This window comes from Haliotis asinina, chromosome 2 (assembly GCF_037392515.1).
Source record: "Haliotis asinina isolate JCU_RB_2024 chromosome 2, JCU_Hal_asi_v2, whole genome shotgun sequence".
NCBI classification, from domain to species: domain Eukaryota; kingdom Metazoa; phylum Mollusca; class Gastropoda; order Lepetellida; family Haliotidae; genus Haliotis; species Haliotis asinina.
In genome coordinates this window covers 49,150,113-49,419,195 of record NC_090281.1, presented here as the reverse complement: position 1 = coordinate 49,419,195, position 269,083 = coordinate 49,150,113, and the positions used below count along the sequence as shown (strand labels likewise).

Genomic DNA, 269,083 nt, shown 5'->3' with positions numbered 1-269,083 from the left:
ACACACACACACACACATTATACATTATATTAACTACAACAGTATTGGAACTGATCAACTCACTGGTAGGTTGATTTGAAACACTTACGATGGAAAACAGAACGCAAGACAAAATTCATGTAGATTTTCAGCCTTCATAAAGGCAGATTTATAACCAAGGAGATAATAAATAATCCGCTTGTCCCTCACTAGCACCAATGATGAAACTTATTATCAATATCTATCAACATAAGAGACCCCATCATAACATTCCTGGATGGACTGGTCTATCATAAACACAATAATCAGAAAAAAGTTCGGAGGAAGCATTTACTCATGTCGCATTATAAAGAATATTGTTAAACATAAATTCTTAAAAATGACTTTACAATATATTAAAGTGACATTTTTTTTCATCTTTAACAATGTACTGATGCCTTAGCGTACATAATCCATAGGTCTAAATACAATTTACAAATCTAACTTCAAAACTATACAGTAACAATACGAGTGAGTGTTGTTTGACGCCGCAGTCAGATATGTTCCAGCAGTATCGCGGCTGCCTGGGACAGGAAATTAGTGATTGATAGTATGACCACCCATCCACGCTGCTGGGGTACTGTGACATACACTCAGCCAGGTCATCATCATATTGTAACGTGGTACTAGGGACAACAACAAGAACAAATGACCCGGTTCTAATCCAATGTATATTGGTTGTTTTGTTTCATTGATCCACATCGGAAAATGTTGTGGGCGATGTTGTAAAGTCTCTTCTTGAGCGTCGGCCGCAGGCGGAGACGGGGAACGTCAACCTTTGGGATGACAGGGGGGCGAGAGGCGTATTCAAACAGGTGACCTAAACAGAAGATGCAGTATATTAAGGAGAGTAGTGGAACAGGTGACCTGAACAGAAGAGTTTACTAAAGAGGTGATAGAAACTCACGTGTGATATGAACACGTCAAGGTGGTATAACGAGGGGCGTAAGTGAACAGAGCTAAAACAGTTCATGAAATTGTATTTACGTTGTAACCTGACTCCTATTCACTCAAAACTCAAGGTGTATCTCGTAGGGACTTCGTATGTTTGTCAGTTAGACTACTCATAAAAATTGTTTTCTGAACACATTTCTAGAATACTTCTACAGAGCTAATACTCTGATATCCTGAACGCTTACCATCAAAACTGATGTCGTCGCACCCGAAGTCATCACAGTTGAGTGGAGACGTGAACGTGGCAGGTCCCCATAGCGTTAACGCCTGCACAAAAATCACACCTGTTAGGAGGTGATTCCTGGAAACATACAACGGCTACCATACACGTTTATCACTTATGTGAGAATTTGGAGTTGCCGATACAGGGATGTAGTAATGGCAAATGACGAAAAGCATCTCGTGCAATGGAATACGGTGTATTCCAGCAATCACCTGAGCCTCTAGCTTCCGGATCTGCTAACAATATGAAAAAAGCCCAGGTTTCACATGATTGCTGCTAAAAGGGTTGGAAAAGCCCTCAATACTATCTGAATAAAATCGCGCTTACACAAAAAAAAAATGGCTTGCTAACTGCCTGCGGAAGGTGACGCCAATGTCATCAGAGCTTAAAAGTTCGACGGGTTTGTGAAAGTGAAAATATTTGTGATGTATATTACACTTCATAGGTAATATACTGAGTCAAAATAGAAACTTCACAAAATGTAATTTTAAAAAATAATGAATAATTTTTCTCTATTATCTAGACATCTGTGTATCCGAAATGGGATCCCTATCTTCCGACTCTAGAAAAACGTTAGCAAAACCCACTCAAACCCATCCATTCGTCGTGCAAATGACGTTAGTGCCAAATCAGGGTTTGCACGTGCAATCGATCATGTGATCTTTGCATCGAAGTTTTCTTCATGTGTACGTGTTTGCATTGGCCTCAAGAATTGTGCCAATTTTTTTCAACCACAGTTCTAACGGTACTTTAAATGCCACGATTGTCAAATGTACAACGTGAACGTGCCGTTGGCATGTTGCAAGCGGGAAATCAGTTATTGACGTCGCAAGAACAATGGGATGCAGCCGTCGTACTGTGTATGACTTGCGAGGTCGTCTACAACAAACTGACTCCACCTCTGATCGCCCAAGGTCGGGTCGTCCACGTGTGACGTCACGTGCAGGCGACCGTCAAATCGTGCTACGTCACCTACGTGACAGATTTCTGCTGGCTACACGAACCAGGGTCGAGATGTTTAGAGGTCGACTGTCCTCACAGACCATTCGAAATCGGTTGTAGGTTGCCAATCTCCATTCTCGACGTCTATATTGTGGGCCAATATTGACGCCGTTTCATCAACGTCAACGTCTGCTGTGGGCCCAACGTCACCTCCGATGGACCCAGAGAGACAGGAATCGCGGACGACGTCGTGAACGGTATGCAAAATGTTGTGTATAGGAAGTCGACAGGTTCGGGGGTGTAAGTTGCATGGTGTGGGGTGCTTTCTGTGGGAACAACCGTTCCCGACTTCAGGTCATCCGTGGAAACCTCGCACCTGCTGCTTACCGCGACCAACTGCTCACCCCTGAACTCGTTCCTTTCATGGCGGCTCATGGCCCAGGTCTACAGTTCCAGCATGATAATGCTCGGCCGCATACCGCGATGTTGACACGAAATTTCCTTCAAAACGCTGAAATCAACGTGATGGACTGGCCATTGAGGTCCCCTGACCTTAATCCAATAGAGCACATGTGGGATTCACTGCTTCGTGGTCTTGGGAACCAACCTCAGAATTTGCAGGAACTTGGCGTTGCCTTGCAAGAGCAATGACGCAGAATCCCCAACCAAGTGTTCACAAGCATCAGGCAGTCGATGAGGAGACGGAATTTGGCAGTGGTGAGTGCACGGGGCGGCCATACATAATACTGAACTGAGAAATTTAGAATTTTTATTCTTGTGACTTGACATTCCGTGCCTTTGGAACGGCGATATAGCCTAATGGAACTGATTGTGGCATTCATCTTATATGCGTATTGTTTAGCTATGTGTTATCTACATACCGACATATGGAGTCGGTGAGAGTTTGTTGATTTAACAGGGAACGGTTTGTAGAGCATTAACGTCTCTTCGTACAATCATCATCCGACTAAATTGTGTGTACTCAAAAGGGAAGCGGTGATTGCCACAAACAGAAGCCTAGTTTGACGTGGCCTTACTTGTAGGACACGGCAGAGGGTTCCCCACTTGGCGTCCTTCACCACCTTTTCCGTGTCTCGCTTTTTCCCCTTCTTTGCATCCTTTTCCTTCTGTGCATCGTTTGCCTTCTTTGCATCCTTTTCCTTCTGGGCATCTTTCGCCTTCTTTGCATATTTTGCATTCTTTGTCTTCTGTGCATCTTTTACCTTCTTGCATTTTCTCTTCTCTTTGGCGTTGTTAATCCCTATTAGGAGATAAGGTTTTATTAATATTGTTCGTGTGCTTTTATGACACAAAACAATGAAAAATATTTTCTTTGAACTAGATCTGATATTACTGTCTGTTTCATGGCTTGTTGTATAACGCCATTTAGCAATAATCCAACTCAGTGACGGCTGTCAGTAAACAGACAAGTTTGGACTTGGCACCATAGCCATTGATACCATGAGCACCGTCGCTTGGGGTACGATGACTTGCATCCGTGACCCGTGAAGATCCGGGGTAGAATAGATCTTCAGCAACCCATGCATGCCACAAAAGGCGACTATGCTTGTCATAAGAGGCGACTAACGGGATCGGGTGGTCAGGCTCGCTGACTTGATTGACACATCATCGGTTCTCAATGCTCATGCTGTTGATCACTAGATTGTGTGGTCGATTATTTACAGACCGCCGCCATATAGATGAAAAATTGCTGAGTGTAGCGTAAAACTAAGTTCACTCACTGCATCAATCAAGCACGATAGTTTCACAACCCGTTACCTTCATTTGTCTCTTATGGCTGATATGGTTCGCTGGAGGACGATTTTAGTCCGTTCCATGTGATTGTGGCTGTTTCCTATAATTCTTGAGATGACAAAGGCTTCATCTGGGATACTCTGTTTGGAAATAGCTGATGCCACTTACCATTTACTTGGTCCTTGTTTTGATCCTTATTCTCAGCCTTGACTGTTTTGAGATCCATGTGGCAATGACCCCCGAGGCTGACGTGTTCAATGATATCAGTTGTGGTTTTGAACCCTAAAGGTGACACTTTAGGTTTCTTTCTGGTGCTTTCAGTATCGCTCACGTGGCTCTCCATCTCAAGGTCTATTAATGCCAGAGACATATTCACCTAGAAAGAGTTGTCCAAAGTCGCATTCAGCTATTACAATGACTGCGATAAACGGCAAAATATTTTCCAATGGTTTTATTTCTAATTCTATTGATAAAAATTCAGGACTACGACACAAGACATTATATATAACTAAAAAAAAAAAAAAAAAAAAAAAAAAAAAGTAAAGAAAAGAATTAAAATTGTATTTCTGTGTCGCCTGGTTATATATTTTCGTGATTGCGAACACCAGTTTATGATGACTTTGTGCGTATTTAAAACTGCGTATCTATCATGTATAACATTACGTATGACCCACAATGACAAAAACTATATTTTTATACAAAAGAATTACCAATATTCCAGCATGACTGACAGGATCGACCCAGCTTAACGAAATTGTATCTGGGCAATATTGCTGTATCCCGCGATTTTGAACATCAGTATCACAGCAGACAACGTAATGGTCACTGAATAGTTCGGTGTTGAGTCAATTTAAAGTCTAATGATATAGTCTAAGAAAGCGATTTTCTGCTCTCTGGTGAGAGTTTGGCTCTAACATGGTTCCATGTGGCTCGTGCTCTCCGGGAACATTTCAACTATCTCCACGTTTTTGATGAGCTGGGTCACAGCATTCGTTTCAAGTATAATGTATAAAACACGGTTCAAAACATTTGTGTTTATAATTATAGATACATTGTCTATGTACGAGCATTACAACTTACCTTTACTGCAACGGTGTACGTGGCAGTTTTAAACGATGAGAACTTCTTCAAAATACGCGCCGCTCTGACTTGCCTTGTCTCAATAATGACGACGTCGCTATGATGCATTATGACGTCATACACAAAATAATATTCCCCTTTCACAGGCCCGATTGTCCCGGGCGCACCAATGTTGACTAACATTAAAACAAGTTAACCTTTGCTGGATAATGTTAACTCATGGTAACTGATTTAAGTCCGATTTGGATGTGCCAAATTGTTCCACACACCTACCTACGGAATTCGAGGGTCTGGTTCTTTGTTTGCGAAAAAGCATCTCGTGCAATGGAATACGGTGTATTCCAGCAATCACCTGAGCCTCTAGCTTCCGGATCTGCTAACAATATGAAAAAAGCCCAGGTTTCACATGATTGCTGCTAAAAGGGTTGGAAAAGCCCTCAATACTATCTGAATAAAATCGCGCTTACACAAAAAAAAAATGGCTTGCTAACTGCCTGCGGAAGGTGACGCCAATGTCATCAGAGCTTAAAAGTTCGACGGGTTTGTGAAAGTGAAAATATTTGTGATGTATATTACACTTCATAGGTAATATACTGAGTCAAAATAGAAACTTCACAAAATGTAATTTTAAAAAATAATGAATAATTTTTCTCTATTATCTAGACATCTGTGTATCCGAAATGGGATCCCTATCTTCCGACTCTAGAAAAACGTTAGCAAAACCCACTCAAACCCATCCATTCGTCGTGCAAATGACGTTAGTGCCAAATCAGGGTTTGCACGTGCAATCGATCATGTGATCTTTGCATCGAAGTTTTCTTCATGTGTACGTGTTTGCATTGGCCTCAAGAATTGTGCCAATTTTTTTCAACCACAGTTCTAACGGTACTTTAAATGCCACGATTGTCAAATGTACAACGTGAACGTGCCGTTGGCATGTTGCAAGCGGGAAATCAGTTATTGACGTCGCAAGAACAATGGGATGCAGCCGTCGTACTGTGTATGACTTGCGAGGTCGTCTACAACAAACTGACTCCACCTCTGATCGCCCAAGGTCGGGTCGTCCACGTGTGACGTCACGTGCAGGCGACCGTCAAATCGTGCTACGTCACCTACGTGACAGATTTCTGCTGGCTACACGAACCAGGGTCGAGATGTTTAGAGGTCGACTGTCCTCACAGACCATTCGAAATCGGTTGTAGGTTGCCAATCTCCATTCTCGACGTCTATATTGTGGGCCAATATTGACGCCGTTTCATCAACGTCAACGTCTGCTGTGGGCCCAACGTCACCTCCGATGGACCCAGAGAGACAGGAATCGCGGACGACGTCGTGAACGGTATGCAAAATGTTGTGTATAGGAAGTCGACAGGTTCGGGGGTGTAAGTTGCATGGTGTGGGGTGCTTTCTGTGGGAACAACCGTTCCCGACTTCAGGTCATCCGTGGAAACCTCGCACCTGCTGCTTACCGCGACCAACTGCTCACCCCTGAACTCGTTCCTTTCATGGCGGCTCATGGCCCAGGTCTACAGTTCCAGCATGATAATGCTCGGCCGCATACCGCGATGTTGACACGAAATTTCCTTCAAAACGCTGAAATCAACGTGATGGACTGGCCATTGAGGTCCCCTGACCTTAATCCAATAGAGCACATGTGGGATTCACTGCTTCGTGGTCTTGGGAACCAACCTCAGAATTTGCAGGAACTTGGCGTTGCCTTGCAAGAGCAATGACGCAGAATCCCCAACCAAGTGTTCACAAGCATCAGGCAGTCGATGAGGAGACGGAATTTGGCAGTGGTGAGTGCACGGGGCGGCCATACATAATACTGAACTGAGAAATTTAGAATTTTTATTCTTGTGACTTGACATTCCGTGCCTTTGGAACGGCGATATAGCCTAATGGAACTGATTGTGGCATTCATCTTATATGCGTATTGTTTAGCTATGTGTTATCTACATACCGACATATGGAGTCGGTGAGAGTTTGTTGATTTAACAGGGAACGGTTTGTAGAGCATTAACGTCTCTTCGTACAATCATCATCCGACTAAATTGTGTGTACTCAAAAGGGAAGCGGTGATTGCCACAAACAGAAGCCTAGTTTGACGTGGCCTTACTTGTAGGACACGGCAGAGGGTTCCCCACTTGGCGTCCTTCACCACCTTTTCCGTGTCTCGCTTTTTCCCCTTCTTTGCATCCTTTTCCTTCTGTGCATCGTTTGCCTTCTTTGCATCCTTTTCCTTCTGGGCATCTTTCGCCTTCTTTGCATATTTTGCATTCTTTGTCTTCTGTGCATCTTTTACCTTCTTGCATTTTCTCTTCTCTTTGGCGTTGTTAATCCCTATTAGGAGATAAGGTTTTATTAATATTGTTCGTGTGCTTTTATGACACAAAACAATGAAAAATATTTTCTTTGAACTAGATCTGATATTACTGTCTGTTTCATGGCTTGTTGTATAACGCCATTTAGCAATAATCCAACTCAGTGACGGCTGTCAGTAAACAGACAAGTTTGGACTTGGCACCATAGCCATTGATACCATGAGCACCGTCGCTTGGGGTACGATGACTTGCATCCGTGACCCGTGAAGATCCGGGGTAGAATAGATCTTCAGCAACCCATGCATGCCACAAAAGGCGACTATGCTTGTCATAAGAGGCGACTAACGGGATCGGGTGGTCAGGCTCGCTGACTTGATTGACACATCATCGGTTCTCAATGCTCATGCTGTTGATCACTAGATTGTCTGGTCGATTATTTACAGACCGCCGCCATATAGATGAAAAATTGCTGAGTGTGGCGTAAAACTAAGTTCAGGCTGATTGTGGCTGATTGTGGCTGTTTCCTATAATTCTTGAGATTACAAAGGCTTCATCTGGGATACTCTGGAAATAGCTGATGCCACTTACCATTTACTTGGTCCTTGTTTTGATCCTTATTCTCAGCCTTGACTGTTTTGAGATCCATGTGGCAATGACCCCTGAGGCTGACGTGTTCAATGATATCAGTTGTGGTTTTGAACCCTAAAGGTGACACTTTAGGTTTCTTTCTGGTGCTTTCAGTATCGCTCACGTGGCTCTCCATCTCAAGGTCTATTAATGCCAGAGACATATTCACCTAGAAAGAGTTGTCCAAAGTCGCATTCAGCTATTACAATGACTGCGATAAACGGCAAAATATTTTCCAATGGTTTTATTTCTAATTCTATTGATAAAAATTCAGGACTACGACACAAGACATTATATATAACAAACAAAAAAAAGTAAAGAAAAGAATTAAAATTGTATTTCTGTGTCGCCTGGTTATATATTTTCGTGATTGCGAACACCAGTTTATGATGGCTTTGTGCGTATTTAAAACTGCGTATCTATCATGTATAACATTACGTATGACCCACAATGACAAAAACTATATCTTTATACAAAAGAATTACCAATATTCCAGCATGACTGACAGGATCGACCCAGCTTAACGAAATTGTATCTAGGCATTATTGCTGTATCCCGCGATTTTGAACATCAGTATCACAGCAGACAACGTAATGGTCACTGAATAGTTCGGTGTTGAGTCAATTTAAAGTCTAATGATATAGTCTAAGAAAGCGATTTTCTGCTCTCTGGTGAGAGTTTGGCTCTAACGTGGTTACATGTGGCTCGTGCTCTCCGGGAACATTTCAACTATCTCCACGTTTTCCATGAGCTGGGTCACAGCAGGCGTTTCACGTATAATGTATAAAACACGGTTCAAAACATTTGTGTTTATAATTATAGATACATTGTCTATGTACGAGCATTACAACTTACCTTTACTGCAACGGTGTACGTGGCAGTTTTAAACGATGAGAACTTCTTCAAAATACGCGCCGCTCTGACTTGCCTTGTCTCAATAATGACGACGTCGCTATGATGCATTATGACGTCATACACAAAATAATATTCCCCTTTCACAGGCCCGATTGTCCCGGGCGCACCAATGTTGACTAACATTAAAACAAGTTAACCTTTGCTGGATAATGTTAACTCATGGTAACTGATTTAAGTCCGATTTGGATGTGCCAAATTGTTCCACACACCTACCTACGGAATTCGAGGGTCTGGTTCTTTGTTTGCGGGAATCTTCAAGCGTCATGTTAGTTAAAACCAATTAAAATTATGTAGAATGTATCCACTGAAACATAAATAAATAATTGTTTCAAAAATTCATCACGCCATACATACATATACATTGTATATGTGTATGTTGATGGTGTGTGCGTGCGTGATTTTAATCGTTGATATAAAATTCAAAGTCAACATATTTTGATGCTCTGATGTATTGCGCGTTATTTAGAATTTTCAAGCGTTTTACTTAGGAAACGATGGAATAGCAGATTTATTAAACAGTGAAACGCATGGAAGACTTTAAGTTCTGCGTTACAACAAAACACGCAGCTGTTGTTACTTCTGCTCCTAGAGTCAGTTTGTATTAAATCTGTCCTAAGGATAGAGTTCAATGGAAAAAAATAATTTACTTCTGAAACGTTCATTTGATTTTAATTCGATTAAAACTGGTACCCATAAAACATCCATGCCTTCTATAGCTATCATGTGTAAAATTATGTATGAACCAAAATGACCAAAACTATATCTTTGTACAAAAGAATTACCAATATTCCAGCCTGACTGACATGTTCGACCCTGCATATCGAAATTGTATCTGGGCATTATTGCTGTATCCCGCGATTTTGAACATCATGAATGTTGATAGCATCGTTATAGCATAGTCTTGCCGTAGAGACCATATAAACGAGGGCGGAAGTGATGCGAGCGACACCTACCGGGCAGGTGTGAAACTAGCTGTCACAAAGCAATGGAAGAAATATTGCTCGTCAGGTGACAGGTAGTAAGTAGCTTCATGTAATGTTATATCATGGCGAAGACGGAATATCATATCGGCCTCTTCGTTATTAGCCTTTGTCTAATTTCATCAGGTGAGTTGGTGTTAAAATAAATATATTTTGTTAACATCTTGTAACTTATGGCGTTGAGTCAAATTGAAGAGTTAACCACATCCAGGTATGGGACAATCTGACAGTCCCAGAAAGTTTAACTCAAAGTTTCGGAGTTGCTGGAATATATAGCTAGAATATTGCTGAGTGCGGCGTGAACAAACAGCACTGAGCTACTCCTCTTAGCTCGACACTGTGTAGTTAGCTAGCTAAACTAGACTCTGTGCTATTTCGGAATGAGTCGCCATGTAGAATGTCATGAATAATTCATGACATGACATGACATTTCAGTGGCTACTATAAAATTTAAATCAATATCAATACAATATGGTATCAACAAACCATGCTTACTAACAATATAGTCTCTCAACTTTGTATGGAAAGAGTTCCGCTCCCTACCCTCCTCTTTTCACATAGTAAATTTCCTCAAGGGGAGTCCTTACCCATTGTAATAGGAAAGAGTTCTCGTTTTACATAAATGATTCCACCTTCCCCTGTGTAATACTCCAACACTGAAATAAGTTCATTGATTGTTTTTTATACCTGTTCTAGTTTATTGAGTGTATATTTAGGGTGAGGTATGCATGTCAGTTTGTAATTTTGGTTTTGATATGGGTGGAGGGGTTAAGGGCTGAGCTCCTACCTGTTGGCTAATGTTTAGATGCACACACAACTGAACTTCACTTCACCCTTCCTTGTTTCAGTGAAGTCGACCTTCATCTGCTATACCTGCCTGTACCCTGACAAAGGGTGTGGGGATGACTTCCAGCCCTTGGTGCCCACCTCTTTCTGCAGTGGTTCATGTCTCAAGATTAGGGGAGAACGCTGGTGTAAGTGGAACCTGAGTGTTTGAAATAAGGCCTGTCCAACCACCTGAGATGGGCTAGATTTCTGATGGATGGTCTAAATTTTCAGTTTGCCATCATAACAGTTTAGTAAACCATTTTAGATAACATGTTCCATACATCTGAGTAAATTCACCATATCCTAAAATATATTTTTCAAACCGAGCTGACAATTTCTGTTTGAATATTGAACTATGGTATTGCAAGCTCAAAGCACACTGCTGACATATACTGAGGGGAAAAAAATAAGGAATCCCAAAAAAGCACAAGTGTTCCATTATTGTTTGCCAGGTTTCTTCACAAGCTGTGAGATGCAAAACTTGTGAAAAACCTAGAAAAAAATAAAGGAATAATTGTGCTTCTGTGTGATCCCTTATTTTTTCCCACAGTATATATTACCACATCCTTGATATCTCCAGGGTATACGTTCCGATAAGTCTCCACTATACCCTGGACGCATCGGCTCTGCCAGATAAATTTATTACCTCCCTTGACTGTCTTTTCATCCAGTCAGGTGTCTACGCTGGGAAGTTGAACGAACCAATCACAACTCACTTTCGTTTTTTTAATTATCTAACCGATTATACTTGGCACCAGAAACCATGCAGAGGTTCTCTGGAAGAGGTAGAAGGCGTTCTTGCATATGTTGTTTTAAAGTTTCGGACCTGTCAATTTGTTTGTATGATTTCCCTAAAATCTGGGACGCACTGTGGGCAAACCTTCGCAGTTGCGACCGCTAGTGTGAGAAGGCGGAGCCAGCAAAGGGAGGTAATAAATTTATCTGGCAGAGCCGTAGATGCGTCCAGGGTATAGTGGAGACTTATCGGAATGTATACCCTGGAGATATCGAGGATGATATTACCACTAAAACAGCAACACTTACTGATGCACAGAGTACATACACACCTCAGGCTCATTAATTAATTCATTGTAACTAAAAATTGAGTTATTTTCTTGGGATTGTCTGATCAGCTTAATCCACTTTTTTGGCTGGTAACATTTTTATTTTAGCAGCCCAGATATCTCATACACTGGTAGAACCATGGAGTGTTCAGAAGAAATTATTGTCTTGAATGTGGACTTGCAGATTATGCAGTTTGGGTTTGTTCCAGCCGCTGGGAAGCTGATGGTAAAACTTATTTTTAAAAAAAGGACTCCTTGTAGACTCAAATTCCACAATTTTATGCAGCATGACAAAATTGGAGTTAGTGTGTGAAGTTATACCCAGCTCATACTCTTACATATTCTCTCTTCATCTTCAGCCGGATCTGTTCGGAATGTGGAGGTTTACCGAGTGTGTGGGGCCCAGATGACGGAAGGCTGTGCTAATGATGTAATGTACAACGGCATTAAAACAACTCGATGTGCATGTAACTCCAACTACTGTAACCACGGCAACAGCCTCATTGCATCATGGTTGACGGTCACTGGTATCATGGCAATATACTTGTCATTGTGAATTGATTTTCTTTTCACAAGAAATAATACTGGGGATAACCCACCAAATCATCGGAAGCTTTTAATCTTCATTTTCAACTGAAATTGAGTGTGATCAGTTTCATGTCTTCAGTCTGTTGATTGTGGAACCCATGAAGATATGGGTTAGAATCGGTCTTCAGCAACCGATGCTTGTCGTAAGTGGTGTCTAACGGTATCAGATGGCCACACTCACTGACCTGATTGACACTTCATCATATCCCAGTTGCGCAGATTGATGCTCATGCTGTTGATTGCTGTATTGTCTGTTCCAGACATGATCATTTACAGACCGCCACCACATAGCGGGAATATTGGAGAGTGCGGTGTACAGCTAAACTTGGTTGCACACTGCATCAATCAAGTACAATAGTTTGACCATCCATTTCCTTCATTCGTCTCTACGGCTAAATTCACGCATTAATAGTAGTGGACGCACAATCTTAACATAATAGATTCTTCCCTTTCATGAGTAAATAATTAAATGAATTTCAAAGCCATCCATTTAAATTTTGAATATTTGAATTGTTTCTTATAACCCAAAGCTAGTGAGATCTAAAATGTTTGTTTCAACTGGAGGCACATTCTCCTCCCACAGAAGGTACTTCTAACAACCTCTGTTCTAATACGGCCCTTTCAGTGTGCAAGTGTTCAGGATTAATGATTAGTTGCAATAAGATTTAGTTGTACAATCAGTGACGTTTCAAAAGTGATCATTCGTAAGGCCTCGATAATTTCCGTATGCTTCAAGAAAACAAGAACCTCTTCACCACAGCGATGCTGTTTTAGACAGAACTCAGTCATGTAATGGCGGATCAATGGCATCTCCATTGTCATGATTAAGAATGGACAAGTTAACCATTAAATGTCTTCTATGTCGCATCAACAGCAGTCCCTTGGGAGAACTCTATTGCCTCACATTTGCTTGTATTAGTAACACATTCTGATTGGAAAGAAAGAAGGGAGATAATTTGTCTTGTAATTTTTTGCCGCTGGGGGATTTTATGAAAACCAAGAAATATGGCCGTACAAGAGGTTTATAGGAAGGTATGACAAGTACCCTCTGTGGGAAGAGAATGTTTGAGGCAAAATAATATGTATCTTAGGGCTTTCTTCAGTTACTTATTTTTAAAATCTCCATGTTTGACCACACTTCTACCTGAAGGTGCTTCACTTCATACCTGCGTGTAGATGGAAACAATCGTTAATATCACATTGCCCAAGTGCTTAGTCTCTAAACATTTCTATTGTGCATAATGTGTTAATCACCTTTGATCATGTTTTCTTATCACCTGTGTATTGAAAAACCAACTAATTTTCCATATTGATCATGTTGATAATAGTGTCTAGAAAGTATTTTGAGAAACATTTTTTTTACATTTGTAGATCAAAGAAAACCTCATATTATATGTGGTTAAATGTTCCATCCTTGACATGATGTACAAAACATGAAGCAATACTGTACATAGAATCAAGTCCAGAGGTGATATCTTGCTCAACGTGCTTGTTTGTTTACCATTTATATATAAATCCTTTGCAAAAATTGCATGATATTTGTTGTTATTGATAAAGGTCATGGGATAAGGTTGTCAGATCTCCATTTTGTGGATGACAGTCCATTGTCATCATTTCATCTGGTGGCAAACCAGTCCATCAACACCATTTGGCCTGGTGTCATCAATCCAGTGACACCATTTGGCCTGGTGTCATCAATCCAGTGACACCATTTGGTCTGGTGTCATCAATCCAGTGACACCATTTGGTCTGGTGTCATCAATCCAATGACACTATTTGGCCTTGTCCCCAATCCAGTGACACAATTTTTATCTGGTGTCATCAATCCAATTTCATGCTCCACATGCTGTGACAAAAACAGAACAAAAGACAATACACAAACCAACATATCTAATAAATTATATTTCAATTGTCAGTACTTCTCATCAGCAGAGACTCAAAGTGAGTTTTGGAAAATGTACATATTTACAATATATCACAATACACAATTTCTTCAGTTACTGCATATACAACTGAGCTAATATCATTCACTATACTGGAGTGGAAACTCATTCACTCACTCACGCATTCATCTGTGATAGTTCTCTCAACAACACCCGAGTCCCTGGATTAGACACAAAGAGACTATAGCACAGAAAGCCAAGGTGGCTTCAACATAAATAATACGTAACAGCATACAAAATTCAACTAAATGAACAAGTTGAACAAAGTGATCTCTGAAACTAAGTGATCCTTCATAGAAGTCTATATGACACTGACAACAAGAGCCATAGACAACTGTTTCACTGAAACAGAAAGTGTGAAAAACATGACTCATAAACATGTTAAATGACTGGTTGATGATGATGAAGAGGATGGTGGAGATTATGATTTTGTTTTCCAGACATTAATAGTTTTACTGTATAGCCTATAGGGATCTTTTCCATTATCAAATGCTTTAAAAATTAGGGACCAATCAGTAAATGTTCTGTTAGAGAAATTATTTTCAGAAAGTCATTGCATTTACTTGAACGAATGATCTTTACAAATTTCTGTAACGTCATGCAAGTGCCTCTATAGATGCGTGCCATATAATCAGTGATGGTTCTGCAAATGATGATGGTTAAACACAGATACACTCAACACCTGAACCAGCAGGCATGTAAGAACACGTACAGATGTACATGTACAGACACACACATGGATACACACATACAAACACACACACAAATCACTTCACACACTACAGATTCCTGAATAAGCGTCATAAGTAAAACGCAATATACTGCATGTCCTAATGAACTACCTGGCGCTCCTTTCACAAAGCACTAAGGTGATCATAAGTCACTAATGTAACCTTAGCGCAATGTTACATAAAGGGAGGTAAGGTAAAGGTTTCTTCATGAAAGGAGCCCCTGATTCACACGAGTTACATTGCAGGACATGAACATCAAAAACATTTGAAGGGTTCCATGGGAGTGAAATTGTTTCTTGGAGCTAAATCACGTTGACCACTTACAGAAAGAAGCTTTAACTGTAACCATGAAACGTTTCAGGCATGGTTGTTCCAAATGTTCAAGTTCTTCTGGCAGTGCTTTAGAAAACTGATCTGAGCCCACTTGCAGCAAAGCCATCTTAGTGATAACTCCCATGCTTAAGCTTATTATCATTGTAGTGCTAAGATCACATTGTGGATCCACAGCCATTAGGTATTTGTTAATCCTTGCTAAACAATGAAAGTTAGTAGTTTAGTATCAGTTTGCTTGTATTCAACATCACAAAGTTACAAATGATGGTACCAGTTTGGCCAACACTCTGAACTATGACCTATCATTCCTATTTTCACAACTATCACGTAAGAAGTACTACCTAATATGACCAGTGACTTTTCAGGGAGAACTGCTTCACGGTTTCCAAGCTCCTCAGTACCATGCAGACACTTCTGCCCTAGTTTGTTGCGTTCTTGCAAATGTGAGAGTTTTGTAAACCAAGACGAAATTGTTTTTCAGAGAAATCCTCACTACCTAATTAATACACCATAACTTAAGTACAAATACAAATGACGACCCTGATAAAGAAAAATCTCCCGTGCAATCATTTAATGTATCCTGTTTATCTTCCATATCTGTATGTTTTCATTGATAGTACAATACAGGCATCACACATACGAGAATGTTGTGATTAATACATAGAGATGGTATGAAGACATCTTTCATGTGTCATATTGTTGATCAGATGTTATATTTGTCACTGTTATGGTAGTTGTTTAATGCCGCACTCAGCAGTGTACCAGCTAAATGGTGGCGGTCTGTAAATAATTGAGTCTAGACCAGACAATACAGTGATCAACATCATTGTTCCACACATCTGGGATAACATGACATGCATTAACAAAGTTAGCGAACCTGACTACCCGATCCCATTGGTCGCCTCTTGCGACAAGCATGGGTTACTGAAGATCAGTTCTAACCTAGACCTTCACAGTTTGTCACTGTGGTAAGTTGACATAACATGAAGCAACATGATATACTCGATGCAGTATGAGAAAACACATCAACGGGACACAACTGCATTTCACAAAAAATATTTTGTTACAAAAATATTAACCCCTTTATACAGAGACACCCAACCGCCTTGTCAGCCAGTCATATTATACTGAGTACTAAAAGAAACCTTTCAAAATTCATGTGAAATAGGACTTGTAAGTTTGGCAGAGTGTTGGTGGTTTTCACAATCTTCATTTGTATTTGTATGTAAGCTGCCTGGAGCCCTTAACTTGGCACACCAATTTTGAGAATCTGGATACTGAACATACAATGAACTGAAGCAAGAACAACCAACAAGTTAGGAAGCCTACGTAATAGGATGCATTCACTGAACAAAAACACTCAACAAAATCCACAACAAGATATTAATTTAAAGTAAAAAGGAAATTTAACAGTGAATAATGCTTATAATGTGTACAATTCACAACAACAACAGATATGGGTTGGGCAAGTCTAGAACCACCCTGTTCACCCTGTTTGTTCAAACAATTAAGACAGCACTGTTCAGAAGTCTATGTAATGTTATTACTTAGTGGAATGCAACCCTCAGCCTGGTTCCAAAACGCAATCATAGAGTTACGACAGTCGTAAATCTATGTATGGTAGCTGTGAAAACATAGGAATGCTGCCCTGGGTTCCATTCCACAAAGCAGTCATATTGTTACAAAAGTCATAAGTCTATGTTTGGCAGATGTGAAAATGTAGAGGAAGGCAGCCCTTGGTTCCATTCTACAAGCAATTGTAGTGTTATGACAGCCACAAGTCTACGTGTGGTAGCTGTGATTACTTAGAGGGGTGATTCTAGTTGAGTCAAATGGCATGAGACAGTGTCATCTTGAACACAATTATGACACACCTCGGACAAGCCGGGCTCACACTGCTTCATCTCATTCAACTGTATGAAGATCATTCCTAGTTTTCAATGCAGATCACTCCTAGATTTTCATGATTTCTTCCTGTTAACAATGCAGATATGGAATTGTCCCGATGTCCGATACGACTGTACATGCATTGAACCAGCATCTCCTTGAACTAACAGCTAGATAATATGTATTACACTTTCTGTTCTCTTTAACACAGTGATACTGAATATTGAAATTCCCAACAAAATTAACAATTTCAGTGTTCTTTCAGACATTCTCTCCAGTTGTTCCAAATCTGGAGATGTTCTGCTGAACAAGCACACCAGACACACACAATATCATTGATGTTCCGAGAGTTGTTAAACAACAGTAGTCTGTGTAGATGATGAAGACTACAATGCCTGAATAGTCGATCCTAAACATACCCTACGGTTTACTTTCTCCTGAATCTGTCTTTCCTGTTCCGTCTCCGATGTCCACAGATGCTAATGGTGTTGATGGAGGGGTGGCCACTGTCACTGTAGTCACCGTAGGATGATGTGCAGTAGCTGTTGTCACACTGTTCACAAGTTTCCCTACAGTCTGTATAACACTAACACCAGAGGCACCGACAGATGTGCCTTGAGGCACGTTTGTCAGCTTCATCCCTGGTGGTGGTGTAATGATACGCGCATACACTGGCTGTGGTTTGCCTTTGGGTGAGCCGCGGACGGACTTGGTGGTGTGGATGACCTGGGATGTGGACATCATGGTGGCTGGGTTCTGCTGGAGGGTGGGTTGCGAGATGAGAATGGTGGCTTGCCCTGGCTTCAGTCCAGCCTGCTGGGACAACACAGTCCGAACCACCTGGATGTTCTGACCACCCTTCCCTGCATTGCTGACGATGAGAGGTGTTCCTGTTACAATGAAGGAGAGAGTAAGGACATAGGTATTTCTGTCACAGTGAAGGAGAGAAGGACATAGGTGTTCCTGTTACAGTGGAGGAAAGAGCAAGAACAAGTGTTTCTGCTACAGTGGAGGAAAGAGTAAGGACATAGGTGTTCCTGTTACATAAAGGAAAGTAAGGACATAGGTGTTCCTGTTACATGAAGGAGAGTAAGGACATAGATGATCCTGTTACATGAAGGAGAGTAAGGACATAGGTGTTCCTGTTACATGAAGGAAAGTAAGGACATAGATGATCCTGTTACATGAATGAAAGTAAGGACATAGATGATCCTGTTACATGAATGAAAGTAAGGACATAGATGATCCTGTTACATGAATGAAAGTAAGGACATAGATGATCCTGTTACATGAAGGAGAGTAAGGACATAGATGATCCTGTTACATGAAGGAGAGTAAGGACATAGATGATCCTGTTACATGAAGGAGAGTAAGGACATAGATGATCCTGTTACATGAATGAAAGTAAGGACATAGATGATCCTGTTACATGAAGGAGAGTAAGGACATAGATGATCCTGTTACATGAAGGAGAGTAAGGACAGATGATCCTGTTACATGAAGCAGAGTAAGGGTATAGGTGTGGTTAATGTAGTCAATTTAACACAGATAGGTTAAAAATGTAGAAAACAGCATTATCTTCTCTCACTCACTCACTCACTCACTCACACACAAACAAAGTAATATTAACAGAGAATTATTACATAATTCCAACTACATGATGTTTCTGTGCATCATAACAGAAACTGGTAATCTGGCAGTGATCAAGGCACAGGTAGGGACACACCGTGTGATATACAACAACATCCAACTCCCTAAGAAAAACGCCATAACATGAATAGTGGAAGCATGTTTACCCTGTGAGACGTTGGGCACGACCCCGACAGTTTCACCTCCGGCAGTCTTCAGTCCCTGCGGTGTCTGCTGCATGATGAGCTGGGCTAGACCAGCCTGACTGGCAGACACCATCTTGGCCTGGCCCACCCCTGGTAAACCTGGAAGGAACAGGGCGTTGAGAGTCTAACACCACAGTACCATTTGCCTATATTACCACAGCCAGTCTACTCAAGTTTGGGCCAGCAAAACCAGTGGTTGTATGCATGAGATACATTCTACAAATTATGATGGCCTACAATCAGCCATTCCATCCAAATGAGACTCAAACTGTGAAGATCCGGATTAGAATTGGACTAACCCATGCTTGTTGCAAGAGGTTACTAACATGATCGAGTGGTCAGACTCACTGAATTCGTTGACCGATGTAATTGTATCCCAACTGCATAGATCAATGCTCATGCTGTTGATCACAGGATTGTCTTTATGACTTACAGATCACTGCCATATAGATGGTATTTAGCTGAGTGCGACATTAAACAAACATGAAAAATGATGACAAGTTTTTTCTTCTACTATTTTGTGACAGGCGACATTTCTACATAGATTCTAATATCATTGTCAAGCAAATGAAATTAAACAAACAAAAAACTTATTTTGGAACAAACTGAGTTTTAGATGTTATCCTCCCCAAACTGACCTGGTCTGAGTGAGATTCCTGGTGCAAGATGTGTGACAAAGATCCCTCCAGGTGAGGTGTTCACGACCCTGGGCTGACCTCCCATGTTCACTGTCTGGGCCTGCGTGGATGTGATGGGCCCTACCTGACCCACTATGGTCATCTTTGGTTGCCCGACCGTCATGTGCTGCTGTCCACTTGTTGACACCTCCGTCACACCTGTGTTGGACGTCGCTAAAAACAAGAATGAGTATGCTTTAACTTTCCTCCAAATACTTGTCAGTATCCTTTGTCAACGTAATATGGGAACAAAGTTCAAAGCCACGCTGGTAAAAGACCACATTGGTGAAACCAAGAAATGGAGACATCAAGTATCTTGGAACTAAACAAAAAGCAGAACCTGACACACCTAAGGGAGGCTATTCTATATACATATCATGAATGTTTCTCAACGATCTTTAAATCTGTATATTTTGCAAACCACATAACAATACCATCTGTGCATTTATATCAAACTTTTAATTAAGCTCAATGCTATATTACATTATCTTCACTATGAAGTTTGATTCACTTTTCAAGAAAAAAAACAGATGCTAGTGCCCATTACATCAAACAACTGACATCCCATAAAAAGTCAGGTCAGAACTACCTTTTTCACTAACTCTGACCAATGCATAAAACTGACACTAGCTTTCTCAAGGTTCATGGTTCTCGAATCAAAATGACAACTTTCACAACTGATTATGACTTGAAAATTATTTTTACTTATGAATTCAAAATTTGGAAACTGAACGTAATAATATATTTAAATATCCAACAGAGGGGACATTTTTATCAGGACATGAGGAGCTAGATACTTGACTTGTCAAGCAAACACTTTAACAATTCAACAACTCCAGTTTTGTGTTAACATGGCTACCTGAAGATACGACACTGCGTGGCTGTGAGAGGGTGGCAATGCAGGTTGTGATTGTCTGTGGTATGATACTGATGGCTGACAACTGTTGTGTGTGGATCATCCCTAAGGATTGCTGGTTTTTCCCTCCAAGCTGCATCAGACTCTTAGAGTGAGTGAGGGGCTTCCCGCTGATCTGGATGGGCTTGCCTCCAACAGGAGGCACTATGCTGCTTCCTGGAACAATCAAGTCGTATCTCCACATTACATGGTATATCACAGTTTTCTGTTTTGATATTTTATTCAAAGCATAGTTACAACTGTAGTAGGAATTATAAATGGACATTTTAACGCTCATAAGTACCCTAAGGAAGATCTCTCATGAAAATGAATTGATAAGTAGTACTGATACTAGTACTTTTCTTGGATACCATCCTGGATTCAAACCCATACTCTCAAGAGTCAGGCATACAATTGCCAGCACTCAGCCATCTAACCCAATCAGCCTCTTTGACATCAGAGAAATGTGTAACTGGTAGCCCAGATCACATACTTTGTGTATCCCTCAGACGTGTAACTTGGCATGTCTCCTATGGCCAGTGATAGTGGTCATTGTTGTGTATTCAATTCCAATCCAAAACCAGGCAGGACTTGGCTAAGCTGTGAACTCACCTTGAATCTTGATGGTTGTTGTCCGGGGATTTGCACCCTGTAATCTGGGTGTACTTGCACCTCCTGCAGCCAGGAGGTTGCTGACTGACAACATCTGTGGCCCTCCTTGTACCTGCTGTATCAGCCTTGCTACGGCCTGACTGTCTGCTCCCGACATCGAACTCACAACTGTCGACACCGGAGTTGTCATCGTCCCTATACCTGTTGTCACTTGTGCTAACGAGATAAGTTTGGTTGTGTTTGGGACCTGGTGAGCGCCCGCAACAGTCACTGACGTACTGGTTGGGCGCTGCAGCACCACCTCGCCCTTTGTTGTCATGGTTACATTCTGCCCTACTTGCTGATTGGCTAATGCTGCGGTGATGGCACCACCTTGTCTTATTAAATGCTGCTGTTGCAGCAAGTTCACAGTTTGATTTTTACGTCCAACAGTTTCAGCCTTCACCTGAGAAATGGCTGTGATAGCACCTGGGACTGTGGCTGTCACCATGGGGATGCCCACTGGTTTGGATGTTTGAGCTAGGCTGGTGGGCGATGTCAGCAGATGGGTTGTGTTCTTGAGAGGAGATTGAGCAAGAGAAACACTGAGGGAAGAAGATGAGGTCAAAGTCAGATTTGCATTTTTAGGAGAGGCCATCTTGGGACTTGACTGTGGTGTCCGTGCGAACGTGGTCTGACCGAGAGTTTTGGGGCTGTGCACAATGGAGGGGCTGGTTAAAGCCTGAGACTGCAGAGTGGCCAGATCTTCAACATTGAGGGCAGCAGCTGCCTCTGTGGCAAGATTGGTGGAGACTGTCTGGCGTGGAGCAGATTGGGCGGATATTGCATCTTTGATCTGAAGAAAAACCAAACAATACTCATAAAATCACCCATAAACTTAATATGCTATATAGCTAATCAGTCATGGTTTCACGAGACTTAGTTATGACAGACATTCATTCCATGATTTCAGGGAAGCATACAAGACAGCATGGCCATGTGAAGTGCTAGAGGGTAGCCATTTACTGCCAGGTGAAGGAGAAGTATATCTTCTATTGAGAAGACAAGTACATCAGTGTGTGGCAGAACCAAGCCCTACAAAACACTCAAATGTCAACCTGGCCAGCACCAGCATTTATCCCACCAGACCTGTGAAGACCTGTTTAGAATTGATCTTCAGCAACCCATGCATGTCAGAAGAGGTGACTAACGGGATCTGGTTGTTAGGATAGCTGACTTGATTGACACATGTAGCTGGAATCAGTCAACAATCCACTGTTCTCAATCACATTGTCTTTACCAATGCATGTAGTAATGTGTCGTAAAGGAGGACTATACTTGTCACAAGAGAGGATCACGAGGACAGACACATTGACTGGATCAATCATGTTTTCACTTTCAAAGCTCAATCACATGACTATCTGGTCCAGACCTGACTAACGGTCATACAGGATGAATTTTGCCAAGTGAGTCACTAATCACACAGAACTGCTCAGACCTGTTCTTAATAACAGGAAGAACACTGGTACCAAGACTTACTGTTTTTGCGGTCTTGGGTTTCTGTAGAGACTTCTTGGCCTTGACTGCAGCACCCTGGGCTTGGTGGATTCGTTCTGGAAGACAGACATTTCAGGAGGTATGTTATCGTAATTCAATTGCATTTGAAACAGATTTAAGTGTTTGACTGCTAACCATCATTCCAACCAACATTACAGGATACTGGCATCCCCAAAGGATGCAACTCCTTCCACTGTAGAACCTTAGACAGGTCCTCCATGCCTCCTCATTAACTCACAGAGGCATCAAAGCAAGATATTTGATCATGGTGCCTATCACAATTCTAATAGTATCAGTTTCTAAAGCATTCCTTGACTTACTTGTACTTCAATAACCTGAGGTGAATATGAAATATGATTTCAGAGGTAGAAAACATAAAGAGGTACATATTCTTGTAGGTTTGTAGTTTTTAAATTACAAATAAGGACGCAAACAGAATTGCAAGTTTACCAAATTCTTCCTCCGTCCTGTTTCTGTGGAGATATATCCAGAGTTTGCGGTTGACATCATACTTGACGCAAGGGTCCTTCTCTGAGTGTAACCTGTCCAGCGCCCCGCTGACCACAGTGTTGATCTGTCCACAACAAGCACTAGTCTCTATTACCCATGTAACACTTACTCTGTTCTAATGCCACTGGAATGCACATGTATCATGTAAAGAGAATCTATAAAGGCCATTGATACTATTTCCAAAAGAAATCTACCATTTAATCTTGTAAAATGTTCCTACACATTTCATCTGCCTTATATATATACATGCTAAGTTTTGCTGAAAGATATTGAAAGATTTTCAAGTTGTGCTCCAGAAAAGAAGTCCAACCCTCCCTTTTTAGGTTAAGTACAAATCTTTTCAATAGAGACCAAGTAAAATAAAAATGAAAATAAAAAATGTAAATAGCAATAGGCACCACTTTAGGTTGTTAGGTATATCTGCCAATTTTTGTTAAAAAATATTGAATGATGATTACATAAGAAAGGACGGATGAGGCAATGATCATCACATGCTGGGGGATAAATAGTAAAGAGAAGTTCCCCAATACAGAATGAACATATAGGTTATCACTGAATTGAAACAGGCAAATATGGGTATGCAGGTCATATAACCTGGAAATTTATGCCATAACCGTGATTAATGTGATTACAAGTTTCCATGGTTACCGAAGATCCACCCACCTGTGTATCTGTGACTCCGGGAGCCAGGAACTGAGAGTCTTTCAGCAGTTCACAGATGTCCCCCCTTGTCCCCTCACCATTCGGCAGTCGAGCTGCTGCATCACGTACTGAAAGCATACAAGAGAGATAGTTCAGGAAGGAAACATATCCTCAAAATGAATCCATCCACTAAGAAAATATGATTAGCTGTATCCAACACAACCAAAGAAAAAACAGCTTGTTCCCCACAAAACAACTGACCTACCTGATGTAACTATGGTGACAAACTCAATGACCTACACAATGTTATTTTGGTGACAAAGGCTTTGCTGTACCTAATGTGAGTATGGTGACAAATGCTGGTCGGTCAGACACTAGCAGAGCATGTTCCCTGGCCTTGTTCATGGCATTATCCTTGCTGTAGACACCCTTCACTGGCCCCACCACAGACTCGTAGCCATGCATGTGGTAGATGAAAGCCTTGTGGGGATTCTCAAACCTCTTCTTCTCCTGAAACAATGAGTTTCAGTAAATTGGCACAGACCATACAGTCCCCATAATATCAACGAAACTCGACACAGCAAGCTGCAAAAGTACCATACCCTACACAACCCACCCAATCCATACCCTACCCTTCTTCACAAACTCACCACATCAATACCCCACCCCACACACTCCTCACAAAAGCCACTCCATCCATAACCCACCCCTCTCCACAAAAGCCACTCCATCCATACCCCACCCCTCTCCACAAAAGCCACTCCATCCATACCCCACCCCACACCCTCCTCACAAAACTCGCTCCATCCACACTCCACCCCACACCCTCCTCACAAAACTCACTCCATCCATACCCCACCCCACACCCTCCTCACAATACGCACTCCATCCATATTCCATCCCACACCCTTCCTTACAAAACTCAACCCATCTATACCACAAAACAAACAACTATTCCCCTCAGCCAACTGACCTGCTCCTGGAATGTAGCTTTTTCCTCCTGACTGGTCGGACGCACTACAAATGCCGTCTTCCTGGAAACACAGAACAATTCTACTTCAACTCAAGTCACATTTCCCTATCCCCTCAATACTGTTCTATGCTGGACAAAATAGAAACAAGAATGATTATCATTGGATGTATTTTTTACAGTTAAAAAATATTCCCAAGTCCCTAAGTTTTGCAAAAAATTCATTTGGACAATGGTAAATCTTGGGAGGGTCTTAGAGATGCACAGAAGCAGTACTGATATACTGACGCTCTAGGTGGGGGCGGTGAGCCTTGACTTGAGTCCAAGCCATCTGCCATCACATTGTCCTTGTTCCTCATCCAGTGCTGGAACAAGGGTGCTAACTCGGTTTCTGTGTCCCTCCCCATTCCAATCCACTTCCACTGCTGGGCCCGCTCTTTGTAGTCCAAATAAGGGATGAAATTGTCCACAGACAGGCCTAATACAAATACAGAGCCTTATACATTTATCTGACAAGATTTATCATTACTAACATAGACATAACACAAGTATCCTGACTATGCAATCATATTCTTATGTTGGCAGTCTGAGTGTCTCATTAACAAAGTAATCTAAATCCAAAACAGCACTTGAAGGCTTGATTAAAGTGACCGCTACATGTTTACCTTCCATGACATTAAACAGATGTCAGCTCAAGACCGAGAATCATTTGTCTCAACAGCTCAAAAGAATGTCATTATATTTGTCTGTCTGTATTCATTACACAACTGAAATGTTCCTTTGTGTACAAGTGATTGAGTAATTGAGTGAGTTTATTTTTACGCCACTTTTAGCAATATTCCAGCAATACCATGGCAGGGGAACACCGGAAATGGGCTTCACACATTGTGCCCATGTGGGGAATAGAATATATGGTGTACGGTAAAGTGAACTACATGTTGTCGAAAACAGTTTGTCATGCATGTTCAATATATCCATGTTCTTATTCACTTTGTTCGGATGCATATGACTCATTATCAGTTAAAATTGATGAACAATATCTCACCCAGTACATCCCCAGACAGGAATTTGAGAGCAGAGACAACACAGTCTACCCATGAGGCCTGGATTGGAAACCAAGAGTTTAGAGAACTTGATGGTGACTCCTGCCATTCTCGAATCCTCTCTTCCAACTAGAACAGATAACAGCAATATTACCTCCCTTGCTTTCAGCATGGAACAGAGAACAAGACAAAACTGTGTCCAGGGACACAATGCCCTCGCTGCTATGGGAAGAGTTCCCAACACCGAGTGTGCTCTGGTGATTGATTTCTACCTAGGAAGTTCATTAAACATCTATGCATCAACTACATCAACTATGAGATACACAACTTTCAAGTCCCAATGAAACACATGTAAAAACTTAATCAATTCTATTGAGCAGTTTTAGTGGATGACTTAATCCCATATTTCAATATCATCACACACAATTTATCTTAGTTCAAATGTCTCTACACATACAAGAAATCTTTACAATACAAAAATCGAAACATGAGATGAACACCTTTCGAGTCTCCATAAAAGACATATGTAATCTAAATGTGTTTTGTGCTGGGGTATTTGAGGAGAAGTGGATAAAGTACAGGCCCTGTTGTATGGGACGAACAGGATGAATAGAACCACATTCGACCTGGTTCAAACATCTGTAGAAATGTGAAAACTGGAACACCCCTTTTAGGTGAGCTAAAACTGGGACCTCAAGTTACAGGTGAGCTAGAAATGGAAATCCAAGTTCAGACGAGCTAAAACTGGAGCACCATGCTCAGGTGAGCTAAATCCAGTTAAGGTGACCTAAAACTGTAAGTCCAAGCTCAGGTGAGCTAAAACTAGAACACCCTGTCAAGGTGAACTAAAACTGGAACATCCAACTAAGGTGACCTAAAATTGGAAGTCCAAGTTCAGGTGAGCTAAAACTGGAACACCAAGTTCAGGGGAGCTAAAACCAGAACACTCTGTCAAAGTGAGCTAAAACTGGATGACCAAGTTCAGGTGATCTAAAAATGGAACCCCAGTTTGGGTGAGCTAGAAATGGTAGCCCTAGTACAGGTGAACCAAAACTGGACTCAGTTCAGGTGAGCTAAACATGAAATTCCTAGTTCAGGGGCGCTAAAACCTGATCCAAACAGACATCACTCATTCCAACAAAAGAAAATTTAAACAACAAAGGCTATAAAATCACGTACATATACTTTCTATACCATTCAACCACTCCTGTTTATTGACAGACCATGGTGAGAGGACAGTTGGGCAAGGCCAGTCAATCTAATCATGGCAGAGCATGGTACCTCCCTGACACACACTGACCTTGGCTGTGGTTACTCGCTGATCAGGAAATTCATTTATCACATCACGCAGTAAGCTGAAGAAGTTGTCCAACTTTGATGGTCCAGTGCTGAAAAAAAAGGATAGTCTATGTTTACCTTCCAGGACATTAAACAGAAGTAAGCTCAAGACTCATTTGTCTCTACAAATCAAAACAATGTCATTTTATTTGTTAGTCAGACCACTCACGTGTTCCTATATATACTAGAAATAGTATGGACACAAATAGCCAAATAGCCAAGATGCTTAAGATGAACTCGAAGTAGAGGTTCAACATGTTTTTTAAAAGCCACTTGCCACAGGGCAAGTGACCGGAAGAAAGCATTAGGCAATGGGACTTTTTAACCCCTGCTGAAGGCCTTTGTTCTATACAAAAAGCATGAGATACACGAGTCAAAGATCATCATGGGCCACATTACTTGCAACTTATGCAAGAGTGAGTGTGTGACTATGGTTTTACACCACTTTCAGCAAATTTCTGACAATATCATGGTGGGGACAACTGGAACGGGCTTCAGATTTGCACCCATGTGAGTAATCAAGCCACGTCTTTGGCAATACGAACAATTGCTTTAAGCACTAGGCTGCCCCACTGTCCCAGTATTTGCCCAAACAATTATCAGAATCAACATTACAGTACTCTGACCCATCCAATCCATAGACCAAGAAAATTTCTCCAATATTTTCCCGTAAAATTTCTGTTGGTCCTGTAAGCTACCTTACAACAGCTGATATGTAAGAAAGTAAGATATTTTATCTGTGTGGCTCTTTGTTTGTTTGTCTGTTTGTTTAATGACCCACTGTTTCTGATTTTTTTATGATCAGTAACTAATATTGTCCACAACAATCAACACTGTCAGGGTAAGATGTCACAAGTGAAACCTGGAAACAAGTGGGGCTTGTTCAGCACATTTCACAACAGGTAACACTTATCGTTCTTATTCATATCGCTGTTGTCCAGACAGACAATCCTTAATGTATACAATGCTACCAACCAAATAACAATGTCTGACACAAATGTTCGCTTACAACCAATTCTAATACGGAGTGAGCGAGTGAGTGAGTGAGTGAGTGAGTGAGTGAGTGAGAGTTTGGGTGTTTTACACAACTTTCTGCAATATTCCAGCCATTTCATGGCAGTGTAAACCAAAAGTAGGCTTCACACAATGTACCAATGTGGGGATTTGAACCAAGCATCATGAGAAGATGCTTTAACGGTTAGGCTACCCCACAGCCCCTCCAATCTGGAATGCCCATGGGCAAATACGTAAAATGTAAATCTACATAATCAGTGCAAGAGGGAAGGTTTTGGTAGACACAGCCAAGAATGCACACAAATCAAGCAAATGGAGCTCATTGAATGAGGGTTCATTGAAGAATGTGTTCCCAACCAATATTTAAACAGCAAACTCACTCAGGTAAAGGAAAGTCCGGCACAGTGTCATCCTCCCTTGTAAGGATATCCGGATGGACCTCCAGCCCAGTGTTGGCCGTCTGTATGGAAGGGGAGGCAACTCTCTCATCCACACTGCCAGAATCCACAGACTCTGCCTTGATTTTCTTCTTGGCCTTCTTTTCCTCCCTATCCTTCCCCTTGATCTTTTTCTTCAACACTGGTGAGGTTTGAGTAGTTGGTGCTGCTGAGGTTACTGCTGTTGCTGTTGATGAAGCTAATAGAATCAGTCATGACATAAAACATTTGGGTCAAGTATGTGAGCATTGTTTGCACGTCTGTTGATTAATGACACACTCAGAAATATTCAGGATATGTGAAAGAGCCAGTGAAGAATTGAGAATGGGGGAAAACAGTGATTGATGTTATGAGCAAAGTTGTCATCAGCTGTATAACCTTCAAACTTCCCAAACAGCTTCAAACATGATTTACACAGGTCAGGATGCAGGGATGGGAAGACCACAGCAATGATGCAGGTGTGTATTCAGGAGAGTCTTAGCTAAGCCTAAAATCAACGCCACTTACTTGTACTTGAAGAAGGAGATGCTTTGGCAGTGATCTTCTTGTTGGCCTGACACCGAGACAGAATGTCCTGCAGCGTGATGTTCTGTGTGTCCAACTCCGGCAACTCCTGAAACACAACAATTCAGTGAAGGAACAGGAAGTATTCATTCATACTGAGTGATACTGGGCTAGCCAACATATAGAACCATATCAGGTACTGTACAGCCACATAGTCTGATACATAACACAGTGAGTGAGTGAGTGAGTGAGTGAGGTAGGTCACATTTCAGATTACTGCATGTATGTCTGAGCATGCGGTTGCTTATGTTACTTCAGATACCAGATAAACAGATCTAGCTCACCATGCCTCAACAAGAATACCGCTCTCAGGAGAGGTTGTGTGCAGTTACTGTGCACTTACCACATTATCAGCCTTCTTTCTCTTGTGACTCCTCATCATCTGACGGAAGTCCTCCTCTGTAACTTCCATGGGGCTGATGGGACGTTGACGCTTCACACTGCTGCCATTCTCACCTGAAACACACACACAGACACACTACATTCACATGTGCTCACCTTAAACAACACACTACATAGACACACAGCAGAAATACACTCATCTCATTTAATCCTGAAACACTATCTACATATTCATTCTCACCTAAACCACATTGTATATACACACATTCTCATCATAAAAACACAATATATGCATTCATTCTCACCTAAACCACGTTATATACACACATTCCCACCTGAACTACAATATATACACAAATTACCACCTAAACCAGATTCTATGTACATATATTCATACAGAACATAGATAATATACATTCATCCTCACCTGAAACAACACATACACAAGTCTTTGAAGGGCATTTAGAAGTGAAATGCATAAGAATGAAGATTTTATGGATGTCAACTTCTTTATATGCCCATCAACCCTCATGCAGTCATGTACATCATCCTTATCCCCAATCATGTGTTATGTAAACATCATGCACCATTGGCTTCCACCCTTTTCTCCTATCATGTACATCGTCCTTACCCCCTACCTGTGTTATGTAAACATATCCCATCATCTGTAATGTATTACCATTGGCTTCTATCATTGTTATCATAACTGTCGGTTTCCAATCAGCGCTTGTTTATACTGGCTTCCAGCTTTCGTTAAGTCATTCCACTTGTTACTTTGTTATTGCTTCACCTGTACATATAAATATAGCTCTGTACCCCATTCTCAATCACCTGATGAAGGAGTAAGCATTAACTCCGAAACGTTGTGTTCTCATATAAAGAAGTTGACATCCATAAAATCTTCATTCCTAACACATACACACATTCTCACCTGAGACACACGTTTGATACACATATTCTCAATGAAAGAAACGTGTCAGCAGTAATTGTCATGACTCACCTGCAACATCACCATTGACAACTGGGGGTTTGGCAGCAAAGGTAGCCAGAACACTGGGCGTGGTCGGCTCAGGGGAGGGGATGGGACCCAGAGACTTGAACAACTGTCTCCGACTCCGCTGGACCGGACCTGACGAGATACAGCATAAAAAAAAAGAGTCAACACAATTCATTAACCTGGGTTCGTACAATACAGCATTGTGATCACTGCATTAATGGAGAGGGGTTCTTTCTGCTGATAAATTTGTATAATGACACATTCAGCAAATATCTAAATTTCTTTGTGTATACGTTCAGTGTTAAGATCAAAAACATTTTCAGTGGCCCTAATACAGTGAATGAGTTCAGGTGTATACTGCTTCTAGCCATGTTCCAGCAATATCACAGCAAGGAACACCAGAAATGGCTTCACAAATTGTACTTGTCTGATGTGGGGAATCAAACTTGGGTCTTTGGAATGACAAGCAAAATCTAGGCTATCCCACTTTCCAGGCCCTAATTTGTGAACAGTTCGGGACAAGTAACACTAAGCTTTATACGGTCTAGATCAGACAACCAAGGACTCCTGCAAGGCCATGCTATCAAGCAAGTGACCATGCCTGTCCAATCCAAACCATTCAGTCCCCCATTTTTCAATGTAACATGCTATAGGGGGTCTATTTCAACTCAAATTCTCCAGAGGTTAGAGTAATTACTGGTAAACAAGGATAAGCTGAGCACTGACCTGAACTGATCCACATCAGCATGTATGAGTGCCACCCATTGGCACTTTCACTTGTCAGGGAAGGGGGCCCAGGTTGTCCAAATATTACCGACTTGCTACACTGACCATGTGAGAGTCTTATGAGCAAGGCATGTGCAGCTAAGCAAGGTATCTATTTCATCGTCTTGCACTGCATGTGCCCTCGGCTACATTTGCCCTCCCTTTCACAAACCAAAGGGATTTGCTCGTTGCCGCACACCTTCTCTTCTACTTCTCTGAACCAGTTTAACCTATCCTTGTTTGCTAGTAGCTAATGAAATTCAAGGTCAAAGATTCAATCCTGACAAAGCATGAAGCTTTCAAGGATTACAACCTTCACCAAGCTAACATCTGCCTGTGGGGGTGAAAATCGTTGTAGTATTTTATATTGGGAACAAGACTGATGGATATGGTAGTGAGGACTGTTACAGCACCATCAGTTACAACACCCTATATACTCACTGACAGCTTCCTCTTCCTCATCAGAGGAGGTTTCATCAACTTCACACTCTTCTCGCACCTCCTTCAGTAACCTGTAACCATGACAACAGGTACATATGACTGCCATGTCTACTGTACACACTGTCTATTACTACCAACACATGAGGAAAACCTCAGTTCATATGTCATTAACGAGAACAAACAGAATGAATAACTGGTCATATATTATACTATTGTACGTGTAAGCTGAAAATTCATCACAATCTTTGTAATCAACCTCTACCCCTTACCATATGATTTTATGTAAAGTAAAAGTCATTTATTAAAGTAGCACAGACCTTGAATATTTCTTCTTGACCTTGTGTTCCAGTGACTTGTCTTTAGGTGGAGGGGCATGAGTGTTCTTCAATTTTATCGGCTGTTCTGGTGGGACCTGACCCACTTCTTCCAGAACCCGCTAAATTTTTTTAAAAATATGGTATGTGGATTCATTATTCTTTCATCATTTTCATCCATTTGCTCATTTATAATCCCTTATCTGGCTAATAAAAACCACTCCTTAAGTACAGTTAAACCTTACTGTTCAGTTCTACCTGATGATGGAGCTAGAACAAACCTCGAAACATTGTGGTCCAGAATAAAACAAGAAGATGTAACCCAGAAAAATCTCTATGATCTTCATATAGCATATTCTAATATGCCAATCAATCATCTACATGAATATCATTTGAACTATGTACCTGCAATACCCACTGTAACCACAGTTCCAGAAATTATCTAAAGTATCCATTGCAACTATGGTAAAAGTGAACAATGTTCTACATACCTGTCTTGTCAGGATAACTTCCTTGAGTAGAGCTGAGTAGTACCGCTGCTGCCGAAACTTGTATTCCCGGTATTTGTACTGCTTGCATAGATTAGTGTATCTTGCTATATCGGGTGAGTAGAAGCCATCTGAAACCAGCACTTTGATGGCTCACGGGAAACTGACCTAATGGTATTTCTAAACATGCAAGATTATGAACACTTGTCATAAAAGCTACAATCAAGAAGACAACTGAGACCCATATAGTATCAGACAATTGGTTGTTTTATGCTTCACTCAGCAATTCTTACCACAGAATAGAGGCAATCTATACACGGGGAACAGGTTCTGATTAACCTTGTTTCTGAAGAAACACACCCCAAGTGCCCAGAGTAAAAGGTTTCCAGATTAGCAAGGTTTCTGTGTCCACAATGTTTTCTTACCTCTTAGTTGTGACTGAAACTGTGTTAATGGGTTTCCAAACTTAAACTCATCACCAGAGAATAATCTCCTGAAAAACATAATTTATACACTTTTTGAGCATAAAAAGTGAAAAAAAACCCAAACTAATATTGTACGAATAAAGGTCTAAAATAATAACCACACATATTCCAGCTACATGGCAGCAGACTGTAAGTAATCCAGTCTGGGTCAGACAATTCTAGGATGCATGATTGCGAGATTTGTGCTAATAATGATCAAATTGCGCCTCATAAAAACAACAGAGCACAAACTGTTGGGTATAGTATTTCGCTCCCTAACTACCTTTCAATCAACATACGGAAAAAGCTTTATATTGACAAGGAATGACTTTGTAAATCAGAGTCGGCCACAAAGTCAAGTTTGAGTGACAACATGTAAACATAACAGAGTAACCTCTCTTGGTTAAAACCACTATCGGCACTGGGGAAACGAAATTCCATTCATATCAATATGAAAATAGATAACATTTTTCAATGAAGTTATGATTTGATTAATTAATTAATTAACTGACAATGTTAGACAATGAACTCTAAACATATATTGCTTGTGTACAGCACTTGCAAAACAGTTTCATCGATCGTTTTTAGAACATCAGTTCGTTTTAGCTTTGTTTTCGAAATCAGACAATATTATCACTTGAAGTTGCAGACAACAAATGAATACGAAATTCTTATTTACAACGGTTTGTGTTAATTTGGCGACACGCAAAAGAATGAAAATAACTGACTTTTTTACACAAAATACCACTGAGAAAGCAACAGTGTCCTCCATGTCTCCCCAGACCGATACGTCTGTTAAGGAGACATGTGAATCGAAAAGCAAGCAAAACCCTGAGACTGACTCCGGTCCCTCCGACTCTAAAAAACTGAAACCAAGTGATTTTTAGAAAAAAATAGTTGCAAGAATGGCCATGGCTCTCTCCAAATGCGTTTGGTGCTATGATATGTGACTATTGCAGCCAAAATAAAATGAGCAATAGTTTCACTGGTGGTGGTTGCAATAACTTTCGTATATCCACACTTTTTTGAAAGACGGTAATACAGGTATTCCCCCCTACACTTTCCAAATCCCCCCTCCTGTTTTCGTAAGGGGGCAACAATAGAATAGACACTGTACGTCAACCAATTTAGTGAGCCTGATCTTCTAATCCCATTAGTCGCCTCTTCCAAATGGACAGGGAATAATTGTTTCAAGAAAATTGAAAGACAGAAAATAAGTGACACATTACCTGACAGTTTCTTCTTTTTCTTCAGTATCTTTTTGGGGAAACTTTGGCAGGAATTTCTGAAATAATGCCACTAAATCATTATCAACAGGGAGAAGAACCCATATCATCAGTCTAAGAAAGCTTAGTGTCACAGCTATTCGTTACACGTCTAACAAAGCCTAGTAGGAGGTCACGGCAGGTAACCTTGGAGTGACCTATGACAGTCCAAACAAACACGAGAAGGACGAACGGATTTACCACATCAGACAACGGCTAATGTTTAGGGTTTGACAAAATTCACAAAATTCCCTTGTCACTGACACTGATCACACTCAAAACAACAACAAACGAAAATCTGCATTAAACACACATATTTGACCTGCACTATATACGCTTGGGGCAAACTGATGACATGGTTACCACTAACGAATATATCTGCAAGCTGACATTGAATACGGACAAAAACACTATTTTCAGCAACTCTTTACACACTGTTGACAGTGTTGTAGCATGCGCATTGTGTATCACTCAGAAGTGACTGTAGCATTTGGAATCATTCTGGTATAAACTGTTTCATGGCTAAAGTTCTAAAGGTATGTGTGAATGTCCACTTTTGTGATTTGGTAAGCTGTGTTCTGATTGGTCAATCTCAATGGTTACCAGACATGATCTCTGACTAGGGTTTGTTAGACTTAGTGTAACAAATAATACTGACACTGCAAGATTACTTTGACTGCCATATCAGAAGCTTCTGATGTCCAAGGGAGGCACAGTAAATTGTAGCACATGAGGCTAATGGACCAGCTGTGTCACAGTTCTGCCCCTTAGTAGCAAGAATACTGTGGATTTCATAAATTGTTACACATCTACTATACATATAACTTGTTATAAACTTCATCTAATTGGAACTGATACTCAAACATTCCTCACACTGGAATCACAACCTGGATCACTTGAAAACAGCACCCATTAAAAGCAAGAAACTTACCATGAGATGTTGTTTTTGTGCATCACTAAGGGACGTGTCCCACATCTCCTGTGATAACACTTCTTTAAATATATGACTCTGAAAGAAACAAGCCATCAGTTAGCATACAAAGAAATATTTCAATTGTCATGGTTACTGAAATAGTCTTTTCAATTATTCCACTTGTATCATGACACAAGAAAATTTTGTTAATTTAATCCAACAATGATCAACAGTAAAACAGACAAAACCACACAATGACCTCAGCCCTTCAGAATACACAATCACATCACACCCATTTATCCAAAGTATAACCTCTGCTCTGAGTGTCACTAGCACACCATCAGACATACAGAACACTGAAGGGAAGGAATATAAAGATATCAACAAACTTCGAGTGTCAAAAGATACCAGATGTTACACAGAGTGGGATGTAAAGGGAGGTAACACCTTAATTATGTTTAACCATGAGAACCTGAAGGCCACATGTAAAAACTAAAAAAACGTAACTTTACACTTGCACATAATTTTTGCTACTTATCATGTAATTTAATCCTAAATGGATGACTTTTTTTGGATTCTGATTGTTCCAACAATTCCAAGTACTTAATAACATTCGGCTGTCACAGTTTCCTTTGTTAAAAGCAAAGTTCTTGAAAGAAAAATCAAATTAAGACCTTGACATCATGTAAGACTAATGGTATGGCCTTTTGATGTAGGTGATACATTGTTCACCATCAACCTGACTATAACATATGGAACTCCCAACATTGAGTAAATAACATCAAAATGAACCTTTTGTATCACAAAAACATGGGTCTAATTCGACAAAATACCTTGAAGACATTTTAAGTATGTAACTGTGTTGAAAAGCCTCCTTAATTCAGTTATGGTACATTTCATATGGCCAGTTCAAAAGACATTAGCTTGGACTTACTTGTTCTATGAAAACTTCAGGCAGCTGAACCTCTTCTCGGCCAAACAGACACCGCTCTGTTCTAACAGAGGAGTCCTGGAACTCAGGCCAGTTGCCATCGTCAGAATCAATTTCTGGATCCATCGAGTCCATTTGCAAATCACCTTGTATCCATGTAGCACTAAAACAAACAACACAACAGAAAGATATTATTGAAAGTACAAACAATGGTGAAGTTTGCATGAGCAAAGGATTCACATCAAGGTTTGTAGCAACATCAACAAGTCCACTTGCTTTATCATGATATTTCTTACCCAACTTTCGTTGTTAAAGGACTAAAAAGAACCAAGCAGAACAACATAAGAAACACTTATAAAATAATCAAATATGCTCATAGGTTACTCAAAGCAAATTTTTACTTGTGGTTCCATGGTACAGCATTGACAAACAAAATTACAAAGGATTCTTTTTGCTTATCAATTAACTAGTGTTCATATTTTTTATCCAAAACTTCATGACGGCCATGACTGGTGCTCATCATTTGCATGAATTAATACATAAAAATATTCTGCATAAGCAAATGTTTTGATCTCTACAACAAGGGTTACCTGTGTCCAGGAACTACATCTAAGAATATAGAAAATGTCTTTGAAAACATATCAGGTTGAGTAAACAAAAACTTTGACTTTCACATTGTCAGGTAAAAACAAATAACAACACTGCATTCATGGGGATTCAACCCAGAGCTAATAGCCTTCTAGTTCTATGATTTGTTTTTCACTGATCCATATTCTAGTTGACAAACAACTTAAATAAAAACACGAAGCTTTTCACATTCTTCCTTAAATCAATCAACATTCAAATAAGTATTCTTTCATAATTGTTTGTAATGTATTGATGCATACAACATTTCTGCTAGAATTACATTAATTGGTACATAATGACAATCAACAGACACCATATTTTACTATGTACTCAAGCAATTAATATTTGGAATAGAGGTGTTTTATTTGAGTTAAAAAATAATATTTCAAGGGGAAAATTATAAACAAACTGATAGTTATTATGGAATTTAATCTGCATCATATTCTTGGAATTATTTTAACATACACTTGTCCTGTCACACTGTAACACTTTCACATTTAAGCTAAGTAACTGGTGTCAATTCCAAACAAAAGGTGATTTTGCTTATACTTTTGTTTATGAATTTGTCACCCCTATAACATGAACAAGCAAACATAAAACAAGTCACAACCACTGCGGGAGGCATCCATGCCATGAGCAAACCAAATCAATACATTCATAAAACAGTGTTCATACTGAAAGTTAATTCGTCCTTGTCTTAAATCTAGTGTTACAAATTAAATACTATCACAAAATCTTCAAAGATTCACATGGATCTCCCGAATATTCATTGCTTCTGATTTTTGGCAGAATGCTACCATAGCACCAATAGGAGAACTTTGCAAGCAACTTACCTCATAATCAAAAGAATGTGAACTTCATCTGAACACATTATTTTGACATTTATTTACAATACTGCCTTCTAGATACCATATGTCCATGGAGATGTGTTTTTGCAAACGAAATGTAATTCCGAAAGTAAGCACTCTGAGAACATTAAATATTTATCATTGCCCATTCAACGCCGTTAAATTATAATGTATGCTGTATGCATTCTTTAACCATAACAAGAAAATCGTAACAGCTTTGTCCCAAGCTCTATATAAGACATGAGAAATAAAAACTGTTATTAACATCGAGAGCTGAGTTTGTCATAACACCTGAGTCACTCATGTGTTCAGGACTGTGAGCCTTCCACACTCACATGTGATACCTAGTAGCTATAGTCGCACGTCATGGAGAACTTTTACTTTGATGAGTTACAGTTTGAATAATGATAATCGTACAAACCTATAACCAAATGTTAATTGTATCACTATACGACGACGCCCAACAAATAGCGTGGTGCTATGTTTGCATTATGCAGTGAAAAACACTGAAAGTTATTCTAAGCCGGAAATCAATTTTCAGAGTCTTGTTGTACCGCAGTAAATGGAAGCTTCAAAACAACTTGTTAAAAAACATTAAATAGAAGGTAAAACCATGCGTCAAAATGTTTTGTAGAAATCGTAACAACATTATTTGACTGATTACACAATGTTTATAATGGAATATTGCAAGGCGCGAATTACTACCATTAACATCATAGCTCTCTCTTTTCCTCCAAAATGGCGACTCACCTCGTGTGCCGGGTTCATCCAGTGGTCCTTTTCAGCATTGTTGATTCGTACGAACGAAGAAATGAAGACTCCAAACGAGTTATTGGCACCCTGCTTGGTACGGATATGAAGTGTTATGATGAAAGTAACTTTAAATGTTCCGATGTGCGACAAAGTGTCTTCGTATGTTGCTGTTTTCGTTTACTGGCAACTTCTAAACTACAGATGTGATAGGCTTCTTTCAAGTCATTTCAAAGATATCTAGTTCTGTATGAGTATTACTACTCAGTAAGGTGTTCACTACTTAATTACTTGTGATATCTTGTATCCGATATCCAAATGAAGTGCATTATGTTGTTGATGTCAGTCTAACTAGATGAACCATATGGCTCTTATTTGGTTACAACTGGTCTCCAGTAACTCAAGACTCGCTGACTTAGTTGACATTGTCATCGTTTCCCAGTTGAGTTATTCGATGATACCCGTGAAAGTCCCGGGATAGAATAGGCCTTCAGCAACCCATGCTTACCATAAAAGGCGACTATGCTTGTCGTAAGAGGCGACTAACAGGATTTGGTGGTCAGGCTGAATTGGTTGACACATGGCATCGGTTCCCTATTGCGCAGATTGATGCTCATGTTGTTGATCACTGGATTATCTTGTCCAGACTTGATTATTTACAGCCCACCACCATACAGTAAACTCACTCACTCACTCTTTTAATCAATGCTCATTCATGATGTTAATCACTAGATTGTCTTGTCCATCCTGGATGATTTACAGATTGCCACCATATAACTGCAGTATTACTTAGTGTGCCATTAACCGACAAACCAGCCATCAAAATTTATTTCTGATATTATTATTGTTATGCATGTAAAGTCAGTGAAGTCATATGATACAATGTAGATGAAAAATAAAACACATTGCTACAAATCATACATGCAGTCATGCTGTATCTGTGAACAACATAAAAAAATGTGCTGCATACAACTGATTATTCAGAAAATTGGCCATTTGTTATTGCAGTATATTCTTCAGTCTCAGATCAGCTTTGAGGGAATATCGTTTTTAGATTATTTTGAGTCTGAGAGAATATACTCTTTGGCATGTCTCAAGTCGCTGGATGGATTATGACAATTTTGATGTTAATAATTCTAGTGCTGTTCCTTTTGATGTGGTTGTTGTTGGCACAGATACAATTTCAGAAATGTGGCCCAGCTTCTTCTCTGTGACAAGCTGGATTCCAGTCATTTCTGCTTGTTGTATAAAACCTTTTAAACTACAAGCTGTGAATCTGAAACTTTGTGTGAAGTGTTTGGTGTGGCTAAAATTTCTGTGTACGCTAAAACCCACAACAAAGGCATCAGCAATGAGTAATTATGCTCCCATCTGTCATGTTTACATTAAATACAAAACAAAAAGATCATTTGCATATACAGGTAGCCATGATGCTTTTTATACATCTTGCATTGAAAGATGGTGAACTTTAAGTCTTACAGGTTTAAAGCATGCAATCATCTCTGATGACTGATAATGGATTTGGTTCCCATTCCCAGCTCTTCGAGTGGAATGTGTGAAACCAATTTCTGATGATAATGTTGGAATATTTATGAAAGTGACATAAAACTGAACTCACTTGTATTAAATGATCGGTAACAACTAGCTGAAACTAGTCTGTGTTATCTGTTATGTACATCTGTTGTCAAACTTGCATCTCTTGTGTTTCAGGATCGTATGACAAAGGTGCAGTAGAAGTGACTAATTGTTTTGCTGTGCCACACAATGAATCAGATGATGAGGTGTGTTTTAATAATTTATAACTCGGTTTCATGGTGTATGACTTTACTCGGTAGATTTTAGAAGGTTTATCCAGAACCTATTTGCTTGCCTGATGAAAGGGCAAGATGCATCCCTATAGAGTAACAGTTGCAATCTAGAAATTCTTTTCCTTAAAAGTACCATGTGTTCACATAACTGCTAAATGCTTATGAAAGGTTTGGAGGATTTTCTTAAGACCTTGTTTCATGTACTATTATTTAAATTATTAATCAGTTGTGTTTGATGAAATTATTTGTTAATGACTAAATGTCATTGCACAAGTCGGTGTTGTCAAAATTCATAATTCATGGTCATGACAGTTTATTAATTGTTTTTCATTACAGGTGGCCATAGACATTGAGTATGCCAGAAATATGTATGAGCTGTATCGCAAGGTTAATGCATCAGAAGTTATCGTGGGCTGGTAAATATTTCAAACATTCATACAACCCGTGAAGGTCCTGGGGTAGAATAGGCCTTCACTGGCTTCAGCAACCCATGCTTGCCATAAAAGGCGACTATGCTTGTTGTAAGAGGCGACTAACGGAATCGGGTGGTCAGGCTCGCTGACTTGGTTGACACATGTCATTGGTTCCCCACTGCACGGATTGATGCTCTTGTTGTTGATCACTGGATTGTCTGGTCCAGACTCGATTATTTACAGACCGCTGCCATATAGCTGGAATATTGCTGAGTGCGGCGTAAAACTAAACTCACTTGCTCACTCAAACATTCATATAAATCATACAGATGTGATGGTGTGCAGATTGTCGATAAACATCAGAGAAGTAACAGGGCTAAAATGCTTCTATAAAGTCCAAAAGAAATCCATATGTATCACATCACTCATGCATTATAATCGTTAATATTTTTTCCCATCAATGATGACTGCCTGTGGTTTAGTGGTAAGAGTGTCACAGTAACTCATGTATGATAATTGTTCATATTTTTTCCCATCAATGATGACTGCCTGTGGTTTAGTGGTAAGAGTGTCACAGTAACTCATGTATGATAATTGTTCATATTTTTTCCCATCAATGATGACTGCCTGTGGTTTAGTGGTAAGAGTGTCACAGTAACTCATGTATGATAATTGTTCATATTTTTTCCCATCAATGATGACTGCCTGTGGTGTATTGGTAAGAGTGTCAGCCCAGAGAGCAGAAGGTCAAAGGTTCAATCCTGTCATACTAAAAGAAGTGTAAGACATGATTGTTGTTGGTCCCTGCCTGGTGCCCAGTATTAATGCGAGTCTGAGTCTGTATAATGTGTCTGAGTAGGGGCCACAGGGTATTCATGCTTAACTGTGGCATCTTTTTTCAGTGAGCTGGCACTGTGAAACCAGCAGAAGTCTGGGCTAGTACAAGCAGCCACACATGCACACACATGCACACACATGCACATACTCATATGAGCAAAATATTCTCAAGCACGACGTTATACACCATTTCACCTCACCCGTCAATGATATTTCTGATTATCAATCTTTTTAGCCAGCCTGATAATATTAATATAAGCCCAAGTCAGAATTCACGTAATTCAGTTATTAACATCCATTGTGAAATCTTGAAAGCATGCTTTTGCTTGCTGTTGTGCCAGTCTGGCAATTGCCTTTTGATTTGGCAGGTATTCTACCAGTGGGGACGTGTCAAGCCACTCAGTGTTAATCCATGAGTACTACTCCAGAGAGGCCAAGAACCCAGTACACCTCACAGTTGACACAACAGTCAAGACCGGCAAACTTGGCATGAAGGCATATGTCAGGTGAGAATCAATGTTGTATGCAAGTCACAGGTGGTTGGCAAACAATTGGCAGCTAAGATATATTCCTCAGCATTCACGCCTCACCAGAGAGCCTTGAACAGCAGACCTTGCAGCAGGAATACAGTGTTCAGCATGAGTGCAAGTTGTTAACACCATGTTTTGGTGCATCAACCCCTCTCATGATCTGCCACTAATCATTAACTGGATGCATGTAAATAGACATTGCTGATAATAAAGGTATCAGTAGGATATAGAAATGAATGCTTGTATACATAAACAGAAAATATGACTTTTATGTATTTCTACTCTTGGCTGAACCAAGGTGTCCTCTGAAGCATTTGGCAGTGTGTTATTGTTGCCATGCCATGTCATAAATGCAGAGTGACAAGCCCTCAACTTAGTTATAAATGTTTTCAGCACTCCAATGGGTGTCCCAGGAAGGACTGTTGGAACAATGTTTACACCAGTGACTATCGATATTGTCAGATACGAGCCAGAACAGATCGGAGGTTAGTGTTGTCATGCTTCTTTACTAGGGCATAGCTTCTCTGAAGGGCATCTCACAATGAGGTTGTAATCTCTGTTGTCTTTCAGAGCATTTGTCTGGAGAGTGTGAGTGTTGTTAGGCTGTGTTTTTGGCTTCAAGAGATAATACCCTGTTAATACCCTGCTTTGTACTCAGGATTAAGGAGATAAAACAAGGACTGTTCACCTCGGTGTCTGTACACTCTTCCGGTACGACGGTATGGAGTACAGGGTGGAGGGGTAGCCTAGTGGTTAAAGCATTAGCTTGTCACACTGAAGACCCAGCTTCAATTCCCCACATGGGTACAATCATCCTCGATGTCTCCAGGGATACTTTCTGATAAGACTGCACTATACACTGGATGCATCTACGGCCCGATAAATGTATTACCTATTACCTCCCTTGGCAGTCTTTTTATCCATTCAGGTGTATATGTTGGGAAGTTGAGTGAACCAATCACAACTCATTTTCGCTTTTTAAATTATCTAACCGATTAAACTTGGCAACACGAACCATGCACAGGGTCTGTGAAAGAGGCAGAAGGAGTTCTTGCATATATTTTGTAAAATTTTCGGACCTATCAATGTGTCTGTATGATTTCTGCAAAATCTGAGTCACACTGCGAACAAACCTTTGCATCTACGACCGCTAGTTTTGCTGACTCCGGCAAAGTTGTTCAGCTGTAACGCCGGCTTAGCTGAGTGGCTACTGTGAGAATAACAGCAAGGGGAGGTAATAAATTTTCAAGCTGAGCCATAGATACATCCAGGGTATAGTGGAGATTCATTGGAACGTATACCCTGGAGATTGAGGATGGGGTACAATGTGCAAAGCCCATTTCTGGTGTCACCTGCCATGGAATGTTGGAAAAGTGGCATAAAGCCATACTCACTCATTAATGAAGTATCCATGTTAAGCTGTGTCATGGAATCAAGTTTGTAGAGACTGCACTGTGACCTGTTGGTTTGTGATTGATCTTACCAAGATAATGAGGATTGCTCCATATTCTGAAGCACTGGTTTGAGGGCAAGGAAACAAAACTGTGTCTACTGTGCTGAGTAGAAAAGAAATGCATTATTTGTGGTGGCATTTAAGGACCATATTTTCAAGCCTATAATTTTGTTGTGAATTTAAACTGTACAAAAATGTTAGAAAACAGTGAACATACATGTTCTATTGAAGCCAGACTAGCTATAAACTAGAATTGTGAAAGAACATTTTGTTTGGTTTTCAGTGAACGTTCTTCAGCAAGGCAAGACTGTGAACAAGAGAAGTGTGTCTATGTCTTCAGACCTGGCACTTGTTGAGAGCTCCACAAAGAAACTAAAGGAAATCATAGTCCTCGTCTTGTCCTACGTTGATGATGTCCTGGTATGTATTGCGAGCATGGGCAGTGGAATTAGATGCTTGAACAGTGGGCTGATGGTTAAGTATTAGAGATTGGATACAATATTTCCTTTTTCTTTTTGACCTGTTTTGATTGTGTTGTGTGTATGTGTAGAATGGCTTGCCATGGTGTGAAGAACATCTTTTCAGTGCATGAAAAACATATTTCAGGGTGTGAAGAACATCTTTTCAGGGAGTGAGGAACATATTTGTGGAATGTGAAGAGTATGTTGTTTATTGCAGAGTGGCAAGTTGCCTGCTGACAGCAAGACAGGGAGGATGCTGATGAACATTGTTACCAGTATACCCCACACTGACACAGAAGACTTCGAGTCTATGCTGAATTCCAACATGAAGGTTTGTGTTTCTCACAGTCTAACATTAGTTTGTTCTTGAATAAGATTGTTGGCATTATGTCCATCAGAGTCTGCTCTTTTCAGGATGCCGTTGTAGATTCATAAGGCCAAAAACTGCCAATGGATGGCTCATCGGTCTAGGGTGTCAGTGTTTCTTGGCATGCCAGAACCCATTTTGTAAATTTTAATTCAGGTTCACACTATTTCATACTCTGGGTTTGGTAAATGTCTGTGAACTGCTTGACGTCATCTTTTCTTCCCACAATTCACTATCAGTGAGTGAGTGAGTTTAGTTTTACGTCGCACTTAGCAATATTCCAGCTATATGGCAACGGTCTGTAAATAATCAAGTCTGGACCAGACAATCCAGTGATCAACAACATGAGCCTCGATCTGCGCAATTGGGAACTGATGACATGTGTCAACCAAGTCAGCTAGTCTGACCACCCGATCCCGTTAGTCGCCTCTTACAACAAGCATAGCCACCTTTTATGGCAAGCATGGGTTGCTGAAGGCCTATTCTACCCCGGAACCTTCACAGGTTCACTATCAAAGATAAGCCAATGTTCTTCGTTGTGCAGTTGTCTTGCTTAAAGAGACTTGTTAACTTTCAAAACTAAGCAGAAGGGTATGTTATTTATGAATGTTATTTGTTTTTGTGTTGACACCAGCCCTCTTGTGTGCTTTCAGGACTTGCTGATGGTGGTGTACCTGACGAATCTCACCAGGACCCAGCTGGCCCTCAACGAGAAACTCAGTCAGCTCTCCTCTTAACTACAGCCCTATTTATATATGCCCACCTTTGTATCATAGACCTCAATAAATCATTGTCAAGAGACAATTAGGAATCGACAGTTAGGAATCGACAGCACCTTTGCTTCTGAGGAGTGTGGGATGCTGTGTTGCAGCAAAGTTTTGTGGGGTTACATAAAATAAAGATTTAGTACCAGGGTCCTGTTCTACGAGATGACTGCAGAGCTGATGTTTTTGATTTACCATCATAGATCTACACCTGCTTTGTAGAATCTACACCTGCTTTGTAGACGGGACCCAGATTTACTTCGGATATTCTGGTGCAGAAACTACTGGGATATGAAAGGATATCTGATGCAAATATTTGCTTCACGTGTAGTGCCAGTCAAAGAATCAAACTTAAGTGACCAGCATTGACAAGCATGATGCCCTCTGCTCAGTTAGACTTGGGCATTACCAACACATTAGGCATTAGGACACAGCCTCATCAGTATGATCAGGATACTATTAAGGCCCGTCTTCAACATTTTACAGAATCTTGTCAGAAGACGTTGAAGACTCATCAGCTGAATCTGTAGAAAGTGCAAATCATCAATAGTCGTTATTTGGTGAAAAGCTGTTGTATATAAAACATTATGAATAAAATATGGGAAACAACAAAACAATATGACAAATGTTGTGTCCTAGGAAAACTGAATAGTGGATGTTGTTGTTGGTTTGTTGTGTAATGCCTCATTCAGCAATATTCCCGCTAAATGGCGACAATCTGTAAATAATTAACTCTGGACGAGGCAATACTATGATCGACAGCATGAGTAATGATCTACGCAACTGGGATATGATGTGGACGGCCCAATCCTGCCCAGTCCTGTTAGTCGTGTCTTAGAACAAGCATGGGTTACTGAAGGCCAATTCTATCCCATGTTCAGGATCGTACCTGCATATTGGGTGGTCCGATATTCTTTGTAGCCAGTTTAGTGATTTCGTGGTTTTAATTATGTAAGAACAATAGCTGCTGTTACAGGTGTACAAACGCCATTTTGAGAAGAGATTTTATTTTCAGGGTTAGGTATTTTCCCCATTTTAATACTTTTTACAACCTCTTGCTATGAAGTGTCATAAGCAAGTAGCGTTATGGTATTTATGTGCTCGCCAACAGAAATTCAGTTCAGAATTCGTCCTCAGCAGCCCGTGTTTGTTGTAAGAGGCGAACAACGGGATTACCTGACCATTAAACAGCGTACAAACGGGAAAAGCCCACCACCAGACGCATGAGTGAGTTTAGCTTTAGGCCACAATACTGAAGCTATATGGCGGCGGTGTGTAAATACATGTAATCGAGTCTGGACCATATAATCCATTCAGCGAGTCTGATCACCCGATCCCGTTAGTCGCCACTTGCCACAGACATTGGTTACTGAAGGGTGTCGTACCGGGATGTAGATAAATCAATTTTTCCAAGTACCGCGAAGTAGATAACGCGGAAATGAATAGGGTGCCGCTATGTAGACAATTCTAAAATGGAGTATATGCCGCGAAGTAAACACATTCATTAAATCAAACGCCGAGAAAAAGAAACTCAAAACAATTGAAGACATTTTACAATAAAAGGTGATTGTTATCATATTATTATCTACTCTTGTACTATGAAAACACTGTAGGAGTAGACCATTTCGTTGTTTTTGTGCATTGGGTATGTAAGTATGGTGTCATTAAAGTTTCATCACCCTTGCATGAAAAATGGCAAATGTACAAGTTACGAGTTAAGTTCATAGAGAGCGTTCGGGGAAGACAGCTATACTTCAACAAGAACAAGTTTCGCCGTACTGGAAGTGTGTAGAATCAACCTGTTCATCTTACATCGTGACATGCCAAGTGCTTGTAAATCACGTTTTGTTATTGTCATCTGTATTTGTCGTCCTATGTTGAATAATGTGTCCACATAAAAAGTGTCCGCTTTATGGTAGCCTTAGCCTTTTTCTTGCGTCCCACAACGTAGACACTTTAAGATCACTCAGCTATGTCAAGTCCCACAAAGTAGATGCCAGTATATTCTGTCTCTCCCACTAAACAGACACTATTTTCAAAGAAGGAAATTACGTTTGTCTGCTTCCCGACTATGAACCTACTGAAGACAAATTCTAACTCAGAAGACCCGTGAAGGTCCCGGGGTAGAATAAGCCTTCAGCAACCCATGCTTGCCATTAAAGGCGACTCAGCTTGTCGTAAGAGGCGACTAACGGGATCGTGTGGTCAGCAAACTGACTTGGTTGACACGTCATCGGTTCCCAATTACGCAGATCGAGGCTCATGTTGTTGATCACTGTATTGTCTGGTCCAGACTCGATTATTTACAGACCGCTGGAATATTGCTGAGTGCGGCGTAAAACTAAAACTCACTCACTCACTCTAACTCAGACCGTCACGGTTTTGGTTAAACCGTAAACATTTTACACATACGTGACATTACAGAACCACCAGTGTGCTTGTACTCTGCGATCTTAGCGCTAAAGTGACCGTAACTCAAATATTTTAACATGGACGGACATACGGTATTCTTGGCACTAGGGCTGTATAGTACAATGGCACCTGAGCCTACATTTTCGAAGATGTCTTGATCTACGATAGTCCTACGTTAATGTTTATGTATGACACTTACGACTACACGTATCTTAGCGCTAAGAGAGTTTCGAAAATATAGACCCTGGGCCCCGTTCCTCAAAGGTAGCGCTAGGCAGTCGTAAGTCTGTAAATGTATGGGAGTTACGATCACCTAAGGGTTACTATCGCTTTGAGGAACGGGGCCCAACTGGTCTCTTAAATTATATCGTATTCAAATCTCACGGAATATGACTGTTAATCCACGATATGTCCCTTGCTTGTACTGTGTTGGCCATTATTTTGTTCCGCTTAATCTACAACATTTCAGCTTTATGTCGGACTAGTATTCTGTGTCGTTGCAGTATGTGGACCATATATGACCATATTGCTTCACCTTCTTTGTCACTGTCTGTTTATGCTGAGCCGTCGTCATGAGTGACATGAGTGAGGTAATTTTACACCGCTCAGTCAGTTTGCAATAAAGACGTACCGGTGAATTTCATTTTAAAAAAGTAAATCAAGAAGAGTGAAAATATGATTGCGAATCTTCATAATCGTACCACATAATTGTATTCAACTTAGGATAAAAGTTGTTTACAAACGACCATAGATCAAATTGTTATTGTTGGTTTGTATTACAAGGGGGTACACACTTTAAATAAAACATGAAGAATAACTAGGGTTGGTCTAAGTTTAACGCTCATCACATACAGAACGTGCATTTGTTTCCTGTTCTATTTATAAAAACACATGCCATCACCACTTGCACATACCAGGATGTACACGTGCAGCACGTGATCCACGCACTATGGTAAAAAGTTACGGGTTGAAAATTCATGTCCTGCGAAGGCACCAAGCACATCGGCGATTAGAGTATGTGCACTTTTCAGTGGAAAAACAAGTAAGGTCAATGAACTTGAAGAGGCCAAGATACAATTCCACGACCAGTTCCATCAGTTGGGGCCGTCGTTGCAATAGATCTCACTCACTCACCTACATATCCCATTAAATTGTTCCAACAAATTGTTCCACAGGCACATTCCCGGAAACAGTCATGTGTCTGATCGACACCTCCCAAACCACGAGTGAAATGTTTTAGACTGCTTTTAGCGACATTCAAGCAATGTCAGGACGGGGGACGCCAGTGAGAGAGTTTAATTTTAAGCCGCTTTTAACAACATTCCCACAATATCACGGCGGGGGCACCAAAACTTGGCTTCACCAATTGTACCCACATGGGAAATCGAATCTAGGTCTTCAGCATAACATACCAACGTTTTAATCATTAGGCTACCCCAAAAATCATGAGTGGGTTTAATGCTGTTATCAAATGTTACATCCGGGATCTATGCAAAAGACTCTGCAGCAGAAATAAGTAATTTACATGAAAAGCAACTGTCAGGAACACCAACTTGGGTTGTCCATGGAGATTTGTGCAGGTCACCATGCTACCCATATATACCCGACAATGTATTTTTGCCCACATCATTCATGTTCATAGATATATAACGTGGTATTTGTACAATTTAGAGTAATGGCTGACATTGCTTTGCTGGCAGCTGAAGAAATGCTATAAATCCTGCTGGGGAGCCATGCAGGAAGCAGACGTATTGCAAATCCTCACGGACCCTCGTATGGTGGTCTTTCATCGTATGGAAGCGATCTCTTGCGCCCGTTTATATTGTGTTCGTAAATCGATAGTTTTATGTTAATGTTGATACATTTTAATGCTGTCAAACCAGGTTTTAAAATATGTGTGATAATCTAGTATTATATACTGTCCTTCGACATGTCATAATATTTTCACTCATTCTCTCCACGCAGACACACACAGGGCTAATGTCTGGCGTGTTCATTTATCTTATTATAAATCATTAAAGTCATTACTGGATGTTGAGTATTATATCTCCAATGTATATCTAAAGAAACACAGACGTTATTTATGCAATTGCCAATCCTATGCAGTCTAAGTAAACTTACTCTCAGTGTATTTCGTTACACTCCACCACAGAATGTAACAAAACCTAATAGAAGGTCGCGTCAGGTAACCTTTCAGCGACCAATGACGGTCCAATCAAATGCGATGCGGTTAAATAGATTTAACCAATTACACAACGGCTACTATTTAGGGATCGGAGGGACTTTCTAAATATTCAGGTCACTGACACAGATCTCTCCACAAACAAAAATCAGCATATAACAGTTATTTGACTTGCAGTATATACGCTTTGGGGTTTCTGTTGACATGGTTACCATTATCTAATATTTCAGCATATTGACATCCTTGAATATTGTCAAAAACACTATTTTCAGCGACTGTTTACTCACCGTTGTCATGGCAGTACGTACTCCGTGTGCATTACCCGAAAGCGATCGTACGCTAAATAACATTCGGAATCGTTCGTGTACGAACCTTTTCGAGATAAAAAGTTCATAAGGGATGTGCGGATGTGCACTTTCGCGATTTGGTAAGCTGTGCTTTGATTGGTCAATCTCAAAGGTTACCTGACGCGACCTCCCATAAGGTTTTGTTAGACTCAGTGGTGGAGTGTAACGAAAAGTACTGAGGATAAGTTTACTTAGACTGCAATCCTATGTAATGTAAGATTTAAAGATGTCGTTGGAATCAGCAAAATACGTAAAATGTGTAGCAGCAATAGTTTGGAAGATGAACCACATTTTCAAATTGTTTGTGATGCACATTCCAATTTAAGAAGCAGAATTTACCAGAACTAAATTGTCCATCTACCGTAGGCAAATATTATAAGTTGTTAACATGTAAAGATAAGAATCTACTTATGAAAATTGCGCTGTTTATAAAAGGAATTTATTTATTCAGAGATAAACGAGACATACATGTTTACTCTGATGTATATCTTTAAACCGTATTGTCAATACATCATATATCACCTTGCATTTATTTACTGTACGTGGGCCAATGCCCTTTATACCGAAATAATGTCTCCCAATGTCTGGCGTGTTGTAAGCTCCGAGTTTAGGGAATGAGGGTTCTCTGGTCTGAAACGTGCTTATATCTTCTACACAGTACCGACAGCCGCACATGGCGTATGAGGACGTCGAACAGAGACATATCACCAGGGCCCACATGTACAAACTAAAGTGATATCTTTGGGCTACGAACACATTCTGGAAGCTATCCCATTGCTTGTCCTCCGATGTTCATGGCTGACATAGACAACCCTCACTGTTCTCAAGGAGCCACCGCATGTCGAACAACGCCACTGAACATCACCATTGCCCATTCGACACCTGTTTTGTCGACGAAGTGAGACATTACTTTTATATTGCACGTGTACATTTAAAAAAAAATCATGAGGTATCATAGAATGAAGAGGGTCTTTAGCAATGTTTGCATGTTTTCAGAATTTAAGCATTTTGTTTAATTTTAGAAGAAACATTTTGCTGTAAAATTAATTAATTTTAAATTAGACCAGAAGTTTAATACATGTGTTCCGTGTACTTGTCAAGGTACAATTTGTCATAGTATGGGAGCTTAATTTCAGTGCAAGATATCTGACTTAAGTGTTTACAGGTTTCTGAAAGTCAACCTCTACGAACTGTGGCGTTGCCAACAGGAATTGCACAAACTTAACATGCCAGTTATTGTAAACTCTACTCTAAGGTAGCCCTCATGAGTTGTTAGGGTCCGGCCATCCACATGAGACGTCACTCCAACAATATTCAGATGGTTAATCTAAGAACAGATCAAACACAGTCTAAGTAAACGCATTCTCAGTACTTTTCGTTACACTCCACCACTGAGTCTGTGTGGTCGTGGAATGTGATGGGGTGGGAGAAGAACACAATTCATTGCAGGTGTTGTAACATAGCTTGGAAGAAAACATAACACTGATGTATTTCCACATCCTGCTATTTCTCCAGGCTACCATGAACTGAACACCTGTGAGACAAAGTGGTCGATAACCGGACAGGTAACACTAACTCGGTTGCAACTACACATAGTTGACATCAGGATCAACATCCATCGGGACTTCTCTATCACGCCACGGCTTCAATGCACCGCAACTTCCTCTCTCACTACCTGTTCTGTGGCAAAGCAACTAGTGGTCACACTCTATATCCACATCGTTGGCCAAGCTGGTGTTGGTCATTGAACATGTAATGATAGAACATTGATCCGTCCAGTGTTTTGAGGTAATTTCAGTAACATAAAATCGACATCACTTTGTATCATTTGTTACGAGGAAGTTCTGAGTATAAAAACGCTGGTTGTTGTTTTGAGACACACACACGGACTTACACTCGGAATTACTGGAGTTGTGTGCCTCGGACTATCAACGTCCGTGCCTGACTACCCACTGTGGAAATTACCTCCATTTAGTATGTCTGATCTCACTGTAATGCCAAGACCCATTACCGTACACTTGTGTCACAACTGCATTGTATTAGAAATCTGTATTGTGATTCATTGTAACTTGCTCATTGTTTGCCCAATATATCATTGAATATTTCAGACTTGTGTTACATTTTGCTGGTTCACAGGGGATTTCTTACACCCTTTCTCATGGCAATTAACTAACTGTAAGACATTGTGTCTGCATGTTACAATTCATTGCTTATTATAAGTTTAACATTCGCACCATGACAAAAGGTCCTGTGATGTGGTGAGTTATACGTGGGCTTCCGTATGAAATGCTTGTCCCAAGAGGTGCTTGTGATGGTATGTCATGTGTGTGGATGAATGCTTATGATGTACATCTCTGGAATGTCTGGTCAAGCTTCGATTATTAACAGACCACCATCATATAACAGAAATATCACTGACAGAAGCCTTTAAAAGAAAAGTTTGCCACAAATAAGGCAATGTCCACTGCCCCAAAAGAACAATGGAATATTGATGACACTGACCTTGAAAATAAGGTCACGGTCACCAAAACTGACTGGTGTCTGCATAACGAACCAATGTAGGCTGTCACCAATTTTGAAGATACTGGGTACAATAGTTAATGAGATATTGCGTTAACAAGAATATGAAAAGTGTCCAATGTGTCATGGTGACCTTGAAAATAAGGTCAAGGTCACCAAAAGTGACTGTGTCTGTGTAATCCCCAAGTGTAGACTCTCACCAATTTTGAAGATGTCATGTACAACAGTTCATGAGATATTGTGTTAACAACAATTGGGACAAGAAACAGTGAAATCACGAGAATCAGTCATCTTTCAAAGGTCACATGCAACGAAAAAATCAAACATAATTAAAACATAGTTATCACTTGTTCATGATACTTAAATGCATTAGTGATTGTGCAAAAAACAAATTACACAAAATTATAAGTGTATAATTACAAATCAAAAGTGTAATATTTTGTACTTGGGTTTACCTCCCTTGAAATATCGAAACAAAGCAGCCATGATACCGAACCCAGTCAGGGCCGGTGGATGTGCACTCATGTGTAACGAGGCCTTGTCATTGGCCACTAGTTCATTTGCTGAAACGCTTAGCCGCCTCTTCGTTTATGGTTTATAATCAAATTGCAAATGATCAGTAATTGATGTTGTGCATTGCATATTGTTATTGTCGGCAGGCAGACATGTAGGTGTTAACTAACCAGACATTGAGATTTCTCTGTGACAGGGTCTGCTTACCACAATAAACATGTTTTTTGTGTAACAAGTAGATTATTTACTTGTTTATGTACACAACCAAGATTAGACTACTGCTCACGACCTCATACTCAGGGCAGGCATACTGTTTCAAGCTATGTAAACCTACTCACTGCGCATGTGTTATGAGCGCTGGGGGAAAATTAGGGAATTGTTTGAACTCAGATTTCGCAGGTGTTTTTACAGCATGTTTTTTTTTTCAACTTTATAGGTTTAACTGGCATTTTTGATGATTTGTGTCCCGAAGTGCATACCGAAAGGAATCAGAATCTGCAAAGTTGTGTTTTACATTGCATATGACCTTGAGTGAGTGAGTGAGTGAGTGAGTGAGTGAGTGAGTGAGTGAGTGAGTGAGTGAGTGAGTGAAATGTCTAAGCTGGCAATATTCCACCAATATCAGAGTAGGGAACAACAGAAATGGGCTTTACATATTTAACCCAAGTGGAAATAATAATTTTGTCTTCAGCGTGACAAGCAAATACCTTAACCACTGAGCTAACCTACTGCCCCCTTAAACAGTAGACAACATGAAAAAAATATATGTCATGTTTACTTTATTTATTTTCCATATTTTTATGGTCCAGTTGGTATCACACAATAACATACAAAATGAGAGTGGAGTTCAAATGTAACATCAAAACAATATATGTAAAATATAAATGAAAAAACATGGACTAGCTGTGGACTGTATCAATGTATTTCTGGTCAAACCGACTCTTGTAGTTTTTTGCCATATAGATAAAGTAGGTCAGAGCCTCTTTCTCAACAACGGGGATGGTGCGGAAATGTCGAGCAACGGCCTGAAATAAACATCCAAATGTTAGTGTTAGACAGTAGACTACTGCGAGTATCAGAAAAGGAATATAACTGGCACTGAATTAACTAAGTTGTCAGCAACAACCATTGCGCTTAAGAGTTATCACCCTTTTGTTTATCAAAACGACAGATTAATCATTTTGAGGAGTTTCATGCCCACTCTCTTACCCAGAGTTCCATGCAGCAAACATAGACTTCTGCTACAGGCAGGCACCATGTGAATATTCACATCTTTCAGAGCCATTCAAGAAACACTATTTCCATTGTGTAGCTATCCTTTGTTGACATTAGTTGCAAAGATCTACATGCTGTCAATGAAGTCCCACAGACAGCTAGCAATACAATTTCTTTAACCTACAGATACGTGTTGTTATAAATTTCACTGTGAAGAGTTGTAGTAGTATAGCTATATAAATTACAATTATGCTATACAATATACTGAGTACACCTAAGGACTTATATTAGACCAGTATGTTCTGAATTCAGTGTGAGAGACTTGCTTACTTCTGCCAGTTGTGCTTTGTTGAGACCAGGCCGTGTGGAGATTTTGAAGTGACGTTTGTAGCGTCGTAGGGCATTTACAGGCATTTGGAAAAAGTCAATCTGAAACAAAAAAATATTGTAACTGTACTCAAAATGCAAAGGTACAAATATCAGAGCTCCAGATTTAGCCCATGTGGGTACTGTACCTATGTTTGAAGGGAGCGGGTATTATGAATGTTGAGCAGGTATTATGAATGTTGAGCGGGTATTATGAATGTTGAGCGGGTATTATGAACGCTGAGCAGGTATTATGAACGTTGAGCGGGTATTATGAATGTTGAGCGGGTATTATGAATGTTGAGCGGGTATTATGAACGTTGAGCGGGTATTATGAATGTTGAGCGGGTATTATGAACGTTGAGCGGGTATTATGAACGTTGAGCAGGTATTATGAATGTTGAGCAGGTATTATGAACGTTGAGCGGGTATTATGAACGTTGAGCGGGTATTATGAATGTTGAGCGGGTATTATGAACGTTGAGCGGGTATTATGAATGTTGAGCAGGTATTATGAACATTGAGCAGGTATTATGAATGTTGAGCAGGTATTATGAATGTTGAGCGGGTATTATGAATGTTGAGCAGGTATTATGAATGTTGAGCAGGTATTAATTATGAATGTTGAGCAGGTATTATGAACGTTGAGCGGGTACTATGAATGTTGAGCAGGTATTTCATTTTTCATTACCCACTGCTTTCAAATATGTGGGGATTTCAGTGATTTTACTCACCTAAGTATATATCATTGAGTAAGTTTACTAAGCAGGTATGTACGTCCTTATGTCATACCTAAGCAAGACTAACTTGCTAACTATTTTAAATGTGTAATTGGTATGCAACAATTATTATATTTTATTAGGAAATTTTTTATGCTTATTTTACCCAGATACGCAGCTTATCTGAGCTTCTACATATATCATCTGGTCTCCAGTGGTAACGAAGCCAGTTCTTATCCTTATCTCAATGCCAAGTATTTTAACTCGACCCTCAACATCCTTGGTCCCTGGAAGACAAGATTTTCCAAATACCTCTGGTACATCATCGTCCCCATCAGGCGATCCTCGGTCATCCTCACTGTCCTTCCTCTTCCGCTTGCTGCGGACACTCTGAATCATGTTCTTGTGAAAGTCACAGATGTAGATGTGTGACACCTGCAAATGTTGAACCGAAAGGGTGAGTCATCACATATGTACCACCTATTGTCAACAGCTAAATTATAAACAATGTAACACCTCTTAATTACAGGTGTGTCATCACATGTCCGATCAAAGATGAATAAATAACCACTGCGGTACCTATTTAAAACCTGTAAAAACTAACGCCCAATCTCAAACAAAACACATATTGGTATATTACTGTATAATTGGTAATGAAGAAATAGCAGAATTTTTAAGGTTTTCAAAAGTGCTTTATTTGGCCTGCTGCGCATGAGTTTTTATTTCTATACCACAGCATCTTGTGTGCACGTTTCAATGTTGCACTCGAGAAACAGAAGTTGTCATCTATTAATTTAGTGTTAAATCTAGCTGTCATTTTCCACCTCCTAATATGCAATAGCTTGTAACAATGTGGTTAAAACAAAAGTATGCTGTATTCGTTAAACATTTGAAGCCTTCATTCATTAAAATGATAAAGGCATTACAAGTTGTTAAGTGTGGGGATTTTGATAGCAAAGGTACACAATCCCCTAGAGAGAGTTGCCCCCCTTTGACCACTTCATAAGCAGAAACACCCACTGTTTTAAACACACCCCAATTAATTGTGCCATAAATTTAGATGTTCTAAAAATTGCTAAAAATATATTGATTACATAACACCTAAATACAGTAGCTTATTTTGGAGTTTTACAAAATAATATTTTAGCCAACATAATGGGTCATGTCAAAATATCCATTAGGCACTATATGTGATGGCAACTAACCAAATTCTGAAACTCTAGCCAGAAAACCCTGTAGTAACATAAGAAACAACCGATGTGGTCAGGGTTCAATGACCAGTCATGTCAGTTAAGACCACCTGATTTAGTCATGTACAACAACTTGAAAACAGCAGTAAACCTATTCAAACCTATATGTAGAATTCTGTGTAATGCGGGGATTTATTTACTCTTGCTCAGTGAGCGACATTCAGTCGAAGACATCAGGAAATGAAAGGGAAAATTTTCAATAAAAGATATCCCAAAACAAGAATAAGAAACAAATATTGTGAGCAATATCATTTCCATCCCTTTTTACCAGCTGACTGCTTTCAGTTCAGCATAAACTTTATAAAGCTGCAGTAATGTCATCCTGTTGTTCACACCAGGCCTCCAGTTTAGTGATAAAGGTAATTAAATCAAGGCAGTGGCGTGAAACAACTTTACTTGACTCATGACACTCACGCTGTCATCCCTGGTGAGTTTTAGCTTTCGTTGCTGAACTGTCTTCTGTATACGTTTGCTGTAACTGGCATTGCCTGCTTGCCGTGTGCATCGCTCATTGCTGTCAATCAAGCAGCAGATCTGGTCATGCCCCCCACGACTGTCTTCCTCTGTGCTGAAGCCATTAGTACTGGAAAACAATGTCTACAATATTAACAGGTACAATAGATGAAAATTATCGATTTTTTTCATGTAGGTGCAAAATATAAAAAAGTAGCATCTAATCACTTATGGAATGAAACAATTATTCCTTGTCATACACTTTTCAGAGATCAGTATCAAGAAAGTGCATCTTGTCTGAAGCAGAAGAAAACAAACATTTTTTCAGTTTCTCTTATTTTCAAGATTCTAGCATCAAGGAAGAACCATGGAGGCTCTATTGCCCACAGGTACATCAAACAAGGTTCTAGTCAATCTCCGCCCTCAAACTACTCAATCATGTTAACAAGTGTACAGTCTGTCTGAGACAAAATGATACTGATGAACTGCAATCTAACACAAAAGTAGACACAAAAGAATCAAACCAACATAGAGTGCAATAAAACACAGACCAACAGATCCCAAAATGGCAAAATTTGTCACGAAAATAAAAAAGTCGTCAATCAGCAGTAATCACACGCCTGATGTCATTAATGCATGTGCACCTTGCTTTTCATGCTGTTCCTTTAGCACATTTTTGTTAGTATTTGACTATCTAATTTCCTCTTCCTACATTTTCATTTATGTCATCCATAACTTCCACATCTGTCAATGACTGTAGCAAATTGTGTTCAATTACTTTCATAATTAACACTTTTAGACGTGTTTTTCTGTGACATGCACAATGCTGAATTTCTCTCTCTGTGATCAGGCAGTCACATAGTAGGTAGTCACCTGTACACATAACGAGAGACCGCCTCAAGTACATGTTAAGTCCTCTACTGTTTAGCTGCCACTGCACAGTGTTGTACATGTTTGCTGAACTGGCTTCAATCACAAGTTGCTTTATAAGACATAAAGAGCTTCGCGAGGGACACACCTCTCTACGATTTGATAGAAATAATGTGTGGTTAGTAGAAGGTGTGAGAGTAAGTTTAATTCGACATAGCCTTGATTCATTCCTTTGAACTTTTTAACTTAATGTAATCTTAATATATTTTTTTTCCAATATAAATGATAAAGGCTGATAGCTAGTAAACTACTCAAAAAAAAAAAAGAAACGCATTGCTAGTATTTTTCCATGTAAGATTTTGAAACTTAATCATTGGTGTTTATGTACTCAGTATAACTACGGTGAACGCTGTCTTCAAACACTTCCAAGTTTGAATCCATTGTCACTGCGGGCAACTCACCAAAATGCACAAAATCTGTTTTCCTCAATAAATTTTCTACGGGAAGAAATTAATGCGTTTCCTTTTGCATGCACATTCCATGCATTATTTCTAATAAAAGTTGGGGGGTTTCAATGCTCTTGCAACAGCTGACAATCTTAAATTTGGTGTTACAGTCATGCCTCGACTTACTGAGGCTCACCCGCAACAATGCGATTGGTCATTTGGAGGCTGGAGAGTCTCAGTCTGCGATTGCAAGGGAACTGAATGTGTCTCTGAGAACCATAGCAAGACTTTGGCATCACTACCAGTAGCGAGGTTCAACATGTGAGGTCGACCCTGTGCGACCACGTCCGCTCAGGACAGGTTTATTCAGCTTCAACATTTGTGGAACAGGATTACCACAGCATCCTCCACAACATCAGTAGTGTCAGAACAATTTCTGATCAGACTGAGGAACCGCTTACGTGAGGCTGGTATTTGTTCCAGAAGACCTTTGCGAGGACCAGTCGTTACATGTCAACATTGGCAACAACGCAGACGATGGTGTCACCAGCCTCTTCCATGGCCATTGCAAAGGTGGAGAACTGTTATCTTCAGTGATGAGTCATGCTACATGCTGCGATGTCCCGACAGAAGAGTATGTGTATATCGACGTTGTAACGAATGCTATGCTGAAAATTGTTTCCAGGAAGTGGACACATTTGGTGGTGGAGGTGTCATGGTTTGGGTTGGCATTTCATACAATGGCAGGACAGATCTCATTCAGGTCCAGGGCAATTTGACAGCTCGACGTTACCGTAATGAAATCATGTCCTTCTTTTCATGAACCACCAGAACGTCATTTTTCAGCATGATAACGTTCGGCCACATGCAGCAAGAATAACCAGGTTCTTGATTGGCCCTCATGATCACCAGATCTTAGCCCTATTGAACATTTGAGGGACAAATTGGATCATCGTGTGTGACAGCATGACCATCAGCCCCAGACATTACCTGCTCTGTTTGTGGCCTTGAGGGCAGAGTACAAACTCATTCCAAGGCACTTCATTCGGATTCTGGTCCAGTCTATGGGACACCGATGCCAAGCAACCATTGATGCTAATGGTGGCAACACAAGATACTGACTGCTCTGCGACCTTGACCTTTGAACACTTGTCATTTGTAATGTACAGTTTCTTGCAGCATTGGACCATTAACACTCATTCAAGTTCTCTTCATGACTGCCATGTATTACTGAACCTTAAGTGTATAAACTGACAACAATTTTCAGCTATGCATTTATTTTTTTTGAGTAGTATTTTAATGAGAGAAATGCTGTATTGCTTTTAAGAAGTGTGGTGAGATAGTGTGCCTTAAATATTGTCAGCTTTCTAAACAATATGTGCAATATGTAGATGTTATCCAACAACTATTTGAAAGTATTCACATTTTCTGCTTTATGTTTCTCAATGGTGAATTTGTTCATGATTCAAATTTCAATTAAAAATAATAAATATGAAACATCAAACTGAGAGAATGACAGGACCTGATTCACAAATATGGTAGCGGTAATGACATATTCAAAGGAACTACCTAATTTTTTTTTTCCATAAAGAAAAGTCTCTGTTGCTTCTTCTAAACAGAGAAAATGTGAAAAACAAAAATTGGACTGTAAGCAATATTTTCAATCATTAGAACTATAAGTTTCAGGAACTGGAATACATGTTATCTATTACTTTATTTCTGCAATAGATTCACGTCACCCATGACCTGTTTATTCAACGTCTTGAAATAAGCTGATCTTGTGTACAGAGTGTCGCTATCTGATTGAAATTAACTCTTGTTATACAAAGAGCAAGATACAGTTTGCTGGTTGCATAATACAAGGTGTGACATGTTCTTTTGGAGAAAGTAGAGTGTGATGTAAAATCATGTTTGTCATGAATTGAATATCAGTCTGATCTTGACAAATGAGAGAACCAATCTTAGTGAATCACACAATTCTTTATTTAAAATGTTTACATCTGAACTAACCTGAGAAAATTGCATGTTATATTTGACACAATACATTTAAATAGCAAACTATTTGTTGTTAAAACAATTTGGAAATGTGTGTTCTTGATTGGGAATTTTGTCATATTTAGTCAAAAGTATCAAAATATACTGATCAAGAACAAAATGAATTAATCTGTACATTTAAATTATAAATATTACATACAATTTCTCATGGAGTTCTGGAATTATTCCATTTTTGACTCAATTTGTCTCTAATTATGGATTCATTAATTTCCAAAGCTATTTCTGCCATTTCATTTTCTACCTAAACTGTTGCATACTAAATGTAAATGTTTCGCTTGCATTGCACAATCACTTTAATATTCATATTCATATAAGTGTATTTATACCATACCAAAGTTAACAATTTATTGTCATACTTTGACAGCCACTTTTGGGTCTGTTTTGCCTGATTTCTTGTAACCTCTGCTATAAAACATTCTTTAGGTTTAGATTCTAGAATGAGACAAATCCCTACTGATGCTGAACAGCTTTACCTTTGTGACCAGAATTTATTTGTATCTAACACACTATCAGCCAGTCTTCTGTTCAGAGTACAAACCAGAAACTGGTTTCACAAATCGTACCCATTTGAGGATTTAAACCTGAACACTCAGGGTGACGTGCATACGCTTAACCACTTGGCTACCCTATATACCCCTTTCTGTTCAGAATCAACATGGAAAAAGTTCATCTCAGTGCTGATTTCAGTCTTATTTATAGGATGGCCAATTATCTGTATCTGTCATACATTGCAGGAAGGTTGATCATTAGTAGTTTAATTCAATAGCACTATGCATCTACTTTACTCACGTTAGTAAATAGTTAGTCTTCAACCATGTGTCTCTGCCTGTGTGTCGATGCAAGGTTACCCATGAATCAGCTGTAAGAAGCTTGGATCATTTGACTCTTAAAGGTCTTTTCGTTTTGACAACAGCGAAAAGCTAGGTTTCTCTTTCTCTTCACATGTTCATTAAGGAGAATATCTCTCTTGCTCTTAATTCCTATATTCAGTTAGTATGAAACTAAACAAGTATCACTAAGGTACGCGTAAAAACACAAGTAGCATCTGCGAAGGACAAAATTTCCCGAGAAATATAGACCACCCTAAAATCATCGTCTCGTCGAGTGACACAGACTGGGACTCCCAAGCCAACAAGGAGACAGAAACGTCGAGGAAATATATTCGCGTCAGCAGATGTCTAGAGCGCATGTGCTTACCTCATAGTGTCAGACACTCCACGACTGCACTGTCTAGGAGCCGCAAATCAAGCTCTAATCTCTCGGTGTCTGATGTAATGCCAGCTAGACTGCAAGTCACCGGCAGAATCTTCCTACTGAACAACGAAGCGAGTGAAATGGCGGCGTGTTTTCGTGTTGATCTGCGAGGTCAGAGGTTGCATGACGTAGCTGACATATATGGACATGGCCACGCCTATTCATAAATCGTAAACACTGTCGATAGAGAAAATGAATTACGGTATATGTGGACAATAGAGTCACAATTCGTTTACAAATACACAGAAATAAAAGAAACATAGCAGTTTACTTAAACCTAACAGTCGATTTCATCTGTCATGGTTTAAATCTTTATACATTTGGCTACAAATTTTGGCCATGTCCGCTTCTCTCTGTCAATCATGCCCGACGAAAGACATTAGCTACTACTTGTGGTAAAACTAACATTTGGTAGTTTTGATAAGCCGTCTGTTGGTATATCTTCGCTGTCAGGTGCATATCAAATAGCCATCAAAGCAATTTATTTTGTATGTGAGATCTTCGAAGAAGAAAATAAAGGAATAGCATCATGTGCATATAACGAGGTGCAGTACACTGAAAAAGGTGATGCTTTACCATGTCAAATTCTTTTCTCAATTTAGTGGATATTTATGACGACAGTTACTCTTCCACAAGTAAACTAGTTATTAAGTTGTTTATATTGACCCACTTCATTTTTTACATTATTGGTCGTTATAAAGACGTTTGTTATAGTCTATAGTAAGCCTAACAGAAACAAAACTGGGGACTTTTTTAGACATATTTTATATATATTTGAATGTTTTCGTTGTTTACAAATTCTCTCATGTGTTTGAGATCTTATACAAAGTACATTTGTCTCGAGGTATATGCGTACTGAAGCGTGTGTTAGGTTTGAAGTTCTTTAAAATACTTTTATTCATGAGGGCATATTGCTGAGCAAACCATTAGATGTGTTCACGACTGCCTCGAAACAGTGATGTTACATGTGAATACCGTTAACAAAATCAACTTGTGGTAGTGTGTCGTACGGTCATAGCTATCTAGCGGTACACATCCCACAATGTGCATCATGTGATCGTTTGCCGAGTTGTTTATTTGTCAAGCCGCCTTCTTTATTATGCAAAAACGTCATTCAAATGAATGTCCCTCATTGGTTCGTATGTGCGGCTAATCCAAATTTCAGCCAATCGCAGCGTTCAGACGCCAAAGTAGCCGTGAGTCTTTAGCGGAATAAGTAGCGTGGGTTATAGTTGCAGTAGATAGCAGTGTACGGTACAAGCTTGAATTGTAAGTGTTTTAACTTATTTTCTTTTTACATTTTACTTGGAAAAAGTTATTTATGCATTAGATTAATTTGTTTTCTATAGGATGCAGGTTTGTTTCTGACATGTTATCAAGTTTGTATAGATGCTATTCGTATTTATGAGAGCTTGCCTCCATGCCCTATATAGATTGCATATGAGCGCCATGTCTGCCTGGCAATGCTGTGGCTATAGGCGGGGAAGGGGTGGACAAATTAAAGGATTTCGAAGTTAAAATCAACGTCGCATTACGATCTAACGACATGGATGTGATGTCACATCATTTATCTGTAATTTCGTAAATTTTGATATTTATGCGTCGTGTTTTAACCGAGGTTGAGCTCGATTTCGGGACAAGCCCTTTGTCATTACGAAGCGATAGAGCGGCCATATAGGCGATCGTTCAACAAGACCTGAACATAGTGAAGCCGTTTGCTCTAGTAATACTCACTGTATATAACATATAGCCTAGCATAGTAGGAACGATGATGAAGTTTAAACTTCCGGGAACACTAATGTCAGGAACATTTTCCTAACCGAGATCACCCTGGGATGATTTTAAAAGGTACTTTCATTCATGGGAATGGAATTTGACATTGGAGAGGTGAGTTTTGGGGTCGTTGTTTGAGGTTGGACGAGCGGCCATGACGGATTTTGCTCCAACATAGGATTTGGCTATTGCCATTCGTTTAGTATGGGGAATGATAGAGTGTAGAAGGTAGCGGCGATGGCGAGTTATCGTACCCGAAATGACTTAAACTTACAACGATTTGTAATTTTTCGATTTTTGTAGATCAAAATCGACTAGTCTCTTTGTCTGCAGAGGCGGTCTGATCTAGTTACAAAAGAAATGGCGGTTTTGAACAAGAAGGGCCCAATGTCTGACAGAAAGACAGCCTATGCTAAACGCGCCATAGGACTAATGCCACATTCACAATGTACAATAGTATAGCTGTTATGGAGATTTTACCAGCTAGTTTCTCGGCATACTCTGTTGGTTTTAAATTATGATAATGAAATTTCTGTTTAAAATAAGAGAAGATTTAGTCGTCATTTGACCTACATTAATGCATAAATGTTTTTGCAGCTGTCATTTCGTCTTTTGTCATAAACTTTATGTATGCACTTGCCCATATGCCATTTGTCATTGAAGTTACTCTTGAATATGTGGAAGAACATCAGTTATCTGTCATTAGAGGATATATTTTGGTATTTTTCTTTGATACTTGGTGTTTATGAAAATTGCCCCTGACCAAATAAAAAATGTGTAGATCTATTGAGTAACATTTTAAAAAAATATTCTTGCATATACTTTAACGTTTAGTCAGCATTAGATGAATGTATCAGCAGGCTTCATTGTTTTTTTCCCCAGATTACATAACTTAATATGTCATAATGTCAGCACTGCATAATTATGCATGTTGAAGTTGCACACAAAAGATTATGAATATTCATATTGAAGGTGTTTTTTGTTAAATAATCACCGAAATATTTGAAAGTAATTTTATTTAAAGTAATATCTCCCTTCTTGTGACAGTCTTTTGAAATATAAAAAATGCTGGATAGTCTTTGTTTTGAAATTAATGTGGATAGTATTTGTCTGTGTGTCTGTCAGCTGTCAGTTGTTAAATGTGACTGCTTGGCTTATTTCTAAGGGGCTGATTTCTCAGCTTTAGCTTTTTGCAAAAAAGGTTATGCTTTTTTTTAAAACCCGTTCAGGCAGACATCATATGTCTCAATGCAAAAGTGAAAGATGTATATATATATAGAGAGAGAGAGAGAGAGAGAGAGAGAGTTTTAAATATTTACACACAGTTTCAGTTAGTTTTATGTAGACCGTCAAAGTGTTGTTGTAATTGCCTGAGTATGTCTACTTTAATGTTAAATTTGTTCAAATATGATATTATGCTCATGAGATACAGGGCCAATCAATTATGTATCTCAACATCTAACTACTGGTTTATTCTCCTTAGATTTTTTTCCAGTGCTTTTGAGTTTTGACTCTTAATTTGACAGAAATATCTCACTGAAATATTTTGTTGTAATTAATTATTTTGCCATGGACTCTGATTAATCCACAAGTAGTTGTGCTAGTGGTTAGACCAATGAGGGATGCCAGAGCCAGCTTGTAAGTTCAAATCCTTAATGCTACTCAGCCTACCAAGTGAACTGCAATCTGTGTTGTATTGAGACAATGTAATCTCAAATGTGACATTATTGCATATGATGACTTTATAAAATGCATTGGTATTTTCAGCAAAAGGAAATTATTTATTGTTTTATTATACTATTGGTGTTTTCCAGAATTGTGGACTGCTGCTTCAGTAATCATGGGTCGTAAGGATTCCAATAAGCCGCGTGGGCGGATGTCCTCATATGCATTCTTCGTGCAGACATGCCGAGAAGAGCACAAGAAGAAGCACCCGGGCGAGTCTGTAGTGTTCACTGAGTTTACTAAGAAGTGTGCTGAGAAATGGAAGGTGATTAATTACTCTCAACATCCTAAATGACTTGATGCTTTGTCAGCACTTTGACCTGATGATGCTTACCTGATTGTTTTTTTCTTTTTTAAAGTTTCTTCATGTGTTCATCAATATGCAGTTGACTATTTTACTGTTAGACATTAGGGCAGGTTTGCATTTGGTAGGTTGTAAAATCTGTGCTATGTGCCATACAAACTCCAAATCGAGGTTTGTTTTCAAGTAAATGTTATTAGCTTTAAAAACAATTACCAGAAATTCCTTTTTTTGACCACCATTTAAAAGCGTTAATTGGGTAGGATTTATGAATCCTGGTAAGTCAAAAACAGCACATCTGCTTATGCACTATTTAACTGAAAGTGTTATTTTTCAGAAAATGGAACCTAGTGACAAGAAAAGGTTTGAGTCGATGGCTGATAAGGATAAGGCCCGATATGAGAGTGAAATGAAGTCCTACCAACCCCCAAAGGGAGAAAAGACGAAAAAGAAGAGGAAGTCCAAGGACCCCAATGCCCCTAAGAGAGCATTGTAAGAATATTACATCGTCAGATTTATTCATTCTGGTGTCCCATTCGTGATATTGTTTGAATACTGCTAGAAGTGGCGTATTGCTGAGAGGGAAATGACTAAATAGTTTGCTTTGTCCAAACAAATTAACAGTTGTCTAATCTTGATATAAAATGTTGGTTTAAGGTTAAGGTATTCGTTACATGATTTGTCATTGACTTTACACCTTTGAATATGATAGAATTCACTTTGCTATCACTATTCACACTATTTTAAAAAGGTTAATTGGCTGTGTTTTGTGTGTCATTTTTCATTACACCCTTTTCAACTTCGCAAGAAATTCAAAACGATAATGGTCAAATGGACTGGGTTTTTTTTTTTATAAACAGGCTTGTAAAAGTAAGACTGTTTGTTTGACATTTGATTATATGTCCTGTTGTTTATTTCAGATCTGCTTTCTTCTTCTTCTGTGGAGAAGAGAGAGCCAAGGTCAAGGAAGACCAGCCTGGGCTGTCTGTGTCCGAAGTTGCCAAAGCATTAGGGAAGCGATGGGAGGTTTGCAAAGATAAAAGCAAATACGAGAAAATGGCAAAGAAGGACAAAGAACGATATGAAACTGTAAGTTATCAATCTTAGACAGCTACAGTTGCCTTCAAATGACAACTAACTTTAATGCTTTACCCCCTGATGACAAAATCTTTTTCTCAATCATAGAACCTTTCCAAAGTATTTCCAAGAGTTCAAAAGTATGTCTTTAACTTGAAATTAACATTAAAATATGCTTGAAATGATGACAATGTTAGGTGAGGGTTTGATTTCACAACATAAATATCTTTTGTGTGAAAGAAACCCCAAGTCATATTCCTGCTTTACTAGTGGTTACAGCATCTGCTAGTCAGACGGAAGAACTGGGTTTCATGATTGTGAAAAATGTCTGTGACGTTTTGGGATTTAACTTCACTTTCAGCAGACCTACAGTCATACCATTTGTGTTTAAAAGATATGATACTGACATTAACTTCAAGGGTTAATGCTCTTTTAAACAAGTCTTTAGTTAAAATTGTTCTAAAGATGAACATAAACAATAATTGTATGGTTTAAAGTTATTATTTCTTTGTAATTTTTTCCCCCAGTAACCACAGATGCATTTTAATTTTGGTATCTTTGCCTGATGTGCATCCTTCCTAATTCCTGATGGTAGATGATCTGTACGTATATTGTTGTTGTTTTTTCAGGAAATCACTGCCTACAGGAGTAAAGATAAACCTGGTGCATCCCCAGCAAAGAAGCCAAAGCCTGCTGTGGAGGAGGTAGAGGAAGATGACGATGAAGAGGAGGAGGAGGAAGAAGAGGAAGAGGAGGAGGATGATGAAGACGAGGATTGAGAACTCATGTTGGACATTACTCATCATGTCATGATCATCTCATTGACCAATCGGTGACCTTTTTATCCATCATCGTCTTGTTTACAGTTTTACCAGCCCCATTTTTGCCACGAACGTTTTGCTGCTGGAATTAATGGCCCGCAAGGAGGAACTCGCGTCTTTATTTTCCAAGAAAATTGAGACGTATGTCTTAGACACCCACCTTGACTTTTACAGATGAAGAAATTTTAACGTTTAACAAATGGTTGGTGTTTAAAATGAAACAATTTTATAGCTGTCTGCTGCAAAACATTTGGTGTGTTATAAGTTCTGCAATTGGAGTAATTACATAGTAAATATGTATATGTAGATAGCATTTCAGTATGTTTTGTAAAATTGCTTCAAAAAGCAAGGTTTACGGTGTTCATAATGTACTCACAGTCAGTGGCATGTGAAAATATGTGCTATAATCGAACAAGGAGTGCTAACTAATTGTCCATGATTAATACGTTTTAAAAGTTGTTATGAGACAACAGTTTTATTATTTGCTCATGTTGGTGATATTTATGTAACAAGATGGAGTTACAAAATTGAAAACATGTAGTTGGGAGTGCATTTATTAATGCAGCTAATATTTACAGAAATCTTCACTCATGTACCTAATACTGTACATGCATCAGACTTGCATCAGCATTTCTCATTCGGTAAACCAAACCATAAGTTGAAATCACAGACACTGTTCTCATCTTACCGATTTGAGTCAATGATTAAATCATCGTTTCTGTGTCATTGTTATCATTTTAAATTAATATAAAGTTGCCATCCTGTTGAAGTTTCCATATTTGGGAACACGTCTAGATGTTCAATGTCAACTTGCCTACAGTGTTACTCAACAGTGCTACTTTCACAGTGTTCTCGTAGGATGTGTTCCCTGAAGCTTGTCACAATAGGTCTGTACAAATGTGTCAGAGTAGCACTTGCATCTTTTGTAACCGTAGGAATAAAAATAATAAACATTTTGAGCAAAATCACTCTTCTGTTATATTTTTCTTTATGCTGTATCCCAATATAAGATAATGTGTGAATCCCAATTCTAGTGTCGGCTGCTGTGGCATTGCTGGGAGAATATTGCTGGGAGAGTGGCGTAAAGCTAAACTCACTTTTTTTATACTGTATTTCCTTGATTATCAAGAAATGGTAGATTGGTGGTCATGCTGTAAACCACTGGTTGACAGGCCCAGACTGTTGTCATGGAGTAGATTGGTGGTCATGGTGTAAGCCACTGGTTGAGACTGATGTCAGTTTTAAGAGTGGTTTGTTGGTGATGTAGTCTGTCTCACAGTCCCTGAACAACATAATTTTCCCTACTGCTGAGCCTTCTCTGGAATACTAAAGTCTTCAGTGAAGCAAGTCTTGATGTTCTCAGGTTCACATAAGGTGATGACATTGTTGGAAAGGACAGGGCTTAACACTAGGACTAATAAATATGCCCGTCACTTGTACTGTTATCTGATGGTGGTATGATGTCTAATTGGTAATGACCTGAGCTCATGTAGCCCTAATGCAGATGTTCTTAGTTTCTGAATCTCTGGTCTCCCTGGGGCTCTTTTTCAGTTTATATGGGTTAGCTTGTTACTAACAAATTTTATATACTTCTCACAAAAAGTTAAGCAACACAAATGTTTAGTCTTATTACATGCACTGGCCCTCATGTCACTGCGAGGTATAAAGATTTTTTAAAAAAATATATAAAAATTTTGAGAAGACCATGGACTGGAAACGCTTCACAGTACAATGTATCTGGACAAAGCTGGCCACTTCGGTGTACCCTACCTGTTTGTTTTGCCGATGGCTACACTATCATCACACTATCATCGCATGCAATCGAATAAAACTCGCATCTAAACATAATCATGGGTGATTGGCCTATCGATCACCACTCAACACATACCAGTTCTTTATTGCTATTTCTACAAGTCGACTGAAGGCTGATTTTTAGCCTCGACAACATGATTCTAACACAAATGGTGGATGATAGCAAAGACGCTATGGCAACATAAAGGGTGTGTGGTCAAAACAAGCCCTCTCATTGGTCGAAAGTTGCTATCGTCTGCCATTTCTGCACTGGTGAGGCTCTACCAGAATACATATGACATCATCGATCAGCCACATTCTGGACGTCCATGTGTAACAATGCCAAGACTGGACAGATGGACAAGGGTGACTCTTCTTCTCGACTGGTTTTTGTCTGCAGTGATGACTTCCCTGACCATCCCAGGACTTCGCTGTATTCACCCCAACAGTTCTCCAGGAACCTGTTCTGGTCCTACTTGTGGGAATTCGGGGTTGCAATAGGTCCCCAGAAACCTGTGTTGGTACTACTGTGGGGATTCAGCGTTAGAATGGTTTCCCAGCAACCTGTGCTGGTCGTTCTGTGGGGATTCATTGTTAGAATAGTTCCCCAGCAACCTGTGCTGGTCGTTCTGTGGGGATTCATTGTTAGAATAGTTCCCCAGCAACCTGTGCTGGTCGTTCTGTGGGGATTCATTGTTAGAATAGTTCCCCAGCAACCTGTGCTGGTCGTTCTGTGGGGATTCATTGTTAGAATAGTTCCCCAGCAACCTGTGCTGGTCGTTCTGTGGGGATTCATTGTTAGAATAGTTCCCCAGCAACCTGTTATGGTCCTACTGTTGGGTTTCTGGGTTAGAATCGGTCCCCATCAACCTGTTCTGCACCTATTGTGGGGTTTCTGGGTTAGAATAGGTCCCCATCAACCTGTTCTGCACCTATTGTGGGGTTTCAGGGTTAGAATAGATCTTCAGCACATGTGCTGGTCCTACTGTGGGGATTTAGGGTTAGAATAGATCCCAAGTAACATGTGCTAATCATATGGTAGGGATTCAGGCTTAGAATAGGTCACCAGCAACAGATGCTTGTTTTTTTCTGATGATTCTGATTTTATCATGATCTCCAGCACATCCTTTGCTGTATGTTCCTGGATGCTCATTACATCAATCGTCAGATTTCCTGGTCTTGACTCCATTATGTATATGCAGACGTCCAAAGACGCCTCATTAGGAATGTATAATGTCAAAAGTTTCAACAAATCCAACTTGAAGGATTCACTGAAGTTGTAATAAGAAAAACCTCCAGATCGTAAATCAGTACGACAGACATAGTTTATTATACATAACAATACAATGGGGTAGGCACAGCTCAGATAAATATGCAATTTACAAAGCTTAAATGAATATATCAGATCAAGGTAATAATTACGAAAACTTTCTGTACAAAACTCAGAAATGAAAGAAAATTAAACCTGCTTATACTTATGACATTTTTCTTATATTTTCTCCAGTTACTAGAACAAAGAGAATGAAGACTTCACCCACTATTCCAACCTCTTTTGAATGGTTACTGTTTACAGTCATGAAGATCAGATTCTCAAAGCAAATTACAATATCCTAATAAGAGGTGTACTGGATTGACATGACATATTACTGTCATAACTGTGAAAAAGACGCAGTCAAGATACATAGTGATCGCAGACATGTGGAAGAAGATGTCGCAAACAGAAGAATTTGATCTCCATGACAAATTGTCCAATTTTCTACAGATAGTGTATGTTTTGAATGATAGTTTACATTTAGAATACAACAGAAGAGGGTTCACAGCTACGTGATAATAACCTCACACCGCACTATTCAAATTCTGATAAGGATACAAAATACATCAGCATGTCAGGAGATAAGATACTTGTGATTCAACAATCAATGAACACATATCCCTATAACAAATTGAGAGGTACATTTGAAATACTGTTCCTGGTTGAGGCTGTGCAAATTGATTTTAGAGGTTTAAATAGGTGATCCTAGCTGCAACACAGCTTACATAGTGCTACAGTACAACCTAACTCTGATACTGCAAAAACAATGCTGTTCTGTCAGACAGGTTCATAATATTCTTAGAGAAATGTGATAAAGCAAGTAATTTTATCTTGACATGCTCAATTTGTAACTCCTAATTAAATCTCACAGACTCCATGCAAAACAAACGCCCATATAGCTATCAACCTAATTTGAATAGTGACGTGCTACTTTATATGCATCTAAGACATCGCTCTTCAAAACTTCTAGCTATGTGATAAACTTTTGAATTAATGACCCTTTTTTTGCGTACTTGAAATATATATTCATGTTACAAAGTGCGTAATAAAAGTGATCATTTAGACAAGGAGACCAAACGTAAAAAATGTTAGTAAAAAGTATTTAAATAGAGTTGTTAGTGATCACGAATTACATGTATGAAATTTTATTGCAAGTTAGGTGCTTTCTGTGTTTAATGTACCTAAACTTGCAATAACATGATGATGAATTGTTAGTACAGTTTCACTGCTATGCAACAAAGCATTCATTGCTGAGGCACATATTTCAGATGAACCTCCACTTCAGTAATTCACTTTGTTGCAAATTCATGAGGACAGTGTCTTCTATATGCAATGAAAAGAAACTGTGCTGTAACATTTGAAGTTTCAAATGTAAGTTAAGGCTGATAAAAACAATTTGAATTATATATCATTTTAATTAACTACCAAGTGTGCATATGAATTAAATTATTTAAATGTGGATTTGATACACCTGTCAAAATGAAATTTTTCGTAAATCGCCAGCTACAGGTGAGAATTCAGAAACACAAGTCGTCTGAAGCTGTTGTCAGTAACAATTATAATAATGCGTCAAGTCATGGAAAAAATGACAAGATGTAAGAACACATGGCCTACAGTATTGCCTGAAATTACAATAATGAGATGATCACCATGGGCAAATATAGCTCTGGTCTGTAACATAAATGACGTCATTCTTTAATTCACAGCAACAGATGTTCATGAATACTGTAGACATCCGCAGTCTAGTATAAAACTTAAGGGGGATAGTATGTTGCACTTTGATTGCACCACATGTTTAACTGAACATACAAAACAATGCATACTGTCTCATGTATAGTTGCTCTAGATACCATATTGACATCAGAATCCCTGCTACCTCATGCAATTTAAGGAAATGTTCAGTGACAACATCTCACCATAAAGCACAAAAGACTGGCTTCACAAAGCAGTCTTAAGCCTAGCGCCGTTGTTTGAGTTGTCCTAACACCCTTTTGGAACAACGTTTGAAGCCCATTTCTGGCGTCATTTCCCATGACATTGCTGGAATATTGCTATACATGGCATTAAACTACACTCGCTCACTAAGTCACCTCAGCACTAAGATAGCTTTATGGAAACAGACTGCAGTGAATTAACTTCCTTGACTTACTGATAGACTTAATATTTAAAGGTAATGGGTCATAACCTATTGACTTGAATAGTCAACCCTCTTCTTTGTAGTTTAACTTTCAAATCCACATAGCCTTACTAAAAAACTTCCTGAATTTCAATTCCTCTTCACCAGCAGTCTTAACACATTATCTTTGCATTGGCTTTTGTAAAACAAAATCAGACAAAATGCTGAATAATCTGATGAAAGTTTTGTTAAATTCTGAAGCCGAAGAAGAACAGGGCTGCATAACATTTGGCCCCAAATAATTGCAAAAAATTCAAACAAATGGTTGGCTAATTAATGTATCTCAAACAAATTTATTGAGAATGTTAGTACTCAACTGAAACACTTAGAGGGAGTTCCAATAATCAATAATGTTTGCCTGGTACTCAAGAAAACACTGTAAGTTCCAAATCCTTGTTCCACATCTTCAGTAGGTGATGGAATGATTCAAGCTTGCTTCCCTCTATGAATCCAGAACATGCTCCTCAACCATATAACCCGTTTTGTTATTCTTCAAGTACCATACTTTGTGCTTCCTTGTCAGAGTACATCAAGGTTCATTGTGAGGCATTATGGGATATCACCAAGTCACAAGAAAGGGGGCAGATCAAAACCTGGATGGGAAATATATAAAAATTAATTTCTTAAGTTTCAGCGTTATAAAATCTAGCTTTCCATACATACAAAACATTTTTTCACACTTCAGTAAAAGGATTTACAGCTCTTATCATATCTTAAAAATGAGATGTTATAACCTGAAAGCAGCTAAAATACAGAAGATTTATTTAGGTCACATCCAGCCTTTGAACTGCTCCCCAGTATGATCTTCTATGTCCATTATATTTTATCATTAGACATCATGGTAACTGGACTATTTCTGTATTGTCCACACATGATTACCACTAGAACCAAATACACATCTTAAACATAATGATATCCAGCAGCAGCTGCTGAGATATATTTTTCTTGTATTCCTTGTATTTTTCATGTACTACTGACAAGACACATAATCAGCTGCCACGTCACCCGTTACATCACAGTTCTTCATCATCAATATCATTTCCAGTAATTGTAAGTATTCCTAAAAGAATCATTTCATCTAAAATAAACATCATAAAGTCACATACCAAGAGCAATAAAGGTGGTCATTAACAAATTTCAAAATTTCAAAACTGCAGAAGCTAAATGTAGTTATCCTGGAAATAAATATTCTATGCTTGATCACGATTCATACAAAGTGGTCTGTCATACACTGACTGACCATGTTGCATTTCCTACAGCAGAGAAGATATGCCTCGTCCTCTTTGCCAAGAATCTCCTGAATTAAAATTTAAAACAGAATAGAAAACAACAAAAGTAAGTTATACACATCAACCCAACAACTGGGTCATTTCACACACAAATATGCTGACATATGATTGAAAAAGTCTCTGGTACCATAATATCGATTTCTCAGTTTAAAAGTTAAAATTTTGCAATGTTATGCAACATGTCTTCAGATTCCGAAGTTGATCTCTGACCAGACAAGTAAATGCAGGTTCATACTCCCCATCCTAAGCTCAAACAAAACCGATCACACAATACAAAGAAAAATAATATAGACATAGAAGCCCAGGACTGGCTAATTCTTGGGGCTGGAGGATAGGAAGATGTCAGAATTTTTTTCTATCAAGATACTGAAAATAGAGACAAGTTTGTCCTTGTAATTTTTCCTGATGCTCACAAACTGTCAAAATGCACTATTCATTGTACAGTAAAATGTCCATTTTTATATATCCCTTCAAATAAGTGTATTACCCTCGTAAACCTGCCAAAAAACAGAAAATGTGTAGAGATCTTCCCAAAATTTGTCTGATCTCTCTGTGTGTTCCACTGCACAAAGCAATATTAGCGCTATATGTTTAAGTTTGGAGTTATGATCATGATGACATCTTGAAAACCTTTGTACAATGAAATCAAAAGGTAGTCCTTAAGTCCTTTTAAACAGTATTTCTTAAAACAAGGACATGTGCTTCCAAAATGGCGTAAAAACAAATAAAACAAGAAATTCACCTAAAACAATATCTTGAATTTTATTTCTTACTATTATAATAATTCTGCCTCTTTCATTGTACACATCTTATTGACTTTGTACAATAAACCCATATTGGCATCAAACTTGGACTTCATTCGTGAATTCTCTTACATTCTTCATCTTCAGTGTGACAAACTCCCTTACATTCTGCAGTTACATTCTGCAGAGATTCTACAAAGGACTTCACTACAAGAACTTTCGACCAATCATACTGCAGCATATCTTTGTGCCGACCCTGGTAGTGTATCACAGCCTGTAAGAGCAAATCAAAGTCTGTGACATGTCATAAAAACACAAAGTCACAGCTAAATCATAATAAATCATAAAACAAAAACATGGTGAGCAAACAAACAAAATCTACTTCAAGTGAGCTAACATCGACAATGCTGTTCTACAGAAATCACCATGGACACTAGAGAGGTGTCAATCACATCAAAAGCATGTGATCTACCACTATGTGAGCAAAGGAAACTATGAATACAAAGAGATCTACATTAGGCCAATTCAAATATCATTCTTCTTTCTCAAAAGCAATAAAATAATCTGTATGTTTTGTATAGATAAATGTCACTAAATATTATTAACAAAAAAAATGGTTTGGATCCATGAAAACTAAAATATATAATTCAAATATATAAGTCAATGAGCATATGAAACAATTTATTTTTCAATTTATAGTATGTTTTGATAATCTTATTTAAAATATATATGCCTGAGACAAAAAGACCAAATATATTCTTACACATCTTTTCAGAACATTTTAATCCTCTGCTGTCAGAAGATCAGCTTACTAGAAATGTATCTAGGCTCTGGCTTCTGAAAAGAGTCCCAAAGCTTATTATGAAATCAGAATAATAAACCAATACACCTCCACATGGAGAAAACCATGGTACTATCATGTCGGCCTGACATCACAACAACAGAACAAACATAACACAAACATGCATACAAATGTTGACTCCAGCAGTGAAAACTGGGTAGGGAGATCAATGACATATCCTTGCTGATTATTTAAGCTACCTGTATTGATTTTAATATCATTGAGATATTTGTCTAAAATACCTTCTTATCACTTTTTCTAATTTATCATCATCATTTTTCCTTCACTTCTTTGGAAGTGTGATTGTACTGACAATGTTTTTATCACAAAGTTTTGAATTCTGATTCTTTGATATATCTACAAGTTTTTCATAAAATGCAAAACAGACCCTGATCTGTCACCATTCTTATTGATTATCAGTCTTAACAGTAGTAAGAAAGTGCCTCAGATATACAGTGCAGTGACCATGTTCAGGGCACTGACCTTGACCTTCATAAAGGTTGACATATTTTGGAAATGAGTGAATGGCGATGCCTCGGCATCAACTGATTATATTACGTGCAATCAAATCAAATCTACTGACCCTTGACCTTTGACCTAGCAAATGATTGAGTGAAAAAAGCAGAGCATATCAATATCAGGACATGGTGACTGTGATCATTCAAAAGTATTTTTAAAAATCTAAAATGATGTTGTGATAGAGAAATTTAGGGACCGTAAACCCAGTGACCTGAAACCAGTCAAAGGATACATAAAAGTCCTGAATATTCATGGCAATGCTTTGCAAAAGTGATCTACGAGTACTGTCAAAAAAAACCCCCAAAAGTGTTGTGTGATCATTTCAGGAATATCAGTATCAGCTGATTAGTGATGTTTCATGCAGCTTTTAGCGATTTTCATCAATATGACAGGGATAGATTTACACATTGAAGTTATGTGAAATAATATACCCTGGTTGCGTTGTGATGAGAGAACATGTTAACAAGTAAGCTACTCCACCACCCATCAACATTTCAAGACATGCAGAGTAATGCAGAGTAATACTGAACGCAGGACAATGAAAACATTGACAAGACCACATGTGACGATAATATTCACAGACATGATTATAACAGAGGTAAATGTACAATTTCAGTCTACACTATATACACATTACAGATAATCTTTGAAAAAATAAATCTTAGAAAGTTAGAAATTTCCTTTTTGAGTGCAAGCCAGCAAATACATTATGTTTCTTTTCTCTGGTGTGTCAAGGTTAAAAGTTCATACATTTGGAGGGGTCAAGATCAACAGGCAAAATGGGTAGGAGGTCAAGGACAAACAAGACACTTTACAGTTTCTGGAAGAAGAAGTGAACTTCAATACTGACAAAAACTAGCCAATTTGGCAGATTATGTCTATTCTAATTGATGTCAAAAACATGTTTTCTGATTAAAGTTACATTGACTGATATTCAGAAAAAGAAAAGAACTGCCTTGAATAATACTAGGATTTGTAGAGTAATGATTTGCTACATGATTGTGAATCTGTTATAGCAAACACTTCTATCAGTACATTAACCGCTTGAACACATATTCCGAGTATTTCAAGCTACTAATTGAAAAACAAAGCAATTTGGTGATAGAATCCAATCAGAAGTGTGGATTATTGGATTGTCGGATGATCTGATGAGGATGTCCACGAGAGCAACCATGCTGAACAATGGCACAACAGTCACACTGAGATCCAAGGACAAGAGTTGTCTCCCTTTACTTTTGGGGCTCCTACAATCCTTCTGGCTTCTCTTTCGTGGTGTCATATGCCCGGATGTAGTCAGCCTGAAACACAGACAATACTGATAACAATCAAATCCATTTCAACTCTATAGCTAAGGGTCTCATTTTTTAAAAGTGTTTTATATGAATAATCCGAGAACTGTTCCAATGTAGACAGTGTCTTATGATACCTGGCATGTGACACTGTGACATCCTACTGACATAAATTCGGTGTGTCTTTACTCACAATTCTGTGTGTCTTTTGCACACAGAATACGGACATCTAATTCAATAAAACAATCATCTTTTGTGTTTGACAGGGTGATGTCTACTCAAGGTCCACTTGATATGAGTGAGAATGATTGAGCATCGCTCTATGCGTAATTTCAGTAGTAATGCATTCAGGGGCTTAACACATTGTACCCATGCGGGTTGTTCACTGACCCAGGTTAAAGCTTTAACCACTTGGCTACCCCAACACCCTTCCACTTGATGTGACCAGCTATGGCAGATGTATGAGGTCTTACTGGAGAGAAGAATCGACTCTGGGTTGAAGATTTCATACAAAGTAGAATATAGAGAGTGAGTCAGTTTTAGCAAGCCTTGAGCAGTATTTCTCAACTGCATTCTGTGTCAGCTGTACTAATACAAAGGAAGATGCACGTGTCAGATGTTGAACATCCCTGAGAATCTCATGTCTACAGTAAGGAACATAATCACAAGTTTCTGGTAGGCCCAGGGGACATAATTCTGCTTGGTATAATTTTAACCGATGATCACAAGGCTGGTACTCTGATATTCAAGACATAGACTCGAAAAAAAAGTAGGGGAACCTGAACTTTGAAGTCTGGTAGAAAGAAAACTCATTGAAGAACGTTACAATGACATTCATCTTGTGTATGCAGCATCATTTCACGTTACTACCATATGCAAACACAATGCATGGGAAGCACATGCACAATATGGGAACCTCCTACACATGCATGGGGTGTCATTAAGAGCCTTGACATTTTTCAGGCAGGTCGATAAATCACTCTGGACCATTTTGTTCCGATAATTTTTTGGCATCTGTGCATGGTCAGGGTTTTCAGGCTCAAATCACACTACTGACTGAAAACTTTTAATGTCATACTCCAGTCACCTGACACAAGTGATAACTGAACGAACAGCTTTGTTTTGCGGTGATCCATTCTCAAAATATCCACTATTATTGTATCAACATTGATACAACCCCATGTAACTCTCATTTTCGACAACTGGACAATGAAAGTACAGTTCCCCTACCTTTTTTCGAAGAGTATATATCAGACTTCCTATTGTGTTCCAAAAAGTTTTTCTTTGGAAGGCGAGAGATGACACTCTTAAAATCAACAGTACAATAACAGTCTCCATTTTTAATTCAATTCAGACTGATTGGATTGAGTTTAGTTCTATTCCACACTCAACAATATTCCTGCTATATGACCTCAGTCTATAAATAATCAAATCTAGACCAGGCAATCCAGTGATCAACAGCATGACAATTGATCTATGCAATTGGGATATGACAACATGTGTTAACCAAGTCAGCGAGCTTGACCACCCGATCCTGTTAGTTGCTTCTTACAACAAGTCTGGGTTACTGAAGATCATTTGTGGACCTTCATGGGTCTGGAAGATGGGTCCTTGTGGCAATAGCTTCCACCCAAGATGTAGCTAACTGAGCTCACTTACCTGTGGTACAACTCCATGCTCTTCTTGTGAGAAGGCATACCCATCTGTAAAAGTCAACAAACAGATGAATTCCTGGTCAAAGACTGACCTACAGTTGTGTCATTAGTAACAATAACTAAAATATAATGACAAAAAAAGCAAAAGCAATGTCACAGCCATTGAAAGGGTTAGTACACAACATATAACCCACACACCCTACATGCGCAACTATTAACAAGGTAACATATACTGAGGGACAAAAATTAGGGATCACATAAAAGAACAAGTGTTCCTTTATTTATTTTCCCAGGTTTCTTCACAAGCTATGTGAGACAAAGATTGTGAAGAATTCTGGAAATAAATAAGGGAACACTTGTGCTTTCATATGATCCCTTATTTTTTTCCCTCAGTATATGTGTTTGTAGTTACAAATGATATGTACATTCATACAAATGGGTCTGAAAAACTATAGAAAATACAGCCAAATATTAGGTGAGGATATTCTGAGAGTCCACTTTGGAAACCAAAATCTGATGTTTGGAGACGTTGGAGAACAAAAGTGACGCAATTTGGCCAAGGAACTGATCCCAACATAGACACTGAGAATATCCTTGATCAGTTTACTGTACATAATTATGTAGACCAGAAACAATATAATAAAGATTTAAAATGGTTTTGTTTTGCTACTTATCAGACTGTACACTAGTTTGTTCTTGTTCCTGTTCCTAGTTTGTTCAAGTACCTTCAAGCTGTACAACATGTTTCTCCTTCACAACACACATACCACGTGCTGTAAGCCTTCACAAACATGTGCTAGGCCTTTTGAAGGGAGAACAATCTTATATTCTCAGATTCGTTTATAACTGTTCCAAAGACAAAATATACAGAAGTATCAGGTGTCAGTATGTTGATATATTTCTTTAATCAGGGATTGAACATGTAATTTCAGATCTAAAAAATCTGATCCGTTTCCTCCTTGTAGAGCTAGATATTTATCAGTATTTTGTCATGTTTGGGGATAAATATTTTCAAGTAATATACACATAAATAAGAGAGAATTGTGTCATACGATCAGAGAAAACCATATTACATAAACCCTGTATGGGCGTTGGCCACACCATACATTAGAGATATATATAACATGAGAGGGAAATCTTGACCAAAATTACAAACTGGCAAAGAACAAGGTGAAAATCTGTTATGTTCAGTCTTGGACTGGTTGTTCTGTTCTAAACCAATATATGGGAAATTGGAAAACCACAATTTACAATTTGGTTGTCCTAACCCAAAACTATGCCAGTTGGGCTAACGATATTCACATTTAAAGTTGTCAACATAAATTTCTCGTCTGCCTCTAAAATCACAATTCTTATTTTAAAATATATTTTGACACTGTCAAGTAATGTGGCATCTTTTATTTTGACAAAGGTTTAAACCTGTATCCAGTCCACACGTCATCTAATAGGGAAGGTGCCAAAGTGAATAATAGATAGAAATATAAAACTAGTACTAAGTTAGTGATAAAGCTATCAAAATATGTAAAAGTATGTGTTAACAAAATAAATAATATATTAAGGGTACAATTTAGAAATCTGGGCAATAATGCGAGTGTTAATAATAGATTTCACTGTGTTAATATTAATACGGTTAAGCTACAGATTGGGAAAGTTGGAGGTCTTGATTGGAGCTGATGCATGATGTATTAATAAAACAGTTAGTGCAATGCTATCGTTTGTGTTTTCAGGAAGCATTTCCTTCACTGTGAATTGATGAATGTGGAGACAGACCTATCAACAGCTACAGGAGACAGAATTTTTTAAATATGTGAACCGAGAAACTCTTACATGTTATTGGGCAAATTAAACAGTGGAACGGTCAACTGGTAAAGTATGACAATGATCCTCTTTTACTTTCTTTTCTTTAGGAATAATAATAAAAGCTGCTTTGTTGATGAAACAAATAGACTAAGATCTGTGAAAGTCAGAGGTAACTGAAAAGGTAGAAATTTGTATTTTGCTGCTAGTTATTGTTAGGAAAGGCAGGAATTCAGGTATTCAGGTATTCAGGTATTCAGGTATTCAGGTTTTCAGGTATTCAGGTTTTCAGGTATTCAGCTGAGGTTTGCCCAAAATATAAACTTCGAGGAAGTGTAATAGATGTTTGTACATTTCAGTTTACCAAATATCTCTAACCCTCCCATAAAATACATTGACAGTTCACATAACATGATGGTGTTGCCATTGTCTGGACTATCAACATTTTGGATTCATGAAATGATCCACAGGCTAATGTTACTTTCTTTATATTTAATTTTTCACAGCAGACATCATCTGGGAAAGGAGGTCTCCTGATAAATTCCAATAAAGAGCAGCAAAGCTTTCAGCATACACTGGCAGCAAGAGTGTTAAATTAGGAGAAAATCCTATTGTGTTTACATGTTGGACATTATTATAGCTGGTTGAACACTGCCAAATGTTGTTTAAAACCGAACATGTTAGCCACTTTTAGCAACATTCCAGCAATAACATGGCTGGGGGATGCAAGAAATGGGCTTCACACTGTGTATCCATGTGGGGAATTGAACCCAGGTCTTCGGTGTCATAAATGAACACCTTAACCACTTGGCTATTCAACTCTCGACCCCTCCACCCACCCCCAAAATTACTGTGTGGAACATTTAGCAGTAAATAACATAATCTACTCAAACTAAAGGTTAGCCAAGACGGTTCAGGGAAACGGAAATTGGACAACAAACCCATTAAATGACTTGATCTGAAAGAAGAGACCATAACATAAGTCCTTGTAGTCAGAACAGCAGTATGACTGTCAGGTAACATCTTGTTGGGAGTGAAAGTAATTCCTTGGAAACAAATTCTTTTTTTAAAGATAAAATGGAATTTTATCCTGAGCAGGAAAAACCCTGAAGCTACAATAATTATTGTAAAGATCATCGCACATTCACACATGACCCAGCAGTAATCCAAGGAAGATGTGCTCAACTTGAGGTCAGCATCATTATCATGGACTGCATCCACGACTAACATGACCACTGGTACAGCTCAGACTACCAAAGTCCAAAAACTCCTCAAGCTCAAATAAAACAGGGTCCTTAGTGATGGGGTTGAGATTACCTAACAAGGTGAATATTGACAAGGATTCACTGACGTAACGATGCATTGATTCTGTGTGTGTATTCAAGGATTCACTGATGCACACATTCTTTAAACAAAGTATGACAGATGTGGGGGTGCACGCTATAAGGGACCGTACACACTGTATGGGACTGTGTTCAATAAAGGACAGTTCTCTTGTTATGCACTTGTCTGTGTCAGTGACCAACTTTCACTACTAGTCGTCAAGATCTGTGATCCTTCTAGTGAAAAATTCCACCACAACAGACCTTGTTGCTTCTGGCCTCACATTACGTGAGCTAGTGAGTGACTGGTGACACCCCCCTTTGGCCAGCAGATCAGTCTTGTCATGGCATATCAGATAAGTCCAATATGCTGGGCCCATTCCTCAAAGCAATCATAGCGGTATGACAGTCGTAAGTCTATGTTACTGTAAGAGAGTTACGATCATCTTAGTGCTACAGTTGCTTTTAAGAATGGGGCTCTGGGGCCCGTTTCACAAAAACTCTCATAAGCCTAAGATCTAATAACTTCTCTCGTAGCATTTGTACCTAGCATACTGTAACAGAGGAGATGTAAAATGCTACGAGGAAAGTTGCGAGATCTTAGGCTTATGAGAGTTTTGTGAAACAAGGCCCTGATCTCCGACCATCTTGGGAAACCAAGAACTTCTGCTAACAGAACTGGAAACAAATTTCAAACCAACAATTATATGTTTCATGCAAAGGAGACTGACTACTGCACTGCACACGCTCCAACAATTAACACCTCGTCTTGCTATGCAGGCAAATCCGTAACCATGGATACCACAGACATGCAGCTATTGATATAGCTGCATCAACATCACTCAGTCCCACCAAGTGATGACTAGCATAACACCACTGCCACAAGCTAATTTGAATATTATTTGACTATACTTTCTTCCTGCTTGTAATCAAACTTCTGAAATCAAAGTGACTGGCCTGTTGAAAGCCATAACTATGCACTTCATGTACTGATTTGCATGACTGATAAAATCTGCTTTTTACAACTTCGACTGGGATGATGCTGACAGGATATCTCTAAACATCAAAGTGACGTAGCCATAAGACCAATGTAAGGAAAGGATAACTCACAAATGGAAACGGTAGTTGAAATTTTAGAATTTTCTCTGTGAAACTTTATGACATGTCATCTAAATATGCTGACTCATCAACACTGAAAGTACATGTTGAATGGTCTGTTTCATGTAAACCATCATCCCCACCTGGGTAGATAGTGTGAAGCCCATTTCTGGTGTCCCCCACCGTGATATTGCTGGAATATTGCTGAAAGTGGTGGAAAACCAAACTCACTCACTATAAACCATCGAATGTTGTGGTACTTGGCAGAGGTACTTTGCTAATCTATCAAACTGGGGTAGGAGAGAGTAAAGTCAACCTGAGTGCTACAAAAACAAGGGAGTATTGCTGTAGTAGGGAAGGGGAGATAATTGAGGATCTTCCTCTCACCTCTGGCAAGTTCATGTCAAACACACATTAAATCAATACCACTAAAACTAATTAAATGTTTCAGATAATAACATATCAATAAGGAACAGAAATTATTATAAACTCAAACAAATTATGACAAGATTATAGTTATGGGTTAATGATAACTGTCACCGATTTTTCTCAGAAAAAAGACTACAAGCTTATCAGCTATAATGTTACACTCTCTTTAGCTGTTTGTTATATACTTAGTGTAAAAAGTAAAGGATCATGAATTTTTGGGACTTATTCAGGAAACCATGTACATAGTCGTAGTAAAAATATTCCAAAAATTTCTATGACCTCTACTGTTCACAAAATTTAAATTTAACACTTTAGTATCAACTAAGAGCTAATATAAATCCTTGTCCCCGGAGAGTCATGCAGGAGTCAATGGTGTCATGTCTAACAGCCCCTCTGCAACTGTCCAGTGAATGATATCTCCATTCTACTTCGTACCAATTGGCCACAATGCTTTGTTTTGGAAATGACATCAGAATCTCCATATTTCCTACCTTATATATTAGCACATAATTTCTCTTCTTCAACTGATGCAATTATGATGGTAAAACAAATTCCACTGTTTTTTCATGACTGAAACAAGTATATAAATGTTTGTGTCAAATTGGGACATCTTGCAGCCCATGGACTTCCCAGCCAATATTAGTTCTTAGGAAATCACCATTTCTAACTACAACGAATGGAGATATAACTGCTACCCTCCATCAGAAATTCACAGCAATCCAAAGAACACTTTCTTCAGTCTCCTGGTATAACTTCATGAACAGAAAGCTCATTTGGACAAAGTCCACATTTGGAATCTAGATCTATGCTGAACTGTTGGTTGATTTCAAATATATAACCAAAGAATTCTACACCGATTCATTTTTGAGATAAAAGCAGATGGAGCTTGTGATGTTTCGTATAAAGCAAAGGTAAGATTGTGAATCGGCCCAGGTCTATATCATGGAGAAATTATGCACTGTATTGTTGAGGCTGATAACAGGCACTTGTAGCAGAAAATGACAAAACAATATGTCAACATGATATGTCGCTAAAGTCTTAAACAAGCTACAAGTGCCTGTGTGTGCTTTTCGTCATCTTAGCACTAAGACCTACAGCGGCCATTGTGCTGTGACAACTTGGATGGACAAGATCAGAATGAAATGTTACATCATGCCCACATGTTCACAGCAAACAAATTATCTGTTCCTTTCAATACTCCTTATCCTTTGTCCAAACTTTTTGTGTGGTAAGGAACGCCAAATTCCATTCACCCAAGAAAGCTCATAGTGGTGCATTATTTTTACCTCATCACTAGAACAATACTGGAATGGTTCTCAAACAGTTCATTGGAACAATCCTTTGTTTTTTGTTATCATTCTTCAGAACAGATAATTAATTGGCTGTGACCAAACTATATTACTCAATATTTGTTAAGAACCACACCTTTGAAGATGACATTTTGGTACTTAGCAATTGTTGAGTAGTATGTTTTGTTATATGACTACTTACAGTTAATACGCTGATTGAAAACAGATGTATGAGTATTTCATTTTTATCAGGACAGCCAAACATTAAACAAAAATAGTTCTGACAAAAAATGACTGTTTACTTTAGTTAGCAAGTCAGAAGAACAGTTTATATTCCTTGTCTGGCTTTCTTGACCAGTACAAAATGAGTACAACTATAATGGTATTAGCCCTTCTTAAAGGCTAAAACACAAATATTTCTTAAAAGAACCATACAGAAACAATCAAACAATTTTGGTTGTCAGCTAGAAAATACCTATTGAGTTAGTATTGTTTAAGTTTCCAAAGCTATTGGAAAAGGAATTAAAAAAATATATCAAGAAAAGGTTAAATAAGCTATTTTCAGAACAAAATATTATTAAAATATTCCTTAAAAAAACCCAAACATCTCGAACTGAAAAAAAAAAATATAACAGGCCAAGCCCAGACAGATTCGACTGATTCTTAAAGCTCTTTGTGAAGAATAATCGGCTGAATAAGTGCAAAACAAATCCTAGACATAATCATTGGGCTATACATAATACAATCCTGTCAACTGATTGTTAATAACCACCTCCCGAGTAGTGCTATCAATATACAAAGTTGTGTTAGTATTTGTTGTCATGGCAACAGGTGAGCAACAACACAAAGAATCAGTACTACAACAAAACTTACTTGACATAGTGGGTGATGGCGCTGTTTAAAACAAGCATGCTCATTGTAAAAATAAAGTGGCCACAAAAATTGCAAGGGAGTTCAAGGTCATTCACACAAATCTTTGATGCGACTGATCACATACTGAACTTTGTACTTGATAGCAGGTTGAGGAATGAAATGATGCTATGTGAAGAGAACTGAATATATTTTTTATATCGTATGTGTGACGCAGTTATTTAGCCACGCACCAATCCAGCATGCTCTCACAGACAGACACAGACACACCTGCGCAGCAATCCCAAAACATCCTTACCCCACCCCACACAACCCAACCCCAGTAGTTGTCAACTAGTAGTCCACATCTGATATGAGGCAGACCATCCTTCATTTCCCAAATCATACAGAGTATCAACCAGTCCTCATCTGACATTACACAGATCATCTTTCACCCCATATATATGTTTTTGAAAAGCCCATCCTGGCTGGGTGTCATATGAATGCTTGCCACCATGACAGTTGTCCATCTACATCCTATGTTTGTAGTCTCTTCTGCAACATCCCAACACTTTACCACTTGTAACAAACGACACTGGCACCTGCAACTTGGGTGGGTGATAAATCATATAATATACAAGACATGATGAGGAGTAAGTTCAGGAGAATGTGGGGCATCAAGTGAAGTGTGAATGACAATCAACCCGGTCAATTAAACAACTTCAGAAGACATTTCAACTCTGCATCAGTAAAGTGTTATGGAAAATTTTTCAAAATACACAATTAATGTGAATGTCAATTGTTAATTTCAGGTCAGAAACACAAATTAGGAGTAAGTTAGCGAAAACAATGTTACACTTATTAAATGTATCATGTAGCAAGTTGAAGAAGAATAATGACAAAGTTCTTCGATTTTTATTGAGAAAATAAGAAATTTTGTTCAATCTGTTTGGGCCCTTTGATCCTTAGATTCAAAGTATGCAACTGTTGATACTGTCTTCACAAAAACTAATTACTAATGACTTAAAACAAAGTAGTACTACAAAATACAAACAGTACTAATTCCAAGAATAAAACTGTCTGTAATTCTGAATAAAATAACTTATAAAAAAAAAACATTTGAAAAAAAAAATCACATTAATACTACTAACTAGCAATGTTATACGCTGGTACATTTCTTAAAATATGCCAATACAACAGAGAATTACAATATCATGCAATTTATGACAAAGAGGAAATCCTCTGAAGAAAAATATGCATAATTCATCACGTAACATGATAGAAAATCTTCAAATTATAATACTAACACTTTTGATCTGTCACAGAAAGCACCATGAAAGAGCAATATTTAATAATATGGTCTGAGCATCCATTTTTTCCGATATGTCAGATTATTCAGATCCGAACACAGAGACTTTTGTCTAGTCAGATCTGTTGGAGGCAACACTGTGTGCCAATAATAATTGAAACAAAAAGGGGGGATAGTTCAAATTTGTCTTTGTACAACTTACTAGTGAGAGAAAAGTACAAGTATTTAGTTTGTTGTATAACAGTGCATTTACTGACGTTAATATTTGAGCTATATGATAACAGACTGTAATTAATCAAGTTTGGGTGAGTGAGTGAGTGAGTGAGTGAGTTTAGTTTTATGCCGCACTCAGCAATTAATCAAGTTTGGACCTGACAAAGCAAATCAGCAGCATGAGCAATGATTTACACAACAGGGATACAATTACATATGTCAGCCAAGTCAGGGAGCCTGTTAGTATCTTCTTAAAAGAAACATGGGTTGCTGAAGACCAATTCTAATTCAGATCCTCACTAGTACCCTTCAACTAGGTGACAAAATTCCCTTCAACTAAGGGACATATATCCCTGCAAATGAGAGGGATCCATCTGACTCAAGCACAAGGATCCATCATAGAGACAAGGATGTTTCCACCATTTGAGCAGGATCTGCCTGACAAAGGACAAGGATCCGTAAAAGATCAATGTGTCGTTTAACTACTGCAGATACATTTAACATGGGTGGTGAACTCTATAGGCATCACTGGGATGTTGACCTATTTAAACAAATGCAGAGATGCCAACTCCAAAGTGTCGACAATAGTAGTCTCAAGGATCAAATTAGTAGTCTGACCACAAAAGTTTTAGCATAGTATTTGTCTTGTCTCAAAAATATATTTAATCGATGGAAATGTGTGTTTTTGTCTTTATATCCAAATTTTAATAAATTTTCTTTAACATTTTATAGAATTTCTATTGACATTGTTTGGGGTTAAAATTCGTAGCGACTATGCTTACATCGTAGACGTTGGCATTTCTGCAAATGGTTATCATTTAATGTGTGTTGTGCAAAGTCTGTTAAATCAAGCACATAGGGACATTAGTCATGGTTGGCAGACTCAGTGAGTGAGTGGTTGAGTGGTTGAGTGGTTGAGTAGTTGATTGAGTGAGGGGTTGGGATTAACACAGATTTGAAAACTATTTCAGTAACATTAATGCTTAATGTGGGATGAAGGTCCTGAAGTGGTGGTTCAAACCAACCAGCACTAACAGACCAAGGATCAGCCAGGGAAATCCCTGATTAGATCAAATGGCTAGATCCTGACATTATTAAGGGGTATAACTCTGTTCAGTGATGTAAGACTTTGTTGACAGGGACTGAAGGCAGGAGAATGAGAAGGGGAGTTTGGGGTAAGGGCTGAGCAGATGAGGTCTGGAACTGCTCACCTGACAAAAGACGTGAGGTTGTCATTTCTTCAAGAAAACATTACTTTTGAATATCAACTTTGGATGTAAGTGATTAGAAATTGGAAAACATTTTGAAACAGATGGATTATTTTGAATGAAATTTTTGGATTTAAGACAATAAAAACTTATTTTATATAACCATCATTTAATTTACCTTTCCCAAATGAGAGACTCAGACATGAACAATGAAATAAGCTTTTTACCAACTATTGAAATGCAGCAGAGGGAATAGAAGTATTTGCAAATAAACAATTACGTTCTGCACTGCATGTATACCAAAATGGATATTCGTTACATTAAAGAAGAAAAGAAGTTTGTCAATAGACAGAAACATCATAAGACAGAAAAGAACATTGATTCTTGAACAATGTGTCTCCTGATCAAGACAGTTGGGTAGTTTAATGTTTTAAGTGTAAGTAAGATTAGAATTTATCATCCAAAACATGCTCAGGAGATAAGCTTGGAGATGAGATGAAATGGCATCACAAAGCAGTTCCCATGATGTTCAATGAGTAGCATCTCTAATATATCTGCTGTTCAAATGGTTTAGTTTAGAAAGAATAATTCTGGACAATAAATACACTGTCACCCTCAAGTTCAAATATGTGACAACTTGTTAATAAAAGTAAAATACCATCACCAAGGTTGGGGTATTTGTAACTTTTATTATATTTTGATAAATTTGTATCGAACATACAACATGTTCTGTGGGAACAGATTTTTGTTACCTTAAAGTCAAACTGATTCCTCAGATGATGGCTGATTACAAAAATAATTAAAACATTCGTAGTATCAATGTGATGTTACAGTCGATCTGCCTAGAACTGCTTTCAGACAGAAGGCCTAAATCCTAACAAGCTCAGTACAACCTATCTACAGAACACTGAGAGTGAAGTGATAATGTGATATCTCCACTACATAGCCAACTAAACTTAGGTAAGTCTCAGATCAGCTCAAAAGAAGGGAAGATTACTCTAAACTTTGAGGTTCAACTTACGTGGTTGATTTGAAGAGGGCGGTATCCTGCCTGCCGACCGCCCAAAGAATGAACATCCAAGAAGACGTGCTCGCTCTGTTATAGGTCTGAAACAGAAATTTGAGAAAAATCTGAAGAGTCGCAAACATAACCAAATTCCAATCATTTTACTTTAAATGATATTTTCAGACATGCTTCTGATCTGCAATGCACATTCTGTCAGCTTAGGGATGAGATTATTAAACTGTATCATATTTATTATATTTACCCTTGCATAGTTCAGGAATGATATCTGCAACCAACTCTCACCTCTTCTTTTTAGGAGATCCATTCAAAATGGCTTCTTTATTAGCAAGTTCCATCTCTTGGACATACTGTCTCTGGGTCTTAAAGTAGGTTCTCCGTACACTGCAAGTTGATCACGTTAGTAATTACAATGAAGCAGCATGGTTCCCAGTTTCATACTTATAACTCACTGACAGAGCAATACAGTTCCCAGTTTCACACTTATAACTCACTGACAGAGCAATACAGTTCCCAGTTTCACACTTATAACTCACTGACAGAGCAATACAGTTCCCAGTTTCACACTTATAACTCACTGACAGAGCAATACAGTTCCCAGTTTCACACTTATAACTCACTGACAGAGCAATACAGTTCCCAGTTTCATACTGACACAGCAATACAGCAATACAGTTTCCAGTTTCATACTTATATCTCACTGACAGAGCAATATAGTCCCCAGTTTCATACTTATCTCACTGACAGAACAACATAGCTGCCAGTTTCATACTTATATCTTACTGACAGAATAACACACTTCCCAGTTTCATATTTATCTCACTGATACGACAATACATGCCAGTTTCATACTTATATCTCACTGATCCCAGTTCCATACTTATCTTACTGACAGAACAATACAGCTGCCATTCCATACTTATCTTACTGACAGAACAATACAGCTGCCATTCCATACTTATCTTACTGACAGAACAATACAGCTGCCATTCCATACTTATCTCACTGACAGAACAATTCAGTTCCCAGTTTCATACTTATATCTCACTGACAGAACAATACAGTTCCCAGTTTCATTGCTGAACATCAGTGTTCAAACTTAAAATCATAATGTAACAAAATAGCTTATACTCTCATGTCCTATTGACTGCTGGGGGGTAAGACCATATCCTAGTGACAGTTGGTCTTCAGATCATGTCCTTGTGACAACTGGTGATTCTGTTTGTGTCATTACACTTACACTTTCCATGTGAAGTCTCGGAGAAGAGAGGCGAAGGGGATGATGACAAGGCCAAGCCAGAACACAGAGCAGCCGTAGACATGACTGTCCTGAAACAATGTGTTGAATCACGTGGTGTAATATCAGGTTTGATTAAACTGACACAACACTCTAACATAGCATGAAGACTTAAACAACTCACCATTCCCAGCATCTCTGGAGCCAGGTTGACGGTGGGGAAGACGTGGCTGTAGACTACGAGGAAGAGGAACCAGCAAATGATACTCCCCCAGATTGCCAGGTGGGTCAGCTGTACAAACATACATCACAACAATAAACAGTTACACCCAACATCATTACATCATACCCATGTAATATGGTATACTGAAAGCACATCACATAACAGACTGAACCCATATGCTATCGTGAGCTGTCCAAGGTTGAACCCATATACTTGGACCAATATATGTGGGAAAACTGAGCCCATATGTCAAGGTAGACTCAACCCACATGTCAGGTAGATTGAACTTCCATGACTCACCCAGGTCCAGGCGCTTGTCTCCAGTCCAGCTTTCAGACAAACTGTCACCACCACATACTGAAACAAGCAAGCAAACAACTTTACTAAATTCCAATCATCTTGTCATGTTTTGTTTCAACCGACAGTTATATACATGTGCAACTATGTATAAATGTAACAAAAATTACGAAATTAAGCATAGAACATTATTTCAAAAGTTCCAATCAGCGGCAGTATTTGTGAATGGAAACCCTGACCTATCAGAACTGAACACTTTCAACATTTATGACATAATCATTGGTATTCAATTCCAAATAAAATGCATCCTTGATATATGTTCCAGTAAATTTCCACTATGCCTGGACTGATGAATTTATTACCTCCCTTGGCTGGCTTTTTATCCAATCAGGGGTCTATGATGGGAACTTGAGCATACCCATCCTAACTCACTAACACTTTCGAAGTAACTGATTAAACTCAGCAACACAAATGATGCAGAGGTACTCTGAAAGAGGTAGAAGGAGTTCTTGCATATTTTGTAAGTTTTGGACCCATGGACTGTCTGTATGATTTCTCCCAAATCTGGGAAGTTGCACTGCAAACAACAAACAAATATTCGCAGCTGCAACCACTGCCTTTGTTGACACTGGCAAACTCAGATGTAATGGCAGCTTAGCTGATTGGCTAGTGTGAGAATGCAGAGCCAGCACACGATGCCATGGATGCATCCTGGGCATAGTGGAAATTTATTGGAATGTATAACCTGGAGATATCGAGGATGAATGAAATGTAAACCAACATAAGTATAGAGATAAATAAAGATCAAGAACTGCATATTCTACTTACTGTGTACACAAAGTTCCCCATGAAGAGATAGTCCCCAGTTTTACCATCAGAGAAAGCAACATCTGTACAGATACACAACATACTTACAAATTATCACACAAGGAAACATTCAACACATAAAAAGTACATTTTAGAGGGCAGAACAAAAACAATAACATTTCTGTGGTACCTTGTTTTTGTCCCATTTTTTAAACCTTCATGAAATTTTGGACTGTGCACAATGCGTTAAAACTGTTTTTCCAGAAACAATACATGCCCCAAGGGGATGTGTGTGTAATGCTTGTCTTTTCTTGATAGTCAAGACCACAGCTCACTCATGTCTTTCAACAAATATGGCCAATACAGTAGTTATAGGGCAACTAGAATTGAAACATAGCCTCAAAATAATCTATCTACCCAGATTTTTTGCTGTACCCTTTTACACACTGACCATATCTAAGTGTACCCGACTTACAAAACCTCATGATTCCCTTTAGCGAAAATGTAGCTACAACTGGTATACAGCATATCAAGATGTCTGTCTGATATTCCCAGAATCTCTACATTGTCTTAAGGCGTATCAGTACCTTGCTTCAGCGACAACAACGGCAGCCAGAACAGCAAGATGGAGTGGAAGATGGAATTAATGATCCAGAACCAGAACACCTGCAAACACAACACTCGTGGCTAACAATGTGGGACAGACACAGATGTCATTCAACATCTCCCCACAAACTCACAGAGGTCAACATCCTGTCCTGGTGCTGCCATGGCTTGACAGAAACATGCATCACAGCTTCACAAATAATGAAAATATTAATAATAATGAGGAGTCTATTAATGTGCTAATCAACAAAGCATACTCAAAACACTATCACCCTGATTATTAGTACCCTGAAAAACTCAAGCTGGCTGCCTGTTAGGCGCTAGAAGATTAATAGTCACATGACTTATTCCACCGGGTATCCATTTTCTGCTTTGTGAACAGAGGCAATTTTGAACAAACTCCCTTTCTTAAGTTGAGACCACTTGTATCACATGTGCTTCGTTGTGGGGCAGGACCGAAGTCCAAGAAACCCTCAGTAGTCAAAATGTCAAACACAGTCACCCATAAATGGACTCTCCAAGTTCATACAAACTTCAACTGATTTTTGACTAGAGCTCTGTGCACATTACCACACATTGCCACTTCACAGTACTATGCATCATGGCTTGAAAGTACTATATATCATGGCTTGACTGTTCTATGTACTTTACCTTCACGTTGAAGAACCTTCCATTCTGGGTGTCTTTGTATAATGTGGGGTTTTTCATCATGGTCTCTGCTGAACAGTAGCGATCGAACAACCCCATCGCTAGAGGGGGAGCCGCTGTGAAGATCTGGGGATGGGGATTCATATATTATCAATACAAACTAGAACATATTGCTAAAATATAAGAGTGAGATAACATGCAATTTGTACACATTAAAATCCACTTAACTGTAGAGACTTGATTATTACCATGCCATCTTTTGGATATATATCTCATTGTTTGACCCTAAATATTCTATGAATGAAACTCTTTTTCATTCTAGTAATTGCACTTTCAGAATATAATTTATATGAAAGTTGAGAGTGTTCATAAGCATTTGGAAGTCAGATCTACATAAGGGGTATTATGAATAGCAATTTCTGTATGTTCACAAAGCTCAGCGCGACCTCTTTCCCCTCATCAGTTGAGTGATGGGGGAAGACGAAGCCCTGGAATATAGAAGCATGATACAGAAGTTGCTATACATAATGCTCAGTCTCATGATATTATACTTTTTGAGCCGAAATGTAATCTCATAACATGAAAATCATAATCCTAGCACATAAGCATGCAATGTCTATTTCACATTGAGTATGTGATAAATACTAAGACATTTCAACATGTCACTTTGACAACTTCCAACATCTTACACACATACAGTCATACATTTCAACATAATTTCTTCAAAGACTGCCAACATAAAACCTCTTCAGTCCACAGCACCTTTTTGTATTAGGAATGAGATTTTGAGCATAAATATTTTGTTAGCAAATTGAAAAAATTATCCAAGATCAAGAAATGTGAAATTTAAAAATTAAAAATAAATTTCTTCTTTTTAAAATAATGAATAAAAATATCCATTAAAATCTTTCACTTGTAAAACATTCGCAAACATCCTCTTCATCTTTAAAAATACATTTTTAAATTGAAAATTATTGATCCGGTTTCAAAACAAAAATATTTTTCATAAGGTGAATCTATATATTGAAAATTATTGATCAAGCTTCCAAACAAAACTATTTTTTTATATGGTCAATCTATTGAATGAATTTATTGGAATGAATTTTACTAGTTTAATTTTGTATTCTCTGTGTCAGGCATGATTTTTGAATGGATGATGCTTTCAGAATTGTGTAAAATTTAACAGAGGTGTGTGAGGCTGCCAAGCGGACATGTCTGCAGTCTTATGTCTACAGTGATCCGACCATGCGGGTGGCCCAGTACCTACCACATTATACAGACCAATACTCCACCGCTCAAACAGAATCTGCCCTGAGAAGCCATTCACTATTTGAAACCAAAACTGTCAAAATAAAAATGACGGTGATGCACAACAACTGACATAAACACGGTATAGTCAACACAAAAACTGATGCACATAGGTCAGGATCACATAGAAGTTGTCTATAACAAGGCAAATGTGTTCCTTTATTTGATAAAAACTAAAATTACAAAACAAAAATTAGAAATAAAATCATGAAAACCATGTACTCATTGGCTTTCATCAACCATATGTAACATTTTATTTCTTTTCACATTGAACATTTTCACAAGGATTTCTAACTGCTCTTTTTTTCACCTGACAAATAATGCCCTTCATGATATAAGCTGTATAATTTTCAACATGTCTATATGATCCCCCAAACCATGTGCTCATAAAGGGACTGGTGATTTATTTTAGGTGTAGTGGGACGGTGAGATTCAGGGGCAGGGTTGGTTACAAAATACACAGTGATGGAGGGGTGTGTGAGTGTGTGTGTGTGTGTGTGTGTGTGTGTGTGTGTGTGTGTGTGTGTGTGTGTGTGTGTGTGTGTGTGTGTGTGTGTGTGTGTGTGTGTGTGTGTGTGTGTGTGTGTGTGTGTGTGTGTGTGTGTGTGTGTGTGTGTGTGCGAGTGTGTGTGTCCCCAAAAAGCTATTTTTTTAAAATATTTATTTACTTAATATATAAATTATTTAATATAAATTAAGGAAGACCAAACAAAAAGTGTGACATATTACTTTGGGCTGGAAAATCATAGAGTTTTAGGACCATTCTCATCGACCCACATTCCTCTAATTAATCTCCAGTCCCTACCCAAGATGTCTGCCTGAGTACTATGTACAGCTATGTACATGCCAACTACGTATAGTACAGTGGGCTGTACACTTGGACGGGGGCTACAGGCTACACTGTACACTGTACACACCACTACAACACAAGGGGACACAACAGTGGATCATATGGCCTGGGAACAACCCCCCACCCCCACCCCCCCCCAAGCAATTCATGTTCTTTGGAACTATGCCATTACTCTTTCTGCAGTGTGTATGTGAAGCTAAATTTGTTGACAATATTCTCAGAAGTACAGTTAAAATTTGACTTCTTTATAGACAAACACTTTACAAAGAAACTGTTTTGGTTTACTGTGATTTCGACCAGCTGTGATGTGGCTTGTATTATGCTGGTAGCTCAAATTTAATAACAACAATATAACTGTGAGTGGCCACTGTGTACATTACAAATAGTTGGGGGTGGGCAGTGTTTGTTTCTCCTGAATGTGAGCTTTAACAGTAGTTGTCTCCCCCTGGATGTGAGCCGGACACCAGTTATCTTCCCCTGGATGTGAGGACTGGCAGTAGTTATCTTCCCAAGGACGTGAGCCCTGACAATAGTTGTGTTCCCCTGGATGTCAGCTCTGGCAGTAGTTATCTCCCCTTCAATGTGAACCATGACAGTAGTTGTCTCCCCCTGGATGTGAGCCTGACACTAGTTATCTTCCCCTGGATGTGAGGACTGGCCGTAGTTGTCGTCCCATGGACGAGAGCCCTGACAATAGTTGTGTTCCCCTGGATGTCAGCTCTGGCAGTAGTTATCTCCCCTTCATTGTGAATCATGGCAGTAGTTGTCTCCCCTGGATGTGAGCCCTGGCAGTGGTTATCTCCCACTGAATGTGAACCCTGACAATAGGTATCTTTCCCTGGATGAGAATTCTGGCAGTGTTTATTTCCCCCTTTATATGAGCCCTCTCAGTGTTTATCTCCTCCTGGATATGACTGCCCGTGAAGTGGTTATCGCCGCCTAGATGTGAGACCTGGCAGTAGTTTAACCTTGTCGATAATCTGTCGGTAATTGTCTCCCCCTGGTTGTAGGACATGTACAAGAGGTCCAGCCATGCCACAATACTGACACAGTACAATGACGGGCGGGCCAGTGGTCACATACCACATTATATAAACCAAGGGTCCACTTCTCAAACAGAATTTGTCCTGAAAACCCACTAACAATAGCAAACCATAGCTGCAAGAGAAGACAGTAAGGAGAAGCATGACACAGTGTTACAGAAGATGGAGCAGATGTGGATCTGATCAGCAGTCGAGCAAATGTTGAGCTCTCCACAATGCCACTTATTATGGATGGTGCTAAAGTCGGCAATGTTCAAGCCATGTCACAGCCATCCATTACTGAACATCCTGGACCAGGCAAACCAGTGGTTGAAAGCATGTGCAACACTCTAAGATATCCTGGAAAGAGACACACCTACAACTGTCTTGAACTATGATCACCTGATTTTCATGTTAGTTGCCTCTTACAACAAGCTTGTGATGTTTGGGATCTATTCCAGCCTCAAGTGCCCACATAAGGATACACACAACTATATTATTACAAGATTTAATATAAAGAAATTAACAGTGATCAGGTTATAGGAAACCCTCCTGCTTTCTGAAAAGAGACATATGTTCAGAATCACATATACTTACTGTTCATACATAGATAAGAATGTTACTGAATTTTTGGATGAGGACAACTGATATTCAATAAGTGCTGATTACTGAATTATTAGGTTCATGATGTGAATTGTTTTTTCAAAAAGTATTTTACCTATATGACAGTAGCATGTCAGCATCAATCAATTTCTGATAAATAATCTTTGCCAACAAAGGACTAAGAAAGATGTGCCTTCAATCAAGTCACTGAGTTGGAATAACTGATCCATTTAGTCCCAACCAGCATTGGTGGCCATGACCTGTTCAAATCCAGAATCCACAGAGGAGTGAATGATTTGTGGGATATGTTGTTGAGTTGATCACCAAATGTCCAATATGTCGTGGACAGCCAAATATCATTGACATCATGCATGTCAATGATTTGAGATTTCAATGATCAGCAGATCCTGGTAGCTAAAGTGGAGCAACTCAGCTCAAGACTTTGTCCCTATCAACATGAAAAAGGTTGCATCCAGTGTGTGTGTTACCTCGATGACATAGAGACAGATATTCTTGTAGAAGGAGTACAGGATGAGTTTACACAGACGACTGTAGCTCCATGATCCGTGGACCAGCAACAGCTTCTGCAGGAACCGGAACTGGAATACATAATAGTGAGTGAGTGAGTGAGTGAGTGGGACACTGAATCTGGTTATACTCCACTTTGAACTGGATGTCAGCCAAATCCTGATGTGTCAGGGTGATGCTATTAGGAGATAAACATCATGTGTTGGCCAATTTCCTGGTGTTATTGAGTATCTGGAACATGGGAATTCACTTGGAACTGAGAGCCAGAGGTTTCACAAAATAAATTTATGTCCATCAATTCTTGGTAAAACCCGCAAGCTCACACAAACTGGACCTACCTGTGCAATGGCGTAGTCTGACGCACAGGCAGCTTGGAGTCCCTCCATCCCGCTGATGCCCACGCCAACATGGGCAGCCTGGAACAAGGGAATGTAAACTCAGTTTTACCCTTACTGTGACATGTATCACAGACTGTACCAGAACATGTCAACACATAATAGAGATACAATTCACACAAGGAAAGTGTCATATTTCAAAATGTCTCCCAATGAACCAGTTAGTTAAGCTTGGTATGTTCATATCAGCTGCAAAATAAACTTGAAGTAATGTGTGTACATGTATGCATGTGTGTGTTCATGTGTGTGTATGTTCAAGTATGTGTATGTTCATCTTCGTCATGATGAGCAAATGCTTTAACTACTAGGCTACCATGACATCCTTCTGGATATGTGATGCCCAAGAAATGATGAACAATGTACTCTATCCACTACAGAGGCAGTCAGTCCATTATCTACCTGATATATCTATATGTACAACTAATAAATGTAAATATGTTCCAGTGTAAGATCACACAGAAATCAAGTGGCCCTTTTGTGGCTCTTGTCACCTTTAGAAACATCATCCATGTCTTTGGTATGGATGATTCTGATGAATGATACTGTTCCCTTTGGAAAATGTTTCCTGACTCAACTAGCATCACATCAACTGGAACTGTACCTGAATCATCCCGACATCGTTAGCACCGTCCCCGATGGCGAGGGTAATGGCCTTCTGTGATGACTTCACCAACTCCACCAACTCAGCCTTCTGAAGTGGCGACACCCTGGAACAACAAACATCATTGTCAGCCAGGACTTGCTTCCTCACACAAGGTAAACCTGCAGGAATTCAAACCTGGTTTGTTGGCGGGACAAGTGAAAGCTTTAATCACTAGGCCACCCCCTCACACCAATATTTAGATGACAAACACAAGGAATATTCTTTGAGTCGATGTTACTCACCGACAACAGATGACAGCTTTGCAAGATTTAGCAATTTCAAGGAAGTCGTGCCGACAGTCGCAAGTGAGTGCATATTTTAATGTCTGAAACCAAAATATTAATAATAAACACAATAATACATTATTTGACATCTTAACCAGTCATGTACATGATGGAAGTAGCTTGATCTATCAGCTACATGTCTTGACAATGTGATACAGAAAGCACAGTGCAATACGAAAAATTACGTCAAATGACTATGTCTGAGCTTGATTTGCTTAAACTTCTTTTAACAGAGTATGGTGACTTCTAGAATATAAGGTGTATATGTAGTAGGGCTGTAGGGCTATTCTGTGCATCAGACTCTATCCCCTTATGTATTCAGTTTGTTCCTTGTGATCAACAGAAGTGGATTTTTAACAACATTTGTCCTTGTATGTACTTACCTGGCCATCTATAATGAGAGCTACATCATTCTCCTTGCCGAGGGCATCTCCAAAGTCTTGCTTCCGCTTGATCAGCACATCTCTAGTACTCTAGAAGAGGAATGAAGTCAGTATACATAGTTGTCAATCATGTGACATTCATATACGCATTACATATACCATATTAGTTATTAAATGTAGCCCACATGCTTAGAAAGTTCACAAATTGAAGCACTTATGAAAACCATACTGAAATCAAGCAGTGGGTAAAAGATTTAGCTTTTCTTTAAGAGTAACTTTACATTATATCCATGGACTTTATGAATTATTCAGAGTATAATTTCAAGAGTGACAACAGCACATAAAGCACAAACTGCAACTCTGGCTGCCACAAGTTTGTGGAACCATCCTGCATGAAGAGATGTCTCTGGGTAGATGACTTACATCTAGGCTATGTTCATTGATGATCATTAGCTCCAGGCTTTGTGTCAGCAGCTTACAAGAGTAACCTGAAACACAGTCAAAACTTATATACAACAAAACAAGTACACTTCATAAAACAAATACACAACAAAACAAATACACGCCACAAAACATATACACAGAATAAATACACACTAAAACCAATACAAACTACACAACAAATACACACTAGAAAACACGGACCATAGAAACAAATACATACAATGAAACAATTACAATACACACAATAAAATAAATACATACAAGAAAACAAACACAGGCAACAAATACAAATACAAGTACACAAGTGGATCCAAGTAGGGGATTCAGGAGATTCGAACATCCATCTTTCGAACTCAAACACAAGTTGATACAAACTGGATCTGCTATTCATTATTACACTGCTGAGAAGGGATATGTGGCAAGTTTTCAGAAGGTTTTTACAAGGAATCCATGCAGCTCTTTGACAGTCCATACCAATATTAATGGCTGTCTCTTGCTTGTCTCCTGTCAGCACCCAGATTTTGATGTCTGCCTTGCTCAGCGTGTCTATAGTTTCCGGAACACCCTATAAAAAAGTCAATTACAACTGCCAAACACAATGAAATATTGAATGCTACTACAGCCAATTAGAACACAAATGAGGAGAAGTGAATCAGTGTGCAGGGTTTTATGCCTCTTTAGCACTATTCCAGCAATATCACAATGGCAGACACCAGAAATGTGCTTCACACATAGCATTCATGAGGTCTTCGGCATGATGATTATACTCCAGTGTCCCTATATAGAGAAGAATGATACGACGGGAAGAAGGAGAGGAAGAACATGAAGTGCGAGGAAAATAGCAATGAGAGGCACAATGAGGAGAAGAATGAAAACAAGAAAAAGATGGTACGGGGAAAGAGAAGAAAGAGAATGAAAAGAGAAGAAAACAGAGCTTCAGAGAAGAAAATGGACCAAAAAATATAAAGAGATGAAATAGGAGGAAGTGAGGTAAAATGTAACACTACATCAGCAATATCTCTGCCACATGGAGAAGAAGAATTAGGAGCAGAAGTAGAAGAAATAGATGACCAGTTTCCAGTAACAATGTACAATCTCAATTAGCTCATCATCATCATCATCATCATCATCATCATCATCATCATCATCATCATCATCATCACCACCACCACCATCATCATCATCATCATCATCATCATCATCATCATCATCATCATCAAAATGATCAAATATATGTAAAAGAAGGAGCAACTTACATCTTGTAGTTTATCTTCAATAGCTGTGGCACCCAGAAGTTTCAGGTTCTGCAATATGAATGGGGCACATTAATCACAGCATAAAATCACAGTAATCTCCCCTTGTCTCTTGACATCAGAGACATCAACATGGACATGCATGGCTACTCTATTGGAGAGCTCTCCTCACTCTGGCAGAAAGAGGAAGGATTAATAAGTGACATTTACCAGCTTGGACGTCAGAAGCACAAGCACAGACATAATGCTGGGAAACCTAAAGCGAAACTGAAGCACACCTGTATTCAGATCCACTATCAAGTTCCTGGTACAAATAAGGGATATAACTCTGTACAATGAGTAGAATTATGAAGCCTCAGATGAATTACATTTAAAGCAATCATTAACACATAGAAATTAGGATTCAAATCATAGGATACTGACAGGCCTAAGGGAAACAACTGTGAACATCAAACTGTAGGAAATTAGATGAGTAGACTTGACTCAGAGAAAGTCAGAGAAGCGGTGTACCCTCTCAATCAGCTCTGCTGCCTCCTCCAACTTCTTCTCCCGGTTCTGTATGGATGTGCTAGCTTTGTAGAAAGTGTGCTTCCATTCCTCGTAAAAGTCCTCTGAAATGTCTGCAGTAGCTATACAGAGAGTCCTCAAACCTGCAACAGCCACAACAATCTGTTTGGAGAAGGTGTCAGCAAACTACCAAATTCACAAAGTCATCTCCTTTTAGTGGGTGAGTTTAGTTTTACACCGCTTTCAGCAATATTCCAGCTATATGGCGGCAGTCTGTAAATAATCGAGTCTGGACCAGACAATCCAATGATCAACAACATAAGCAATGATCTGCGCAATGAGCAACCGATGAATTCTGTCAACCAAGTCAGCACGTCTGACCACCCGATCCAGTTAGTCGCCTTTTCCGACAAGAATGGTCGCCTTTTATGGCAAGCATGAGTTGCTAAAGGCCTATTCTACCCTGTACCTTCATCGGTCTCATCTTCTTTTAAAAAGACATAGAGTTCTGTTCCAAAATGAATTATAGATGGCATTACCAAGAAGCTTTAACTGATAAGATCATTAGAGTGAGTAAGTGAGTTTAGTTTTACGCTGAACTCAGCAATAATCTAGCTAAACGGTATTGGTTATAAATAATCAAGTCTGGACCAGACAAGCCAGTAATGAACAGCATGAGCATTGATCTGTACAATTTGGAACCCATGACATGAGTCAACCGTGTCAGTGAGCCTGACCACCCAATCCCGTAGGTCACATCTTATGGCATGCACAGTCTTCACAGGTCAGATCATAAGAATAAGCTTCAATATTGCATTTGTAGATAAAGCCCCTCTGACATGAGAACTGACAGCAGACATAATATTCATGAATCTACCTCACCAGATAAAACGAGAGATACAACTAGATGTTAGATGCATGAAAGCATATCCCTAACAACTACCTATAGATGCAAACTCTTCCAAGTGTTGCAGAGTTATGTCCCTGTACAGCTGAGTCTCATCGAGTCGGTCGTAGATCACAGTGTCCTGCAACAAAGAATGAGTACTGGTGCTAGTTGGTTATTCAACAGAAATCATGACTGGACCATACCAATCACCTTAATGATCCACTAGACAGCCAAACAGCCAATCAGTCTGGATCCCAATAATGTTGTACAAAATGAAATATAGATCATAGAGCTGAAATATCACTAGATACCAGCTGTTTTTATTATCAGCTTGAAATAATCCAGAAGTACATAGAGGTCCACATGGACACTCTTCGGAATAAAACTTTGGGTTTGATACCAAATTAAATCAACAAGCAAATAAGAACACTTTACTTTGGTAAAAACTACAACCTATGGGACATGCCCTACACTTACCGCCCCCTTACAGTAGAGTTGAATCCGGCCATCAGGACGCTTCACAACCACGGACATTCGCTTCCTCTCACTGCAACAAATCAACATGGTAGGGCTGATGCAAAGCGGGATAAAACAGACAGCAATGGAATAAACCATCTGACTAAGATGAAGGTGATGAGGTGAGTTAAAACAAGACTGGGTTGGAGATCACATTCAAGATAATTGTTTTGTTTGTTTAACGCCACTCTATATGTTATCTACCATTTACAATCACACTTTTACAGTTGCCATTGACAAATTCATACAGTTCAGGAGAATACACCCCAGAAACATCTTCCAGCACAACCACTGTTAGGTTGAATTGTTCATCAATTCACAAAAGTCAGACTCACCTTGTAAATTCTAAAACATTGAGTATTTCATAGGTTTCCACTTTACCGAACTGAAAGAGAAAAAAATAAAGTCCATAAGTCATGCCATATCGGAGATGATTGTTCCTTTCGATGTCTTGATTATCTGAGAGGAGGTCTTCTGAAGTCATTAATCACCAGGAGAGAGAACGATGAGACCACACTTTGACAGGTATAAAAAAATAGACTTCATATAAGACCACCTTGAAAATGTTCAATTTCATCTGTATTTAAAAAAAAATATCAGACAGGATGCATTTTCCCTTCACAGTACCTGGTATGTACTTAAAACAAACTCATCAAGACTGCGTATATTAACTATCGCTGGGCCCAACTTTCAGAAATGATTGTTCGGATGACCTGTAAGCTAGAGTGATTCCATCAAATAAGCTAAGTGATTTTCCTTCCATAAGATAATAAAGTACACTGAAACAAGTATCTGGCATGTGATGTGGTTACGTAGGAGAATTATTTATTATAGCACAGATTTCAATCTCCTTTCATGTGAAGCCTGAGCATTCAGTAAGACATTAACTACAATGTTTTCTCATCATCAAAAATCACTAGGAAAAACACTGCTTGTAAATGCACTACCTAGGGAACTACTTGAATTACATCTAAAAACCAGGTTACATATGTAATGAAACCTACATTAAATTAAGAAAGCATAACGTTAGGACATCATAATCTCCCAAGTACATATACAAGAACACGATATGATCCTGTGTTGACAGAGCCAGAGACTTACCACCTCTATAGATACAGTCTGGGGAGTCCTCGTTGTGAAGACAAATCCAAATTTTCGTGCAGCCTTTACCAAAGCAGCTTCATCTGCAAGCACAGCATTGAACACTGAGTCCCCGTCTGCTAATATGTTTGTTTTATGCCACTAGGTGGAGCTACATCAAATGCTAATGACTTGTAAGACCAGATCTGTATAGCAAAGCTCTCTATTAGTAGAAGCTTCTAAAATCTTCATCCTAGCAGCAAAATATTACGCATTCCAGTCTTGTTGGCACTAATAAAAAGCTCCTCTGCACGACATTTATCAAATATGAGGTTCAGCGATTGCATTTAGACGCACATACACTTTTAGCTATGTTTTGATTATGTTCTTTAACATCACTACAAGCTAAATATTCTCTGTCTACACTGTGCAATAAATATAGAAATATGGTCAAACTTTGCAAATGTTGAGGGCAGACTTGGTGTTGGGATGAATAGTTTCACTATGAATTTGCCCAGGCAGGAATAGATCTGACTAGCAATTTCATTTTCTGTAAAAGGTTCTCTGATAACAAAAGTTGTAGATAAAGTTGTTGCCCTCAGTCTGCCACCACATACCTGGAGATGATGCCTGGTAGGTAATTTCGTTCAGGTCCAGCTGGCGTTCAGGCACCACGGTATGGCACACTGCCAGGAGCGTCAGGAACTCCTGAATTGTTGATGAAGTCACCTGCAGGGGACAACAACAATAGTCTCAGGAGTTCATGTGTTCTAATACTAGTCCAGAGGATTAGTAAAGACTGAAACTGTCGTGATGCCAAACTTAGTTATCAGATATTTCCCACATTCATATATTAACTACATAAACTGTAGCTATAAATGCAAGGAAACAGTCTTGTTCTATTTCTGACAGTCCAAGAATTAGTTAGGGCCTTTGAGTTTGTAGCTACTTCTGCTTGAGCAGAGCAAAAATATGTTCACTGAGAACATTTACTAGTTACCCGATGATGTCAAAGTGGTCTTAGAAGAGTTTTGAAATCTTTCAGAAGCTATCACTTGATAGACCAGTCTGAATGATGAATATTATTGGAAATACTTACATGGTTGGATCTGAGATTCTCCATTAGAGATTCATCGTCAAACTTGTGGATGCTTTCATCGTTGTTCCTGTAGGACAAACAGACATACTCTCAGATGCTGATAGAGGTCTAGTAGTTAAAATGAAAACCGAAACAGTACACTTTTAGGTTGATAAAACACAGAGCAGTAAGCACCATTCCAGACATGGTAGTCTGTCAGTGGTCAGGAACCATGGCACCATACAAGATAACACACAGACAGGTCACATAGTACCTCTACTATTGTCATGCCAACTTTGGCCAGCATAGGTAAAAGTAACCCTAAAGCCCCTAAATTACAGATAATATAATGTTACAACCTTAAAGGTTATGTGGCACTGTCCTCCAACTCACCCGTAAGCGATGCCAGCTATGCTACACTTCCGGAATTCCATGACATTCTTAGTAAGCGTGCCAGTTTTGTCTGAGAAGATGTACTTCACCTGTAGTAGAGACATTTTGTGTGACATGATAATGACTTGACAAGCTAAAGATGACAGATGAACAACTTCTTTATTTGGACAATGTGATGTTTCGATACAGAGCCTTGTTCAGAGCCTCAAGCAAGCATATACTCGCTTGACAGCGATACAAGGATCTGTATTGAAACACTGCATCATCTGAATAAAGAAGTTGTTCATCAATATGATGGTCCCTATCTGATTCACCAACTTGTAAACATGTCACTCAAAGAAGCTAAACATATTACTTAAGTTCAAGTTTTGTTTTTCAAACTGGTGGACTGCAAACAAAGTAAACATACAGTAAAGTACGCTCCTTAGATATATACTCAGGAAGAGAAGTAAGGTGGCACATTTGTTTGTCTTCCAAAGCGTACAACTAGATAACCTGAAAGAATCTTGTTGTGATTGCTGTTTCTGAGCACTGTTTAAACAACTGAATGACAAAGTATCACATGAGAAATAAAATACCAGACAACTCAGTGGTTGATATCATGAGTGATACTTTGAGTCATCAGGACACAACACCTGGGTTATTCTTACCAAGAATGAATACTAAACAGCAAAAGAAATGCAAGTTTTTGAAAGAATGAAATCTAATATAAGTAAGAGTTCATGTTTATGTCTTCTACAAAAAACTTGACCGACAGAACTACAACAGATTTCTGTTTCTTTTGCTGTTTAGAATAGTTTGGAAATTTTCTTTCAACATGTACTGCATGCATGGTCTTACCTAAGTGTATACTGCATTATACAGGCAATTATCTATCTGTGTAAAATGTCCTCACCTGTCCCAGCTCCTCGTTAAGGTTGGACGTTCGGGCCATGGCTGGGGTGTCTGTCTCAGCATAGTACATGTCTAGGTCCTGGAATAAGTCCATGCCAACATAATGTTTAAAGGAATTGATTCTAGTCTTAAACAAGGGCACCTGTAACAACACAGACCTACCGAGCTGAAGATGAACAGTAACAGAAGATGTCGGTAATTGAATGGACTTATCCAGTTGATGAAGATGAACTCCCTTCATCCTATAATGGAGTTGCCCTAGCAACATGGACCTATACAGTTGATGAAGATGATCTACCCCCTCCCTGTAGTGACATGGACCTACCCAGTTGATGAAGATGACCTATTCACTCCCTATAGCGACAAGGACCTATCCATTTGATGAAGATGATCTACCCCCTCCCTGTAGTGACACGGACCTACCCAGTTGATCAAGATGACCTATTCCCTCCCTATAGTGACAAGGACCTATCCAGTTGATGAAGATGATCTACCCCCTCCCTGTAGTGACATGGACCTACCCAGTTGATGAAGATGACCTATTCACTCCCTATAGCGACAAGGACCTATCCATTTGATGAAGATGATCTACCCCCTCCCTGTAGTGACATGGACCTACCCAGTTGATCAAGATGATCAACCCCTTCCTGTAGTGACTAGGACCTATCAAGCCGATGAAGACAACCTATAAAGGACCTATCCAGTCGAAGAAGATGACCTATCAGTTCCCTGTAGTGACAAGGACTACCCAGTTGATGAAGATGACCTATTATTTCCCTGTAGTGACAAGGACTACCCAGTTGATGAAGATGACCTATCCCTTCCCTGTACTGACAAGGACTACCCAGTTGATGAAGATGACCTATCCCTTCCCTGTACTGACAAGGACTACCCAGTTGATGAAGATGACCTATCCCTTCCCTGTACGGACAAGAAATACCCAGTTGATGAAGATGACCTACCCCTTCCCCATAGAGACGAGGACCAACCCAGTTGATGAAGATGACCTATTAAACACCTACCCAGTTGATGAAGATGGCCTGGATGAACTTGACAACCTCCAGAGTGACCTGTAAACTGATGGGGATCAAGTTGTTGTACAGGATGATAAACGTCAACAGGTTGTAGCCGAAGTTGGTGGGAGGCATTTCTGCAATAGATCAGAGTCCAGTCAGTATGGAGGTGTGCACTGGACAGAATGTGTACAAGCTTCTTGTTGCATTTCAGTGTCAAGGATGATGCACTGATTGTTCTAAATCTTCATCAAACTTGTCAAGTAACAGTCATTGTATTCACGGTCATAAGACCATCTCCCCACTTCCAACAATTGCTAGCAGAACTATGTGGACCAGACCGTTCTGGGAGCTTCCAAGGACAGTGTGCAACCATCTAGCATGGTGATAATTATAGTATTTTCTTGTTCATTACCATTGAAACTAATTGTCTGACAGACTTTACTGCAACTCATAAGTCAGTGTTAACACACCATGGGATTATAAGTATAAGTCAGTGTTAGCTCTCTATGGTAGAATAGGTATAAATGTGTGTTAACTCACTGTGGTAGGATAAGTGCAAGTCAGTATTAACTCACTGTGGTAGGATAAGTCAGTGTTAACTCACCATGGTAGGCCAGGTACCAGTCTGTGGTTTGGTGCTTGTTTGACCACACTGTGTTAGCAACTGTGCTGATTAGAGATAGCACCACCAGAATCACAAACAGTAACAAGATCTGAAACAAGAAACATTTTGATCCTAGGTCTGTCACTTTTTCATCACAGCATCAAGTAAAAAACATGTAGAATGGATGCCATAACAATTCGATTTTAACATCCTGGCAAAGTTAAAATGCTTCCTAGAACAGTACATCAGTTAATGTTCTGGTGAAATATTCCAGATATTTCTCATTAGTCACCAGATTTGACACTGATCATCAGGTATCAGGCACCAGGCCTGGACTGAATCGGCTGGCATGTGATTTAATTAAAATCATATCAAAATCATGTATCCTATTAGCCAGATTTTATGCCTAATATTCATGTAGACATACAGTCATCCCTGGCAATAAAGCGCTTAGAGATACTGCAGATTAGGTTAAACCGTGGGGTAATCTGTTGCTCCCATAGAAACAAGTAGAACGGTGATCACACCCCTCTACAAAATTGAAAGTAGCTAATCAACAAATCCGCTGGTACGGTCAGGAAATAACATAAACTCAATGCGGAAATTCAGTGCGGATGGCAACTGACAGTGTTTATCGTACATATCCGTTTTTTTCAGATGCTTAAACATGAAGGGTTTCCTCAAAAATAACTATACCAATAGCAAAATATCGTAGTAGATCTAACTGATATACGACAAGACATACCATCAGTCAAGTACTTACAATGTTTGCTCTGATGCAACACACCGCCCTATAGCGTGGGTAAACAGAGTCATCTGAGAACGTATGGTGTCAGAAAATACTTTTTTTTTCCATTAAATTCAAACCCATTGTTATTCATTAAAACTGTTGACAGAAACAACAGAGACATCACGGTATTACCTCCTTCCATAGGCGTACAACTTCTGCTTACCACATTCGTGAGGGTCCGTTTTTCGTGCCTACCACGATAGCACCAATTTCACCTTATTCTTAGCAATCATGCTCAGATTACAGCCTTGTAATCCATGGACTCAAAGACCTGTGTTAATGACTCATTGAAGTCATTTTTTTAACAATAAAATGGCTAACATTATGTTTTTCAGAAGCAAAGTTGCATGTACCACGGGAAGTCAGCTGTGACTTGTCAAAATGTCTCCTAACCAGACAGGTAACAGCCTGTGTTCATTGTTATGCTAAATATGTTTGCAGAAAATATGCATTATATACTAATCCGATAGCGATATATAATATATCTGTTACAATAACTGCTTAATATATAAAATATCCTGATAATGGAATAGAAATTATTTGATGTAATATTATCACATCGTTGGCACACTGGCACATTGAACCAAAAATTCTGTACACAGCTGACCGCTATTTCCAGCTTAGTTGAACAACAGGTAGCATTACAGGAACAACAATTAAATTTTTATGTCTAGTGATTTTTGATTGCAAGATTCCCGTACATATATATGATTATGTTTGTTTATTGTCACCTTCAACGATACGATATAGTTTTGAGTAGGCACAATACACGAAATATAGCAGTTTTGTTATGTTCTTGGAAAATATGATTTTATTTGGTCTTTGTTCCACATTATGTAATAGGTACTATAACGCGGATGTCTGATAATGCAGGGGGTCATCAGTGGACCCCAAGACCCGCGTTATGGTGAGGAACGACTGTATAAGATTTCTGAAACTGTGTAGTAATTCAATACACTGCACGTACAGATCTAGACTGAAAATGTTACCTAGATGAAGAAGTCAACAGAGGTCAAAATATCATACAACTCACCTGTGTGTTGGTCATTTTCTCAACATTGGACCTCTTGAGTGGTGCTGATGTGGAGTTGAGCATAAGTTTAGTCTGGGCACCAGTGTACACCACAACACCTGAAACATGGAGGAGGAGAGACGTACTGGTCAGGATCTTACATAACGTGACAAATGTAACAACCAGGATAACAGGCCAATGCACTGGATGGAATTTGCCCAACAATATTTTATCACTCTCTCTCGTATGTAGCATATGCCTGATCTTGGCTACAGACCCCAAACATTGCTTCATTGTCATCCATGTGGTCCCTTTGAGGGGACTTAACGTTAGAAAAGGGACGCCTTTCGCAAAGCCAGAGGTGATTGTAAGTCACTAAGGCATCCTTAGTCCAATGTTCAAGAATGGGGGTTAAGGTGAATGTAAGTAAAGTTTGTTTCATGAAAGCAGCCCGTTGTTTCCAGCCAACTAGTAGGAAGCAAACTAATGGACAGGAATGATGATTGGTTGCATGTCATCATACTCCGAATCCTGCTTGCAGCATCAATCATTGGTCTGGTCATGGGATTGGTCCTGCATTGAACAGAATTTCAGTCTTAGGATAAACAACTTACAGGTCGCTTGGGACTCCACAGCGACCAAGGTCCGATCACAGCTACTAAGTGGACAACAGTACAGCACAGTAATAATCTTAATAACGGAAAATCTTGGATTCGAAGCTATGACAAGCCAGGAAAAGTCAACTGAGAGATGTAAATTGCCATAGCTTAGACCATATGAGTACATATGGAGATGCAAAGTCAGGTCACAATATTTGTTACGTACCAAAGATCCAGTTTGTGTTCTTAAGTATTGCTCCTCTAAGCAGCAGCTGGTCTGGTCCTACAGGGATGGCCCTGGAAACAAACAAACAATCACTTCCTAACAACTTTCTCCGTTGAGAAATACCTTAGCATATATTAGAACAAACACTTGGTGTATTTCCATGACATGTCATCTGTAGAGGGATGTTTCCGGATAAAAGGAGGAAGTTTTACGTCTAAAAAGGCCTGTGGTATGGCTGAAATTTTGGAGAGTTTCACACCCTGTGTTCATCAGTCAAGATCTGGCTCAACACTTGGAATCTTACATAGAGCTTTGTGGTCTGATGTTTCCAACGAAGTCATAAAGATGTCGGTTAGGGAGTTCACACTCCACAGTCCCCTGGAAGTCCTGAAGATCCTCTCCCGTCAGCAACTTTGCTGTTTTGGGAACACCCTGAAACGCACAGTCACTTATCAACTATACCATTTTCACGGATGCACAGTCTGAACTACTTATCATTGAAGAATGAGGACAATTTTATGGATATACAACTCCTTTATTCTGTATAGGTGATGTTTCAACATAATGTTGACAAAGTTGTCCCTATTCTTCTCCTAAACTGCCAGTCAAAGAAAGCAACATATCATTCTTTGAATATGGGGGGTCTAAGTGTAGGCTTGGATTTTCCGTAGACAGTAAAATATATATCTCTGTTTTAAGACAGTTTCTATATTTTTTTTCAATACAAGAGACAAAAAAAACATGAGGGGCACCAATGACTGGACACACATTATACACATGCGAGTGGAGTTTCTTGGTCTTACACAAGGACATACTTATGGTCAGATTCTCTTTGTGAAGTACAGTGCAAGTCACATTCACATACAGGACAAACATGGTATTGTCCAACTCACCTGTCTCAACTTCAAGTTTGTCTCTCCATCTAGGTTGGAGGTCTCGATGTAACACATGGCTTGGGGCTCACTGAAAATCAAACAATCCTTCATTAAGTTAAGAACATAGCTCATTTCACAGTTCCACTCCTCTATCAGGAAAACACCCATCAAACCATTACAGTTGCAAATTACTATTTTTGTCTGGCCAGTAAAATTAAAAACTGTGATACCCTAGTGATCATGAAGTGATTCTTCTTCTGTTCCATGCCACCCTCCAAATATCAAACATTCAGAATTCCTTCTATAACAGACACTGTCAAACACAGTTACCTCCCCTGAATTGATCTCGCTGTTCAAGTCTCCTAGTGTTGAAGTAAGACTTTCGATGCCATGACACTTTTTTTCCCAATAAACAGGAATTCAGGGCAATTCAGTACTTTTATAGGAAAGGCTTTGTTTTTTAGACAGAAAATTTGAATTTGTTTCTAATTGGACTAGTCTTGAAATAAACACATGAATTTACAACAACCAACTGTTCAATTACTGTTAGAGAGACAATATCTTATGATGCTGGTAAATAGCAAGAAAGAAAATAAACAGCAATAACGAAGAATTTTCATTGCTATGTAACCTTCTAAATTATTTGTTTGAACTTAACGGAATACTGAGACAAATGATCCCACTGCTTCGAGCTGACAAAATACCATGCTAAGATCAATATTCTTACACATTTCTATCAGCAGTCTCCCAACATCCACAAGCAGCTTCATGAATGTTTCAGCATTGTCATTAAGTGATGACTTAGCTGCTTGGGCATACCGACTAGGAGCTTGACAAGCCAACGTTATGAATTAAACATGAACATGCTGCAGATGTGATGTAACATAAGTTAATTCTCTTGATGAATAATACAAAATGGTGCAACAACCTCCCTCTGTTGGTTACATCTGTCTCTGGTACCTCTACACTGTGGCGTGTTGAGATGAAGTAAAGATTGTTGTCACTTCAAGATGACTGCACTTACATCGGTCTCATTACAATCAGAGTCATCATTATCATCAAGCAGATCAGACGACATTCTATTACTGGTCAGAACAACCTTTCATCTAACCAATCAGGGCATTGCACAACAGATCAGAATTGAGAGAGTAGGAATGTGTTTTGTAATCATGAAAGATCAAAAACATATAAAAATGCATTCCCCTGGCAGTTGCTGGCCTGATTCAATGGGATTCCAAAAACCACTACTTGTTTCAGTAGGATGAACATTTAAAAGAGGAAGGTTTGCACAGCTCATAAGAAGTAATGCCACACATCCAGCCATCAACTGAAATTCAACGAAGTTCTTTTGTTCAGTTTTCCCATTTTGAATTAAGAACATGAGTAGTCATCAATGGAAGGGGCCAGTTTGAAACTAGAGATACATATAGCTTCCTTTGAAAAAAAAAACAACAAAAAAAACAAACAAAAAAACAACTAGTGTCAGAATGTGCTGCAAAGGGCACTAATTTTTAGCTGCATTTTCATAGTGAGTGTATTTTTGTCAAACACAAACCTAGCACCATAGGTATGCTGTTCAACAGGTTCATCCTAAATCATTTATCTATATTCACATGTACAAAGCTGACACTACGCTTCAGTAAGACTTTGTGCAAATGGTAGGAATGTAAGCAACCGACCTTGATGACAGAAGAATAAGGTCGGCGGGAAAGAAGCCTCCATTGACCACCTTGATTATATCTCCAACTACAACTTCTGTCCATTTTACTGTCTGCCAGGAAGAGTTGCGGAAAACTGAAATAGGAAAATAAATACATTGATGAACATTATCAATGTTTGTATAGAAACATCAAGAACCATGTTTGAGTATGTGAACTTCTAAATATACAACCAGATTTTTCAACATATTGTTTATGTACAGTGAGTGAGTGAGTTTAGTTTTACGTCACACTTAGCAATATTCCAGCTATATGGCGGCGGTTTGTAAATAATCGAGTCTGGACCAGACAATCCAGTGATCAACAACATGAGCATCGATCTGTGCAATTGGGAACCGATGACATGTGTCAACCAAGTCAGCTAGTCTGACCACCCGATCCCGTTAGTCGCCTCTTACGACAAGCACAGTCACCTTTTATGGCAAGCATGGGTTGCTGAAGGCCTATTCTACCCCGGAACCTTCACGGGTCTGTTTATGTACAATGCAGAACAAATGTGACAATTGGGATTCAATCAATGATTCTGCACTTATCCATAACACAGAGGAATTCTACAAAAAAAGAGACAGGTTCATTGACAGATGACAAGACTACCAGATGCAGGGGAATCTGTCTATGGGACATGTGTGATGACATGAAACTTCACACCATTCAGATTGTGGTTTGGATCAGTATGAACGACAATAAATCAACAAAAACGTCTGGGACTGTAAATTTAGCCAGAACTGACAGAGGACAAGATTGGAGGTACACTTGACAGATCCCCTCTACTGTCACACGCTGTCATGACTAATACATAACTCACAAATAACCCCACCAAATCAGGAATAAGAGTATGGTGGTAGGATGTATGTTTTTCACAAAAAATATACCTTAAACTATGATGCAGCAATAGCTCTTCTACACGAACACTGAGTGATTTCAACAAATGATTATCATTCTCTGACAATAGCACTTCTATACTTGTAGGTTTATGTTATTGGAGCACTATAACTGTAGCACTATGGCTAAAGCATCTGCTAGACACTGGAATTTGGTGGTTCAATTCCTTGCAGTGGCACACCAAAAGACATATATGGTAGTTGTTGTTACTCTGCCCTGCACTCAGTATTAAAGCAAGGATTGGCTGGCTCCATGTTACTACAGCAAGGCAGATCAGTGAGCTAGCACTAAACAGCAGCATTAGTCGGGACAGACATAAGTGACCTCACATGCATGCACTTAGCACGAGGCACAATGCATATGTAACTGCAAAGATCTCATCCTCCCTCAAATCTCATCTCCCTTCACCTTCATGTGTTAACTGAGCTTCCACCACCATTCAGACATTTCAGACTGGTATCAGACACCATTAGTAATTAAAGCCAGGTGTGAAATTGTAACATCCCAGAATAATTTGTGTAAAGCACAGCTGCTCATTTACCTTACAACACAAAAAATCTCACTGACAGTAATTTTTGTCAAATTTGAGTATGAGTTTACGCCATTTTTAGCATTATGTCAGCAATATCACAGCAGGAGAATACCAGAAATGGACTTCACATGGTAAAATCAAATTCAGGTAGTCTTATGGTAGTCTTAGCGCTAAGGTTGTTTTGTACAACAGAGCCCTGATACAAATGGTTGCATGTTATGGTCAGCATTGGTATCTGGTAATCAGTCCCAACTGAATCCTACAGGTTAACCTCTGGTAGTAGGACCATGGCAGTTCTGAGGAACACATCCATGAACTATTGTGAAGTGGATATATCATCAGATATCTGCTGGACCAAGTCAACACCATACCTTGATGTCTCCTGACATGACACCCACATTGTAGACCAGCAAAATATGCATCTGGAAGAACTAATCAATTTCACCGAAATGAGAAGTGTCAATCAGCCAAACGTTCAGCTCAGTAAAGAGTCTGCTTGCTTGCAGGGTCCAATAATTGACTCTCAGTCTTCCTCACGCAGAGGAGTTCTCAGCAAATCAACCCCATTTAGCTCAAGGCTCCTTAAATCAAAGGCCACTTCCTTGATATAAACCGTTTGTAACTGCTCTACATATTCAAACACATCATTTGTATTCCAAAAATGTTTGGGCAGAGTGTGGCAGTAATGAAAACAAATTTTCTCTGGTTTGTGAGGAGGAAATTAGGAGCCTGAAGGCTGAATACCATGGCTGATGGCACTGGCTGTTCAATGCCTACCACATCCTATATATTCGCCACCATCTCCAAACATCACTAGACAGGACTATTTACCAAGAGGTCAAATTGTCGATGAACATTCAGAATGATGCAAAAAATATCAGTAGCATATATATATGTGCTTGCAAATGCTTCTCTTTGATGTTTTTTATTAATATTTGTTAAACAGGTGTTTGTTTTTAGAAATGATATAAAATTTGACACAGTATTTGGTTCTTGAGCATGACATGACACTTCAAAAACACAAAGCACTGGAAGTGCCTTTTGTTATTCTGGAGAGGCAACAGTTTTAAGCTTGCATATGGAACTGAAATGTGAAAGCTAGGAGCATTTCAGGAAAATAACTCAAACTGAATGTTAAACTTCAATATTCATTGTGACACTCTGTATATCAGACTCGAACTAAAATATGCTCTTTGCTATTTATGAAACAATATTTATATTTTTAAGATGTACAGGTTTTTAATCTAAAACACTGACTTCTGACCAAAGATGTAAAAAGTAAGTTTAAACATGGCAAGATACAAAGAGGTAATAGAGTAATTTTGATAGAATTAAGAAATGTACAAATATTTTTCACCTTTTCTTACAAACAACAGTTAAAAAATCACATGTCATTTCTAACAATTTTGATGGTCAAAGGTCTTATTTTTTCTTTCCAGGCTCTTGTCCCTGAATGCAAACTTTAACATATCTCCCTCCTAACCCAGACCAGAGTACTGAGGAGTCCAAAAAAGAAGGGACTGTTTTGATATTATACGCATCATTACATGAATGAGTGAGTGAAGTTAGTTTTACACCACTTTCAGCAATATTCCAGCCATACCACAGCAGGAGGGGGATCCTGGTAAATCGAATCTGTATCTTCGGCATGATGAGTGAACACTTTACCCATTAAGTTACCCTAGTCCAATCTGAATGCAAGACAACAAGTGCAAGGCTATCCACTGCCTCCATAAAGTCTATTTATAGCTCAATTCTGATTCTCAGCATCACCTATCCCTGACAACATCAAATAGAACACTGCTGCAAATAGCTACAGAATTGCTGACATCAAGCGATTATCAGTCACTCACTGACATCAAACAGGGACAGAATTCATCACAGGGCTATGATAAATCCTAACAGGCGGCAGCCCAATCACGTCACACTGTCACAGGTTTAGCCGTGGCAGCATTGGGTCAACACATGTTGCTTCCAATCAATAGGGAGGTTGAAAGGCAATTATTGAGGTCTTCAGTCATGAAGTGATAGCAGCACCTTTGCCATGACTGCTGCTTGTGTAGCTTTTCGTCCACCATGATTTGATGGAAATAAGATAAAGCTGAACCCTGCTTACTCATTCAACCACCTAACCTCACGATACTAAACTTACAGGTGCAGTGATGCAGCCAAGTGGTTAAAGATTTCACTCAAAGCTGCATGCTCAATGTGGGTACAACGTGTGAAGCCCATTTTGAGTGTCCCCCACTGTGATATTGCTGGAATACTGATAAAAGATGCCCCAAACTCATGATTACTGATTAAATCACTTATGTTTACATAGATGCCTGAGTTCCAGATGAGGGAACATGAATGCAGGGACAGGCTGTGTGTGCTGTCAAGGAGGCAGCATGCAGCTTAAACAGAGTCAGGATTCCTGGTGCTGCTTCAAAACTAGACTAATGCTTTGTCTCTGAATACCTGAATAAATAATTTTTATAATAGAAAACTAACCCATATACGCTGTAAAGGGGGCCCAGGGAGGCCACAGACTCAGAACCTGGGGAAAACTAAACTTGGTTTAATTAGTGCTTTAGCATTGCAGAGAGGGTTTGGCAATCAGGAAAATAATGTGGTTCGGGGACCGTGAGGCAGACTACAGAAAGGGTTTGGCAGTCAGGAAAATAATGTGGTACAGGAACTGTGAGACAGACTACTTGAAAATGTTAAAACATGTCTAAACGAGCAAGTGTGTTGAGGTTCATGCTGCCTCGACAGTACTCCTGCTGTTATCGCCTGTCAGCTTAAGGATGGAGGATCCTTGAGGTGATGCAGGTCTCTGATGATTACTACGTTGGTGAAACCCACAGCATGGCTACTCTGCAAGTCTCCATTATGAACTGTGACATAGTACATGTAGGGTATTCACAAGAATATGATTCACTTAATAATCAAGCATGCAGATATGAAAGAAAAGACAAAACTGAAAAATGCTTACCATTAATTTTTCTATTATTTACTGCATCGTCCGCTCTGTGTCGTTTCTGCAAACATACAAGAAATCATGTGATAGGAATGGGTTCTACAGTTGAGTATCTTTGAACTGAATCAGGAAGTGTAGATCAAGAAAGTGGACAAGATCAAGAAAGTCTTCTCATCACTATCAGAAGTTTGTTTGAAAACTTTTGTCGACATCTGTGCAATTCTGTTTTCTCAAAAACTCAATGTTACAAATATGATAAAACATTTTACATTTTTTCATACATATCTTCAATCAGTAAAGATATACACAAATATATGGGAAATGTTCCTGCAAACATGATACCCGTAACAACTTGTTTTGTGAATGGACTTTGAAATTGGGATCATCAAAATTAGCTTCAAACAGAGGTGATGTCAACACACTCATGACATGAAAATACTAAAATCTAAAAACTTACGTATCTCAGAACAAGCTGTTTCATAGGACTTACTCCCATATGTTCTGTTAATCTCAGAAATGAAGTCCCTCGGTTACAACTAGAGAATATCTATACTGTACTGACTGTGCGCAAACCTACTTGTTGCATTAACAACTGAAGCTAATACATTAGTGGGGGCAACTCTGAGTACATGTATTACTAATACTACCATCGAATCATGTAGAATGCCCAGGAAGACAAGTTCACAATCTAGTTTAAATATAGCATGGATACTGAATGCTGAAATAAAAGATTCTCATGTATCACCAATGTACTATATTATATTCTCATATAACATATTTGTGTTGAGGGGCGGTGGGGTAGCCTAGTGGTTAAAGCGTTCGCTCGAACCCAGGTTTGATACCCCACATGGGTACAATGTGTGAAGCCCATTTTCTGGTGTCCCCTGCCGTGATATTGCTGGGATATTGCTAAAAGTGGCATAAAACTAAACTCACTCACTATTTGTGTTGAAATTATTTTGATTGAAATTTTTACTTCAGGTTGTACAGTAATATTTGTTTATAACGCACTCAAAGGGACTGTTGTTTTCAGTTCTGTTGTTTTGAGTTCAGCTGTTCGTTGTAAACACGTCAATTAACGCGTGAAATAGCACAGAGGGACCCGTCAATTTGTTTGTGGGCAGTTGGGTCTTCTGAATTTGTTCGTTGTAACCAGCAATTCGTTGTAAGCGTGTACGTTATAAGTGAACTTTACTGTACTTTAAATCTGACTTCACCACATTTGAATATTTTTGTGTGGTATGTTTAGTAAGATGAAACAAATTTAATTGGATATGAAGTGGCAAAATGCTGGACTTCAGGGAGAGCTCGTCAAGGGACATAACTGCTACTCCTCATCCGGATACCCACATAGGGAATTATCTCTCCTTTATTTTTTCTAAGAATAGAGTGTAATAGTGAATGAAATAGAGAATGAAATAGCTAACACAACCCAGAGGGAACTTCCATGCCAATAATTTCATGCTGTATTTTTAGTAAGAGGAAGTAATTGGACAATGATTACAAATATTTATGCTCAGCAGCTCTGCTTGTTCACCCATTAGGTATCATTAATTCCACTAATATGAAGCTTACAAACAAAAGAATAGATAAAACCGTCTCTGAGATGTAACAGGAACTATGGGAATGAAATGCAAATTTTGACTTACAAAATCTTCAATGAGCTCCTTGATGGCAGACACCATGAGAATAAGCAGGAGAGGTAGTGCAGTTGTGTAGCGTCCCGTTGGTGAGACATTCGGGATTTGCTAAAACAGAAAACGTTTAAGTTAGTGATTTTAGTTGAAGTCTGTACTTCAATATGGCAGCCATGTAGAGGTTTGGGTCAGGAGAAACCGCAATAAAAAACTGTCTCCTGTCTGTGTGACAAGCAGGGTTTTCACCACTTGCTGGGAAACAAACCCAGATATCTGTGTGACAAGCAGCGCTTTCACCACTGGGCTCACTGCTTTTCAAATTAATAGTAACATAAAATGATTAGCAGACTTGTGAAGAGGGTAGACAGTCACACAAAGACGGGTTATCTCTTCATAGGAGAATGTGCCATGTTTTTGTCAGCAAACAATAGTTTCATTCGCATATTATTTATAAGCTACTTCTCACATTGCCACCTGCCTTCTGGTCTTACCTGTATAAGGGCGATGAAAAGGAAGAATATGTTGGCATATTTCCGGAACTGCTCAAAGAGGAACTTTGGGAGAAATGTCAGGAAGTTGTACTTGGCCGTACTGAAAACAGAAATATTGCATATTTAGTGAGATTAAATGTTTAGGCCACTTTTAAGTTCAGTGTCCTGGCATATTGATGAGTATGTGTGTGTTTGTCCTTGTCCAGACATCGGACAATCTGAAGCGTTAACCCTTCTACTTTCTTTTACTTACTTTTATCAGAACATATGCCCTGTCATATGTTCTGATAAATCTCCACTATACCCTGGATGCATCTACGTATCGGCCTGATGATTTCATTACCTCCCTTGACCGACATTTTATACAATCAGGTGTCTATGCAGAGAAATTGAGCATACAAATGAGAACTCACTACTTTAGATTCTAAAATTATCTAATCGATCAGACTTGGCAACACAATCGATGCTGAGGTAGGAGTTTTTGCATGTATTTTCTTTAAGTGTCAGTTTGTCTGTATGATTTCTCCCCAAAGCTGAGTCACACTGTGAATAAACCTTAGCGGCGATGACCGCTACTTTTGTTGACACTGGCATGCTCAGTTGTAACAGCGACTTAGCTGACTGGCTAAGATGAGAATGCTGAGCCAGCCAAGGGAGGTAATAAAATTATCAGGACGAGCCATAGATGCATCCAAGGTATAATGGAGATTTGTTGGAACATATACCCTGGAGATTATTGAGGATGGCTGGGATCAAACCATGGCTTTCCACCTTTCCAAACAGACAAGTTGCATACATGACACAAGTTTAAGCATGCAACTTTATATAGTTTTAAAAGTATTAAAATGTTCAGTGACTCATAAAACAATACAAGTTTGATCTATGTTGACTGCACACAAAACCACAGCGCCTGGGCTGGGATCATCTTTTGGTCCTATAGGAAATACCAAATTTGAAAATTTTGTTGTAATGGTATGAACCCTACAAGACAAATATATCCTCAGTTGTCTCATAGAGGTTTCAGTACTGGAAATTTTAGATTGTCGTAACATGTTGTTCAATGATAATCTACTCAAAAGTAATACCAGACATCAAGGCCAACTAATATTTTCCTAAGGAGCATTTAGAGTCGTATGTAAAATTAAATGTTTCTCAGGCACATTTTTTTGTCAAAAGTAACAAGGGCAGTAGGAGGTCCATTAAAAACATATTACGAGGGAGGAACATATTTTTACTTTTTTCTCTCAGAAATACAGCTTGGAAAGTTTAGCACATGTTAATGAGTTGCAGATTCAGTCATACTCGTTCCTACAGACACTAATCCTTACAGTGGACAAATGAATGATTGGGACTCGGAAAAGTCAAAATTATTTTTTTAATGGCAATGAAACATGACAATTTAATGGCAGTTTTTTGTTACATGCACAAATAAAAGAGACAAGCAGATGCACGAGAAGCATTTTATATAAAGTCTAAGCGATTACTAGCCCAAACTGATTTGTGTCCAGCTCTAAACTTGTGGTAAAAGTAGAAGAATGTACTCAGACATTGTTGACAAAGAAACACTACAACTTCTAAACCAAAGACAAGTGACAACTATGTTACAAAACATTTAATGTTTAAAGAGCTCATCTAAGGCCACACCAATTTTATTCCTTGTTTAACAGATCCGCTTGTCATATTATTTCAAGGATAAGACAAAAATTACAAATTAATTCTTCTCACTCAAAAAAAATTCCTAATGTTCTTATTGGCCAAAAGTAAAATAAGAACTTACAAGAAAAATGATTTTTAGATTGTGTTTTTCGCCCCACATACCCTTCATAATTTGAAAAAAGTAAAATACTTTGAGTATTTAGAAGGAATATTACAGTGATTGGTGATTTATTTTATTTTTTCCCTCCTGCCTTTGAGGTTTTCTGAGGACGATAATCCATAAAAACTCGTAATCAAATGGGTCTCACCTAATAATGTAACAAAACTAAAATCTATAGCAAAGGATGCTGGGAAACAGGTTCCAGCTGGTAGATTCAAATCTTTTTTGGCACAGACAGGAATAACTAATTTATAGTGTGTGCCTATACATACTGTCATCGAATGGGTCGTTACACTACTGTAAACTGACATTGATATCTGCACAGTTTAGTAAGCTCACCTGATTTCATTATGGCAGAACTTGGTAAGCTGTGGGCCATTGATTCTGATGAGTCTCTGCTGGTGGTGGTCCGCCTCCTCTGTGGTCTCTGATGCCTGTGCCTCCTCCATATGCCGATAATCTGAAATAGAGACACACAATTAATGTTCAACATTCTCAGCACATCTGTCTGGGGCTGGAGTAAGACTTCAGTATCTGTCTGAAATGAGATTCAGCTTAGAGAATTGTGTCTGTTGGTTAGTGCTGAGCTAAGCAATACTGCAGCCATATGATGATGGTCTGTAAGTAACTGAGTCTGGATCAGAAAATCTGGTGACTGACAACACCTCTTATCTATGCATTCAGGATACAACATGTGTCAACAATGTCAGCAAGTGTGACTGCCTCATTGTGTTTGTTGCCTCTTACAAGAAGCATGGATTGCTTAAATAGGATTATTTTTTCATAATTGACAATTATTATTCCCTGTTTCCCCTGTTTCAGCAAAAGGCAATAATGCCAGGGGATTCTAATGGCCTTTGCTAGAAATTTCGCTTGACAACAGGTAAATAGGATATTTTTAAACTAACAAAAAAACAGGAAAACATGCATTAGACACATCACAAAATGCACTAGGTGCTTCACTGAATGTCATCATTGCCCACTGATGCAGACTGTTGCTCACATTATCAGTCATTGGTTTGTCTGGTCAAGACTCTGGTCAAGAGTGGCATTGACAATAAACAACTAAACTTAAGTGGAATGGGACTCCTTGCTTTACACCTTAGGTTGCATTATGACCAGTATACATTGCTGACATCAGTGGACACCACTGATGCCCAGCACTCTACTCCTTGTTACTCTACAAATACAGTAAATGGGATCAGGCAAACTACAAAAAAAACAACTGTTGCACTTCCGATTACATCTCTTTAAAATTTTAGGTAGGTAGGCATTTTCTTTCTTTTCAAACATTTTTTTAGAAGTAAAGAACTAACCAATGAAACATTTATCAATGCATAATTGTTCATTCAGTCGAGCTAAATAAACGCTACTGAACAGTGTTATTATTTAAGAGCTGTATTTGGGTTTGTAAACCACTATGGCACAGACAGTAAAATGTTATAAAATATATATATCCACCTAAAATATCAACTCTCTCGCAAGCTGATTTCATATACACCCCTATGTCCACAGATGACTCACTCTTACACTTTCCGACCCATTCACTGATCGATCCACATTAAATTTACTGTTAACCAAGGTTTACAATGTCGACATCTTTACTTTGTATACACTTTGTATACCACTCTAACACTGCAAACATCTCTACTTTCTGTCAACAGAGAGGATTTCATTCCAAGCATTTCAGATGAAAACCAGCACTGGCTTCCTCTACTTCAATCAGAGGCAGAGTAGGAGAGGACAATAAAAAGGCCATGACAATTGCTGATCAGATTAAGTCTTCACACCAACCTCCAATAATGACATTTATGAACACATTAACATTTCTGGTCTTAAAAGAGGCATTGGCAAAGAATCAGGCCATTTGTAAAATACCCACACAATACATATGGTTGTATGGAAGATATGGACAGTGGATCAATTGGACAGGCTTACAGTTTGGGATGCAGATACTACCTCCATAGCCCCACCAAACTGAAGATATACAGCTCATATCCCTATGAAACAGAGGATATACAGCTCATATCCTCACCCAATAGCATATACAGCTCATATTGTTCCCAAACCGAAGATATACAGCTCATATCGCCACCAAACAAAGGATATGGAGTGTTCATATCTTTACCAAACAGAGGATATACAGCTCATATCCCCACTTAGAACATACCTTGATGCCTAACAAATATTACCACCCAGCATTATCAGTATCATATTTGCCATTGATACTACCACTACTACAGTCATCCAACCACAAAGCAAGTGTATAGATGATCTACAGCACCTTGTGTGTCTAAAGCCCTATAAGTCACAAGAGAGTTATGTACTTCCTATCATGTACTGGTGGGAAGATCACATGTTGGAGGGGTCAATCAATAACTGGTGGCAAGTTCCCGTCCAAGTGCGGGGGAGAGATGGGGAAGCCAACAGCGTGCCAGAACTTCTCTGATGGAGTAGTCCTTGAAGGCACTGACTGGAGGAGGTCATTGACCATGGCAAACATTTCCTTAACAGGGGGATGAGTTTAACGCTGCTTTGAACAATATTCCACTTTTATCACGACCTGACAGCTGAATGTTAAATGAAATCTGAAGTGATGCACATCTCTGATGTTTACTGATTTGGTGAATCCGAAAGTGATGGTATGGTGCTGAGAAGTCTACATACACATGTTGTTTTGAACTTGGATTCAAACTGACAATCAGGGTGTCTCCATCTGTTCCGTGAATCCTGTTTTGACAGACTGATTGACGGAATGTTGTTTAATGCTACAGTCAGCCATCTTCTACTCACATCATGGCATTGCCTGGATGGGAACGGAAAACCAGTGGCTGATAACAAAAACAACACCACCCTGTTTGGGTGAGTTTAGTTCTCAGATACATTCCAGGCATGTGGCGAAGATCTGTAAATAATCACTATTCAACATCACAAGCATTGATCTATGCAGGTAAATTATGACATGTCATGCCATAAGTCTGACCACCCAATCCTGTAAGTTGCCTCTTACGACAAACATGGGTTCCTGAAGATGAATTCATACCTGGATCTTCACTGGTATCCCTATTAGTGTTACGTGAAATCAGAACATATGTTCTAAACTCGCTACATCAAGTTCTCCTGATAAGACTAGAGCAGCAGACCTGACACAATACTGGAGGTTATTCTAATCACATCCTAATATGACCTCAGCAAGGGAGATGTGTAGGATGAGCCAATGACACAAAATAAACCCAGTCTCAGTATGCACAAAGCATTCAACATTTAATCATGGATTCTAGCGAATTCAAAACATAATGATAGAGTTGGTCCAAAACTTTGTAAAAGCTACTGTATTTATTCACAATGTACCACCTCTTTTAATCATCTTTTAGCAGTTTGAAAACAACACCCACACCCACACCCACACCCCCCCCCCCCCCCCCCCCCCACCACCACCACACAGACACACACACACACACACAGCGTTACAGGTGATATACATCCACATGGAAGGACTCAGATAACTGTTTGGTACTCAAAAGCCTACAGATTTAAAGATACAATGTTCCAAATCAGCACTGTCCATTACTCATGACAAAATGCCGACAAGCAAGTCAAACATCAGTGCATATCAGAATTTTACGCCACATAAATTACATAACATGTACTAAATCCTGTCACAGAGTCAGAACCAAACTCGCATACTCACAAACCTCACTCCAAGTCAGCTGATTATGACACTAATCCACTGTTTTGCCAGTGAGATATTACGACTAAACTCTTGACAGCTACAAGTTGCTGTGTGTGACCGTCACTCAAATCAGTTGTTCTGTCAGTGAGATACCACGACTGAACTCCTGACAGCTACAAGTTGCTATGTGTGACTGTCACACAAATCCACTGTTTTGCTAGTGAGATACTACAACTAAACTCCTGACAGCTACAGTGAGTGAGTGAGTTTAGTTTTACGCCACACTCAGCAATGTTACAACTATATGGTGGCGGTCTGTAAATAATCGAGTCTGGACCAGACAATCCAATGATCAACAACATGAGCGTCGATCTGCACAACTGGGAACCGATGACATGTGTGGACCAAGTCAGTGAGCCTGACCACCATAAGGACTGAATATGCTTTGGAATACACTTATCATGTAAATTCTATCCAAACATTTCTATCAAATATAATTTGGTGATTTACAAATGAGAAACATATTTTCAAATCAACCAGAGTTTCATCCTTTGGATTATTACATATTTGTGTGTGACCCAACTCAAAATACTGTGAGGACAATTTGTGTCAATATTGCAGACTTGTGTACTAGACACTCACTCACTCACTCAACTTATCGGGAATGTGAAGCTCCCTTTTAGCAATTCTCAGCTTTGTTGAATTAAGCGGCCTATCACCCATGGGAAAATAATATTGTTTAAACCTATTACCAAATTATGCATCATCATGCTTCCAAGCAGGACAAGAAAAATCCGTGTATGGTGTTCATCAAAAACTGGGTTGAGTTATATACACTAGGGCACCAGTGTTCTTGTGATCTACTACGTACTGACTGTCAGGAGTTGCTAAAATATGATCATCACAAAGTATTTATTTGGTGATCTTGTTCATACATCCAGCTGATCAGATGTTATCAAACAATTCCTGCTTATATCAACATACAAAGTGCCAAATCTGCAAGATACAATATCAAATCATTTGGTTCATGACAATCTTAGTCGACACAGGCTGTGTAACAGGTGGACAAGCTAACATGATTAAAGATGGACAGTTGTGACGGACAGCTGTCACTAGTCAGAGTGTGTCATTATCTGTGGCACAGCTTGGAGGATGGTAGGGATTCTGTGGGAGACTACTCACTGATTGCAAGACCCATCTAGTCCATTACAGGCACTAGCTCAACAAACACAAACAAACAAGTAGAAATTATTTCTCTGAACAGACCATGTTGGAAAATGTATGGTGGGTTGGTAGAGGTGTAGGCATGGAGGTGTACATGGGCGTGAGTGTTGGTGTTGTGGGCATGGGTGTGAGGCTTCGCGTTGTGGGCATGGGTTTGAGGGTTGGTGTTGTGGGCATGGGTGTGAGGGTTGGCGTTGTAGGCATGGGTTTGAACGTTGGTGTTGTGGGCATGGGTTTGAGGGTTGGCGGTATGGGCATGGGTTTGAACGTTGGTGTTGTGGGCATGGGTGTGAGGGTTGGCGTTGTGGGCATGGGTGTGAGGGTTGGCATTGTGGGCATGGGTGTGAGGGTTGGCGTTGTGGGCATGGGTTTGAGGGTTGGCATTGTGGGCATGGGTTTGAGGGTTGGCGGTATGGGCATGGGTTTGAACGTTGGTGTTGTGGGCATGGGTGTGAGGGTTGGCGTTGTGGGCATGGGTGTGAGGGTTGGCATTGTGGGCATGGGTGTGAGGGTTGATGTTGTGGGCATGGGTGTGAGGGTTGGTCTTAAGGGCATGGGTGTGAGGGTTGGCGTTGTGGGCATGGGTGTGACCGTTGGTGTTGGAGCGGCCACAGGGAGGAAGGAAAGATTATGGGCATGGTAAGATTGTTGAATTTGCATTAGGATAGGGAATTATACTGACAACAGATTCGCAAGATTATTTGACAAGCTGTTGATTTTTCTGCACAATGCCATCTAAATGTGCATAACATCTACAAAATATTCCAAGCTGGACAAGTGGATGTTGTTTTAGGCCAAAGTGTGCACCATTTCACCTATACCTTTGCAGTCTATCAATCACCCTACTTGGACAAGGCAATGGTGGATTATGTATTACACCGACCAACCATCGCTACTGGAACACTATGACTAGGCTCCACCGGGTCACACCTTATCACCTCTTCATCTCAATCACTTGGCTTTAACAACCATCAAGGAGAGCTGAAGACTTGGTTCTCTAATACCCTCCAAGGATATTGGATATCTGGTCATTGACAAGAAATGAAGTGAATTACTGAGGCTTTGTCAGGAATATTCTTTTTACCTCATCTAAATAATTCTTATCATTCTAAATAAGTGAAGGAACATGATGGCACGGCAAAATTCATTCACTCCTTAATCTTTCATGGGTTTTTGACAAGCAAAAGTGATTCACATTTTAATGGAACTAATGTGGACTTGCCATGTGAATACCAAGAAAGAAGCGTTTCTGCCAATAAAATTAAACCTCTCACACTTTAATTTGGATCACTTCATACAGGATAGACTTGATGTAAAGATCTGATTGCAGACACATCTAGCTCCATCCCCAGTGAACAGAAAAGGGCTATCTTGCCAACAAAATCAAACCTCTCATACTTTAATTTGAGGCACTTCATACAAGGTAGCTTGATGTAAAAATCTGATTGCAGACATGTTCTGTTTGTTATTAAATTTTATTCTAAAGAATTTAGGTACTATTCTTGATATTTCAAAATTCAGCTTCAACTGAAAAACTATATATCTAAGACACCAGTCTTTTATCTATTATTGCTCTTTATACATTTTATCTTTCTACTCTTTCAACTTAATATTTTTTTATTTATTTTTATTATTTATCTACCGTTCTGTATGTGAATATATATACTAAGTCTAAATAGTATCTCTCTATCTGAGCTAAATATTTGATAGTTGTTAAACATATCATAGTACTCTTCTATCATGTTTAACTTGTGACACCTAAATAAAATACTTCTGTCTGCCATATTCAGCTCAGTCATGAAATACAATCATGTTTGTACTGAGTCAACATTATTAAAAAATCAGGATTTCACTTAACATGTCTGCACGGTTTACAGAAGAGGTTTAGACTCATGAATGATCAATACATATCTAAGACAGTAATTTAACACTGTCTGTTTTGTGCTGCTTGACTTTAAGGGCATTCAGAATGAGCTTTTCAAAGCTTGACGATGTTTTAAACACTCAACACAACTTAGTCAATCTATAAAACTCTTGTACCACTTGCTTAATAATAGGCATTGGTGGGACAATTGTTCAACTAATCACAAAGACACAACTAATCAAAAAGTCAACTAATTCAATTCTTACTATTAATCTTTGTTTCAATACCTGTTACTCCAAAGAAATGCAAATAAGAAGTGAAAAAGCAAATATTTTCATCCATGGTCCCAGGACTGGCACACCATCAAATGCATCAATGAATATTATCAGTGCAATTAATATAGTTACCTCCCTTGTTATATTTCACCTAAGCTCACTTCATTGGCTAAGTAGCTTGGCAGTATCCAATCATGACACCACTTATTGGGTTTGCAGTAATTGGAAGCAAGATCAACTATTAATCATCAATGAGGTAGGCATTTGGACATTTAGGGACTGAAAAACATGGTGTGCTCACCACAGATTTGTTTGTTTGTCTACTCTGAAATATTCTAGGTGGTGTGCAAATAACCGAATCTGAAGCAATCCAGTGGTCTACAGCATGAGCATCAATCGACACAACTGGGATATGGTGTCGACATGTGTTGACTAAGTCAGTGAGTCTGACCACCTGATCCTATTAGTCGCCGCTTGCAACAAGCATGGGTTACTGAAGACCAATTCTAACCTGGATCTTCATGGTCATAGACCATGTAAACCATATTAAGATATCATGACAATAAACATAACAAACAAGTATGTGTGATAAGTATCCAATTGTATCATTACGGATATATTATCCTGACTTGTACTAAAAAGTGGTGCTCGATATCATACACAATATGCAGATCAATAATTGTAGCCCAGTAATCAATCTGCAGTCGATTGTAATAGTAAACCACACCACAAAACGCATGTAGACAATAACGGGATACAATCATTATGCTGTGCAACAAACCAGACGCCAATTGAGGACACTTAGTCAGGTTGTTGTTTTTTGGGTCAGGAAACTGCCTCAGTTGTTCAACAAACAAAACAATAAAAACATACTTCATAATTTGAAGATTCATATTTCAGGAATTCAAATTAGTTTCCTGAGCCCATCAATAATCGCAGACGCAAGCGAGATGAATGACTTGACCGATTATGAGATTGATGTCATCATCACTAATACAGCACACCTAATCTGATGATAAGTGCATGACAAGTGCATGTATACGAACTGGGGTAACATGAAAACAATGACAACCTCAGCAAAACTAACAAGCAATATGACATTTCAAGAACACTGACCTGATAAAGTGTCTGCTGCAATCTGATTGGTTGAAAAATGTTCAACAAGATCTATGTCCTGAAAACAACTTCAAACTTTGGATACATGTATTGTCTCTGAATGGCCAAACCTACCACCTAAGCCATCATGGAGTTGGACTATAAGAGTACAATAAAACAAAATGCCAACCGATTCAAAGATGCATCATGACTGATTGAACCATCTAAAAGATACAAAATGGAAAAAGGGCTAGACAACAGTACAACAATGAAATGTCCATTAACATCAATAGCTGGTCTGATACCAAACCTTTAGAATTGTCTACAACTTATCTAAGATATGGTGGTTACCATAGTCAGGGCCTCAGTGGAGCTTTAAAAGGTTTTATGGTGTACATGTGAAGGACCTGACTCATCAATGATAAAAATCAATTCCCAGCTTTGACTTGCACCATATGTTTCCATACTTTATAGTGAATAATTCACTGGTCTTTGCATGTGTTTGTGATAGGTTGCATCAGTATGGCCTGTGGCTATGGATACACTCATTGAGTGAGTATGGTTCTAGACCACGTTTTGCAATATTCCAGCACCAGAAATGGGGTACACACATCATACCCACGTGGGGAATTGAACCCTGTTTTTTGACATGATGAATCTAATCTTTAACCATTAGGCTACCCCACCGACCCGTATACTCTGCAAACGCTTACTATCATCATTATTTTAAAATATTTTATAAAGACATGGTGAGGTCACAGTTGGAATTATTTTGTCAGTTTCTTAAGATTATGGATTTTTTTTATGTTTTGTATCCATGATAAAATTTCTTTCATTAAACAGTATACCTTCAGTGCACAAACAGAATTACTTTGTTAACATCACAGAATCACCTGCTGTTTATTTCCTTTAATTACAATCAATATATCAATCCATGACTACCAAAATGTAACATAGAGGAGAGGGGGAAGAAGGAATAAAGAGACAGTGAGAAAAGGAGAGAAAAGGAAGAAAGAGAGACAGGGGAGGGGGAGAGGAAGGAAAGGGAGGGAGAGAGAAAGGGGACAGTGGTAGAGACACATAGGAAGACACACTGGCACACAGACAGACAGACAGGCATTCAGACTCACCAACTACAAGAGAATAATCACACTAATAGCTTCCGCCCAAGGACAAGCTACTTTGACCATCCATCTAAGTCTCCTGATAAGGTAAGGTCAATGACCCAACTATTTCCCGTCAACAAATCATCATGCCCACTATAGGCCCTGAATGTGTTCGTCAACTGTGAGCTCTTCCTAGAACACAGACTTAAGGATGTGGCTCAAATGGCTTGAAGGAACCAGCTTGGATTATGTTAAATATGAATTATGTCACTTTAATGTCCACATCAGAATCAATGTATGACCACACACCATAATAAAACCTTTTTTATCCACACAGGTTACAAACTCCCACTTTACATGTGAGTAACAAACGAACATTTCTGTTATGAGGACAATTGTCAAAACAGGCACTAAACCCCAGACAATAAAACAACATTTCCCTACACACATAATACACACTTGTTTTCCACATAGGTGATAAAAACGCATTAATCCACACAGGCATAAATGTAAAATTGTAGATTTTTTGCTGTACATCATATTCACAGTCTACATTAACAATAAAAGCCCAGTGAATCATGCTAGTATTCCTACTCCTTTTACAATTTTCTGTGGGGAATATACTACTAAAACTAAGTTCAGGAACACCCAATGTTTTGTTGATAACTAATCTGTCATAGTATATACTGAGGGAAAAATCACTTGAAAGCACTAGCGTTAATTTAATTTTTTCCATTTTTTATTTTCACAAACTATACAACACAAAGCTTGTGAAGACATATTAGGAAATAATCAAGGAACATTTGTGCTTCCATGTGATCTCTTATTTGTTTTCCTCAGTATATTAACTATAACATGAAGAAATCAGGTGTTCTTTGATTTCTTTTGAGCTGCATATTTAAAGCTGAGAAACCGTATCACACACATCAATTACACATTTAATTACTTTGACCTCAGGTAGTACCATGTCCTTACTCTGTATCGGGTAGCTCTCCATCTCTGACGAAAGAAGCTGTAAAGATGATCCTGATACACTCTTTCCAGGGACTGAATCGGATGTATACGAAATAGAACGCTACAATGGTAATGGTGAAGGCTGATGCTGCTAAGAGTCATTTGTCCAGCATCAGATGGCATCCCTGCTGCCGGAAAGTATCATGTACTACACATCCATTATGAGGGTCAGTGAACACTTGATACCATCACAGGAGATGTGTGGTCGAAATGTGTGTGAATGTGTGTATTTGTGTGGGAGAAGGGAGTGAGTGAGTGAGAGAAAGAGAGAGAGACAGAGACACAGAGAGAAAGAGAGAGACAGAGTGATATATGACACTGGTTAATTTTCACCATATGGATGATAAAGGGTGATATCATATGCATGGCTTCTTGTACAGTAAAACAAGCACCAGGTTTTTATAGTGCTAGCCGACCAAAACACCATGCCCAGCTTTACATGAACTCTCAACCCAGATGCAGAGACTCCAAGCTGATCCATCCTTCTTTATGCTCACCATAAGGCAGGGCAACAACAAGTTGTTTAACACCACACTCAACAGTTGTTTAACACCACACTCAACAGTATTCTTTATAGCAGCAGCTTGTAAATAATCAAGCTTGAGCATCGACCATTGCAATGACATTACAATGACATGTGTCAACAAAAGTCAGCGAGCATGACTACCCGATCCTGTTAGTTGCCACTGATATGACACAGCTGAGTAGTTAAAACATATCATGTCATCATTAATACCTCGGCCATATACTGGGAGAGCCTGATCAATGTTTTCCAGGTAGCAGTAAGGAAGCAGATAGATAGAGCAGGACATTCCTATAATTTTTAAACATAATTTTAAATTTTCAAATTTCAGTGACCTTTCTGATGGGGTTAAGAGTTAGAAGCATAGGCTAATGTACCCAAATTGCACATTCACCATAAACCTAAGACAAGGATTCAAATAATCTGAAGATCCATCACATTGATGAATTATTTCAACAGCTAACATGTCTGACCTTCTGAGACAACTTGAAAAAATAATTCCATCATCAATCCAAAATGAAACAAAACAAAATGTGTTATTCATGTTTTTGAGCAAAATGTTTTTTTATACATTTCTATACTGGATTTTATAAATGCTATGGCATAAATAACTTTCTGCTTCACCACCAGAGTGATAAAACAGATGGTGAATATTAGCGTATTGAGTGTAGGAAATCACATCTTGTATACTGCAAACTGATTTCATTACTTGCTGAAGAGAAGCAATGTGAGATCAGCTGCAGCACAAATAACGTCCCTGTTCTACATCAGATGTATTCAACTGATTTCGTCAATATTACACCATCAGCTGGCTATGCACTCAGCATCTCCTCCCTGTTGGAAACATACCTGACAATTAACAATGGCCACAGAGGCCGATAATCAATACTACCAGGACGGATATCGTCGTGGAAATATGTGATGAATCACAACCAGCTTCTGTAGTACATGCATACCTACAACTTACATCACAATGGGCACACTGCCAATATTGGAACATATTAACAAATTGTCATATATACCGTCTCAAGGCTGTCTCAAAAATCAATGTGTGCCAGGCCAGGACGACTTGCAGGACACCCATAGAGAGCCACCATAGGTTCTGTGACCAGTGACATTCATAAACAACTCTCTTATGTCAGGGAAACATACATTGCACATCCCATCTGAGGTGACACACTATGGCAGCAGTTGACGTCTGGAGGACAATGAGGGTACATGTCAGAAGAGGAGACACTCTTGAGGCATATGGCAGGTGATATGGTCCCCCAGTTGTCAACATTATCATGTGACCAATGCTGAAATACCAAGCCTGCGGTTGTGTTGTTAATTACAGTTATCACTGAGTGTGGGTTGGTGGGTAATTAGAGTACTACAGTCAAATGTCGCTTGGGTCAGTGTTGTGATGTTGTGCTCAGTTGGGTCGGTGGTAGAGGTCAAGGTCGCATGTGACGGCAATGTTGTTACACTGAGTGGTGGTGGGTGTATTTGATGTACCCCAGTCAACTGTCATTGAAAATCATGGACACATGCAATTGTTCACATTACATGCAGTGGTTGCTGAATAGGGTCAATGTAGCTTAAAACCGACATGCCACTCTGATTGCTGGTGAGTATTTGACAACACTACAAGCAACTGTTGTGGTCATGGTCACATGCAATGAAAACAAATTTGAACACACTCAGTGGGAGGTTGGTGTGAGGTACTATAGGTAGCTGGAGTCATAGTCACGTGCAATAGCTCCATCAACATAATGAGAGGAGGCTGGCATTTGATTAATGTTCTACTGACAACTGTCTTAACAGTCAAAGCTGTGACTGTGACACTCTCTGTGGTGACTTCTTCAGAATACTGACATTTATTGATGTTGCTAATTACCACAGACAGTTCCTTGATGCACTAAGCAACAGATCTGCCATGGACCTTCAGGGCAGCTCAGATCCTGTACCTAGACCCATGATACCCTAGATTTAACACACACCATAGGATTGTTGATCTGTTTGCTTGTTCATTAATGTAGCTGGCAATATACCAGTTACATGCCCATGGTCTGAAATTGATCTAGTCTAGATAAGATAATCCAGTAATCAACAGTATGAGTATCATCTATGCAAATGGGGTGCAATGTTATGTGTCAAACTGGGACACATTTCATGAAGTGACATTACGACAAAAGTCATAAGTCTATGCTATAGCATAGGAGTTACGAGAGGGCTCATATCAGCAAGACTGCCCACCACATCTTGCTAGTCACCTCTTACAACTAGCAACGGTTGCTGGAGACCTAAACTTGATCTTCACAGGTTGTACACAGAGTACACAGCTAACCTACAACACCCATATTTCAAGCATAGTACCCAGATATCATGCAATGTACACAACATCCCAAGAATGTAACATACTTGGTTTAGATCATGAAACAAAAGTGGAAGTGTATGCTACAAGTTGATTGGTTGCAAAATTTTGATGGATGGGATCAGTTACCACAAACCAATTGCTGTATACAACAATATCAATGAAAGCTTAAGGTATGTTTTCAACTATAGTCCGTTGGGCTCAAAAGCAGACCTTTTGCCTCCAGAACAGACCGAATGTGACTCAAAAACTAATAAGCATTACATACTCAATGAAACGCTGATCATAATCAAAACATCATACCAACTCTGTGACTGTCCCTTTCTTTGCACTCATCCCTTGTAACAAATAGTGAAATGTGTCAGTATTTTTAATGATAGCTTGTTAAAGAACTTTTTAATTCTAAGAAAATATATTTTGCAAAAACCTCACAGAGTTATTATGATGTTCTGTCATTATGATCAGTGTTTCATTGAGTATGTTATGTTTATTAGTTTTTGAGCTAGACTGACATTAATCTGTCCGCTTTTGAGCCAAACGGATTATCATGACTCTGTTGACTCAATTCAGTAACAATAACAAAAGCTGTATTCCTTACCAAAACTTTACATCCAATATTTATGAAAGAACCACCACCTGCCATCACATCGTAAGGTTTCATATTTCGAAACTTGCATTTCTTCAGCTGTTGAGTATATGTTACACTGACTGACTTTATTTCAAGAAAAAATGACACAGGCATTAGACCCTTATGAAGAGAAATATATACCAACCATAACATGGATCAGGTAGGACGACTCACTTATCTCTCATCTGACTCCATTTTCAGAATCAACAGATTTCATGGTGACTTCCTGACAGACATCCTGTCCTGTTTTGTTCTCTGCCTACCTCAGGTTCTCTGTTGATTCACAGTACTGGTCCTTGTACTCCACATCAAGACATGTCCTGATCAACTAATTAGTGTGATTCCCTTGAAACATTCTTTGTATCAATATCGAACATCTCCAGGGTTTTCATACATGGGTACAGTTTCCTTGATTACAGGAATTTACGTAACAATGTCAGAATTACATTAGAAATCACAGATAGCAGCATTATCAGAGGCAGTGAGTTACTTGACCTCAAAGTTGGTGAAGAGTCTCTCTGAATCAAACACCCTCTGGACTCTACACAAGGAAGTCGAATCCCCCTAAGATTATTACACGATTGAAACCATACCGTGTACACTCGGCATGTTTAACATGATGTGAGTCGAGAGTCACGAGTCACATATATTATCTGTAGTCCAAATACAAGAACAGGAAGACACCAACGACAATGTGCACTTCCATCTTAAATTGGACATTCTCTTCCCCAGAGACACCAGAGACAATCTTCCATCTAGTTAACACAAGAGACATTTACTGGCACCATATAGACTGTTGGCAATCTCTATTCCAGTATACATTGAGGACAATCACTAGTCCAGTATTAATTGAGGACAATCTAAACCACCACACACACTGAGGACAATCTAAAGCACAATACACACTGAGGACAATCCAAAACACAATACACTGGTATACTGAGGATAATACACCAAGAACACTCTCCAGTAAAATGTACAAGGACAATCTGTACATCAACAACCAAATGCCCTGATTCGTACAGCCAAATGCCAAGGACAATCATCAGTCTAAAAGAGACCATGCAGTATTGTAACTCAGTTTTACACCAAGACATTGTTCTCTGTTGATCACCAAACGCAGCTCTGTACATCAACAACCAAATGCCCTGATTCGTACAGCCAAATGCCAAGGACAATCATCAGTCTAAAAGAGACCATGCAGTATTGTAACTCAGTTTTACACCAAGACATTGTTCTCTGTTGATCACCAAACGCAGCTCTGTCCTTCAAGCAGCCATGTCCAAAATACACCAAGGATACTCACATGAAATATTCACCAGAAATGTCCTCAAATGTACATCCACAGGGAGGTTAATAGCAACTCAAGGCCTCCTACTCCCACTACCAATGGCCAGATCCATTCCCAAATGAGCCTTCCCTGTACAAATGACCTCAGTTGAAATGATGCACAAAGTACAATCACTTACTCACTCCACAGAATAAATCCTATTACTCTCCCATGGGTCAGTCGTTTTGTGCCAAAGACAACTCAACTCGGGAGACTGCACTAGGTCCAGTGAAGGTCAGTATTCCCCTGACCAATATGCATTCAGACAGGGAACGTTACTGACATAAGCCTGTTCAATAATGTCCCCTATCCAGTGAGATCAACAGCGCTATTTGAAACACAGCAACAGAGCCCTATCTTACAAGATTTGTCTTGCCAGTGGTTGCTTGATGATCTTGTCACGATACAGTCAACTTCTGTAACATACTCTCCCACTCAGAAAGTTCATCATCCTGCCGATACAAGTCAATACAGCAATGGCACAGACATTTACATAACTTCTCAATACCTATACAAGAAACTCACAATATTGCTTACTGAAATCGATACAACTCTGTCTTTGCAGCTGGCCGAAAAACTTGATCAAAACCAAGTTAGATCTTGATCAAACTGAAACTGTCTGAGATTAAAATGTACTCAACCCTGGATTTTACAAGTGAAGAATATGGAATATTGAAACATGACAATGTTTGTGCACAAGTACATTGGCAATGGCCTTCAAAGAAATGAGCAACTTAACTGGAATAGACAAGGGTTATTATTAGATGTTGTTAAGCATTGACAGCCCATCAAAATGATTGATATTTCACAGATTCAATCAGACAATTCTGACTGACTGATTACCAAGACTTTAAGCTGGTTAGTTTCAAGATTAAAGTAAGTGAAAGGAACATGGTACCATCTTCAGACCTGACAGGTCATGCACCTTTTTGTAATTTGCTTTTTTCAAATCTTTTCATCCTTTCTCTTCGACTCAGTCAAAGTCCTTTGGCTAAATGAAGTCTTGTGGATCATCAGCTACTGATATGGTTGTGAACTTGTGCCATGTTGCCTATCATTTCCCTTAGGACTGTCAGTGTCTGGCTGGAGCACTGCATCAACCAGCCTATGGCCTACTCAAACAGGGATGTTTTTGTACATACACTGTTACAAATCAGTGATTGGAACAAGAAGATTTAAAAAATAATACATCAAGTTAGGTTAGTATATAAACTCTGTTATGATGAATCTGGGACAGAAACCTTTTAAATTTGATCAAAAGATTGGATAAAAACTTGAAACAGAAAGTGATTTGCTACACAACATTCATGTTGTAATACAAGCTTTCATTTTGTGTTTTTGTATAATCTTGCAGCTGAGCAATCATGCATGTAGGTGCTTGGCTATATATTGGGAACATATTTGATCAAATAAGACGTATGACCCTCTTTTTCTCATAAATGTTGTAACAAAAGAGGTCAGCAGCCTCTATCAGACAGGAGGAGAGGGGGAGGGGTTAGGGATGAATATTTTATTCTTCACTGTCACACTTAATGTGTTCTATTTTTGGTTGTACTTTCAGGAAGTTTTATCACCAATCCCACTGAAATACTATTCCACAACCATGGATCCCTGTTAAGACTGTGCCCACTTTTAATGGCATTTAGGTGTTGGTGTGATGAACAAGAGGGATATATATTACAATATAGGGGCAGGGGTGTAGCCTAGTGGTTGAAGTATCACTCACCACACCAAAGACCCTGGTTCGATTCCCTATGGATTCATTGAGTGAAACCAATTTCTGGTGTCCCTATCTATGATTGCTAGAAGCAGCATAAAACTACCTACATGTACCTCAATTATCACAATATATACTTATACCATCTTTGAATGTGGCCCTGACATTGAGCCACCATTGACCCTCTGCTGTCTAGACAGACAATAAACCATCTCAACCATGGACAGGAATGAAAATTAAGACCATCCTCTGGTAATGTAATAACATATAGCAAGATCTAAACAATGCTTGAAATTATACAACCATTTAGGATCCTGGTCTAAGTATGAAGACTTGCATTCACTTCCTTAGCTGTGGAGAGGGTGTTGAAACAGCATCAACACATTTTCTAAAGTTTTGATACAGGTGTTTCACAATGAAGTTGAAACCATGGGTAAAAATCAGGGGCAGATCTATTTCAGTTACTGGTTAACAGTTAGGGGACTCTAAATGTCATAATTAAAGTGTGTCCATCTGAATAAAGAGAGCCAGAAGTCTCAATAGCCTACCTGAATTAAAAGAAAAAATGTTGGCAATGTTTCAAGTAAATTTGGAATTTTGTATACAATTTTCAGTGGCATCAAATAGCTGGGACCACAGCAAGCCCAAACTAATAACATGTTGTTTTGCACCTACCTATGAGGTTGTAAAATCATACATGCTGTGTATATTATCATAATGGCAGTGTTTGAAATACGCCCTAAACCCAGTCTGACATCAGGGCCGGTAACTTCAAAATGTTATTGACCCAAAATGAATTTAATCACACCACACATCAAAAATTCACTCAGATGTATGGAAAATCTAAAATCAGGCTGGCTAGCTGTAAATTTAGACCATCCTTCAGAAACTTTGCCCGTCTGGGGCAGTCTGATGGGTCTTATTTTAAACCCTGATAATGAAATCCTTTCATTCACCTGATGAAGGTCAAAACGTCAAGTCTATCAAAACAAAGAAGTTGTCATTCATATAATTCTTGCCTTTATGTGTATAACTTCTAAATGCTGTTCAAAGACTCAAAAGAAAAACAGTCTAAAATGTTTGATGAGGATGCTTTGATCATATTTAAGTGACTTACCTGGGTCCAGTCTGAAAGAGGTTCAGCTCTTTAGACTATGCTGTTTCAGTAGCTAGAGAATTGTGTATAAAACAATGCACCAAATTCACTTGATCGTTACATAAGTGACCTTAAACTAATTTGACAGAATGATCGAGTGATCATTGAATTTCTTCTACAAATGAAAACCAAAGGAAATATAAAAGATTTACCTTAAGCACCATCAGTCAGTTTTTGTCAGTTCTTGACAGAACACAAAGGGAGTTCATTTTGTCAGTGTATTAATGACAGCCCATGGATTTATTATGCACGGAATTTCTCAATGTCTTGTCACTTGAATAGTTGGGTAAAATATTAATGTCAGATTGAACTTCACATGTTTTATAGACATTTCAACACTGACTATTCACAAAATATGTTCATATAAGATGTGTCTTAAAAGACTAGTAGGTGTAAACTTGGATTATTTTTTTCAAAATTATTGAAAAAAAAAAGGTCTTATGGTTTTTATAGTCTTACGATTAAATTCAAACAAGTTAATATTTACATAGAACAGCAGACATGTTAACAGTTCTAAGTGAGACACAAGCAATATCAACATCATTATAGTACTAACTGCTTTACCAATCATCATGGTAATAACACTAATCTGAAGAGCAAGAAACTATATAGGTTGTACACAATTAATAACAATTTACAATCAACAGTCTGTGATAAAATCCTGGGGCAGGATATGTCTGGTTGATTGATTGAAAATGGTCTGAATGACTCTTCATTAGATTAGGTCTGACTGGGCTCACAGTTAACTGACATGAGTGTCCGAGACCTGGGTTAATTACTTGGTAAATATATCAAGAATAACCCTGGTATAACATGAAAAATTTATGTCTGACTGAAGAGGCACAGATATTTAATCATGCCATAATGGGATTTCAGAAAAGGGACAATTTGATGTATCTGATGAATCTGTAAACTAAATGAACCCCAACTGCCATTGCCAAATCTAAAAAGTTAATGAGGTAAATAGATATGAAAAGTTTTTATCCGTACTACATACCAAATGCTTATATGTATTTCATATATGTAACTCTTTATCAGGGTGGTTTCAGCCAATAAATCATACGCATTACAATGATTACAACTCCCTTGTTGCAATCTATGTTTGATGGTATAAACCTTCCCCTCTTTATCTGTGACCATTTAATTGATGCTCAGTTAATGAATTAATAACCAGTAAAATTAGTGGTAACACCACTTGGGTTACATGAACATTTCTAGTGTCTGAGGGCAAGTCTACTACATGTTACGTAATCTGTACCTGGAAGGACAGCCAGAGGAATTTACAGCTGAGTTAAAAAATAAAAAAAACACCATTGATCAAAGGATTAACCAATAACACTTTGATTGATCAATTAATCATATCCGGCACAGTGGATTTGTCAAAAGAAATAACTACCAATATGTTGATAGACTGTTGATAGGTCATCCTCTCTCTCCTTCTCTCTGTGTGTGTGTGTGTGTGTGTGTGTGTGTGTGTGTGTGTGTGTGTGTGTGTGTGTGTGTGTGTGTGTCTGTGTGTGTGTGTGTCTGTGTTTGTATGTGTGAGAGAGAAAGTATCAGTTTTGAAAGTATCAGCTTAAAAATGTTTAAGCCTCACCAATTTTATTTCTTTGCAGATTCATCGGTTGTATTTGGTCAAGAATGAAAGAAAAAGAAATGTCCATGCTCAGACATACAATCCTAACATTAATGTGACCTAAATGATAAACTGTTGAAATTAGTGTTAAACCTAAACTTACTCAGTTTATTTTTAGTTGATATAAATGAAACCAAAAAATTTAACATGAAAGCTCATACTGGTTATTTCATTTCCTTTTTTTCCCCACCTGCCTTTAGGTTTTCTGAGAACAACAATCTGTAAAACAAGAAATAGAATTGGTTTGGCCTTATGCATTGTTTTCATTTTGCAACTGTATCATGTTTTTTGATGTTATGAGAGTTATAAAAGATTAATTTTCATGGACAAAGATGGGAAAGCAGAATTTTTTAAACTCTGAGAAACAAAAATGTTAATGTTTTCATGGACCATTATAAAATATGAAAAATTAAAGTTCAAATTATAACAAAATTCATACAATAATGCTGTGAAAATAGGCATCATGATATACATCAACTCATGAAAATAATGCTTCGTGGCATCCCTAGTTACCATTACCAGTGAAAATAATTCTAAGAATTTTTTTTCAATCACAACACCGACATATTTCTCTTTTTTTTGGTAGCAAAACTCAGATTTTGATCTGTGCTATCAGGTATACATAACTAGTTGTTTCTGCAGTACTACATTCACCTCGTCCGTGCAGAAAGGCATAAAACCTCACTTGTTTTCACCATGACCACATACTTTCTCATAAATACAGTCTCCATTAAAATAATTCACCCATCCCTTCACCTCCAACCTTACACAACCACTTACCTTCTTCATTAACTTTACCTCATTCACTTACCCATTCATTTGCCCTTACTCCTGGCACATTGGACCTATAGACCATTTGGCTCAAAAGTGGACCAATGAATTGCAGTCTAGCTCGAAAACTACATACTCAATGAAACGCTGATCATAATCAGAACATCATACCATTGTTTAACAAACTATCATTAAAATATTGACACATTTCACTATTTGTTATGAGGGAGGAATGCAGAGAAAGGGACTAACCCTCACTAACCCACCCAAGTTCTCTGTCTCCCTCTCCCTCACTAACCCACCCAGCTACTCTGTCACCCTCTCATTACTAACCCATCCAGTCTTTCTATCGACCTCTCCCTCACTAACCCACCCAAATGCTCTGTCAACCTTTCCTTCACTAACCACCCAGCCATTTTGTCACCCTCTTCCATCAAAGCTGTCTACTTATGGTCGTCCCTGGCAACAGCTGTGTTAACGGCAGCCTTGCAGCAGGCAGACATTCATCACGTGATATAACCCATAACCAACCACTATCCTGGTTCCTCCCAGTGCCCTGTGTAACTCATGTAACACACACAAGTACTTATTCCTTCAATGCAACAAAATCATTAACAAACATAATATGAATCACTTCACTACCATGTGAGGAAACACATGCCATCCTCTGTAAGTTTAGCATAAAGTACAGTATGAATGCATTAGGGTTACCATTACTTACAGTATGAATGCATTAGGGTTACCATTACTTACAGTATGAATGCATTAGGGTTACCATTACTTACAGTATGAATGCATTAGGGTTACCATTACTTACAGTATGAATGCATTAGGGTTACCATTACTTACAGAATGAATGCATTTGGGTTACCATTACTCACAATATGAATGCATTAGGGTTACCATTACTTACAGTATGAATGCATTAGGGTTACCATTACTTACAGTATGAATGCATTTGGGCTACCATTACTCACAATATGAATGCATTAGGGTTACCATTACTTACAGTATGAATGCATTAGGGTTACCATTACTCACAATATGAATGCATTAGGGTTACCATTACTCACAATATGAATGCATTAGGGTTACCATTACTTACAGTATGAATGCATTAGGGTTACCATTACTTACAGTATGAATGCATTTGGGTTACCATTACTTACAGTATGAATGCATTTGGGTTACCATTACTCACAATATGAATGCATTTGGGTTACCATTACTTACAGTATGAATGCATTAGGGTTACCATTACTTACAGTATGAATGCATTTGGGTTACCATTACTCACAGTATTAATGCATTAGGGTTACCATTACTTACAGTATGAATGCATTAGGGTTACCATTACTTACAGTATGAATGCATTAGGGTTACCATTACTTACAGTATGAATGCATTTGGGTTACCATTACTTACAGTATGAATGCATTAGGGTTACCATTACTTACAGTATGAATGCATTAGGGTTACCATTACTTACAGTATGAATGCATTTGGGTTACCATTACTTACAGTATGAATGCATTAGGGTTACCATTACTTACAGTATGAATGCATTTGGGTTACCATTACTCACAGTTTTAATGCATTAGGGTTACCATTACTTACAGTATGAATGCATTTGGGTTACCATTACTCACAATATGAATGCATTAGGGTTACCATTACTTACAGTATGAATGCATTTGGGTTACCATTACTCACAATATGAATGCATTAGGGTTACCATTACTTACAGTATGAATGCATTTGGGTTACCATTACTCACAGTTTTAATGCATTAGGGTTACCATTACTTACAGTATGAATGCATTTGGGTTACCATTACTCACAATATGAATGCATTAGGGTTACCATTACTTACAGTATGAATGCATTTGGGTTACCATTACTTACAGTATGAATGCATTTGGGCTACCATTACTCACAATATGAATGCATTAGGGTTACCATTACTTACAGTATGAATGCATTTGGGTTACCATTACTCACAATATGAATGCATTAGGGTTACCATTACTCACAATATGAATGCATTAGGGTTACCATTACTTACAGTATGAATGCATTAGGGTTACCATTACTTACAGTATGAATGCATTAGGGTTACCATTACTTACAGTATGAATGCATTAGGGTTAACATTATTTACAGTATGAATGCATTAGGGTTACCATTACTTACAGTATGAATGCATTAGGGTTAACATTATTTACAGTATGAATGCATTAAGGTTAACATGAATGCCTGTCCAAAATACACCCTATTTTCTGGTGTCAACTCACCTCCTGCTTCTGGCCCCATTTGATGACAATAATAACAACAATATCTGTGCCTAGAATCCACTACGATGCTGCTCTCTGGTGTTGCATCATTACCCTGACTAAGCACAACCATCACTCATTTACTTGTCCTCAGTCACCAACCCACCCTTCACTCATTTACTTGAACTCACCCACCCTTCAAAAAGCCTGAAACACTACTGGGTACCTACAGGATGAGAAAGAGTCACCATAATGGTCTTGTGCACCCCTGATCTCTCTCCGCCTTCCATGACAGCTGCAGACATGACAAGTACATGATGCCACGACAAATCACATCCACAATACATTACCGGTACCTATACGACACACTGATCATTATACCAGTCCCTGGTCAGGTAAGAGTACTCACCAAGGAGAGTCCTGTGTCAGGTTTAACACTGCTACCCAAAACACTGGACCAGTGGCTAAACAATCGCCATCGTCACCACTGCCAAACATGCAGATTGATTTATCTGCTAATTGTGAGTCTCTGCATCTGTACATCACCATATGGATAGGTGGCAAGCAACATGGAGTCCTTCCATTGTGAACGTTGTGATCCAATTAAACCTGTCTATGTCGCTAGCAAGGTTCAACCATTGTCCTTGTACTAGTGGTTGTCACTGACAGAGGATCTGATTAAATTATCAGCCAATATCTACTGCTGGGGTATTATACGTCTTTGAGATCTACTGAAGGTAATAATTGTAATAATGTATCATTGTTGACATGAAATGTATAGCCCAGATTTCATAAACTTGATATATGTAATATTAATGGTGCTGGTATAAACGTACCACCAAAATGGCTGAATATAAAAAAAATTGTTGCTTTTGGATCTTTGATGCTGTGATGACTGTGACTTCAAAACAGTAGAGTCGTGAATTTTAAAAATACACCATCCATTAGGCTTACTTCATTTACCTCAAGGGCGCCTTAGTAACCAGATTAATGACGTCACAATAGGTATGTTTATCTTCATTGAGTGGCATTGTTTAGGAGTTAAAAAGTAGTATATGGAGAAGCTTTGTGGAGAGGCTTATTCAGATGATGCTACGTTTGATACAGATTCTTGTATTGTTGTCAAGGTAGTACAAGTAAGGTAGAAAACAGGATAATATATATATACAGTACATACTTAGTTAATGTCCTTGTTCTTTTGGTTATGGACCCGTGAAGGTCCCGGGGTAGAATAGGCCTTCAGCAACCCATGCTTGCCATAAAAGGTGACTATGCTTGTCGTAAGAGGCGACTAACGGGATCGGGTGGTCAGACTACCTGACTTGGTTGACACATGTCATCGGTTCCCAATTGCGCAGATCGATGCTCATGTTGTTGATCACTGGATTGTCTGGTCCAGACTCGATTATTTACAGACCGTCGCCATATAGCTGGAATATTGCTAAGTGCGACGTAAAACTAAACTCACTCACTCACTCACTTTTGGTTATGTATGCACTGTATACAGCTAGATGAAGACAATATTGCACCTTGCAGAGCTAGTTCAGGGCCTTGGTTCACTAGGCCACATGTGCGAATGCCACTGAACATCTCTACAATAAAGCTGTGTGTGGATCTGCTAAGTCTGAGCTGTACTGATTGTATTGGCACCAGTGTCAGGTAAATGTCGGAATGTTTAAAATTGATGCTGAACTATTGCAACCAATCTTGCACTGGTAAGGTCAGAAAACAGGTCATATCCCATGTTCACATCACCTTCCCCACTGCCCATGTTCACATCACCAGCACAAGATCATGTTCATGTCACCAGCCCTGGATTGTGTTCACATCATGGGCCCTGCAACCCATGTTCACATCACCCTGTCTGCAGAAAATGTTCACATCATTAGCCTTGCAACCTGTGTTCACGTCACCACCCATAGAGAGATGTTCACATCATTAGCCTTGCAACCCATGTTCACGTCACCACCCACAGAGAGATGTTCACATCATTATCGTTGCAACCCATGTTCACATCACCACCCTCGGAAAGAAGTTCACGTCACTAGCCCAGCAACCCATGTTCAAGTTGCCTACCGTGTTGTTGTCTCTCACCATGCAACCCATGTACATATCGCCAGCTACTCTACATACCTTTCTGCTGGACAGGGCACAACTGTACCTCCACCGTTTCATTAACACCAACTTTCTTCCCAAACATCACAATCAGACTACACGGTACATTAGCCAAAAATCCTTTCTAATGCTGAGGAAACATCCATGGTGATATTTGGTGTATCCATTTTTGATGCTGTTTGTAAACAGAGGAGAATGTGAAACTAACTTGTGAAATGCAATCCCAGTGCTTGTGAATGATTTCCACAGGTACATAACAATGAAACAATCTGACTGAACAAAAGTACAACGAATGAAGTAAAATTAAGATTGTGTTGATAACTGGCCAGCACTGAATGTTCCCACATACTGCACCAACACATCATGCCGCGTTACAGAAACGTCAGCTTGTTCAGTAAATCATTGTGAATGTGTCAAATAGTGAAATTCTAAAACAGGTAAACTAATACTCACAGTTACCTGTACATGGAGTAATTAAAAACCACGAGAATGATCAAGTATGTGGGTGAGTGGTTGAGTGGGTTGAGTTAGAGGGTGAGTTGTTGAGTGTGATCAGTGGTTAAGTGAGTGAGTGAATGAGCTAGTGAGGGTGATCAGGTCTGAGTGAGAATAAGTGAGTAATCGAGTGAATCAGTGTGTATGTGAGATTAAGTGAGTGAATGAGTGATCGAGTCTGAGCGAGAGAGAATGAGTGGTTATCATCTGCAGTCAATAATCAAAGCATCCCTTTGTTTAGCATTTGGTAAACTTCAAACATTTGCTCTGCCCAGATTTTAGCCTGAGGACAGTTCACATCAGATATCACCTACAGTTGCTTGCATAAACAAAACTATAATTTGGGCAAGATAATCATATCATACACAACAAATGATAACAAGCCCTACATGATGTTTCATCCACTCATCACAATCCCCCCTAAAACCCATTCAGTTGCTGGTCAAACACAATCAACACTGTGACAAAAACACTTGATATTCAACACATTTTCAAGTGCGTTTCAGGATGGTCCTGGTGGGTTTACAATATTCCTCATCACTGATGCTTCAGCTAAGAGTCAGCCAACAACAAATCATCAAAATTCCCTACCCAACCTCTGAAAATGTCTGTTAAATGAATTATAACTTAAAAATATTTCATCACTTAAAGTAAGATTTCAGAGCATATTTGTTTAAAACACAAAAAAATATGGAAACTTTATGCCTTAACTTTGTTCTCTTTAAGTCAAATATGTTTATCACACAAAGACATGTTTTCTTTATCAATATTTTTGCAAGCTAGTGAGTGGCCTAATTCAGCTTTGTTGTGTCTGTCAACAACAGTAGCTGAGAACGTTGCATTTCTGTCAAACACACACCTCCCTTCTCCAGTTTTTTTCAATTTCGCACTCTACTAGCTCCTGGAATGCTGATGATAGGTCACTACCCATAAATCATTGCTCTACCCATGAATCATTGCTCTACCCATAAATCATTGCCCTACCCATACATCATTGCTCTGCCCATAAGTCATTGCGCTACCCATCACTCATTCCTTTTCTCATAAATCATTGCTCTACCTAAAGTCATTGCATTACCCATAAGCCACTGCTTTATCTATGTTAATACTCTATCCTTATGCCATTGCTCTGCAAAGTGATTGCTTTACCCATAACTCGTTGCTCTACCCATAAGTCATTGCAGTAACCATAAATCATTGCGCTACCTAGAAGTCATCACTTTACCCATAAGTCACTACAGGAAGTAAATGTAAACAGATAAGAAATCTAATACATTTCTCTCTCCAAACATATCATCTACATAAGTACTGACTGCAGTTTGAACATAATTTTGTTCCTCAAAGTCAATTTGACAGCATGGGTCTGTAAGTATACAACCGGAGTACACAAACTTACAAATCACAGATCAGAATATATGTCTGATGAAGCATCCTTTGATGTCAGTATTTACAGTCGTTATGTTTTTACAGAAACTGTTGAGCTTGGAGGCATTACCAGAGCTTTACCAGAGCTGCCCTCCCCGAATTTCAACCCCCCATTTTTCAGTTTAAAACATGTTGGGAAAAGTTATTTGGGGCAGGAGGAATAGAGATTTGTCATAAATTGATTTAAAAATTTTAATGATATATCTATAATTGAATATTTTTAATACTTTAATAATACTGAAAAAATATATATATTTTTTAATTACAATTTATTTCTTCCTGGCTTCCTGAAAGAATGAATGCATTTCTGTAATTTGGAGTCACACATACAAGGCAAGGGTCAGGTTGTTGAAGCCAGTCATGAAGCAGTTAAATCCCACCTGCTGCTAGCCAACATAATGCATTTCAACTCATCTGTTTAGCTCATCTAATACCACAAAGCTTGAAGCTGATGGTTTCCCTCCCACGCAATGCTGCCATAACGATAAACCTCACACTGTTGTGCATTCACAATGACAAAACCTCTTTCCAAAGATGAGTCCCCATTTAGATGATTTTTAATAAAACAAGTCAGTGCTGGTTTTATTTTTGTCTTTTTCTGCATTTAGACAAACCCAAATGACCGATTGGGTTTTTATAACCTACCCTGTGTCTGGCATGTCTCCGCAGTCTTTAAGGGTCTACGAAAACAAATCAGAGTCAGCTATTCAGAAAGCTGATTTTTGTTCAGCAAATTGTGAGTGCTCGATATCTGGCAACAGTGATTGGATGATATTGTGTATGATTGCTCTGACTTTATAAATATACATTCGTTTAGTATTTAACTGACCATGTTTACAGCATTTACTGCTGTCTGTTTTAACATGGTCAATAAAACAATAGACCGTAGATTTTTCAAGCAGGTCACATTTTGTGCAGAACCCAGGTTTTGGTATGTTCAGCTTCTTGCTGTCAGAACTGGCTGAGCTAGACAAATTGTGAGTTTCTCTTGCAGATTTAAAGCATCAAGAACATCAACAAAAGAATAGTCTTTATTAGTATAATAGTCCTGTACTTTTGCCTTAATGGAAGTGATTCATGTAATCATGCTCATCTCTGCTCAAACTGTAACGGTTAAGTATCTCTGTGGCCATGTCTAACATCTACTTAGCCAGGTTTATCTACAGTCGAACCCCATTTACCCGGACGTTTTGGTTTCACTCGAAAATCCGGATAGCAAGACGTCCAGTTAACTGGATCAAACATCCAAAACGTGAAAATTAAGTGAAAGGAAAAAATATTCACATACGTATATCAATAAACCAACAGTCAATAGTAATAACAGTGAATCATCATAACATATAAGTGTACCGATAATACATGGAAGGCAGAACGTAGGTTACCATTTGTCAAGTTGTCTCGGATGTAATTGTGTAGCGTGTGGAGCTTCAGATAGTAAGTTAGATGAAAGGGTAAACGGTATTGACGTGACACATACACATGCACATTGCACAGATCTCTCAGTCCGGATAACTGGATCCTTTTTCAATGGAAATGTATGGGAATGGTTTGAAAATTCGCTGTTCGGGTGTGGAAGTGTGGGGTCAGGTTAAGCGAGTACAATTAATGAACGTAAGTTTCGTTTCACATAAAAATCATCCGGAAGGCGGGGTTTTCGGATATGTGGGGTCCGGGTAAACGGGGTTCGACTGTATATGCTAACTGTGAAACAAAACACAAAATCTGACCTCATATTCTACACAACTGAGTATGTATAACAAGTTGAATGAGCAGCACAATTCACAATCATGATATACATGCATAACATATCATAACCTGATACCATCAGCACAATATATATTGATGTTCAGGGTGAGCAAATTGTGCCCACCTGACTGTAAAACACGTCATTGGTTGTTTTTAACGTCCTCATCAATACTGCCACAAAAAACTGTAAAATATCATACCACCATATCATCAGCCTCATGTGTAACACAATGTTTATTATGACAATGATTCGCTTACGTTATGAGCTCATAAAAAGTGGTTATGGAAAGGCAGCATACCACAACACACATAAGCTGACAAGGTTCATCATCTTATTGGAATCCTTATTTCCTTCAATCCTATATTTCACCCATATGGTGGCACTCTGTAAATAATCATGTCCGGACCAGACAATCCAGTGGTCAACAGCATGAACATTGATCTGCACAACTGAGAACCGATGACATATCTTAACTTGGACTAATATTCTATGCTTGACCTTCATGGAGTCGCCAGTCATATCAAGGGAAAAATGTTTCTACCTTTTATTTAATCTATGATTTATTATTTACAAATTCAATAGAGACTTTGCAAGTCAAACTGAAGCCCTGAAGCTGCTACACTGCGACCTGTTTTGTCTTCGATAGAGATATGACAAATGCAAAATCTGTGTAGATGCTGCTTAATCAGTGCTAAACAGATTTGTTCCATTGTTGTTGTTTTATGGTTAAGAAATAACCACTGTTAGCATGATCCGCATTATGTCTGTGACTTCAGTTGGACCTATCACAGGATGAAATGAATAATCAGCTTTTCCTGGGTACTGATTGTTTACTGAAGAATTTTCTCATGAGAAGACAAATCAGATGATCTTGGCACTCCATATACACAATATTTTACAATATAATTAGAGACTCTGATATTTACTGATAGACTGAACAACATAATTAACTTTTTCTGTGTGAATGAAGAATTATGGATGTTACTTTTCCCAGTCACAGGATTAATACTAGTAGTACTGACTTCACCATGACTAACAAGTTGTGTCTGCCAATATCTGACATGTATCAGGGAATGGAAATACTGAGGTATCCTGAAAACATCTGGCTTGCTATATCCCATTACAGTGATTGATTGATTGATTAGTTGATTGAGTGAGTGAGTGAGTGAGTGAGTGAGTGAGTGAGTGAGTGAGTGAGTGAGTGAGAATTAGTGCTGCTATGAACGGTATTTAATAGGGGAAAGTGCTGCTGGTTTTAAATGCTTACCAATTTGGTAAAACCAACATCCACAGGTATGGTGCTGACACAATGTAGTTGGGCAAACCAGGATTCAAACCAAGAGTCACTGGTCTCTGGCAAGGACCACAACTCTGCTAGGCAAATTCCCATCCCTATACACTCAAGGAGGTCAGTAGCTGAAGGAGTATTCGTCCACACTCGACAGAGCACTCCAGGACACAGACCACACATAGGTTCATTCACACAACTGACACATAATCATTATCACATTGACACAAAACCATGCCATCATCGCAATCTCAAGCAAAACTCATTTCCGCATCCTGTTGGTGTAGGACATCCCGACATCAATGTTTTACAAGTTAGGTGGGAACACGGTTCAACGTACACTGCAGTCAATGAGGCAGGATGAATAAAGAAGGGTCTTAATTTAGGGCAGTTATTTTGAGAACCAATCAACTGCAGTACACAAAGGTTGTCAAATATAACCGATGAAATTCAACCGGACTCTTGCTGAAAGATGGTTGAGCTGAACAAATGAAAAAAAATTTATAAATATTGATCAAAGAGCAGATAATTTTAATTCAGTAATCCAATTGTTCTGGTACAATGATTCGTCAGCTCTGATGATCAGTGATGTGGACAGCAAGTATTGGATCTATGACTCTGTTGGGACTCTGGGTTCGAATGAAACTAACGTAGATCGTAAGAAGCAATTAAACAGGGAATTGTGAGGCTGGGGTGAGTGTGTTTGATTGTACATGGACAGTGATGATCAATGTTCATGCTATCAGTCACAAGATAGTCTAGTCTGACATATTTGCAGGTTGCCATTATACTGTTTGAATATCAGATGCATGTCACATTTTGTGGACTAACACTGAATATGAGGTGGACATAGGGCAGTCCTGTCGCTATGATTCAGTATGAATCCACTGAAGAGTGAGTGAGTTTAGTTTTACATGTGAAGCTCATTACTGGTGCCCCCAATGTTACATTGATGGAGTATTGCTATAGGCATCAAAAACTAAACTCTGTCACTCACTCAATCTGTGTTGATTTGTTAAAGCATTTGAGTAACAATAATGTGGCTAGTTATTCTTGAAACGGTCGTACACCTATGAACTTCTTAATCGCATTCTTAACACATTGCCTATGATCAAAGTTATGAATTCATCGGGATATGAACATTTCCAGAATGAGGACCCTGAGTTCTAAGATCACTCTGCAGAGTGGATATTCCAAGCACACATCTCTAAAGACCTTCCCCAAAGTCTATTATTTTGTCATTATATGTCATTTTATGAAAAAAGTGAACCTTCAAATTTTTTTCAAGACAATAAACATAACTAACCCACTCAAAATTTTAGACAGCCTAGATTTTCAAAACTCTCTTAGCGCTAAGATAGTTATAAGTTAATGTTAATATATCGCACTTATGACTATCTTACTGTTAATACAGTCTCCAAACTCTATGCCCTGGAAACTATTAATATATAGTATTATTTTGAAACATTCAGCAACCCAACAATCATGTCCACAAACATAACCACCAATGACTATTTGCATGAGAAAATAGTTAAGTAACAGCCTTCCAACATGCATTATGGATCATACATCGGGAATATGATTAGATGAATACTGTGATAAACATACAAATATCTGCAAGTTAGTGCAACAGTTCTGGGACTGAACTTGAGTTATCCACCACTCCAATCTCCAGATGTGAAGGCTTAACAGCAGACAACATTCCAGAAGATATGAAAGAATTTCTTAATACCATGATGACTATGCTTCTCAACCACTGTCTTATAAATTTGTAGAGGCCACAAAATCTGTGTGTTCTGTGCTTGGATTCTATATAACCAGGACATATAGAGTCAAGGATCCTCCGATCTAAACTTGGATGCTTCGTCCACATGGCCAAAGATGTCTGCTTCACCCAACATATGGATGTGATCTGTGGAATGACACCTTGAGGTGCTGCATGCTTCTTAACCACTGTCCAAAATACTTTTCAACATTGAAGTTCACAAGATGAAACATTTCGCTTGTAAAATAAATGACTGTCCAAACAACTCAATGCAGATTAAAACCTGTCAACAAACATTTCAGTTTCCCTTATACCAGAAAAATCAAATTTCTACACAACATGTTGGAATGCACAGATCCTGAACTGAATATTCATAAGCCTCATATACATTGCCACATCAAAAAACACAGCCAATTTCAAAACAACAATATCACATATTCATCAAACCATCACCTTCCAGTCGATCTGTCTCACAGTCTCTGAATCAGATTATTTTCTTCCCTGCCTGTATTGCTAAAATACTAAACACACTAAATTAGGCAAGCAAACATTTTCCACAGATTGCATCTCTATGGGGCTCCCTTTCAGTCTGAATAAAGCTGCATGTTTCTATCCAAATTACATATTCTCATCTAGAATTTTCAAAGTGTAAGTGCTCATGTAAACCAGCATGGTGGATAAACTATCTGTAATTGAAAATGTTTAATGCAGACAGAAACTAAAAGCTTTATTCAATTTGAAAAGGAGCCCAAGAATGTTCCGGAACAATGAAACAGACCTGCAAACACGCTACTTTTATAGTCTCTGAATCCAATGAAAATAGGTCTTGATGTTTCATTATTTTGTGTCTGACATAATACCATTATCATCCTTGAGTGTTTGAATACTGTAGTTTGTGATTGCACAATACCATTCATATTGTATTGTATTGTATTGCATTGTATTGTTTTGACTAAAAATTTCATAGTGGTGAAGACCTGAGTTCGATTCCCCACATGGACACAATGTGTGAAACTCTGGTGTCCCCTGCTGTGATATTGCTGGAATATTCCTAAAAAGCAGCATAAAACTAAATTCACTCACGAATTAAAAAACTCCACATATTTATAGCCTGATTACAAAAGATTTTGTACTGACTTGCAAAATTTTCACATCAGTTACACATTGCATCTACACACAAACTGCTCATCAGCCTTCTCATTATACCTGACTCTCATCACTCAGCCAACACTGGAATCAATACTGCTGGTCACTCAAATTCATTTACAAAATCTACTACAACATGACAGCTCCTAATAAACAGCTCAAAATGTTTCCCACAATGCACAAACCGAGTTCGACAGCATGTAACAACATTTGCATACTGATTATGATCAAAACCAATCTCGATAATTTTGCACGAAGATCATGTCAGCCTTGTTTTCTGCAATCAGACACAAAATGTTTTTCTGACCATGAATTTTACACCTCGATATCAATCAAATACTGGTGCAAAGCCATCAAGATTCTAACCACAGTTCAATGGCTGCTTCAATAACAAAGGAATACATTCTACCAAACATCAGCATCATACAATGTAAATCATCAGAGTCAAATGAGGTGAGATCAGAAGATCCACAAATATGATGAAATATTCATTGAAAAATCATTGGGTTTGAAAAGGTATTCAAGCCAAACTGTGCAGTGCCAAAACAAATGACATGTGAAGCTCACAGAGTAAAATTTCTACCTGGTTGCATAAGTTCCATTGGAGGCATGAATCTCGCCATAGTTACCACACTGTTTGTCCTCGACGTTGATATATTGGCTACATTTGCCACAGACTTACACACCAGACAGTGACTTGCTGCTTCCGTGCCATGCTGGATCCGGAGAATCCAAAAGGAAATTTCCTTGCGAATACTTCAGGTTATCTAAGCCAATACATCACAAACGCATACAGAAATATAGCGATACATTATCCACAGGCGTCAAGTAATCATTTGGTAGCCTGCATTTGGTAACAAAATGGAGAAGTTGAAATATTTACACTACATGAAGGTTTAACTGGCATTCAAGAAACACACACATTGATCTAAATCAATACATTATTAATTTGTATCGCTCTGCTTGCACACAACAAGCCTAGTAACCCCAAGGGACTATGTATGGAAGTCTGCCACGGAGCTAAATATGGTGGGTGGGGGGAGGCCTGAAACAGACATCAACTTCCCTGACCTCAAAGGCAAATTTGACTTCACCAACCAAAGGCCATTAACACACAATATGTTTTGTAAATAGTGACATTTTATATATAAGGGTAGTATGAGCTGGCTATTGGCAATGGTTATGGGCTGACTGCTAGCTTGGCCGACAAGGCATGTGGTGACCATGCAACGATCAATATTGGTGCAGAAGCTCATGTACGTAGTCAACGTCTGCAAGGTGGTGATCAGCTGGAAATGGAAGAGATCACTAGAAATATGGTAGGGCCAGACTCATTAGTTCAATATTTGGTCTTCAGTGAATAAGGAAGTGAACAGAAATACTCCAGAATATGAAACAACTTAGATTGTCGGTGACAGCAGAAAAATGATTAGACAGCTTGTCCCCATTCAGATGTGTAACTGATGGACAGTTTTTATACCACGCATTCTGTCTTTCAAGGATAAAAGTACTAGAGTGAACAAAGATGCAAGGGCAAGGAACACAGGCTTCACAGAAGAACAACTTTACATGATATATTTGCGATGGTAGGAGTCAATTATGAATGATTCAGAGGGACAACAATCCAAGTTTGGAGAAATACCTGTATGTGGTGTAAATAAGACAGGGTGTTACTGCAAACACTAAAATTATGAACATTAGGCACCTGCTCCCTAATAATATTCCACACAGCATATCTTAAATGTTCTAAACACAGAATGTTATGTCTCCTCTATCAAGATAACACAATAACCGATTCAGTGGTGTTATCCACTTTTCTAAAGTCGTTACTAGAGTGAACACTAGAATTCTGTTCTGTCTCATGAGCTGATCCTTAAGACTGGTCTGTACAGCACTATAACCTATATAGAATGGTTAAAAGTGCTAAATTTGGATCAGTAAGCACAAAAGTTTCATGCACAGATAACCATACTGCTATTTCTTTGTGGCTTTTAGACCAAGTTTAGACATAGGCAGATCCAGAAGGGGTGGTGCAAGGGTTCCATCCCATCCTCCACACACATACTTGTCCTGTATGTTTACTAAATCAATATTGAAACTCTAATGAAATTGAAATGTGCACTCCCTACCACCCCTTTCTCAAGAGTGTGCACCTCCCTACCCATCTCACCCCTTCCCAAATGTTGCATCCGCCCAATAGGACAGACCATATGTTAGGGCTAAAATCGTCTTAAAAGACTGTTTTAAGACAAGGTTGTTGATATTTTCAAACCTAAGTGGAATAACCATTTTATTTATAAACTTTTTGAAAAGGTAAATGAATCCCTCCACCTCCATATCTCCAGCACAACATGGGCACTCAATACTGAATACTGTAGTAATAACATTACAAACATATAGCCAAACAACATAACCTCTCGATGAATGTTAGGTAGAGGTACACAACACGGAATCTGACATGATGCATAGGTTAGTAACACTAATCAATAAGGGTGGAACAATGTAGACAGTATGAATGATATACTGCCATTTGGAATGTAACAGACAGTGTTCAGATGGATGAGCAAAGTTTTGGAAATTTTATTATACATTTTCCAAAATATGAAACAAATTCAACAAGTTCATGGACATGCATTTGGAACAAACTTAGACAACATTTAGTTTCTGAATTTATATGATTTTGAAAGAAACGTTATTTTCAAATTGAAAAGTAGCCCCAGTAAGATGGGAGAAGTTGATATTGATCTAAACTTGCTTCATGTCAAGCTTCAGCATTGCAGAAAGGCCTAGGTGGAAGGAGGGCTAGGTGGAAGGAAGGCTAGGTGGAAGGAGGCCTAGGTGGAAGGTAGGCCTCGGTGGAAGGAGGTTTAGGTAGAAGGAGGGCTAGGTGGAAGGAAGGCCTCGGTGGAAGGAGGCCTAGGTGGAAGGAGGCCTCGGTGGAAGGAGGGCTAGGTGGAAGGAGGCCTAGGTGGAAGGAGGGCTAGGTGGAAGGAGGGCTAGGTGGAAGGAGGGCTAGGTGGAAGGAGGCCTAGGTGGAAGGAGGGCTAGGTGGAAGGAGGGCTAGGTGGAAGGAGGGCTAGGTGGAAGGAGGCCTCGGTGGAAGGAGGGCTAGGTGGAAGGAGGGCTAGGTGGAAGGAGGCCTCGGTGGAAGGAGGGCTAGGTGGAAGGAGGCCTAGGTGGAAGGAGGGCTAGGTGGAAGGAGGGCTAGGTGGAAGGAGGCCTAGGTGGAAGGAGGCCTAGGTGGAAGGAGGGCTAGGTGGAAGGAGGCCTAGGTGGAAGGAGGGCTAGGTGGAAGGAGGGCTAGGTGGAAGGAGGCCTAGGTGGAAGGAGGCCTAGGTGGAAGGAGGGCTAGGTGGAATGGAGGCCTCGGTGGAAGGAGGGCTAGGTGGAAGGAGGCCTCGGTGGAAGGAGGGCTAGGTGGAAGGAGGCCTAGGTGGAAGGAGGGCTAGGTGGAAGGAGGGCTAGGTGGAAGGAGGCCTAGGTGGAAGGAGGCCTAGGTGGAAGGAGGGCTAGGTGGAATGGAGGCCTTGGTTGAAGGGAGCCCTAGGTGGAAGGAAGCCTAGGTGGAAGGGAAAATAATTCAGTTTAAGAACTTTGAGACGGTCCAAACACTAACAAATTGATGTATTCACCTGGAAAACTTAACAAAACTTTTCAGATGCACTTATCCATCTTGCACATTAGATTTAATACATCATCAGATAAATAATGCTTTTGAAAATGAAAAGACCAAGATAATTTATTTGAAACGTACAGCTTTCCAACACAACCTATCTGAAATACAAATCCAGTCATTGGTAATTTGCTTTGACATCAGAAAAACAATCACAAACAAATAAACATATATACCTTAAGACTTGGCTACAAGAAGAGACCGGATGCTATGGTAACTGGTCCATATCATGGTCCATGTTACGAGAGATGCTTCCTTCCAGCACCATCAGAGAATGACCAGTAGCCATGTTGAGCATGAGAGGACTGCTATGATATGGTACATGGGTAATGCACAAAAACTTAAATTGCACTAAACTACGAAATGATCGCTCATTAGGACATGATGACGATGTGGCTGAGATGTAGAGACGAGTGACCCACCCACATCTCTGTGGTGTGACCCATGAAGTACTAAGCTCTAGCGAACTTTATAATCACTTCCTCATTAACTCGCACCATTTACGAGCTGGAGAAAGAAATCAATATCACAGAAATAGGCCTACATTTATAGCTCAGCAATATGTAACATATCTTGAATGCTTCAAGGATATTTCTTCTGCACAGTCTAAGCCACTGAATAGTTTCTATGCAGCCGTCTTAGAATTATAAATCCATTTCTAGTACAGATGTGAAGGAGTGGGTGAATTATTGAAATAGACTCTGAGTGAGTGAGGAATTATCTAACATAATCTACATTGACCCTGAAATTCATTTTTAGGGAAGGAAGAGGTGTAACATATTTGCAGGTTAAGTTGGGCAATGAGCAAGTAAAAGGAATGGTTAGAGGGCAGCTAAAGTCTCTACACAGACTTAGAAGTTCATTTTCAGAAAAAGAAAGGAAGAATTGAGTTATTACAAAAGTTACTAAGTAGTGAGTGAGTGACTGAGTGAAACTAAAATGGTCTGCACAGACCACATTATTATTTGATGACATACCTGATTAACTTTGTCCTCAGAATCACTAGATCATCCTGCTTGAACAGGATCAAGATGTTTATTATATCTATTATTTCTGCCAGGTGTATTAAGTCCCCATATTCAGCAGTACTGACATTGTTTCAGAAGTAAAGCAGTCAAATGCTACTGGTCTGTGAAGATGACCATCTCTGCAGTTCTAGTTTTCCTCAGTGCTCGCTGACTACCATGAATTTCCAAGGCTGTGCACTCAGGTCACAAGTTGTAAAAGAGAGATCAACTGAGTTTCACAGTGTCAGAACTTAAGTTTTGTTCTGGATCCTCATATTTCTTTTTAGGCAAAATATCATAATAAAGGTGATATACATATTTCTTATCAGATTCCTGTGTACACTATGATCTAGTGCATAATATTATACCTTGGAACTTGATCAATGATCAGTGTTGTAAACTCATGGGTTTAGTGATTTAAAATTTAATAGCACTCTGTCTGCATGATAAGTCAGAGATACGCCTCTGGAGTACAACTGCATCACTTAATAATGATTGTTATCATTTGCTGCCATGGCAACCACCATGTACAAGAAACAGGAGAAAAACACAGTTTTCTGCCAAATGTGTGCCAAATTCAATATAAGAAAAGCAATATTTGTGTTGCCATGCCAACAAATCATTTATATGTACATTGCCACTGAAACAGAAGATAATATTTTCCTAAGGAGTTTTATCACTGACACATTGATGAACATTATCTGTCAAACCTTTCTCAACAAATAGCACAATTTTCTCTGATAAAAGAAAGAAAATGGTTAGTAGAGATAAGTAAACAGATGTGGAGTTATTATTATTACAAATATTTATAATTATTACCAACATTTATCATTCATAGTTTTCTGACCTTATCAAGTTTGCCAGACAAGACAGAGACAACAGAGACAACAGAGACATTTCAGTTTGGACAGCTGGTTGTGTTGTTGACTAAGTGGGAGCTTGTTTGGTTAATGGGTTAGCTGAACAGTTGGTTGAGTGACTGGGTGGTTAATAGTTTGGTTGTTTGGTTGGTTGAACAGTTGGTTGAGTTGTTGCGTGACTGGTGGTTAATAGTTTGGTTGTTTGGTTGGCTGAATATTTGGTTGAGTTGTTGAGTGACTGGGTAATTGATTGGTTGGTTGTTTGGCTGGTTGTTTGGTTGGTTGAGTAGCAATTCATCAGGGGCTTTAATGTGAGGAACAAACATTTAAACCACTTGGCCACCTAGCTGCCATAGATTATATAGAGACAGAACACAGAAAATGCTCATAAAAGTTAAAACTGTGCTTTACCAGCATAAGAGATAGGTGAGCTACAGGCTTGGTTCTGGCAGGAGTGCCAGTTCTAATGCCAAACACTGGAAACAGGGAGTCTAGCCAACTGGATAAACTTGGACTAGTCTCTTAGGTAAACATAACTGGTTCAAATGATGATTTCTATAAACGTAATGAAGAAGAAACTGGGGTACAGTTCACTTATGTAGACTTGCCACTTGGAAGGACTGAAATACTGTACATTCATCGGCTCAGCATTCAGCAAAGTCATGGAACAAGGCTACCGGCTGTAAGACCCATTGAGATCCCACAGGAGATGTCAGCTATAATGGGTGGTAATACCTTATAAAACACAGTCACTTTCCAACCTCTCCACTGCCAATTCACCAAAATAAACATGGCTACATCAAGGTGAGGACTACTGATTCTGCCATACTTGAGACAAGGAGAAATTCACATAAGTGTCCGAATGTTATACTGACATTCAGTCACAGAAATAAAGTTATCTCATTTCAAAACTAATATATAATAAAGGTTATTAATACATCCAAATACATCCAATAATTTTTTGATTCAGAAGACACGATGTAAAGCTGTATTTACCATGGTCACAGACATACCCAAAGCCTTGTGTTGGACAATTATCTACCAGTTTTATTGTTTCAGACTTGAGATAAAGTACAATGTTGAAATGTGTTTTTATATAAACTAAACTCTCTCATGTGGGGAATCATACTCAGGTCTTCAGCATGACAAGTGATTGCTTTGTTCTGCTTAAAAAATAAACACATTGCAGTAATCTAATACATTGTATATTACCTAAAGCAGAATGATCGTGTGTAACAACTTGCCGATATTTGCATGTGTGCTTTCTCGGAACTTTTAGTGCAAAGCATTGAGAAAAATGTCCCATATTGATCACACATCACCTGAGCAATATGCTGCCTTCCCATGAAGTTTAACAATGGGTCTGACATCATCATATGCAATGTTATAAGTTTTCTCTTGTAAATAGTCAATGACAGCATACTGCGAATAACCTTGATTATGGATTATTTGTCCCCGGTCTGCAGAAGCTGTACATCCCTTGTCTATTAACACTATTTATTCATGCACTTGTATAATCCAATATTCCTCACATGTTCTCAAAGTAATGACAACCTAAACGTGGATAACAAGTAGAAAAACAAGCTATGGAATATATTTGTTTTGTATTTTAGTTGTTAAACTTCAAATTCAGCAATTTTCCAGCCTTATGACAGAGAAATTCAAATAATCAAGACTGAACGAGACAATCCAGTGATTGACATCACAAGCATCGATCTATGCAACTGACCAATTCTAACCCAAATCGTCATGGAGCGTGAACTATGTGCACACTTTAAATATACATAACAAATTACAAACAAGCTAAATACACACAAATCAGGATGCTGAATCCACAGAATTTAATAGTCTATTAATGATGAAATCTGCCGGTGCTTCATCACTGAGGATTTCATCTGTGTAACTATGACAGCACAACATATTCTATTATTGCAAAGTAGATGCTTAGAAACTGTGCGTGAGTGAGTGAGTGAGTGAGTGAGTGAGTGAGTGAGTGAGTGAGTGAGTGACACTCAGAGGAACTCCACTTATGTGAAAGTGTTATCACTTTCAGGAAGCCAATTAACTATTTCAAGAATAGTATAAACCATTATGTCCCTATTCAAACTCTATCCTGTCAGACCTGCAGCATCTCTACTACTCACAAAATCACTATAATGCATCATAAAAGATCACAATGCAGCCATTAACTTATCTCTAATGAATGAAATGAAACAAACACTTCAACACATCAGAATATTGTCACTGTCCTAGGATAACAGCTGACATTATTTCTAATACAACTAGTCATTCTATTTCAAATTCAGCAGAGCTGATAATATTTATATACACGATGTCTGCTACATCGCCAATAGTGTAGAGAACACAAAAAATCCTGAAAACACTCTCTGTACTCACTTCAACCACGTCTAAGATATAACTTCATGAACACGATGTGGTTCTGACAAAATCCTAAAGTTGGCACATAAGCCAAGCTGATATTGTATAGGCGCTGAAGCCGTGCCAACCTCACAGAGAATTTAATTAGCCAATATATCACACTGATTAAGCTGTAATGTGAAAATGTCAATTACGCTATGTGCATCTAGCTTGATGAAATGTCTGTATAGCAACAGCATTCACCATCCATTACTCCGCTGTGATAGACACACGTCAATATAGATTCAGGTACTTCACACGCATTTGTTCATTATTCATAGTTACTAACCTTGAAGAGAGAACATTGTATACCCAATTAACTGTACTGAGCAAACATTAAAAACTTACAAGGATTATGATTAATATTTTTTATAAATGATGAAAAATACAGTAGCAGATATGTTGCATTGTTATTATAACATATATATCGGATGATGAATTAGACACTGAGAAATCGATTTTTCCTCTACTAATAACGTTAAATCTTAATTAACTTCATATTCAAAAAAAATATTTTGAGTGAGATGGATTTAACAGTGTTTAAGATATATAAGGTCATGCCAGTTTCTTGTTTTCAACTTTAGAAATAACTAACTGCCATCACCGACCACTTCAATAAGGCTTCGTCAAACTGCCATGCTCTATTTTCTTGAAAATATTGTTATGCAAAACCGTGTAAATGCTTAAGATACATAAACATATTTTAAAAAAAAATAACACCAGCTCCTTGTGCAAGTAAAGGTCACAGTGACACTGGTGTCAAATGTTTACTGCTATGGTGAAACCCATCATCACAGTGTCTGTGCTGACAAAGGGGCAAACGAGAATTGAATATTTCAAGACAGGCTTTTTATTTGCCCAGTGTCACTCTGTTCAGGAAAAAAAGCACCTTTGCTGACTAAAATAAAAGCTGACTACAATGGATACAATTGTGTAAAAAACCCAGATAGTTTTGAATACACAATGCCATTTAAAAAGTGGTCAGATGTAACACTTATATTTGGGATCACACTTTCTCAGTAAGTACAGCAGTGGCTGAGTGGGTCAGGCAGCTGACCTTGTGTGCTGGAAATTAGTTGTGTCACCCTGAGGGTATGGGTTCAAATCCTGGATGGGACTCAAGTCAACATACGTACTAGAATCTGTACTTTACTAAGAAAGTATAATTAAAAATATAACATTTGCCTGATAGTTTTGTTAACATTTCTGACAACCTATTGAAATGTTTAAACAAGACTGAAGCCCTGTTTCATCTACAGAAACTATTAAGGAGTGTGAGCCTTAAACTTAAATACTGACCATGTTATATCAGTCTCAGAGTTCCCCCAACACATTCATAATTCAGAGTCAGGTTGACTCTCCAAATTTTGGGGGGCTGGGGGTCAACATCTAAATTTGGGGGTCAAGCAATTTACAAAGATAATCGATTTTCCACTAATAATGTCTTTTTTCAGGTATATAAATCCAAGTCTGGATTCTAAAGAATTATTGTGTGTACTTTCTAATCAATTTGAAATCAGAAATCAACTACTTTACATTTATTACCTATAGCATAGAATTGTGTGGTTTAGATTTGTTATTTCATTACATCGGAAGTGACACAGTGTTTGTTTTTTATGCGTATTTTCACTTCACACAGCATGTATACAGAGGTTTTCTGCGTCAAGGAGAACCCTGAGTCTATCATATATATATCATACATTATAGTCTGTTATATGGTCTCTGGTTTTATTGGACAGACCTGCCTACCCCACTTGCCTTCAAAGTGTATTCATAGTTACACTATGCAATAATACAGAAATATCCCATAATTCTTTTTAGATAACTACCATTGGATTAAGGAACACATTTCCCCCTACTGACCATCTGCTCCAGAGTGATCCCTGATACCATTATCGATTCTTGGGCAGCTGGGTGGGTCTCAGGTCAATACCATGTTGTAAAGGACATGTGTCCCTTTTTCTTCCAATGAAAATATAGATATTTTTTTTACGTAACTATCAACATATTTCATGTTCATATCATATTTTCATATTATTGTTACAAAGTAGTTCAAACACATGAAACAGTTCCTTTAGCAGCGCTGGTTTGAAAATTCACTCATCCACAGGGCCTTCAACTACCTCAGGTAAATATTCTAATAGAGTTCAACTGTCAGAACACAGGCATTTTATTACATTACACCTTTATCATTATATCATTCACCTAACACCATGATACTAAGGCTAAGAAATTAATTTGCTGCAAGTGAAATGATTCACATATTATCACACTTGGTTCATTGACAATCAAGTAGTATTAAAGCCAGTGACACAAATAGTACAATGGAAGAATATCCCATTGCATTTTTTAGTTCTACAGTTTATAACCACTGTGCCCCTGTGCATGGTTTCTCCATACAATCATTGTCTTCTACATATAGCTTCTATTCCTTAAGGCTACAACTAATTCATTTATTCATTGGGCATGACAGCACTTTATGTTCAAAAGAAGCTGACACATGTCGACACCTACAGAAAACAGGAATATTTTTAGAAAATAATTTGTATACAACACTCATGTTTGAAAAGAAAAAGATATGTTTTGGAGTTTCATCTTACATAATGGGGACACATGACAGAGTTTGTGTCCAAAGCACTTGAATGCACACTAAAATTGACTAGAGCATGAAAGAATGCTACAAATAAAATGGTTAACTGACATTGTTCTCATGTTGTCTGATAAATCTCTTATTTTGGACAATTACTGATACAATTTCTCACAAGTTCAGTGTAAAGACAATAACAATGGTTTATTACCCATGAAGGAATTCTTGTGTAAAGTACAGAGCTAAAACATTGATCAAATGATTAAATTATTTTCAAACAATTAATAACACACACTAACTACATACTACAAACACCAGGAATCTTTTTAAAGATTAATACTGCCAGGAACAAAGGATGTCATGGCACAACTGGATTTATAAATAAACATGTGGCTTCACAAACTCACTTTCAAAATATCTGTAAAATGGGGACACAGCAGTTTATAAAGCAATTTGATGAATTAGGAAAATATACTCATGAACCATATACCCTCTGTATGTGATGTGTCTATGAATTGTCAATATGACCTGTGCTTATGACATACATTGTAGGGAAGGTTGGACAATTCACGACATAAACAATGTCAGCAGCACTTGTTGCAGACATTCCAGATCAGCGTTAATACATTTATATATTGACTTGTAATCTTTACTAACCCGTATAATGAATAAAAACATTTGCTTAAAATCTGAAATTCCACCAGCCTTCAGAACTCGTCATAACACAAACTCGAGTTTGAACAGTAATCATGCTGATGTCAGCTGTAATCAGGACCCTAGGGAGATGGGGTAGTCATTGTGGTTAAAGCATCCACTCATGACATCTGAAGACCAAGGTTAGGTTCCCCACATGGGTACAATGTATGAAGCCCATTTCTGGTGTCCCATCTGTGATATTGGTGGACTGTTGCTAAAAGCCACATTTAAAGTGAGATGAGCTGACTTACAGACCCCAACACATAAAACAGCAAACACAATGACAAGGTGCTAAAAATATTGCTATAGTTGCCTCAATGCAATATGGATTTCACTTATTCACTGTGGTGAGAACCATTGTATACAAGCACCTGTTTTGGCATGGAACCAATGAGTGAGTGAGTTTAGTTTTATGCCACTTTTAGCAATATTCCAGCAAAAGCTTTGACCATTATTCTACCCCACTGCCACTGGTACCAGTGAGGATCCAGCAGTACTTAACAGTATATCAGCTGATGGCACTGAATTCACAACAGTATATCTGTACAGTGTCTATGAGCTGTGGATACAAGATACAATGGCAGTTGATATATCTGTCTCTTAATCAATACTGTCAACTGTGCCTGAATATTCCCTGCATCTCTTTCACATAGCAATCACAGCTCCATTGTTGCCCTAACACATAAACAGACTTGTCTTGTGAAACTGGCCTCATACAGGACAATGCATTGCATCCACAAGCTGTTTTATTTCATTGTATCAAAACTGAATATTTACAGCAATGATTTTGTTTCTGACCAGAGACAGTTAATGCAATGTCATTTCTCACAATATCCTGCAGTTACAGAAATTTGATTTACATGCATCTATAAGCATCATTCTAGTGACAGGCTTACCGGACTTGTCACAACTCTTAAAACATACACTTGTATCTGGTTGTCATGGAAACTCATAAAACATGCCCATATATGATGGGATTACGTGTAACACTGTTACTCAAAACAAATTTTGGGTTGTGTACATAACCAGTTTCAGTGTCAAAAGCTGATATTACTTGGATCCATGCGATCTAGTGTCACATGACTGATATGTATAAGTCCTGCTTCCTGAAATATGGTGATATCAAATATTGTACACAGTTGTTTACTGTCTCTAAGTCTAAACATCAGCTGCATGTTTCTGGGACTCTCAACTTTGACCATGTTGGCTAGTATACATAAGGGGGAAAATAAATACTATATTATAATTTTCCTGAATTTAGATGTTGCATTATATTATCATGATATCTTAAAGCCATACTTCCAGTATTTAAGTGTTCAACATATTTGTTTTATATTGAATAAAAGTTTTATATCATATATCATATATTTTAACTGTTTAAGCATAATGGCATGAAATGGTAAATGTATAATTTGAATACATAATTCCATTTGGAGAATGTTACTAACATTTGCTGCAGAATCGGGTTGTAATAACCTGAGAGAGCTTCCAGATACATCCCATATCTGCCATCAGATATGACACAAAAACACCTTACAAATTATGCCCTACCTTATCAGGCTTAGACCAGAAAACTTCCGACACTGATGAAGTTTTTTCACCCTTGACAGATGTAAGCTGTGTCCAGGGCCCACTTTCACAAAGGGTGAGTGAGGGAGTTAAGCCTTACATTGCACTTAGAAACACTCCAGCCATAACTTTCACGATGGAGATTGTAATGCTGTGACTGCAGACGGCTGACATTAAACTATGGTACTTACTTCAGTTGCGGCATTAAGGCCACTTTGTGCAAGTGGAACCAAAAAGCAAACAATGATAATAATAATATGTGTATAATAATGTGCAAATTCAACACAGTAAACAATGGTGTTACCAAAGCGGTATTACCACTGTAATTGGACAAGGATTCCATGGACACAGAAAACAAATATGGATAAGCATGATAATTTTTGTTTTACAAATACTTTCCACATAATGTAGTTTGAAATGTTCATCTAGCCTTGCCATGGTGACATTTATCAGGAAATGAAATGGTGAAATAACTAAGATATCGAGGTACTATCCATGATTAAGATAAACTTTATAGATAACATCTTCCACTTTTGATTTCAATACACATTCCTGCACCGTTGTCAAGGAAGAAATAACTTCCTGCTTGACAACATACAAGAATCTGTATCAAAATGTCACCCTCATCAAATAAAAAGGCCCGATCTAATTACTTTGCCTATATTGTACTGGCCAACTTCTACACAGAAGCATTGTTCTTACCCTATAATTTCAGCATCATCAATTTATTGTATCTGACAATATTTATCAAACAATCTGAATCCGTCTTCTAGACCTTGAGAGTAACTGAAACAAATGAATCCAAATTTAGTTCTGCAAGACTGATCAAGATTGACCCATGTAAAGTTAAACTACTGGTAATTAAGTTTGGGTCTAGTTCCATCTGAATTTGATTATATATTTTGTAGTTAAATAATCTTAAACAAGCTAAGTGTACTTCTGATGCCAAATGTTGGTCATACATACATACAAATATTTGTATATCCAGCTTAGTGTACTTCTGATGCCAAATGTTGGTCCTACATTCATACAAATATTTGTATATCCAGCTTAGTGTACTTCTGATGCCAAATGTTGGTCCTACATATATACAAATATTTGTATATCCAGCTTAGTGTACTCCTGATGCCAAATGTTGGTCCTACATACATACAAATATTTGTATATCCAGCTTAGTTGATCAAAGCATTTCATCTTTCCCTCAATCACTGGATGTCAATCTCAATGGCACATAATATTGCCAATCTCAACTCCCTGCGGATCATACAACTAGCATTTCCATCCATTCATCTTCCATTGCAGGAAGCATGTCTGGCACCATTGCAGGAAGCATGTCTGGCATGAAGAATAGTCACACTGACCAGTCCCTCATCTTGTTGCTGTTGGCTGGATCGACTGATGTCTTCAACTCTGACCTTTCTCTAGAAATGGCATGTTAGCGTGCCCCAGAATGTTGCCAGTTAAATGAGAATGTCTTTAGTGAATAACAATGCACCACAGGTACATCAGCTTGTCCATGTAAGGTTTCCTTGATTTCAACATTTTTCACAGTCACAAAAATTAAATGTCATTCTTATAGGGGTTATAAAAAAGGTAAAATATTTTACTGGGTTTCTTGTCTAGTATAAACAAAATGGCAATAGTTATCAAATGACACTGGTGTTGTAATAAGGTGTGTTTTATCTGTATCACAGCATTGTTGGATTTTTTTGTTTATTTTCAACATTCGTTTCTCATAGGTATGTCACAATAACCTATGTGTTTAAGCAAGGAAAAAAAAATAAAAAGAACAATAAAAAACATCAAACTCTGTAGTCTATTGTCCTATCCTTTCAGCACCAGGTTGGTGACACATGCACCAGACATTTTACTTTGACAGGCTGAGGTTTTTGCTCATTAAAATAATCCCCATTATCTGAACCATATTATTTTAGATTCAGATCAACTCTTGCCTAACATTTAGTCTGTGAATGTATATAATTTTGACAGAAATATATAATCCCATTTAAACTGAAAAGAAGCCCCAGTGAGATAGGAGATTAATACTATGAGAATATCTAGACTTGCTTCCTCTATGGCATTAGTATTGCAGGAATGTCTATGTTGTCGAGCAAAATATGGTGATTCAGTGACTGTGTCCTGCCCCTACTGTATTAACAAAGCCTTTACGACTAGTCCAGAACTCCTCGACTTCTGGTCTTGAATCACATGTGTTGGGAGAGGCTGTGTTTGGTCCCCAAAATATATTATATATTTGAAAAAAAAAATGTCCACAAAAACGGCAACAACATCCAAATGAGACCAGAACCATACATAATTTCAAAAGTGCTGTGGCAACCATTACCAAATCCTTCTAGACTCCTTACATATATTCTGGAAGAGAGGCTTCAGACTGTTTAATTTGCTATGGAGTTGTTTGTTTCCATCAAAATTACATACTCTTAAAGACATAGCAGGGGTCTCTGAGGCATTCTGGTCAACCATCAGCCCTCAAGTCACATGTCACAAACAGCCATCTATGACACTCCCCAGGGAGCAGAAAATTACAATGGGTTGCACACTGGGCTATTAATTAGTGTAATGACGGATGTAGCTCCATGAGTATCAACTAGAGTGGACATTGGTGCATTTTAAGTTCACCGAGCCATCCATATCCACAAGCTGAGTAATGGGGATTACTGCTCTGCCAAAATGGAACAATTCATTGTACAAATTGTGTGCAAGAAGGGACAATGGATAAGTCCTGGAATGGTACCAAGTGAAGATTTAAATACCATTTTCTGTATTGTTCCAGTTCAGAACATCATGTGAGTTCAGTTTAATGATGTTCAGTTTTAAGAGGCTTTTTAGCAATTTTCCAGCAATATCATGGCAGGGGATGCCAGAAATAGGCTTCACACACTATATTTGTGTGGGGAAACGAAAAATTGAATGCTTTAACAACTAGTCTACCCCACCTAATTTGGTATATTGGCAGTCTATAGCTAATCAAATCTATGCCCGACACACTGGTCACACAACCTGCAAACCATGCCTTTAGGTACAAGAATAAATGATCAGCCATCGCAGAAAGCCTGACAGACCTTGAAATCAGCCAGCATAGTTGAATGTTTTAAATGAATGAAAGATTCTTGCCAAAAATACAGAATGCAGAAATAACAACCTTTGATCTAATATTTTTTAACTGAAATGTCTCATACTAGTTATTGATTTTCAGTTTTGTCGGCATAGAGGAATTCCATTATGAAGTATTTACAAGAATGTAGTCAATGAGAATCTGTAATTCAGTTGCTCCTAGCCTACGGCAACAGACATTACTGTCTAATGACTGGTCAGATTAACATAACAGTATAAGAATTCTGTCAACTATGTACATATGGTTCAACACAGATTACCAACAATCAGTTTTCAGGTAATTAAGTGGGAGTAAATATATATAAAATGGGGTTTTGCAGTGAAACTTCTATTCAATGTGTACATAACATCATTAAAGAAATTAAATGTCAAACCCAATATACCACAGCAGTACACTGCTGTATTGACATAATTATGAAGTCATTCATGACATAAAGGCCTAATGATCATTGCGTAACTCTATACAAATTTCATTCTATAGGTTGTTGATGCTGTTAAGGTGATAAAAGAATGTGGGGAGACAACTGAGTAATATAATTAAATGACCTCATCACAGTAATTACAATCTTGATGGAAACCTTTCATAGTAATTTTTTTCTAATTGTTGTTTTCTCATAATTAACTTTTCAAGATCTATCTCTTCTAGTGACGCATTTAGGAATATATATACACATTACTGGACATCAAGACATTATACGCTTCAACACAAATTATATATTTATATCCTTTTTATGTTATACTAAATATTCTCAACTCCTGAGGTTTGCAAAGAGTGTGCATGAATAATACGTCTGTGGTCAGAGCACTTGCCACTGAGGCCATGTTAAACAGGCTGCTTACCTCGACTGGGGCGGCCAAAATCGGTCATATCTTGTGCATCCGCCATTTCCAAACGGAAAGTAATTCCCCTTGATGTCTAAGTCTAGTTTTGTTTTTGAAATATCAAACCATGTTTCACATAATCACGAGAACGGCATGAATCACATTTACAAGATGACAGAAACAGAACATGAGGAAGTAAACAGTTATCTCCCCTAGTATCATCAACAGAGGGCGTTGACTTCAGTCAAAACAGGAAGTTGCGGGAGTGCACATGGCAATTATTGTGATTTCTGTTTGCATCCTAAAATCACATGCTTTGAAACTAAAACAGTGCATATTACAACCAGAGGATTACAATGCGGGAAACACCACTGTCCAACTGCGAAAGAGAATTCATTTTGAAAGCAATCACCGAGCACAAGGTTGTTTAATAGTAACTTCTTTGAGAGGCATTTTTGAAGATGTATAGATGACGGTTCTGTGGATAGTTAACTTCTTTATTGCATTGAGTGCGACGTTTCGGTGTATAGGGGCCGGTGTATGTACTAACACCGCTTATCAAGCAAGTGATTCAAAGAGTTGTAGGGGTCAGGTCGGGAAAGCCACATTTCAAGAACGACTACAGCTGGGAAAGTAACACTGATGAAAGACCCTCCCTATTTAAAATTTTGTGTTCACATAAGAAATCAGTAAACTCTAGTCCAGATTAGTCAACCTGATTTCTTTCTTACTCAAAGTGTGCCACAATCATGGTGGATTTGCATATAAAAGGCAGGTGTAATTTACACTTAACTGACACTGAGTCAATCTCGATGGTCCATGACATATGTAAGTGACCTCTAGTTCACTCCATGTGAGAACCATGGCATATTCGCAAGTTCCAGTAAAGTTTATTGAGAGTGTGAGAGGAGGCAGGCATTTGTACTATAATGGATACAAGTTTCGGTGCAAGAGCAGTCGCAGTGAAAGAAAATACTGGTCTTGTGTTGTTGCTGAGTGCACAGCACGAATCACAACTCTGGGTGAGATGCTTCACACTATTGAGATCATGGGTCACTGTCACGATGCCCTGCCTTTTGAGTTTGAAGTTGATGCCTTCAAAGCAAGACTGATGGAGAGAACAAGGACTGAAACAACTCCCATACCCACCATCTACAGCGAGGAGATCTCAAGATTACCCCAGCATCATGACTCCATCTCAGACGACTTTCTGAAGCAGATACCAGCTCTGAAGTCCCTAACCACCATTCTGTACCGACAGAGACGCAAGACCTTGCCCCGCATTCCTGCCAGCAGACCCCAGATCCAGATGGAGAAGTATTCCCAGACAGAAGGTGGCGACCAGTTCCTGCACCGTGTTAGTGACAACATCCTTATTTTCACTACTGACATCAACATTGAACATTTGTGTTTTGCAGATATTGTCATGCTTTGTTAAATATGGAAACTTGTTTGAATCACTATGCTTGTTATGTCAGAATAGCAGGGAGAGCCACATTCCGTGTTCATGCAACCATAACTATTGCCGTGAAAACCACATGAATTTGGGCTATCTGTTTTGGAAATGAGGCTTTCCCATCCTATAACCAAGTTGTAACAAGGAGAATATACATATATATATATATATATCTGCCTAGTGATTAGATATGTTTAAGTCAGATAGTGAAATCAGTCATTTTGTGAAATGACTAACAATTTCAGTAGTTTTGTGAAATGACTAAGAGGGTCAGCCATTTTGTCAACAAATTTAATATACTTCAGTACTACAGTCGTTACCACAATAGTTTTAACTGTTTGTGACAAAAAGTTATGTTGAAAGTGTGATCCACTTCTGTAGATTAAGTTATTAAGAGAAATGACTGAATTTTTTTGTCATTCTACGAAATGACTGATTTTACAATCTGTCTGTAACACAGTTAATAAAGTTTATACTTGACCAATCACCATCTAAATAAAGATCACCAGTAATCCACCCAAACTTTGCTTGTCCAATTGACTTCCTTGATTCCATTTTCGTATTGCAATCACAACCAGTTAGAGGGTACATCAATCTACTCTCTTCAACTTCCTAATTACGATCTCAGTGTACATCAACTGTTCTGTTGTACAAACCCATTCTCCATATTTCTTTAATCACCTTTACTTTGTACTACACGTACACTGATCAAATCATTAATTAGCAATCCAATGTACATTAACCTTGTCAGTTGTATGCGCTATGCCTATAGTCCCCTTGTTACAACGTTTCGTATCACTTGCTTGATAATGGAACCGGTGTTGGTACGTACACTGAAATGTCACACCCATTGCATTAAGTTGACTTCATTTCGCCAAGACTGGAACATTTTTCATCAATGCAATGAATTGATATCATAAGGCGTAGACTTATGTTTATAAGTCATATGAATATGCAGACAGTCATGTTATCCTTGTGATTGTGTCAGCCATACCTCATGTCTTTGCAGTGTCCCATGTACTGGATCTTCATGGCTGGATATGTAGTAGCACTCAGAACAATATCCAGTTCTACTTCCAATGCAAATCAGGGCCCCAAAAATGTTTTAAAACCCACTTGCCACAGGGCAAGTGATGATAAGAAAGTAACGTGTCCTGACTAGTTTGCATTTGCATTGATTGTTATGACATAATCATGATGATGTAATTATGAAAGAATAAATCAGCATGGTATTTGATGTTAATGTTTAAAGGACAACTTACTGGGAATGATAACTCTACTTATCTACTTTTTTTTTTTTTTTTTTTTTTTTTTGTGTGTGTGTGTGTGTGTGAGAGAGAGAGAGAGAGAGACTTACTTTCAAGATGTCAAAATGTGCCAGAAACCTCAAATATGAGTGCCAAGTGAGTAAACTTCTCACACCTAAATCAGCCAAAGGTTTACTCAGATATCAGAATATTTCTCCTGATATGACTGGAATACCGTTAACAGGAATGTTTTCACCAAACTGTATGTCTGACTAAAATGATCAATATTAGGAAGTGTAGTCAATAGGAAAGATTATTAATGATTTTTGATATGAAAAATGTGTTGTGGATAATACTGTGAATTAATTTGTTTGATAGAAAAAATATTTTTCATTTTCTGACACAATGTGCAAATTTAGGACTTAATTCCTGATCTGCTTCTAAATTATGTTCAGGACATTTTTCTGTTAGTAATTCATGGTAAAACAGTGTACCACACAACAATGATGTGAAATATATTCATTTCTGTCAGACATTTTTGCTCAAAGCTACATGTCCTGTATCTAATAAGATTCAGTCAATATTTAGTGAACAGCTATCAACATGTATGAAGTTTATCAATGGCTAACTTTACCAAGCTCACATATGATATATCTTACAGAATTACTGATGTAGCTAGATGAAAATCAGCATCTTTATTGCCCTTTGTTCCTTCATTGCTTTGCAGAGATTTGATGGAAGACAAGCATACGATTACAGGAAACTAAAGATATCATTTGGAGTGGATCGAGGCTGCTGTCAAGTTCAGTTAGGAGACACAAGGTATATCTTAGGAGGGAACTTCCTATGATATGTTACCTGTCATCTCTAAATCTATCACATTTACATTTGATTGACCCATGAACATCTGGGGTAGAATAAGTCTTCAGCAACCCATGCTTGCAACAAAAGACTTGCTATGTTTGTCGTAAGAGGCAACTGATGGTATCAGGTGGTCAGGTTTGGTTGACATGTCATTGGTTCACATTTGCACAGATCAGTGCTCATGTTGTTGATCACTGGGTTGTCTGGTGCAGACTTGATTATTTACAGACTGTTGCTAAATAGCTGGAACATTGCTGAATGCGGTATAAAACTAAACTCACTCACTTGCTATTTCTAATAAAGTATGAATTTTGTTGTTTTGGGGTGTTTTACCTTTCCAGAACCCATTATTGGCAATGATTGTTACCAGTAACAGACATATTGGTGGGCTTTGTATTCATTTACTTCAGAGAGATATGATTATTATAAAATCAAAAAAATTGTTCATTTACTAGTGAGGTTGACCAATCCATTTCCATTCTTTATTTCAAGTATTTTACTATGTACAAATTTACTGTCTATTCCATTCATAATGATTTTTGAATAATTTGAGTTTCTGTTTGTTTTTGCTCATCAAGGAACTTTTTGTTGATTTGGGTTAAAGGTTGTAGTTATTTATCTGTATATTTATGAGGAGCTAATTAAACATGACTCATAAGTGCGGCTTATTGACAACTCTGTCTCATTAGTCATTGACACAGCGGAAACTCTAGGGAATGTACCTGATACCCTTTACATGGATCATTGGTTGTCATGTTCTAATTGATTATGTTTCTGTGGAGACTAGTAAGAGTACAACACTTACCATGGTTACTAAGTTTGTATGACTTGTTAATACGTACTGATGAACGAACATGATCCACCTTTCAAATCCATGGTTATATTCACCATCAACAGTATTATTAAATAATAATGTATTATGAAAGAAACCACATTAATGGTTATTAGATGGAATTTTATTTGTATCAGGAGTCAGATACAGATAAAAGAAAGTATTTCATATTTCTTTTTCAGGGTTTTAGCTCAAGTGTCATGTGAAATTACAGAACCAAAACCTACACGACCAACAGATGGAGTTCTGTTTGTCAATGTGGAGTTATCTCCCATGGCTTCACCAAGTTTTGAAATAGGGAGGTATGATATAAAGCAAATCTCAGGAATGAAATTGTTTGCTCAAGTCTCATACACTCAGGTTATAATGAACCCTTTATGTGTCATGTCATTTGAAGTTTTCAAGCAACCAGTATGTATATAGTGCATAAGTGTCAAAATTCTTGAAAGTTTATAAATTAGCAAAGTATCCTATGATAAATTGTGATAGAGATTACTTTGTAAAACTTTGGTTAAACTGTCCTGCTGTATTTCTTTAAATATAATGTCATGAAGAACCATATAAATCCCTTTTCTGTACCAGGCCATCTGAGTTTGGTGTGGAGCTGACTCGTCTTCTTGAACGATGCCTGAAGGAGTCCCGTTGTGTCGACACTGAGTCACTGTGTATTGTGGCTGGGGAGAAGGTATAGTGTCTCCAAGGGAACATGTTTCTTGCTCATTTCTTGTTGCTGATGCAGGTGTGGGGTATTCCTATTTGGTCCCAAGGGGTCAAGTCTGTTGCCCACAAAGTGTTGATGTTGCAGGTGTCCTGAAGGGATGATTCTGTTGCTCCCATCTTGTTGATGTTGCAGGTGTGGTCTGTCCCCACTTTGTCCTGAATGGACAAGTCTGTTGCTCACATCTTGTTGATGTTGCAGGTGTGGTCTGTCCCCACTTTGTCCTGAATGGACAAGTCTGTTGCTCACATCTTGTTGATGTTGCAGGTGTGGTCTGTCCCCACTTTGTTCTGAATGGACAAGTCTGTTGCTCACATCTTGTTGATGTTGCAGGTGTGGGCTGTCCTTACTTTTTTTCTGAGTGGACAAGTATGTTCCTCACATTTTGTTAATGTTGCAGGTATGGGCTATCCGTGTGGACATCCATGCACTCAACTATGAAGGGAACCTGTTGGATGCTGCCAGTGTGGCGGCCATTGCTGCCATCACTCACTTCAGGTAGGGTTAGATTAAACCAACTGTATTTGGTACTTCTCAGTCATGGCCCTTTTGTCCAAACGTAAAATAATTTGGGTGCAGGGCATATAGGAAACAACATGAGGTTTAGCAATTGAAGTTTTAGCATCTGAGTCAGTAGTCCCAGAAACAGCTCAGTTGAAGCTTGTTAGGCAATATGAAAAGCTTCAGGAGATGCTCGTGGTCAGGTGATAGTTTCTTGACATTCTATGAGAGAAATGTTTCTCCATTCATAAATTGTTAATGCTTATACTTCCTATCCAAAATGGAAGTTCAGGTTCCCCTTCTTTTGTAAACCTTCATCTGTTGATTCTTGATCATTGGTCAAGACATAAATATACATGTTTGGCTTAGGTTTATCAAATAATTGCAAAATATCACTGTATAAAGTGATTTGAGAAAGTGGAACTTTTTATGGTCAGCCTGTCGTCAGTTGGAGACTCGCTTCAGAAATTCCTGAGTTAGTTTTGCAATATGTATGTTTCTGTTATTCTAGTATGGCAATACATATTGATGGGCGGTGAACATATCTGGACACCTTAAAGTGGTGATAGCTCCTTGACTATCTTTTACTTCAGTCCTGCCCCACATTGAAGCACATATGACACATGTTAATCACGTCAATCAAGTGAGTTTATTCAAAATTGCCTTGGTTCATTCAGCAGTAAATGGGTAGCTGGTGGGATAAGTCTGGTGACTGCTAACCTTCTAGCACTTCACAGGCAACTTGGGGTAACCATGGTAATAATGTCCATTATGTTGTATGCGGGTAGAGTATGCAGGTGCACTGTGAGGTTCAGCCCCCATATAAATGACTTCATATAGACATTCAGCCATCAACATTAAACAATCGTTGACAAAATCTATGATATGATTCAAAACAGTATCATGTGATACGACCCCACCCATTCTTAGTCAGCATGAGGAGATGAAGTCCACTAGTGGGTGTTGCCAAATGGGTTGCATCTTTTCGTTGATGGAAGCAATACAAGGACATTGCTTCACTTATGCTGTGGAATAACTAATAATTTCTATCAATTTTGTGCATTTCAGACGTCCAGATGTGACAGTCTCTGGGGAGGAGGTCACTGTGGTAGGTGCTTGTACATTTCTGCTTGAAGGGGGGCGATGGGGTAACCTAGTGCTCAAGGCATTTGTTCAAACAAGCTGAAGACCCGGGTTCGATGCCACACATGAGTACAATGTGTGAAGCCCATTTCTGGTGTCTTCCACTATGATATTGGTGGACTAGTACTAAAGATGGTGTAAAACCATATTCACTGCTGCTTGAAGAATAGAATAAATGGAAGGTATGGTCTTGTATTTATAAAGTACAGGTCACAGTACAGCCAGGGTTTGGCTTTACGAGGCCTGACCAGATGTCAGCTTCCTCCCACTGGCTTGAGTCTAATGATGGAGATCAATTTTCCCAGTTTGGGCTATAGCAGCCGCTGGTAAGGTAGACATACTGCTGCCTGACACAGTCACAGCTTCAGCTTGTATGAACAGCAACATGATGCTGGACTGACTTTAATGCTGAGGGAATCAACACTGACTACATAATGTCATCGTCATGTATTACAGTCAGAGTAGCGTGCTGTTACGGTGTGTTTCAGCACAGCCCAGAGGAGCGAGACCCGGTACCTCTCAGCGTACACCATATGCCCATATGCTGCACATTTGCTTTCTTCACACAAGGGTAGGTAACTGTTACGAATTACGGCTCATCATGTGAACAAATGGAGGTCATCTTTACACAGGACATGTATAATGGTGTATACAAGGGAGGACATGTGTACAAGGGTGTATACAAGGGAGGACGTGTACAAGGGTGTATACAAGAATACAAGAGCAGGACATGTATACAAGGGGAGGACGTGTGCAAGGAAGTATACAAGGGGAGGACATGTACAAGGGTGTATACAAGAGGAGGACTTGTATGCAAGGGGAGGACGTGTACAAGGGTGTATACAAATGGAGCACCTCTGTACAAGGGTGTATACAAGGGCAGAACATGTGCACAAAGGTGTATACAAGGGGAGGACATGAGTACAAGGGTGTATGCAAGCGGAGGACATGTATGCAAGGGGGGGACATGTGTACAAGGGTGTGTACAAGGGGGGGATATGTGTACAAGGGGGGGGGACATGTACAAGGGTGTATACAAGGGGTGAACCTATGCACAAGGGTGTATTCAAGAGAAAGATATGTGTACAGGGTGTATACAGGGGTAGGACATGAGTACAAGGGTGTAAACAAGGGGAGGACATGTGCACAAGGGTGTATACAAGGGGTGAACCTGTGCACAAGGGTGTATTCAAGAGAAAGATATGTGTACAAGGGTGTATCAAGGGGAGGACATGAGCCCAAGGGTGTAAACAAGGGGAGGACATGTGCACAAGGGTGTATACAAGGGGAAGATATGTGTACAGGGTGTATACAGGGGTAGGACATGAGTACAAGGGTGTAAACAAGGGGAGGACATGTGCACAAGGGTGTATACAAGGGGTGAACCTGTGCACAAGGGTGTATTCAAGAGAAAGATATGTGTACAAGGGTGTATCAAGGGGAGGGCATGAGCCCAAGGATGTATACAAGGGGTGAACCTGTGCACAAGGGTGTATTCAAGAGAAAGATATGTGTACAAGGGTGTATCAAGGGGAGGACATGAGCCCAAGGGTGTATACAAGGGGAGAACTTATGCACAAGGGTGTATACAAGGGGAAGATATGTGTACAGGGTGTATACAGGGGTTGGACATGTGCACAATGGTGTATACATGGGTAGGACATGAGTACAAGGGTAGGCTGTGTGTTCAGGGTAGACCATGTGTACACAAGGAGGTCATGTATACAAGGGTAAGTCCTGTGTACAAGGGTAGATAATATGCAGGAGGATGGGTCATGTGTACATGGGTAGGTCAGGTATACAATGATAGATCATGTTTTCAGTGGTAGGTTGTGTAGACAAGGATTGGTCATATACAGAAAATTAGGTCCTGTGTATACAGTAGTAGGTCATGTATACAGTGGTAGGTCATGTATATAAGGGCAGGTCCAGTGTACAAGGGTAGGTCATATACAGAAAGGGTGATCATGCGTACAAGTATAGGTCTTGTGCACATAGGGAAGTCACAGTTACAAGGGGATACAGAGTATGTTCATTGCACCCTGGCAATAGAATTTTATAGGGGACAATTATGTCTTTGTATAGATATTGTTTCTTTGGTTGGTAATGGCTGGCAAATGCATTTGTATGTGATTGTGAAATAGTATTGTAACATGTTTTGCCCTGCTTTGCTAGCAAGCACCTGTTGGTAGACCCAAGCCTGGTGGAAGAGAAGGTGATGGATGGGAAAATGGTGATTGGGATGAACAAACACCGCGAGATCTGTATGCTGCAGATCACTGGAGAAATGCTACTTCTCAAGGAACAGGTGCTTGTTTTGGGGGTTCTTTTTTGCAAGGATTTGCAGGGTGGCTTCCTTTTGCCAAATCAATCAGGCACCCACAGTCCTGGTTGGAGATCGTAAATTATGACTCTCGGTTTGTCAACACCATGATATGCTTTGGATTTTATTACATTAGGACCTATATCACTTCAGGCTCTCTGTTACCACACAGTGAGGATGTGTTCAACACAAGTCACTTCATATAACAGTGGGGTAGCCTAGTGGTTGTCCACTCATCACGTCAAAGACCCGGGTTCGACTCCCTACATTGGTACAATTTGTGAAGTCCATTTATGGACCCCCTGCTGTCATATTTCTGGAATATTGCTAAAAATGGGAAACCATAACTCATACATGTAACATACAAGCTGGGTTCTATTCCCACATAAATGTACCCCACCATCATGCAGCTTGAACATAGTAAAACATAGTAAAAATGTTGAGCCGTGTGTTTACTCTCTTTCTCTCTTTGTTTCTCTCTCTTTCACTCTTTAATGGCTCAGTGTTTTTGTTGTTTTTTTTCTGCAGGTGTTAAGATGTTCAAATATAGCAGTTGTCAAAGTAACAGAAATATCTGAGCTCATACTGAAAGCTCTGGAGAATGACAGAAAGGCAAGGTCAGTTGAAATCTAAGAATCTATGCATGCAACCTGCAGTGGGTTGGAGTTAGACAACATTATTCAGCAATTTTAAATCAGTATGTCATAACTCTGCCGCTGAATGCAGAAGTATGATATTAAGTCGAACCTCTGCAATTTCAGTTGTCAAAAAGACGACTTGCGACACAGACAAGATGTGTCGCAAGGGAGATAACTTGTGTAGTTCATATGCTGGGTGACTCACTATTCACTAATGTAATGAAAGAACAATGACTTGAATATTTTGCAATATTCTTGTAATATGCAGAAATATTGAATATCATACTTGTATTCAACATCTGTACTAATAGGATGATTCAATGACAGGGCATCAGGTGAGAAGTGTGGTTTTGCTGAATCAGTGGAGCCAAAGAAAATAACCGGTACCAAGACCGAGCACCAGGATGTTGAGATGGAGGAAGATGCTGCAGACAAGATGGCAGATGCATCTCACAGTAGTGATGATGACATACAGATTGTCAGGTTAGTTGCAAATAGAAGTTAGCTGTGAAGGCATTAAGTAAGAGTCATGCATGAAAAACCGATGTTTAATACTAGAACAGTAAGAATGTATTCATCCATTACTGTCTGAAACAATTTTCCCATAAAAAGTATCAAAGACAAGAATTTTTTCATCTCATCCCCATTTCTATGCTAACTTATAACAACAACTATGCTGAGTAAGTTTACTATTGTGCATTATGGTTGTCTGAATGAGCCAATCAGAGTCTTGATTACTATTGTGCATTATGGTTGTCTGAATGAGCCAATCAGAGTCTTGATTAGATTTGAACATCTCTGTGTTTGCCTTTTTGATACAACTGGTCGGTATTTATTTGGGCTGGTAGATCTTGTCAACCCTTTGGTGTGATACAGATTTCTGGGGAGTTTCAAACACTCTCCTTTTCCTTTACTTCAGACTGTACCTTTCCCACCTACTGTGACTCCACATTATTGCCATATTATCAACTTCTTTAGACCCACAGTACTGGTATGACGTAAGTGTACTATATTGTACACTTCATTGTCTAAGTCTACAGTTTGGGTTTTGATTTGCTGAAGAATGTATTCAATGTATTGCGTCTTTTACCATTATTTCTGTCTTGTTACTTTTCAGACCTGAGGATAGTATTGAAGTAAAGATTCTGGTGAGTATAACATTTTCAGTGTACACTGTGGTCAATAATGTGATGATGTATGACAAGGACGGTATAATCAATTTCACGATTTTCATTTTCAGTATTCTTTTAAATCACTCCTTGTAAAGTGAAAAATATTGCTCGCTTTTCCAAATGTGTTTTTGTTTGTGTTAAGTCAGGGTGGCCCAAAATAGGCTCACTGTCATGTTCATATTATTCTTTGAGCAGAAGGGCAATTTCAGCAGCAACAGACTTCAGTGACCAGATTATTTTTTCTTCCTTTTTTTTCTGTTTTTTCTATTTTCATTCAAAGATATAAGTATGATCTGGAGAAGATATTCTCATGCACACCATTATATTTTCAAAAATGTTGACTCTTCATACTTTTCTGCCTAGCATACAGCACTTATGAGGCAGGATATCTTCAAAATCCACCTCCAAGTCATGCACATCACAAAAAGTACAGCCTCACTTAATAGCACGTATTTATCTCACTGCCATGGATTTGTAGGTACTCTTATCAAACAAGTTATAATGGAACAAGCAGGGGAACCAAACAGCCACAAGAATTCTGAAGTTTACATCCAAGAGTCAACTCACAATGTATCAGCTCCTAAAGCATAATGTTCTCATCACTTTTACATTCCTGTGTGTTTAGCCAACCATGACAATCATTAGTTGCTTGCACTGCTAATTTTATATCTCATGTCATTCAAGAAATGGTTATGCCCATTTGTCTATTTGGGCCCTGTTCATAAAGTGATCTTAGCACTAAGATGATCGTAACTCCTATACCTTAACAAGGCTTCCAACCATTGTAGCAAAACATTTCTATTGAGCAACGATGCATGGACAGTGTAAGTTTAAAATGGCTGAATGAAGTTTTCCCTTAGTCATGTTTGAACTTTGTGTTACAGGACAAGGGTCTAGCAGCTATTGGGGAGGGAGGTCAGAGTACATGGGAAATAGATGTAGATGTTGCAACAGAAGCTATGGCAGATGCTGCTGCTGCTGCTGCCTCAAGTATACAGGGCAAGGGAGATAACCAACATGAAGGTAAGGTCCTGATAAAGACCTCAGGTGTTTGATGGAGGTGTAGAATGTTCTATGTTGACTCTGTTATAGATGAATTATTATTCACATTGTCTATGCAGAAGTTACCTCTCTATAGTAAAAATGATAGCCTGCATGTAAACTCAGCTGAAAAGACTGAGTGTGTGATTTGCAGAATACCAGTAACCCATGCTTGTCATAAGAGGCAACTTATGGGATCTGGTGGTCAGACACATTGATTTTGTTGACACGCCATCGTGTCCCAACTGAAAAACTTCCATGCTCATGATGTTAATCATTGGATTGTCTCGCTCAGACTCGATTACTCACATATTACATATAGCTGAATGTGACATTAAACAACAAACAGGCAAACCTGCAAGTGATGGCTAGTCACTGCTTTTCTAATTTCTGTCACATTGTTGAAATGCACATAATGTTTTCTCAAATTATCATTTATGATGTTGGGCTCGTGATGCTTTGGTTATTTCATTTCAGTCATTGACCTTGACAGTGGCAGTGAAGAGGAGACAACTATGACACTGAGTCACGATGACCTACTGACTCAAAGGTGGGTATCTTGAGTGAGTGAGTTATGTTTTTGCCACTGTCACCAATATTCCAGCTATATGGCTGCGGTCTGTGAATAATAGTCATGACCAGATAATCCAGTGATAAACAGCATGAGCATTGATCTACAAAATTGGGATACAGTGATGACATGTGTCAACTAAATCAGTGAGCCTGGCTAACCAATCCAATTATTTGCTTCTTGCGACAAGCGTGGGTTACTGAAGACCAATTCTAACCTGGATCTTCATGAGTCGTAGACCATGTGAACCATATTAAGATATCATGACAATAAACACAATAAACAAGTACCCGCATGATGTGTGATACATATCAGATTGTAAGCAATTACAGTCCAGTGATCAACAGCATGAGCTTAGGCCTGTGCAATTAGGAACTGACGACATGTTTCAAACAAGTCAGCAAGTCTGACTGTGAATGTGAATGTAATGTCCTTGATATTTGAGGATGACTTTCTCATGCTATTTCTGTCACATGACCATGCTGATAGTTGTCTTTGTCTTGCCAGACCCACAAAGCCAGCACAAGCCTCAAGTGAAAAGTCTGCAGACAGGAAAGGCAAGAAGAAGAAAAAGAAATAATGTCCCACTAGTTCAATGTACATTATCATTTGTATAAATTCATTTCATACAAAAAAAACAGCTTGTGTTATTTTGTTAATTCACTAACACGAAGCAGACACGTGATGTCTTGTGGCACCGAATGTATCAAGGGGTAACACCATTAGTCTTATCAACATGTTATTCACGCCAGTGGTTCGTGTGAAGTATCAAAATAAACAATACATATATCCTTGAGTATTACTGAAGCAGTTCCCACCTTTTATCCCCCACCACAAAGGTGGAAGAGGATAGAGGTTTGAGCTGTATCTGCCCATCTGAGATTTTAGGGATAGATTTGTTCATAAAACGTTAAAGAGTAGAAAATGAAATTTGGTATGTGTTTTCAGTATCTGTATGTCATAGTGGAGTTAGAAAGCAGGAACCACATTAGAACAGAACACTGGTTGGGGATATTGATGACCATGTCTTCTTGTTTAATATATCTTCTCAAAGACACTGCATGTAATATTTTGTGCTCTGAAGTCCATGTATTAAAATACACAAAAATGAAATTTGATAACAATTTACTTGCAATCTGAGAATAATACATAAAAACATGAATATCAGTGCTAGACAGTTTTGTCACCAAATCTAAACAACCGACCTGATCGGGCTCACTTCTGGGCATCATCAGTAATCTCCACTATACTCCTCAGTAATCTACACTATACACATGGTGCATATCCTGGCATGAAATGATACCCCAAAGTGCTTGGCCCCTTCTTGGCACTTGAACATGCTACCCATGGCATTTTAGTTGGAGTGAAGCATATGCTATGAATATGCATGTCATATGTGTGCTAGGGTATTTGGGGACCAAGTTTGTATTTATTACCCTTATCTCTGGAAATATTCATTAGTCTTGGACTAACAAACTCATAGCTCTGTCAAGTTGGATGTTCCTGGACATCAAAATATAGCTGTCTTGTGAAAACTAATGACCTTTAACTTTGGCTGTGGACATTTACATGAGATATCCAGAAGGTTTTGTGATCCCAAATTTGTAGGATATCTTTCCTGATAATGACTATCTTTGAGCCAGCTGGGATACCAGTGAAGGAGAATCATTGAAATGATGGTATAGAAGGACACAATATATGCCATGGTGCAGTCAGTGCTTAGCACTGCTCATAAGTTGTTAAGAATGGAGTTCACCAAGGCACAGTGTAAAGAGGTGCATGGAAGTAGTGTAAGCAGTTGCAAAGCCAACACATCCTTCAGCTCCACTTATTTTGAAGCATAAGACTTTAATAACTATTTTACTTTTTGCATAACAGCAGTCCTCAGTTAGCAATGTGTCAGTGTTGATTATCAAACTGTAAATGATTTAATAACTTAATGAGGTTATGGAGGTGTAGAATTCGAACACCTTTGGGAAGAAATACGTCATAATCCCTTTTGATACAAAAACTATCATCTTTTCGCCAGCAAATGCTACTATCAGTAACTTTCAGGGAAAGTGTTTCCAATTTGAAGAATGAAATGATAATTCTCTTGTAATTTTCTGGTTTATTTGCAATGGTAGTACATTTCCCAGTGTAACAGATCCCATTTATTTATGGACACGAGAGCTGTTGACCAAACGCAGCAGAGAGAACTCTTGCACCCAGAGACAATCCTTATGGACATAAAACTTTGCTTTTCACGCGCACAAGGGACAGCACACGTCAGTTCTTGTATGTTTGGAGTTTGGGATTTGTATTTCATGGTAGCAACAGGTAATTCCACAAGGGGAATAGAAACGTTGCGTAAAAAGCAACAAAGTAGTTTACTACTTAAAGTGAACTTCAGAGTATGTGTATACAAATAGTAAGAGTAAACTGTAGTTTAATAGCTGTAATAAAATATGAATTTGGACTTATAGCTAATTGTGTTTGTGATATTTGGAGTATCTTCCAACCAATATATGCTCAGAAACTTTATTGGGTTAAGTCTTTTGAATTTACAAAATAGATCACCTTACTCTAAGAATCAAATGGCATACCCAACATTTATTAAATGGATGCAGTGTATAGTAAATATTATGTATGATCAAAAACTTAGTATTACATTTGAGAAATGTTCTTGTATCGAGTGTATAGCTCTAGATATTTATTCTGAGTATATATGGTACAATTACAATTCAAAAGTAGACAATAAGTTCATATTTAAGAAATGGTATGAGGCAAGCATGAAATGTATAAGACATCTCTGAAGGCAAACTTGTCTGTTATGGAGTAGATATATTTAAAATATTTTATGCCAACACTAAATTATTTTTGTGGACAGTTTAATCACACTAACATGTCGAAAAAGTGCTTTGTCATCAAGTCAGTCGATTTTACCATGTAATATCTGATATAACAGTTGGTGTAACAGGATCCAAATACTTCTATTGTGTACTAGAACTTTCTGGCAACTTCTGCCTACATTAAATGGACTATAAAGCTGGACTTGTACTTCAGAGGCAAGCCAGTTATGGCTGAAATGCCTTGTATATCAGTGTGCAAAACTTTGCCACTGCACATTGATAAGTTTTAAGCAAAAATATCATTTGAAAATAGGACCTGATATTGTAATTACACACATTGCATGTTTCCTTCAGACAGGAACTGCCTGGCATCTATTGTTCACTTCTGAAACAAGTGTAATCTGAAGTGCAGAAAAGATTGAAGATGTGCAGCAAGAAAGAGAAAAGATACATGCATGTTTGAATCTGTGGGTGAAATAATTATGAATGAACAAATTATTTATCATACTTTGTACACTTTATTCAGTTGATATACATAACATCTTACAGATAAGATGCCCTAAAAATAATACAGTAAAATGTACATGGTCCTCCTTAACTCCTGAAACTTAACTGTACATGATGCACCATAACTGGGTGATGTCAGAATAGCACTAGATTTGATAGAACAAAGGTAGGACAAGTTGGGAAACAGATGACAGACGAAAAGTAAGGTAACCTCAGCTGGTCTGTGAAAAGGGAAATGGACAGAAAAAGAAGGTATGTTATGAAAACGAAATATAAAGAATTCAGGAATGTTTTATTCAGTTAAAGTCAAGGGGAAGAGCATGGTTTGAATGAATATCATCAAGCCAGGTCAATTTGAAATTTGTCGTGATTATGTCTACTGTTCAGAGTCAATGTCACATACAAAACATGTTATTAAAAATCTTCTATAAAAGTTAGGTTAAGATCTTGGGTTAAAATTTCCAGGACCTGATTTGGGGTAGTTTGACCTGATTCCATTCATGCAAACAAATTCTCATGAATAAAAGTTACATGTGCATGCCTTATGTACAGTGCCATATAAAACTTAAATTTGTAAAAGCATTCAGGACACATTTCATCAAGCGCTCACTCAGTCACTCATTCTCTCATTCCAGATTATGAAATGCATTATTGCACAGGACAAGCATGACATGGTTGATAAAATGAATTTCCAGATGAACTAAAAGGTTAAATAAGAGGATATAAACAACTGGGTTGGCTCTTGAGAGTCTATGAACATACTGAGGAGATGATAGTGTACAATGTACAATGATATTTGTATTGTAAGGCCTGTGAAAGCTCGTGGGGGTTAATACTGGCAGCCTTTTCATGGCACAAGGGAGAGGGTCTCTGGTGGGCTGAGCAATGAAACTTGGTGGTACCTGGAAGAAGGGAAACCAATGTTAGTGACAGTTTCCAGGTGCATTAGAGGATAAGTCTAGCATCAATCCAGGTGAAATTCTAATGCCAAAGCTGTTAGCAGGCTTGGTAACTACTAAGACTTTCTGATTTACATAAATTGCCTGTTTATTGGTGATTAGAACACGTTTTAACAGTGGAAAGTTAGGGTAAAACCTTGATGTTTTAAGAAGCGAACTTGCACACATTCCAAGGGTAACAATTGTTACATAATATCCTATCAAAGATATACTTGACAAAGATATTACAATGGCATTTATGTTAAAACAAGCAAATCTGAGTTTTGAGGATAGACACTTAAACTTACTTTGGTGCCCTGTACTTTTCCCTGATGGCTTGCTGTGGATGACTTGATGCATTGCAGAAAGTTCTGTATAGGTGTTTCAGTGTTTCTGCCAGCTGCGTGAGGCTGTACCTTGTTTGACTTTCTAGTGATGATGGCTGAAATGAGATGAATACAGAGCCACTTAAGGTTTTGTCACATGACAGCATTAAGTCTTGCTCATGCAATAACCAAATTAGCAACGAATCAGAGAAAGTGGCCATGTCAGTATGAAAATAGTGGGTTTTTTCCATGACCAGCATGTAAAGTATGTTGAGATTGGCCCCACTGCACAACAGAGATATATATTTATATTATTAGAATTCAATCTGGTGTGTAGGTTAATGTCCTCATATCAGTTCCAAATTCAGTTTACATACCCATGCCTCCTTGCCAAGTGTGTAGTTGGCTAAGCACAACGCTGTTGCAGCTAGTAGACTGGGACAGTATTTAAGGTAGGGCTCACATTCAACTAACGTCAGTTCGGCCAAGTACTGAAAGAAAGGCAAACATTCTCTAAGGGCACCTCCAGCTGATATTAACTACTTTGTCTTACCCTTCAGGTTATGGTGAATAAGTTCCACTATCAGTATACAATTTGGCAAATACATACGTGGAGAAAGCAGACTGTTCCGACATAAACAATTACTATTTTATGAATAAATGCCAGATTAAAGGATTGCTGTAAAAATTGAAATTATGAATTTGCCTAGATAACTTAGTCTGCAGTTTTCAAAGTAATTGTCAGTGATGGTAGGCAATAGAAAGCATTAAGAGGGTTCAAAAACACTGATGCAGCAATGACTTTGCAATTTTACAGACAGGCCTATTTGCACAGCATTTGACTTCACTTGAATGCAGGGATTGGGAATGACAAGGGCAATGGGGCATTTTGCTCATGAAAATAAGAAAATGTTCATTAAAATTTTGAAGTTTACGAGATTCAAAGGCAGTGGTCCATTCTAAATTCAGAAAATGGCTAATCTTGACTGGCACATCGTCAAAGGTCTATCCCAATCCCGGTGATTTTTAAACATTCAGATTCTTAAACAGGATACCAAGTTACTTAGTCTGGTCATTATAATGTTTCACATTGTTTTGTATGATCAATTGGGATGGCAAGGTTTATGACACTGACAAGATATCAAAGAGGTTGGTCTGCTCTGCTCTCAATAAAGATTGCTTCGTAATTCAGAATCGTGTTCCATGTTTTTAGGCTATGTATGACTGAAACTAAAACATTTTCACAATGTTTGATGTGTAGGCTAAAATATATGTTAAGAAATGTGTACATTTATTGTATTGAAGGGACTGTAAGATGTGACAATGTGTTGCATGTTTCTGGCATGTAGCCAAGGTACGGTTTGGGTACAAAAATAGCTATAGACATCCCTTGCATCATTGAATTGACTGCCAGAGACTTGTGATGGAGAAGTGAAGTGATACTGCCTTTGGGGAGAGGGGACTTAAGGATATTGGGCATGTGTAGGACAGAAATTTGCAACTTACCATGGTGAGGTGTTCAGTTTTGGCATCTGCATTGCTGATTTTCAAAAATCGATCACAGAACCAATTTGTTGTCGGCACAGCTACATCAAAAGATAAGACTTTCAGGACAAGGTGCTCCATCCGTAGAACCTGGAAAAGATGTTTGGTAAGCATGATTAAATGAAGGTTTTGACCAGTGGCTATTTGGGGTGTGCATAAATCCATGTTACATTGCAGGAATACTGGTCAGTGAATACAAATGTGATTAGCCGTGCTTCAACAATGCTGAGTTCTAGAACAATGATCAAGGATCACATTGTAATCAAACTGAATAGACGAGTGCTAACTTACGCAGTGGTCTAGTCACAGGGTAGAAAACATTTCTCATGAGCACTAAAGGATAATTTTGCAGTTATCACTGGCTAGTGAATTTCATTTTGATAGATCTGTTCTTTTGGAAGAGAAGTACCAAGAGGACCCACTCACTGGTTGTGGGAAATTTTGGTTCTTTCTCAGTTATGCTACCTGGCATGGATACATTCCACTTTGCGTATCACTTTGATAGTTGTGCAACACAGATTCCTTAATAAAAGTTATGAAAGATTTCACTGATGAATTCGAGGATATTTTTCATACGCACGATACACAAGGGAATCACAGTCACAGTGGCCATCACACTGTTCCTGGAAAACAGTTAATGTAGGCTCATGAAAAATGTGCAACAAGGTCTCGTTCCGGTAACAGAACAGACAAATTACCTGTTGTGCCGTGTACGTATCATCAGTAATGTAGACAAATTCAGCAACATCTGGTGGATAGATCTCCTCGTATTTCCTGAAAGATAATATCACGACGTCATCTCACTTAAGTCACAACATGTTTTGGTTTTAAGAAAAACAGACTAACACTTTGTTCAAACATCAACATTTTCATATTTGAGGGATTGGTGTGTTGGTAAGTTTACCCAGTTGTAGGCAGGTGGATAACAGTGTTATTTTACAAGAATCAAAACTTACCCAGCAAGGAACATGCTAGCAGCACCAACAAGCTGCAGTTTGCCTCTGTTGACTGACATATGAGAGAGGAATCTGTCAATGTAGTTGACTGCAAGGAAGAGTGTCTCCCTGTGTAGTTTATATTCTTCTGCCACCTCTACCAGCCAGTCAACAAGGATGCTGCGCATTGAGTTGGTGATGTCAGGCTGCTTTTTCATGTAGCCTGGTTTGGGACGGTTTCTGAGCTGTAGGATGGAAATATTCAAGTTAAGTGGTTTTAACACTACTATATTGAGAAAATGTTAACAAGCCATTGTAAAAGATAGCCATTATTCATCTTCCCATTAAAATCAGTGCCATGTATTCACCCAAATGAAGGTACATCGCAAATATAAACTCTGCAGTGTAGCTTCACTGGTCTGATTAAAAAAGGTAAAGAGTTCATTCTGTTCCCCTCATTCTTCCGCAGGTTAACAGAGGTAACACTTTGGAGACTTTTCGTTACATTTACGAGTCCTCTAGCAGTTGTTAGATTTTGTTGATGGTTCTAGTATATATCTGTTGGTGGGGAGGGGGTGGGGAAGAGACAAGAGAAATTCCTACCATTAAACCTTTGATTTGATGTGTTTGCATGTTGCCCCCAACCATATAACCTTGGGTATAAATATGTTCTAGTGTGGCATCCTTTTATCAATTACCAGACAGTTTAAAATACTCACCTCAGCTTCCCTGAGGTAGTTGTATATATCCTCTGCATATTCTGGTACAGTGAGTATCACAGCTTCTCTGTCCAAGGGTTTGGATACAGATGATTCATCAAGTGTTGTGTCCAATACCATGGGTGAATCTGAAAAGTGTTCCAGTCATAAATGTAATCAATATTATCACATACTAAACATGTGAGCTTTGACAGTGGTATTTTCATTACAGTATTGGTATTAGCTGAACGCTTCTCAGCAAATGCTATTCAAATACTGGATAATGGACTGGTTTAATTCAAATGTACAGACTGCAGGCAAGAATGAACTATGGGGTATTGATACTTCAGCAGAATTATAAAAATAGTTGGATAGACAAAACCGAACTGACAGTTTCAGCCCTTTGGCGTTAGATGTCTAGGTCTACTTACCGATTTCGTCAACATGAATGGCATTGTCTTGAAGTGACGAGAGCGTTGATGAAACATCAGGTAATGAAGTCACTGCGTCCGATAGCTTAATGCCAGATGTGTTTGATTCAGTTGTGTGACATACAGATACTGGTTTAAGAGCTTGTAGATTTGGTTCTTCGTCGACAAAGATTGAAAATCCTTGTGGAGCATCTGCGAAAGGTTTCTGACGAGCGAAGCCATTTTCATCTTGACCCGTGGAATAATTACCCTGAAAAATACGACCCACATAACACTTATCCACTTGTTACCTTGAAATATACTGTAGAGTGTGGGCTGGGCAAATCTTTTGAACAGCTGTGCCAACATGGCTGAGGTATTTTGAACTTTAACGCTATGTAGCGTTGTGTTTGTCGTCAATGAATGTGTGCATGGTAAACATCGTTTACACGACAATATTCGAAAATATTCCATTCACATACATTATTATTTTGTAAGTCACAAGTATAGCGAGAAGTGTGCACACACTTTGAAAACGTGGGCTTTTGTCTGTGGAGGTCAATGGCTTCACGGACGGTTCATAAGTGAAACAACTTACCTTGGCAGCACGAGACGGTTGCTTTCTAACTTGATTTGTTATCGTGCCGAGGGCTGTTCGCTTTGGAGCAGCTTGGTTTGAAGTTTTAACTGAAAGTCCCTTTGTCTTCCTCGGGCCTTCTGCATTTTCATCTCCAAAATTAGTCCTGGGTTGTTGTAGAAGAGACATATTTGATTTGTTTCACGAGCCTCCAAATGATGAAACGAGACCCGTTTGAATAAATATACCACCCTCAGAAGAGTTGGTAGTCTCCAGGAGATGTAGCGCAGTTGAATAAAGTGACTCCACGTAAGATAGCAGCTTCAAACAGGCGAAAAATTTTGAAACTCTCTTGTCTTGTCAGGTCAGGTCATTCGTGTTGTGTGTCTACCCGTTGAATTCCCCGCTGTAGCTTGAACCGGCCAATAAAACCACGTTTGGCGAGTCACGTGATAAACAATTTCTAAACGAGGCGAGTGCACAGCTGCGACTTTACGATCTTTTATCTTGCTATTTCCCGTGTTACGTAACTAGAATCGTGCAAATTGCCAAAGCGCACTAATTCGCGAAATCATTTAGGAATGTTGTAAAAATCAATCTATTCTTTTCTCACTCATTCGAGACAAGCTGATTAACATGTGAAAAATTGTGAAAAGTATCTTTACACTATTTCTATCCGGAAAATATTATTTGAATAAGAATTGACTTGGGCGATTTCAAGTTGTGATGAGAAATTTAGCCAAAGTAAGCATAAAACATGTTGCAGTTTAACATTGTTTTGCTGCAGCTGGCCCTATTTTCTAGTTCCTGAAAAACGTCCCAGCATTAATTTAATCATGGTGTAAAATGCAGTTTTTATATCATAGTACGAGAATAGTATAGTACTGTTCAAATATATTCATCGAAATAACAATTTTAAACGTATATACATAATGAACATAAGTAACATGTAGTGTCTATTTGTATGGACAATAAAACAATTCACTTATTTCTGCTCCTAAATTGCGTTTAACATCACTTATCTATTGATGAGTATGCTGATTTGAATTGGTACAATGCCATTTTTTCCCTACCATATCTTGCCCTGAGAAAATACGTGTTTTCAAATAGCAATAGTTTCTCGGGAGGGGCTAGTCCCCAACCACCTATTGTATTTATATAACAAAGCGTCATACCCGACATTCACTCAACAACACGCCCCAACCACACCTTTTCTTTCACCTGTCATAACCAGGTACATCACATGTTTATCTAAACGAGTGTACAGAGCAAGTAGACATGTACTAAGTAATTTATTACTCGGAAGCTTGGGTGATTAGTCTTGTCTAGTCCCCATAATTAGTTCTAGAAATTGAGTTTATCACGTTTTCAATGCTGAAGGGAATAATTAGTGTCTGGTACCATTTATGACAAAGTAGACCGGAATCGTTCGAACATTGATATGCTAATTACTGCATGTACATGTAAAAGTGAGGGAAAATAATTCGCACCGCACATATGGTATTTCCAAGGACACAAAGTGTTGTATATACGTACTATAGAACCACTTAATATATAAAAAGCTTCAATGTAATGGCTTGAATATGTGTATTTACACACACATGCACAAAGTGTTGTGTATGTTATAAGACCACTTTTATGAAGTATATATAAGTACATGTACACACATACGGCACTTCATGTCTCTTTGAGTGGGGTTCACTGAAATGAACACCGTGTTGAGACGATTTATGATTTGTTCAGCAAGTGTATTTTAGAGATTCTATTGTTTTCTTTAATTCGGTTAATAAACAAACAATTAATATGCTATACAAACTAAAAAGTGTCAGTGTTAAGTGTATTGGGTCACTTTCTTAATCTCTTAATAGCCTTGTCATGATTTCTCTACTTGAGAGCCAGAGTCTGAGGTGCGTACTCTCACGTATTGTGTTCCCCCGAGTGCAAGTGAAACAATAAACTGAGACACTGTATAAACAACACAGTGTTTGTGTTTATACATGTTACCACAAAGTCAACACATTATTTCGTTACATAATGTACGACACCAGTCGAATGTACATTTCATTTACAAGAGATATTTTAATAAAGGACAAGGGATAGTTTAATAAAGGGGGGGTGGGGGGGGGGGGGGGGGGGGGGGAACTCGGAAAAAAATGATGTTACAAAGCCCTTCGGGTGTTGTACCAGAAAAGCAAGTTTGTACTTCTCGGATTTGTTGATGTCAAAGCATATTTGCATTATATTAAATTGGATTGTGGTCAAAACTCAGAATGAGTGAGTTTAGTTTTACGCCGCACTCACCCATATTCCAGGTATAAATAATCGAGTCTGTACCAGACAGTCCAATGATCAAGAACATGAGCGTCGATCTGCGCAATTGAGAAGCGATGACATCCAAGTCAGCAAGCCTGACTACCCGATCTCGTTAGTCGCCTCTTATGACAGGCATAGACGAATTTTATGTCAGACATGGGTTGCTGCAGGCCAATTCTACCTCACGGGTTTCTAGTACTTGCGACATGGCCAAGATGGAAAAAAGGTTGCTATCGATCTATAATATGAATGTGAAAACAAATCACCACAAATTAAAGTGTTACTTTTTATGAGATACTTGAGAGAAAATATACAGCAGTAATTTATCATGTCAGGGGCAGATAACTCTACTTTGAAAGCGATTGCACATATTGGTACATTTTCTTGGCTACCTCTATAATGTCAGCAATTCATAAAAATGACTGTTATAGATACCATCAGCAGCAAATATGTACAATGTGATCGTTTTGAACAGATATAAAAAGCCGAAGTTGTCGATGTCTATGTAACCGATCGACATCTCCGTCGTTGTAGTTGAAGCACTGACTATAGAGTCCAAGCGGAGCGTCACTCATGTGATCATGGCTGACTGCAGTCACGCACACTTGACTTTCAATAACGTACTAATTAGTTGCTATTGAGAATGTCGGCTTTTCAAACACTTCTCTGACATAATGGGATTACAAGAAAACAAACATAGGAATACCATCTCTATATTTCAGCACAATGCAGGTCTTGAGTGTGGACGACACGGAACGAATGGACATCGCGCAACACTCACGGTATCAATCTGCAGGGAAGGTGTGGAGCATTGTCGGGGATCCGTTCGTTCTAAGATTATTTCTTCATTACATGCTTCACGCTCACGGATCAAGAGAAATGGTTCATTGTGCGCGGTCTTCACTTTCTGTGACTTTCCACGGAGAATTAATTAAAGTTTGTACGAACATTGTATGTTGTCTTTATACCTGTCCTAATGTCCAGCAATATTTCTCATGTTTGGTTGTACTTATTTCTATATGCGCCATTAACTCTATTATGATATAACGTTAGTGTTTGTAATTAAATGTACTATGTGGATTGGTGTAAAGTGACACACATACACACACACACACACACACACACACACACACACACACACACACACACACACACACACACACGCATGTATGTATGTATCTGGGTTGTATTTGTGATTTTATCAAAATGAAGACATCGTAATTTTAGACAAAAATACAAAAACGGTTTATGTAATTCCCCATCCCATAAATCTGTCTACAGATAAATCTTACTACAGGAGTAAGTGTGCGAAGAATACTGCTCCTGTAAATACATCGTCACCTCTCCCGTTGTTAGTCACCATTGTAGACATTTTTGAGCAGTAAAAATGTCACGCGGTTGATATATGAGGCTCCTGTCGATTAGGTGATAAGAAAAAAATCCAGTATCTATGTTCATCGATATTGTTATCAGCGATTGGGTCGTTAGGATATAGAGATACGTCATGCAATGCTCATCATCACAGCCCTCCGTGAGATCGCCGTCGGTCATTTGGGCTGATGAGCTGTCCAGTACAACCCTGGGGCCCCAGCTGAGACAAAGTGGAGATATGACACATGGAGAAGATACTACGTTGAAAAGCTGTGTTTTTTTATGAAGAATATTAAATGTTAAATCCAACAAAGGATACGAGACTTTGCAACCACTCGACAAAAGTCAATGTACATATACATAAGTGTTTTAGCGATCCTTTGAAATTAGTTGGTTTACTCTTTGAACATAAGTCTTCATGCTACATTACCATGTGTTAGCTAGACGTTGTCAGAGACCCCGAAATGACGTAGGCTTTACGTTTACGTTTACGAACCCACGACCACTGGTTTCTGCCACGCCAAAGAGAGGTAACTCCGCACAATAAAATGAGGCGCATTTGACAAACGGGCCACTTGCTCTGGGGTTTTCCCACTTACCAAACTCCTATTGTTTTAGTAGAAGAAACAACTGGGGGGTGATAATCCGCTTTAATCCCATATTTTGTTCCCCGTGAAATAGTATCCGGGACCATATCATCATTGATAAGACGTTCATAGCTACAGAGCATAGGCTACGTTTCTGCATAGGACTGTTGCATAGCAATGCTTCTTGAAAATCCAGGGAAGTTAATTTCTTAGACACTGTTTGGTTCCAGTTGTTTGCAGATTGCACATTTTATTCGTCTCAAACAAAAATTATACTGCTCAGCCTATTTTTTTCTCATATTTTTAAGTCTACACCATTGTCTCATAACACTAATCAGTTGTCTTACATTTCCAAGGCATGGTTCAGAGCAACATGTCTTCTCTTCCAAGGTAGATGTCTAACACCTTTCCTGAGCTGTAGAACATATACCTCAGGTTTGCCGAGGTTTGCTCCTTAACTTTCGGCAACAAATCACTCATTTTACAACGTTACACCTCTACATGATATGTTGTCCTTGGACTTTCAGTTCTGAAATGGTTCCACATTTCACGTCCATGATTCTTCTCCACCCAGTATGTAGTTCACTTAAATATAATTCAATTTGTTGCAAATGATACGAAAATAACCACTCAGTTTAACCTGTAAAATGCATGTATGTAACCTTTGGTCACGAGAACGCTCGATTGGCCATGATTGGAGTGCTGGGTGAAGTTACTCGCAGCCAAAGCACGAGTAACAAATTCACCCTGTACGGTCACTGATCCGTAACTGGCGATCTCCTTTAATTCTCCCAGCAAGTTGGGTAAGGAGGAATGAGCGATTGTTCTCCCGCTTTACCACGTATTAGGACCTTGATCCACATACTGATTCAATAGTAATTCATAATATTGATTCAATGTTAAATTATAACACATCCACTCGTGTTAGCATACTGGACATAGATTCAGTTCAACAAGATTTTCACATCACTTGAGCAAATCGCGTTCCTCAAGCAGAATCACGTGCTAGTTAAACCTAGACCTATCTGCATTACTTACTAACATGTACAAGTGCGAGCAAATGCTGGGCGAGAATATGCAGTATCTACCACACCACTCACGTTTGAGATATATGTCTTCAACTGTTTAAACGTGTGTACGTGCTTTGCTGTGTGTCTGTCGTGGATGCTGACGCCTGTCCCTGGGTGATGACGTTAGCACAGGGGTTCTGGGAAGTACAACGTGTACCGTTTCACAGTATCGTGGGTGCTGCATGACTTCAACCCTCTAGATGCATTACTACAACATGCTGGGGTTTTTGCACAGTGCAGTGGTCGCTACCCAAGAGTGAGTGAGTGCGTTTAGTTTTACGCCGCACTCAGCAATATTCCAGCTATATGGGGGCGGTCTGTGAATAATCGAGTCTGGACCAGACAATCCAGTGACCAACAACATGAGCATCGATCTGCGCATTTGGGAACTGATGACATGTGTCAACCAAGTCAGCAAGCCTGACCACCCGATCCCGTTAGTCGCCTCTTACGACAAGCATGGTCGCCTTTTATGGCAAGCATGTGTTGCTGAAGGCCTATTCTACCCACGGGTCTCGGTACCCAAGGCAGGCAGATAAACTGACCTGTGATATGTGCATGTGTGACACCGTAATGAGATAATTATTTTCTTTTTCTTTTTCTTATTTCTTTTTCCATTGATGACAATATATATCACACATTAAGCTATTAAGCAGTTAAGCAGATATTAAGCAATGCAAACATTACCTTTTTTCACATTTTTACACCATTCACACTCTCATTCGTACCCACACATTTTTTCTTTTTCTTAATACGCTGTATATCTTACAGTACCATACCCGCCGTGAAGTATACGTGCCCACAATGGTGCTCTTTATTGTTTATTATGACTTAGGCACCGTGACGTACAGTGAAGCACGGACATGACTTTGACGTACTGTGACCCTACCAACACCGCTAAGCACCCGTGAAAATCCGGGCTAGAATTGGTCATTAGCAAGACATGCTTGTGATGAGAGGCGACTGACTGGATCGGATAGTCAGGGTCGCTTACTTCGTTGACACATGGCATCATACCCCATTTGCGTAGATAGCTCAAGCTGTTGATCACTGGGTTGTCTGGTCCAGACTCGATTATTAACAGAATGCCGCCATATAGGTGGAACATTGCCGTGTGGGGCGTTAAACAACAAACACGAATCCAACCAATCTAAAAGCGTTTAGACTTTAACTTTCAATACATTTTCCTAATTGTGATGTGAGTGAACGAATTGTGTTTTACGCCGATTTGAACAGCAATCCATCTTCTTCTTAGCAACCAACGTGATATGGGAGGAAAACCGGAAGTTAGGCAGGTTCGACACGTTCACTATTTTGGTAAAACCTTAAATCACTGGTGGGGTGCTGACAACAACAGAGACATAATCGGGGCGATCAGTGATCAGAGATAAGGAGTGATGATAGCCTGAAGAGATTCTTGCAGCACCCAACTGTGGGCAGCCTTCATGTTGGCAACGAAACATCAGTCACCTGGAATCATGACCAAACAGCTGTAGCTCCAGTTTGCCACAAAGTTCCTGACCCTATTGTTTTCAGTTCCTCATCTCTGCTTTACCTTTACAATATCGTGTCTGTGTCCACTGGCTGAATTACCTCTACAGTATTTATGTATTTATCTATATATATTTATACAGCGCCAATATACAGATCATACAGTCACAGCATTTTCCCAAGTTTACTGCACGTTGCTTTACCTGCAACTAGGTGTTTGCATGTATTCGTGTGACCACCAGTTCCGTCACCTCAAGCTCGCTGTATCACTAACCTGGCGCATAATTCACAGAATGAAGTACCTCTAAAGTATTGTTAGTATTGTGTCTGTGTTCACAGGCCGAATTACCTCTGCTGTATTGTCAGTATTGTGACAGTGTTCACAGACTGGAGTACCTCAGAAGTATTGTCAGTATTGTGTCTGTGTTCACAGACTGGTGTACCTCAAAAGTATTGTCAGTATTGTGTCTGTGTTCACAGACTGGAGTACCTCAAAAGTATTGTCAGTATTGTGTCTGTGTTCACAGACTGAACTACCTCAAAAATATTGTCAGTATTGTGTCTGTGTTCACAGACTGGTGTACCTCCAAAGTATTGTCAGTATTGTGTCTGTGTTCACAGACTGAACTACCTCAAAAATATTGTCAGTATTGTGTCTGTGTTCACAGACTGGTGTACCTCAAAAGTATTGTCAGTATTGTGTCTGTGTTCACAGACTGGAGTACCTCAAAAGTATTGTCAGTATTGTGTCTGTGTTCACAGACTGAACTACCTAAAAATATTGTCAGTATTGTGTCTGTGTTCACAGACTGGTGTACCTCAAAAGTATTGTCAGTATTGTGTCTGTGTTCACAGACTGGAGTACCTCAAAAGTATTGTCAGTATTGTGTCTGTGTTCACAGACTGAACTACCTAAAAAATATTGTCAGTATTGTGTCTGTGTTCACAGACTGGTGTACCTCCAAAGTATTGTCAGTATTGTGTCTGCGTTCACAGACTGGAGTACCTCAAAAGTATTGTCAGTATTGTGTCTGTGTTCACAGACTGGAGTACCTCCAAAGTATTGTCAGTATTGTGACAGTGTTCACAGACTGGTGTACCTCCAAAGTATTGTCAGTATTGTGTCTGTGTTCACAGACTGAACTACCTCAAAAATATTGTCAGTATTGTGTCTGTGTTCACAAGATATTCAAGAACTAAATGCCTTTCAAAGACTTCACAGTACCTCTAAAGTATTGACAGCATTCTGTCTGTGTTCACAGAGGACATAATAACTTGGACAATGACGGTGAAGTGGTAACAGTTGGGGTGACAGTGCAGATCTGGACATCATTTCTGGGAACAACGATCATACGACTGACCGTGTCTTCCGACTTCAAAGAAAAAGGGTTAGTTATCATATCTTTGACTTGTGCCATATTCAAATTTCAGTAACAGGATGGTTTATACACAAAATGTCTATCCGTCCTTGTCTTATACAAAACATGCTTAAATCCCTTTCACTTGTAACAATGTCTTGTGACAAATGGCCCCACAAGCCAAGACTTATGTAACAGCCACCCGGGTAATCACCTCCTTCCTTTTATTATCAGCTCACACATCAGTTACCTCCCCTGAAATGAGGACAACGCTTCTACTGAGGCCACAAGATTATTGAGTATCAAGGCTACGACCTTTGTGCTGAGGATGGACCCCGGGCCATCTGGCCCAAGGATACAGAAGTAGCGTTTTGTGCCGTGGGTCAGGCTTAGAACCAGGAAGGTGTCAACGAGCTTTTAACCTCCACCCTTCAAAGTAGTTCTGACCAAAAAAGAATCCACGATTGTTTTTACTAAGCAAGTTTCGTATAATGCTTTAGTTTCGTCTTTTGTTGGGTTTTCAAATTAGAGTAGTTATCCTTTTGTCATCTGAAAACCCTTGTCCGCGTGCCTCGAGGGGCGGCTATCAAACTGAAGCAGACGACACACGCGTCTTGGGATCGTCTGCCTTCACAAGTGCAGGCAGACAGATGTTTGTGTTTTGAAGTGGGATTTCTTCAAACATACCTTTTCAGCCTGGTTTTTATTTAGCTTTCCTTCGGTTGTAACCATGTAGATTGTACTAAACATGAACGTGAATTGAGCTGGAGAGACCACCCAGACCCTACAAGATATGTCTCATCATTTTGATATTCAAGAACTAATTCTGGGGTCATGTATATACCGATATATTCGCTATGTTGGATAGATTCTTGATCTTTAGGAGGACATATAACTTTGTCCATGCGTGGTAAAGAATGACCGAATGAGAATAGACACACTTACACAACATTGGATGAACACTCCCATCCAGCTATATCAGTGTACCTACTTAACACATACACACGGACTAGAGTTTGAGCCTTTCAAATGGTGTCTAAATAGTGATTTTTAATATTTAGTACAGAAACTCAATGTAAATGAACATACACAACTACGAATAAATATTCCTAGCAAATTGTGGTATGTGCAGCTGCTTAGCACACATACACGGGAGTTTGAGCCTGCCACGGCTGAGTCGATATAAAATGAGCCTAAGAATTGTGACTTTTAGTATTAAGTGCCGAGGAGGAAGTATGGTTCTTACAGAACAAAAATTGTCCAATGTGATATTCCTGACTGCAAAACAGTCGTCTCAGAGTCCCTGTACCTCATTATTTTCCCCACTGCCATGCCCTCTTTGCAATGCTAAAACAAATCTAGATTACTTCAGGTTCAGGCCGAATATTTCTTCTCCAAGGACCCCTTTCAATTTATATGGGTTAGTTTGTTACTACTGTATATATTCAGAGACTAGGCATTAGTTTAAATTGGAATGTCCTCCCAAAGGTCCACCCGGTCAGTATCTAGCATCTATGAATCTGAACCTCAAGGTCAACACTTCATCCCGGACCACAAATTGACCTTGTAGTATATTTGTAGCTAGGACATATTTTTATACCCACAAACCTCCCACCTCGGCGACAACAGAGGGTGTATCTTTTGAAGGCCAGCAGTGAAACTTACTATAAAGACATGTACCATTGTCAAAAGAAAATATTTATCATGTCCGCGTTCAACAAACCAACCGCCCTCTACACTAAACATGACAAGTGCTCCTTTGACCAAATTGATGTCTCGCTTCTGACTTACACGCCATTACGCTAGCAACGGCCTCCTGTGCGCCTGTTACACCATCTGACAACATCAAAGGGATCGTCGCTCACCAAGATGGTCCGGGAGCCGGAGACGCCAGCTCCCAAGCTTCAAGTCATCTCTAGGTCATCCGGGCGATGACCTAGAACGGCGCGGTGCTATATTTAACTACAACGTAAGGGCCGATGCTGTCATTTAGGGGACTGAGGGACAAAAAGTTAAAGAAATTGAGTTCAATGTGAGTTCGGTGAAGGAATGTTGACATCCGATGTTCTTTTTATTAATGAAAGTACATTTTCTGAATGACTAATGCCTCCACGTCTACTCAGATTAATGGTATTTAAGGGGAAGATCGTCCCTGATTTATTGAGCTGGGTGGAGTTTTATCTTAATCAACACGGAACACTGACATCCAAGTGTAAATGTCTAAAACAGCTTCTTCACAAAATAACTGGGTTGGCGATTTGACATCTGACTGATCCATTGGAAACGTCAATTGTGCTTTGGAATAAAGACGTTGTGTTTTCTGATATAGTTAAATTCAGCATATCCTGTTAATGACTCTTAAATCTCGCCGTGTCAGTGTTGATGACAAAGTGACATGGTGGGACGAAGATGATTGGGATTGTCATCATGATGATGCCAATATGACGGCATTCTAAGATCTTAATAGGCGGTGGGGCAGTCCGCTCGACTCGCGGTGGAGACCTTGCTACCTTGTAAATTCTCACTTCATTACTTATTCGGAAGGGTGGGCGGCGTGGTAGCCTAGTGGTTTAAGCGTTGGCGTCGAAGGTCCGGGTTCGATTTCCGGTAACTGTCCATGGTAAACTGTCTACTATCTCAAAAGGATAGCACAGTAATGACAGTAATTATAAATACACAATGCCACTTAGAAAGTGGCTAGATGAAACGTTTAATGTGTATGATATAGACCATGGGCGTGTCTGAAAAAAGTGGCTGATTGTCCATTAACATCCAAGTATGTGACTGGGCGCTGTCTAACTCGCAGCACGTCGACGTGTCAATGCCTTCAAAACGTTCTTGAAGGAGCGTCGCTTAGACACCCTCATCCAAATAATTACCTACTGTTGAATGTCGTATCAAAGTGTACCTACTACCGTACGCCTGTACAGCCAGGCTTCTTTTCTTGTTTTTCTTCTGTACACTGTACGGAGTAACAAGTGCAGTTGTATACACCGCCGCGGTAATTAATCCCACGTGAGAGGGGTGCTTTGAAATACACACCCCTCGAAGAGATATCTACAAGTGTAATTACATCTTAATTAGCCAGTTGTCTAACAGCGTGTACCATACAGCGGAGTGGGCAGGTTCTTATGTACAAGGCCCTATCATGTCAAGACATAACATTGACACAAGTGGGTGTTGTTTGTGCATATGATTACACCGTAGACACTTGACACGTCCAGTTACATGTGGGGTGCACGGGACGCTGTCACGATGAGGTAACTACCCGGATGTGGGAGGGAATGGCTACCACATGCTGGCTGCAAGGTCACTGGTCAAGAGAGAGACTGACAGACTGGGAAGGTCTTAAACACACACAGACCTTGCAAATGGACTGTAATGATTTTAGCATGTTTTTTTTCTGGACGGGATATTTCTTTATTCTGCATTTAGTACTTCTATTTTTTGTACATCAAAGTTTTGTTTGTTGCAGTGGTGAGGGATGATGGTTGGATATTTTAGCATCGATACGTCATACAGTCTCCGATCTCTTTGCACCCACACATGAACACTTGGCACAGTAAGACTAAGCAACTGCACATTAAATACATCCGTGTCCATTTCTTACAGGTTACGGAGAAAAGATCGATTGGTGACGAATGTCTTCTTGAGCGTTACCTGCAGGCGACAATTTTTTGGTTCAAGTTTCGAAAAGGGGCGAGTACCGACGAACGAGGCGAGTGGCGAATGGCATCGACCCACTTCATTCGTGTCCAACTTGTGCTATCCATTGATATGCCGAATAACGAGGTTACGGAAAAGGTCGAGTGGAATTACAGGTTACGGACAAGAGCGACGGGCAACGAATGTCTTCTTGCAGGTTACGGAAAGTGGCGAGTGCATGGGGTGAATATTTTGAACGAGATAACGACCTTGTAACGGCCTTCTGATTATTAGGAGTGTCAGTGAACATGGACATGTCTACCACTTGCATGTATATTCTATATATATCACTAGTTGTTAGGTCAATACGGCAAGATAATGGACGTTCGTGAAGAAATTCCACGGAATCAGATGCCATGTGCGACATTAATTCTTAAATAATAGTGAAGGTTGCACTCAATATTGCATGACGGAAAGCGGTATGTAAGCTTTATCAGAGACCATATAATCTAACAGTATTTGGGCTTTAGCTGTATTAAATGTACCGAGTTATATTTTAGTAGAGACCATTACATAAGGTTTTATATGGAAGCAAATTTTTATTTTACCTTCTTCAATTGGCAGAGAATACCTGTTGACCTTTTATAAGACAAGATTATAATACGGTCCTTCAGCATGGTTACGGGATACAAATTATGATTGATAAATACCCATGTTTTGTTTCTATTGGAATCGTGTCCTTGCCCCGAAACGTGCATTTGTAAGCCAAATAGTCCTTCTGTAGTCTGGCTCACAGTTCCTGAACAACATTATTTCACACTACCTCTTCCTGCAATTTAGATTTCCCCATATTCTGAATCCCCCATCTCGCTGGGGTTCCTTTCAGTTGATACAGGTTAATATGTTTCTGTCAAAATAATATATTCAGAGAGTAGACATCAGTCTACGTAGCAAGTTGCAGGTGCTGGAAGCGCGGGAACAACATTCACGTGCAGATGATACTGAAACAGTGTTTCGCCGATGGGCGTTGGGCGATCAAAACCAGGTTGAAACATTTCAGACAGTTCTCTCACTCATTTCTTAATGAAATTAGATAATTAGATTCCACAGCGTGCATGTCGAGTTTTGATACTACATTGGCGGTGGTGATGGCAAACAGGTGTCTTTCAGAACTCGTACTAGAGGACGTTTTTGCTGTTGAGTGTTTGATTTAAATTCATCGTGCTTCGCGATGATGGCCGTCAGTATCCCATTTCAGTGATGCACTGGCATCAACACACCTTTGATATATATCCACTTGAGTGAATATACCACACAATCCGGTGATCAAAAGCAAGTGCGACCTACGATCTGGGACACGATGACGCGTCAACCAAGATATTGCGTCTGACCACCCGATCCCGCCAGTCGTGTGTTGCTCATCATCAATTTGTGTGCGTGCGCGCGCGCGCGTGCGTGCGTGCGTGTGTGTGTGTTTGTGATTGTGACTGTGTGTCTGTAGACTTAGATGTTATTTCTAACCATTTACATAGAAGTAGGTGTTATTTCTAACCACTTACATAGACGTCGGTGTTATTTCTAATCATTTACACAGAAGTAGGTGTTATGTCTTATCATTTATATAGAGGTAGGTGTTATCTCTAGCCATTTACATAGAAGTAGATGTTATTTCTAACATAGAAATAGGTAAAATGCGACTATGCTTGTCGTAAGGGGCGACTAACGGGATCGAGTGGTCAGGCTCGCTGACTTGGTTGAAACAGATCGATGCTCATGTTGTTGATCACTGGATTGTCTGTTCCAGACTCGATTATTTACAGACCGCCGCCATATAGCTGGAATACTGCTGAGTGCGACGTAAAACTAAACTCACCCACTCACTTACTCATAGAAGTAGGTGTTATTTCTAATCATTTATATAGAGGTAGGTGTTATTTCTAATCATTTATACAGAGGTAGGTGTTATTTCTAACAATTTACATAGAAGTAGGTATTGTTTCTAACCATTTACATAGAAGTAGGTGTTATTTCTAACCATTTAGACAGAAGTAGATGTTACTTCTAACCATTTACATAGCATTAGGTGTTATTTCTGATCGTTTACATAGAAGTAGGTATTACTTCTAACTATTTACATAGAAATATGTGTTATTTCAACTCTTTACATAGAAGTAGGTGTTATTTCTAATCGTTTACATAGAACTAGGTGTTATTTTTAACCATTTACACAGAAGTAGGTATTACATCTGACAGCAGTGTGTGACTTACATGTAGAAAGATAATGGGCTGTGTCTTCATTATGATGTCCACAGGCGCATCCTGGGTTGTTAGAAATGTGTCTATTTACTTTACCCGCATTTAAATCACTATAGCCGAGATTAAGTGGACAGTGTACGATCTGACAGAATCGACTGCCATAATTCAGATCTAGATAATTCATGGATTCGTCGTTTCTAAGGAGAGATTTGAATTCACCGACTGAGTTAATATGTACCCCTATGCAGTATACTACTCCAGGTGCAAAAATTAAACACATACATACTTTTTTTACATGTACGATGTGGATACAGATCGAAAAACATGTTTTGATAAAATTCTGCAAAAATAGTAAAGATTAATTTAAAAATTCCAGGAAATGTCTAGAATAAGTCATTGTGCATTGTCTTTGTACGAAAAAAGGGAGAAAAAGGAGCGTATAAAGACCTACTTTCAGAATGGCATATTATACTTAAAAACAAAACATGATGTGTTTTTCACAAGATGTTTTCATAATTTCATTTCATTCATATCAATAATACATTTTGAACGTGGTATTTTCAGTTTGTGATATCGTATTTTGGCATATATATAAAGTTTATCTTTTACGTCCATTTTTCGATTAAGGAGTACCTTAAATTATATTTTTTAAATCGTGATATGACTAAATATTTTATAATATTTAAGAATTGAATTTATTAGGTCGGTACGTAAATTGCGAATAATAGAAAAACGTCGCCTCAAACAGGCGAGCACAGGAAGCATTGATATGAATAGGCTTGGAGGTGTGAATGACACCACACCCTGTCCTGATGAACAAAAAAAACCCCAAAAAACAAAGAGCCAGACACATATCTGTATACAACAATGTGACGAAATGAAGCAGATTTGCTATCATCCTGTCATTAGCATGTAATTCCCAAGTCACTGACATCCCAAGGTCTGGCGCTGACATGGTGAAGAACAATGCGTGTTTGCCTGCAAGCAGACGTGAAGGTTTTACAGGACCATGGTTGGGACAAAGCCCGAGGTGTTATAAATACTGCATTGTGGAGCAGAGCATGACGCGGGGTAAACCCGGGGGGTCGGATTTTGAGTGTCCGGGGAGGGGATAGCGTCAGTCAGGGAAGCATCATGCTGCGGCGTGGCACTGATTGTTTAAATTCGTGGACACACATAGGAACAAGATGGCGGGCGATTTGAAACCTGGAGTTGATTCCCAGTCAGTGTGGGACATACGTCCATTTATCCTTGTGTTCATTTGGCACTATTTTGCCACTGTTTTCTGAACAGTGAATGCATAGAATAGTTAGAAATCTTCCTCCTTACTGTAGTAATAGATTTTTTATTAGCACAGGGACAGATGTTGGTAATTATGTTGAAATGTGTACACCATCAATACTTGAATAGACAATGGGATGCTTTGACGAAGGATATTTGTACAGATCTTGTAATTTAAAATAATTTGTTATGACTTTTAGAATTCCTGTTATTGAGGAGAAAATAGTAGTGAACACACAACTGAAATGAAAGAGATGCTATTTAGATTAACTGAAGTATTACACAACACACTGTCTGATATTCATAAGGAATCGTGGTTCCCTTGTGAGCTACATAATCCACGATGGGAATATAATACCAACTAGTATGACATGTTCCCAGCACCGGGGATGACTGTACGTGACATTATGTCGACCTGATGCCAATTTCTTTGTGTGAAGCATAAAATACAGGTGATATTTTACTACCGCTTCTTGCAGTTATAGTTTGCGGGGCAGGCACAACGACTTTTCCCAGGCGACGTGTTTTACAACTTTCATCTTTTGTTACGTTCGTTACAACTCGCTCCTAACATACAAGAGACACCAACGAAGATCCGGGTCCGAATTGATCTTCAGCAACCCATGCTTGATGTACGAGGCGACTGACGGTATCGGGCTGTTAGGTAGGCTGACATACTTGACACATGCCTCCCAGTTGCGTAGATCGATGCTCATGCTGTTGATTATTGGATTGTCTCATCCAGACGCGATAATTTACAGACCACCGCTGGAATATTGTAGAGTGCGGCGTAAAAATTAACTCTGTCATTCACGGCAAAAAGGCTATTCGACGTGTTCCGGAATAATGCGATCTGGTCACGCATGCTGAAGGTAGCTTGTGATTTGGTTTATCACGAAATGGCAGGAATCTGGCTTGTGGTCCGTTTCTGTATTCAGATGTTCCTGTACACGTTCCTGGGTACATATGTGGGTCTCAGTACATATATGTAGCGACCCACACCGACAGCGACACGTACGTTCATTCAGCGAGACTTGACATCTGGGTCACTTTCTCTCACACGGAAGAGCTTTCGACTGAACGTAATGCCTCATGCTTCCGTAACGTACTATTTTCCTTGAAATTGTGACTTTGTCCCAATATAGGTGGGGGGTTGGGGTTCAAGGAAGGATGGGCGCATGTCCACTGATAGAAACTGAATGATAAGTCAGAAATGATTACGATTTTATTACAAAATATCACATACTGAGTTCGTAAAATGAATGTTACTTATTTTCCGCCATCAAATATATAGTTTTTAATTCTTCTACTGTTGTAGCTGCTGCTGCTCCTGCTAGTGGGTCTACAACGCGCCCGAGAAGATTCGGGGCAGACTTGGTCTGCAACAACGGGGAGCCCATGTTGTAAGAGGCAACCAACCGGGTGGTCAGACTCACTGACTTGTAACTGTATCCCAAATGCGTCGATCGAATATTTTCAGTTCAATGACATATAGTGGAGATATTGCGGCCTCTAAACAATAAACAGACCCTCTTCCCCTGAAAAAAAAAAACAACCAAACACCCCCCCCCACACACTCTTCTCCCCCCCCCTCAGTCATACTGATATATACCCCCTTCTCTATCTCTCTCCCCCCCCCCCCCCCCCCACACACACACACAAGCAAACAAACGAACAATTAAGTACAACCATTACTGCAACTGGTGTCTCATAAGTTCATACATGTGCTGAAATGTGCTGAGATCAGTCGATCTGTCCCATAAACGAACTACACATACATAAGATAATAGGGATAAAGCATCTGTTCTTTGACAAATTCTTTAATGTAGACTTTCATAATTCAGTTATATCGACAATCAACTTGGATTGTTAAAAGGACCTTTAAATTTCCATTTCACGCGAACTTTGGTCAACAGATCAAAACAAACCACCGGTGGTAAACTCTTGAACAATTTTGTTTGAGGGTGAATTCTTTCTCACATTGACGAAAGCACTGATTACCATGTTTAACAGAAGCACCAAAAGAACTAATGCCATTGAACAGTAATTCAATATGTCGGTCACTCTGTCTCGCGTCAGTCGTTTCGATTCCTGCTGTCCTTCCTGGTCACGTGACACGGAATTTATTAGATCTTCTCTGATCTTCAGAGCTAGGACAATGATGGCAAACAACACCTGACAGCCAAGCGATAGACACACGCACGACAGCATTAAGTAGTAAAAGTCCAGGTAGCTTGGGTTTACAGTCAGAATGATTCTCAGCTGGGAAATGTTGGCAGCAACAAGAGCCAGGTCAAGCATGTTCTGGACAGTGGTTCTCCGAACACCAAACTCGTTCATCTGCCCAGGTTTAGCAACCTACAATTAGGAGAGTCTGATTAGAAATGATCGGTACGTTTGACTGTTTCTTTCCATTTATTTGTTCTCTACGTTTCACGTATTCCAGCTGTGACTCTAGCGAGTACATAAACGAGTCTGGTCAAGCGATCGGTATAACGAGCACCGGTGTATGTCCACTATAGGCAGACACACAATCTACCAAGTCACCGAACCGATACGTGAAGTTGCCCCTTGCCATAAACACATGTGTATGACACGGACATTCTTACATGGAACCCTACAGCAGAGAATGGTTTAATAGAAAACATTTTAAAAATATGTGGAAAAAGGAAATATAAACCAAGTAAACTCAAAATAATATAAAGCAAGCCGGGGCGTTTTTTCAACAATGGTAGCTACGCCCTGGTCCTGATTTCCAAAGTGGAACATTCCCAACAATCACAACCGTGTCGGGACAACGCCGTATCTGAGGAGTTCTTTGAAGCATACTGAATGCTATACCAGTGGCGTTACATATAAGCCTGCAAAATGAATTAAATGCCTGTAGTTGCTTTACATATGGCTTTGATTATATTGTGGTGGCGTCTGTACTCACCAGGTTCCCGTCCGGCTCGTCGGTTTCCGGCTTGTCGGTTTCCGTCACGTCGGCTTCCAGGATGGCGAAGGGTGTATCATCTCTGTCTGGTTTGCTGCACAGAAAAGTGAGTGACTGCTTTTACACCGTTTAAAGCAATATTTCAGCAATATCATGGGTGGGGACACCTGAAATTAGCTTCACACATTGTGCCCATGTGGGGAATCGAACCCAACAGCGAGCGACGCTTAACCCCCAAGGCTAACCCCACCGCCCCTGAACAGACAGAACAATCCGCAATGTATATCATATGTCATGAAAATGTCATAGCTGTGTTTTAATTTTGTTTAATTTTTGTTTTGATAAATGATCTGGCTTAGTGGAGGGTGCGTTAGCTCGTCACGGACACAAGACTGGTTCTGACTTTGTGAAATGAGAGTGAGTGGTGTAGTTGGGTTTAGGGTCTTTTTGAACAGCATTTTTGTTATATCACAGAACATCAGCTTAATGTGCAAGGGAATCCCTGTGTGATGCACGTGTTCGGTATTTACCACTTCAGTGACATAGGAGAGTTCCTTATGGTGGAGACGCACCCAGACACATCAGGGCGTACCAGGATTTGAACCCATGATGGAAGTTTTCGAAGGGCACAACCCTACACAATGGCTTGTAAAAACAGAGAATCCGAATTAATTAAAACTGTGATTGCAGTATATCCAGTGTACTATGATCGTCCCTCTATGTTTTTAATCACCACGCATGGTAATCCGCATTACTTCGACACAAACTCAACTAATTAAAATCATCTTTGTTGTCTCTCTCTCTCTCTCTCTCTCTGTCTCTGTCTCTGTCTGTCTCTCTCTCTCTCTCTCTGTGTGTGTGTGTGTGTTAGTTACTTTACGCCTCACTCGGAAACTTCAAATTGTGTATTCTTCGTGGTAAATTCTGAGTTTGGCGAAAGGCTGTGGCATACTTCCTCTAAATTTGAATACACGCCCATATACTATATATTCACAAGTGCTACGGTGTGTTGTGCGCATTCAAGAGTAGGTCTCCAGTTAACTTCCGAATCCACTATCTATTTCCACACGACTACCGGAAGTAGAGGCCAATCCTGCACTCAGGGAGACATGTCAGGCGAGGTCAGGCGCGTAGCAAGCCATTTTCCGTGTAGGCCCAATAGGTTACAAAGCTTCATATTTAGATAGTATTGATGGCTTGTCCAGACTTTAAAGCAACAACCATGTGTAAGCCCGGGTCTTTTTTTTCAAGTATTGTCGCTACATTCCTGGAGGTCAAGGCCATATAGATATACTTATTGGAAATGTCTGGAAACAGTATCATCTGTATAACTGTGTGCCTTGACCAAACTAATTACAGTGTCCGTCAGTGACGTTTAGATATAAAACTTCTGAAAATACAAGTAATGCGATCTATGCATGGGGGTACAAGAAAAAAACAACCAATCAAACGAACAAAAAACAAAAGCAAACAAACAACCCCACCCCACAATCCCCACCCACCTTCTTGTTCACGTCAGTGATTCCAAAGTAGGGTAGGATTTGTCAGAATTCATGTTTGTTTAAAACATTGTCCCAGTGTAGCTCTGTCCCAATACCCACCGTTGGGTATAGCGATGTACACGTTGTGCGTGCATGCGTGTAATGTGATCTACATAGTCTTGGAGACCGTCATTTATTTGTGAGTGGGCGAGTAAACATGGTCATGTAAACGAACGTGCGTGCGTGTTTGTACTTGCCCACAAAACATCAAAGTGCCAATCTTTGTTTTCTTCGCTCGCATACATGAAGACTTGTCATATTCTCTATGCTCCGCAACCCATTTGCGCCACAGTTTGCCTGTGGGTCATACATTGTGCGTATGCGCGAAACTTACCGTGGGGAAGTACCTGTCTCGTCCAACTCTACTGAATCTTTGGTCATCTCAAATTCTTCCTGGGATGGTGCCATAGTCTGTTGTCACCAAGAACTTATTCTTCAGACTCGCACCTTTACAAGTCAAGGTACCACAGGTAGATTTAGGACCAGATGTTTCTGGAGATACGTCCTTGCGACTAGGTTCCGACAGACCTAGGGGATCGTGGTGTCAGTCACAGCACCCTCATACACCGTGTAGGCTGAGCGTTGGACGGGTTAGAGCTCATCCATCGGGGAGCTTGGGATATATATTAACACAAGGTTCGGGAAAGTCCCCATGTCAATTATTTCCAGCTAACACCCACGTGTAAATTACATATATGGAAATACATCCCCATGAATTTCCAATATGGACTTCCAAGCACAATGTAGTTCTTGGAAGACAGGAAACTGGCACACCGCATCAGTCTAGGAAGTGATGTAGAGTGTGTAGTGCACCACTGTCACTCAGCATGTGTAGTCCTTCCCGCAAGAGGGCAGTGGGGCAGCCTGGTGGTTTAAGCGTCCGCTGGTCACTCGTCTTCTTGCCAGTTTAAACTGGTGGGACCCATGCTTGTAGTATTGGGCGTCATGTCATCGCATCCCATGTGCGAAGATTGATATCGAAGGCCCGGGTTCGATTCCCCCACATGCGTACAATGTGTGGCGCATATTTCTGGTGTCCCCAGCCGTGATATTGCTGGAATACTGCTAGTTGGCATAACTGTGGAGTGTGGCGTAAAACTAAACTATACTCACTAACTTATTTTGTAGTTGGGGCAATTCGACAGATATCCGAATAAACCCGGATTTGTTAGGCGTGACGAGGTAAGGCAAAAACCATTAGGTTTTACCCCCGCTCCGGGTGCAAAATCAACACATGGTATATAAAGTCATCATCAGATATGAACACAAATAAGAAGTATTACAACCGACACAAAGTGGGCATTGAGTGACCAGTCCATATCATCTATGTACATGTATACCTTCTTATATTTGCATTTTTAAACTGCATGAGAAGTCTGAGGATGTTATTCCAGTCTTGTCGCTAGGCAACAACGTGGCTTCTTGAAACTTCAATTGTGGATGAACCTGTGAAGATCGGAATTGGAATCGATCTGCAGCAGCCCATGCTTGCCGTAAGAGGCGAGTAATGGGATCGGGTGGTGAGGCACTGGGTGCACTCATGTCGTCGGTTCTCAACTGCAGATCGATGCTCATGTTGATGATCACTGGGTTGTCTGATCCGGACTCGATTATTTATAGACGCCGCCTAATTGCTGAGAGCGGCGTAACACTTAACTCACTGGCTGCACCACTGGCTATTTTCCGTCAGTCGGCTGACGACATCCCTTATGAAGCAAAACCATTGTGCCAAATTAAGCAAAGCAATCAGAATGCAAATCATCTATGACCTTAAGTACCTTGGTTACGGAAACCATCAGAAATAATTTCTGACTTTAACGCAATTCCTTTATCTTAACGTCCCCCTCGCCAAAACGTGGCCCAGTTTAAATAGACACGAAATAAACCAATTTAATTTTCAAACCTAGTGTGTTCGGCTTTGTCATGTTTAATGGAATAATAACATTATGTCTGAAGTATATTGAGTGTAGGCAAATACGTGGTATAAATATATTTAGGAGCGTCCAAAATCCCAGACAGAAGACATTATGTTGGTGTTCTCTATCAGGGAGCCCATATAGAAAGGGAGGAGAAACTCCTCGAAAAGCCACTGAACGTATGTTTCGGGTCGTAACGTAACCGGTGTAGCCAATATGGTGGCAGCATAGTATTTAAGATTAAGCCTGGTTTATTTTCAACAATGGATTAAGTTCGCTGAGTGTTGTAACAACTGAAATCCTACATGTAGAAGATAGGTTAACTATTTTGCCACCTCAGTTTAAGTAAAAAATTTGGTATTAGTGTCCGTATTAGGACAGTGGATTTGCTGTAACGTTTCAAGTCGGTATGTTATAGCTCACCCCATGGCTTCTATTCTCAATTCACCGCAACGATAGATGGGAAGAAGATAAAAACTTCTTTCACACATTCGTTTAATTTTTAGAAGGAAAACATATCTTTAGATGAAAGGTATTTGCAAGTAATAGTGACAGTTTTATGCCTTGAAAATTATTAGGGTGTAATTGAGGTGTCTGAAAATTATGACATTTCGCCGATCTGCTCTGATCCGTCATTGAAATGCTACACGCCGTTGTTTGAGTGTTTCTAGTTATTTCTTCAAACCATCTTTCGCATACACCTTTAATTCATATGAGGGGAATATACTATCAGGTGAAAGGTGTTTGCAAGTAATAGTGATAGTTTCTAAATCTAAAACAAAATGTTAGGGTGTATTTGAGGTGTGTGAAAAATATGACATATCGCCCATCTTATCTGATTCGCCATTGATGCTTGAGGGTTATAGTTCCATAACTTCTTTCTGTCTTGTTGATCTTATTATTTGACAAAATTGGAAATGTGTTTTAGAACGCACTGTGGCAGTCTTACACTTTCTGTTTTTGAGGTGTGTGTGACAGTGTCAGTTAATATTTTGTCAATGTCCATTCCATTCTAAACATGTAATAAGATATCTGAATTAATTATAAATGTAAACAAAAATGTCTCAAAGTAGATCTTTTTTTTAAAAAAGGACTAGCTGATGTTAACACGTGTTCTCGCGATACTTAAAATTGCGTTCTTTAACATGTTTTGGGAAGGAAAGTCGCGGTGTATCATTTATTCTTTCATTCATTCACATGTGTACTTCTTTCTTTCATTCTTTATTTCTTTCATTCATTCATTCACATAAATCTTGCTCTTAATTTTCTCTGTAATTCATTCATTCATTGCAAAATTCCGACTGATACAATAAACTGCTGAAGTTCTGTTAAACACAACTGAAGCTGCGCTGGGAACGAGCCAAGTCATTGTGTGCGTTGGAGCATGACGAGGCACACGTTAATTAGCACAAATGGTAAAGAAAGCAAGCGAGTGACCTATCCCTGTTGTAGAGTATCCCTGGTTCTATGGTGTCGAACCGGGAAGGCTAAAATTTATTTTCCAGATGTCCCATGAAGGCTAAAATGTATTGTTCTGTTTTCCCAGAAGAGCTAATTAGGGAAGTACATGTACCTCCAAACCTAAAGATAAGGTGCCGGGAAGCATAATCCGTGGCGGGAGTAGAGAGAATTCTTTTCAAAACATTGTTATAATCTTCGCCTCTTTTGAACTTTACACTTCTTCATTTTCATAAATCACCACCGGTGGTACAAGAGCAAAGAACTGACAGTATTAACTAATGTACATAAATGTACATAAATATAAACATGCGCCATGATGATGAGTTATTTACGTATCAATTTATGCAAGCGAGAGGTAAATGGTGATAAACATTTGCTAAGCTTAAAATTGACAGGCGACACGACCTTGTTAAGTGTTGATAAAATGGCCCAATTGCAATATTTTAGGGGGTGAATGATTATATGTTGGAATTTAGTCATATACATTTAAAAGATAACTGAATTCCTCACCGACTAAATTAGTCACCAACTAAAGAGAAAATGGCGAGGGATTTATTTTATTTCAGATAAACTGATTCTGTCAAATAATTGTTTTATGTAGTGTAACCAAGGGTATACCGTAGTATGTTGTTCATAGTCACGACCAATGTATTGATACAAAACATGAGATAGTTTGATCGTCTCAGTAGATGTCAAAAGGACAACATGTTGACACGGATTCTTATATTTAATGGGACTCTACCAAATCGCCATAAACAGTAAGATCATTAAGGTGCACTGTCTGAACTTCTCTAATTGTATTAAACTGGAAGACAGACAGACAGAAACGTGATTTACCATAGATAATGCCAATTTAATGTCAAATTAAATAAAATGTATAATGAAGAATAGAAGAGCAAATGTGTTAATAACTTTATTTATATTGTTAAACGTGCCAAAATCAAAGAGCGTCCACGTTAATCCTGTTTCCTCTTTGTCTGAGCCTCCGAGTGAGGCGCGCCGTGTTCATTCAACCATAACATTGCACTGGAAGTACTGCGAAGGCCTCTGGCTAGCGACCAGTTATCGCCAACACCTGACTGTTGCGCTTGCGCAGACAGCTTGACTTGTACTTCCGTTATTGCCACAGAAAACTACACAGTCAAACCACGTGTCATGTTTACTGATACATATGTTTACCGAAACACCTTTATGTTTGATCACCTTAGTGTGACCGAAAATATCTCAAAATGATGAAGCGAATAGTGACATTTGATGTAGATTTACAGAATAAAGATGTACATATCACAAAAAGCTGATTAAGACATTCTATCCAATCAAACAATCATATCTTGAGAAAGAAAGAAAGAAGGAGACGGCGTAAAAATTATGTTCCGTCATCTCAACTAAATTGCAACGATTTGTTGAAAAGAAACCTAAAAAATATTGCTAATTTGAAGAGACACCCGTCTCAAAAGAAAGCATTGCTTGCGGCTGCAGTAATTGAAAATGAACCCAAACTAGAAACAAGTGGCTGCGAGAGCCAGGGTGCAGCTTCACATAAACAGTTGGTGGTTCGGTTGCCCCGACCAAATGCCACAAGACTGAGGCCTAGACGTAGAACAAACAGAGAAAAGGCAAAGGCATACAGAACCATTGCAGACCTCAAAGTTAGACAGTATGAATTATCTAAGAAATACTACTCACTGAAAAGAAAAGTAAAAAGACATGATGTAAAAATGGCAGCAGGATCAACCAGTACCCCAAAGAGCAAAACTGAGGCAATGCTGAAGCAAGGCAAGATCAACAAAAATGAACAATGAAAAATCAGAAAAATCTTAGTTATTTCCGAAATCATTCACTCTAAGGAAGAAATGAAAACGTCAAAGCGCCTCTTCTGCATCGAATTGTCTCTGGGAAAATCCTCAAGAAGTGTCGATGTTTGAATCAGCTCCGTTCCCAGACTGTCTATGTCGCCACAGGTTATCAATGCACTGGAGTGACTCTTCATCAAGTCAACTACAGGAATGATGCTGGTCAGCTGACCCATCAGAGTTTTGTTGCTGTGTCTGATGAAGTATCTCATGCGTCTTCTACAGGTATTGCAATACTTCACACGTTGATGCCTGATAGTAAGGCACTAGATGACAATGTGGAGAGAATCCATTATTGGACAGACAGTCCAACAAGTCAGTACAGGAACAAAGTTGTTTTCAACACAGTGGCAAACCATCAGCAATTTGTGGGATGAAAGCTCGATGGAACTATTTTGAAGCAGGTCTGGCAAGGGACCATGTGATGGATTATGCGGTACAGCTAAACGTATGGCTGATGAGGCTGTCCGTAGTGGGAAGTGTGTCATCCAGGATCCCAAAAGTGTTTTCACGTGGGCAAGATCATCAGATATGAAATCTGTCAAGGTCTTCTTTGTGTCTTCCTCGGAGTGCCAGGATATTTTGAATATCAGGAACCATGAAAATTCACGCTGTAGTCGGCCATGGAACCTCAAGCATCAGTGTAAGAGATGTAAATTGTTACTGTGATGTGTGCATCTCATGTGGCCTGTGTGACACTTGGAGCATGGAGTCTCTTGCATCTCCAGACCAGCCGGAAAAATTCCACTCTTTGGAAACCACACCATCTGTCCACGATCTGCAGCGACACATTCTTTGGCAACAGAAGTCCAAGATCCATAAGCTGGTCCTACAGAGGAGGCACAAACAGCAGGAGAAGTGGACCCTAAAGATGCAGCTGATCATGAATACTCAAATGGTTCTTATGTAGCTGCTATCTATGATGGCAGGTGGTGCATCGGAAGGATTCTTGAAGTTGACAATGCTGATCAGGCAGTCAACATAACATTCATGGAGAAAAAGAAATAACTCTTTCAATGGCCCATCCAGGATCTCAAAAGTTTTTGTCACATGGGCAAGATCATCAAATATGAAATCTGCCAAGTTCTTCTTTGTGTCTTCCCCGGGGTGCCAGGATATCTTGAATATCAGGAACAATGAAAATTCACGCTGTGGTTGGCCATGGAATTGTTTGGTGTAAGAAAGAAGAGATCCTATGTTCAACCTCCTCAAGCATGTGGAAAGTCAGGGTGCATGCTGAAAGTTAGCCAAGATGATTTAGGAACCATTGACCGTAACTATCATGAGTGTCAGTAGACTGAAATGTGCGTTACCAGGAAATAACGAATAACTCTGGTGCCAGTGTATAGTTCCATTATTGTTCTTGTATTTCTAATACCAAGTTAGAGATTTCGTCTATTAGATTTGCCAAGAGATTAAGGATTATACATAATGTCATATGCAAGTGAAAAACGTGCTGTTTTGAATGTTCGTTACCTGGAGAGATGTACCCTGTGAGAACATCATGTTTATTCATCATTTTTTTTTAGATTAGCGGTTCTAGTTTTGACTAGATCTTCATGATTCACTGTTCCATTTAATACGTCTTGCTAATTAATTGCGCTGTCCACAATTACGTATTCTATCAGGCATCTGGGGAAGTTAATATATTGATGCATACTTGTTTAGTCATTCTACCCACAGGATGAAAGTAAAAACATAAATTTTAAGTATCCAGTTCAGATTTCAGTAACCACTAAAACTGCAATGCCGCATTATGTTGAAACCATTGAAATGCACGTTACCTCCCTTGTGAGAGAGACTTGTGGCATACGCATGGAACCTATGATACCAATTTTTTATATTATTCTCGAATATATACGTACCTTTTATTACAAAGGAGTTTACACGCTAATGGCAGTTTGATGTTTCATGATATTTATGTACGTTCCAGAATGGAAGTCTGTCAGTTCTGCTCTGTGTTTAAGGTGGACACCCACTTGGTGATTTGATGTGTTCCACGTTGTTAAATAAAATATTTAAAAATCTTCAGTTGGCCTATTGTGTCATTTGTGTATAATTGGAAGTGTAGTAGTGACCGGTAATGTACATTTTACTTGTATTTTACCATTCAGGATGTATCAGGTGTTAATGTCCACAGAATAAGAATCTGAATACTTAACTTTAAATCATTTTCGGTTTTAAGCATACACATAATATACTATGAAATAAAGAGCAAGAATTATATGTGAATGAATGAAAAAAAACAAAGAAAAAGAATAACAGAAAGGGGTACATATGTGCATAAATGAAAGAATAAATGATATACATGTACCATCCCTCTCAAAACATGTTAAAGAATGCAAAAGTATCGCTAGAACATGTGTTAACATCAGCTGTCCTTTTATAAGAATCTGCTTTGAGACATTTTTGTTTACATTAATAATTAATTCAGATATCTTATTGCATGTGTTGAATGACATGGACATTAACAAAATGTTAACTGACACTGTCACACCCCCTCAAAAACAAAGTTTAAAACTATCACAAAGCATCATAAACACCTTTCCAGTTTTGTCAAATGATAAGATCAAGAGAGAAAGAAAGAAGTTATGGAACTATAACCCTCAAACATCACAAGCATCAATGGCGGATCAGATCAGATCAGATCAGCGGTATGTCATATTTTTCACACACATCACATACACACTAACAATTTATGTTATCATAATTACTTGCAAACACCTTTCACCTGATGGTATATTCCTGTTATAAAGTTAAAGGTGTATGGGAAACAGGTTTTAGAATAACTAGAAACACTCGAACAACACAGTCTAGTATTTGAATGGCAGATCAGATCCAATCAGCGATATGCCACATTTTTCACTCACCTCATATACACCCTAACATGTTTTTTTTTAAATTATGAAACGATCACTAATACTTGCAAACACATATAACCTGATAGTATATTCCCCTCATAAGAATTAAAGATAAATGTGAAAGATGTTTTTGAAGCAATAACTGAAACACTCAAACAATGCTGTGTATTTCAATGGTGGATCATAACAGATTGGCAATATGTCATATTTTTCACATGCCTCAAATATACCATTGACATTTTTAAAAATTATCACTACTACTTGCAAATACTCTCCAATTAAAGGTATGTTTCCCTTCTAAAAATTAAGTGAATGTGTGAAAGAAGTCTTTATGGACAGAATGCAGTTTATCTTTGCAGTGAATCTAGAATGGAAGCCAGTGAGCTATAACACCGCATTGAGTGAGTGAGTGAGTTTAGTTTTACGCCGCACTTAGCAATATTCCAGCTATGTGGCAGCGGTCTGTAAATAATTGAGTCTTGACCAGACAATCCAATGACCAAAAACATGAGCATCAATCTGCGCAATGGGAACCGAAGACAGGAGTCAACCAAGTCAGCGAACCTGACCACCTGATCCCGTTAGTTGCCTCCTATGGCACAGTCGCCTTTTATGGCAAGAATGGTTTGCTGAAGGCCTATCTACCCTGGGACCTTCACGGGTCACATACCGACTTGAAACTTTACTGCAAATCTACTAATATTGACACTAATAACAATTCTTTGACTTAAACTTAAGTGACAAAATAGTTAACTTATCTTTTATAGGTGGGTTTTCAGTTGTCACAACACTCAGCAAAATTTTATCAGCTGTTGAAACTAAACTGGGCTCAATCCTAAATACTAAGCTGCCATCATATTGGTGATTACGACCCGCAACATATGTTCAGGGGCTTTTTGAGGAGTTTCCTCTCCCTCTGTATATAGTCACTGGTTCTATGTTAATGCTTTCAGGGTCTAAAGAACATGAAAATAACTATCGGATCACATATTAAACACAACATTCCTTTAATCTAAACTTGTTCATGATTACATGCATATCAATATAACACATGCTTTGGGTTAAAAATGCCACGTGCCTATGAGCGAGTGACAAAATAGACATATGGACTTCACAAGGGAGAGACTGAGGGAGGGAGAAAGCAAGAGAGAGACAAAGAGAGAGAGAAGGAAGAAGATGTGCTCTCCCCTGCACATCCCCTCTGGGTTGGCCTATGTGGATTCTCCACAGGGAAAGTGAAAGTTAGGGAATACCTGAGGCTTTGTTCCAGTAGTATTTGTTATGTCATCGTCATGGCAGTCTAGAAGTTACTTCCATCTAGGAAGTGACATCATCCATTCAGTCCACTTTCTCAACAAAGTCTGTCAATTGTTTGATTGTGAACTTTCATATCCGTTTTTCACAGATACATAAAACCTCCACTGCACAATATGATAATAACAAATAAAGTACATGGTATAACTAAATTGATAAACTTTTGAGCAGTCAGTATTTATATTTATTTCTGTAAAGTCACAGTTTTGCTATGTGATCTCTAACATACAGACTCTGGGGTGGTAGGGTAGCTTTGGTAGGGTCGTTTTAGTGTCAGCTCGTTACAATGAAGACCTGGGTTTGACTCCCCACATGGGTACAACATGTGAAGGCCATTTCTGATGTTTGCATTGCTGGAATATTGCTAAAAGCAGCATTAAACAACACTCGCTTGCTCATTACTGCAGTTCTCTTGTAGTATTGTAGATGGATGGTAACGTGGGAAGGATAGGCACGGTTTGTAAAGGAAATTAGCACACACTAAAAGAACCACAGAACCAAAATATATATCAGTATATATACCTTTATAACAAAATAAGTGAGGGAAAACAACAATGAATAAATGAAATAACAGATCACTTAATAACTCTCTTACAACTAATCAAAGGAAACATTCAGGTTAATCATTATTCATTATCATCAAATTTAATAATTTGACTGACAACATAATGAGACACTGAGGCATTCAGTGTCAGTCAAAAGCATAATCATTTGCAGGAGGTGTGGTTCACCAGCTGACATTCATATCTACATCATTCGTAATTACCACCCCTGTTTGTGAAAGATTTTAATTGCCCTCTCTGGCAAAATACCTGGGAGAGAAGTGTCAGCTCCAGAACGAACTTTCACACTAATGTTGTGTGTATTACTTATGGTGGTAGTATTACCCATAAGTCTGCAGAAGCCGTTGTTGATGAGGTACATGGTTTCATGTCCTATACACAAGACAATGTGTACAGTGATGCATTTTGACAGATACTGTGATGATAGTGGAAACATTCACATCACTGGTGTCTTCTGTCTTGGTGGAGTAGCACTACCCTGTTGTGCCTTAACCTCGATGTAGATTCTGCACTTTAGACTTGGTGATGCAGGAACATCCTCTGTAAACAAAATGTTTGTTAGACAATGCAGTGTTTGAGAGACAATGATGTGACTGTGACACAATGATGTGTTTGTGAGATAATGATGTGTTTGAGACAACGCAGTGTTTGTGAGGCAATGAACTGTTTAAAGGTCACATTCAATGTAAACCACAAGTATGAGGTCGTAAGCAGAAGTCTAATCTTGGTTGTGTACATAAACAAGTAAATAATCTACTTATTACACAAAAAAGCATGCTGATTGTGATAAGCAGACTCTGTCACAAGGAAAACGCAATGTCTGGTTTATTGTCTCCTATATGTCTGCCTGCCTGTCTGCTAATGACAATATGCAATACACAATTTCAGTTACTGACCATTTGAAATTAACAATTATCAGGCTTATAAGCCATAAACAAAGAGCCGGCTATGCGTATTAGCAAATGAACCAGTGGCCAATGACAAGGCGTCATTACACATTAGTACCCGTCCACTGGCCCTGACCCAAGTACAAAATATTGCACTTCTCATTTGCGGTTATATGCTTATAATTTTGTTTATTTGTTTCTTCACAATCACCAATGCATTTTAAATATCATGAACAAGTGATAACTGCGTTTTAATAATGTTTGAGTTTTTGGTTGCACGTGACCTTTAAGAGTATAACTGCTTGCGAGACAATGTGGTTGGGATATTTAAGACAAGATCAGCATGCTGCATTTCTGAGACAATGTTGTCCTACTATGTGTGAGTCAATGTTGACTGTATACAAGATACAACAGACAATACATACGACTGGTCCTTGCTCATCTGATAGAAGTCATCCACATAATCTGACCTCCCAAGGAGTTCAACAAAGTCCTCGTCATGGGTGATCACCACCAGCTGGAAGTTTTTCTGGCATGACCGAGCCTTGATAATCCTGAAACAGACTAAACTGTCAGCAGGGGCACAACATGCTAGCCTCAGGTTCCAACAGCCAGAACTATTTCCAGAAGTTTTAGTGCCATGAAATGTAATTATAGTCATGAGACTACAGCATAAGCCCAAATCTGTATGTTCATCTCCACACAAAAAAAACAGCGCAAGCCAGACGCTCTATGTCCTTCTACTCATGAGACGAGAGTATAAGCCAGACTCTATGTCCTACTCATGAGACGAGAGCATAAGCCAGACTACTGCCTTCTGCTCATGAGACAAGACCATAAACTCAAACTCTCTAGGTGCATCTACTCATGAGACAACAGTGTAAGCAAAACTCTGCAGGTCCTTCTACTCATGAAACGAGGGCAACGGCCAAACTCTTCATGTCCTTCTACTCATGAGATGAGAGCTTAAGCCAGACTCTTTATGTCCTTCTCACAAGACAAGAGTGTAAGCCAGACTCTCTATGCCCTACTCATGAAACGAGAACATAAGCCAGATTCTATATGTCCCTCTCATGAGATGAGAGTGTAAGCCAGACTTTCTATGTCCTACTTGCGAGACGAGAGCATAAGCCAGACTTTCTATGTCCTTCTACTCACGAGACGAGAGCATAAGCCAGACTCTCTATGTTCTCCCTGTCCAGGTTTGTAGTAGGTTCATCCAGGGCCAGTATTCCACAGTTGACACAAAATGTTTCAGCCAATGCCAGTCGGATGATCAGGGATGCCAACACCTGCATACAGATGCTTCATGGTCAATAAACTGCATGCACGAAAAATATCTAAACTACTCAGGAAAACATGAACTAGAGAGGTACAATACTCTAAATACCAGATAATTGATTAATTAATTGATGCTTGTCACTTTCTTATAATATGGCAATGTATGCTATGAACAAAAAACAAAACAAAAAAAACTGGAAAAATAGCAAAAGAGAAATGAAAGTACTTGTCATACAGACACTGCAACTGCCTGAACAAGTCAGACATTGTAGCTTTCTGAACAAGTCAGGAATTGTGGCTTTCTCAACAAGTCAGACATAACAACTCTTTGAACTAATCAGACACAGTGCAGATATTTGAATTAATCAGACATTACAGCTTTCTGAACTTGTCAGACACAGTGACAGTCACAAGAGGGTGCAGGGAGTGCTCACCTTCTGTCCGGCACTGCATCTACCTCTCATATCCAGAGCTGTGTCCCCCTTGATCATCACCACACGGTAGTGGTAGCTGCGCCGGGATTTCAGGGCAGCGCCATCCTCGTCATCAGAACGAATCTCAATTGTTTCAATATCTGAAATGCAGTACGGACTATATTCTGTTACTGATGGCTCCCTGAACTCTTAGCTATTCATTCTGTTGCAGTATCTTTATACCACTTGATGGCAGAGATTACATCTTTTCAGGTAAGAAAACCCTCTAGGCTAGAGAACAGACATGTATGTACCCCATAAAAGACAAGTCCCAAAATAATGATCAAGTATACATCTTTTCATTGAAAATAACTGTCATTATTTCATGCATTCCCCTTTCCATACAGAGTTGCGATCAATTTTGGCACCCACCTACTTAACTGCATCATTTTCCTTGGTGCAAGCATCACCGTTTCCTTTCCTTTTCCTTCGACCCTCTCACCGTTTCCTCGATGTTTCCCCACAGTTCCCAACCCTCTCACCATTTCCTCAATGTGTTTCCCCACAGTTCCCAACCCTCTCACCGTTTCCTCGATATGTTTCCCCACAGTTCCCAACTCTCTCGACGTTCCCTCAATATGTTTCCCCAGTTCCCAACCCTCTCACTGTTTCCTCAATATGTTTCCCCACAGTTCCCAACCCTCTCACCGTTTCCTCAATATGTGTTTCCCCACAGTTGCTAACCCTCTCACTGTTTCCTCGAAATGTTTCCCCACAGTTCCTAATCCTCTCAAGGTTTCCTCAATATGTGTTTCTCCACAGTTCCTAACCCTCTCAACGTTTCCTCAATATGTGTTTCCCCACAGTTCCCAACCCTCTCATCGTTTCCTTAATATGTTTCCCCACAGTTCCCAACCCTCTCACCGGTTCCTCAATATGCGTTTCCCCACAGTTCCTAACCCTCTCTCCGTTTCCTCAATATGTTTCCCCACAGTTCCTAACCCTCTCACCGTTTCCTCAATGTTTCCCCACCCTCTCACCGTTTCCTCAATATGTGTTTCCCCACAGTTCCTAGCCCTCTCAGTGTTTCCTCAATATGTGTTTCCCCCCAGTTCCTAACCCTCTCAACGTTTCCTCGATGTTTCCCAACAGTTCCTAACCCTCTCACCATTTCCTCGATATATGTTTCCCCCCAGTTCCTAACCCTCTCACCATTTCCTCGATATATGTTTCCCAACAGTTCCTAACCCTCTCACCATTTCCTCGATATGTTTCCCCACAGTTCCTAACCCTCTCACCATTTCCTCGATATATGTTTCCCCACAGTTCCTAACCCTCTCACCGTTTTCTTCATCTGTTTCCCCCCAGTTCCTAACCCTCTCACCATTTCCTCGATATGTGTTTCCCAACAGTTCCTAACCCTCTCACCATTTCCTCGATATATGTTTCCCCACAGTTCCTAACCCTCTCACCATTTCCTCGATATATGTTTCCCCACAGTTCCTAACCCTCTCACCGTTTCCTTCATCTGTTTCCCCCCAGTTCCTAACCCTCTCACCATTTCCTCGATATGTGTTTCCCAACAGTTCCTAACCCTCTCACCATTTCCTTGATATGTGTTTCCCCCCAGTTCCTAACCCTCTCACCATTTCCTCGATATATGTTTCCCAACAGTTCCTAACCCTCTCACCATTTCCTCGATATATGTTTCCCCACAGTTCCTAACCCTCTCACCATTTCCTCGATATATGTTTCCCAACAGTTCCTAACCCTCTCACCATTTCCTCGATATATGTTTCCCAACAGTTCCTAACCCTCTCACCATTTCCTTGATATGTGTTTCCCCCCAGTTCCTAACCCTCTCACCATTTCCTTGATATGTGTTTCCCAACAGTTCCTAACCCTCTCACCATTTCCTCGATATATGTTTCCCCACAGTTCCTAACCCTCTCACCGTTTCCTTCATCTGTTTCCCCCCAGTTCCTAACCCTCTCACCATTTCCTTGATATGTGTTTCCCCCCAGTTCCTAACCCTCTCACCATTTCCTTGATATATGTTTCCCAACAGTTCCTAACCCTCTCACCATTTCCTTGATATATGTTTCCCAACAGTTCCTAACCCTCTCACCATTTCCTTGATATGTGTTTCCCCCCAGTTCCTAACCCTCTCACCATTTCCTCGATATGTGTTTCTCCACAGTTCCCGGATAATCTTGTTGATCTCCTCCATCTTCTGGACATGGTAGTTCATGATGGCCCTGGAACACCGACATTGACCGATATCATTTGGAGATGGAGACAATGCTTAATAGACAATGTGCTGTGTGAAACATGCTATTGAGAATGGAAACCTTAGTGATTCTCACAGAACCTACAAAAGATTGTTCTAAGACATCTCAACATCAATATCTCATCCTAAGAGAAATTGCTGCACTGAAATATCACCACACTATTTTGCAGACCATTGTGACATCATCTGCGATAATCTCTCACTGGTAAGGAGGGTACTGCTCATCTGTTGAAAGCATTATACAGCAGTTTAACTTACAACGGACCAGTTACTTTCAGTCACTTTCAATCATCTATTTGAGGTTGCCATGGATACGTGATTAATTTGCCTACTCTAAGCAGTTCATAGCTTGCAACGGGCAGTGGGGCAGTCTAATGGTTAGGGACACCTCATCACACCTGACACCCAGTTTGATTCCACACATTGGTACAATGTGTGAAGTCCATTTCTGGTGTACCCCCTCTGAGATATTGTTGGAATATTGATGAAAGCAAATTATGTATAACCCTATATGAATATATATATCCCCAACCCCAAACTCATTCATGGCTTACAAAGCTTCCTAGATGTGAATGAATGGCTGAATGATTTTAGATGATCAGCAGAATCCCATCCTATGAAATATATCAACAACTCTCTTTAAATGTTCAAATCTCCTCAACAAACCTTGGATGTTAAACCGTTTTTGGACAAGTTCATGACAGCTGGTTGTCATGGGACCCTTAGTCAACATGACCTTACAACATTTTCTCATGTTAATCAGCAATATCACAACTGTGACACTGTTGTATGGACTTGTGTGGGTGGAAGAGTTATCTCCCCTGCCAAAATGTCCCCAACTATTGATGACGACAAAACAAGTTACAGAATTGGTCTTCAATAACCCATGCTTGTAACTGAAAGTGGCGAGTAACAGAATTTGCTGGTCAGACTCGCTGACTTGGCTGACACCAAGGTTGAAGAATGTATGCTGCAAAAGCCACTAGCAAGAACAGTTGAACTGCAGTCATAAAGAAAACAACTGGTGTACTGAAAAACACTGAGAAGTACAGGAAATGTAATTTGTTTCAGCAGCTCTCCAGTATTTCTCCAACTTACTTGTCCATTGCTCTGTAGTACTTCTCCAGGTCACTATTGGCTAACTCGGTTGTCTGTAAACATAATTTGCTGAATCAGCACACAGGGAACAGTCACTACAAGGGAACAACTATAGCTTTTTATTGTGTGGAGGACATTTGTTTCAGACCAGCACTTTTTAATGTCTTAGAGTACAGGATAAATAAGGACACAATCTATGTTTTGTGAGAAAATCTGTTCCCACTGGGGATACTGTGCACTATGTGAAGAAACCCACGTCATGGGCCATCACTCTTCAATGAATTGTATCACAGATTCCGTTGTCTAACTCCACCAAGGCATTCATGTCTTGAAAACACATTTTCCTATCTATAACTATCTTTAATGATTTTAAGAAAATCTGTTCCCCTCATTTCGGGTGGATGGATGAAGCTCAAACCTACATCCTACGGACTTGATTACTTACTATGTCTTTCCCCCAAAGGTCTGGTTTATGCAATTTTGTGAAAATATGATATGACATTTGAAATCTGGAGTATGTGAAGAACATGATGGAAAGATCCACACTACTATTTCTTTCAGAACATAATGTCTAAGTTCTCTGTGGCTGTAACCATTTGGTAGTTGTACTCACCCTCATCTGGATCATCATGTCCCGATACCTGGATCCAGCATCCTTGAACATGTCGGACTGCAACTCCTTCTTCGTATTGCGGATCATGTTGTCCAGACCCTCCTGGCGACCTTTGCAGATGTTGCGCTAACAACATCAACAACAACAACAATAAATCATCATCCAACCATAGAAATACATTTATAAGAGGACCAGTTTGTAGTTGGTCCTGCTTGAACGATAACAGTTCTCCTTGTCAGCTTGCTTATTTCAGTTCAAACTTGCTGCCTCTGTCGTGTAGTGGTTAGATAGTGGAAGGTCACGGTTTGAATCAATGGCCATGTCATGTCAAGAGACAATAAAATATGGTACTTGTTGGTTCCTGGCAGGTGCTCAGCATTAATGGGTACAACAAGGACTGGTCAGCTTTGAGTCAGTATAAAGTGTCTGAGTGGGATATTCATACATAACTGCAGCATGGTATCTCAGTGAGCTAGCATTATAAAACCAGCTTCAGTCTGGGCTAGTATATGCAGACACACACACACACACACACAGACACACACACACACACAGACACGTCATCATATGAGCAAAGTATGACATTAAATCCCATTTCAACTCACCTCACATCACTTTAACTTGCTGCAAAATTGTTCAGACTTACAGCCCTGGTAGTCTCTGGTTAATCATTAATCACCCTTCAAGTAGTCTTTGAATGTTATTAGTTGCTGTGTAAGCAATATTGAAAATCAAATCTGAACCTTGTTACTGGTGGGATTATGTATGTGAAATTTTCAGCTTCACTGCTCCAGTGGCTTTCAGATTCTAGTGGTTCATGATAGAAAACGCACAACTGATAAATAGGGAATGACCTAAGATTACTTGACCTTCACCTCCAAGGAAGTATAAGAGTTAAACACAAGTGTGTATTATGTTCAAGAAAAGAAATATATCACTACCTCTTTCTGCATCTCATCTGCCTTCTGCAGCAACTTCCTCCTCTCTCTCTCCAGGTTGGCGGTGTCAAAGTCTCCCATCTGGTCTTGCAGGACGCCGATCTCACGCTCCAGACGACCCACCTCCTTCTGCTTCTGTCGTAGCTGGAGGTTGTCCATAAGCTCCCGCTCTCGGATCTGAGAACAAGAGTGAGTGAGTGAGTTTAGTTTTACACCGCACTTCCAGCTATATGGCGGCGGTCTGTAAATAATCGAGTCTGGACAATCCAGTGATCAACAACATGAACACCGATCTGCGCAATTGGGAACCAATGACGTATGTCAACCAAGTCAGCGAGTCTGACCACCCGATCCCGTTAGTCGCCTCTTACAACAAGCACAGTCACCTTTTATGGCAAGCATGGGTTGCTGAAGGCCTATTCTACCCCGGGACCTTCACGGGTCCTGAGAACAAGAGGCAGGAATATTACGCTGCAGCTGATTCTTATCAGGTTAGTTTTCTTCACACCTACCACTAGAGTATCACCTCAAGGAATGGCTGTGGGACCCATTATGTGGAAATGTTTTGTGTTAGAACAGAAACAACTCTGCTGGGGGAAAAGGGGAAAGATGGTGGAAGTAAAACTTGAGTACAATCCTACCTAAATAGCTGCTAGAAGCTTCATAAATTCTGCACTGAACACATCAGAGGCAAGAAGCTTTAAACACTTCTGGTGTTCCCCACCATGATATTGTGGGAAATATTGCTAAATGTTTGACTTCTGTGCTGAACTCACCTAACATCAGGTCATACACCTATGCTTAAGTCAGCTGTGTTCAGGTCATACACCTATGCTGAACTCACCTAACATCAGGTCATACACTTATACTGAACTCACCTAACATGAGGTCATACACCTATACTGAACTCACCTAACATCAGGTCATACACCTATACTGAACTCACCTAACATCAGGTCATACACTTATACTGAACTCACCTAACATCAGGTCATACACCTATACTGAACTCACCTAACATCAGGTCATACACCTATACTGAACTCACTTAACATCAGGTCATACACCTATGCTGAACTCACCTAACATCAGGTCATACACTTATACTGAACTCACCTAACATCAGGTCATACACCTATACTGAAGTCAGCCGACTTCAGGTCATACACCTATGCTGAACTCACCTAACATCAGGTCATACACCTATACTGAACTCACCTAACATCAGGTCATACACCTGTACTGAACTCACCAAACATCAGGTCATACACTTATACTGAACTCACCTAACATCAGGTCATACACCTGTACTGAACTCACCAGACTTCAGGTCATACACCTATACTGGACTCACCTGATGTCAGGTCATAGACCTATGCTGAAGTCAGCTGACTTCAGGTCATACACCTATACTGAACTCACCTGATGTCAGGTCATACAACTTGCATACTGAACTCACCTGCTGAGTGGCCAGATCCTTGCTAAGCTTGTTGACATTCTCTGAGATCTCCTCCCGTTCCTGGTTAAGACTTGTCTCCTTGGTTGTGATGTTCGACATCCGTTCCTGACACTCTTCCAGTCTTTCGGCCTTCATAGACTGGTTGTACCTGAAGACACACAAGAGGCAATAACACTCATCTCTCTGACCATGAGGCCTCCTACACTGTACTCCGTCCATCCTGTTTATATGCACTGTTATAATGGTTTATGGCCTACAATATCATTCGTCCATTTACCAATTCTAGTATCAAGCAATACAAGCTTTACCACTGTAAAGACAACAGACAGTATTCAACAACCAACAGACAGTATTCTCACATCTCCAAGGTGGCTAAAAATCCAAAGTGCTCTATGCCCTATATGTTTCTGTGTGATTCACCCGCTTATTAAATAAAAGGACTGTATCTAGATAGGAATCATATCATGTCTACAGAACAGGGATTCATATCATACAGAGACTGTATTGTTACACCTCTAGTAGTTGAAAAGGAACCTTTATACACCTGTGTAACTAACACCTCTAGAAGTCAGGAGAAAATCCTTATACATCTTTATCACTGTAAAACCTCAAGGACAAAATCCTTATACACCTGTATAACTAATTCCTCTAGCGGAAAGAAGACAATCCTCATACATCTATGTCATTGTTTCACCTCAAGAAGTATATAGAATCCTTACACATCGATACAAGTGTACTCACAGCTTAATTTCACCATTGACATCCTTCACTTGTTTGGCCTCCGCCTTCACACAGTCAATCTGTAAACACAGGAACCTTGATGTACAGCTAACCATGCACTATTGTAGCACCGTACCTACCATCCAGCCTTCTCTGCTGTTTTGTCCTGCTAGGCTGTTTCGATTTAACGCTAATATTTGAAAACAAAAAATGAGATATAAACGTAAAAACTGATATGTATATTTTACAACAATTCCGCTTGGCAGATCCTACAAAGGGTGAGTGAGTTTGGTTCAACAGTGCTCTAATTACTTCACACTGATACAAGTCTCACAATATAAAAACTTTGGTGAAATCAGTCAAAATGTGTGTTGTGTCAAGAATCATAGATACATCGCCATATTTGGTGATTAGCTATGCTTACCTCAGCCTTGGCTCCGTCAATTTTGTCATCCTTGGTCGCTATCAGCTTCATTTTCTCCTGGCGCTGGCGCTCAATCTGCTCCTGTGGACATGCCAGACAGGGTCAGTAACAGTAGAATGAAGCTTTGAATGGCAACTCATTTACAGTATTTACAAAAAATTGTTATTGGTAGCATTTAAAGATACAAGACTGGTTAGACTTATCATTGTCCCACTGGCCTCAGCAATGCACATCATCACCTCACGACCTAGACAATAGGGCTTCTCCAGGAAAGTGCTTATCATCAGTTCATGGCTTGGGGAATGTGACTTCTCCAAGAAAGTGCTTATCATCAGCTCATGGCCAGGAGAGTGTGACTTCTCCAAGAAAGTGCTTATCATCAGTTCATGGCTTGGGGAATGTGACTTCTCCAAGAAAGTGCTTATCATCAGCTCATGGCCAGGAGAGTGCGACTTCTCCAGGAAAGTGCTTATCATCAGCTCATGGCCAGGAGAGTGTGACTTCTCCAAGAAAGTGCTTATCATCAGGTCATGGCCAGGAGAGTGTGACTTCTCCAAGAAAGTGCTTATCATCAGTTCATGGCCAGGAGAGTGCAACTTCTCCAAGAAAGTGCTCATCATCAGTTCATGGCCAGGAGAGTGTGACTTCTCCAAGAAAGTGCTCATCATCAGCTCATGGCCAGGAGAGTGTGACTTCTCCAAGAAAGTGCTCATCATCAGTTCATGGCCAGGAGAGTGTGACTTCTCCAAGAAAGTGCTTATCATCAGCTCATGGCCAGGAGAGTGTGACTTCTCCAAGAAAGTGCTTATCATCAGCTCATGGCCAGGAGAGTGTGACTTCTCCAAGAAAGTGCTTATCATCAGTTCATGGCCAGGAGAGTGTGACTTCTCCAAGAGAGTGCTTATCATCAGTTCATGGCCAGGAGAGTGCGACTTCTCCAAGAAAGTGCTCATCATCAGCTCATGGCCAGGAGAGTGCGACTTCTCCAAGAGAGTGCTTATCATCAGTTCATGGCCAGGAGAGTGCGACTTCTCCAAGAAAGTGCTTATCATCAGCTCATGGCCAGGAGAGTGCGACTTCTCCAAGAAAGTGCTCATCATCAGCTCATGGCCAGGAGAGTGCGACTTCTCCATGAAAGTGCTGACCAGTTCAACCAACCAAGGATATTTCAGAGAATGTCACTGCTCAACAGTCTTCTGTATTATCAGAGAGTTAGAAAGTCTGTTGTTCCTTGCAGAAAACCAAGAACCCTCTGAATATCAGTCAAGATAATAAGGGGTGCCAAACCTTGATCACTGAGATTTGGTGGGTTGGTTTGCTGTTTAATGCCACACTCATCAATATTCCAGCAATATGGTGGCAGTCTGGTCAAGACAATCCAGTGACCAACAGCACAAGCACTGATATACACAAATGGGACATGATGACAACTGTCAACAAAGTCAGAAATTCTGACCATGCAATCCCAGTAGTCGCATCTGAAGTCAAATTCTAACACAGATCTTCACGGGTCTTGGGCAATGAGAACAACAGGCAAATTAGTAATATTTCATTCGAGCGGGACATTTAACATGTTTTTCCTTATTGTTCTTATTAGACAACTTACCTCGAGTGGCCTGATCTGTGTCTTGGCGTCCTGCAAAACAAGAAAGATGATCACATACCTGCAGTATTCAATCAGTACTACTGAACATAGTAAGCAACTATTGTTACACCCACTGTCCAATTACCAGATAATGTTTCACAAAACAGCTCAAGAAACAGTTAATAACTGGGGTTCAAAATAATAAACTCTCACCATAGTATTTATTCTACTTCACGTCAGAATAATACCCCACCCTATGGAAAGCATGGATCCATGTCAGTCAGTGAACAGTGAACCAGTTGTTGGGATCGACTTGTCAGTACCTTGTTAGTATAATATGTGACTGAATTTCAGTTTGTTTTAACGTTATATGTACATAATGAGATATTTAAACATTCAGTAAGTTAAATTTGTTGTAGCATTATGATTTGGGGTATACAGGGATGCATAAACCCCTGTATACCTCTCATAACAATGCTGCAACTTATATTATTTTACCTCACACATAAACATCGCTCTCTGATTGGCTGAGCGCTCTTCTTCTATTTTTTGCTTACAAGCTGGGAATGGTGAACTCATTTGGTACTTCATGGTGGTAATTCTTTATCTCGAATAACATTTCAAGTTATTCACTGGTCATGAGGAGGGCATTTAGTGAGGTACCTCAACACCTCAATCGTTATTTTGAACTGTTTGAAGCATGGGTATCAGCTTGTACACTTCAGCCAACATGTGTGAATCAAATGATTTGAATCTTGCATCTTGCTGTTTTTTTCCTGTAGGTATTGTCTTTGTAAAGTCTTTCCAACGTAATTCCCCTTCTTAATATTCACAGGGACTACATTTGAAGGTTTTGTCAAAATTTATTTTTGGGAATGAGAGCCAAACGTTTTTGCAGTGATCGCTAGATGACACAAGAGAAACAGATTTTGAGTTATCTCCCTTCCATCGATTTTCATTCGCAAAATATCAGTAATTTCTGTGCATGAAATGTTATTCGAGATAAAAAAAGTAAGTACTGAGTTGCTATTGGCAGTAGGGTGTATTGCAATTTATTACCCATGTGGTCAACATATGGATAGGTGCATACTAATCTTGTACATCATGTGAGAGTCGTAGGGATTGACGTGTGTTGTAATGACCTGACCTGTGTTGTAATGACTTGACCTGTGTTGTAATGACTTGACCTGTGTTGTAATGACTTCACCTGAGATTCTAACAATTTGACTGGATAACCGATGACCTCTCAGTTGTGTCACGTAATAGAACTACATTTCCCTTCACAACAAACTTGTTAATTCATTCATTCTACAACCTTTAGGCATTGTGGGAATGTAAACATTGCGAAAGTTGCTATGTCACTGTTTAATTGTCAGTCGGACTGAGGTGTTATATCCGTCGAAAGACATAAACGCAATGTTTCCACCAGTGATGCTAGCTGAATGAAGCAACTGCAAACCAAGAAATGAGGTGCTACAGAGTAGTTTACTGTTTGAGGCTGTTTGCGGCCAAGACAACTGACATGCATCATGACGTCAGTTACCAAGGGGGCAGACGTAGTGACGTAATTACGGTGTGACGCCATGCCAAAAGTGTTCTGCAGTACACAGTTTTTCTGCAAACTCTTTATGGTACTGGCTTTGGTTTGAAACCACAAACATAATGCTTGGTAAAATACATGAGAGGACCACTTGTTTCGTATAATTTGTATATAATGAGACCTCATGTAGTATTCTCTATGTATCATGCTTGTAAGCGGAGTACACTGAAAAAAACAGAAGAGCACTCAGGCAATCAGAAAACGAAATTTACCAATCATTTGCAAATGCATATTGATGTAAGGGAGATAACTCTAAATCAGGCTCAAGGCACATAAGAATCAAGATTACATCAACCAATGTTTCCCTTGTGACAAGGGAACAATTTATGATGCCGTCCTTTATGAATGAAAAAGTCAACACTAGTTTAATCCTTAATTTCCCTTTCCATCAGTCACTCAGTTACTGTAAATTAGCAAACACTTTAACCTCTAGGCTACACCACTGTCCCTAAGACTTTAATGAAAAATGTGGTCAAAGCTCCACACATACATACAATTCATATGACACCTATTACAAATTTTCAGAAAAAGAGGTGTAGTGGTTGGAGTTCTGAAGTAATATACTGAATTAATAAAGTAAGATTCTTTATGGATAACAACTTTTATATTATTATAAGATGCGATGTTTTCATATGGATTGTTATACTATTGTCATGAAAGAAAACTTCTAAAATGCCAAGCCAACAGATCAATATAGTGTATGTTTAGTTCTCTGTCTGCACCCACAAAGATCAGTTGAACAAATGGCTTGAATGTGTTGCATCTTAACATGCAATAAAAAACCATGTACCACTGAGTATTGCTGCATAATGGATATTTAGAGACTGTGAAGTGAAGGTATGGCCCTCATTGCTCAGTGAAATCTTTGCAGAATTCTTCACACCACTGTTGCATTAAAAACATTAACATTTACAAGTCTAGAAATTGTTTAAAGATCCTTATTGGGGGATGCTAAATAGCATAGATTTAAGCTCAGAATCGAAACTGATATGGCAAAATTGTGATGATTGGCATCTCTGTGTTTAGTGGTAACATTTAAGGATCACAAAGAGACTGTAGCATCAGTGCTTGACATTTGACCGTGAGTTACCTGAATGTCCTGTTCATGAAGTTTGTTGTCGGTGACGAGGCTGGCTTTAGTCTCCTCCAACTTGGTCTGTTGTTGCAGCTCGCTGTCGATCTTCAGCTTTTCTTCCTTCAGTGTGTTCACCTTTGACCTCAGCTTCTGCACATGCTCAGAGTGGTCACTGAGCTTTTGTCGTTTGTGGTCCAGCTTGCGATTGATAGTATCTCTGTAAGACATGGAAGGATAATTTAGTGTGAGTGAGGGAGTGAAAACGTGAGAGAGGTGCATTTAGCTGTATTCACCATTGGGGTATGGCATGAGGGCAATTAATCCCAGAATAGGTTTGATGCCACATCTGGTATCCCTGCCTACATCTTTCATCTCTGCCTATATTGGGCATTCCCTGCCTACACCTGGCAACCCCTGCCTACACCTGGCATCCCCTGCCTACACCTGGCATCCCCTGTCACATCTGGCACCCCCTGTCACATCTGCTATCCCCGGTTTGCATTTGGCACCCCCTGCTTACATCTGGCATCCCATGTCTAATCTGGCATCTGCTGCGATTATCTGGCATCCCCTTCCCACATCTGGCATTCCCTGTCTACATCATTTATCCCCTGTTTGCATTTGGCACCCCCTGTCTACACCTGGCATCCTGTGCTAACAACTGGCAACTATTCCCCTTAATGGGCAACACTCACAGCTGCATCTGCTTGTCTTCTTTCTCCCCAATCACAGTCTCCAAGGTCCGTCCAGAGTCTGAAAACCAAACAAATATTCTTTCAGTGATCAAAAGACCAAACAACTTTTTGTACACTTTAGATTAACCCCTTATGGGCTGTGCTTACTACAACCCGTGTCTACTGCCCCGTACACATCCTCCTTACCCCCTCCAGACAACATGGAGCTTTGTGTGGCAATCTTTTTGTCCAGTTCTCGGATCTCTCCATAGTAGCGATCCATCATGACAATGTCAGGCTGCATACTCTTCCCGGTCACCTCGTCCGTCTCCTTAGCCTGCAGCTCATCCTCTTTCTGTCAACAAACCAGGGGCCCGTTTCACAAAACTCTCGCCTAAGATCTCGTAACTTTTCTCGTAGTATCCGTAGCTCTTATGTTTCAGTATAGGAGGCACAATGGCTACGACAAAACTTACGAGATCTTAGGCTTACGAGAGTTTTGTGAAACGGGGCCCGGGACACTCCACAAGTCAGACATTTGCACAGGATTTTGCACCAATGGCAGATAAGTAACATGAAGTGCCTCGTCTTGTCATCATGTACAAAGAATTGCTCAAGGTCCCACATCTGAGACTGTCTAAGCCAAACAGTCAAATTCATTTTGGTTAACTTGCTAACTTGCTAACTTGAGCATTGTTTGACTTTAGCTATTCTGGTCAAGGACTAGAAACAGATCTCAAGTGAGTGAGTGAGTGAGTTGAGTTTTACGCCGCACTCAGCAATATTACAGCTATATGGCGGCGGTCTGTAAATAATCGAGTCTGGACCAGACAATCCAGTGATCAACAACATGAGCATCGATCTGCGCAATTGGGAACCGATGACATGTGTCAACCAAGTCAGCGAGCCTGACCACCCGATCCTGTTAGTCGCCTCTTATGACAAGCTGAGTCGCCTTTTATGGCAAGCCTGGGTTGCTGAAGGCCTATTCTACCCCGGGACCTTCACGGGTGTAAACAGATCTCAAAATGAAAGAACAATCTCAGACAGGGTTATTTGTCAAAGTCTGACTGACTGAGTTGAATTTTATGCTGCTTTAACCAATATTCCAGCAATATCACGACAGAAGACACCAGAAATGGGCTTCACATATTGTACCCATGTGGGGCATTGAACACAGTTTTCAGCTGTGACACGCTGAGAGTTTAACCACTTGGCTACGATTTTCACAGACTAAGTCCAGGAAGGCAGTCCTCACAAACATGGTGCCAACAGATGAAATTCTTTAAACATGACATAAATTAGTTTATAACAGCTAGTGAGTGAGGTTTTACACTGACTTTTACCACTATTCCAGCATTATCACTGCAGGGACATAAGAAATGGGCTTCACACAATTTACACATATAGACAATCCAACCTATGTCCTCAGCATGACAAGCAAATGCTTTAACCAGAAGGCTACCCCTTATAAGACAGTAAGGTTTAGTCATGTTTCGTGCACCCTTGATTTCTGTTGACAAGCTTGTGGACAGCTGACTCACAGACTCACATTCTGTATCAGCTCTTTCAGCTACTCTGTCATCTGTAGCTAGTTTATGCCTGTCAGGGTAAGCCCGTCAGCTACACGGTAATCTGTAGCTAGTTTATGGGTGTCAGGGTAAGCTCGTCAGCTACACAGTAATCTGTAGCTAGTTTATACCCGTCAGGGTACTGGTTGGCAGCTGCACGGTAATCTGTAGCTAGTTTATGCCTGTCAGAGTACTGGTTGGCAGCTGCACGGTAATCTGTAGCTCATCTGCCATTTCAGACTTTCCAGACGACTGAAGGTGTAATGCCAATTATAGCGTAGCACAGTCTAGTTTACATCACTGGGGGTAATTTATCAGCATTACCTGCCAAATCAGTGCTACGCTCAATGAGGATCCCCATGAAGCCAAAATCGATAAAGGTGATAACAGTATTTCATTTATGTTGTTGTTTTTGACACAGAAGAGGGTAATAAACTCACATTCTGCACCAGATCTCTAACTTTCTGGATCTCCTCGTTCAGGCGACGATGTTTGTTTTTGAGTTGTGGAATCTCTGTATCCCTCAGGGTCACGATCTACAGAGCAAGGACATCTGATATACAGCAACAATATCAAATACTCAACACCATCTAATATACAGCAACAATATCCTTTAAACAGCAACATCATCTGATCCACAGCAACAATATCTGAAACACAGCAACAATATCAGATATACAGCAACAATATTTGACACAGTCAGTGGATGATGTGAGGTGACAAAATGAGCTGCCAAATAACCATGGGATAAGCATCACGCCACATCATGGAGTGAGTGAGCATGCAAAGGAGTTCTATTTCTCACTAAGCAACATTCCAGAAATATAATGGCAGTCTACAAATAATGAGGTCTGGACCAGACAATCCAGTGATGAAAATCATGTTATCTGACGACGTTGTCAACCTAATCGACTAGCCTGACCACCCAATCCTGTTAGTCACCTCTTACGACAAGCATGGGTTACTGAAGATCAGTTCTAACTCCATCCTTGATATCTCCAGTGTAAATGTTTCAATAATTCTCAACTATACCCTGGACGCATCTGTGTTCAGATAGATTTATTACCTGCCTTGGCAGGTTTTTTTATCCAATCAGGTGTCTAAACTGAGTAAAGGAGTGAGCTGGGATACATGCTGTTATGACCAGTATTATAGTTGCAACACAGGGTGTCAGTATAATGTGGATGGATGAAGTGATGCACATCTGAGACAAGGGACACAACTCTGCACAGCTAATTGCAATGACTCGTATAAAGAGAGAAGATGTAGTTGACATTGCACACAGCAAACACCTGCCACGGGAAGGTGAACCTCCTTATGTTTTGTACAGATCAATATTTTTGGTAATAATGGATTATGTGCAAAATCCCGATTTAGATAACTCAAAAATACTGTAAGCTGTAAGGTGAACAAAAAATAGTAACAAGGACACTACTGACATTTTCCCGGAGAGGCTTGAGTTGCGTCATGTTGTCATACTTCTGCTGGAATTCATTAAGGTCTTTCTCTGCCTTCCTCAGGTGTGTTGGTACGAGACGGAGCTTGTCTTGCAGCTGCAAGGGGAAACAGAGATTGTGACAAGAGTATTTCCAAGTCTAAATTTTTAATTTCAGTTCCTAGACCTCCTGAACGGTTGCACACTCTGATTGTGAGCCAACACTTCATGGTACCAGCCTCTAGGAACAATTCCCAGGACTCCTGGGTGATTGAAAGTCACTAAAAAACTTTAGTGCAATGTTAAAGAGTGGGAGTTAAGGTCAACCTTAGTAAAGGCTGCTTCAAGAAAGGAGCCACAGATCAGAGGCAACTCGCTCACAGTGTCTTTGACCAGGACTGTATGTACCTCAAGTATCAGTTCCCAGACCTCCTGATCAGTGGCAACTCTCCCACAGTGAGGCTCTCCTTGACTATACCCACCTCAAGGTTCAGTTCCCAGACCTCCTGATCAGTGGCAACTCTCCCACAGTGAGGCTCTCCTTGACTATACCCACCTCAAGGTTCAGTTCCCAGACCTCCTGATCAGTGGCAACTCTCTCACAACTCTGTCCTTGACTATACCCACCTCAAGGATCAGTTCCCAGACTGCCTGATCAGTGGCAACTCTCTCACAACTCTGTCCTTGACTATACCCACCTCAAGGATCAGTTCCCAGACTGCCTGATCAGTGGCAACTCTCTCACAACTCTGTCCTTGACTATACCCACCTCAAAAATCAGTTCCCAGACTGCCTGATCAGTGGCAACTCTCTCACAACTCTGTCATTGACTATACTCACCTCAGTTCCCAGACCTCCTGATCAATAGCAGCTCTCTCACAACTCTGTCATTGACTATACTCACCTCAAGGATCAGTTCCCAGACCTCCTGATCAGTGGCAACTCTCTCACAGTTACTCTGTCTATATCAATCTCTAGGGATAAGTTCCCCGACTGCCTGATCTCTCTCACAGTGACTCTGTCCTTGACCATACCTACCTCAAGGATCAGTTCCCGGACTTCTTGATCAGTGGCAAATTCTCGGTGACACAGAGGACAACAAGGATTGTCTTTTTCCAGATCTTCCTGATACTTCTTGAAGAAATGTTCTGCACCAAGAAGTGAACCACGTTTACTGCAAATGTAAAAGAATTTGTTAAAATCTAAATATTTTAGATATTTAAATACTTACCTTACCATTGGTCTATAGCATATTATCTCAAGCTTCGCACGGAGTTGAATTGCTCTTCAATCTTGAATGGTTACCTCACAATCGACAACTGTCATGATATTGAAGTATCTGGATCTCCCCACAGCGCATATGCGAAGACTCTTCTTCAGAACATCTTCTCGTACTCCACGGTCCAAAGAGTCCGTAGTGGGGAGGAGCATTCAGCGTTGGGAGGGACTGACCGCCCTATGGTAAGGTAAGTATTTAAATATCTAAAATATTTAGATTTTAACAAATTTTTTACTTACCTTACCATAGGTCTATAGCATATGGATACGAAAGACAGGACCGTCAGCATCTTAAGATTCCACATATGCCTCAGGGCAGCCGGACCACTACTGATTCACTGTATGCGGGTCTGCCACACCAATCTCTCGTGAAGGTCACTGGAACCAGAATCAGATAAGTAGGTCACATACTAACCACCAGAGGGGTACGGTACATTATCTCATGTAAGTACAAGACCCCCATAGACCAAGGTAAGTAAGATAGTACCTATAGGGCGAACGGACATGAGTTGCTGTGCAACTACCAATGGTCCGAAAGACTGTAGCCCCTCCATATCTTCCACCGCCAAGTCCCGCAAGTAATGACTAGCAAATACTGTAGAGGACTGCCAGAAGCATCCAGCCATAATGTCAGGAACTGTGCAGTTCCTATGCAGGGCCATAGTCAAGGCTAACGCTCAAATCTCATGAAGGTTGTTAGATGACGGGTGAGGAAGATTCTGTGCGTCGTAAGCCCCCAGTCTGCCGTAACCATAAGGCTACTGTGTTCCTGGTGACTTCTCCTCTAGTTGTCATGGACAAAAGGCAGGAACAACCTATTCCCGATTCCCCGACGAAGAGAGGACTTCCTGATATACGATCGGAGGGCCCGAAATCCGATGCCAGGAAATCCCAGAGAAGGTCCAAGTGTACAGTACCATGTCTGGTCAGTTCAAACCGGACCCTAGTTACATCCAGCACGTGAATTTCACAAACTCTCGCCGCTGTAGCTAGTGCCAACAGAAACACTGTCTTCCTTGTTAAGTTGTCAAACAATGCCATGTCCAGCGGCTTGTAGGTGCAATGTCTCAAGTGCTGCAGCACGACAGTCAGGTTCCACACAGGCGGCCAAAACTGAACCTTTTGGTCCTCCAACTTGAATGCCTTCAACATAGCGACCAGTTCCGGGATCTTCGAGACCTTCCTATATCCTCTGACAGCTAACACCGAGAGGTAAGTCACAATGGTACTGCCCTTGAGTTTTCTTGAGCACCATAAAAGCTTCGCCAACCCTTGAGTCTTCTTTAGCACCATAAAAGCTCCGCCAGGAACTGAGGTGACACTAACAATGGGTCCTGTGACTTCTGGGCACAGAACTTCTGAAACACAGCCCACTTGTCACTCTCTTTTCTTTATCTTTTCATAGAGTGACCGAGTGGAAGTTCTGTGTGCACAGGCGATGATCTTCGCCACTTGAGATGAGTACCCCTTGGCCCTCAAAATCTTTTGCACATGGTCTAGGCACATAGATGAAACTGTGATGGATCTGGGTGCAGTGTGCAACTGCAGGGATGGTGTAGCAACTGGTCCCACTCTGGAAGCCGATAAGTTGAAACGTCTCTCGATGCAACATATACTCTGTTGGTGATAGACAGTAAGGGCAAGATAAGGCGTCTGCGAAGTTGCAGACTCCTGGTATGTGAGATACTTTTATTTGGAGATTCAGACTGTCGACCATGTCAAAGGGTAGAAACGTCAGGTGTAGTAGAGGTCAAGTTTACGTAGAAGGCTACTGTCGAGTTGTCCGTCTGGATCATCAGTAGCTTGTCTCTCGTTGTTGTCGACCAATGATGGACATGAATCACCACTTTCATCCCCAACTGGCTGATGTGAAGACCTCGATCATGTCTGCTCGATCTGCTCACGTCACCTCAGGATATGACTAGACGTAGACGCCTACTACTATGTCTATGACAGCGGTTTCTGAGTGAGTGAGTGAGTCTTACACCGCGTTTAGCAATACTCCAGCAATATCACGGCTGGGGACACCAGAAAATGGGCTTCACACATTGTACCCATATGGGGAATTGAACCCGGGTCTTTGGCGTGACGAGCGAATGCTGTAACCACTAGGCCACTCCACCGCCCCCAGCGGTTTCTGGGTCATGGTTTCATGTCCTGATGACATAGGGCATCTTGAGACCATACCTGCTATGGTAGACTCACCAGACAATGTTTGCGCAGAAACTTACATTTTAGAGCCGGCATTCAACAACCATCTTCAGGTAGACACATCTCTCCAAGGATGGAATGCCCATCTAAACAACGAGGTTGCAGCAGTATTCCGGAAGAAGGAATGTTGCTGACATAGAGATAACAGAGAGAGAAGAACTTGTTCATCAGCTTGAACTTCATGCCCCCAAACCTGGGACAGCGGAGTTAGATTCTCAAGTCATCCAAGCTGAGTTAATAGCCTGATGGTGAAGTCCAACTGTAGACTGAGTTGACATCTCTCAAGATAAGCTTGTGTGCTGTGAAGATGTGTCATTCTTCGACTTCAGATCATCACCGCTGTTTATTATGAGGCTGTTGACATTCCAAGGAAGTCTATTTATAGCTGGCTGGCTGTCTGATCAGAAGCTGCCATTCATTGCTGCACGCCTCCTGATAGGCAGCATTGAATCTGCTGTTAGAAGATCTCTATGCCGTCTGAAGAATCAAAACACGCTGTAGACTACTAGTCTAATGTGTAAACGACATCCTTCCATCGTAAAACGACTGAAAGTCAAATGTAGGCAACTTCATAACACTGGAATAATGACATCACATTCTGCACAGGGCGTTGTTGTCCTTCGAGGACCAGTCAGATTGCAGACATGATGTCACCAGTGTAGCAGATAACTGATCATCGTGAAATCTTGTTCACAATAGCCATTCAAGATTGAATAGCAATTCAACTCCGTCATATCTCCTACTAAGTGAGGCTTGAGGTAATATGCTATAGACCTATGGTAAGGTAAGTAAAAATAAATGATTTATAGAAATATTTGTTATCTCATGATTTTTCTCTCTATTCCAATTATTCTATAGAAGAAGGACATAGAATCATGACAAAATTACATGAACATATTCAAATTAAAGTCAAAGAACACCTCTAGTACAATAACACTGGAACTTTTCAGAGCAATGACTTGCAATATCATTTGGTCACACGAAACAAAGACTATGAAAACAATACATTACTAGTTTTCTCCCCATCTGTATACTGTTTCACAGAGACTGACATCATGAGCACCAAAACGTTTCAAATGTGCCACCGTGATACCCTGATCCTGAAACTCACTCCTGTGCCTGAGCCATCTTGGTCTGCACAGAATTGAGTCCATCGTCAAAGTCCTGGCTGCCGCACACATCAAATATCCTCTCTTCAAGTCCTGGGGAAAGAGCAACATTCAGTGTTCAAAGGAGCTGATAATACGGTTTGTTGTGCCCAAGGGACATAACTCTGCTACACACTACAATGATACAGTCTTATTTCAGATATTACCTGTTAGCTTATTTTCAGTATCCTTGATCTGCCTCCTGTTAGAAAGAAAAACAAAACATATTTATTAAATACAATGTTCAAACATTCTGCTTTACAAATTAATTGATTACAAAAACCAGAACTTGCATTACACTACCACATCTAACGTCACATCACTGATATTCCAGTTATAAGGAATTACTGATGAAGATAGCAGCAAGACAAAGAGATCCACTAACATTTTTGTCTTTAAGTTAGAAATAATCAAGTTGACAATAGCCTTGAAGCAGCTATACTCACCCCTGCATGTTCTTTTCAGCCTCCTTGGAGGAGAGATCAGTCCTGGCTTTCTGCAGCTCTGCAGAACACTGCCTCACTTGCTCCGTCTGCTGTCTGCAGTCAAACAGAACATGGTTGATTACATACCTGCGTTGCACATTCCTACAACTGTTTAATACAAGGACACCAAAGTGTACAGTATCTCTGCACATGCAGTTTGCTTCAGTAGTATATTCCTGCAACTGTTTAACACAAGGACACCATAGTGAACAACATCTTTGCACGTGCAATTTGCTTCTGTAGTATATTCTGCCACTATTCACTTTGTTTCAAGAGTGTAGGCTAATTGGTTAATAGTGACCACATCTGAAAATCCATATTTCTGATCATAGACAGACCTGACTTAAATGGCAACAAACTGTATGTCTGCAACTTCATAAAGTTTAAATTATTGAACCAGGGTGGAAATAACCCACTGTCCAATGTCCCATTCCTGTGTTTTTCTTCCTGTTGGGCAAACAAATTTGTACAGCACGCTGTACCAGTGTCCAGGTGTCACTCCAAAGTTATTTGTGTAGTTAATTTAAAAATAAAGAAAAGTGACCAGTACAGTGGAAAAATTATTGGGGAGAGTGACAGACACTGGTAATTATCTGCTCAAGGGGCCAGTTGTATGAAGTAAGATAAGTGCACTGTTGTTTTTACAAAATATTTACCTGCAAAGAAGATGCATTCAAAAACATTCAAAGTGTTTAATGTAAGTGGTGAGAACAGAAGTGCTGACCCGATAAAGTCCTCAAGTTGTCCCCGGATGTTGGTTGTTGGCATGTGTCCCAATAGGTATGTCAGGCCGTCCTCGTGTTTAGCCTTCCTAGAGACGACAAATGGGTGGCATTAAGTCAGTTCACAAATCAGTAAAATGTTCTGTAACTTGAGTGAAACTTAGAGGTAATCAACAGATATATGGGGATTTGCTGCAACAGATTTGCGAAGAACTACATCAATGTATCCAAATACATTTTGTCAGGTCAAAATTGCTTTGGGTATTATGTGGTCAAATCTTGATATCAGCACTCCCAAATAATGTACCAAGTCAGGAGAGTTGGTTTGTGGTTGGTTTGTTGTTAAACATCACACTCAACAATATGCAAGCTATGTGGCAGTGGTCTGTAAATAATCTGGACCAGACAATCCAGTGATCAATAGCATAAGCATCAATCTACATAACAGTATGATAACGTGTTGACCAAGTCAGAGAGCCTGACCACCTGATCCGTTAGTTGCCTCTTATGACAAACATGGATCGAATCAAACCCGGATCTTCAAGGGTCTGTCAGGAGAGACTGCACCTACAATATGAGCCTCAAGTGAGTGAGAAGGTTATCGGTTTCAAGTGGATCTTTAATGGCCCAGGGGGATGATTGCTTGTTGATGAAATCCATGAGTACGGGTGTACCTCTGACCTGCAAAGGATGATAGGTCACAGGGTGACCATAGGATTCAAACCTGCCACCAGATACATGGAATAGAGACACGACAAACTTCAGGGCAGCTGCTACAACACTGATTACTACAGCCTACTGGATACTGCATCTGCGAGAACTCACAGTCGGCGGATGATGTCCTCCTTGGAAGTCCTCTCCTTCTTCAACATGTCAAGCTGAGTCTGGGTCTCCAGTTCACGGTTCAGACGATTCATCTCCGCGCTGCTCACCAAAAACAGACGTCATGCTTTAGTGAGTTCTAGCAACAAACTTCACAAGCTAGCATGCATTTGCATGATCTTAATTTCAACACTAAACAACTAGCAACTACAAATATAGGTATGTGGTGATTTGTAACAAATTCTTTGTGCTGACCACAAGAAACTAACATTAGAATTACATCTGGTATATAAAAACTAATATAAGAGAAACATTTATTTCTTGACAACTTGCAGACAGAATATATGGTCAAGAAATGTTTACAGTTGAATCACAGAAACCAATCACAACAAGTTTGATTCACATGAAACAACATAAATGATGAAATCCTACTTCAGATCACTGAGAGTTGTGTCCAGCTGCCGTCTATCCTTGTCAAGGACAGTTATCTCCCTCTTCAGATCCTCCAGGTTGACTGTCCCTTCTGTGCTGCTCAAGTCCAGCTCCTGCAGACAGGTTGGACATAGGAATGAGTGAGTTAACCAATGCATGATGTTGATATACAATCTCTGAATGAAGATTCACCATTGGCTTCCATCCTTAATCCCCAATCATGTACATCGTCCTTCATCCCCAATCTGTGCTATGTAAACATAATCCTATCATGTGTAATGTATCACCATTGGTTTCCATCATTGTTATCATAACTGTCAGCTTCCTATCAGTGCCTGTTTATACTGGCTTCCAGCTTTCTCTTAACTCATTCCACTTGTTACTTTGTTATTGTTTACCTGTACATATAAATATAGCCCCGAACCCCATTCTCATTCACCTGATGAAGGAGTAAGCATTAACTCCGAAACGTTGTGTTCCCATAATAAATAAGCTGATATCCATAAAATCTTCATTCTTATGTATTTCACTTCTAAATGCCCTTTAAAGACTTGATACAATCTCTGGTTTAGTCAGAGTCTGAGCATGACTCAGGACTGAGCGAGTCAACCAGAACATCAGCACCTCCTACCCACTGGGTGCTGATCAAACACCAAGCATAGGATACTAGGACTAGCCCTTACATAGAGTTCCATCTAGGCACACAAGAAGGATCTTATTCCAAACTGGGCATCAACGTAATACTGGTGTTCTCTGGTGTGGGATACTGGGACCAGCCATCATTTACAGTTCCAACTAGGCACATAAGAAGGATCTTATTCCAAACTGGGCATATACATAATACTGGTGTTCTCTAGTGTAATGTTGGTGCATTATTTGGTGTCCAGTTCTCTCACACACACGCATGCATGAACACATACAATCTATCTCTGTGGAACTGACATGTTGTAACAAATGTAATAGTTGAGTGAGGTCTGTGTAAACTGTCCCGTTTGAGTGAGCAAACCAACATATGAACAAGTCTGTGTACACATACTTCTAACAGCCCACTAGTTGTGTCCTTCAGCAACATTCCTCACTTACCGCTCCCTTCAAGTCCCTGCTCAGCTGGTCAAGTCTACCAGCTGATGCCTCCATGTGGCTCAACTTCTGGTTAATCTGTCGGATCTCATTCGAGTTCTTGGTCTAGAGAAATACCACACAAAATGGACACATTACACATTGTTATGTATACTACCTTACTTTACTGTGATGAACTTTTAAATGCTAACAATTATTTATTTTGTATATTCTTCATGAAAAACATATCATGTATAAATATATTTACCATAAGGTTCTGTTTGCAAAAGCATTCTGTCACAATAATTACCATGTTGTCTCTGTTTGGAGAAACATTATGTCACTATATTGAACATGAGGTCTCTGTCTGCCAATGCATTAAGTCACTATTTCTACCATGAGGTCTCTATCTGCCTATGCATTATGTCACTATATTTACTCTGAGGTCTCTATCTGCCAATGCATTATGTAACTATATTTAACATGAGGTCTCTATCTGCCTATGAAGTATGTCACTATATCTACCATGAAGTCTCTATCTCCTTATGCATTATGTCACTATATATAATGTGAGGTCTCTGCCTATGAATTATTTATAGGATATTAAACAAGCTGACACGAATGGCAGGTGACAGTGGCAGTGATAGAGATACAAGAGCACTGCTCGTCTTTTGATGTTCTGTGTTACTGTGCAGTCATGACAACATACACGCAGAAAAGTATTCAGTCTCTTGATAATATTCACAACAATTCCAACCAATTGTCCGTCAGTTTTGACGAAATCAATAACTTTTACGGGCGACGCCATATTTGTTTACACTCATGAGAGACCTACTAGACGTATTTGTTTACTTATTTTTATAGATTGTTTTGTTTTCGTTTTCATTGAAGAAACTTGAGGTATTATAGAATTGAAAATAATGCTAGTAACCACACTAAATGAAATACATTTTATCTAATTTCATAGAAGTGTTTTCGTTTTACATGCAGGTGTACTCTCAGGTGTGAAAACTTTTGAATGAAAATCATGAATGGAATGAGTGATGGATGTAGTACCAGTAATGTCAAAGTTCACGTATTCACATAGTTCAAGTATTCACATAGTTCACGTATTAGCCAATCAAACCACTCAAAGGGGTTATGACACACCTTTATGAAGTACCACGTGGGTAATAAGTCACTATATCTACCATGAGGTCTCTATCTGCCTATGCATTATGTCACTATATTTACCATGAGGTCTTTCTTGATCCGCTCACTCTGCTCCAGCTTGGTCTTGTTGTCCCGCAGGTCATCCATCTTCTTCTGAAGGGAAGCCTCCTTCTCTTCATACTTAGTCTGCAGCGAACACAAATAAGTAGCATCTAATTGGTTACATACTGGTCTATTGCTGGCACTAGTCTAATATTGGCACAATAGTCTAATGCTGGCAAGGTGCTTGTTTGTTAGGTTAGTCATACTGAAATTTCTGTAGTGTTGCATTCTGGTCAGGTGCACTTTTCATCACCTTCAACACGGAGAACAAAACAAACAAGCTTCATTAACAGGTTGTAGGTTACAGGCTACATGTCTGTTGAGATACATTACGATGGCAACAAAGATTACTCACCTTCAACTCTCTAGTGTTGGCAACCATTAGCTCCACTTTGCTTCTGACATTTTCAAAGAACGACTTATACTTCTCATCAGAGATTTGCTCTCCCTCAAATCCTGTCAACAGAAAATAAATTAACTGAACCAATTACTCTAAGAAACATCATCAGTCACTACCATATCATCATAAAACAATGAGTTGGTATTTGGTGTAAATAGCAATTGGTCCAAATGATCAGTATAGAAACCGTCCAAATGATCAGTATAGAAACCGAAACAATTTGTTCTCTAATAATAAATGTGAGAAAATGTATCAAACTCTACTTAAGGCAATCTTCTGCTCTCCAAGCTATCATGCCAGTCATCACTACTGATTAAGGCACTGGATTAGCTTATTGCACACAATCCTGTGAACCCGCCAAAGCTGAGCGATCTCACCTTCAAACTCATACTGGGCAGCCAGGTTACGTATCAGTTCATCCCGTTTCTTAACGTTCACTTTGTGAGTCTGATAAATAGAAGCACAGTATACACTATTAAGGAGATCATCTGCGTGAACTAACATGTCATTACACAAAAGTTATTTAGAGCAGAGAGGAGGTGAGAGAAGGGTATCACTTTGACCTGACAGAGAGGAAAGGGCACTGTGAACTTCTGAAAGAGAGGAAAGGTCACTGTGATCTTCTGACAGAGAGGAGAGGTCATTTTGACCTTCTGACAGACAGGTGGTGTCATCATGACATTCTCAGAGAGAGGATCACTTTGGAAGTGACTGGATAAACCTGAAAGGATTTGGTTTGTCATTGTTTTATGTGAGTCAAGCATGGTATATCAGTTCCCTGCCTGAGGAGAGGTCCAAATCTTCCATGTTCATTAGTACATGAAGGGGCATGATGCTGACATATCTAAACAAGAGGAAATGTGATATAGGACAAAAATCTCTCACCACCTGTGCAATTTCTTTCCTTCTGGGCCCACTTTTGGGATCTATGAGACCGTATTTTGGGGTCTCTGAGCTGCTCAGACACTGACCATGCTGACTCACCTGAGCCTCCTGCTGCAACTTGCCCACTTCCAGCTGCAGATGTGACTTCTCCCTGCCAAGTTTCTCTGCCGACATTGTCAATTCCTCCCTCCGTCGCTCCATCTGCACCATCACAACATAACACACAATGATCATACTATCATTGTCACCATAAGTATCCTGGCACATTTGAGGATAATTCAATGAAAAGAATCTTCTAGTGATGAACTCAGAAAGGGTATCCTGTCCAAAGAATATAAAGGCCAGTTCTATGAGAAGCTCACATGAAAACTCAAGAGAAAAGTGGACAAGTCTGTCCCATGTGTTGTCCTCACCTGCTGCACTGTATCCTTCTTCTCCTGGAGCTTGTCCTCAAAGTCCTCCATGACTCGCTTCAGTTCCTCTATGGGTCCTGAGGCACATAACACACAATGTACACCTAGTATCAGTATCTGTCATAGGGGAGGCGATAACTAATGTCACTGCCTGATACTCCTCCACTCTCTCACACAGACAGAGAGACAGATACAAGAGGAGATACAACTGACCCTGAAACATGTTTACGTAGCTGATACTCTTTTACTGGGAGATCTAATATGAACCTAGGAGTTCATGTACATGCAAGAAAAGACACTTGTTTCCCTAGAACTTATACTCAATACTTATATTCAATGTGCTGAGATAGATACTAATTTCCTTGGATCAATCAATGAGCTGGGACAGAATCTGATACTACTTTTTTTGGAACATATGATCAATGTGCTGGGACAGAAACTATTTCCCTAGAACTTACAATCAATGTGCTATAACAGATACTACTTTCCCTGGAATATATGACCAATGTGCCGGAAAAGCTACTACAAAATTTGCATTTTGAGTTCATTGTCCTGATACTAATCCTATTCACCTAAGACTGCATACTATACATATTACTTACCCTGAAACTCATGTTCAATATTGTCATGAAGTTCTTGAATATTTTTCTCCAGTTGACCTTTCTCACTCTCCAGTTTCTCTGCAACAGAGCAAACAGGGTCGTAGCTAACTTCCTTAGTGGAGTGGGGCAGAAGGGTGTCACACTTGGATTGTTAAAAATGTGTTATATCAATAGTTTGATGTGCAAATATGTCATGTAAAGAAGTTCTAGGGACAGATGCCTACTTGGCTACCTACGGCCCTGGCAAACATCATGCATAGAAAATCATGTCTAATGGAAAACATTCTGGTTCTGCTCTGAGAAAACTACCTATTCTACTTGTTTATCAAATTAATAAATCTGAACGTACCAATTTTAGTCTTCACTTTGAAGATCTCATTTGCATTCTGTTGTATTTGATCAAGACGCTCCTGAAAAAAAGGAGAAAATGAACATAAAATTTACTACTTACATCTGATTTTTATCAACATTTATCGCCTGGTTATGACATTTAGATGAAGACCTTCAGCTTTAAACTGTCACATGTGACATCTCCACAATAAACTGGCATAGTGAATAAGTATTGTACATAATGACCCAGTCAGTAATACTCAACTTAAATACAGTGGCTTAGAAACTAGTACTGACAACCTAACCTGTCAGTATAGTCCATGAAGTTTACACTAATAATAGCCACATGACAATCTAATCCTACCGGGTACCCTTTCACCAATGTTTCAAACAATTTCACTTGCCTAATGAGACACCAAATGTACTGAATGCGTTCAAGTGAGTGAGTGAGTTTTATGCCGCTTTTAGCAATATTCCAGCAATATCCTGACTGGGGACACCAGAATGTGTTTAAGGGAGGTGCATGACAAAAGACTAATCAACAAAGCCACATGACCAGGTGCAATCGAGTTGTCAACCATGACAAACAGTAAAACAATGACTGCAATTCAGTCACCATATGACCAGTAAAGGACGTGAAAACCGTTTACCTTTACATATAACAGTTCAACAATGACGATTGTCGTTAACAATTTCAGCTATAATGTACTGAACAGAAGGCTGTACTGACCTCTATGGGAACAAGCTGCTCAGTTATCTTGGCCACAGACTCCTTGGATGCTGCAGACTTGCTATTGAGTTCCTCCAGGTCTGACTGCAGCTGTAACACATTGAGGGGACACGCATTCACCACAAACAAAGGGATTAAATTGATATTTTATACTTATTCTGACTCATGAGGTCAACCCTCCCGTCCTCCCCTCTCATGATACTCTGTATTTCCCTGCAATTTGGGTGTCGGGCAAGTATTCGGAGAGAGCCAAGAGCATGGCATGTCATGTGACTGTTGGAGCACCAAAGTACGAAGGCTCAAGGGAGGGTGTTTTATGTTCCACTATGTTTGGAGAGAAGGAGACAAGCTTAATAAGCATGAGTTAGGATAAGGAAAACTTTAAGAGTATGAGTCTCAGGGACCCTCAAACACAGGACTAAACGTAAATCCCTGCACATGGAGGGAACATGTTTTCACTTCAGCTGTAACACATGGAGGGAACATGTTTTCTCTACAGTTGTAACACATGGAGGGAACATGTTTTCACTTCAGCTGTAACACATGGAGGGAACATGTTTTCTCTACAGTTGTAACACATGGTGGGAACATGTTTTCTCTACAGTTGTAACACATGGAGGGAACATGTTTTCACTTCAGCTGTAACACATGGTGGGAACATGTTTTCTCTACAGTTGTAACACATGGAGGGAACATGTTTTCTCTACAGTTGTAACACATGGAGGGAACATGTTTTCTCTACAGTTGTAACACATGGACACATGGAGGGAACATGTTTTCTCTACAGTTGTAACACATGGAGGGAACATGTTTTCTCTACAGTTGTAACACATGGAGGGAACATGTTTTCTCTACAGTTGTAACACATGGTGGGAACATGTTTTCACTTCAGTTGTAATACATGGTGGGAACATGTTTTCACAACAGGTATAACACATGGAGGGAACATGTTTTCACTTCAGCTGTAACACATGGTGGGAACATGTTTTCTCTACAGTTGTAACACATGGAGGGAACATGTTTTCTCTACAGTTGTAACACATGGAGGGAACATGTTTTCTCTACAGTTGTAACACATGGAGGGAACATGTTTTCTCTACAGTTGTAACACATGGAGGGAACATGTTTTCACTTCAGCTGTAACACATGGTGGGAACATGTTTTCACTTCAGCTGTAACACATGGTGGGAACATGTTTTCACAACAGGTATAACACATGGAGGGAACATGGCTTCACTTCAGCTGTAACACATGGAAGCAGCATGTCGTCACGACAGCTGCAACTGTCCTTCCCACTGCCACAACCCTTCACCCAGCCTAAACCCTTCACATTGCCCCCACCTCTTCACGCTCCATCTCTTCACACTGCTTTACCCTGCACCACCCATTCACACTGCCTCACTCCTTCGCATTCTTCTACTTCTCCATACTGCTTCCCCCTCACCCACCTCTTCACACACCTTCATTCCTGTTACACTGTCCTATCTCTTCACAGTGCTACACCCTTCCCCACCTCTTCATCCTGCCCCTCTTTTTTCACATGGCCTCACCTCTTCATCCTGCCATCCTGGCTGGCAGATCTGGGATGAGGAACAGCTGGCCTTGACTATTACTTCCCAGGCAAGAACTGTTTGAAGTTGTTACCCAACCTAACCGTGTCCTACCTGTGTTGCCTTGTCCTTGTGTTCCTTCAGGTACTTCAGGTCCTGCTTGTACAGCTTGATGTGTCCGTCCTGTAAACACACGGCAGTCAGTGACAGGGAGGGTTGGGGATCAAGTAGATGAGTTAGTGGGTTGCTGAGAGGTGTGTTGATGGGCCAGTTCTGCATCAGCCAGACCAGTGGCTGTTATCCTGACCAACTCTCCATGCTCTCTAAACACTATCACTCTGGTACTTGATGGATCAACATGAACATGTGCTCCTCCATAACGTTTTGGAAAAAGAAATGTACAGAAAATACATGTATAACTGACCTGCTCTTGTTTGAGTTTCCGAATGGTCTCCAGCACCTTGGTGTATCTGGTCGAGGCAAAGATGGCATCAAACTTCTCCTTCAGGGGCTTACCCTCACTCAGTGGCCTGGACAGAAGCAGTTGCCATGACAACAGTGCTGACATGTCAGCCTATTGCTGCACTCTCATCCATGTTGTAGTTCTTACTTACTTAACACGTTTGGACAGCTAAGTACACACCGACACCTCATTCAACTGAGTACTGAGTAATGTTCACATTCTATAAACATGGAACGAAAGGGATCTAAGAAAACCCTGGTTTATTAGCTACAGCTTTTTTCAATGTCTTGAAATCAGATCTTGGTTCCTGCTACCACAAAACAAGGGTCTGAGGGCCTGCACCAGAACACACTTACCAGTTGGATTCCTCCTGGTGACAGAAGATGACATTGTCCAGCACAGCCTTGGACACACCAAGTGCAGTCACCATCTAAACAGACACAAATCAGCTTACATGGACATTTCAGATGGTCTTGCAAACTTTCACAGACAAAATATAACGTCATGATACTGGTAACATTCCATAGTTGGGGCCTATTCTGGCTGGGAACGGATTACTTTCCATAGTACCAGGGCCATTTTCTACCACCGAACATCATGGGCAGATAAGGCGCAAGGAGGGCACCTGTTTCCACTACCTCTACCATGTGGGACATCTGTATCACATGTGGAGTCTGTGTTACCTGGCCGTGTGTCTAAGGCTGCACATACCTCCCTGTCTAGTTCAGCACACCTGGATGTGATGCTCTTCTTTTGTCCATCAGGTCCCCATCTAGTAATCACACCATCCAGTGTTCGTGTCTCTATCTTTTTCACCTGATACACACACAGTAGGAAAAGGATAGATAACCCACTATTTTACGGAATATCTTAAAATATGAGGATTTCTCACTGCAAGTGAAGTTGCCAGATGGTTGTGTCAAGTAATTCAAGTTTTCATAATATTTCAATCTGAAATAAGATACCACTCTACAAAAATCCTGCTATGCCCTTCAGTAATTACACTTCACTCACATATGGGAGAACAATGAAAGTGACCAGTCAAAATTCACTCACATATATGACCGTGTTGAAAGTGTGTTTTGATACCCTCCACTGTCATGTGGCAGTCAAATAGTCTCTATATTTGAGGTGATTATTGATTTGATACCTTTCACTGTCATGTGACCGTCAAATAGTCTCTATATTTGAGGAGATTATTGATTTGATACCTTTCACTGTCATGTGGCTGTTTTAGTTGAGGAGAATATTGTCATTTGATACCTTTCACTGAATCAAGAACGGTTCATATTGACCGCAGACAATAGGTTGTAAATCAGCCTATGAAGTAACCTCACATAAACCCAGTTTAAGTCACAAGAGCCTGACACTATTTTGTCTATCTTTAACTTCTCAGTGTACCTTCTGTGTAGCTGTTATGGATCTCTGTACGCTACACTGTTGACCCGTCATGTCTCTCATCAGGAGACGAATCTGACCCTTCACTTCACGCTCATGGGCAACCTGTTCCCAGGGATAATAAGTCATCACATCAATTAAACTAATTATTGATAAGTTTTCAGATCTTAACAAACATAAATGCAACTCTTAAACTTTATATGGAGTGTTGGGTAGCCTAGTGGTAGAAGTGTTTGCTAGTCATGCTCAATGTCCAGGTTCAATTCCCAGATGAGTACAATGTGTGAAGCCCATTCCTGGTGTCTTGTGTCATGACGTTGCTGGAATATTGCTAAAAGCAGCATAAAACTTAATCACACAATCACTGTAATGAGAAGTGTTCAATTTACATGCTCAGTGCTCTGGCTACAAGAAATACAGAAACAAAAACTCCACTAAACTAAAACGTTTAAAAAATAAAAAGACAGGTAGAGTTACCTTGGGGTCATGGATGAACGCTCCTCCCTTGCTGCCAGGGGGCATGTCACCTGTTGTCATATACTTTAGACATTCGATTACAGTCTGAAACATACATGGTTATAAGGAATTCCTGGGAGACAGCACTGCAGCACAAATCTGTGTGGTCAAAATACTTAAAAATCTGCCCCTGAACCTCCTCATGTTTGTAACAAGTTTTGTGACAATCACCTTGATATGAATGATATTGCTCATACATTACAGCATGTCTGCTCTGAAAGAGATAGTGAGTGAGTGAGTTCAGTTTTACGCCGCACTCAGCAATATTCCAGCTATATGGCGGCGGTCTGTAAATAATCGAGTCTGGACCAGACAATCCAGTGATCAACAACATGATCATCAATCTGCGCAATTGGGAACCGATGACATGTGTCAACCAAGTCAGCAAGCCTGACCACCTGATCCCGTTAGTCGCCTCTTACGACAAGCTGAGTCGCCTTTTATGGCAAGCCTGGGTTGCTGAAGGCCTATTCTACCCCGGGACCTTCACGGGTCTGAAAGAGATGTCATGCAGGTTTTCAATACTTAGTGCTTGGTCAAATGCATGTACACAGGCACAATGATAAAAACATAATCCGGGTAACCATGATTTGATCCCAAGATCTTAGGTTTCTGTTATTCCAATGGGATACAACTCTTTACAGCGAGTGGCAGGGAAGCTGTCCCCTGCATTCTTTTAGTGACATAGACTGCAGGTAACAAGCAGAGGATGTAAGATGTACAAAAAGACTGTCTGTTGAGATTTTTCAGAAACATACATAATTCTTGTAATTTTTAAGCTTATTCATAGTAGTGTAATAAAATTTATGCCATTTCTGCTTCAATATCACTTGGTGTGTTTATGGCTGAATCGGCTTATCACAGAACACACTTGTCCCACATGCATCTGTGTACATGTTAAACATATGACTGGTAACATTTTATGTATTATTTTACATCAGATGCAATATAAGGTTAATCACGTACTTTAGATTTTGTCAAAAACATGGCAATATTGTAAATGTTTTCCACAATATAATAAATACATAAATTATCAGATGTTGTTATAGACACCTACTGTTTTCCCTGTACCATTTGGTCCGAGAATGAGTGTCAGGGGCTTGAAGAATGTGATGACTTGCTTGTTGGAATCATCTGGACCAAAGCTCCGCACCCCTTGAATACTCATTTTCTCTATGGTGGACATTGTTGGTTTCTCACAGTGATAGCACCTAAACGTGAAAAATGTTTAATGATCTTAAACACATCAAATGATAAAATTCTGGACAAAAAAAATGTGTTTTCATCAAATATTCACTGAGTCTGCATTCTAGTATGAATATTATTAAATAATCACAATGTTTAAAGTTAACTTTTCTTCTGTCATTCTTCTAGTTATAACAGTGCATGAAATAAGGCTTGTCTGACTGCCTGAGGTGGACTAGCATTCTGGCAGATGGTCTAAAGTTACACCTAGCCAGAACGATGGTCTGGTAAAATTTTTAGATGTTTCATATCTCTGAGTAAATTCACTATATCTTGGTGCCTGGTCTGGTTAAATCCTCTTTAGGCAGGTAATATTTTGAAGTCTGAATGTCTGGCTGGGTTTTGGCTTAATACACTGCTTCTAGTTCCTGCAAGTAATGTTCTCAAAGCATTTACTAGCTGCTTACACAGCACATGTACTTACGATATGGAAATCATGACTGAAATATTGACATTGTATGATATGGTGAAATCACTACTTCCTGATTATCCAGGGTGCCAATCATTCGTAAATACTCGTGTCATCCCGGCAAGCCAGATGGCGTCTCATATCCCTCTCAAGGTCATGTTTAAGGCTGGGCCCTGTCTAAGTGCAAGCAGGCATGGGGATGAAAATAGTGTAGTATGATTACCAAGCAAAAATAACTCTGAATTTCTAAGCATGGCTCTTACAATATGCTACATCCCGTGTTGATCCTTTTGCACAACGTTTATGCATAAATTGTGCTTTGCATAGTTTAGAGAATTTCAAAGTTCAACGGTTCTGCCATTTTCATGTTTCAAAATGTGTTTTACTATGTGCAGTTTGATTGGTATGCATGATTCTTGGCAATGATAGCATACGAGAGGGGTATGAGTCTTCTTGTAGGTCACAGAAAGAGGCGAGTAGTTACGGATGGGGTGCTGATAGAATTAATCAATGTATTGGATTATGGGTCCTTGATTGGACTGCTCATATCCATGAGAAATGAAACAGTCTTAAGTACAATTGAAATTGGTTGCTGTGACTGGTTAGTCATGACAGAATACTGAATATGCAGGTGGCGCATTAAACAGTTTTGATGATCATAATAATTTTGTAAAATGGCCAGACCCAAATTTTATTTGGCAGTGTCCTCGATTAGACCGGTGCTGGTGTTAGCAGGTTTCAAAGTTGAGTATGTAAGCCTAAAAAGTGTGGCAAGTCTAAATTTCCACTGTTCAGAAGATTATGCAAGTTTTCTAACCCTTTTATTGTATTGTATTATCATTTTAAAACGTTTTTTTCTTCTAAAATATGTTCATTTCAGATATCGGCTATCAGTCTTGTTGAGTGTTATACCACTAAGCGCAACACAGGTCTGCGTTTAGCCTAAGACGTTCTCTTCAACAAAACTGACACAACGCCAGGGCGTAGTTTGAGTCTCGACCAGTAAGCGAAAAGTTTTTCATATATTCTGTCACTGAATTTTTTAGGTGAGGTGACAACCAACTGAAAACCATATTACTGTACGGAGGATCCACAGGTGCACCACTTGGCAAACCTCTGTGTTGTTAAAAATATACTACATCCAAATGGAAAAACACAACTCTGTCAACACAAACTTGATGACTGTGACATTTTCCCGCGATGGGAGCGCAGTGTTATTCCATCTCGCATGCGATTCCTAATGCTATAAAGGAATATATTTAGCTAAACCGTAAATGATAATGAGTGTAATAGTACTAAAACACCCGTACTATCTCAAATTACATAATAAAAATGGCTCAGACGTTATTATTAAAATAAAAGTTACCAAATAAAATAATTTCTCCCTTTGCGCTGCCCTCAAAATGCGCTGCGCAGAGTACAAAATATCACCTCTGTACGGTGATGTACTGTCACATGATTTCAAAATGGCAGCGCCCATGGGGTTACGACTTTATCATTTACTTGTTTTGTTGTACTTATTTATCAGTGGGAACGCAGGTCCACTGCCTCTTGTGATCAATACATGGCCGTTCACGAACGCAACTTTGAAAGGTATATTCTTGAGTTCTTCTTTTGCACGTTCCTTTTCACATAACAGGGCATTACAAAAAGAATGATATTCATTCGAAAATTGCTATTGACAGTCATGAAGGCAGATGTATATTTTTGAATGGATGTGAATGCATTAGAGCGCTGAGATCAAATAATGAGAATTTATTTCAGAGAATCAGTTTCAAAATTTGATATTAATCAAGTTTAACAACAACATGGCATAGTTTTAAGTTTAGATTAGATGAGCCACAAATGTGCCTGTGCGGCAGCAACTAAAAAAAAACCAAAAAAAAAAAAAAACAACACCAAAACCCCCCACCCACCCACCCCAAAAAAAAAGAAAAAAAAAAAACACCAAAAAACAAAGGAATCTCATAAAAAGTCAAGTGTCCTTAGGTATAATGACTACTATACAACGTCTGACTGTATTCCTGTTTGACCCGTGACATAGAATAGGCCTTCAACAAGCCATGCCTGCTATAAAAGGCGACTATGTAAGAGGCGACTAACGGGATCGGGTGATGAGGCTCCATGATTTGGTTGACACATGTCATCGGTTCCCGACTGTGCATCATGTTGTTGATCACTGGATTGTCTGGTCCAGACTCGATTATTTACGGACTGCTACCATATAGCTGGAATATTGCCTAGTGCAGCGTAAAACTAAACCCACTCACTCACTATTCCTGTTTGCGTTTCTCTAGCCTGGAGTGAGATTCAGACCGGTAGTTACCTTGATGCCTTGGTTGCTGGCTGCAGTGAGTGTGAGAGCCAGCAGTGTGATGGAACTGTCGGATATGGAGGCAGTCCAGATGAAATAGGGGAGACAACTCTTGATGCCATGATCATGGATGGGTAAGATCAAGATCAAGCAGTTAGATAATATTTGATTACAAATGAACTAAATAAACATTACACACAGTTGTTAAACAATGTATCAATTGACCAAGATGTTGGTTTTGTTATAATTTCACACAGAATAACTAGCAGGTGTACTAAAAATAGTTGTTTTGTTTTGTACCATGAATGATTATCTGCTTTTGAAAATGAGCAGGAAAGCTGCTTGATGTATCATGTGTGCTAAGGGTGTTGTTCTCTCTTCATCAGTAAAGTGAAAATGTTCTTTGGTAAATAACACTATCGTGATCATTGTGTGACAGTGAGACCCATGATGTTGGATCTGTTGGAGACCTGAGGCGTGTGAAGAATGCAATTGGTGTTGCCAGAGCCGTAATGGACTACACTCAACATACTCTTATTGTGGGTGAATCAGGTAACCATGGTAACTGTGTGACTCCAATGTGATGTAGATAAAACAGACAAGGGATTTTGTTAAAATGTAATTTATATTTAATATCATGGAGATTGGTTTGCTGTTTAATACCACACTCAGCAATATTTCAGCTATGTGGAGATAAGTCTGTAAATAATCAAGTCTTGACCAGACAATCCAGTGATCAATGTCATAAGCATTAGTCTGCGCATTTGGAGTACAATGATATGTGCCAACCAAGTCAACAAACCTGATCACCAGATCACAAATATCACAAGTCCTGTTCTAACTTGCATCTTCACAGAACCGATATCATTTTGAACATTTTGAGATGTCAAAAATATAGATGAAATGTATGTTTTATATATATTGATAAAGTGCATGATATGGTGGACAGTTTATGATTTGTTGTGGTTGTGGTACTCCTCAGAAAACATAAAGAAATTTTGTGTTTTTTGTATCGTGTGAAAATATCTCATAAATGTGTTTGTTTCAGCGAAACATTTTGCCGTAGAGATGGGATTCAAGGAAGAGAATTTAACAACTAACAGGTCAGCAGAGATACACAACTCTTGGCTCCAAAACAAGTGTCAGCCAAACTACAGACAGGTGGGTGTCTGTCTCAACCATTCAAAGGAGAACTGAATCAGGATACTCTACCTGCACTCAATGCTTTGTGATATACTTGACTCATAAAAAGTGAAGATTCAGGTATGAATTGGGTCGACTTGCACAAAGCAATCATACGATGGTCTTAAACCTATGTCGGAGAATGGAAGTTAAAATCATTGTAGCACTAAGATCGCTTTGTGCAAGTTGACCCTGGTCTTAGACAACTCATGATTGTCTTAAGAGGTGACTGGATGGTCAGGCTCGCTTAAATGGTTGATCCCAACTGGGTAGATTGGTGCTCATGATTTTGGTCACTAGATTGTCTGGTTCAGACTCAATTATATACAGACCTACACCATATTGTTGAATGTGGTATTAAACAACAAAGAAAGAAAGAACAAATCAGCTCCTGTATTTGTGCTGAGTTTTGTCCCCAGCATCATAGTATTGAACATAGGTTTCATAAAAGCGATTAACATCTAGCACTTGTATCACTTCTTACTTCAGCCCTCATCAAAATGAGACGTCTTTACTTAAATATGGTTTAAAATGTTGTTGACTGTAAAGGTTTATACAAGGGGATCATCTTATATGTGGCTCACTTTATTTGCAGTGAGATATGGTACAGTTCAACTCATCATTATTAACCCAAACCTATTCACTCACAAGTTGGGTTTGGGTTTATTTCTGTGAAGCACTGTTTGACTACTTCCTTACAGAATGTTAGCCCGGATCCAACCACAAGCTGTGGGCCCTACAAACCAAACAGTAAGCTGTTCACACATCGAGACTTTGTAAAACCAGTTCACCAATGGAACCATGATACTATTGGAATGGTGGTGGTTGATAAAGATGGGAAGGTTGGGTCTGGAACGTCCACCAATGGACTGTCACACAAAGTCCCAGGGTAAGTCTCTACAGGTCAGTGGATGTAACATATGTGTCATGCATGTGAATATTTTATTCCATGTGAGGACCATGGAACTGGTCTCCGATAACCTTTGCTGGTCATTGAGGATTGTGGAATACATTTGTTCAGCAATCCATGCTCGTCATAAGAGCCTACTAACAGAGTCGGGTGGTCAGACTCGCAGACATGTCATTATATCCCAGTTGGTAACCAGTAAAGTCCTGGACAAACTTAAGAATTATATTGACTCATGTTCACAAATTTCATGTTAAATACACTTTGCTAAGATTTTTCATTTCTTTTGAATATAAATTTCTGAAAAAAATAAGCTGTTTTACATTGCTTTGATCATTGTTTGCTCTAAAACTATGATAAAGTTGTTATATGGGGTGTTTTAATGTTTCCTGTCCACTAAGAAAAGTCTTTAGGAGATATGTGTAAAATCATTATAGTCTTACGCTGTTTGTAGGCGAGTGGGTGACTCTCCTATAGTTGGAGCAGGATCCTATGCCAGTGGTGGAGTAGGGGGCGCTGCAGCCACAGGGGATGGAGACATCATGATGCGCTTCTTGCCTAGGTGAGCATCTTGGTTTGTGTCAGGGTTTCACTAAAGTGGATAACAACACCTTGAGCATGACATCAGAATTTGCCTCATGATGACTTTTATCGTCATTAGGTTAAGGAATTGTATTTTGTGAAAATATTTGAAATCTGACAAGACATCTTCCCAAATAATGATTACATAATACAAAGATTGTTGTTACATTTCAGTTTCAATGCTGTTATGATGATGGGTAGTGGCGACACACCACAGAAAGCAGCAGAGAAAAGCATCATGCCGATCATTAAGGCCTACCCCAAGTTTGTAGGCGCTGTGATAGCAGCTGATACTAAAGGGTCATATGGTGAGGAAAATTGTATTAGTTGCACAAGATATATAATCTAAAAGCATTTCTGCTCATCTCTTAGCACATGAACTGATGGTGTCTTGATTTGGTTGTCATCAGCTACATCATATAGAGGTGCAGTGTATTCATGGCAGATAAAGAGAACATGTCATTTTCCAACAGTGAGAGAAATGAGCTAAAGAAAATTCTGGCATTATTATCAAAGAGGGAAGGGATCATTTGCAGATGCTGATGATCAAATATAACTGCTTCAGCAGACGTAAGTCCAAATATACACAGCTGTCTGGAATTTGTCCCAGTCTGATGTCTTGAATGATGCACAGGCACCTTTCTTGAATCCAGGAAACCAGTGTTTTCATTCACAGTGGTCAGTGATCAGTCACATGCCATATCATTGAAAATTTCAGTCAACCATATCTTACTTGTATACATTCAGGCAGCTTCTTGGAACTTTTCAAAGAGTGTTGTCTATCTCAGTGTTCACACACTGAGGGAGATAACTCTCAAACACCCTGTGTGAAACAGTCACTACAAAATATCAGCAACTGTTGACAGTTAATGAACAATTTCAATTAGCTGTCAGTGATGGTTATCAGATGTATATACTTTATATTCTGCAACATAACACAATGTTTTATATTTCAGGTGCCGCTTGTCATGGGTTAGGGTCTCCCTTCAAGTTCTCTGTGAGAAGTCCTGATACGCCTACTGTCACAGTTATAGAACAGCCATGTATATAACTAGAAGTCATATGAAATATTGTGAATAGATTTGCATGTCTTTTTTCTTTAATGCCACACAATATATATGGCAGCTACCTGTAAATATCCAAGTCTTGACCAGACAATCTAGTGATCAACAGCATGAGCATCTATCTATGTAATTGAGTCAACCACATCAGCGAACCTGACCATTGAAATCCTGGAAGATGTCTCAGAAAAGCAGGGGTTGCTGATGCAGATCTTCACAGGTCGGATGGATTTTTCACAATGGAAGAAAGGTGTGATATATTATAGACTACATTTATAAGAAATAGCCTTATGATGACTGAGTTTTGTTTTATGGCACACTCATCACTGTTCCTGCTGTATAATGAACCAGTGGATACAGTGCACTGATTTTATACTGTTTTCTGTATATTTTAATAGAAATGTGTGTAAGGAACACTGATTATAATGAACTGAACTTATTGGTCTCTTTGAGTCCATTAAGGTTGTAGTTTGCGATATACTACAAATCACTGTATTGTCTAGTCCAGACTTATTTATGTACATACTGCTGTATATAGCTTCGATCTTGCTGACATTAAACAACAAACAAAGCCACTTATTAGGATTTTGATTCACATGGTGCCTTGATATGTCACTAGTTAATATACAAACATCAATGGATAATATTTGATTATTAGAAAAAAAATTCTGCATATGAAATTATTGACATCTTCATTAGTAATGTATGGTGCAGTTTTTCTGTGCAACAGCTAGTGATTATCACTTACAAGCATTGATAATATTATCTTAGAACTCTGAAAATCAACAGTTTACCTGTTTTATGTATCATTTTTTGATTGTGTTTGAATCAACCTGTGGAATCCAATTTGTGATGTAGTACTGTATAGGATCTCATTTTTGTTTTAGAAATATTCTGTTCTATTCCATTCCAAGACCAAGGTCACAAAGCTGGTGGGCATTCCTGTATTTAAGCCTGTGGCTTAAATACAGAACATCACTGTTCTAGTGATGAAATATTCTAACCATATCTAAGGGGAGGGCATGCATTGAAGAAAAAAACACATTATTTTTATAAATATGAAAAGAATTAGGATTTGTTAGAACTATGTAATTAGGAAACTGATCATATTTAGGACATATCTTGGACATGAGCTATAGCCAGAGATTGCTGCCTGCCAAGTGATGGTCGTATTACACCTTTCATCATTCATCTGGGAATGATCCCATGGATGAATGAATTACTAATAAAAATATATCATTTTGATAGAAACAAATAATTCCATTTAAGTTGAAAATAAGCCCCAGTGAGTTGGGAGATTCAGAATGAGAAAATTTAGACTGGCCTCATTTAGGGCATCAGCATTGCAGAAAATTCTGGTGGTGAGGAAAGTCATGCTGTTTAGGGACTGTGAGAGACTGTGCATGGAGTCATGATTGTGTTATTATTTTTTGTACTGATGTGGATTCATGACATATAATCTGTGTGTGTTGATCATATAGCTGGGTCTGGGAGTTAGCCTGTTATGGAAATGTCGATGCATGGATCCCAACATGCATTATTCGTATGTTAATGTCAACAGAATGTCCGACTGATCATGCAATTAATAAATATATTGATTTGGTGACATTTAGTGAGATTACTTTGATATTTTGAAAAGCACGGCATGTTCGTTTGATTTCTCGTTGATTGTTGATGTATGACAATATATCACATATCATCTCAATCAACTGCCAGACCAATCGAAGCATTCATAAAAGAGCCATGTCTGTGACGTCAGTTTCAATGCGTCACCATATTCTGCATCCCATGTTTCCAGCTCATTCGAGTCATACAATCGGAAGTCACAAGATAATGCTTGCTGTACGTTGTATGTACAGGCTTGGTCGGCTTGTATCTGTAGACTGTCTGGACGGGTAGCCATGTTATCGCTGCAGCGTGGTGTCTCTGGGGACAAGCTCTATTTAGCCTGCATATATAGGGGCTAATCCAAATTGTTACGCACGCAAGCAAGTTCACGAACAGACATACGTTAAGCATCTGATTTCACATGATATACACGTTACCTGAATGTGTAAACCATATTTCAGATGATTAATTTTAGAAAACAAAATCCACTGATTATAATTTTCCTTTTAATAGTAGCTGACCAGTTTTCTTCGCCGATGAAAAATGATAATGAAAACGGCCAATATATGGAATGAACCTGTTTGTGCGCACGCGCATGTGTTTTTGTGTGTGCGTGCGTGCGTGCGTCCGTACGCTAACCTGCTGCGATCCTATGTTGCATTATAAGCCGGATAAGCCTCTCAGACACAATTACTGGCTGGAAGTCGACTTGTTCATGCTTAATCCTCTTTATGCCCTGTCCACTAAACCAATGACTTCACCCGTTGCCTTTGTAATATTCTCGTCAACCTTCTTCCGGTCATAAGGGGTGAGGTAGCCTAATGGTTAAAGCGTTCGCATGTCGTGCCGAAGTCCTGGGTTTGATGCCTCACATGGGGACAACGTGAAACCCAATTATGTTGTCCCCAGTTGAGATATTGCTGGAATGTTGCTAGAAGCGACATAAAACCGTACTTAATCCGTTCAAGAGTACGTGGATTTGAGACATTCAAAAGTGAGTATGGTTCTATGCCGCTTTTAGCAACATTCCAGCAATATTACGGCGGGGGTCTCCAGCGATGGGCTTCACATATTGTATCCATGTACGGAATCGAACCCAGGTCTTCGGCGTGACGAGCGGAGAGACATACTCTAGATAGTGCTATCTGACTGTGCTTGTGGTTTGCGCAGAACGATGCTCATACTGTTGATCAATGGATTGTGTGGTCCAGACTCGATTGTTTACCGACCGCCGCCATTTAGCTGAAATATTGCGGCGTAAAACTAAACTCACTCACTATATGTATGGTAATAAGAACGGAAGGAAAAGTGAACCTATTGACATGCAACCCGAGTTAGGATCATCTCCGTCAAGGAAGCAGTCAACAATGTCTCTCACTCTGTTCAACCAATCCACAAGTTCCTCCGCCCTGTAGACAGTGTTAGTGACTTTACTGGAGTGGCACAATTTCTTATACAGTTCAAGATTTTCTCCGCCTGGACTCCTGAAATAGATTAGGTAAAACGACTTTCACATGGGTATCGGGTGGTCACAATATCGCTCGGTTTTGTTAGTACTTAGATTGTACTGCGTGACTCACATGTCAGTCTACTTCGGCTTACAGAATACTGAAACCTCTGTATACTGAACGTCGTTGCTCATACAATCGACCTCTCGTTCTTTTCTATGCTCAGTCCCCAACTGGTCGCAGTATATATAACATTGGTCATCATTAGAAAGCAAAGTTATTAAACGTTCGCTGATCACGCCGAAGGTCCGGGTTCGATTCCCGACATTCTCACATTGTGGGATGTTCCCTTGTTCCCTTCCTTAGTGGTGCTCACTCACTAAAGGCGGCTTTAAACAATTCGACATAGCTGAAAGAAATATAAATCACTCACTATTCACACTCCATTTATTTCGAATTCGTTACATTCTTGCAGTATACGTGCGTGCAGCGAGACGAACAATTTCAAGTTAACCACTGAACAGCGTGATGAAAATCAAATATATTCCAGATATAATCTTTGAATAAGATTTCAAACAGGGACAAACCGGGGCATCATGGAAATTTGCGTTGGAAAGACACACAGCACATTCACAAACATTTGAAAATTCTGAAGTGGATGCCAAAATAATGAAACCTCCTCGTCAAATATGCTATGGTGCCTCGTCCCTCTGGCTTTGCCTTGCATTAAATCAACGCACGGAGATAGTTATTTCCCAGGCGGGGTTAAAACCGGTAGATCTGACGGTTAGACATTTCTTTCAGATTCTTAAACATCATAATCTTACAATAAAGCCGTCAACACGGTGTTGAGATATGACACCTCGGAGAACCGGTTTACGGGAAGGTCGTTTCAGCTGCACCAAGACGAGGCTGTTAACAAATTTTTCGAGCCGCTCTTCATCATGTGAAGATTTACTGCATTTGTCCTGTACCGTATGGAACAGGAGTTATATATGCATCTTCAGCGTTTTTTATCAAATGGGAACACTGATGATATTTTATCTGACACTCCACAATGCTCTGTCCCATATGCAGAGTATGTCTGTTCATTATGTTTTTCCGAAGCGTCGTTCTGGTTTGACGTCTGGTTTGATGTGGCTTCGGACTGGATTGTAGTAGTGTCAGCTTCTTGCCATCTTAGTGATGCAGGTGTAGACGTTTAACACGTTGGTGAAACCCGTGGGCACGGTAATGGTGCTGACAAACCTTGAGTATTAAGTTTTGGCAAAACTGGATTCGAACATGTACACCTGAATGACAAAATTATTTGCGAAGTCTTACAAACCGTGCCTTCCACGGTATTCTCTTCTAGTTTAAAATGACCTGTCTGAGTACCACAAATCTTTTCATACTTTCATATCTTCAGTCTCAAAACGGTGGTAGCCTTGTTGGTAAAGCTGCGCTAGCCACCTTATAAGTCTGAGTTCGATTCCCCCGGTCAGTTGATGACGTGACGTCTCCAGCCAGATGTCGCTGGAATCGGGTAAAAACGTTTAGGGCCAT

General features: G+C 39.4%; 11 protein-coding genes across 16 annotated transcripts; 5 read left to right on the top strand and 6 right to left on the bottom strand.

Moving 5' to 3' along the window:
• The first annotated feature begins 9,768 nt into the window (after positions 1 to 9,768).
• Positions 9,769 to 13,828, top strand: LOC137272617 (uncharacterized). Its single transcript, XM_067805009.1, has 3 exons — positions 9,769 to 9,944; positions 10,667 to 10,792; positions 12,070 to 13,828. Exons 1-3 carry the CDS (start codon positions 9,884 to 9,886, stop codon positions 12,264 to 12,266), a joined length of 384 nt encoding a protein of 127 aa, XP_067661110.1. The 5' UTR covers positions 9,769 to 9,883; the 3' UTR covers positions 12,267 to 13,828.
• A 353-nt stretch (positions 13,829 to 14,181) lies between these two features.
• LOC137273859 (nuclear factor related to kappa-B-binding protein-like) lies at positions 14,182 to 38,207 on the bottom strand. Its single transcript, XM_067806742.1, has 25 exons — positions 38,082 to 38,207; positions 36,189 to 36,348; positions 35,273 to 35,350; positions 34,306 to 34,361; positions 33,038 to 33,105; positions 32,616 to 32,743; positions 32,128 to 32,246; positions 31,811 to 31,881; positions 30,608 to 30,736; positions 29,609 to 29,721; positions 29,209 to 29,314; positions 28,645 to 28,888; positions 27,213 to 27,300; positions 25,915 to 26,041; positions 25,158 to 25,347; positions 24,873 to 24,933; positions 24,235 to 24,409; positions 23,921 to 24,027; positions 23,198 to 23,321; positions 22,730 to 22,803; positions 21,212 to 22,046; positions 20,564 to 20,776; positions 19,666 to 19,878; positions 18,989 to 19,126; positions 14,182 to 18,082 (listed from the first exon to the last, which is right to left on the bottom strand). Exons 2-25 carry the CDS (start codon positions 36,318 to 36,320, stop codon positions 17,613 to 17,615), a joined length of 4,059 nt encoding a protein of 1,352 aa, XP_067662843.1. The 5' UTR covers positions 36,321 to 36,348; positions 38,082 to 38,207; the 3' UTR covers positions 14,182 to 17,612.
• A 174-nt stretch (positions 38,208 to 38,381) lies between these two features.
• LOC137272616 (eukaryotic translation initiation factor 3 subunit F-like) lies at positions 38,382 to 45,071 on the top strand. The gene is made up of 8 exons (XM_067805008.1): positions 38,382 to 38,507; positions 40,121 to 40,191; positions 40,555 to 40,634; positions 41,837 to 41,974; positions 42,392 to 42,483; positions 43,735 to 43,871; positions 44,130 to 44,243; positions 44,933 to 45,071. The coding sequence occupies exons 1-8, from the start codon at positions 38,399 to 38,401 to the stop codon at positions 45,014 to 45,016; spliced, it is 825 nt and encodes a 274-aa protein (XP_067661109.1). The 5' UTR covers positions 38,382 to 38,398; the 3' UTR covers positions 45,017 to 45,071.
• Positions 45,072 to 53,785: 8,714 nt separating this feature from the next.
• On the bottom strand, positions 53,786 to 62,015 carry LOC137272615 (histone deacetylase complex subunit SAP30L-like). Its single transcript, XM_067805007.1, has 5 exons — positions 61,589 to 62,015; positions 56,982 to 57,150; positions 55,630 to 55,752; positions 54,563 to 54,661; positions 53,786 to 54,042 (listed from the first exon to the last, which is right to left on the bottom strand). Exons 1-5 carry the CDS (start codon positions 61,591 to 61,593, stop codon positions 53,917 to 53,919), a joined length of 522 nt encoding a protein of 173 aa, XP_067661108.1. The 5' UTR covers positions 61,594 to 62,015; the 3' UTR covers positions 53,786 to 53,916.
• Positions 62,016 to 62,675: 660 nt separating this feature from the next.
• LOC137273858 (high mobility group protein B1-like) lies at positions 62,676 to 68,307 on the top strand. Its single transcript, XM_067806741.1, has 5 exons — positions 62,676 to 62,914; positions 65,233 to 65,408; positions 65,782 to 65,936; positions 66,365 to 66,533; positions 67,151 to 68,307. Exons 2-5 carry the CDS (start codon positions 65,259 to 65,261, stop codon positions 67,298 to 67,300), a joined length of 624 nt encoding a protein of 207 aa, XP_067662842.1. The 5' UTR covers positions 62,676 to 62,914; positions 65,233 to 65,258; the 3' UTR covers positions 67,301 to 68,307.
• Positions 68,308 to 76,694: 8,387 nt separating this feature from the next.
• Positions 76,695 to 171,149, bottom strand: LOC137273855 (phospholipid-transporting ATPase IA-like). Of its 5 annotated transcripts, none has more exons than XM_067806735.1 (41): positions 170,951 to 171,149; positions 121,883 to 122,003; positions 119,728 to 119,827; positions 119,249 to 119,347; positions 117,615 to 117,660; positions 113,185 to 113,299; positions 111,524 to 111,593; positions 110,935 to 111,062; positions 110,631 to 110,701; positions 109,827 to 109,924; positions 108,004 to 108,112; positions 107,406 to 107,533; positions 106,385 to 106,462; positions 105,490 to 105,578; positions 105,118 to 105,184; positions 104,636 to 104,747; positions 104,040 to 104,122; positions 103,274 to 103,323; positions 102,900 to 102,969; positions 102,477 to 102,561; positions 101,537 to 101,676; positions 101,030 to 101,077; positions 100,248 to 100,338; positions 99,753 to 99,817; positions 99,330 to 99,419; positions 98,905 to 98,987; positions 98,621 to 98,726; positions 97,963 to 98,040; positions 97,585 to 97,695; positions 94,581 to 94,655; positions 93,317 to 93,439; positions 92,647 to 92,725; positions 92,081 to 92,142; positions 91,256 to 91,312; positions 90,917 to 91,024; positions 90,736 to 90,824; positions 89,781 to 89,879; positions 89,493 to 89,578; positions 85,766 to 85,786; positions 78,962 to 79,005; positions 76,695 to 77,311 (listed from the first exon to the last, which is right to left on the bottom strand). In XM_067806735.1, exons 1-41 carry the CDS (start codon positions 170,994 to 170,996, stop codon positions 77,258 to 77,260), a joined length of 3,474 nt encoding a protein of 1,157 aa, XP_067662836.1. In that variant the 5' UTR covers positions 170,997 to 171,149; the 3' UTR covers positions 76,695 to 77,257. The 5 variants fall into 5 exon arrangements, with proteins under 5 accessions (XP_067662836.1, XP_067662839.1, XP_067662838.1 ...); XM_067806738.1 differs by lacking the exon at positions 170,951 to 171,149 and adding an exon at positions 144,594 to 144,680; XM_067806737.1 differs by lacking the exon at positions 170,951 to 171,149 and adding an exon at positions 133,340 to 133,408.
• A 6-nt stretch (positions 171,150 to 171,155) lies between these two features.
• On the top strand, positions 171,156 to 184,076 carry LOC137273857 (exosome complex component RRP45-like). Its single transcript, XM_067806740.1, has 14 exons — positions 171,156 to 171,354; positions 174,363 to 174,457; positions 175,514 to 175,633; positions 175,914 to 176,016; positions 176,450 to 176,547; positions 177,619 to 177,658; positions 178,182 to 178,264; positions 179,869 to 180,001; positions 180,545 to 180,633; positions 180,982 to 181,137; positions 181,772 to 181,802; positions 182,711 to 182,849; positions 183,345 to 183,417; positions 183,946 to 184,076. Exons 1-14 carry the CDS (start codon positions 171,289 to 171,291, stop codon positions 184,016 to 184,018), a joined length of 1,299 nt encoding a protein of 432 aa, XP_067662841.1. The 5' UTR covers positions 171,156 to 171,288; the 3' UTR covers positions 184,019 to 184,076.
• A 2,691-nt stretch (positions 184,077 to 186,767) lies between these two features.
• Positions 186,768 to 192,743, bottom strand: LOC137273854 (G2/mitotic-specific cyclin-A-like). The gene is made up of 9 exons (XM_067806734.1): positions 192,227 to 192,743; positions 191,650 to 191,899; positions 191,240 to 191,367; positions 190,542 to 190,765; positions 190,284 to 190,359; positions 189,547 to 189,675; positions 188,418 to 188,531; positions 188,023 to 188,156; positions 186,768 to 187,678 (listed from the first exon to the last, which is right to left on the bottom strand). The coding sequence occupies exons 1-9, from the start codon at positions 192,392 to 192,394 to the stop codon at positions 187,624 to 187,626; spliced, it is 1,278 nt and encodes a 425-aa protein (XP_067662835.1). The 5' UTR covers positions 192,395 to 192,743; the 3' UTR covers positions 186,768 to 187,623.
• A 16,047-nt stretch (positions 192,744 to 208,790) lies between these two features.
• LOC137272613 (ninjurin-1-like) lies at positions 208,791 to 212,857 on the bottom strand. The gene is made up of 3 exons (XM_067805006.1): positions 212,388 to 212,857; positions 210,513 to 210,606; positions 208,791 to 209,935 (listed from the first exon to the last, which is right to left on the bottom strand). Exons 1-3 carry the CDS (start codon positions 212,459 to 212,461, stop codon positions 209,495 to 209,497), a joined length of 609 nt encoding a protein of 202 aa, XP_067661107.1. The 5' UTR covers positions 212,462 to 212,857; the 3' UTR covers positions 208,791 to 209,494.
• Positions 212,858 to 221,963: 9,106 nt separating this feature from the next.
• On the bottom strand, positions 221,964 to 259,655 carry LOC137273853 (DNA repair protein RAD50-like). Of its 2 annotated transcripts, none has more exons than XM_067806732.1 (41): positions 259,515 to 259,655; positions 257,840 to 257,993; positions 256,744 to 256,827; positions 256,270 to 256,371; positions 255,580 to 255,684; positions 255,225 to 255,298; positions 254,830 to 254,935; positions 254,520 to 254,588; positions 252,856 to 252,945; positions 252,145 to 252,205; positions 251,796 to 251,873; positions 251,194 to 251,270; positions 250,880 to 250,981; positions 250,273 to 250,342; positions 249,851 to 249,951; positions 249,475 to 249,579; positions 248,266 to 248,367; positions 247,183 to 247,295; positions 246,754 to 246,852; positions 245,931 to 246,017; positions 245,168 to 245,260; positions 244,889 to 244,923; positions 244,685 to 244,775; positions 241,123 to 241,258; positions 240,089 to 240,202; positions 239,090 to 239,185; positions 237,286 to 237,433; positions 237,100 to 237,157; positions 236,420 to 236,621; positions 233,751 to 233,780; positions 232,145 to 232,225; positions 231,742 to 231,800; positions 231,001 to 231,148; positions 229,545 to 229,718; positions 228,604 to 228,729; positions 227,991 to 228,043; positions 226,775 to 226,860; positions 224,624 to 224,763; positions 224,067 to 224,200; positions 223,334 to 223,462; positions 221,964 to 222,561 (listed from the first exon to the last, which is right to left on the bottom strand). In XM_067806732.1, exons 2-41 carry the CDS (start codon positions 257,966 to 257,968, stop codon positions 222,510 to 222,512), a joined length of 3,939 nt encoding a protein of 1,312 aa, XP_067662833.1. In that variant the 5' UTR covers positions 257,969 to 257,993; positions 259,515 to 259,655; the 3' UTR covers positions 221,964 to 222,509. The 2 variants fall into 2 exon arrangements, with proteins under 2 accessions (XP_067662833.1, XP_067662834.1); XM_067806733.1 differs by having other exon boundaries at positions 259,500 to 259,638.
• Positions 259,656 to 259,847: 192 nt separating this feature from the next.
• LOC137272612 (N(4)-(Beta-N-acetylglucosaminyl)-L-asparaginase-like) lies at positions 259,848 to 266,095 on the top strand. The gene is made up of 8 exons (XM_067805005.1): positions 259,848 to 260,029; positions 260,734 to 260,884; positions 261,190 to 261,302; positions 261,799 to 261,911; positions 262,634 to 262,821; positions 263,294 to 263,401; positions 263,596 to 263,729; positions 264,378 to 266,095. Exons 1-8 carry the CDS (start codon positions 259,903 to 259,905, stop codon positions 264,470 to 264,472), a joined length of 1,029 nt encoding a protein of 342 aa, XP_067661106.1. The 5' UTR covers positions 259,848 to 259,902; the 3' UTR covers positions 264,473 to 266,095.
• The last annotated feature ends 2,988 nt before the right edge of the window (positions 266,096 to 269,083 follow it).

Coding starts and splice junctions, on each gene's coding strand:
- LOC137272617 (XM_067805009.1), top strand. CDS start 9,884: ATGGCGAAGACGGAATATCATATCGGCCTCTTCGTTATTAGCCTTTGT. Junction 9,945..10,666: donor CCTTTGTCTAATTTCATCAG/GTGAGTTGGTGT, acceptor TCCTTGTTTCAG/TGAAGTCGACCTTCATCTGC. Junction 10,793..12,069: donor GATTAGGGGAGAACGCTGGT/GTAAGTGGAACC, acceptor CTTCATCTTCAG/CCGGATCTGTTCGGAATGTG.
- LOC137273859 (XM_067806742.1), bottom strand. CDS start 36,320: ATGGACTCGATGGATCCAGAAATTGATTCTGACGATGGCAACTGGCCT. Junction 24,934..25,157: donor TCACCGCCCCCACCTAGAGC/GTCAGTATATCA, acceptor CTGTGTTTCCAG/GAAGACGGCATTTGTAGTGC. Junction 19,127..19,665: donor AGGAATCTCACTCAGACCAG/GTCAGTTTGGGG, acceptor TGTTCCTTCCAG/GTTTACCAGGGGTGGGCCAG.
- LOC137272616 (XM_067805008.1), top strand. CDS start 38,399: ATGGCGACTCACCTCGTGTGCCGGGTTCATCCAGTGGTCCTTTTCAGC. Junction 40,192..40,554: donor ACAATGAATCAGATGATGAG/GTGTGTTTTAAT, acceptor TTTTCATTACAG/GTGGCCATAGACATTGAGTA. Junction 43,872..44,129: donor CCTACGTTGATGATGTCCTG/GTATGTATTGCG, acceptor TGTTTATTGCAG/AGTGGCAAGTTGCCTGCTGA.
- LOC137272615 (XM_067805007.1), bottom strand. Junction 55,753..56,981: donor AACTCACCAGGGATGACAGC/GTGAGTGTCATG, acceptor CAACATTTGCAG/GTGTCACACATCTACATCTG. Junction 54,662..55,629: donor GGGACGATGATGTACCAGAG/GTATTTGGAAAA, acceptor TTTTTGTTTCAG/ATTGACTTTTTCCAAATGCC.
- LOC137273858 (XM_067806741.1), top strand. CDS start 65,259: ATGGGTCGTAAGGATTCCAATAAGCCGCGTGGGCGGATGTCCTCATAT. Junction 65,409..65,781: donor AGTGTGCTGAGAAATGGAAG/GTGATTAATTAC, acceptor GTTATTTTTCAG/AAAATGGAACCTAGTGACAA. Junction 66,534..67,150: donor ACAAAGAACGATATGAAACT/GTAAGTTATCAA, acceptor TTGTTTTTTCAG/GAAATCACTGCCTACAGGAG.
- LOC137273855 (XM_067806735.1), bottom strand. CDS start 170,996: ATGGCGGATGCACAAGATATGACCGATTTTGGCCGCCCCAGTCGAG. Junction 106,463..107,405: donor AGGCCATCTTCATCAACTGG/GTAGGTGTTTAA, acceptor GACTTATTCCAG/GACCTAGACATGTACTATGC. Junction 79,006..85,765: donor GCCATCACCCACTATGTCAA/GTAAGTTTTGTT, acceptor TGACTTTTACAG/ATGGGTATGCCTTCTCACAA.
- LOC137273857 (XM_067806740.1), top strand. CDS start 171,289: ATGCGGGAAACACCACTGTCCAACTGCGAAAGAGAATTCATTTTGAAA. Junction 171,355..174,362: donor AAGCAATCACCGAGCACAAG/GTTGTTTAATAG, acceptor ATTGCTTTGCAG/AGATTTGATGGAAGACAAGC. Junction 181,803..182,710: donor GTATTGAAGTAAAGATTCTG/GTGAGTATAACA, acceptor TTTGTGTTACAG/GACAAGGGTCTAGCAGCTAT.
- LOC137273854 (XM_067806734.1), bottom strand. CDS start 192,394: ATGTCTCTTCTACAACAACCCAGGACTAATTTTGGAGATGAAAATGCA. Junction 191,900..192,226: donor AACCGTCTCGTGCTGCCAAG/GTAAGTTGTTTC, acceptor CGTATTTTTCAG/GGTAATTATTCCACGGGTCA. Junction 187,679..188,022: donor GAAAAGTACAGGGCACCAAA/GTAAGTTTAAGT, acceptor CCCTTCTTCCAG/GTACCACCAAGTTTCATTGC.
- LOC137272613 (XM_067805006.1), bottom strand. CDS start 212,461: ATGGCACCATCCCAGGAAGAATTTGAGATGACCAAAGATTCAGTAGAG. Junction 210,607..212,387: donor GAGACAGGTACTTCCCCACG/GTAAGTTTCGCG, acceptor TTTTCTGTGCAG/CAAACCAGACAGAGATGATA. Junction 209,936..210,512: donor ACGAGCCGGACGGGAACCTG/GTGAGTACAGAC, acceptor TCCTAATTGTAG/GTTGCTAAACCTGGGCAGAT.
- LOC137273853 (XM_067806732.1), bottom strand. CDS start 257,968: ATGTCCACCATAGAGAAAATGAGTATTCAAGGGGTGCGGAGCTTTGGT. Junction 236,622..237,099: donor GAAGACAAGCAGATGCAGCT/GTGAGTGTTGCC, acceptor CATGTCTTACAG/AGATACTATCAATCGCAAGC. Junction 222,562..223,333: donor CAGATGAGCAAGGACCAGTC/GTATGTATTGTC, acceptor TTTTGTTTACAG/AGGATGTTCCTGCATCACCA.
- LOC137272612 (XM_067805005.1), top strand. CDS start 259,903: ATGGCAGCGCCCATGGGGTTACGACTTTATCATTTACTTGTTTTGTTG. Junction 260,030..260,733: donor CACGAACGCAACTTTGAAAG/GTATATTCTTGA, acceptor GCGTTTCTCTAG/CCTGGAGTGAGATTCAGACC. Junction 263,402..263,595: donor ATGATGCGCTTCTTGCCTAG/GTGAGCATCTTG, acceptor GTTACATTTCAG/TTTCAATGCTGTTATGATGA.